The sequence below is a fragment of the Moschus berezovskii genome, chromosome 17 (assembly GCF_049115385.1).
Source record: "Moschus berezovskii isolate FMDL1 chromosome 17, NW_MosBer_1.0, whole genome shotgun sequence".
Lineage (NCBI taxonomy): Eukaryota > Metazoa > Chordata > Mammalia > Artiodactyla > Moschidae > Moschus > Moschus berezovskii.
In genome coordinates this window covers 1,083,251-1,371,608 of record NC_142476.1, presented here as the reverse complement: position 1 = coordinate 1,371,608, position 288,358 = coordinate 1,083,251, and the positions used below count along the sequence as shown (strand labels likewise).

At 45.9% G+C, this 288,358-nt stretch overlaps 1 protein-coding gene, 1 long non-coding RNA gene and 3 pseudogenes across 20 annotated transcripts; 2 read left to right on the top strand and 3 right to left on the bottom strand.

Moving 5' to 3' along the window:
• Positions 1-52,361: 52,361 nt before the first annotated feature.
• Positions 52,362-199,272, bottom strand: LOC148775030 (uncharacterized). 15 transcript variants are annotated; one of them, XR_016039497.1, is made up of 9 exons: positions 194,162-194,288; positions 184,291-184,802; positions 182,513-182,716; positions 177,032-177,179; positions 160,647-160,842; positions 159,605-159,726; positions 144,068-144,132; positions 139,234-139,310; positions 127,605-138,800 (listed from the first exon to the last, which is right to left on the bottom strand). It is a non-coding gene; the product is annotated as an uncharacterized LOC148775030 (long non-coding RNA). The 15 variants fall into 15 exon arrangements; XR_016039496.1 differs by lacking the exon at positions 144,068-144,132 and adding an exon at positions 141,612-141,701; XR_016039495.1 differs by lacking the exon at positions 144,068-144,132 and adding an exon at positions 141,618-141,701.
• LOC148775032 (large ribosomal subunit protein eL21 pseudogene) lies at positions 66,794-70,152 on the bottom strand (annotated as a pseudogene).
• LOC148775031 (acidic leucine-rich nuclear phosphoprotein 32 family member D-like) lies at positions 147,174-186,413 on the top strand (annotated as a pseudogene). Its single transcript, XR_016039492.1, has 3 exons — positions 147,174-147,319; positions 182,184-182,419; positions 185,465-186,413. The product of XR_016039492.1 is annotated as an acidic leucine-rich nuclear phosphoprotein 32 family member D-like (transcript).
• On the top strand, positions 164,725-168,083 carry LOC129557876 (large ribosomal subunit protein eL21 pseudogene; annotated as a pseudogene).
• Positions 199,273-205,745: 6,473 nt separating the features above from the next.
• On the bottom strand, positions 205,746-247,554 carry LOC129560651 (liprin-alpha-1-like). 4 transcript variants are annotated; one of them, XM_088845083.1, is made up of 11 exons: positions 247,469-247,554; positions 226,344-226,445; positions 225,710-225,874; positions 224,377-224,598; positions 222,324-222,470; positions 218,200-218,331; positions 216,489-216,712; positions 214,500-214,710; positions 210,140-210,279; positions 209,124-209,293; positions 205,746-208,349 (listed from the first exon to the last, which is right to left on the bottom strand). In XM_088845083.1, exons 1-10 carry the CDS (start codon positions 247,544-247,546, stop codon positions 209,167-209,169), a joined length of 1,548 nt encoding a protein of 515 aa, XP_088701209.1. In that variant the 5' UTR covers positions 247,547-247,554; the 3' UTR covers positions 205,746-208,349; positions 209,124-209,166. The 4 variants fall into 4 exon arrangements, with proteins under 4 accessions (XP_088701209.1, XP_088701208.1, XP_088701211.1 ...); XM_088845082.1 differs by having other exon boundaries at positions 205,746-207,814; XM_088845085.1 differs by lacking the exon at positions 210,140-210,279.
• Between the last annotated feature and the right edge of the window lie 40,804 nt (positions 247,555-288,358).

Here is a 288,358-nt window from a genome sequence, read left to right as displayed (position 1 = left end):
AGAAACCTTTGCCTTTCAAGAGGGAAGGTGGTATTTCTCTTGAGATTCGGCAGCGCAAAATTTCCTCATCTCGCTGAGGGGATAATATTTTGGTGTTTCCCGAGTTGCGGCAGGAAGATGGGGTTACATCTCAATATGCTACGGGGACCTCAGGAATTCGCTCGGGTCGCTTCAGGGAAGTCAGGTCCCCTTTGGTTTTGGAAGGGAAACTTCCGGTTTCCTCTCGAGCCCTTAAATGTGAACAGGGGCTCATCTGGAATTGAGTCCATAAAGTGTCTTCTCCTCTCCAAAGGGTCGGCTGTGTGAGGGAACTTTCTGAGTCGAATAAAGGGTGTCAAGTACCTTTTTCCCTTCCAAGAGGGAATGTGGTATTTCTCTTGAGATGCTGCATCGCAAAATTTCCTCCACTCGCATTGAGGGGATAATTTTGGGGTGTTTCTCGAGTTGCGGCGGGAAGCTGGGGGTGCTTCTAGAGTTGCGACGGGAAACTCAGGAACTCGCTGGGGTTGCTTGAGGGAAGTCAGGTCCCCTTTGGTGTTGGAAGGGGAACTTCCGGTTTCCTCTCGAGCCCTTAAATATGAACAGGGGCTCATCTCGAATTCAGTCCATAAAGTGTGTTCTCCTCTAAAAGGGGACGGCTGTGTTAGGGAACTTTCTGAGTCGTATAAAGGGTGTCAAGTAACTTTTTGCCTTTCAAGAGGAAATGTGGTATTTCTCTTGAGATGCTGCATCGCAAAGTTTCCTCATCTCGCATTGAGGGGATAATCTGGGGGTGTTTCTCGAGTTGTGGCGGGAAGATGGGATGCTTCTCGAGTTGCGACGGGGACCTCAGGAACTCGCTGGGGCTGCTTCAGGGAAGTCAGGTCCCCTTTGGTGTTGGAAGAGGAACTTCCAGGTTCTTCTCGAGCCCTTATGTGCACAGGAGCTCATCTAGAATTGAGTCCATAAAGTTTGTTCTCCTCTAAAAGGGGACGGCTGTGTGAGGGAACTTTACGAGTCGAATGAACGGTGTCAAGTACTTTTTGCCTTTCAAGAGGGAATGTGGTATTTCTCTTGAGATGCTGCATCGCAAAATTTCCTCATCTCGCATTGAGGGGATAATTTTCAGGTGTTTCTCGAGTTGCGGAGGGAAGCTGGGGGTGCTTCAAGACTTGCGATGGGGACCTCAGGAACTCGCTGTGTTACTTCAGGGAAGTCAGGTCCCCTTTGTTGTTGGAAGGGGAACTTCCGGGTTCCTCTCGAGCCCTTAAATGTGTACAGGTTCTCATCTCGAATTGAGTCCGTAAAGTGTGTTCTCCTCGCCCAAGGAGACGGCTGTGTGAGGGAACTTTCTGAGTCGAATAAAGGGTGTCAAGTACCTTTTTGCCTTTCCAGAGGGAATGTGGTATTTCTCTTGAGATGCTGCATCGCCAAATTTCCTCATCTCGCATGGAGGGGATAATTTTGTGGTGTTTCTCGAGTTGCGGCGGGAAGCTGGGGGGACTTCTCGAGTTGCGACGGGGACCTCAGGAACTCGCTGGGGTTGCTTCAGGGACCTCACGTCCCCTTTGGTGTTGGAAGCGGAACTTTCGGTTTCTTCTCGAGCCCTTAAATGTGCTCAGGGTCTCATCTCGAATTGAGTCCTAAAGGGTGTTCTCCTCTCAAAAGGGAACGGCTGTGTGAGGGAACATTCTGAGTCGAATAAAGGGTGTCAAGTAACTTTTTGCTTTTTAAGAGGGAATGTGGTATTTCTCTTGAGATGCTTCATCGCAATATTTTCTCATCTCGCATTGAGGGGATAATTTTCGGGTGTTTCTCGAGTTGCAAAGGGAAGCTGGCGTGCTTCTCGAGTTGCGACGGGGACCTCAGGAACTCGCTGGGGTTGCTTCAGGGAAGTCAATTCCCCTTTGGTGTTGGAAGGGGAACTTCCGGTTTCCCCTCGAGCCCTCAAATATGAACAGGGACTTATCTCGAATTGAGTCCATAAAGTGTGTTCTCCTCTCCAAAGGGGACGGCTGTGTGAGGGAACTTTCTGAGTCGAATTATGGGTGTCAAGTACTTTTTGCCTTTCAAGAGGGAATGTGGTATTTCTCTTGAGATTCTGCCTCGCAAAATTTCCTCATCTCACATTGTGGGGATAATTATGTGGTGTTTCTCGAGTTGCGTTCGGGACCTCAGAAACTTACTCGAGTTACTTCAGGGAATCGGGTCCCATTTGTGCTGGAAGGGGAACTTCCGGATTACTCTCGAGCCCTTTAATAGGAATAGGGCCTCTTTTGTAGTTTAGTCCATAAAGTGTGTTTTTCTCTGCAATGGGGACGGATATTTTTGAACTTTCTGAGTGGCATAAATTGTTTCAAGTACCCTTTTGCCTTTCAAGCGGGAATGTGGGATGTCTCTTGAGATTCCGCAGCGCAAAATAACCCCATCTCACATTGAGGGGATAATTTTGTGGTGTTTCTCCAGTTGTGGTGGGAAGCAGGGGGCACTTCTCTAGCTATGGCGGGGACCTCAGGAACTCGCTCGGGTTGCTTCAGGGAAGTCAATTCGCCTTTTGTTTTGGAAGGGGAACTTCCGGATTACTGTCGAGATGTTAAAAGGGAATATTGCCTCCTCTCCATTTGAGTCCATAAAATATGTTCTCCTCTCCACTGAGGATGGATGTTAGGGAACATTCTGAGTCGCCTAAAGGGAGTCAAGTACTCTTGACTTTCAAGCGGGAATGTGGGATTTCTCTTGAGATTCTGCAGCGCAAAATTTCCTCATCTCGCATTGAGGGGATAATTTCGGGTGTTTCTCGAGTTGCGACGGGAAGCTGGGGGTACTTCTCGAGTTGCAGCGGGGACCTCAGGAGCTTGCTCGGGTTGCTTCAGGGAAGTCAAGTCCTTTTTTGTGTTGGAAGGGGAACTTCCGGATTACTCTCGAGCTGTTAAATAGGAAAAATGCCTCTTCTCGATTTGAGTCCATAAAGTGTGTTTTCCTCTCCACTGAGGAAGGATGTATTCGGGAACATTCTGAGTCGCATAAACGGAGTCAGTACCCTTTTGCCTTTCAAGCCGGAATGTGGGATTTCTCTTGAGATTCTCAGCGCAAAATTTCCTCATCTCGCAGTGAGGGGAATATTTTGTGGTGTTTCTCGAATTGCGGCGGGACGCTGGGGGTACTTCTTGAGTTTAGATGGGGACCTCAGGAACTCACTCGTGTTTTTTCAGGGAAGTCAGGTCCCCTTTTGTGCTGGAAGGGGAACTTCCGGATTAGTCTCGAGCCCTTTAATGGGAATAGGGCCTCTTCTGGAGTTGAGTCCATAAAGTGTGTTCTCCTCTACAATGGGGAAGGATGTTAGGGATCTTTCTGAGTGACATAAAGGGAGTCAAGTACGCTTTTGCCTTTCAATTGGGAATGTTGGATTTCTCTTCAGATTCTGCAGCGCAAAGTTTCCTCATCTCGTATTGAGGGGATAATTTTGTGGTGTTTCCCGAATTTCGGTGGGAAGCTGGGGGTACTTCTCGAGTTTCAACGGGGACCTCAGGAACTCACTGGAGTTACTTTAGGGAAGTCAGTTCCCCTTTAGTGCTGGACGGGGAACTTCCGGATTACTCTCGAGGCCTTTAAGGGAATAGGGGCTCTTCTGGAGTTGAGTCCATAAATTGTGTATGCCTCTGCAATGGGGATGGATTTTAGGGAACTTTCTGAGGAGGATAAAGTATGCCAAGTTCCCTTTTGCCTTTCAAGCGGGAATGTGGGATTTCTCTTGAGATTCTGCAGTGCAAAATTACCTCATGTCGCATTGCGTGGATAATACTGTGTTGTTTCTCGAGTTGTGGTTTGAAGTAGGGGATAATTCTGTAGTTGAAACGGAAACCTCAGGAACTCTCTCAGGTTGCTCCAGGGAAGTCAAGTCCCCTTTTGTGTTGGAAGGGGAACTTCTTGATTACTCTTGAGCTTTTAAATGGGAATATTGCCTCTTCTCGATTTGACTGCATGAAGATTGTTCTCCTCTCCACTGAGGATGGATGTTAGGGAACATTCTGATTCTCATAAAGGGAGTCAAGAACCCTTTTGCCTTTCAAGAGGGAATGTGATATTTCTCTTGAGATTCTGCAGAGCAATATTTCTTCATCTCGCATTGAGGTGATAATTTTGTGGTGTATATCCAGTTGCGGCGGGAAGCTGGGGGTACTTCTCGAGTTGCGATGGGGACATCAGGACATAGCTCGGGTTTCTTCAGGTAAGGCAGGTCCCGTTTTGTGTTTGAAGGGGAACATCCGTTTCACTATCAAGCTGTTACTTGGGAATCGGTCCTCATCTCGAATTGAGTCCATAAAGTGTGTTCTCCTCTCCAAAGGGAACTGCGGTTGAGGGAATTTTCTGAGTCGAATAAAGGGTGTCAAGTACCTTTTTGCCTTTCAAGAGGGAATGTGGTATTTCTCGTGAGATTCTGCATGGCAAAATTTCCTCATCTCGCATAGAGGGGATAATTTGGGGGTGTTTCTCGAGTTGCGGCGGGAAGCTGAGGGTGCTTCTTGAGTTGCGACGGGGACCTCAGGAACTCACTGGGGTTGCTTCAGCGAAGTCAGGTTTCCTTTGTTGTTGGAAGGGGAACTTCCGGGTTCCTCTCGAGCCCTTAAATGTGCACAGGGGCTCATCTCCAATTGAGTCCATAAAGTGTGTTCTCCTCTAAAAGGGGACTGCTGTGTGAGGGAACTTTCTGAGTCGAATAAAGGGTGTCAAGTACCTTTTTGCCTTTCAAGAGGGAATGTGGTATTTCTCTTGAGATGCTGCATCGCAAAATTTCCTCATCTCGCATTGAGGGGATAATTTTGGGGTGTTTTTCGAGTTGCGGCGGGAAGCAGGGGGTGCTTCTCAAGTAGCGACGGGGACCTCAGGAACTCGCTGGGGTTGCTTCAGGGAAGTCAGGTCCCCTTTGGTGTTGGAAGGGGAACTTCCGGTTTCCTATATAGCCCTTAATGTGAACAGGGGCTCATCTCGAATTGAGTCCATAAAGTGTGTTCTCCTCTAAAAGTGGACGGCTGTGTGAGGGAACTTTCTGAGTCGAAAAAAGGGTGTCAAGTACCTTTTTGCCTTTCAAGAGGGAATGTGGTATTTCTCTTGAGATGCTGCATCGCAAAATTTCCTCATCTCGCATTGAGGGGATAATTTTGGGGTGTTTCTCGAGTTGTAGCGGGAAGCTGGGGGTGCTTCTCGAGTTGCGACGGGGACCTCAGGAACTCGCTGGGGTTGCTTCAGGGGAGTCAGGTCCCCTTTGTTGTTGGAAGGGGAACTTCTGGGTTCCTCTCGAGCCCTTAAATGTGCACAGGGACTCATCTCGAATTGAGTCCATAAAGTGTGTTCTCTCCAAATGGGACGGCTGTGTGAGGGAACTTTCTGAGTTGAATAAATGGTGTCAAGTACCTTTTTGCCTTTCAAGAGGGAATGTGGTATTTCTCTTGAGATGCTGCATCAAAAAATTTCCTCATCTCGCATTGAGAGCATACTTTTGGGGTGTTTCTCGAGTTGTAGCGGGAAGCTGGGGGTGCTTCTCGAGTTGGCACGGGGGCCTCAGGAAGTCACTGGGGTTGATTCAGGAAGTCAGGTCCCCTTTGGTGTTGTAAGTGGAACATCCGGGTTCCTCTCGAGCTCTTAAATGTGCACAGGGGCTCATCTTGAATTGAGTCCATAAAATGTGTTCTCCTCTCCAAAGGGGACGGCTGTGTGAGGGAACTTTCTGAGTCGAATAAAGGGTGTCAAGTACATTTTTGCCTTTCAAGAGGGAATGTGGTATTTCTCTTGAGATGCTGCATCGCAAAATTTCCTCATCTCGCATTGAGGGGATATTTTTGGGGTGTTTATCGAGTTGCGGCGGGAAGCTGGGGGTACTTCTCGAGTTGCGACGGGGACCTCAGGAACTCGCTGGGGTTGCTTCAGGGAAGTCAGGTCCCCTTTGGTGTTGGAAGGGGAACTTCCGGTTTCCTCTCGAGCCCTTAAATGTGCACAGGGGCTCATCTCGATTTGAGTCCATAAAGTGTCCTCTCCTTTGAAAGGGGACGGCTGTGTGAGGGAACTTTCTGAGTGGCATAAAGGGTTTCAAGAACCCTTTTGCCTTTTAAGAGGGAATGTGGTATTTCTCTTGAGATTCTGTAACGCAAAATTTCCTATTCTTGCATTGAGGGGATAATTTTGTGGTGTTTCTCGTGTTGCGGCGGGAAGCTGGGGGTACTTCTCAAGTTGCTATGCGTACCTCAGGAACTCACTCGGGTTTCTTCAGGTAAGGCAGTTCCCCTTTTTGTTGGAAGGGGAACTTCTGATTTACTCTCGAGCAGTTAATTGGCAATAATGCCTCATTTTGAATTGAGTACATAAAGTTCATTCACCTCTCCAATGGGGACTGATGTTAGTGAATTTTCTGAGTCGCATAAGGATGTCAAGTACCCTTTTGCATTTCAAGAGGGAATGTGGTATTTCTCTTGAGATTCTGCAGCGCAAAATATACTCATCTCGCATTGAGGAGATAATTTTGTGGTGTATGTCAAGTTGTGGCAGGAATTTTGGATTACTTCTCGTGTTGCGACGGGACCTCAGGAATTTGCTCGAGTTGCTTCTGGAAAGTCAGGTCCCCTTTTGTGTTGGAAGGGGAACTTCCGGTTTAGTCTGGAGCCGTTAATTGGGAATAGGGCCTCATCTCGAATTGAGTCCATAAAGTGTGTTCTCCTCTCCTATGGGGAATGATATTTGTGAAATTTCTGAGTCGCATAAACGGTATCAAGTACTTTTTGCCTTTCAAAGGGAATAGTGGTTTTTCTCTTGAGATTCTGCAGCCCTAAATTTCCTCTTCTCGCATTGAGGGGATAATTTTGTGGTGTTTCTCTAGTTGCGGCAGGAAGCTTGGGGTACTTCTCGAGTTGCCATATGGACCTCAAGAACTTGCTTGGGTTTCTTCAGGTAAGGCAGGTCTCCTTTTGTGTTGGAAAGGGCACTTCCTGTTTACTCTCCAGCCATTAAATGGGAATAGGGCTTCATCTCGAATTGAGTCCATAAAGTGTGTTCTCCTCTCCAATGGGGACGGCTGTGTGAGGGTACTTTCTGAGTCGCATAAAGGGTGTCAAGTACCCTTTTGCCTTTCAAGCGGGAATGTGGTATTTCTCTTGAGATTCTGCAGCGCACAATTTCCTCATCTCGCATTGAGGGGATAATTCTGTGGTGTTTGTCGAGTTGCGGCGGGATGCTGGGGGTGCTTCTCGAGTTGCAATGGGGGCCTCAGGAAGTGGCTCGGGTTGCTTCAGGGAAGTCAGGTCCCCTTTTGTGTTGGAACGGGAACTTCCGGTTTAATTTCGAGCCGTTCATTGGGAATAGGGATTCACCTGGAGTTGAATCCAAAAGGTGTTTTTTCCTCTCCAATGGGTACGGCTCTGTGAGCGAACTTTCTGGGTCACATAAAGTGTGTCAAGTGACCATTTGCCTTTCAAGCGGGTATGTGGGACTTCTCTTGAGATTTCAGAGCGCAAAATTTCCTCATCTCGCATTGTGGGGATAATTTTGTTGTGTCTCGGGTTTCGGCTTGGATCTGGGGGTACTTCTCGAGTTGCAGCGTGGACCTCAGGAACTCGTTCGTGTTGCTTCAGCGAAGTCAGGTCCCCTTTTTTTGGAAGTGGACTTCCAGATTACTCTCGAGCCCTTAAATGGGAATAGGTCCTCTTCTAGATTTGAGTCCATGAAGTGTGTTCTCCGCTCCAATAAGTACGGGTGTTAGGAAACTATCTGAATCGCATAAAGTGTGTCAAGTGCCCTTTTGCCTTTCAAGCGGGAATGTGGGATTTCTATTTAATTGTGCAGTGCAAAATTTCCTCATCTCACATTGAGCGGATAATTTTTTGGTGTTTCCCCTTTTGAGGCGGGAAGCTGGGGGTACTTCTGGAGTTGCGACGGGGACCTCAGGAACTCGCTTGTGTTGCTTCAGGGAAGTTAGTCACCCTTTTCTACTGGAACAGGAATTTCGGGATTACTCTCGAGCCGTTAAATGGGAATAGGGCCTCTTCCCAAGTTGAGTCCATAAACTGTGTTCTCCTCTGCAATGGGGATGGCTGTGTGAGGGAATTTTCTGAGTCGCATAAAGGGTGTCAAATACAGTTTTGCCTTTCCAGTGGAACGTGGGATTTCTCTTGAATTGTGCAGCGGAATATTTTCCTGATCTCGCATTGAGGGGATAATTTTGTGGTGTTTCTAGAGTTGCGGCAGGAACCTGGTTGAACTTCTCAGGTAGCGAACAGGACCTCAAGAATTCTCTCTGGCTGCTTCAGGGAAGTCAGGAACCCTTTTGTGTTGGAAGGGGAATTTCGGGATTACTGTTGAGCCTGTAAATGGGAATAGGGCCTCTTCTCGAGTTAAGTCCGTAAAGTGTGTTCTACTCTCCAATGGGGACGACTGTTTGAGGGAATTTTGTGAGTCTCACCCGGCTGTGCAAACGGAAGAAATACCAGGCCCACCCGCGCAGACACGAGAAATGCCGGCCCAGGCGGCTGAGACGCCAGAGACACGGGCCTTGCCGGCGCAGACGCTAGAGAGGCCTTCCCCACCCGCGCAGACGGGAGAGAACCCGGCCCCGCCCGCGCAGACTCGAGAGACCCCGGCCCCGCCCGCTCAGACGCGAGAGACCTCGGCCCCAGCCGCTCAGACGCTATTGTTGCTGGCGCCGCCCGCGCAGATGCAAGAGAAGCCGGCCCCGCCTGCGCAGATGCGAGAGACCCTGCCTCGCCCGCGCAGACGCGAGAGACCCCGGCCCCGCCCGCCCATATTGGAGAGACCCCGGCCCCGCCCACCAGACGCGGGATACGCAGGCCCCGCCCGCGCAGACTCTAGAGAAGCCGGCCCTGGCCCAACTGACCATGCAGAGATGTGCAGCAGTGAGGAGCTACCCCATGCCTGAGGCCAGGGCAGGCGGCCGAGAGGAGGTACCACACCTCCAATAGGCGGTGGCTGTGTGGGAGAGCCGAGAGGAGGTACTCACGTTCAAGGTCAGGAGGGGCGGCCTTGAGGACATACCCCTCATCCAAGGTAAGGTGCAGCAGCTGTGCTTTCTTGGAGCAGCTGTGAAGAGATATCCCACACCCAAGTTAAGAGAAACTCAAATCAGATGGTAGGTATTGCGAGGAGGCTTCAGATGGCAGACACTGAAATCATAATCACAGGAATCTACTCGATCTGATCACATGGACCACAGCCGAATGTGGTCGACTGGAGAAGGGAATGGCAAACCACTTCAGTATATTTTCATTGAGAACCCCATGAACAGTATCAAAGGGGAAAATGACAGCATACTGAATGAGGAATTCCCCAGGTCTGTAGGTGCCCAGTATGCTACTGGAGATCAGTGGAGAAATAACTCTAGAAGGAATGAAGGGATGGAGCAAAAGCAAAACCAGTACCCAGTTGTGGATGTGACCGGTGATAGAAGCAAGGTCTGGTGCTGTAAAGAGCAATATTGCATAGGAACCTGGAATGTAAGGTCCAGGAATCAAGGCAAATTGGAAGTGGTCAAACAGGAGATGGCAAAAGTGAACATAGACATTCTAGGAATCAGTGAATTAAAATGGACTGGAATGTGTGAATTTAACTCAGATGACCATTATATATATACTACTGTGGGCAGAAATCCCTTAGAAGAAATGGAGTAGCCATCATGGTCAACAAGAGACTCAGAAATGCAGTACTTGGATGCAATCTTAAAAACGACAGAATGATTTCTGTTCGTTTCCAAGGCAAACCATTCAACATTACAGTAATCCAGGCCTATGCCCCAACCACTAACGCTGAAGCAGCCGAAGTTGAACGGTTCTATGAAGACCTACAAGACCTTTTAGAACTAACACCCAAAAAGATGTCCTTTTCATTATAGGGGACTGGAATGCAAAAGTAGGAAGTCAAGAAACACCTGGAGTAATAGGCAAATTTGGCCTTGGAGCACGGAATGAAGCAGGGCCAAGTTAATAGAGTTTTGTCAAGAGAACACACTGGTCATAGCAAACTCCCTCTTCCAACAACACAAGAGAAGACTCTACACGTGGACATCACCAGATGGTCAACACCGAAATCAGATTGATTATATTCTTTGCAGCCAAAGATGGAGAAGCTGTATACAGTTAGCAAAAACAAGACCAGGAGCTGACTGTGGCTCAGATCATGAACTCCTTATTGCCAAATTCAGACTTAAATTGAAGAAAGTAGGGAAAACCCCTAGACCATTCAGATATGACCTCAATCAAATCCCTTAGGATTATACAGTGGAAGTGAGAAATAGATTTAAGGCACTAGATCTGATCGATAGAGTGCCTGATGAGCTCTGGATGGAGGTTCGTGACATTGCACAGGAGACAGGGACCAAGAGCATCCCCATGGAAAAGAAATGCAAAAAAAAAGCAAAATGGCTGTCTGAGGTGGCCTTACAAATAGCTGTGAAAAGAAGAGAAGCGAAAAGCAAAGGAGAAAGGGAAAGATATAAGCATTAGAATGCAGAGTTCCAAAGAATAGCAAGGAGAGATAAGAAAGCCTTCCTCAGTGATCAATGCAAAGAAACAGAGGAAAACAACAGAATAGGAAAAACAAGAGATCTCTTCAAGAACATTAGAGATTCCAAGGGAATATTTCATGCAAAGATGGGCTCGATAAAGGACAGAAATGGTATGGACCTCACGGAAGCAGAAGATATTAAGAAGAGGTGGCAAGAATACACAGAAGAACTGTACAAAAAAGATCTTCACGACCAGGATAGTCACGAAAATGTGATCACTGGCCTAGATCCAGACATCTTGGAATGTGAATTCAAGTGTGCCTTAGAAAGCAACACTACGAACAAAGCTAGTGGAAGTGATGGAATTCTAGTTGAGCTATTTCAAATCTTGAAAGATGATGCTGTGAAAGTGCTGCACTCAATATGCCAACAAATTTGGAAAACTCAGCAATGGCCACAGGACTGGAAAATGTCAGTCTTCATTCTAATCCCAAAGAAAGGCAATGCCAAAGAATGCTCAAGCTACCGCACAATTGCACTCATCTCACACGCTAGTACAGTCATGCTCAAAATTCTCCAAGCCAGGCTTCAGCAATATGTGATCCGTGAACTCCTAGATGTTCAAGCAGGCTTTAGAAAAGGCAGAGGCACCAGAGATCAAATTGCCAACATCCGCTGGATCATGGAGAAAGCGAGAGAGTTCCAGAAAAACATCTATTTCTGCTTCATTGACTATGTCAAAGCCTTTGACTGTGTGGATCACAATAAACTGTGGAAGATTCTGAAAGAGATGGGAATACGAGACCGCCTGACCTGCCTCTTTAAAAACCTGTATGCAGGTCAGGAAGCAACAGTCAGAACTGTGCATGGAACAACAGACTGGTTCCAAATAGGAAAAGGAGTACGTCACGGCTGTATATTGTAATCTTGCTTATTTAACTTATATGCAGAGTGCATCATGAGAAATGCTGGGCTGGAAGAAGAACAACTGGAATCAAGATTGCTGGGAGAAATATCAATAACCTCAGATATGCAGATGACACCACCTTTAGGGCAGAAAATGAGGAGGAACTCAAAAGCATCTTGATGAAAATGAAAGAGGAGAGTGAAAAGGTTGGCTTGAAGCTCAACATTCAGAAAACAAAGGTGATGGAATCTGGTCCCAACACTTCACGGGAAATAGATGGAAAAACAGTGGAAACAGTGTCACACTTTATTTTGGGGGGGGCTCCAAAATCACTGCAGATGCTGATTGAAGCCATGAAATTAAAAGGCGCTTATTCCTTGGAAGGAAAGTTATGATCAACCTTGATAGTATATTAAAAAGCAGAGACATCACTTTGCCAAAAAAGCTCCATCTAGTCAAAGCTATGGTTTTTCCCGTGGTCATGTATGGATGTGAGAGTTGGACTGTGAAGAAAGCTGATCGCCGAAGAACTGATGCTTTCGAACTGTGGTATTGGAGAACACTCTTGAGAGTCCCTTGGACTGAAAGAAGATCCAACCAGTCTATTCTAAGGGAGATCAATCGTCGGTGTTCATTGGAAGGACTGATGCTAAAGCTGAAATTGCAATACTTCGGCCACCTCATGCGATGAGTTGACTCACTGGAAAAGATTCTGATGCTACGAGAGGTTGGGGGCTGGAGGAGAAGGGGACGACAGAGAATGAGATGGCTGGATAGCATCACCGACTCTGTGGCCATGAGTTTGAGTGAACTCCAGGAGTTGGTGTAGGACAGGGAGGCCTCGCGTACAGTGATTCATGGGGACGCGGAGAGTCGGACACGACTGAGCGACTGAACTGAACTGAACTGAATAAAGTGTGTCAAATACCCTTTTCCCTTTCAGGCGGGAATGTGGGATTTCTCTTGAAATTCTGCAGCGCAAAATTTCTTCATCTCGCATGGAGGGGATAATATTGTGGTGTTTCTCAAATTTCGGTGGGAAGCTGTGGGTATTCCTCGAGGTGCGAAGGGGACCTCAGGAACTCACTCGAGTTACTTCAGGGAAGTCAGGTCCCCTTTGGTGTTGGATTGGGAAATTTCGAGTTCCTCTCGAGCCCTTAAATGTGCACAGGGGCTCATCTCAAATTGAGTCCATAAAGTGTGTTCTCCTTTAAAATGGGACGGCTTTGTGAGGGAACTTTCTGAGTTGAATAAAGGGTGTCAAGAACCTTTTTGCCTTTCAAGAGGGAATGTGGTATTTCTCTTGAGATGCTGCATCGCAAAATTTCCTCATCTCGCATGGCGGGGATAATTTTGGGGTGCTTCACGAGTTACGACGCTGACCTCAGTAACTCGCTCTGGTTGCTTCAGCAAGTCAGGTCCCCTTTGGTGTTGGAAGGGGAACTTCCGTTTTCCTCTCGAGCCCTTAAATGTGCAGGGGCTCATCTCGAATTGAGTCCATAAAGTGTGTTCTCCTCTACAAAGTGGACGGCTGTGTGAGGGAACTTTCTGAGTCGAATAAAGGGTGTCAAGTACCTTTTTGCCTTTCAAGAGGGAATGTGGTATTTGTCTTGAGATGCTGCATCGCAAAATTTCCTCATCTCCCATGGAGGGGATAATTTTGGGATGTTATTCGAGTTGCGGAGGGAGGCTGGGGGTGCTTCTCGAGTTGGACGGCGACCTCAGGAACTCGCTGGGGTTGCTTCAGCGAAGTCAGGTCTCCTTTGGTGTTGGAAGGGGAACTTCCGGTTTCCTCTCGAGCCCTTCAATGTGCACAGGGGCTCATCTCGAATTGAGTCCGTAAAGTGTCTTCTCCTCTCCAAAGGGGACGGCTGTGTGAGGGAAATTTCTGAGTCGAATAAAGGGTGTCAAGTACCTTTTTGCCTTTCCAGAGGGAATGGAGTATTTCCCTTGAGATGGTGCGTCGCCAAATTTCCTCATCTCGCATGGAGGGGATAATTTTGGGGTGTTTCTCGAGTTGCGGCGGGAAGCTGGGGGTGCTTCTCGAGTTGCTCGGGGACCTCATGAACTCGCTGGGGATGCTTCAGGGAAGTCAGGTCCCCTTTGGTGTTGGAAGGGGAAGTTCCGGTTTTCTCTCGAGCCCTTAAATGTGCACAGGGGCTCATCTCAAATTGAGTCCATAAAGTGTGTTCTCCTCTAAAAGGGGACGGCTGTGTTAGGGAACTTTCTGAGTTGAATAAAGGGTGTCTAGTACATTTTTGCCTTTCAAGAGGGAATGTGGTATTTCTCTTGAGATGCTGCATCGCAAAATTTCCTCATCTCGCATGGAGGGGATAATTTTGGGGTGCCTCACGAGTTACGACGGGGACCTCAGGAACTTGCTGGGGTTGCTTCAGGGAAGTCAGGTCCCCTTTGGTGTTGGAAGGGGAACTTTCGTTTTCCTCTCGAGCCCTTAAATGTGCAAAGGGGCTCATCTCGAATTGAGTCCATAAAATTTGTTCTCCTCTCCAAAGGGGACGGCTGTGTGAGGGAACTTTCTGAGTCGAATAAAGGGTGTCAAGTACATTTTTGCCTTTCCAGAGGGAATTTGGTATTTCTCTTGAGATGCTGCATTGCCAAATTTCCTCTTCTCATATGGTGGGGATAATTTTGGGGTGTTTCACGAGTTGCGGCGGGAAGCTGGGGTGCTTCTCGAGTTGCGACGGGGACCTCAGGAACTCGCTGGGATTGCTTCAGGGATAGTCAGGTCCACTTTGGTGCTGGAAGGGGAACTTCCGGTTTCCTCTCGAGCCCTTCAGTGTGCTCAGGGGTTCCTCTCGAATTGAGTCCGTAAAGTGTGTTCTCCTTTCCAAAGGGGACGGCTGTGTGAGGGAACTTTCTGAGTCGAATAAAGGGTGTCAAGTACCTTTTTGCCTTTACAGAGGGAATGTGGTATTTCTCTTGAGATGCTGCATCGCCAAATTTCCTCATCTCGCATGGAGGGGATAATTTTGTGGTGTTTCTCGAGTTGCGGTGGGAAGCTGGGGGTGCTTCTCGAGTTGCGACGGGGACCTCAGGAACTCGCTGGCGTTGCTTCAGGGAAGTCAGGTCCCCTTTGGTGTTGGAAGGGGAATTTCCGGTTTTCTCTCGAGCCCTTCAATGTGCACAGGTGCTCCTCTCGAATTGAGTCCGTAAAGTGTGTTCTCATCTCCAAAGGGGACGGCTGTGTGAGCGAACTTTCTGAGTCGAATAAAGGGTGGCAAGTACCTTTTTCCCTTTCCAGAGGGAATGTGGTATTTCCCTTCAGATGCTGCATCGCCAAATTTCCTCATCTCGCATCGAGGGGATAATTTTGGGGTGTTTCTCGAGTTGCGGCGGGAAGCTGGGAGTGCTTCTCGAGTTGCGACATGGACCTCAGGAACTCGCTGGGGTTGCTTCAGGGAAGGCAGGTCCCCTTTGGTGTTGGAAGGGGATCTTCCGGTTTCCTCTCGAGGCCTTCAATGTGCACAGGGGCTCCTCTAGAATTGAGTCCGTAAAGTGTGTTCTCCTCTCCAAAGGGGACGGCTGTGTGAGGGAACTTTCTGAGTCGAATAAAGGGTGTCAAGTTCCTTTTTGCCTTTACAGAGGGAATGTGGTATTTCTCTTGAGATGCTGCATCGCCAAATTTCCTCATCTCGCATGGAGGGGATAATTTTGGGGTGTTTCTCGAGTTGCGGTGGGAAGCTGGGGGTGTTCCTCGAGTTGCGACGGGGACCTCAGGAACTCGCTGGGGTTGCTTGAGGGAAGTCAGGTCCCCTTTGGTGTTGGAAGGGGAACTTCCGGTTCCTCTCGAGCCCTTCAATGTGCACAGGGGCTCCTCTCGAATTGAGTCCGTAAAGTGTGTTCTCGTCTCCAAAGGGGACGGCTGTGTGAGGGAACTTTCTGAGTCGAATAAAGGGTGTCAAGTACCTTTTTGCCTTTTCAGAGGGAATGTGGTATTTCTCTTGAGATGCTGCATCGCCAACTTTCCTCATCTCGCATGGAGGGGATAATTTTGGGGTGTTTCTCGAGTTGTGCCAGGAAGCTGGGGGTGGTTCTCGAGAAGCGGCGAGGACCTCAGGAACTCGATGGGATTGCTTTTAGGAAGTCAGGTCCCCTTTGGTTTTGGAAGCGAGATGCAGGCCCCAACCCAGTAATTCCGGTGCTTGGAGCAGATCTCACAGCCTCCCAGTGCCAAAGCGAGCTCCTCTCTGCCAAATGCAGCTTTGCAACCGCAGGTCGCTCTGCTGCCTCTGCATCCACGAAGGAAGCTCTCTAGGCCCCCTTCCTGCGAAATCTGCTTCAGCCTGAGGGAAAAGCCCTTCGAGAGGTCTTTGCTCAGGGGCAGTTTCTCCTGTGCCTGGGTAAGATGGAAGGGCACCACACTCCCAAGGAAAGGCCAGACACACTCCACACGTCTTTGCTCTTCTGGAGGGCGGCAAGGAGCCTCCAACTGGGAGGCAGCTTCTCAGCTGAGACGCAGGGGCATTCTGGCTGTGATCCCACAACACCTGCCTGCAGGCCCACCTTGCCTGTTTCTCTCTGGGCGTTGCTTCAACAGTGCGGCCAAGCAACGTCTTCACCATGGGCACAACAGCGCTTCCCTTCCATCTGACAGACTTCTCAGTGCTCTGCTCTAGACCTCTGAAGTGGGTAGACAACTGAGCAGAGCCTCCTTTCCAAGGAGTCCTGCGCCTTCGGTTGCACTGAAAGGCAATAGCACAGGGAAGGCTAGAAAGGGGCTGAGTCATGTCGGACACACTTCCTCAGCCTGCTCCTTTCAGGGAAGCAACGCTGGGAGCTAGGAAAGCCTTCCCAATCTCGGAAAGTGCAAGAGAGATACAGGCCTCGCACTCGGAAATCTCGGTGCTTGGAGCCCATCTCAGCGTCTCCCAGTGGCAAAGCGAACGCCTCTCTGCCAAATCCAGCTTTGTAGACGCAGGCCGCTAGGCTGCCTCTGCATTGGCGAAGGAAGCTCTCTCATCCCGCTTCCTGCGAAATCTGCTTCTCAGCCTGAGTGAATCTCAGTGGGAACGGTCTTTCCTCTGGGGCCGTTGCTCCTGGGCCTGGGGCTGCCGCAAGGGCACCACCCTCACAGGGAAATGCCAAACACACCCCACATGACTTTGCTCCTCTGCATAGCTGCAGGCAACCTCAAACGCTCAGGAAGCTTCTCGGCTGAGACGCAGAAGCACTCTGGCTGGGATCTCGCATCCCCTGCCTGGAGGCCCATGGTGCCTGTTTCTCCCTGTGCGTTGCTTCACCAGAGAGGCCAGGCAACATCTGCCCCATCTACCCTTCTGCTCTTCCCTTCCATCTGACAGAGTTCTCCCTGCTCTACTCTAGCCCTAGGAATTTTGGAGACAACTGGGCTCCTCCTCCTGTGCAAGGAGTCCTGGGGCCTAGTTGGAGTGGAAAGGCAAAACCACAGGCAAGCCCAGGAAAGTGCTGAGTCATGTCTGACACACTCCCTCAGCCTGCTCCTTCATGGCTAGCGAGGCTGTGAGCTAGCAAAGTCTTTGGCAGCTCAGGAAGTGGAAGCGAGATGCAGGCCCCAACCCAGCAATCCCGGTGCCTGGAGCAGATCTCACAGCCTCCCAGTGCCAAAGCAAGCTCCTCTCTGCCAAATGCAGCTTTGCAAAGGCAGGCCGCTCTGCTGCCTCTGCATCCACGAAGGAAGCTCTCTAGGCCCGCTTCCTGCGAAATCTGCTTCAGCCTGAGGGAGAAGCCCTTGGAGAGGTCTTGGCTCAGGGGCAGTTTCTCCTGTGCCTGGGGAAGAGGGAACGTACCACACTCCCAAGGAAAGGCCAGACACAGTCCACACGTCTTTGCTCTTCTGCAGGGCGGCATGGAGCTTTTAAACTGGGAGGTAGCTTCTCAGCTGAGACGCAGGGGAATTCTGGCTGTGATCCCGCAGCCCCTGCCTGGAGGCCCACGGTGCCTGTTTCTCTCTTGGCGTTGCTTCAACAGTGCGGCCAAGCAACGTCTTCACCATGGGCACAACAGCGCTTCCCTTCCATCTGACAGACTTCTCAGTGCTCTGCTCTAGACCTCTGAAGTGGGGAGACATCGAGCCCAGCCTCCTTTCCGAGGAGTCCTGCGCCTTCGATTGCACTGAAAATCAATAGCACAGGGAAGCCTCGGAAGGGGCTGAGTCATGTCATACACCCTTCCTCAGCCTGCTCCTTTCAGGGAAGCGACGCTGGGAGCTAGGAAAGCCTTCCCAAGCTCGGAAAGTGCAAGAGAGTTGTAGGCCGCGCACCCGGAAATCTCGGTGCTTGGAGCCCATCTCAGCGTCTCCCAGTGGCAAAGCAAACGCCTCTCTGCCAAATCCAGCTTTGCAGACGCAGGCCGCTAGACTGCCTCTGCATTGGCGAAGGAAGCTCTCTCATCCCGCTTCCTGCGAAATCTGCTTCTCAGCCTGAGTGAATCTCAGTGGGAACGGTCTTTCCTCTGGGGCCGTTGCTCCTGGGCCTGGGGCTGCCGCAAGGGCACCAGCCTCACAGGGAAAGGCCAAACACACCCCACATGTCTTTGCTCCTCTGGAGAGCTGCAGGCAACCTCAAACTCTCAGGAAGCTTCTCGGCTGAGACGCAGAAGCACTCTGGCCTGGATCTCGCATCCCCTGCCTGGAGGCCCATGGTGCCTGTTTCTCCCTGCGCGTTGCTTCACCAGAGCGGCCAGGCATCATCTGCCCCATCTAAACTTCTGCTCTTCCCTTCCATCTGACAGAGTTCTCCCTGCTCTACTCTAGCCCTAGGAAGTTTAGAGGCACCCGGGCTCCTCCTCCTGTTCAAGGAGTCTTGGGGCCTAGTTGGAGTGGAAAGGCAAAACCACAGGCAAGCCCAGGAAAGTGCTGAGTCATGTCTGACACACTCCCTCAGCCTGCTCCATCATGGCTAGCGAAACTATGAGCTAGGAAAGTCTTTGGAAGCTCAGGAAGTGGAAGCGAGATGCAAGCCCAAATCCAGCAATCCCGGTGCTTGGAGCAGATCTCACAGCCTCCCAGTGCCAAAGCGAGCTCCTCTCTGCCAAATGCAGCTTTGCAAACGCAGGCCGCTCTGCTGCCTCTGCATCCACGAAAGAAGATCTCTAGGCACGCTTCCTGCGAAATCTGCTTCAGCCTGAGGTAAAAGCGCTTGGAGAGGTCTTGGCTCAGGGGCAGTTTCTCCTGTGCCTGGGGAAGGGGGAAGGGCACCACACTCCCAAGGAAAGGCCAGACACACTACACACGTCTTTGCTCTTCTGGAGGGCGGCATGGAGCCTCCAACTGGGAGGTAGCTTCTCAGCGGAGACACAGCGGCATTCTGGCTGTGATCCCGCAGCCCCTGCCTGGAGGCCCACGGTGCCTGTTTCTCTCTGGGCGTTGCTTCCACAGTGCGGCAAAGCAACGTCTTCACCAAGGGCACAACAGCGCTTCCCTTCCATCTGACAGACTTCTCAGTGCTCTGCTCTAGATCTCTGAAGTGGGGAGACAACCGAGCCCAGCCTCCTTTCCAAGGAGTCCTGCGCCTTCCATTGCACTGAAAGGAAGGGGCTGAGTCACGTCGGACACACTTCCTCAGCCTGCTCCTTTCAGGAAAGCAACGCTGTGAGCTAGGAAAGCCTTCCCAAGCTCGGAAAGTGCAAGAGAGATGCAGGCTGCGCACCTGGAAATCTCGGTGCTTGGAGCCCATCTCAGCGTCTCCCAGTGGCAAAGCGAACGCCTCTCTGCCAAATCCAGCTGTGCAGACGCAGGCCGCTAGGCTGCCTCTGCATTGGCGAAGGAAGCTCTCTCATCCCGCTTCCTGCGAAATCTGCTTCTCATGCTGAGTGAATCTCAGTGGGAACGGTCTTTCTTCTGGGGCCGTTGATCCTGGGCCTGGGGCTGCCGCCAGGGCACCACCCTCACAGGGAAAGGCCAAACACACCCCACATGTCTTTGCTCCTCTGGAGAGCTGCAGGCAACCTCAAACGCTCAGGAAGCTTCTCGGCTGAGACGCAGAAGCACTCTGGCTGGGATCTCGCATCCCCTGCCTGGAGGCCCATGGTGCCTGTTTCTCCCTGTGCGTGGCTTCACCAGAACGGCCAGGAAACATCTGCCCCATCTACCCTTCTGCTCTTCCCTTCCATCTGACAGAGTTCTCCCTGCTCTGCTCTAGCCCTAGGAAGTTTGGAGACAACCGGGATCCTCCTCCTGTGCAAGGAGTCCTGGGGCCTAGTTGGAGTGGCAAGGCAAAACCACAGGCAAGCTCAGGAAAGTGCTGAGTCATGTCTGACACACTCCCTCAGCCTGCTTCTTCATGGCTAGCGAGGCTGTGAGCTAGGAAAGTCTTTGGCAGCTCAGGAAGTGTAAGCGAGATGCAGGCCCTAACCCAGCAATCCCGGTGCCTGGAGCAGATCTCACAGCCTCCCATGCCAAAGCGAGCTCCTCTCTGCCAAATGCAGCTTTGCAAATGCAGGCCGCTCTGCTGCCTCTGCATCCACGAAGGAAGCTCTCTATGCCCGCTTCCTGCGAAATCTGCTTCAGCCTGAGGGAAAAGCCCTTGGAGAGGTCTTGGCTCAGGGGCAGTTTCTCCTGTGCCTGGAGAAGAGGGAAGGGCATCACACTCCCAAGGAAAGTCCAGACACACTCCACACGTCTTTGCTCTTCTGGAGGGCGGCATGGAGCCTCCAACTGGGAGGTAGCTTCTCAGCTGAGACGGAGGGGCATTCTGGCTGTGATCCCGCAGCCCCTGCCTGGAGGCCCACGGTGCCTGTTTCTCTCTGGGTGCTGCTTCCACAGTGCGGCCAAGCAACGTCTTCACCATGGGCACAACAGCGCTTCCCTTCCATCTGACAGACTTCTCAGTGCTCTGCTCTAGACCTCTGAAGTGGGGAGACAACTGAGCCCAGCCTCCTTTCCAAGGAGTCCTGCGCCTTCCATTGCACTGAAAGGAAGGGGCTGAGTCACGTCGGACACACTTCCTCAGCCTGCTCCTTTCAGGGAAGCGACGCTGTGAGCTAGGAAAGCCTTCCCAAGCCCGGAAAGTGCAAGAGAGATGCAGGCCGCGTACCCGGAAATCTCGGTGCTAGGAGCAAATCTCAGCGTCTCCCAGTGGCAAAGCGAACGCCTCTCTGCCAAATCCAGCTGTGCAGAAGCAGACCGCTAGGCTGCCTCTGCATTGGCGAAGGAAGCTCTCTCCTCCCGCTTCCTGCGAAATCTGCTTCTCAGCCTGAGGGAATCTCAGTGGGAACGTTCTTTCCTCTGGGGCCGTTGCTCCTGGGCCTGGGGCTGCCGCAAGGGCACCACCCTCACAGGGAAAGGCCAAACACACCCCACATGTCTTTGCTCCTCTGGAGAGCTGCAGGCAACCTCAAACGCTCAGGAAGCTTCTCGGCTGAGACGCAGAAGCACTCTGGCTGGGATCTCGCATCCCCTGCCTGGAGGCCCATGGTGCCTGTTTCTCCCTGTGCGTTGCTTCACCAGAGCGGCCAGGCAACATCTGCCCCATCTACCATTCTGCTCTTCCCTTCCATCTGACAGAGTTCTCCCTGCTCTACTCTAGCCCTAGGAAGTTTGGAGACAACCGGGCTCCTCCTCCTGTGCAAGGTGTCCTGGGGCCTAGTTGGAGTGGAAAGGCAAAACCACAGGCAAGCCCAGGAAAGTGCTGAGTCATGTCTGACACACTCCCTCAGCCTGCTCCTTCATGGCATGCGAGGCTGTGAGCTAGCAAAGTCTTTGGAAGCTCAGGAAGTGGAAGCGAGATGCAGGCCCCAACCCAGCAATCCCGGTGCCTGGAGCAGATCTCACAGCCTCCCAGTGCCACAGCGAGCTCCTCTCTGCCAAATGCAGCTTTGCAAATGCAGGCCGCTCTGCTGCCTCTGCATCCACGAGGAAGCTCTCTAGGCCCGCTTCCTGCGAAATCTGCTTCAGCCTGAGTGAAAAGCCCTTGGAGAGGTCTTGGCTCAGGGGCAGTTTCTCCTGTGCCTGGGGAAGATGGAAGGGCACCACACTCCCAAGGAAAGGCCAGACACAGTCCACACGTCTTTGCTCTTCTGGAGGGCGGCATGGAGCCTCCAACTGGGAGGTAGCGTCTCAGCTGAGACGCAGGGGCATTCTGGCTGTGATTCTGCAGCCCCTGCCTGGAGGCCCAAGGTGCCTGTTTTTCTCTGGGCGTTGCTTCAACAATGCGGCCAAGCAACGACTTCACCATGGGCACAACAGCGCTTCCCTTCCATCTGACAGACTTCTCAGTGCTCTGCTCTAGACCTCTGAAGTGGGGAGACAACCGAGCCCAGCCTCCATTCCAAGGAGTCCTGCGCCTTCGATTGCACTGAAAGGCAATAGCACAGGGACGCATAGGAAGGGGCTGAGTCACGTCGGACACACTTCCTCAGCCTGCTCATTTCATGGAAGCAACGCTGTGAGCTAGGAGAGCCTTCCCAACCTCGGAAAGTGCAGGAGAGATGCAGGCCGGGCACCCGGAAATCTCGGTGCTTGGAGCCCATCTCAGCGTCTCCCAGTGCCAAAGCGAACGCCTCTCTGCCAAATCCAGCTTTGCAGACGCAGGCCGCTAGGCTGCCTCTGCATTGGCGAAGGAAGCTCTCTCATCCCGCTTCCTGAGAAATCTGCTTCTCAGCCTGAGTGAATCTCAGTGGGAACGGTCTTTCCTCTGGGGCCGTTGCTCCTGGGCCTGGGGCTGCCGCAAGGGCACCACCCTCACAGGGAAAGGCCAAACACACCCCACATGTCTTTGCTTCTCTGGAGAGCTGCAGGCAACCTCAAACGCTCAGGAAGCTTCTCGGCTGAGACGCAGAAGCACTCTGGCTGGGATCTGGCATCCCCTGCCTGGAGGCCCATGGTGCCTGTTTCTCCCTGTGCGTGGCTTCATCAGATCGGTCAGGCAACATCTGCCCCATCTACCCTTCTGCTCTTCCCTTCCATCTGACAGAGTTCTCCCTGCTCTACTCTAGCCCTAGGAAGTTTGGAGACAACCGGGCTCCTCCTCCTGTGCAAGGAGTCCTGGGGCCTAGTTGGAGTGGAAAGGCAAAACCACAGGCAAGCCCAGGAAAGTGCTGAGTCATGTCTGACACACTCCCTCAGCCTGCTCCTTCATGGCTAGCGAGGCTCTGAGCTAGGTAAGTCTTTGGCAGCTCAGGAAGTGGAAGCGAGATGCAGGCCCCAACCCAGCAATCCCGGTGCCTGGAGCAGATCTCACAGCCTCCCAGTGCCAAAGCGAGCTCCTCTCTGCGAAATGTAGCTTTGCAAAGGCAGGCCGCTCTGCTGCCTCTGCATCCACGAAGGAAGCTCTCTAGGCCCGCTTCCTGCGAAATCTGCTTCAGCCTGAGGAAAAAGTCCTTGGAGAGGTCTTGGCTCAGGGGCAGTTTCTCCTGTGCCTGGGGGAGAGGGAAGGGTACCACACTACCAAGGAAAGGCAAAACACACTCCACACGTCTTTGCTCTTCTGGAGGGCGGCATGGAGCCTCCAACTGGGAGGTAGCTTCTCAGCTGAGACGCAGGGGCATTCTGGCTGTGATCCCGTAGCCCCTGCTGGAGGCCCACGGTGCCTGTTTCTCTCTGGGCGTTGCTTCCACAGTGTGGCCAAGCAACGTCTTCACCATGGGAACAACAGCGCTTCCCTTCCATCTGACAGACTTCTCAGTGCTCTGCTCTAGACCTCTGAAGTGGGGAGACAACCGAGCCCAGCCTCCTTTCCAAGGAGTCCTGCGCCTTCGATTGTACTGAAAGGCAATAGCACAGGGAAGACTAGGAAGGGACTGAGTCACGTCGGACACACTTCCTCAGCCTGCTCCTTTCAGGGAAGCAACGCTGTCGCTAGGAAAGCCTTCCCAAGCTCGCAAAGTGCAAGAGAGATGCAGGCCGCGCACCCGGAAATCTCGGTGCTTGGAGCCAATCTCAGCGTCTCCCAGTGGCAAAGCAAACGCCTCTCTGCCACATCCAGGTTTGCAGACGCAGGCCGCTAGGCTGCCTCTGCATTGGCGAAGGAAGCTCTCTCCTCCCGCTTCCTGCGAAAACTGCTTCTCAGCCTGAGTGAATCTCAGTGGGAACGGGCTTTCCTCTGGGGCCGTTGCTCCTGGGCCTGGGGCTGCCGCCAGGGCACCACCCTCACAGGGATAGGCCAAACACACCCCACCTGTCTTTGCTCCTCTGGAGAGCTGCAGGCAACCTCAAACTCTCAGGAAGCTTCTCGGCTGAGACGCAGAATCACTCTGGCTGGGATCTCGCATCCCCTGCCTGGAGGCCCATGGTGCCTGTTTCTCCCTGTGCGTGGCTTCACCAGAGCGGCCAGGCAACATCTGCCCCATCTACCCTTCTGCTCTTCCCTTCCAGCTGAGAGAGTTCTCCCTGCTCTTCTCTAGCCCTAGGAAGTTTGGAGACCACCGGGTTCCTCCTCCTGTGCAAGGAGTCCTGGGGCCTAGTTGGAGTGGAAAGGCAGAACCACAGGCAAGCCCAGGAAAGTGCTGAGTCATGTCTGACACACTCCCTCAGCCTGCTCCTTCATGGCTAGCGAGGCTTTGAGCTAGGAAAGTCTTTGGAAGCTCAGGAAGTGGAAGCGAGATGCAGGCCCCAACCCAGCAATCCCGGTGCTTGGAGCAGATCTCACAGCCTCCCAGTGCCAAAGCGAGCTCCCCTCTGCCAAATGCAGCTTGGCAAACGCAGGCCGCTCTGCTGCCTCTGTATCCACAAAGGAAGCTCTCTAGGCCCGCTTTCTGCGAAATCTGCTTCAGCCTGAGGGAAAAGCCCTCGGAGAGGTCTCTGCTCAGGGGCAGTTTCTCCTGTGCCTGGGGAAGAGGGAAGGGCACCACACTCCCAAGGAAAGGCCAGACACACTCCACACGTCTTTGCTCTTCTGGAGGGCGGCATGGAGCCTCCAACTGGGAGGTAGCTTCTCAGCTGAGACGCAGGGGCATTTTGGCTGTGATCCCGCAACCCCTGCCTGGAGGCCCACGGTGCCTGTTTCTCTCTGGGCGTTTCTTCCACAGTGCGGCCAAGCAACGTCTTCACCATGGGCACAACAGCGCTTCCCTTCCATCTGACAGACTTCTCAGTGCTCTGCTCTAGACCTCTGAAGTGGGGAGACAACCGAGCCCAGCCTCCTTTCCAAGGAGTCCTGCGCCTTCCATTGCACTGAAAGGCAATAGCACAGGGACGCCTAGGAAGGGGCTGAGTCACGTCGGACACACTTTCTCAGCCTGCTTCTTTCAGGGAAGCAACGCTGTGAGCTAGGAAAGCCTTCCGAAGCTCGGAAAGTGCAAGAGAGATGCAGGCCGCGCACCCGGAAATCTCGGTGCTTGGAGCCCATCTCAGCGTCTCCCAGTGGCAAAGCGAACGCCTCTCTGCCAAATCAAGCTGTGCAGACGCAGTCCGCTAGGCTGCCTCTGCATTGGCGAAGGAAGCTCTCTCATCCCGCTTCCTGCGAAATCTGCTTCTCAGCCTGAGTGAATCTCAGTGGGAACGGTCTTTCCTCTGGGGCCGTTGCTCCTGGGCCTGGGGATGTCGCAAGGGCACCACCCTCACAGGGAAAGGCCAAACACACCCCACATGTCTTTGCTCCTCTGGAGAGCTGCAGGCAACCTCAAACGCTCAGGAAGCTTGTCGGCTGAGACGCAGAAGCACTCTGGCTGGGATCTCGCATCCCCTGCCTGGAGGCCCATGGTGCCTGTTTCTCCCTGTGCGTGGCTTCACCAGAGCGGCCAGGCAACATCTGCCCCATCTACCCTTCTGCTCTTCCCTTCCATCAGACAGAGTTCCCCCTGCTCAACTCTAGCCCTAGGAAGTTTGGAGACAACCGGGCTCCTCCTCCTGTGCAAGGAGTCCTGGGGCCTAGTTGGAGTGGAAAGGCAAAACCACAGGCAAGCCCAGGAAAGTGCTGAGTCATGTCTGACACACTCCCTCAGCCTGCTCCTTCATGGCTAGCGAGGCGGTGAGCTAGCAAAGTCTTTGGCAGCTCAGGAAGTGGAAGCGAGATGCAGGCCCCAACCCAGCAATCCCGGTGCCTGGAGCAGATCTCACAGCCTCCCAGTGCCAAAGCGAGCTCCTCTCTGCCAAATGCAGCTTTGCAAAGGCAGGCCTCTCTGCTGCCTCTGCATCCACGAAGGAAGCTCTCGAGGCCCGCTTCCTGCAAAATCTGCTTCAGCCTGAGGGAAAAGCCCTTGGAGAGGTCTTGGCTCAGGGGCAGTTTCTCCTGTGCCTGGGGAAGAGGGAAGGGCACCAACTCCCAAGGAAAGTCCAGACACACTCCACACGTCTTTGCTCTTCTGGAGGGCGGCATGGAGCCTCCAACTGGGAGGTAGCTTCTCAGCTGAGACGCAGGGGCATTCTGGCTGTGATCCCGCAGCCCCTGCCTGGAGGCCCTCGGTGCCTGTTTCTCTCTGGGCGTTGCTTCAACAGTGCGGCCAAGCAACGTCTTCACCATGGGCACAACAGCGCTTCCCTTCCATCTGACAGACTTCTCAGTGCTCTGCTCTAGACCTCTGAAGTGGGGAGACAACCGAGCCCAGCCTCCTTTCCAAGGAGTCCTGCGCCTTCCATTGCACTGAAAGGCAATAGCACAGGGACGCCTAGGAAGGGGCTGAGTCACGTCGGACACACTTCCTCAGCCTGTTCTTTTCAGGGAAGCAACGCTGTGAGCTAGGAAAGCCTTCCCAAGCTCGGAAAGTGCAAGAGAGATGCAGGCCACCCACCCGGAAATCTCGGTGCTTGGAGCCCATCTCAGCGTCTTCCAGTGGCAAAGCGAACGCCTCTCTGCCAAATCCAGCTGTGCAGACGCAGGCCGCTAGGCTGCCTCTGCATTGGCGAAGGAAGCTCTCTCATCCCGCTTCCTGCGAAATCTGCTTCTCAGCCTGAGTGAATCTCAGTGGGAACGGTCTTTCCTCTGGGGCCGTTGCTCCTGGGCCTGGGGCTGCCGCAAGGGCACCACCCTCACAGGGAAAGGCCAAACACACCCCCATGTCTTTGCTCCTCTGGAGAGCTGCAGGCAACCTCAAACGCTCAGGAAGCTTCCCGGCTGAGACGCAGAAGCACTCTGGCTGGGATCTCGCATCCCCTGCCTGGAGGCCCATGGTGCCTGTTTCTCCCTGTGCGTGCCTTCACCAGAGCGGCCAGGCAACATCTGCCCCATCTACCCTTCTGCTCTTCCCTTCCATCTGACAGAGTTCCCCCTGCTCAACTCTAGCCCTAGGAAGTTTGGAGACAACCGGGCTCCTCCTCCTGTGCAAGGAGTCCTGGGGCCTAGTTGGAGTGGAAAGGCAAAACCAGAGGCAAGCCCAGGAAAGTGCTGAGTCATGTCTGACACACTCCCTCAGCCTGCTCCTTCATGGCTAGCGAGGCTGTTAGCTAGCAAAGTCTTTGGCAGCTCAGGAACTGGAAGCGAGATGCAGGCCCCAACCCAGCAATCCCGGTGCCTGGAGCAGATCTCACAGCCTCCCAGTGCCAAAGCGAGCTCCTCTCTGCCAAATGCAGCTTTGCAAAGGCAGGCCTCTCTGCTGCCTCTGCGTCCACCAAAGAAGCTCTCTAGCCCCGCTTCCTGCGAAATCTGCTTCAGCCTGAGGGAAAAGCCCTTGGAGAGGTCTTGGCTCAGGGGCAGTTTCTCCTGTGCCTGCGTAAGAGGGAAGGGCACCACACTCCCAAGGAAAGGCCAGACACACTCCACACGACTTTGCTCTTCTGGAGGGCGGCATGGAGCCTCCAACTGGGAGGTAGCTTCTCAGCTGAGACGCAGGGGCATTCTGGCTGTGATCCCGCAGCCCCTGCCTCGAGGCCCACGGTGCCTGTTTCTCTCTGGGCGTTGCTTCAACAGTGCGGCCAAGCAACGTCTTCACCATGGGCACAACAGCGCTTCCCTTCCATCTAACAGACTTCTCAGTGCTCTGCTCTAGACCTCTGAAGTGGGGAGACAACCGAGCCCAGCCTCCTTTCCAAGGAGTCCTGCGCCTTCCATTGCACTGAAAGGCAATAGCACAGGGACGCCTAGGAAGGGGCTGAGTCACGTCGGACACACTTCCTCAGCCTGCTTCTTTCAGGGAAGCAACGCTGTGAGCTAGGAAAGCCTTCCCAAGCTCGGAAAGTGCAAGAGAGATGCAGGCCGCGCACCCGGAAATCTCGGTGCTTGGAGCCCATCTCAGCGTCTCCCAGTGGCAAAGCGAACGCCTCTCTGCCAAATCCAGCTGTGCAGACGCAGTCCGCTAGGCTGCCTCTGCATTGGCGAAGGAAGCTCTCTCATCCCGCTTCTTGCGAAATCTGCTTCTCAGCCTGAGTGAATCTCAGTGGGAACGGTCTTTCCTCTGGGGCCGTTGCTCCTGGGCCTGGGGCTGTAGCAAGGGCACCACCCTCACAGGGAAAGGCCAAACACACCCCACATGTCTTTGCTCCTCTGGAGAGCTGCAGGCAACCTCAAACGCTCAGGAAGCTTCCCGGCTGAGACGCAGAAGCACTCTGGCTGGGATCTCGCATCCCCTGCCTGGAGGCCCATGGTGCCTGTTTCTCCCTGTGCGTGGCTTCACCAGAGCGGCCAGGCAACATCTGCCCCATCTACCCTTCTGCTCTTCCCTTCCATCTGACAGAGTTCCCCCTGCTCAACTCTAGCCCTAGGAAGTTTGGAGACAACCGGGCTCCTCCTCCTGTGCAAGGAGTCCTGGGGCCTAGTTGGAGTGGAAAGGCAAAACCACAGGCAAGCCCAGGAAAGTGCTGAGTCATGTCTGACACACTCCCTCAGCCTGTCTTTCATGGCTAGCGAGGCTGTGAGCTAGCAAAGTCTTTGGCAGCTCAGGAAGTGGAAGCGAGATGCAGGCCCCAACCCAGCAATCCCGGTGCCTGGAGCAGATCTCACAGCCTCCCAGTGCCAAAGCGAGCTCCTCTCTGCCAAATGCAGCTTTGCAAAGGCAGGCCTCTCTGCTGCCTCTGCATCCACGAAGGAAGCTCTCTAGGCCCGCTTCCTGCGAAATCTGCTTCAGCCTGAGGGAAAAGCCCTTTTAGAGGTCTTGGCTCAGGGGCAGTTTCTCCTGTGCCTGGGGAAGAGGGAAGGGCACCACACTCCCAAGGAAATGCCAGACACACTCCACACGTCTTTGCTCTTCTGGAGGGTGGCATGGAGCCTCCAACTGGGAGGTAGCTTCTCAGCTGAGACGCAGGGGCATTCTGGCTGTGATCCCGCAGCCCCTGCCTGGAGGCCCACGGTGCCTGTTTCTCTCTGGGCGTTGCTTCAACTGTGCGGCCAAGCAACGTCTTCACCATGGGAACAACGGCGCTTCCCTTCCATCTGACACACTTCTCAGTGCTCTGCTCTAGACCTCTGAAGTGGGGAGACAACCGAGCCCAGCCTCCTTTCCAAGGAGTCCTGCGCCTTCCATTGCACTGAAAGGCAATAGCACAGGGACGCCTAGGAAGGGGCTGAGTCACGTCGGACACACTTCCTCAGCCTGCTCCTTTGAGGGAAGTAATGCTGTGAGCTAGTAAAGCCTTTCCAAGCTCGGAAAGTGCCAGAGAGATGCAGGCCGCGCACCCGGAAATCTCGGTGCTTGGAGCCCATCTCAGCGTCTCCCAGTGGCAAAGCGAACGCCTCTCTGCCAAATCCAGCTGTGCAGACGCAGGCCGCTAGGCAGCCTCTGCATTGGCGAAGGAAGCTCTCTCATCCCGCTTCCTGCGAAATCTGCTTCTCAGCCTGAGTGAATCTCAGTGGGAACGGTCTTTCCTCTGGGGCCGTTGCTCCTGGGCCTGGGGCTGCCGCAAGGGCACCACCCTCACAGGGAAAGGCCAAACACACCCCACATGTCTTTGCTCCTCTGGAGAGCTGCAGGCAACCTCAAACGCTCAGGAAGCTTCTCGGCTGAGACGCAGAAGCACTGTAGCTTGCATCTCGCATCCCCTGCCTGGAGGCCCATGGTGCCTGTTTCTCCCTGTGCGTGGCTTCACCAGAGCGGCCAGGCAACATCTGCCCCATCTACCCTTCTGCTCTTCCCTTCCATCTGACAGAGTTCTCCCTGCTCTACTCTAGCCCTAGGAAGTTTGGAGACAACCGGGCTCCTCCTCCTGTGCAAGGAGTCCTGGGGCCTAGTTGGAGTGGAAAGGCAAAACCACAGGCAAGCCCAGGAAAGTGCTGAGTCATGTCTGACACACTCCCTCAGCCTGCTCATTCATGGCTAGCGAGGCTGTGAGCTAGCAAAGTCTTTGGCAGCTCAGGAAGTGGAAGCGAGATGCAGGCCCCAACCCAGCAATCCCGGTGCCTGGAGCAGATCTCACAGCCTCCCAGTGCCAAAGCGAGCTCCTCTCTGCCAAATGCAGCTTTTCAAAGGCAGGCCGCTCTGCTGCCTCTGCATCCACGAAGGAAGCTCTCTAGGCCCGCTTACTGCGAAATCTGCTTCAGCCTGAGGGAAAATCCCATGGAGATGTCTTGGCTCAGGGGCAGTTTCTCCTGTGCCTGGGGAAGAGGGAAGGGCACCACACTCCCAAGGAAAGGCCAGACACACTCCACACGTCTTTGCTCTTCTGGAGGGCGGCATGGAGCCTCCAACTGGGAGGTAGCTTCTCAGCTGAGACGCAGGGGCATTCTGGCTGTGATCCCACAGCCCCTGCCTGGAGGCCCACGGTGCCTGTTTCTCTCTGGGCGTTGCTTAAACAGTGCGGCCAAGCAACGTCTTCACCATGGGCACAACAGCGCTTCCCTTCCATCTGACAGACTTCTCAGTGCTCTGCTCTAGACCTCTGAAGTGGGGAGACAACCGAGCCCAGCCTCCTTTCCAAGGAGTCCTGCGCCTTCCATTGCACTGAAAGGCAATAGCACAGGGACGCCTAGGAAGGGGCTGAGTCACGTCGGACACACTTCCTCAGCCTGCTCCTTTCAGGGAAGCAACGCTGTGAGCTAGGAAAGCCTTCCCAAGCTCGGAAAGGGCAAGAGAGATGCAGGCCGCGCACCCGGAAATCTCGGTGCTTGGAGCCCATCTCAGCGTCTCCCAGTGGCAAAGCGAACGGCTCTCTGCCAAATCCAGCTGTGCAGACGCAGGCCGCTAGGCTGCCTCTGCATTGGCGAAGGAAGCTCTCTCATCCCGCTTCCTGCGAAATCTGCTTCTCAGCCTGAGTGAATCTCAGTGGGAACGGTCTTTCCTCTGGGGCCGTTGCTCCTGGGCCTGGGGCTGCCGCAAGGGCACCACCCTCACAGGGAAAGGCCAAACACACCCCACATGTCTTTGCTCCTCTGGAGAGCTGCAGGCAACCTCAAACGCTCAGGAAGCTTCTCGGCTGAGACGCAGAAGCACTCTGGCTGGGATCTCGCATCCCCTGCCTGGATGCCCATGGTGCCTGTTTCTCCCTGTGCGTGGCTTCACCAGAGCGGCCAATCAACATCTCCCCCATCTACCTTTCTGCTCTTCCCTTCCATCTGACAGAGTTCTCCCTGCTCTACTCTAGCCCTAGGAAGTTTGGAGACAACCGGGCTCCTCCTCCTGTGCAAGGAGTCCTGGGGCCTACTTGGAGTGGAAAGGCAAAACCACAGGCAAGACCAGGAAAGTGCTGAGTCATGTCTGACACACTCCCTCAGCCTGCTCCTTCATGGCTAGCGAGGCTGTGAGCTAGCAAAGTCTTTGGCATCTCAGGAAGTGGAAGCCAGATGCAGGCCCCAACCCAGCAATCCCGGTTCCTGGAGCAGATCTCACAGCCTCCCAGTGCCAAAGCGAGCTCCTCTCTGCCAAATGCAGCTTTGCAAAGGCAGGCCGCTCTGCTGCCTCTGCATCCACCAAGGAAGCTCTCGAGGCCCGCTTCCTGCGAAATCTGCTTTAGCCAGAGGGAAAAGCCTTTTAGAGGTCTTGGCTCAGTGGCAGTTTCTCCTGTGCCTGGGGAAGAGGGAAGGGCACCACACTCCCAAGGAAAGGCCAGACACACTCCACACGTCTTTGCTCTTCTGGAGGGCGGCATGGAGCCTCCAACTGGGAGGTAGCTTCTCAGCTGAGACGCAGGGGCATTCTGGCTGTGATCCCGCAGCCCCTGCCTGGAGGCCCACGGTGCCTGTTTCTCTCTGGGCGTTGCTTCCACAGTGCGGCCAAGCAACGTCTTCACCATGGGCACAACAGCGCTTCCCTTCCATCTGACAGACTTCTCAGTGCTCTGCTCTAGACCTCTGAAGTGGGGAGACAACCGAGCCCAGCCTCCTTTCCAAGGAGTCCTGCGCCTTCCATTGCACTGAAAGGCAATAGCACAGGGACGCCTAGGAAGGGGCTGAGTCACGTCGGACACACTTCCTCAGCCTGCTCCTTTCAGGGAAGCAACGCTGGGAGCTAGGAAAGCCTTCCCAAGCTCGGAAAGTGCAAGAGAGATGCAGGCCTCGCACCCGGAAATCTCGGTGCTTGGAGCCCATCTCAGCGTCTCCCAGTGGCAAAGCGAACGCCTCTCTGCCAAATCTAGCTGTGCAGACGCAGGCCGCTAGGCTGCCTCTGCATTGGCGAAGGAAGCTCTCTCATCCCGCTTCCTGCGAAATCTGCTTCTCAGCCTGAGTGAATCTCAGTGGGAACGGTCTTTCCTCTGGGGCCGTTGCTCCTGGGCCTGGGGCTGCCGCAAGGGCACCACCCTCACAGGGAAAGGCCAAACACACCCCACATGTCTTTGCTCCTCTGGAGAGCTGCAGGCAACCTCAAACGCTCAGGAAGCTTCTCGGCTGAGACGCAGAAGCACTGTGGCTTGCATCTCGCATCCCCTGCCTGGAGGCCCATGGTGCCTGTTTCTCCCTGTGCGTGGCTTCACCAGAGCGGCCAGGCAACATCTGCCCCATCTACCCTTCTGCTCTTCCCTTCCATCTGACAGAGTTCTCCCTGCTCTACTCTAGCCCTAGGAAGTTTGGAGACAACCGGGCTCCTCCTCCTGTGCAAGGAGTCCTGGGGCCTATTTGGAGTGGAAAGGCAAAACCACAGGCAAGCCCAGGAAAGTGCTGAGTCATGTCTGACACACTGCCTCAGCCTGCTCCTTCATGGCTAGCGAGGCTGTGAGCTGGCAAAGTCTTTGGCAGCTCAGGAAGTGGAAGCGAGATGCAGGCCCCAACCCAGCAATCCCGGTGCCTGGAGCAGAGCTCAGTGCCTAAGCGAGCTCCTCTCTGCCAAATGCAGCTTTGCAAAGGCAGGCCGTTCTGCTGCCTCTGCATCCACGAAGGAAGCTCTCGAGGCCCGCTTCCTCCGAAATCTGCTTCAGCCTGAGGGAAAAGCCCTTGGAGAGGTCTTGGCTCAGGGGCAGTTTCTACTGTGACTGGGGAAGAGGGAAGGGCACCACAGTCCCAAGGAAAGGCCAGACACACTCCACACGTCTTTGCTCTTCTTGAGGGCGGCATGGAGCCTCCAACTGGGAGGTAGCTTCTCAGCTGAGACGCAGGGGCATTCTGGCTGTGATCCCGAAGCCCCTGCCTGGAGGCCCACGGTGCCTGTTTCTCTCTGGGCGTTGCTTCAACAGTGCGGCCAAGCAACGTCTTCACCATGGGCACAACAGCGCTTCCCTTCCATCTGACAGACTTCTCATTGCTCTGCTCTAGACCTCTGAAGTGGGGAGACAACCGAGCCCAGCCTCCTTTCCAAGGAGTCCTGCGCCTTCCATTGCACTGAAAGGCAATAGCACAGGGACGCCTAGGAAGGGGCTGAGTCACGTCGGACACACTTCCTCAGCCTGCTCCTTTCAGGGAAGCAACGCTCTGAGCTAGGAAAGCCTTCTCAAGCTCGGAAAGTGCAAGAGAGATGCAGGCCGCGCACCCGGAAATCTCGGTGCTTGGAGCCCATCTCAGAGTCTCCCAGTGGCAAAGCGAACGCCTCTCTGCCAAATCCAGCTGTGCAGACGCAGGCCGCTAGGCTGCCTCTGCATTGGCGAAGGAAGCTCTCTCATCCCGCTTCCTGCGAAATCTGCTTCTCAGCCTGAGTGAATCTCAGTGGGAACGGTCTTTCCTCTGGGGCCGTTGCTCCTGGGCCTGGGGCTGCCGCAAGGGCACCACCCTCACAGGGAAAGGCCAAACACACCCCACATGTCTTTGCTCCTCTGGAGAGCTGCAGGCAACCTCAAACGCTCAGGAAGCTTCTCGGCTGAGACGCAGAAGCACTCTGGCTGGGATCTCGCATCCCCTGCCTGGAGGCCAATGGTGCCTGTTTCTCCCTGTGCGTGGCTTCACCAGAGCGGCCAGGCAACATCTGCCCCATCTACCCTTCTGCTCTTCCCTTCCATCTGACAGAGTTCTCCCTGCTCTACTCTAGCCCTAGGAAGTTTGGAGACAACCGGGCTCCTCCTCCTGTGCAAGGAGTCCTGGGGCCTAGTTGGAGTGGAAAGGCAAAACCACAGGCAAGCCCAGGAAAGTGCTGAGTCATGTCTGACACACTCCCTCAGCCTGCTCCTTCATGGCTAGCGAGGCTGTGAGCTAGCAAAGTCTTTGGCAGCTCAGGAAGTGGAAGCGAGATGCAGGCCCCAACCCAGCAATCCCGGTGCCTGGAGCAGATCTCACAGCCTCCCAGTGCCAAAGCGAGCTCCTCTCTGCCAAATTCAGCTTTGCAAAAGCAGGCCGCTCTGCTGCCTCTGCATCCACGAAGGAAGCTCTCTAGGCCCGCTTACTGCGAAATCTGCTTCAGCCTGAGGGAAAAGCCCTTGGAGAGGTCTTGGCTCAGGGGCAGTTTCTCCTGTGCCTGGGGAAGAGGGAAGGGCACCACACTCCCAAGGAAAGGCCAGACACACTCCACACGTCTTTGCTCTTCTGGAGGGCGGCATGGAGCCTCCAACTGGGAGGTAGCTTCTCAGCTGAGACGCAGGGGCATTCTGGCTGTGATCCCACAGCCCCTGCCTGGAGGCCCACGGTGCCTGTTTCTCTCTGGGCGTTGCTTCAACAGTGCGGCCAAGCAACGTCTTCACCATGGGCACAACAGCGCTTCCCTTCCATCTGACAGACTTCTCAGTGCTCTGCTCTAGACCTCTGAAGTGGGGAGACAACCGAGCCCAGCCTCCTTTCCAAGGAGTCCTGCGCCTTCCATTGCACTGAAAGGCAATAGCACAGGGACGCCTAGGAAGGGGCTGAGTCACGTCGGACACACTTCCTCAGCCTGCTCCTTTCAGGGAAGCAATGCTCTGAGCTAGGAAAGCCTTCCCAAGCTCGGAAAGGGCAAGAGAGATGCAGGCCGCGCACCCGGAAATCTCGGTGCTTGGAGCCCATCTCAGCGTCTCCCAGTGGCAAAGCGAACGCCTCTCTGCCAAATCCAGCTGTGCAGACGCAGGCCGCTAGGCTGCCTCTGCATTGGCGAAGGAAGCTCTCTCATCCCGCTTCCTGCGAAATCTGCTTCTCAGCCTGAGTGAATCTCAGTGGGAACGGTCTTTCCTCTGGGGCCGTTGCTCCTGGGCCTGGGGCTGCCGCAAGGGCACCACCCTCACAGGGAAAGGCCAAACACACCCCACATGTCTTTGCTCCTCTGGAGAGCTGCAGGCAACCTCAAACGCTCAGGAAGCTTCTCGGCTGAGACGCAGAAGCACTGTGGCTTGCATCTCGCATCCCCTGCCTGGAGGCCCATGGTGCCTGTTTCTCCCTGTGCGTGGCTTCACCAGAGCGGCCAGGCAACATCTGCCCCATCTACCCTTCTGCTCTTCCCTTCCATCTGACAGAGTTCTCCCTGCTCTACTCTAGCCCTAGGAAGTTTGGAGACAACCGGGCTCCTCCTCCTGTGCAAGGAGTCCTGGGGCCTATTTGGAGTGGAAAGGCAAAACCACAGGCAAGCCCAGGAAAGTGCTGAGTCATGTCTGACACACTCCCTCAGCCTGCTCCTTCATGGCTAGCGAGGCTGTGAGCTGGCAAAGTCTTTGGCAGCTCAGGAAGTGGAAGCGAGATGCAGGCCCCAACCCAGCAATCCCGGTGCCTGGAGCAGATCTCATAGCCTCCCAGTGCCTAAGCGAGCTCCTCTCTGCCAAATGCAGCTTTGCAAAGGCAGGCCGTTCTGCTGCCTCTGCATCCACGAAGGAAGCTCTCGAGGCCCGCTTCCTCCAAAATCTGCTTCAGCCTGAGGGAAAAGCCCTTGGAGAGGTCTTGGCTCAGGGGCAGTTTCTACTGTGACTGGGGAAGAGGGAAGGGCACCACAGTCCCAAGGAAAGGCCAGACACACTCCACACGTCTTTGCTCTTCTGCAGGGCGGCATGGAGCCTCCAACTGGGAGGTAGCTTCTCAGCTGAGACGCAGGGGCAATCTGGCTGTGATCCCGCAGCCCCTGCCTGGAGACCCACAGTGCCTGTTTCTCTCTGGGCGTTGCTTCAACAGTGCGGCCAAGCAACGTCTTCACCATGGGCACAACAGCGCTTCCCTTCCATCTGACACACTTCTCATTGCTCTGCTCTAGACCTCTGAAGTGGGGAGACAACCGAGCCCAGCCTCCTTTCCAAGGAGTCCTGCGCCTTCCATTGCACTGAAAGGCAATAGCACAGGGACGCCTAGGAAGGGGCTGAGTCACGTCGGACACACTTCCTCAGCCTGCTCCTTTCAGGGAAGCAACGCTCTGAGCTAGGAAAGCCTTCCCAAGCTCGGAAAGTGCAAGAGAGATGCAGGCCGCGCACCCGGAAATCTCGGTGCTTGGAGCCCATCTCAGAGTCTCCCAGTGGCAAAGCGAACGCCTCTCTGCCAAATCCAGCTGTGCAGACGCAGGCCGCTAGGCTGCCTCTGCATTGGCGAAGGAAGCTCTCTCATCCCGCTTCCTGCGAAATCTGCTTCTCAGCCTGAGTGAATCTCAGTGGGAACGGTCTTTCCTCTGGGGCCGTTGCTCCTGGGCCTGGGGCTGCCGCAAGGGCACCACCCTCACAGGGAAAGGCCAAACACACCCCACATGTCTTTGCTCCTCTGGAGAGCTGCAGGCAACCTCAAACGCTCAGGAAGCTTCTCGGCTGAGACGCAGAAGCACTCTGGCTGGGATCTCGCATCCCCTGCCTGGAGGCCCATGGTGCCTGTTTCTCCCTGTGCGTGGCTTCACCAGAGCGGCCAGGCAACATCTGCCCCATCTACCCTTCTGCTCTTCCCTTCCATCTGACAGAGTTCTCCCTGCTCTAGTCTAGCCCTAGGAAGTTTGGAGACAACCGGGCTCCTCCTCCTGTGCAAGGAGTCCTGGGTCCTATTTGAGGTGGAAAGGCAAAACCACAGGCAAGCCCAGGAAAGTGCTGAGTCATGTCTGACACACTCCCTCAGCCTGCTCCTTCATGGCTAGCGAGGCTGTGAGCTAGCAAAGTCTTTGGCAGCTCAGGAAGTGGAAGCGAGATGCAGGCCCCAACCCAGCAATCCCGGTGCCTGGAGCAGATCTCACAGCCTCCCAGTGCCAAAGCGAGCTCCTCTCTGCCAAATGCAGCTTTGCAAAGGCAGGGCGCTCCGCTGCCTCTGCATCCACGAAGGAAGCTCTCGAGGCCCGCTTCCTGCGAAATCTGCTTCAGCCTGAGGGAAAAGCCCTTGGAGAGGTCTTGGCTCAGGGGCAGTTTCTCCTGTGCCTGGGGAAGAGGGAAGGGCACCACACTCCCAAGGAAAGGCCAGACACACTCCACACGTCTTTGCTCTTCTGGAGGGCGGCATGGAGCCTCCACTGGGAGGTAGCTTCTCAGCTGAGACGCAGGGGCATTCTGGCTGTGATCCCACAGCCCCTGCCTGGAGGCCCACGGTGCCTGTTTCTCTCTGGGCATTGCTTCAACAGTGCGGCCAAGCAAAGTCTTCACCATGGGCACAACAGCGCTTCCCTTCCATCTGACAGACTTCTCAGTGCTCTGCTCTAGACCTCTGAAGTGGGGAGACAACCGAGCCCAGCCTCCTTTCCAAGGAGTCCTGCGCCTTCCATTGCACTGAAAGGCAATAGCACAGGGACGCCTAGGAAGGGGCTGAGTCACGTCGGACACACTTCCTCAGCCTGCTCCTTTCAGGGAAGCAACGCTGGGAGCTAGGAAAGCCTTCCCAAGCTCGGAAAGTGCAAGAGAGATGCAGGCCTCGCACCCGGAAATCTCGGTGCTTGGAGCCCATCTCAGCGTCTCCCAGTGGCAAAGCGAACGCCTCTCTGCCAAATCCAGCTGTGCAGACGCAGGCCGCTAGGCTGCCTCTGCATTGGCGAAGGAAGCTCTCTCATCCCGCTTCCTGCGAAATCTGCTTCTCAGCCTGAGTGAATCTCAGTGGGAACGGTCTTTCCTCTGGGGCCGTTGCTCCTGGGCCTGGGGCTGCCGCAAGGGCACCACCCTCACAGGGAAAGGCCAAACACACCCCACATGTCTTTGCTCCTCTGGAGAGCTGCAGGCAACCTCAAACGCTCAGGAAGCTTCTCGGCTGAGACGCAGAAGCACTGTGGCTTGCATCTCGCATCCCCTGCCTGGAGGCCCATGGTGCCTGTTTCTCCCTGTGCGTGGCTTCACCAGAGCGGCCAGGCAACATCTGCCCCATCTACCCTTCTGCTCTTCCCTTCCATCTGACAGAGTTCTCCCTGCTCTACTCTAGCCCTAGGAAGTTTGGAGACAACCGGGCTCCTCCTCCTGTGCAAGGAGTCCTGGGGCCTATTTGGAGTGGAAAGGCAAAACCACAGGCAAGCCCAGGAAAGTGCTGAGTCATGTCTGACACACTCCCTCAGCCTGCTCCTTCATGGCTAGCGAGGCTGTGAGCTGGCAAAGTCTTTGGCAGCTCAGGAACTGGAAGCGAGATGCAGGCCCCAACCCAGCAATCCCGGTGCCTGGAGCAGATCTCATAGCCTCCCAATGCCTAAGCGAGCTCCTCTCTGCCAAATGCAGCTTTGCAAAGGCAGGCCGTTCTGCTGCCTCTGCATCCACGAAGGAAGCTCTCGAGGCCCGCTTCCTCCGAAATCTGCTTCAGCCTGAGGGAAAAGCCCTTGGAGAGGTCTTGGCTCAGGGGCAGTTTCTACTGTGACTGGGGAAGAGGGAAGGGCACCACACTCCCAAGGAAAGGCCAGACACACTCCACACGTCTTTGCTCTTCTGGAGGGCGGCATGGAGCCTCCACTGGGAGGTAGCTTCTCAGCTGAGACGCAGGGGCATTCTGGCTGTGATCCCACAGCCCCTGCCTGGAGGCCCACGGTGCCTGTTTCTCTCTGGGCTTTGCTTCAACAGTGCGGCCAAGCAAAGTCTTCACCATGGGCACAACAGCGCTTCCCTTCCATCTGACAGACTTCTCAGTGCTCTGCTCTAGACCTCTGAAGTGGGGAGACAACCGAGCCCAGCCTCCTTTCCAAGGAGTCCTGCGCCTTCCATTGCACTGAAAGGCAATAGCACAGGGACGCCTAGGAAGGGGCTGAGTCACGTCGGACACACTTCCTCAGCCTGCTCCTTTCAGGGAAGCAACGCTGGGAGCTAGGAAAGCCTTCCCAAGCTCGGAAAGTGCAAGAGAGATGCAGGCCTCGCACCCGGAAATCTCGGTGCTTGGAGCCCATCTCAGCGTCTCCCAGTGGCAAAGCGAACGCCTCTCTGCCAAATCCAGCTGTGCAGACGCAGGCCGCTAGGCTGCCTCTGCATTGGCGAAGGAAGCTCTCTCATCCCGCTTCCTGCGAAATCTGCTTCTCAGCCTGAGTGAATCTCAGTGGGAACGGTCTTTCCTCTGGGGCCGTTGCTCCTGGGCCTGGGGCTGCCGCAAGGGCACCACCCTCAGAGGGAAAGGCCAAACACACCCCACATGTCTTTGCTCCTCTGGAGAGCTGCAGGCAACCTCAAACGCTCAGGAAGCTTCTCGGCTGAGACGCAGAAGCACTGTGGCTTGCATCTCGCATCCCCTGCCTGGAGGCCCATGGTGCCTGTTTCTCCCTGTGCGTGGCTTCACCAGAGCGGCCAGGCAACATCTGCCCCATCTACCCTTCTGCTCTTCCCTTCCATCTGACAGAGTTCTCCCTGCTCTACTCTAGCCCTAGGAAGTTTGGAGACAACCGGGCTCCTCCTCCTGTGCAAGGAGTCCTGGGGCCTATTTGGAGTGGAAAGGCAAAACCACAGGCAAGCCCAGGAAAGTGCTGAGTCATGTCTGACACACTGCCTCAGCCTGCTCCTTCATGGCTAGCGAGGCTGTGAGCTGGCAAAGTCTTTGGCAGCTCAGGAAGTGGAAGCGAGATGCAGGCCCCAACCCAGCAATCCCGGTGCCTGGAGCAGATCTCATAGCCTCCCAGTGCCAAAGCGAGCTCCTCTCTGCCAAATGCAGCTTTGCAAAGGCAGGCCGTTCTGCTGCCTCTGCATCCACGAGGGAAGCTCTCGAGGCCCGCTTCCTCCGAAATCTGCTTCAGCCTGAGGGAAAAGCCCTTGGAGAGGTCTTGGCTCAGGGGCAGTTTCTACTGTGACTGGGGAAGAGGGAAGGGCACCACAGTCCCAAGGAAAGGCCAGACACACTCCACACGTCTTTGCTCTTCTTGAGGGCGGCATGGAGCCTCCAACTGGGAGGTAGCTTCTCAGCTGAGACGCAGGGGCATTCTGGCTGTGATCCCGAAGCCCCTGCCTGGAGGCCCACAGAGCCTGTTTCTCTCTGGGCGTTGCTTCAACAGTGCGGCCAAGCAACGTCTTCACCATGGGCACAACAGCGCTTCCCTTCCATCTGACAGACTTCTCATTGCTCTGCTCTAGACCTCTGAAGTGGGGAGACAACCGAGCCCAGCCTCCTTTCCAAGGAGTCCTGCGCCTTCCATTGCACTGAAAGGCAATAGCACTGGGACGCCTAGGAAGGGGCTGAGTCACGTCGGACACACTTCCTCAGCCTGCTCCTTTCAGGGAAGCAACGCTCTGAGCTAGGAAAGCCTTCTCAAGCTCGGAAAGTGCAAGAGAGATGCAGGCCGCGCACCCGGAAATCTCGGTGCTTGGAGCCCATCTCAGCGTCTCCCAGTGGCAAAGCGAACGCCTCTCTGCCAAATCCAGCTGTGCAGACGCAGGCCGCTAGGCTGCCTCTGCATTGGCGAAGGAAGCTCTCTCATCCCGCTTCCTGCGAAATCTGCTTCTCAGCCTGAGTGAATCTCAGTGGGAACGGTCTTTCCTCTGGGGCCGTTGCTCCTGGGCCTGGGGCTGCCGCAAGGGCACCACCCTCAGAGGGAAAGGCCAAACACACCCCACATGTCTTTGCTCCTCTGGAGAACTGCAGGCAACCTCAAACGCTCAGGAAGCTTCTCGGCTGAGACGCAGAAGCACTCTGGCTGGGATCTCGCATCCCCTGCCTGGAGGCCCATGGTGCCTGTTTCTCCCTGTGCGTGGCTTCACCAGAGCGGCCAGGCAACATCTGCCCCATCTACCCTTCTGCTCTTCCCTTCCATCTGACAGAGTTCTCCCTGCTCTAGTCTAGCCCTAGGAAGTTTGGAGACAACCGGGCTCCTCCTCCTGTGCAAGGAGTCCTGGGTCCTATTTGAGGTGGAAAGGCAAAACCACAGGCAAGCCCAGGAAAGTGCTGAGTCATGTCTGACACACTCCCTCAGCCTGCTCCTTCATGGCTAGCGAGGCTGTGAGCTAGCAAAGTCTTTGGCAGCTCAGGAAGTGGAAGCGAGATGCAGGCCCCAACCCAGCAATCCCGGTGCCTGGAGCAGATTTCACAGCCTCCCAGTGCCAAAGCGAGCTCCTCTCTGCCAAATGCAGCTTTGCAAAGGCAGGGCGCTCCGCTGCCTCTGCATCCACGAAGGAAGCTCTCGAGGCCCGCTTCCTGCGAAATCTGCTTCAGCCTGAGGGAAAAGCCCTTGGAGAGGTCTTGGCTCAGGGGCAGTTTCTCCTATGCCTGGGGAAGAGGGAAGGGCACCACACTCCCAAGGAAAGGCCAGACACACTCCACACGTCTTTGCTCTTCTGCAGGGCGGCATGGAGCCTCCAACTGGGAGGTAGCTTCTCAGCTGAGACGCAGGGGCATTCTGGCTGTGATCCCGCAGCCCCTGCCTGGAGGCCCACAGTGCCTGTTTCTCTCTGGGCGTTGCTTCAACAGTGCGGCCAAGCAACGTCTTCACCATGGGCACAACAGCGCTTCCCTTCCATCTGACACACTTCTCATTGCTCTGCTCTAGACCTCTGAAGTGGGGAGACAACCGAGCCCAGCCTCCTTTCCAAGGAGTCCTGCGCCTTCCATTGCACTGAAAGGCAATAGCACAGGGACGCCTAGGAAGGGGCTGAGTCACGTCGGACACACTTCCTCAGCCTGCTCCTTTCAGGGAAGCAACGCTGTGAGCTAGGAAAGCCTTCCCAAGCTCGGAAAGTGCAAGAGAGATTTAGGCCGCGCACCCGGAAATCTCGGTGCTTGGAGCCCATCTCAGCGTCTCCCAGTGGCAAAGCGAACGCCTCTCTGCCAAATCCAGCTGTGCAGACGCAGGCCGCTAGGCTGCCTCTGCATTGGCGAAGGAAGCTCTCTCATCCCGCTTCCTGCGAAATCTGCTTCTCAGCCTGAGTGAATCTCAGTGGGAACGGGCTTTCCTCTGAGGCCGTTGCTCCTGTGCCTGGGGCTGCCGCAAGGGCACCACCCTCACAGAGAAAGGCCAAACACACCCCACTTGTCTTTGCTCCTCAGGAGAGGTCCAGGCAACCTCAAACTCTCAGGAAGCTTCTCGGCTTAGACGCAGAAGCACTCTGGCTGGGATTTCGCATCCCCTGCCTGGAGGCCCATGGTGCCTGTTTCTCCCTGTGCGTGGCTTCACCAGAGCGGCCAGGCAACATCTGCCCCATCTACCCTTCTGCTCTTCCCTTCCATCTGACAGAGTTCTCCCTGCTCTACTCTAGCCCTAGGAAGTTTGGAGACAACCGGGCTCCTCCTCCTGTGCAAGGAGTCCTGGGGCCTAGTTGGAGTGGAAAGGCAAAACCACAGGCAAGCCCAGGAAAGTGCTGAGTCATGTCTGACACACTCCCTCAGCCTGCTCCTTCATGGCTAGCGAGGCTGTGAGCTAGTAAAATCTTTGGCAGCTGTGCAGACGCAGGCCACTAGGCTGCCTCTGCATTGGCGAAGGAAGCTCTCTCATCCCGCTTCCTGCGAAATCTGCTTCTCAGCCTGAGTGAATCTCAGTGGGAACGGTCTTTCCTCGGGGGACGTTGCTCCTGGGCCTGGGGCTGCCGCAAGGGCACCACCCTCACAGGGAAAGGCCAAACACACCCCACATGTCTTTGCTCCTCTGGAGAGCTGCAGGCAACCTCAAACGCTCAGGAAGTTTCTTGGCTGTGACGCAGAAGCACTCTGGCTGGGATCTCGCGTCCCCTGCCTGGAGGTCCATGGTGCCTTTTTCTCCCTGTGCGTGGCTTCACCAGAGCGGCCAGGCAACATCTGCCCCATCTACCCTTCTGCTCTTCCCTTCCATCTGACAGAGTTCTCCCTGCTCTACTCTAGCCCTAGGAAGTTTGGAGACAACCGGGCTCCTCCTCCTGTGCAAGGAGTCCTGGGTCCTATTTGAGGTGGAAAGGCAAAACCACAGGCAAGCCCAGGAAAGTGCTGAGTCATGTCTGACACACTCCCTCAGCCTGCTCCTTCATGGCTAGCGAGGCTGTGAGCTAGCAAAGTCTTTGGCAGCTCAGGAAGTGGAAGCGAGATGCAGGCCCCAACCCAGCAATCCCGGTGCCTGGAGCAGATCTCACAGCCTCCCAGTGCCAAAGCGAGCTCCTCTCTGCCAAATGCAGCTTTGCAAAGGCAGGCCGCTCTGCTGCCCCTGCATCCAGGAAGGAAGCTCTCGAGGCCCGCTTCCTGCGAAATCTGCTTCAGCCTGAGGGAAAAGCCCTTGGAGAGGTCTTGGCTCAGGGGCAGTTTCTCCTGTGCCTGGGGAAGAGGGAAGGGCACCACACTCCCAAGGATAGGCCAGACACACTCCACACGACTTTGCTCTTCTGGAGGGCGGCATGGAGCCTCCAACTGGGAGGTAGCTTCTCAGCTGAGACGCAGGGGCATTCTGGCTGTGATCCCGCAGCCCCTGCCTGGAGGCCCACCGTGCCTGTTTCTCTCTGGGCGTTGCTTCAACAGTGCGGCCAAGCAACGTCTTCACCATGGGCACAACAGCGCTTCCCTTCCATCTGACAGACTTCTCAGTGCTCTGCTCTAGACCTCTGAAGTGGGGAGACAACCGAGCCCAGCCTCCTTTCCAAGGAGTCCTGCGCCTTCCATTGCACTGAAAGGCAATAGCACAGGGACGCCTTGGAAGGGGCTGAGTCACGTCGGACAAACTTCCTCAGCCGGCTCCTTTCAGGGAAGCAATGCTCTGAGCTAGGAAAGCCTTCCCAAGCTCGGAAAGGGCAAGAGAGATGCAGGCCGCGCACCCGGAAATCTCGGTGCTTGGAGCCCATCTCAGCGTCTCCCAGTGGCAAAGCGAACGCCTCTCTGCCAAATCCAGCTGTGCAGACGCAGGCCGCTAGGCTGCCTCTGCATTGGCGAAGGAAGCTCTCTCATCCCGCTTCCTGCGAAATCTGCTTCTCAGCCTGAGTGAATCTCAGTGGGAACGGTCTTTCCTCTGGGGCCGTTGCTCCTGGGACTGGGGCTGCCGCAAGGGCACCACCCTCAGAGGGAAAGGCCAAACACACCCCACATGTCTTTGCTCCTCTGGAGAGCTGCAGGCAACCTCAAACGCTCAGGAAGCTTCTCGGCTGAGACGCAGAAGCACTGTGGCTTGCATCTCGCATCCCCTGCCTGGAGGCCCATGGTGCCTGTTTCTCCCTGTGCGTGGCTTCACCAGAGCGGCCAGGCAACATCTGCCCCATCTACCCTTCTGCTCTTCCCTTCCATCTGACAGAGTTCTCCCTGCTCTACTCTAGCCCTAGGAAGTTTGGAGACAACCGGGCTCCTCCTCCTGTGCAAGGAGTCCTGGGGCCTAGTTGGGGTGGAAAGGCAAAACCACAGGCAAGCCCAGGAAAGTGCTGAGTCATGTCTGACACACTGCCTCAGCCTGCTCCTTCATGGCTAGCGAGGCTGTGAGCTGGCAAAGTCTTTGGCAGCTCAGGAAGTGGAAGCGAGATGCAGGCCCCAACCCAGCAATCCCGGTGCCTGGAGCAGATCTCATAGCCTCCCAGTGCCTAAGCGAGCTCCTCTCTGCCAAATGCAGCTTTGCAAAGGCAGGCCGTTCTGCTGCCTCTGCATCCACGAAGGAAGCTCTCGAGGCCCGCTTCCTCCGAAATCTGCTTCAGCCTGAGGGAAAAGCCCTTGGAGAGGTCTTGGCTCAGGGGCAGTTTCTACTGTGACTGGGGAAGAGGGAAGGGCACCACAGTCCCAAGGAAAGGCCAGACACACTCCACACGTCTTTGCTCTTCTGGAGGGCGGCATGGAGCCTCCAACTGGGAGGTAGCTTCTCAGCTGAGACGCAGGGGCATTCTGGCTGTGATCCCGCAGCCCCTGCCTGGAGACCCACAGTGCCTGTTTCTCTCTGGGCGTTGCTTCAACAGTGCGGCCAAGCAACGTCTTCACCATGGGCACAACAGCGCTTCCCTTCCATCTGACACACTTCTCATTGCTCTGCTCTAGACCTCTGAAGTGGGGAGACAACCGAGCCCAGCCTCCTTTCCAAGGAGTCCTGCGCCTTCCATTGCACTGAAAGGCAATAGCACAGGGACGCCTAGGAAGGGGCTGAGTCACGTCGGACACACTTCCTCAGCCTGCTCCTTTAAGGGAAGCAACGCTCTGAGCTAGGAAAGCCTTCCCAAGCTCGGAAAGTGCAAGAGAGATGCAGGCCGCGCACCCGGAAATCTCGGTGCTTGTAGCCCATCTCAGAGTCTCCCAGTGGCACAGCGAATGCCTCTCTGCCAAATCCAGCTGTGCAGACGCAGGCCGCTAGGCTGCCTCTGCATTGGCGAAGGAAGCTCTCTCATCCCGCTTCCTGCGAAATCTGCTTCTCAGCCTGAGTGAATCTCAGTGGGAACGGTCTTTCCTCTGGGGCCGTTGCTCCTGGGCCTGGGGCTGCCGCAAGGGCACCACCCTCACAGGGAAAGGCCAAACACACCCCACATGTCTTTGCTCCTCTGGAGAGCTGCAGGCAACCTCAAACGCTCAGGAAGCTTCTCGGCTGAGACGCAGAAGCACTCTGGCTGGGATCTCGCATCCCCTGCCTGGAGGCCCATGGTGCCTGTTTCTCCCTGTGCGTGGCTTCACCAGAGCGGCCAGGCAACATCTGCCCCATCTACCCTTCTGCTCTTCCCTTCCATCTGACAGAGTTCTCCCTGCTCTAGTCTAGCCCTAGGAAGTTTGGAGACAACCGGGCTCCTCCTCCTGTGCAAGGAGTCCTGGGTCCTATTTGAGGTGGAAAGGCAAAACCACAGGCAAGCTCAGGAAAGTGCTGAGTCATGTCTGACACACTCCCTCAGCCTGCTCCTTCATGGCTAGCGAGGCTGTGAGCTAGCAAAGTCTTTGGCAGCTCAGGAAGTGGAAGCGAGATGCAGGCCCCAACCCAGCAATCCCGGTGCCTGGAGCAGATCTCACAGCCTCCCAGTGCCAAAGCGAGCTCCTCTCTGCCAAATGCAGCTTTGCAAAGGCAGGGCGCTCCGCTGCCTCTGCATCCACGAAGGAAGCTCTCGAGGCCCGCTTCCTGCGAAATCTGCTTCAGCCTGAGGGAAAAGCCCTTGGAGAGGTCTTGGCTCAGGGGCAGTTTCTCCTATGCCTGGGGAAGAGGGAAGGGCACCACACTCCCAAGGAAAGGCCAGACACACTCCACACGTCTTTGCTCTTCTGCAGGGCGGCATGGAGCCTCCAACTGGGAGGTAGCTTCTCAGCTGAGACGCAGGGGCATTCTGGCTGTGATCCCGCAGCCCCTGCCTGGAGGCCCACAGTGCCTGTTTCTCTCTGGGCGTTGCTTCAACAGTGCGGCCAAGCAACGTCTTCACCATGGGCACAACAGCGCTTCCCTTCCATCTGACACACTTCTCATTGCTCTGCTCTAGACCTCTGAAGTGGGGAGACAACCGAGCCCAGCCTCCTTTCCAAGGAGTCCTGCGCCTTCCATTGCACTGAAAGGCAATAGCACAGGGACGCCTAGGAAGGGGCTGAGTCACGTCGGACACACTTCCTCAGCCTGCTCCTTTCAGGGAAGCAACGCTGTGAGCTAGGAAAGCCTTCCCAAGCTCGGAAAGTGCAAGAGAGATGCAGGCCGCGCACCCGGAAATCTCGGTGCTTGGAGCCCATCTCTGCGTCTCCCAGTGGCAAAGCGAACGCCTCTCTGCCAAATCCAGCTGTGCAGACGCAGGCCGCTAGGCTGCCTCTGCATTGGTGAAGGAAGCTCTCTCATCCCGCTTCCTGCGAAATCTGCTTCTCAGCCTGAGTGAATCTCAGTGGGAACGGGCTTTCCTCTGAGGCCGTTGCTCCTGTGCCTGGGGCTGCCGCAAGGGCACCACCCTCACAGAGAAAGGCCAAACACACCCCACTTGTCTTTGCTCCTCAGGAGAGGTCCAGGCAACCTCAAACTCTCAGGAAGCTTCTCGGCTTAGACGCAGAAGCACTCTGGCTGGGATTTCGCATCCCCTGCCTGGAGGCCCATGGTGCCTGTTTCTCCCTGTGCGTGGCTTCACCAGAGCGGCCAGGCAACATCTGCCCCATCTACCCTTCTGCTCTTCCCTTCCATCTGACAGAGTTCTCCCTGCTCTACTCTAGCCCTAGGAAGTTTGGAGACAACCGGGCTCCTCCTCCTGTGCAAGGAGTCCTGGGGCCTAGTTGGAGTGGAAAGGCAAAACCACAGGCAAGCCCAGGAAAGTGCTGAGTCATGTCTGACACACTCCCTCAGCCTGCTCCTTCATGGCTAGCGAGGCTGTGAGCTAGTAAAATCTTTGGCAGCTGTGCAGACGCAGGCCACTAGGCTGCCTCTGCATTGGCGAAGGAAGCTCTCTCATCCCGCTTCCTGCGAAATCTGCTTCTCAGCCTGAGTGAATCTCAGTGGGAACGGTCTTTCCTCGGGGAACGTTGCTCCTGGGCCTGGGGCTGCCGCAAGGGCACCACCCTCACAGGGAAAGGCCAAACACACCCCACATGTCTTTGCTCCTCTGGAGAGCTGCAAGCAACCTCAAACGCTCAGGAAGTTTCTTGGCTGTGACGCAGAAGCACTCTGGCTGGGATCTCGCGTCCCCTGCCTGGAGGTCCATGGTGCCTTTTTCTCCCTGTGAATGGCTTCACCAGAGCGGCCAGGCAACATCTGCCCCATCTACCCTTCTGCTCTTCCCTTCCATCTGACAGAGTTCTCCCTGCTCTACTCTAGCCCTAGGAAGTTTGGAGACAACCGGGCTCCTCCTCCTGTGCAAGGAGTCCTGGGTCCTATTTGAGGTGGAAAGGCAAAACCACAGGCAAGCCCAGGAAAGTGCTGAGTCATGTCTGACACACTCCCTCAGCCTGCTCCTTCATGGCTAGCGAGGCTGTGAGCTAGCAAAGTCTTTGGCAGCTCAGGAAGTGGAAGCGAGATGCAGGCCCCAACCCAGCAATCCCGGTGCCTGGAGCAGATCTCACAGCCTCCCAGTGCCAAAGCGAGCTCCTCTCTGCCAAATGCAGCTTTGCAAAGGCAGGCCGCTCTGCTGCCTCTGCATCCACGAAGGAAGCTCTCGAGGCCCGCTTCCTGCGAAATCTGCTTCAGCCTGAGGGAAAAGCCCTTGGAGAGGTCTTGGCTCAGGGGCAGTTTCTCCTGTGCCTGGGGAAGAGGGAAGGGCACCACACTCCCAAGGAAAGGCCAGACACACTCCACACGACTTTGCTCTTCTGGAGGGCGGCATGGAGCCTCCAACTGGGAGGTAGCTTCTCAGCTGAGACGCAGGGGCATTCTGGCTGTGATCCCGCAGCCCCTGCCTGGAGGCCCACCGTGCCTGTTTCTCTCTGGGCGTTGCTTCAACAGTGCGGCCAAGCAACGTCTTCACCATGGGCACAACAGCGCTTCCCTTCCATCTGACAGACTTCTCAGTGCTCTGCTCTAGACCTCTGAAGTGGGGAGACAACCGAGCCCAGCCTCCTTTCCAAGGAGTCCTGCGCCTTCCATTGCACTGAAAGGCAATAGCACAGGGACGCCTAGGAAGGGGCTGAGTCACGTCGGACACACTTCCTCAGCCTGCTCCTTTCAGGGAAGCAACGCTGGGAGCTAGGAAAGCCTTCCCAAGCTCGGAAAGTGCAAGAGAGATGCAGGCCGCGCACCCGGAAAACTCGGTGCTTGGAGCCCATCTCAGCGTCTCCCAGTGGCAAAGCGAACGCCTCTCTGCCAAATCCAGCTGTGCAGACGCAAGCTGCTAGGCTGCCTCTGCATTGGCGAAGGAAGCTCTCTCATCCCGCTTCCTGCGAAATCTGCTTCTCAGCCTGAGTGAATCTCAGTGGGAACGGTCTTTCCTCTGGGGCCGTTGCTCCTGGGCCTGGGGCTGCCGCAAGGGCACCACCCTCAGAGGGAAAGGCCAAACACACCCCACATGTCTTTGCTCCTCTGGAGAGCTGTAGGCAACCTCAAACGCTCAGGAAGTTTCTCGGCTGTGACGCAGAAGCACTCTGGCTGGGATCTCGCATCCCCTGCCTGGAGGCCCATGGTGCCTGTTTCTCCCTGTGCGTGGTTTCACCACAGCGGCCAGGCAACATCTGCCCCATCTACCCTTCTGCTCTTCCCTTCCATCTGACAGAGTTCTCCCTGCTCTACTCTAGCCCTAGGAAGTTTGGAGACAACCGGGCTCCTCCTCCTGTGCCAGGAGTCCTGGGGCCTAGTTGGGGTGGAAAGGCAAAACCACAGGCAAGCCCAGGAAAGTGCTGAGTCATGTCTGACACACTCCCTCAGCCTGCTCCTTCATGGCTAGTGAGGCTGTGAGCTAGCAAAATCTTTGGCAGCTAAGGAAATGGAAGCGAGATGCAGGCCCCAACCCAGCAATCCCGGTGCCTGGAGCAGATCCTACAGCCTCCCAGTGCCAAAGCGAGCTCCTCTCTGCCAAATGCAGCTTTGCAAAGGCAGGGCGCTCCGCTGCCTCTGCATCCACGAAGGAAGCTCTCGAGGCCCGCTTCCTGCGAAATCTGCTTCAGCCTGAGGGAAAAGCCCTTGGAGAGGTCTTGGCTCAAGGGCAGTTTCTCCTATGCCTGGGGAAGGGGGAAGGGCACCACACTCCCAAGGAAAGGCCAGACACACTCCACATGTCTTTGCTCTTCTGCAGGGCGGCATGGAGCCTCCAACTGGGAGGTAGCTTCTCAGCTGAGACGCAGGGGCATTCTGGCTGTGATCCCGCAGCCCCTGCCTGGAGGCCCACGGTGCCTGTTTCTCTCTGGGCATTGCTTCAACAGTGCGGCCAAGCAACGTCTTCACCATGGGCACAACAGCGCTTCCCTTCCATCTGACAGACTTCTCAGTGCTCTGCTCTAGACCTCTGAAGTGGGGAGACAACCGAGCCCAGCCTCGTTTCCAAGGAGTCCTGCGCCTTCCATTGCACTGAAAGGCAATAGCACCGGGACGCCTAGGAAGGGGCTGAGTCACGTCGGACACACTTCCTCAGCCTGCTCCTTTCAGGGAAGCAACGCTGTGAGCTAGGAAAGCCTTCACAAGCTCGGAAAATGCAAGAGATGCAGGCCGCGCACCCGGAAATCTCGGTTCCTTGAGCCCATCTCAGCGTCTCCCAGTGGCAAAGCTAACGCCTCTCTGCCAAATCCAGCTGTGCAGACGCAGGCGCCTAGGCTGCTTCTGCATTGGCGAAGGAAGCTCTCTCATCCCGATCCTGCGAAATCTGCTTCTCAGCCTGAGTGAATCTCAGTGGGAACGGTCTTTCCTCTGGGGCCGTTGCTCCTGTGCCTGGGGCTGCCGCAAGGGCACCACCCTCACAGGGAAAGGCCAAACACACCCCACATGTCTTTGCTCCTCTGGAGAGGTGCAGGCAAACTCATACGCTCAGGAAGCTTGTCGGCTGAGACGCAGAAGCACTCTGGCTGGGATCTCGCATCCCCTGCCTGGAGGCCCATGGTGCCTGTTTCTCCCTGTGCGTGGCTTCACCAGAGCGGCCAGGCAACATCTGCCCCATCTACCCTTCTGCTCTTCCCTTCCATCTGACAGAGTTCTCCCTGCTCTACTCTAGCCCTAGGAAGTTTGGAGACAACCGGGCTCCTCCTCCTGTGCCAGGAGTCCTGGGGCCTAGTTGGGGTGGAAAGGCAAAACCACAGGCAAGCCCAGGAAAGTGCTGAGTCATGTCTGACACACTCCCTCAGCCTGCTCCTTCATGGCTAGCGAGGCTGTGAGCTAGCAAAGTCTTTGGCAGCTCAGGAAGTGGAAGCGAGATGCAGGCCCCAACCCAGCAATCCCGGTGCCTGGAGCAGATCTCACAGCCTCCCAGTGCCAAAGCGAGCTCCTCTCTGCCAAATGCAGCTTTGCAAAGGCAGGCCGCTCTGCTGCCTCTGCATCCACGAAGGAAGCTCTCGAGGCCCGCTTCCTGCGAAATCTGCTTTAGCCTGAGGCAAAAGCCCTTGGAGAGGTCTTGGCTCATGGGCAGTTTCTCCTGTGCCTGGGGAAGAGGGAAGGGCACCACACTCCCAAGGAAAGGCCAGACACACTCCACACGTCTTTGCTCTTCTGGAGGGCGGCATGGAGCCTCCAACTGGGAGGTAGCTTCTCAGCTGAGACGCAGGGGCATTCTGGCTGTGATCCCGCAGCCCCTGCCTGGAGGCCCACGGTGCCTGTTTCTCTCTGGGCGTTGCTTCAACAGTGCGGCCAAGCAACGTCTTCGCATGGGCACAACAGCGCTTCCCTTCCATCTGACAGACTTCTCAGTGCTCTGCTCTAAACCTCTGAAGTGGGGAGACAACCGAGCCCAGCCTCCTTTCCAAGGAGTCCTGCGCCTTCCATTGCACTGAAAGGCAATAGCACAGGGACGCCTAGGAAGGGGCTGAGTCACGTCGGACACACTTCCTCAGCCTGCTCCTTTCAGGGAAGCAACGCTGTGAGCTAGGAAAGCCTTCCCAAGCTCGGAAAGTGAAAGCGAGATGCAGGCCGTGCACCCGGAAATCTCGGTGCTTGGAGCCCATCTCAGCGTCTCCCAGTGGCAAAGCGAACGCCTCTCTGCCAAATCCAGCTGTGCAGACGCAGGCCGCTAGGCTGCCTCTGCATTGGCGAAGGAAGCTCTCTCATCCCGCTTCCTGCGAAATCTGCTTCTCCGCCTGAGTGAATCTCAGTAAACTGTGACAGTAAGAGGTAAAAGCTTTGGAGTTGTATAAACTGCAGCAGCAGCTACCACTTTCTATCTGTATTACTTTGGGCAAGTTACTTGAGTTTTCTTACCATTGTCACTTTGCTTGTAAACTAGAGTTAACACTTTGGAAGATACAAAATGAAGTATTTCTAAAGTACTTGGCACAGTACTTTTGGAGTAAGTTCTCTGAAAGTGATAGCTTTTACCATTTTCCCATATTCTAATATTAATGTAGCTACATAGTACATAGAATTTAAAGTTTTTTTTTTTTTAATTTTAGTCTTTAATCCTTTGTTACAGTGCTTTCAGCAAATTGAATACTACGTGGTTTAGAATCTTCATTTTATAGTAAAATTCAAAGGTTTAGTACTTCCAAGTAAACGAACATAAATCTGGGAAAGATTATTATTCATAGATTTTGAAATGCAGAGGGCAACTTGTATAGTCCAAATACTTGAAAATATTTTAGAGGTTGAATGAAATATTTCTGCTCTTCCACTGACTACACACAGTCTAACTGGTAAGGAGAGATTTGGTATAGACTGTGAGATTGAGTATATGAAAATGTGTATTGGTTTCATATAGGAATTTGGTTCGGGCATGGTAGTCCCTGCCGGGTATTAAAACTACCCAGTTCTCTCACCAAGAAAATGAAGGAGGAATATCTTTGGTTCTCGTGTCATGTTAAGTCAGTGTAACTCCTTTGGACAGCAAATAGGGTTGTAAGAAATAAGTCATAAAGATTTATGTACTGATTTGGGTTTAACTTTTGCCTCTTTCACGTAGTAGCTTTCAGACTTTGAAATTAAGTCACCTAACATCTCTGTGATCTGGAGAAGGAAATGGAAACCCACTTCCAGTACTCTTGCCTGGAAAATCCCATGGACGGAGGAGCCCGGTAGGCTACAGTCTATGAGGTCGCAAAGAGTGGGACACGACTGAGTCACTTGACTTCACTTCAGCATCTTTGTGAAAATCATTTGTGAAAAGGTACTGACAACAAAAATACTTTGAACGGCTATTAGGATTAAATGAGAGATTTAAGTAGCTAGCACAGTGCATGACGCAGACTAGATGACCCACCAGTGTTACTTCTATTCCAAATGTCATTTCTAAGTGACACTAGAGCGAAAGTGCGAGAAGGACGATGTATTCGTTTCAGATGAGTTTGCATCTCTCATTGTGGGCTCCGGGGGCTTTCATGGTGGTGGCATGGGGAGCTGTCTCTGTCCTCTCTTCAAACATGCCCATATAGGCTAGACATTTTGTTGGCAGTGAGACCGCATCTTTTTGAATTTCACTCCTTCTAGGGAGAGCACCTAGATGAGAAAGAGAAAGCTTTGGTGATGTGAAGTGATGTTGGGGATTGTTGGCTTGGTTGTCATATCAGGATAGTGACGCCACTGACAGTCTCCTGACAGTCTGAGAGTGTAAAGTTTCTATAATAGCGAAGGATATGGAATCTCAGCAATCAACACAGCACACTTGCAAATAGTAGTAAGGATTCTTAGATCCTTACAAGGACTTGTCTGCTGATGACACGCTCCTTTCTCTGACCCAGGACCTTTGGATCAACTTGTCAGCTTTTAGTGGGAGCAAATAATTGGAGCAGGTAACCCCAGCACATTCTTGAGTGTTCTTTGTGGGACTGGATGAGTTGAAAGACATTTCCTAGGTAATAGCATCATTCAGCAGACTCAGGCTTCAAGCCTACCTCAGGTTCATTCCTGTACTGATATTTGGTGAAATCAAAATGAGTGCTTCGAATGAAGTAATATATGGTATTGAGCTAAGGGTGCCAGGAGAGAAATTGCAGAATGTGGGTTATTTCAACTTTGCTTATTATTGTTCACAGTCAACAAGTTGGGTGTTCTTTCATTGTATATTGAGAATTCCTCCTCAATACTTCGATTGAAATTGGAACATGTTCAAATAAATGGGGTGAATGTCCACTTATTAAATTGGAGAAAAGATCCTTGTTAGTTTGTTAGTATGTATATTTTTCTTACTTTACAAAAAGTGCGTTTCTACATAAACACATACATTAAATGTTTCTTAAGTTCTTAACTTGATGTCTGTCTTTTCCCCGAGTATTGTGGCTTTTGATAGAAACAAGATTGCTCATTCCTCCGTTTCCCACACCATTTTGAACTGTCTAAATTGCCAAGTACAGGATGCAGTGCAGTTGTCTCCAATGTACAGCTGACATTGTACAGGAGACAGGAATCAAGACCATCCCCAAGAAAAGAAATGCAAAAAAGCAAAATGGCTGTCTGAGAAGGCCTTACGAATAGCTGTGAAAAGACGGGAAGCGAAAAGCAAAGGAGAAAAGGAAAGATATACCCATTTGAGTGCAGAGTTCCAAACAATAGCAAGGAGAGATAAGAAAGCCTTCCTCAGCGATCAGTGCAAAGAAGTAGAGGAAAACAATAGAATGGAAAGACTAGAGATCTCTTTGGAGACGGGAATGGCGGCCCACTGCAGTACGCTTGCCTGGAGAATCCCATGGGAGGAGCCTGGTAGGCTGCAGTCCATGGGGTCGCTTGGAGTCGGACACGACTGAACAGCTTCACTTCCACTTTTCACTTTCTTGCATCGGAGAAGGAAATGGCAACCCACTCCAGTGTTCTTGCCTGGAGAATCCCAGGGACGGGGGAGCCTGGTGGGCTGCCGTCTATGGGGTCGCACAGAGTCGGACACGACTGAAGTGACTTAGCAGCAGCAGCAGAGATCTCTTCAAGAAAATTAGAGATACCAAGGGAACATTTCTTGCAAAGATGGGCTCAATAAAGGACAGAAATGGTAGGGACCTAACAGAAGCAGAGGATGTTATGAAGAGGTGGCAAGAATACACAGAAGAACTGTACAAAAAAGATCTTCACGACCCAGATAATCATGATGGTATGATCACTCACCTAGAGCCAGACATCCTGGAATGTGAAGTCAAGTGGGCCTTAGGAAGCATCACTACGAACAAAGCTAGTGGAGGTGATGGAATTCCAGTTGAGCTATTTCAAATCCTGAAAGAAGACACTGTGAAAGTGCTGCACTCAGTAGGCCAGCAAATATGGAAAACTCAGCAGTGGCCACAGGACCAGAAAAGGTCAGTCTTCATTCCAATCCCAAAGAGAGGCAATGCCAAAGAATGCTCAGACTACCGCACAATTGCACTCATCTCACACGCTAGTAAAGTAATGCTTAAAATTCTCCAAGCCAGGCTTCAGCAATGCTTGAACTGTGAGCTTCCAGATGTTCAAGCTGGTTTTAGACAAGGCAGAGCAACCAGAGATCAAATTGCCAACATCCGCTGGATCATGGAAAAAGCAAGAGAGTTCCAGAAAAACTTCTATTTCTGCTTTATTGCTATGCCAAAGCCTTTGACTGTGGGGACCACAGTAAACTGTGGAAAATTCTGAAAGAGACAGGAATACCAGACCCCCGACCTGCCTCTTGAGAAACCTGTATGCAGGTCAGGAAGCAACAGTTAGAACTGGACATGGAACAACAGACTGCTTCCAAATAGGAAAAGGAGTACATCAAGGCTGTATATTGTCACCCTGCTTATTTAACTTCTATGCAGAGGACATCATGAGAAACGCTGGGCTGGAGGAAGCACAAGCTGGAATCAAGATTGCCGGGAGAAATGTCAATAACCTCAGATATGCAGATGACACCACCCTTATGGCAGAAAGTGAAGAGGAACTCTAGAGCCTCTTGATGAAAGTGAAAGAGGAGAGTGAAAAAGTTGGCTTGAAGCTGAGCATTCAGAAACCTAAGATCATGGCATCTGGTCCCATCACGTCATGGCAAAAAGATGGAGAAACAGTGGAAACCAGTGGCTGACTTTATTTTTCTGGGATCCAAAATCACTGCAGATGGTGACGGCAGCCTTGAAAGTAAACGACGTTTAGTCCTTGGAAGGAAAGTTATGACCAACCTCGACAGCATATTAAAAAGCAAGAGACATTACTTTGCCAACAAAGGTCCATCTAGTCAGGGTTGTGGCTTTTCCAGTGGTCATGTATGGATGTGAGAGTTGGACTGTGAAGAAAGCTGAGCGCAGAAGAATTGATGCTTTTGACCTGTGGTGTTGGAGAAGGCTCTTGAGAGTCCCTTGGACTGCAAGGAGATCGAACCAGTCCGTCCTAAAGGAGATCTGTCGTGGGTGTTCACTGGACGGACTGATGTTGTAGCTGGAACTCCAGTACTTTGGCCAGCTGATGCGAAGAGATGACTCATTGGAAAAGACCCTGATGCTGGGAAAGATTGAGGGCAGGAGGAGAAGGGGACGACAGAGGATGAGACGGTTGGATGACATCCTCGACTTGATGGACATGGATTTGGGTGGACTCCGGGAGTTGGTGATGGACAGGGAGGCCTGACCTGCTGCGGTTCCTGATGTCGCACAGAGTCGCACACGACTGACGCGACTTAGCAGCAGCAGCAAAATGGTGATATTCTGTCATTCTTCATTTCTCAGCTAGAATACTTTAAACAGAAACTTGCTCATTTTGATTATTGGACTGTTGAATTACTCTTATGTTCAGTTTATGTAAAAAAAAGACAGCAAATATGCAGCTGTTCTCCTTTGTTAGTTTTTAGGATAATAAATTGATTCACAAGAATCTTGGAAAAGTGACTAATGAGATCTTTCTCCTTTCAAATATCATTGTTCTCTTTTCAAGTATCATTGTGGACTCATGGATTTTTACCATATTTTATGCGTTTGAGTCCACTGCAGTTGTTATTTTGTTGTGGCTGAGTCTGTTCTGTTTTTGGTAGTGAGCACCTCTTCAAGATAGCTCCTAAGTGTTTTTGATACTACCCTAGTGGTTTCTGATAGCTTCCTTGCTTTCTGGTATGATCCAACCTTATTTCATAAAATTCTGCCTCAGAACTTGAATTATCACTTTCTTTAGGGAGTGCTGGTTCCTTTTAGTTGGAGAGAATTTTCACGGATTTTTGCAGACTGCTATCTGGGTGCTATGCTTATTGATACTAGGTTAGTAATTTATAGGTCTCGTCAAAGATGGAGCTAGGAAATAACTTTTTTTAAAAAAAAAGACAGTGCAGCATGAGTTTTTACTGATAACTTGTAATTAAATAGTATTGGAGAGTTTTTATTTAATATTTTAGAATTTTTGTTTCTTCTCGTGCCGAAAGCTTATGATATACAGACAGTACTTAATTTCAGAATCATATCAGTATCGTTACTGAGAGCCCTGTAAGGTTTCTTTGTATTTCTTATGTCCTTAGGATGTATTTCACCAAGGATGTGCAGTCAGATTACTGTGTTTTAGAGTTAAGTACTCCTCTGTTTGGTTTAACTCAATACACAGTTTAGGTGTGTGTTTCATTTTGATTTTGAGAAACGACTTAAAATTTTTTTTGTTTAAATTTATTTTATAATCGTGTTTAAAAACTTGATATATACGACAAGGTACATTCAGAGGAGTCTAGTTTCTGGACTGTGTTTGTGCTCAGTCACTCATCGTGTCTGGCTCTTTGGGACCCAATGGACTGTAGCCTGTTAGGCTCCTCTGTCCATGGGGATTCTCCAGGCAAGAATACTGGAGTGGGTAGTCATGCCCTCCTTCAAGGGATCTTCCCAACCTAGGGATCGAACTCAGGTCTCCCGAATTTCAGGCAAATTATTTACCATCTGAGCCACCAGGGAAGCCCACGAATACCGGAGTGGATAGCCTATCCTTTCTCCAAGGGATCTTCCCGACCCAGGAACTGAACCGGAGTCTGCAGGTGGATTCTTTACCAGCTGAATCCTAACCTTATTCTTTCCTTCCCTTGGGGGTAGTTGTTTTTTTTTAAAGCTTTTTGTTTATCCTTCCATTAAAAATTATAGTAATTATAGAAAATGTCTGTATAATATCTCTATATAGCTATATATTGTTTCACGCTCTTTTGATATAGTGTCATACTGTTTGTTTTCTCTACCTTGTTTTTTTACTTAACAGTATATCCTGGTTATTTCATAGTAGCACTTAGAGATAATGTTCCTCAGCATTTTTTTTTAATTGTGGCAAAATATACATGTTGCACTAGTGGTAAAGAAACCGCCTGCCAATGCAAGAGGTGTGGGTTCAATCCTAGGGTGGGGGAGATCCCCTGGAGGAGGACATGGCTTCCCAATCAAGTATTCTTGCCTGGAGAATCCAATGGACAGAGGAGTGTGACAGGCTACAATCCATAGTGTTGCAAAGAGTTGGAGATGACCGAAGTGACTTAGCATGCATGTACGCAAAATATATATAACATAAAATTTACCACTGGAATCTTTTCTTGTTTGTTTTTTGGCATACCGTGCAGCTTGTGGTATCTTAATTCCTCGACCAGGGATTGAACCCAGTTCCCGGCACTGAAAGTTCGGAGTCCTAACCATGAGACCACCAAGGAATTCCCCCATTCCAATCATTTTTAAGTGTGCAGTTCAGTGGAGTTAAATACAGTCACCTTGGTATGTCATTACCACTATGCTTCTTGAGCACTTTTTCAGCCTCTGCAACTGAAACACTATACGTGCTAAACAATAATTCCCTGTTCTCCCCTCCCCTCAACCTTTGGCGGCCACCGTTCTACTTTTTTTTCTTTCTCTCTGAATTTGATGACTCCAGTACCTCATTTAAGTGAAATCATAAAATATTTGTCCATTTGTGATTGGCTTATTTCACTTAGCACACTGTCTTCACGATTCATCCATGTTGTAACAAGTGTCGGAATTCCCTTCCTTTTTAAGGCTGAATAATATTTCATTGTATATTTATGCCCAACGTTTAGTTTAATCATTCATTCATCAGACTCTTGAGTTCCTTCCACCTTTTGGCTATTATGAATATAGCTTCTCTGAGTACAGATATATAAATATTTGTTCCAGTCTTTGATTTAAGTTTTTTTTGGGTCTTCCCAGAAGTGAAATTTTAGGATAGCATGATAATCCTGTTTAATTTTTTGAGGAGCCACTGAACTGTTTTGTATAGCAGCTGCTCCATTTTACATTTTTGCTAGCGATGCACAAGGGTTCCAGTATCTCTACATCCTCACCAACACTAGTTATTTTCTGGGTTTTTGTTTTGGAATGATAGCCGCTGTATTGGGTACCAACTTGTCCTCATTTTTTAGTTCAGGTCCTGCTGAAGGACATTTGCTTTTGAAAGCAGAACTTGCTGTTGAGGTCCTTATTCATCTTTGTAGGGCCAGCAGCTACCATGGCACCTCACACATAATAGCTGCTGAATAAATGTCTGAGTGAGTTAATGAACTTCATAAACTGAATTCCGGAAGGGGCGGTGGTCAGTCGTGGTTGTGTTACAGAGGTGTACTCAGCACATGATCTCCTGGAATTGTCAGTAGTTGTGGGTTTGTTGGGGTTAGTAATGGTAGTCCTGACAGGAGTACCAAAGATACCACTTTCCTGTGAACACCAGTGTTTGCCTTTGCCCTTTTTTTTTTGGAGCGGGAAAAGGTCAAAGCGACCTGAAGCTTTCAACATTATGTATTTACACTTGTAAGTAGTATAGTAAAGTAAAGGAACAAAACTGACCAGCTTTCTTATTTCTAGACCTCTCATTCTCTTTCTGCCTAAATAATCTCATCTCCATCTTTGTCTGTCAAATTCTAATGGTTGTACTTGATGTATCCCTCCAGGCTTCTCTGTCCATGGGATTTCCCAGGCAAGAATACTGGAGTGGGTTTGCCATTTCCTCCTCGAGGGAACCTCCCCGACCCAGGGATTGAACCAGCGTCTCCTGCTTGGCAGGTGGATTCTTTACTACTGAGCCACCAGGGAAGCCAAATTTGATACATTAATTAATAGGAAAAAATAGAAATAGATAATAAAATAATGTATGTGGGATCATCCTGTTTTTGTTGAAGAAAAGAAGTGTATTCATGTTCATGTAGAGTAAGTGATCTGGAAAGATTTTTGTCAAGACCAGCAGTGATTGTTCTTGAATTAACACGATTTATTTGTGTTTTCTGTGTTTTCTGTGTTTTTCATTTAATGTTTGTGTTTTCTGATTTTTTTTGTAAGAAACAAAATAGTAAAATTAGTACGGAAACTTTATTTTTAAAAATCCCAGCTGTCCTTTTTTGTTTAGCTCCCAGTTTCAGTGTCTCAGTATTTATTAAATATGTTTTTATCCGAATGACTGAAACTTAAGGAAGAACTTGGTAAATGCCATAAATAGGCATATAGTGCTCAGAGGATTCAAAAGAGAAAGGATCATGTGTGGAAAGGATCAGTTGCAGATTATGTTTAAATTGACCTTGAAAGGCAGGGTTTTGTTTTGTTTTTTGTTTTTGTTTTTCAAGAGGATACTATAATTTAATACCCCTTTGTACCAGTGATTAACATTTTGTGGATGGGCATTTGAGGAAATGAAATTTCTTTGATTGTATTTATTCTTTAAATTCATGGCTTATATTTTTAGGATACATGCATTATCAGTCAGACTGACTTATTATCTTCTATTTAGGTTAGTATTAATAAGGTGGTTTTCCCTAAGCAAACAACAGCCTGGTGAAGTGGATTGAAGAGCCTATCGTGTGACAGGGAAATGAGCCAGGAACTAGGAAACTTCTAAATTGAAAAAGGTGAAAAATACACACGTAGTGGAGAATTAATTGCATTTAGTTATTTCTGACTTTAGGAAAAAAATAAACTTTTTGACAGTTTGATTTTCTTGCATTTTAGATCACTACACCCGGGGCAGATTCATGTCAATGTATGGCAAAACCAATACAATAATGTAAAGTAATTAGCCTCCAATTGAAATAAATAAAAGAAAAAAAAAAGAATGCCTTAAAATGCTTATTTTAAATTAAAGTATTAATTCTGATGAGTTTGGTTTGTAAAGTTTTATCTTTTGAGACAGACTATAATTCATAACCATTCATGATACTTGAAATGCTAAAAGTTTACTTCCTGAAGAAAAGTCAAATTTTATGGGCTGCTTTAGGAGCTCCCCTTTGACTTAAGATAAATATACTCCTGTGATAAAGTCATATTTCTGCAAACTAGCTCACTGAACTAATATTGGGAAATATTTAATATGCTGTCATAAGACATTAACAAAATAAATTTGTAAAAAAAAGCAAATCTATGGGACTAAAGGTATTTTACAAACGTAGAATTTTATATATATATATATATATATAAAGTAATTCTTAAAGTTTTAGACCTTTTCTCTTTAGAATTTTATTCTTAGAAAAAAGTTATTAAAGATCTTCTTTTACATCACTTAAAATTATTCTATTTAAAAATAATTTCTTACTCTAATTTGGATCTAAAATGGAATGAATACCATTTTTGAATTTTCAAGGCCGTTCCACATTTGGTTTCACATTTAGTGAATTTAGTCATAATATTCCCAAACCCAGTAGGATACAGTTTCTACGGTTATCAGACCCTTTGTAGAGTGACAGAGATTGGCATTCTGATTCTCATGAATCAAATTTTGGCCTTTAACTCTGTTCCCCTTTCACACTCCTTGCTAAGCTTGGGCTGTTGCTGTGCTTGAAGGCTTGGAAATTTCAAAGAAGAAAGAGAATTGGAGCACAAAGGCTTGGTTGATTTGAATTTGAACAAAGAATAGAAGGTTCCCTGTCTTGCACCTTTGTTGAAGAAGCCAGAAATTTAATTTTAGAAAGTTATTTTTCAGTTTGTAAACTTCGTATACCCTGGTCTTAATTTAGTGAATAAAAGTACTGCAGCTTAAGGGAGTACTCAGTAAGAATCTTTTAAAAATTTTATCAGCTGAAGATTCTTTTTTCCTCCTTTATAGAGCTTTGAGAGTCTGTGTTCCTTATATATATTCTCAACTTGGCAGTATGCTGGCTAACTCATTTAATTTTTACTTTGCTGAAGTTAAAAATTGTTAGAGTTATAATCAGGGCAGTTTGCTTATTTGAAAAAGATGAATGCTTTTTGTTTTTGCATAACTCTGTTGAGGTATGAATTGTATACAGTTAACTGTACCCATTTAACAGTGTTCAGCTTGAGTTCTGACAGAAGTATATATCTGTGAAACCATCATCACTATCAAGATATCATACATGTCCATCACCTCAAAAGCTTCCTGGGGATCGTCCCTGTGGCTCAGACAGAATCGAACCCAGGTTCGATCCCTGGATCGGGAAGATCCTCTGGAGAAGGGAGTGGCAATCCACTCCAGTATTGTTGCGTGGAGAATCCCGTGGACGGAGCCTGGTGGGCCACAGTCCGTGGGGTCTCACAGAGTTTGACACGACTGAGCGAGTAACAGTATTACACTACAACAGCTTCCCTGTGCCCATTGTAGTCCACCCCTTTGAGTTGACTCCCTGCTGTAAGCAACCTCTGATCTGCTTTCTGTCACTGTGGGTTAGTGTTCATTTTCTATAGTTTTATATGAATGTACCTGTAGTATCTACTTTTTTATGTCTGGTTTCTTTCACCCAGAGTCGTGATGTAGAGATTAATGCATGTTTTCTTTTGCTTTTTTAAAAACACCATTCCAGTTGACAGTTGACTTTTTCACTTGGTAGTTGAGCACAGGGAATTGAGCAGGGTTCCTCGTGCCCATCAAATAGGCCTTCTGCAGCTTTATTAATTTGTACCTCTTTCCTAATCTCTCTTTAAGCTGTCATTTACTAGGTGCTGTATCCTATTTTATATATTCTTATTTGTCTATATTGTTGTTGTTTGGTCGCTAAGTTGTGTCCGACTCTTTGCAACCCCACGGACTGCAGCATGCTAGGCTTCCCTGTCCTTCGCCATCTCCTGGAATTTGCTTAAACTCATCTCCATTGAGTCTGTGATGCCATCCAATCGTCTCATCCTCTGTCATCTCCTTCTCCTCCTCCCCTCAGTCTTTCCCAGCATCAGGGTCTTTTCCAGTGAGTCGGCTCTTCACATCAGGTGGCCAGAGTGTTGGAGCTTCAGCTTCAGCATCAGTCCTTGTGGTGAATATTCAGGGTTGATTCCCTTTAGGATGGACTGGACTGGTTTGATCTCCTTAATGCATCTATATATATTAACACCATTTTATAGAGGAAAAGCTGAAATTTAGAGAGGTTACAGAGAACAAACTCGTTAATGAGCTCAAGGGCTCTGGATAAGAATGCCACGGTTTAACTCTTGGGACTGTCTTTGTAACTATGTGATCTTTGGCAAGGTACTTAACTTTCTATGTCTTCTTTTCTTCACATTTATTATAAAATGGTGTGACTGATTATAGTACCTCCCTTATGGGATTGTTGAGAAGATTAAGTTAGGTATGTGAAGCACTTACAACACTGCCCAGCCTGTAGTAAGTGTCCATAAATGCTAGCTGAGATACAGCACAAGATACTTCTAGCTAGTGAGTGACAGAAGCATAAACTTAAAGCCTTATACTCAGTGCTGGCAGCACAAAATAGTGATTCAAGTCAATTTTAAAATTCATGATGGTGCTCACAAATGGAGGTTTTACTACCATGGTGACATGTCAGTATCAGCTTAGTTGGTGTTGTATGGTTGGGGACTGAGCGGGTCTGAGGCTGCCTTAGGGCATGCACATGCTTGCATGCATGATGTCTACACACATATCAGCTGTGAATATAATGCAGTTTTCAGCTTTGAAGTTCTTTTTTTTTTTTGGTGGCACTGGGTCTTCGTTGCTGTGCACAGTCTTTCTCAAGTTGTGGTTTAAGAGCTTCTCCGATGCAGTGGCTTCTCTTGTTTCAGGGCACAGGCTCTAAAATGCAGAGGCTTCAGTAGTCGTGGAGCGTGGGCTTAATCGTTGCAACTTGCAGTCTCCAGGGCTCGGGCTCATTAGTTGTGGCCCACTGGCTCAGTAGCCCTGTGGCATGTGGGATCTTCCCAGACCAGGGATTGAACTGGTGTCCCTTGCATTTCAAGGTGGATTCTTAACCACTGGACCACCAGGGAATCCCTAAACTTTAAAATAGTTATAGACTCACAGGGAGAAGGCAATGGCAACCCACTCCAGTACTCTTGCCTGGAAAATCCCATGGATGGAGGAGCCTGGTAGGCTGCAGGCCATGGGGTGGCTAAGAGTCAGACACGACTGAGTGACTTCACTTTCCCTTTTCACTTTCATGCATTGGAGAAGGAAATGGCAACCCACTCCAGTGTTCTTGCCTGGAGAATCCCAGGGACGGGGGAGTCTGGTGGGCTGCCATCTATGGGGTTGCACAGGGTCGGACACGACTGAAGCAACTTAGCAGCAGCAGCAGCTCAGGAAGTTAAAGTAGTGTAGGAATTCTATATACTGTAGCTAGTTTCACCAGGGGCTTGGAGGGGGCAGTGTCTTGCTATCTTATGTAGCTATTAGTATCAAAACTGGGTCATTGGACTTCCCTAGTGGTCAAGTGGTTAAGAATTCTCTTGCCAGTACAGGGGACACCAGTTTGATCCCTGATCCAGGACGATCCCACGTGCCTCGGGACAGCTAAGCCCATGTACCACAACTACTGAAGCTTCTATGCCCTAGAGCCTGTGTTCTGCAACAAGAGAAGCCACTGCGATGAGAAGCCTGCACAATGCAACTAGAGAGTAGCCCCCACTCCCTGCAGCTAGAGAAAGCCTGCACTCAGCAATGAAGACCCAGCACAGCCAAATAAATAAATAAAAAAAATTTAAAGGCACAGGTGATCTAAAAAAAAAAAAAAGGAAAGTTATCATTGGTATACTCTTTAGCCCTTTATCACATTTCACCAGTTTTTACACGTACTCGTTTTTGTGTCTGTATATGCACATGTACATGTATTTTTATTGTCTGTGCATTTTTATCACATGTATATGTTCATGTAGCCATCACTTTGGTTAAGATACTGTGGAAATTCCCTGGCAGTCCAGTGGTTAGGATACTGTGCTTCCACTGCAGGGGGCAGGAGTTCAGATCCCTCGTCGGGGAACTGAGATCCCACAAGACCCGCAGTGTGGCAAAAAGAAAACAAAACACCAAAAACGATACAGAACTGTTTTTATCACCACATCTTTCTTGTGCTTCCTTTCTCCCTACCACCCTTTCCTATTCCCAGGCAACGACTAATTTGTTCTCTGTCCCTATAATTTTGTCATTTCAAGAATGTTATATAAATAGAATCATACAGTGTATAATCTTTTGAGATTGACTGTTTTCATTTAGCATAATACCCTTGAGATCCATCCAGGTTGTTTCATGTACCAGTCGTGACTGTTTTTAATTGCTGAGTACTATTCCGGTATAGAGATGTTCCGCCGTTTGTTTAATCATCCACTGAAGGATACTGAGTTGTTTCCAGCTTTTTGCTATTACAAGTACAGCTGCTATGAACAATCATATACAGGCTTTTGTGCAGACACAAATTTTCCTTTTGGGTAAATAAATGCCCAGGAGTGTGATTGCTGCCTTATATGATAAGCATGTGTTTGAATTTTTAAGAAACTACTCAGTTATTTTTCATAGAAGTTCTACCGTTTTACATTCTACCAGCAGTGTATGAGAGACGTACGTTCTCAGCATTCTTACCACCATTTGGTATTTGCACTTTTTTATTCAGCTTTTCTCAGATGATGTGGTATCTTACGTGATTTCAATTTGCATTTCCCTTATGGCTAATAATATTGGACATCTTTTCATGTGCCATTCATATATCTTCTTTGATCAAATGTCTGTTCATGTCTGTTGTTCATTTTCAGTTGAATTGTTTTTGACTTTTGAGCTTTGAGAGTTCTTTATATATTCTAGATACAAATCCTTTGTTGGAAATGTAGTTTGTAAATAGCTTATTCTCGTCTATAGCTTGCTTTTTCATTCTTTTAACAAAGTCTAGGAGAATAGAAGTCTTAAATTTTAACAAAGTCCAGTTTACCAAGTTTTTTTCCTTTTAGAGACTGCGTGTTTGGTGTCATTTATAAGAACTCTTCAGTTGGTCTGCAAATTCTCTGAAGTTTTATACCTTTATGTCTCACATCTAAATCTATGATCAATTTTGAGTTAATCTGTATAAAGTAAGTTTCATTTTTTTTGCCACTAGCTTCAGCGCTATTTGTTGGAAAGGCTATCTGTCCTTACACTATTGAACTGCTTTTCCTTCTTCCTCAAAAATCCGTTATCTGCCCTTGTATAGATTTATATTTCGGTTCTCTATTCTGTCCTGTTGATCTTTGCGTCTATTTCACCACCAGTACCACAGTGTCTTGATTTTTGTTAGCTATATAGTAAATCTTAAAACCGGATAGTAAGATTTTTCCCCCTTTTTTTTCCCAAAATTGTTTCATTTATTTTACTTTTTTTTTCATATAAAATCTCGAATAAGCTTGTCTTTAACTACTAAAAGTGTTACTGGATTGTGACAGAAATGTTACTAAATCTAGAGGTCAGATGTTGAGTTTCCAATCCATAAACAGTGTTGTTGTGGATTGACTTGAGTCCCCCTGAAAAGTGAAAGTGTTAGTCGTGTCTGACTCTCTGTGACCCCATGGACTGTATAGCCCGTCAGGCTTCTCTCTCCATGGAATTCTCTCCAGGGAAGAATACTGGAGTGGGTAACCATTCCCTTGTCCAAGGGATCTTCCCGATCCAGGGATTGCACCTGGGTCTCCCGCATTGCAGGCAGATCCTTTACTGTCTGAGCCATCAGCGGAGTCCCTTGAGTGCCTCTAATAAACCCTAACCTCCAGTACCTCAGAATGTGACCTTATCTGAAAATAGGGTCATTCTCAATGTTATTAGTTAAGACAGATGTATACTGAAGTAGTGAGGGACTCCTGTTCCAATATGACAGGTGTCCTTAGAAAAGGCCATTTTAGACACAGGTGCGCATAGAGGGTCGATGCGTGTAGAAGCATGGAGAGGATGCTGTGTGAAGCTAGGCGTGTGCTGCCACGAGCCAAGGAGCAGCTAGAAGCTGAGAAAGATATCTGGAACATATCTTTCCCTATCACCCTTAGAGGGAGTGTGGCTCTGCTAGCACCTTGGTCTCGGACTTTTAGCTTCCAGAAATGTGACACAATCAATTTCTGTTGTTTAAGCCACTCAGTTTGAGGGACTTTGTTACAGCAGCCCTAGCAGACTAATCAAACATATATCTGTTCATTTATTTATATCTTCCTTTCAGCACACAAGCCGTATGTGTTTTGTTAAGTATATACCCAGGTGTTTCTTTTTTAAAAAATAAATGGGATTATAAATGTGTTGTTTTAATTTTGTTTCTGCATGTTCAATATATATAAAAGCACAATTGTATTCAGAAATTCATTTTTTAGGTATGTTTTTCTTGTATTCTGCAACCTTGTTGAACTTATTCTAGGACTAATAAATTTTATTAGTTTTTTGTTGTTGTTACTAATTTAAAAATGTTTTTTTGAGATTCCTTGGGATGTTCTACGTAGACAGTAACGTCACATGCAAATACGGAGAGTTTTCTTTTTCCAGTCTCTACACTTTCTGTTTCCTTTTCTTGTTTTGTGCTGATGGGACTTCTAGGACTCTGCTGAATATGAGTGGTGGGACTAGGCATTCTTCCCTTGTTTCCAGTGTTGAATATAGAAATCCAGTGTTTCACCACAAAGTATGATGTTTACCATAGGGTTTTTGTATATATACTTTGTCAAGGTGAAGAAGTTACTTTCTATATCTAGTCTGCTGAAAACTTTTAAAATCATGAATGCTTTTTTGGCATCATTTGGTATGATCGTGTGATTTTTCTCTTTGTTATGTTAGCCTGTTGATTTGGTGGATTACATTGATGTTGGAATATTGAACCAGTTTTGGATTTCTGGAACAAATCCTACTAAGTTATGGTGTTGTATAATGGTTTTAATGTATTTTTGGACTTGATTTCCTACTATTTTATGAAGGATTTTTGCATTTTTTAAGGGGGTGGTATTAGTCTACAGTTTTCATCTTTTGTATTATCTTTGTTGGGCTTCCTTGGTGACTCAGAAAGTAAAGACTCTGCCTGCAATGCAGGAGACACAGGTTCAACCCCTGGGTCAGGAAGATTCCCTGGAGAAGGGAATGGCATCCCACTCCAGTATTCTTGCCTGGAGCTTTCCATGGACAGAGGAGACTGTTGGGCTGCAGTCCATGAGATCTCAAAGAGTCAGATATGACTGAGCGACTGACACACTTGTTTTGCTTTAATATTAAAGAATTCTTCTGTGTATTCTTGCCACCTCTTCTTAATATCTTCTGCTTCTGTTAGGTCCGTACCATTTCCGTGCTTTATTGAGCCCATCTTTGGATGAAATGTTCCCTTGGTATCTCCAGTTTTCTTGAAGAGATCTCTAGTCTTTCCCATTCTAATGTTTTCCTCTATTTCTTTGCACTGATCACTGAGGGAGTGATCTCTTATCTCTCCTTGCTGTTCTTTGGTATAGCAAGATTGTTTGGCTCCATAGCAAGATTGTTTGGCCACCTGATGGGAAGAAGTGACTCATTGGGAAAGACCCTAATACTGGGAAAGATCGAAGGTGGGAGGAGAAGGGGACGACAGAGGATGAGATGGTTGGATGGCATCACCAACTCAGTGGACATGAGTTTAAGTAAACTCTGGGAGTTGGTGATGGACAGGGATACCTGGCTTGCTGCAATCTACGGGGTCTCAAAGAGTTGGACACAACTGAGCAACTGAACTGAACTGAATATTAAATAATCCGAAGTTCACAGAATTTGTTCGCATTAGTTCTCTGCTGTTTTCTGGAAGAGATTGTGTAGAATTGGTATTCTTTTAAAATTGTTAGATTTTTACCAGTGAAAGCATCAGGCCTGAATATCTTTTTTCAGGAGATTTTAAACTACAAATTCAATTTGTCGAATAGTTATAGGACTGTTCAGATTATCAGTTTCATCTTGGGTGAGTTTTGGTAGTTTGACTTATGAAGAATTGGTCTACTTCATCTGAATTGTCTGGTTTATATTCATAGAGTTGTTTGTAATATTACTTATATATTTTTAGCATTTTTATTGGAAAGTGAAAGTTAGTTTTGGCTGTGCCGGGTTGTCATTGCTGCGTGCAGTCTTTCCCTAGTTGCAGAGTGTCGGGGCTACTCTTTCTTTGAGGCTTTTCATTGTGCTGGCTTCTCCTGTTGGAGAGCCTGGGCTTTAGAGTGTGGGCTTCAGTAGTTGTGGCACACGGGCATGCCACTCTGAAGCATGAGGGATCTTCCTGGACCAGGGATCGAACCTGTGTCCCCTGCATTGGCAGGCGGATTCTTAACCACTGGGCCACTAGGAAAGTCCTTCCTTATTATATTTTTAATGTCGGTACAGTCTCTAGTGATACCCTCTTTTTCATTCTTGAAATTGGTTAAGTTGTGTTTCTCTGTCTTTTTAAGTCATTCGTACTAGAACCCTATCAATTGTACTAAAGTTTTCAAAGAACCATCTCTTGGGTTGAGTGATATTTTTTAAAAAATTGATTTTCTGATTTTAGTGTCATTGACTTCTCTTCTTTATTATTTCCTTTCCTTTGCTTGCTTTTGCTTTATTTTGCTCTTTTTGGTAATTATGAATAACACTACTCTGTTATGAACATTCATACGCACATTTTTGCTTCAGTTCAGGTCAGGCGCTCAGTCGTGTCCAACTCTTTGCAACCCCATGGACTGTAGCGTGCCAGGCCTCCCTGTCCATCACCAAGTCCCAGAGCTTGCTCAAACTCCTGTGCATTTAGTAGGTGATGCCATCCAACCATCTCATCCTTTGTCGTCCCCTTCTCCTCCCGCCTTCAGTCTTTCCCAGCATCAGGATCTTTCCCAATGAGTCAGTTCTTCCCATTAGGTGGCCAAAGTATTGGAGTTTCAGCTTCAGTATCAGTCCTTCCAATGAGTATTCAGGACGGATTTCCTTTATGATAGAGTGGTTTGATCTCCTTTCTGTCCAAGGGACTCTCAAGAGTCTTCTCCAACACCACAGTTCAAAAGCGTCAATTCTTCGGCACTCAGCTTTCTTTATAGTTCAACTCTCGCATCCATACATGACTACCAGAAAACCGATAGCTTTGACTAGACGGACCTTTGTTGGCAAGTGATGTCTCTGCTTTTTAATATGCCATCTAGGATGGTCATAACTTTTCTTCCAAGGAGCAAGTGATCTTAATTTCATGGCTGCAGTAACCATCTGCAGTGATTTGGGAGCCCCCCAAAAATAGTCTCTCCCGGTTTCCAATGTTTCCCTGTCTACTTGCCATGAAGTGATGGGACTGGATGTCGTGGTCTTAGTTTTCTGAATGTTATGCTTTAAGCCAAGATTTTTTGTTGTTGTTGTTTTGTTTTTTTACAGTCCAGGTCTTTATTTTTACACCCATCAGGCCATGAATTCATAGGGAATGGGCTCCAACATTTCGGGTTCCTTTCCATTGGTCCTCACAAAGTGTGCTTCTCTGGGTGGAGCAGGCTGGTGCTTCAGCTGAACCCAAGTCCCTTTCTCTTTGGCTTCCTTCTTTTTCTGATCGTTTTCCTTCACACGTTTCAGAAAGCTGTCTCGGCTCTTAGAGTGCTTAGTATGCTCGATACGCTCATTAATTCTCTTGGCAAGAATCTTGCCCTTAACTTGTTTGTTTACAGTGATGCCAACAGCATGCTGGGTGATTGTAAACACTCCCAGTTTTGCCATGGTAACATTTGTGGGGCATTCCTTGTTGAACAGTACCCATTCCCTTGATATCTACAATATGCCCCTTCTTGTAGATTCGCACGTATGTGGCCAAAGGAACAACTCCGTGTTTTCTAAAAGGCCTAGAGAACATGTAGCGGGTGCCCCTCCTCTTTCCCTTTGTGTTGGTCGTTTTGGCGGATTAGCCTGAGGGGCCGGGGGAGAGATAGAAGGCGGCGGGATAAGCTGACTTTTTCACTCTCCTCTTTCACTGTCATCCAGAGGCTCTTTGGTTCTTTGCTTTCTGCCATAAGGGTCTTGTCATCTGCGCATCCGAGGTTATTGATATTTCTCCTGGCAGTCTTGAGTCCGGCTTGTGCTTTGTTGAGTCTGGCATTTTGCATGATGTACTCTGCATAGAAGTTAAATAAGCAGGATTATTTTTGCTTAGACATGATTTAAAGTTATTTGGGGTAATTCCTAGGAGTGGAATTGCAGGGTCATGTGAAAGTTTTATGTTTAACTGCTTGAATAGTCGCGAAATTGTTTTCCATAGTGGTTGCCTCATTTTGCATTCCTGTCAGCAGACTTTTTTTTGTACCTAGCCCAGCAATCTTCCTCTCTTATGGAGTTGGTAGTTCATTTATATATAATGCAGTTGGTGAGGTACTTGGGTTAAATCCGCCATCTTGTCATTCGATTTCAGTGTTTCCAAACTCTTTTTCTTTTTCTCTCTCCTGTCTTGACTTCTTTTGTATTACTGTGTTTCTCTCTCTGATTACCTAGTTAGTTGTGCATTCTTGTATTGCTTACCCCAGAAATTAGGATATGTAGTCTTGACTTACAATATTCTAATAAAAATAATAACTTTGGTCACTCTCCCATTAGTGTTCCTCTGACCCCTGTCTTTATCATTTTATTATTACACATAATTATTTTGTATTTTATATGTCTTTAAGGCATTGTGTTTTGTCTTTAAGAGAATCCGTTCCGTCGCTCAGTTGTGTCCGACTCTTTGCGACCCCGTGGACTGTAGCCTACCAGGCTTCTCCGTCCATGGGATTCTCCAGGCAAGAATACTGGAGTGGGTTACCGTTTCCTTCTCCAGGGGATCTTCCCGACCCAGGGATCGAACCCGGGTCTCCCGCATTAGAGGCAGACGCTTTAACCTCTGAGCCACGAGGGAAGCCCTTACAGAGAATATTCATTTCTATTTTTCCCACACATTCACCTATTTGTGGCTTTTAATTCCTTTAGAATTTTCATCTTGGATTACTTTTATCTTTTAGTGTAGGTTTGGGCCAGTAATTTTTCTGTTTTTGCCTATCCAAAAATGTCTTTACTTTGCCTTCACTTATTAAAGGGTATTTCTGCTGACCATAGTATTATGGTGAGCAGTTGTTTTCTCTTAGTTCTTTGAATAAGCCATTCTGTTGTTTTCTAGCATTCCAAAGTCCAGCAGTAGTTGTCCTGTTGAAGGTAAGGTATGTTTCGACCCCCCCCCCCCCGCACCGGTTGTTTTTCCGATATTTTTCGTTGGTTTTCCACAGTTTAAATGTGATATGTTTAGGTATGTTTTTTGTATATATTCTTCTGGGGATTTGCATAACTTTTTGAATCTATAAAAAAGTGAAAGTGAAGTCGTTCAGTCATGTCCGACTCATTGTGACCCCATGGACTGTAGCCTACCAGGCTCCTCTGTCCATAGGATTTTCCAGGCAAGAGTACTGGAGCCGGTTGCCAGATCTATGGGTTGTCTTTAATCAGTTTTGACAAATTCTTGACCATCATCTTGTTGTATATTGCCTCTGTTCCTTCTTTCTTCCCTCTTTTGAGGTTCCAGTTATGTATATCCTAAACATTTTCGTGTGTTTTACACATCTACTATGTTTTTTTCTGTATTTTTTCAGTAGGTTTTGGTCTGTGTGCCTTTGGTTTGGATATTTTCTATTGCCTTGTTTTCCATTTTGTCTGTTCTTTCTTCTGGTATATCTAATGAGCTCTTTACAGCATCATTTATGTATTTCACTTACAGAATTTCCATTTGGTCCTTCTTATGATCGATTCCAATTTTCTGGAATCCTTCATCTTTTATTTTCTCAAACATATTTCTCATGTACCGTCTTGGGACTGAGCTGAGTTGAGGCTGGGTTTCAGTTTTGACCGGCCTCTGCCTCCCTGTCATTTGCCCCCACTGCTGACATGTGGTCACTCAGGGGAGGGGCTTCCAGCTGCGAGTGAGTTATGCCCATTTCCCCTAGCTGGACTTGAGCCTCTAATTTATGTTTCCTCATACTGATAACACTGCCAAAATCTCCACTCTGCTTTTCAGAGGCATTGTACTTAGCTTCCTAACCTCCTGCCCTATGCATTTCCAGACTTTTTAAATATCTTGAAGGGAAAATTAGCTCTGTGTCAGGCCCAAACCTCGGAACTTCCCTGTTCACCCATTTGTCCCTTTTGTTTTGAATTTTGTCTGTAGTCTTTTTTTTTCCTTCTACTTTTTATTTTATATTGGAGCATCATCGATACAGTGTTGTGTTAGTTTCAGGGGGTACAACAAGGTGATTCAGTTATATACATACATGTACTGTCTACGGTCTTGCACGACTACCAGAGCCCTGCTGGTTTCTTGGTTCTCTAGCATCAGCCTGGGCAAAAGTTGCATCTCAGTCTCTTGCCTTACACCCAGGTTCAGCAGATACCTCCTTGGAGAAGTGGCCTCGCTTATCGGGCCACCTCTGCATGCTTCCCTGCTCTCTGATTCCTGGTCTGTCTAGTTCTTTTCCTTCAGTAGTTCTCTGGTAGCCTTCAAGAGTTACTTTAAAACTTTTCCTATATTTTGAAGTTGTTCTTGATGGGAACATTGATTTAATTTAAAGTTATTCATTTAAAATGATTTCTTCATGCTTGGAAGTTCTGGTCGCATATAGTTTGTTATATGTTATTATATATAAATATATGTTATATTATTATATATAGTGTATATATATACTATTATATGTAGTGTTATTTTATATATTACTATATACTATGTAGTAATAGTGATAATAAGTGGTAAAGTGATTGTCCCATATAGTTATGTATCATTTATCACATCTCTTACACAGTTAACTTCTCTGAACACCAGTTTCTCTAAGTGATGCTCGGTTTTGTGACGGCGTTGTGTATAGAAGGCTTCTGGAAAATGTTTTATATCAATGTAGAAATAAATTGATTGAGCCTTAGTGGAAAGGCCTTGTGGTGAGAATATGTTACGAGGTAAAAGTCAGCAATGACTCTGAAACTGATTATATAAACATGTGAAAAAAATATTTGGTAGTCAAAAGCCCAGATGTACATTTCTTGGGATAATTGATGATTTTAGTATGGTTTTATGTTTGGGGCCACTATTTTTTCTTTTTGTTTCCTTAATATCAGCTTACAGTGTTAGCTCTGTTTACATCATGTGATTTCAGAGTTCAAAGAACTCTAATGTGTGTTTTTAAATTTTGCTTTTAATGTAAAAAGAACAGGAAAATATGAGACCAAAGTGATCTCTCTTCCTTTACCTGCCACCTCAAAATGTGTCCCACTGTGTATAACGACTGCTCTTCCTCTCCTACCCTCTCCTTTCATTTTTTGTCCTCCTTTCCTATTGATACATGTTAGCTGGCAAAAATACAGAAATTGAAGTACTTAAGAAAAACAAATTTGAAATCTCTTGTAATCCCATTACCAAGCAGTAATCAGGTTTCTGAGCATTTGACACGTATCTTTTGTGGGGTTTTCTATGTAAAATGAACTGTATGTATTGTTATTTGTCGTTCTCAGCCAGGCCTTTTCATTAATATCACCTGTAATAATTAAAATATCCGTATAGATTCTGCAATACACCTCATACTTAACCAAATCAGAATCTCTAGGGGTAGGGTGAAGAGGGTTTTGTTGAGAAAAACAAAAAACTTCCCTTCAGAAAATTTTAATTGCCTTCAGAAATCTTCTAAAACAGAAAAAACCAAGAATATTGCCATATTATATGTGAAGAAAACTTTGACTTGTATACAACTGTCCATCTAATGATTTGGTTTGGACTTTTTCCCAGCCATTCCGCCCTGGGGTGAACTTGGACTGCTGTCGGGATTTCCGCCATCTCTCTGTGCGCTCTGTTATTCTATCTGTGTGGAGTACGGACGTGTCACACTTCCCTGCCGCAAGCTCTGTCAGTGGGCTCACAGTGAGTGCTCGAGGCTCATGGAGCTGTTTGGTGTTCCTTGGCCTGAAGATATGGAATGCAGTAGGTGCGAAAATCATAGATTTTTCATGGACCATTGCTTCTTTTGCAGCATATTTAAAATTATTTGTCTTCTAGTTCATCAGTTTTTAAGAACTTTTCGAAGTGTGTATATTACTTATAATTTTGAACAGAAGTTTCATGCCTCAGAGCTGTTCATTTCCTTAGGAATTTGGAATAAAATGAAAAAGGTGGAAAAAGAAAAACATTTCAGTGAAGAAAATTTTAAAGTAATTAAGAAAAACATAAGATATTGATTGTTTGATATCTTTCCCTTAGTTTTTTTTTTTTTTTTCTGGTTATAAAAGTAATGCCATTTATAAAGCATTAGAAGATATAGAGAACATAATCATTTGTTGCCTCATTATTAAATATCTCTAATGACTTAATGGGACTCAAATATCTTTATGATTTCGGTGTTATTGACTACAGTAGTTCTGTCATTTCTGTTTTTCTTCCTTTTTTTCAATTTTGGTTTTTTGATCATGCAACATGTGGGATCTTAGTTCCCTGATCAGAGATAGAACCCGTGGCCTCTGCACTGGAAGCACGGAGTCAACCACTGGACTGCCAGGAAAGTCCCTTTGTTCTGTTTTACTATCATGTATTACCATACCCAGACCCAGAAAATGTCAGATACTTTTCAAATCACTTCCAATATATAGATTGTAAGCATTTCCTAAAGGTTTGAGGACATTTACCTGACAGTCTTATAGATTTGTTTAAGAGAACATAATTGTTAGTAATAACGTGTATGGTAGTAATACTGCATTTTTTTATACTGTAATGTTGTGCCTTTTCGTGTTCTTAAATGTTTCAAGGATAAAGCATAGATGAATACCTATAAAGCTCTTACTGTCTAGCTTTGTCCAATAATATTTTGCAGTGTTTGCTTCAGACTTTTTTTTTTTTTTTTTTGGCTTGCAGGATCTTAGTTCCCCCAACTAAGGATGGAACCTGGGGCCCAGACAATGAGAATACCAAGTCCTAACCATTGGACCACCAGGGAATGCCCCAGATTTCTTTTTTAAAGAAATAAAGCAGTACAGGTAGAGTTGAAGATTCCTTCGTTAGTATTCATCTTGATTTCATTTCCTTCTTTTCTCCCCAGAGATGAGATCATCAGTGTTGAATCTGTCGTTAATTCTTCTTGTGTTTGTTTTTATACTCTTAGTGTACATCACAAGCATATCCATAAGCAACATTCTATGCTTTTTTACGTTCCATATATATATATATAAACATATAATGTTGTACATGTATCTGTGTTTATATCTGTATCTGTTGTTTATATTTGTTAGCCTGGTTCTTTCCTCTTAATTGCTGTGTAATGGCCAATTGTGTTAATACTACTATCTGTAGTTACTTAGCCATCTTCTACTGATGGTCATTTAAGTTATTTCCAAGGGTTTGCTATTATGGGCAGTGCTGCACAGAACACTTAATTCTCCTTCATGTTTAAAATCAATTTTATTTATCATCTGTCAATAGCCCTTGGAGATAGGTAAAAAGCCCACGTTGTCACTGTCATTTGATAGATGGAGAAACTTAAAACATGTGTTAGTTACTTGTAGTCAGTTCACTGACAGCTGGCTTTCTTTGTCTACTCTGTTTTTCACCTGTTTGACATACTCTCTTGTCTAGACCCATCAAACCATTCATCCACTGTCTCCCCAAAACCTTATAGTATTTATCGTTCCTCTTTTAGAAATCTAAATTTATTGGTATTTATAACAACAGTTATGAATTACCTCGGCAGGAATCCTATTTTAAGTTTTGTGTCTAACTACAATTGTTTAGTGGTCTTTTTATTTTAATAGATTATGTACAGTTATAGAGATGTCATTATGATCTCTGTTTTGTTAGTATTAAATCTGTTTTATGTCCTCAGTATTTTGCCTGGAGTTGCCTAACTCTGAATTCTTCCTTAACTTCTGACAAACTGATCTCTCATAATAACCTTTCATTCTTCCACATCTCTCATATCCTTGTTCATACTGTACCTCTTCTTCAGTTTTATGGATACCCCAAAGTTATGGGGTTTGATCTCAGCTTTCCTAATAGCTCCCTTCCTGATCTCATTTCTTTTCTTACTTAGGTTAAACTTTGTTGTCTGTCACATAAAATAGTACTTTTGCTAACAATTTCAACTTATTCCATCTACTGTGCTTGTTCAGATCTCTAGCTGGACCAATTCAACTAATTTATTACAAATTAATTATGCTGCATATTTAATTATTTAAATCATAGCAACACCTTTTTTTTTTATTACAGTCCAAATTCTATCATTGTTTTATTATATTTGCTTTATCACATCTGTCCATCCCTCTACTGATCTACTAATCTACATTACTCTTTGAGTGTATTTAAAAATAAAAGAGAGACAACAGTTACTGTCCTCACAAATATTTTATTAGGTCCTTCACCAAACATTTGTCTGTAGTGTTTTTTTTTTTTTTCCTTCCGTTTAAAACTTTACAAGGAAATGCACAGATCTAAAGACAGCACCTGAGTTTTGATAAAAAACCTGCAGCTTAGAAAGCCAAATCCTTAGAAGGGTGTAGAACCTGATCATTACCATTGCCTCACGCTCTCATGCTCCTTGCTAGTCAGCCCATGTCTGTGCCATCCTCTGGAGGCAACTGCTGTTTAGCATCCTTCCTAGATGATCACTGTGTGTATTCTAGAGCTTCATACAAATGAAGCCATACGTGTATAACTCTCATTGTGCTTGAGTGAAGAGTGCTCTTCTTTGCTCTGTTTTCAAGACTCATTAATGGTTTTGTGTTCATTAATAGTTCTTTCCTTTTTCTTGTCTTCCATTGTATAGATTACTATATTTGGCTTATCCATTCTCCTGTTGCTAGACAGTTTAAACCATAGCCGCTCTGTTTGCTCTTTGTCTTTAGTCAGTTTTCAGTGTGGTCAACGGGAAAGTTTCTATTCATTCTCCCCAGCACTTATGCCAAATCTACGTCACTCACTTCAAACCTATATTTCATTTCACAGTCATTCCGTATGTGACCCTTAGTCCCCTCAACCTCAGTCTGTCCTCCTTCCCTGAAAATCACTTCAGCATTTTGTGCACACTATTGTGGTCTGCTAGTCTGCTACATGTCACTCAGTCCAGTCCTTCTCAATTTCCTTTCTTGCATCTTCTTCTTCCTGGTGCTTCTTAGCAATCTGTTTCTGTTCTTTTTGATTCTACATGTTTCCTCTGGATAATTTCATCTCACTGATTTTAACCGTTCCCCACACGCTGATGCCTCCTAAATCCAAATCTATACCCTTGTCATCTTTCTGGTAAGTTCCAAATCTGCCTAACAAGCAGCCGTTGGATATCCTAACCTGAATTTGTCTCAAGTACCTCAACTTCAACATGTCTAAAATTGATTTTACTCCTTGCTCATTTTATTTTTTTTAATTCCTAGAAGGCATATTCCTCCTTCATTGACCCAAGCTCCCACAATCCAGTCAGTTGTAGATTCTGTTGCTTTTATTTAACTAATTTCACAGCTGTCTCATTCTCATTGCCTGATCTGGTTTTAGTTATGGCTCATCGGATATCTCTGCTCTCAATTTTGTACAGCTCAAATGTCTTCCATACTCCTTCTAGTCATCTTTCTAATTAACCTGTATGTGGGGTGAGCGCTCAGTCATGTAGAACTTTTTGAGACCCCGTGGACTATATATATAGCCCACCAGACTCCTCTGTCCATGCATGAAATTTTCCAGGCAAGAATATTGGAGTGGGTTGCCATTTCCTTCTCCAGGGAATCTTTCCGACCCCAGGATCGAACCCACGTCTCTTGTGTCTCCTGCAGTAGCAGGCAGGTTCTTTACCAGTTGAGCCACCGGGAAGCTGTTAAGTTGGGTAAGGGCCATATGAATATATTTAGTCAACAGTTATCCATTCAGCAAATATCAATTGGATGTCTTCCATGTGCTTGACCGGAGAAGGCAGTGGCAACCCACTCCAGTACTCTTGCCTGGAAAATCCCATGGGCGGAGGAGCCTGGTGGGCTGCAGTCCATGGGGTCACTAAGAGTCGGACACAGCTGAGCGACTTCATTTTCACTTTTCACTTTCATGCATTGGAGAAGGAAATGGCAACCCACTCTAGAGTTCTTGCCTGGAGAATCCCAGGGACGGGGTGACCCTAGTGGGCTGCCGTCTGTGGGGTCACACAGAGTGTGACGTGACTGAAGTGACTGAGCAGCAGCAGCAGCAGCATGTGCTAGACACTACTCCAGATAGTGGAGATGAGTAGTGAACAAAACCTGGTCTGTTCTAATGGAGCTACAGTTCAAGTGATGGCTGTAATGGTAGAATATAGATAAGCAGATAATGTCAGATAGCAGTGACTGCCAATAAGAAAGAATAGAGTTAGGTGACAGTGATACAGTATGGAGACATTAGGGAAGTCCTTTTTTAATAAGGAGACAGTGTGACAGGGACGTGAATGAAATGAGAGAACAAATGATACAGATATCTAGGGAAGATCGGTCCAGGCAGAGGAAGCAGAGCAACAAGTGCAGAGGCTCTGAAGTGGAAGCGTGCTGGTTATATTCACAGAACAACGGGGACACCACAGAGGCTCGAGCCGTGTGAGTAAGGGAGAAGGGAAGGAAATTCGATCAGAAAGCACTGGGGTTGGGAGGTGTCTTTAGAGCTCCTTTATGGAATTTGGATTTGATTCTGAGTGAGTCAGAAGATGTTGAGCGGAAGAGACATGATCATGAGCACAGGGGTGGCATGTCTTTAAAGAATCACCCTGGTTCTTGTGTACAAATGGAGATGAAGTGGAAGCCACTCCAGAAATCCAAGGATGAGGTACTAATCGCTCAAACTGGGTGGATGCTGTGGAGGACGTGGAAAGTGGTCAGATTCTAGATACATTGCGAAATCGAATGACAGGAAGCGCTGGTAGGTTGTGAGGTGGATACTCAGAAGCAGTTTCAAGGAGGACCCCAGGGGTTTCGGCCTGAGCAACTAGAAGAGTGGGATTATCATTTGTGAAAATGGAGAAACTAAGGAGTGGAAATCAAGAGTTTGGTTTTGGAAGGATTGGAAAGTAAGGAGTGTGTCTGTGATGAGTTGGTGGTTGGATGTAGAGATGTGTCCATTGATATGTTTATGTCAGTGTTTACACACACACGCATACACATGTTTCTGAAAGTGCTTACCTCTTGTGCTTACAGTTCATGCGCTCTTCGTGCCCCAGCAACACTACACACACCCTGTTTGAACTTCTGTGCCTTTGCTCGCATTTTTTGTTAGAATACTGATTGCCATACTGCCAGTACAGGCAAATACTGATTCAAAAATCCTGTGTTGAGGGGCTGACATGAAGTCTTTCATAATTTTGATTGCTTCATATATCATGCTGCTGCATCTTGTATTGTGTTTACAAGTTTGTGCCTTCTTTTGAACTCAAGGATAGAGTGTTTTTTAGGTGTTTTTCTCTTAAAGCCCTGGCTTACTGCAGAGTTCTAATAAATGCCTCTGTGAATGAGTTTCTGTCATTTCTCTTTATAATCCAAGCCTTGTGAAGAAAACGGTTTGTATTAATCAGCTTCAGTATAAGCTTATACATGTATTTGGCAAACTTAATATCAGTGACAGTTTCTTGGAAACGATTTGATCCATGTAACTACTGAAATTCTAGTTGATGGGAGTCTGAGGGCTTAGAAACTGGTGCTGCCAAGAAAACTGAAAATGCAGGAAGTTCATGAGAACAGTACTTGCGATCATGTGAGAATGTCTGCAGCACGTCCCTGATTTTTTCTGTACTGTGCGTGTGATGCTTTCTCAAGTCTGGAAAACTGTCATAATGCAGATTTCTTGGGCCCTAACATAGGCATAATAAAATAGAATTCGAGGTGCTGAAGAATGTCTCATCCTCTCCTACCCTCTCCCCATGTCCATAAGTGTCTTCTCCACGTCTGTTTCTCCATTGTTGCCCTATAAACAGATTCTTCAGTAGTGCTTTTCTAGATTCCATATATATGCATTCGAATAGAATATTTATCTTTGTCTTTCTTACTCACTTCACTCTGTGTGATAGCTTCTAGGTTCATCCACCTCATCAGAACTGACTCAGATGCCTTCCTTTTGATGGCTGAGTCATATTCCATTGTGCATATGTACCACAATTTCTTTATCCATTCATCTGTCAATGGACAACTAGGTTGCTGCAGTGAACAATGGGATACATGGGTCTCTCTCAACTTTGGTTTCCTCAGGGTATATGCCTAGGAGTGGGATTGCTGGGTCATATGGCGGTTTTATTCCTAATTTTTTAAGGAATCTCCATACCGTCTTCCATAGTGGCTGTATCAATTTACATTCCCATCAACAGTGCAAGAGTCTTCCCTTTCCTCCACACACTCTCGGCATTTATTGTTTGTAGATGTTTTTGATGATGGCCGTTCTGGCCGCTGTGAGGTGATATCTCATTGTAATTTTGATTTGCATTTCTCTAATAATGAGCAGTGTTGAGCATCTTTTCATGTGTTTGTTATCCATCTGTATGTCTTCTTTGGAGAAATGTCTGTTTAGGTCTTTTTCCCACGTTTTGGTTGGGTTGTTTGTTTTTCTGGCATTGAGTTGTAGGAGCTGCTTGTATATTTTGGAAATTAATTCTTTGTCAGTTATTTCATTTGCTATTATTTCCTCCCATTCTGAGGTCTGTCTTTTCACCTTGCTTATCGTTTCCTTTGCTGTGCAAAAGATTTCAGGTTTAATCAGTTCCCACTTGTTCACTTTTGTTTTTATTTCCATTACTCTAGGAGGTGGGTCATAGAGTATCTTGCTTTGATTTACGTCATTGAGTGTTCTGCCTATGTTTTCTTCTAAGAGTTTTATAGTTTCTGATCTTACATTTAGGTCTTTAATCCATTTTGAGTTTATCTTTTTGTAGGTGTTAGAAGTGTTCTAATTTCATTATTTTACATGTAGCTGTCCAGTTTTCCCAGCCCCGTTTATTGAAGAGCCCGTCTTTGCCCCATCGTAAATTCTTGCCTCCTTTGTCAAAAATAAGGTACCCATAGGTGCATGGGTTTATTTTGGGCTTTCTCTCTTGTTCCATCAGTCTATATTTCTATTTTTGTGCCAGTACCATACTATCTTGATGACTGTAGCTTTGTAGTATAATCTGAAGTCAGGAAGGTTGATTCCTCCAACTCCATTCTTTGTCAGGACTGCTTTGGCTGTTTGGGATCTTTTGTGTTTCCATATGAATTGTGCAATTTTTTGTGCTAGTTCTGTGAAAAATGCCATTGGTAATTTGATAGGGATCGCGTTGAGTCTGTAGATTGTGTTTGGTAGTATAGTCATTTTCACAGTATTGACTCTTCCTACCCAGAAACATGGAATATCTCTCCATCTGTTTGTGTCATCTTTGATTTCTTTCACCAGTGTCTTATATTTTTCTGTGTACAGTTCTTTTGTCTGCTTAGGTAAGTTTATTCCTAGATATTTAATTGTTTTTGTTGCGGTGGTGAATGGGATTGATTCCTTAGTTTCTCTTTCTGATTTTTCATTGTTAGTATATAGAAATGCAAGTGATTTCTGTGTATTGATTTTGTGTCCTGCAACTTTGCTAAATTCACTGATTAGCTCTAGTCATTTTCTGATACTGTCTTTAGGGTTTTCTATGTACAGTGTCATGTCATCTGTAAACAGTGAGAGCTGTACTTCTTCTTTTCTGATCTGAATTCCTTTTATTTCTTTTTCTTCTCTGATTGCTGTAGCTAGGACTTCCAGAACTATTTTGAATAATAGTGGTGAAAGTGGACACCCTTATGTTGTCCCTGATCTTAGGGGGAATGCTTTCAGTTTTTCACCATTGAGAATAATGTTTGCTGTAGACTTATCATATATGCCCTTTACTAGGTTGAGGAAAGTTCCTTCTGTGCCCATTTTTTGAAGTTTTAATCATAAATGGGTGCTAAATTTTGTCAAAGGCTTTTTCTGCATCCATTGGATTTCATAGTGCCAGTAAAATCGACAGCTCCAACAGAGGGGGGGGCGGGGAAGGAGAAAAAGAAGAAAAAAGCCAAAAGAATCTACAGAACAAGTCAAAAAATAAGAATAATAAATGTTTTTCTTGAGTCTTTGCTGTCAGCGTCCTTTCCCTCGCTGGGAGTCACAGTCCACTTTACCTCCCTAGGATGCCCTCCAGCACTGTGCTGATCTCTGGACCTGCTGTGGGGGCAGCTTAGATTCTAATCTGGTCCAACTCCTGTGTGTTCTTGCCTCCAGTGTCCAAACCTATCAGAACTAGTGAGTTTTCTTTTGTGGGAGTTCTCAATGACCTTTTATATATTCCATAGACACAGAGTCTGCCTAATTGATCGTGTGGATTTAATCTGCAGCTTGTACAGCTGGTGGGAAGGTTTTAGGTCTTCTTCCTTAGCCACACTGCCCCTGGGTTCCAGTTGTGGTTTTATTTCCACCTATACATGTGGTCCTCCACTGGGGTTTGCTCGTGCGGCTGCCCTGGAGGACTTGGGTTTGCCCCTGTGAAGGCCAGGTGTGGAGGTGGTTCCGCCGCTTGGGTTGCAGGGGTTCTGGCAGCACCAGGTACTCAGGGGAGTTGGCGACGAGGGCAGCAGGACATACAGTGCTCTAGAAGGGTATGGCAACCAGTATTGGCCAATACGCTCCAGTATTCTTGTCTGGAGAACGCCCCTCCTCCCTGACAGAGATGCCTGGCAGGTCACAGTTTACAGGACAGCAAAGAGTTGGACAGGACTGAAGCGACCCTGTGGGCGTAGACGCAAGATAGCGGACAGCTGCCTGTGGCAGCTCTGCCCCAGTGAGAGTTGAGCTTGAAGGTGGTGCAGCTGCTTGGGTTGCAGGGACCCTGGCAGTGCCTAGTGTGCAAGGATACGGACTGCCTCCGCTGCCAGAGTTACATCCCTATCAGAGCCTCTTGTAGCCGGCGATCGAAAGGCCTCTTTGGCCATTCTACCTGTAGCTCCACCTGCTCGAACACTTAGAGGGCTACCTTGCCTGGGGTCCTTCTCTGTTGTTCGGTGTGTCAGGCACATAGAGGGGCCCCCCTGGCTAGAATCCTAGTCTGTAGGTTGGCGCCTCTGGCACTTAACGTGGCACCCTGGGTGGGGTCCTACTCTGTAGTTCAGTGTGTCAGGTGTTTGATGGGCCAGCCTCTCTATTGTCCAGCTGCCGATGCTGGCGTGTGGGGAGAGAGAGGCTATGGTGATGGCTCCATCCCCTACCCGTGACTCCACTTGAATGGATTCCACTTGATCAGGAGAGAAGCCAAAGACTCTGCCTACCTGATTCAGAGCCAAAGTCTCGGAAACAATAATTGGACTTAGGCCACCACAATAACGATATATATATCCTTGGTGTTTTTCTTCTTCTGTGAGGCTTTTTTCCCACTTTAGCGTGAATAATTTTTTCTATTTAATTAAAAAGAATTTAAGCCCCAGCGTCTTTGGTAGATGATGGATCTAAATTGGGAAAATATTTTCCATATTGTGTTGAAATAAAGTCACGTTGCAAAATTCTGTTGATTGACATTAGAGTGTTGTTAGTGGAGACTGGTTGTTGAAAAGATAGGAAAAGTAGGCTCTTCACAGCGAGGCAGGCAGTTGTAGAAAAAGGACGATGACCAAGATATAGGGATAGTGGTGGAGGCGGATTGTCTGCCTTTTCTGCTGGGGATTCTCCATCAGTTCCCAGTAAAGAGACCGAAGAAATACAGCAGATGAGGCTTTTCCACTGTTAAGGTGGTATTTTAAAATTTAACTTTATTTTATATTGGAGTAATGTTGATTTATGATACTGTGCTAGTTTCAGGTGTACCGCAAGGCGATTCAGTTATGCATGAACAGATATCCATTCTTCTTCTATTCTTTCCCCATATAGGTTATTACAGAATATTGAGTACAGTTGTTGATTCTCTGTTTTATATACAGTAATGTGTATCTGTTAATCCCAAACCCAATTTATCCCTCCTTTCCACTTTTCCCCTTTTGTAACTGTAAGTTTATTTTCAAAGTCTATGAGTCTCTTTCTGTTTAGCTTGAGTTGCTTTCTCACTGTATCGTTATCATGGCAGGTACTGACTTGTCTTCCCTGGGGATTTGGCTTTAACCAGAACTGTGTAATACACAATGTCCCACGTTACAACCTTCTGACCTACAATTCTCCTCTTTACTGTCTTGCTCAGTTGAAGGTTTTGGTTGTTGCTGTTATTACTGATTTTGTTTTTAGCACTCCTTTAATATAAGCATTTGTGATATATGGACAGTATTTCTAATTTATGAAAGGTAATACAATGCAGTTAAAAAGTACTGAAGGAGTCATCGGATGCGGTTTCTCCCCCAAGTTCCCTTTTTCTCCTCTCCTCTTTTTCTGGGTAAACGTATTCAGTCCCATACTTCGGATTATATAGGTCAACTTTTCTTCTGAACTGCGACGTGTATCTGTTTATATGACATCTCCAATTCAACGTGTCTGAAATACAATTCTTAATTTTTCTTCTTAAACCCTGTCCCTGTTCCTGCATTCCATCCCCAATTATTTCCATTCAGTAAATGGTATTGTCATCTGTGAGTAGTTGTTCATTTGCTAAGTCGTGTCTGACTCTTTGCAACCCCGTGGACTGCAGCCCACCAGGCTCCCCGTCTCATCGAGTTTGCTCACCTTCATATGCATGAAGTCAGTGATGCTGTCTAACGGTCTCATCCTCTGCTACCTGCTTCTCCTTTTCTCTTCAGTCTTTGTCAGCATCAGGGTCTTTGCCAGTGAGTCGGTTCTTCACATCAAGTGTCCAAAGTATTGGAGCTTCAGCATCAGTCCTTCCATTGAATACTCAGGGTTGATTTCCCTTAGGATTGACTGGTTTGATGTCCTTGAAGTCAAGGGGACTCTCAAGAAGCTTCTTCAACACCACAGTGAACTAAAGCATCAGTTCTTTGGCACTCAAACTTCTATATGGTCCAACTCTAACAGCTGTACATGAGTACTGGAAAGATCATATCTTTGACTGTATGGACCAGTCCAGCTATAATCATGCGCCGGTTAGAGATAAAGTGTAATAAGGGAATTTTTAAACAGAGTCAGCCTAAAAGACAAAATAAGCTAATTTGTAGAATAGAAATGCAAAATGATGACTGGACATAAAAGCGTGGGCTACTAGAATCCAGGTCTGAAGTGGCTGGGGTGGCTAGGCATTCAGTTTCTATGGGTATACAGAAGTAAAAGTGTTACATGGGAGTCAGAGAGTCCTCTGACTAGGCTTATCAGTTAAAAGTAGGAGTCAGAAATGGAACTCTCCTGCTCCTAGAAGAAAGTTTACATGAAAGGTGGAACCAGCTCTTTTCTGAAACTGCATTTAGCATAAAAACACTTAAAATATTTATCTAGAGATGGGAGAGGGCCAAACTTGAATGACTCAGTAGCTGAGTCTATGGTAGCTGATAATGCCTGGAGTGTGCAGTCATCAGTATTAGACCTGGTTTTTAACTAGGGCCCCATAAAGTAAAGTGAAGTCGCTCAGTCATGTCTGACTCTGCGACCCCATGGACTGTAGCCCACCAGACTCCTCCGTCCATGGGATTTTCCCAGCAGGAGTACTGGAGTGGATTGCCATTTCCTTCTCCAGAGGATCTTCCCAACCCAGGGATCAAACCTGGGTCGACCGCCTGAGCCCCCAGGGAAGTCCAGGGCCCCATGGGTACTGGTAAAGACAAAAATGAATGAAACATGGTGGATAAATAGAGGGAGTGAGTAAACAGAAATTCCAAAGCACAATTAAAGAAAAAAAGCTAAACCTAAAAAGTCATTCAATAAAATCAAATCAGGAGATGGATTCACTCCCAAATGTAATGAAAGTAGTAAATAGAAATTAATAATTTTCTAAAGACTTATTTTAAAACTATGTATGTTTAGGATTCTTCAATAGATAAATAATAAAAAGCACTTTAAAAGAATAAGAACTTATGATAAATTAGCAGAAATGAAATAAGAATAGACAAACATAAAAGTCAATTTGCCTAGAAATGTAGTTATAGGAATTAGGTCAATAGATGGAATGAATTCTAAAGTAGACATGATTAAAGAGAGAACTAGTAAAGTGGAAAATTGTTCTAACTCTAGATCACCCAGAATGCATAATAAAGACATAAAATACTCAAAATTACCTAATTATGCCATTAAGAGATATTAAAAATAGGTTGAGAAGCTTCAGTATACATCGAATGGGAGTTCTAGAACAAGGGGCTGTAAGAATGACTAAGAAATGATAACTAAAGAACTACATCCTGAATTTATCAGAACTGAAAACTTGAAACCTCACATTAAAAGTACGCTCTGCATACTAAGCAGGACAAGTAAAAACCAATCACAATGAGAAACATTCTTTGCAAGTATAAGGATAGAGCAACTAGAAGGCTAGAGACATTTAAAAGTTACCAGAGAGAAGAAATCTCCAAAAGATTATCAACTGTGCAGGCTTCTCCACAGCAACAATTGCGGCTAGAAGATAATGAACTAATATCTTTAAAATGCTGAGTGATGATAACTTTATCCATCTAAAGCACCACTGAAGATTGAGGACAAGAGAAAGACATTTTGGGTCAAGGATAAAATAATTTATCTTCAGCATACCCTATCTATAAGAATTTCTAAAAAGCATCCTTTAGTAGAAAGAAAAGAGAACCCCAAGATAGGATGAGGGTGTACTTTTTGGCAAAGCCACTAAACAATGATAATAACAAAACCAATTATTTTTGTAAAGGTTATTCTGATTCTCTGGAAAATAATAACAAGGAGTATTAGGTAGCTCAAGTGTGCTAGGAGCATAGTCTTGTTCAAGAAGATGGAAGTGCTGAATACTTTCAACTATAACTTTTTCTCATAAAGCCAAGTATAAGTACATATTGTAAATGTATGTATGTATTTAATGAGCACCTGCTATGTCCCAGACACTGATCTAGGCTCTGGGAATAAGACCACTAGGGGAAAAAGCTCCTCGTTGAGTTTATACTTTAGTAGGAGGAAACTATATATTGTTTAAAAACAGTAGTATAGCACAGACAGGCTTGAAAGAAATACATTGGTAAATAGGAAAAGATACGCTTGACAAATGTGATGGTCTGATGAGGAAACACACTGGTGTGGCAACAGTGACGTGAGATAGAATACTGTTGACAGTGAGCACTGAAGTGCATTGGGCAGCTGGAGCATTGATATAACACCTAACACAGCCTTAAAAGTGAAAAGTGACAGGATCAGAAGGAAAACGGAGGAGCCCACAGATTAGCATATCTCTATTAAAACAGATAGGTAGGGACTTACCTGGTGGTCCAGTGGTTAGGAATTGCTTCGCAGTGCAGGGGACATGGGTTTGATCCTTGGTCAGGGAAATAAGATCCCACGTGCTGCAGGGCAACCAAGCCCACACACCGCAGCTAAGACTCGATGGAGCCAAAGAAATACATATCCTTAAAAACAAAAATGAATAGGTAAACAGAAAATTAGTCAAGAAAGCACATATACCTTGTTTTGTTGCACTTCCCTTTATTGTGCTTTGCAGACACTTCACTTCAGTCACTTCAGTCGCTCAGTCATGTCCAGTTCTCTCTGACCCCATGGACTACAGCCCGCCAGGCCTCCCTGTCCGTCACCAATTCCCAGAGTTTACTTCAACTCATGTCCATTGAGTTAGTGATGCCGTCCAACCATCTTATCCTCTGTCGTCCCCTTCTCCTCCCACCTTCAATATTTCCCAGCATAAGGGTCTTTTCCGATGAGTCAGTTCTTTGCATCAGGAAGCCAGAATATCAGAGTTTCAGCTTCAGCATCAGTCCTTCCAAAGAATATTCAGGACTGATTTCCTTTAGGGTGGATCGGTTGGATCTCCTTGCTGTCTAAGGGACTCTCAAGGGTCTTCTCCAACACCACAGTTCAAAAGCATCAGTTCTTCAACGTTTAGCTATCTTTATCGTCCAGCTCTCACATCCATGCATGACTACTGGAAAAACCATAGGACTAGATGGACTTTTGTTTACAAAGTAATGTCTCTGCTTTTTAATATGCTGTCTAGATTGGTCATAATTTTTCTTCCACAGAGTAAGTGTTTTTAATTTCATGGCTGCAGTCACCATCCGCAGTAATTTTGGAGCCCCCCAAAAATAAAGTGTGTCACTGTTTTCCCATCTATTTGCAATGAAGTGGTAGGACCAGATACCGTGATCTTAATTTTCTGCATGTTGAGGGTTTGTTTTTTTTCTTGTTTATTTTTTAAAAATTTATTTATTTTAATTGGAGGCTATTCCTTTACATTATTATATTGGTTTTTCCATACATTGACATGAATCTACCTCTGGTGTACACGTGTTTCCCATCTTGAACCCCCCCCCCCCACCTCCCTCCCCGTCCCATCCCTCTGGTTTATCCCAGTACACCAGACCCGAGCATCCTGTGTCATGCATCGAACTTGGACTGGCGATAACCCTGTATACGAGACAGTAAAAGAGACACAGATGTATAGAACAGTCTTTTGGACTCTGTGGGAGAGGGTGATGGTGGGATGATTTGGGAGAATGGCATTGAAACATGTATATTATCATATGTGAAACGAATCGCCAGTCCATGTTCGATGCATGTTGAGTTTTGAGCACACTTTTTCATTCTCCTCTTTCACTTTCATCAAGAGGCTCTTTAGTTCTTTGCTTTCTGCCATAAAGTTGGTGTCATCTACATATCTGAGGTTATTGATATTTCTCCCGGAAATCTTGATTCCGGCTTGTGCTTCCTCCAGCCCAGCATTTCTCATGATGTCCACTGGATAGTAGTTAAATAAGCAGGGTGACAATATACATCCTTGACGTACTCCTTTTCCTACTTGGACCCAGTCTGTTGTTCCATGTCCAGTTCTAACTGTTGCTTCTTGACCTGCATACAGATTTCTCAAGAGGCAGGTCAGGTGATCTGGTATTCCCATCTCTTTAAGAATTTTCCAGTTTATTATGATCCACACTAAGGCTTTGGCATAGTCAATAAAGCATGAATAGATGTTTTTCTGGAACTCTCTTGCTTTTCCGATGATCCAGCGGTTGTTGGCAATTTGATCTTTGGTTCCTCTGCCTTTTCTAAAACCCGCTTGAACGTCTGGAAGTTTACGATTCACGTATTGCTGAAGCCTGGCTTGGAGAATTTTGAGCATGACTTTACTAGCGTGTGAGATGAGTGCAATTATGGGGTAGTTTGAGCATTTTTTGGCATTACCTTTCTTTGTGATTGGAATGAAAACTGACCTTTTCCAGTCCTATGGCCACTTCTTGAGTTTTCCAAATTTGCTGACATACTGAGTGCAGCATTTTCACAGCATCATCTTTTAGGATTTGAAATAGCTCAACTTGAATTCCATCACCTCCACTAGCTTTGTTCGTAGTGATGCTTCCCAAGGCCCACTTGACTTTACATTCAATGATGTCTGGCTCTAGGTTGGTGATCACACCTTCGTGAATATCTTGGTCATGAAGATCTTTTTTGGATAGTTTTTCTGTGTATTCTTGCCACCTCTTAATATCTTCTGCTTCTGTTAGGTCCATACTATTTCTCTTCTTTATTGAGCCCATCTTTGCATGAAATGTTCCCTTATTATCTCTAATTTTCTTGAAGAGATCTTTTGTCTTTTCTATTCTGTTGTTTTCCTCTATTTCTTTGCACTGATCACTGAGGAAGGTTTTCTTATCTCTCCTTGCTATTCTTTGGAACTCTGCATTCAAATGAGTGTATCTTTCCTTTTCTTCACAGCTATTTGCAAGACCTCCTCAGACAACCATTTTGCTTTTTTGCATTTCTTTTTCTTGGGAATGATCTCGATTCGTGTCTCCTGTATAGTGTCACGAACATCCATTGATAGGTCATCAGGCACTCTGTCTATCAGATCTAATCCCTTGAATCTATTTCTCACTTCCACTGTATAATCGTTATGGATTTGATTTAGGTCATACCTGAATGGTCTAGTGGTTTTCCGTACTTTCTTCAATTTAAGTCTGAATTTGACAATAAGGAGTGCATGGTCTGAGTCACAGTCAGCTTCCAGTCTTGTTTTTGCTGACTCTATAGAGCTTCTCCATCTTTGCCTGCAAAGAACATAATCAATCTGATTTCAGTATTGTACATCTGGTGATGTTCATGCGTAGAGTCTTCTGTTGTGTCATTGGACGAGGGTGTTTGCTATGACCATTGCATTCTCTTGCAAAACTCTATTAGCCTTTGCTCTGCTTCATTCTGTACTCCAAGGCCAAATTTTCCTGTTACTCCAGGTGTTTCTTGACTTCCTACTTTTGCATTCCAGTCCCTTATAATAAAAAGGACATCATTTTGGGGTGTGAGTTCTAGAAGGTCTTGTAGATCTTATGAGAACCATTCAACTTCAGCTTCTTCAGCATTACTGGTCAAAGCATAGTCTTGGATTACTGTGATATTGAATGGTTTGCCTTGGAAATGAATAGATCATTCCATTGTTTTTCAGATTGCATCCTGGTACAGCATTTCAGACTCTTGCTTTGCAGACACCACAGTTTTTACAAATGGAAGGTTCGTGGCAACCCTGTGTTGAGCAAATCTGTTGGTGCCTTTTTTCCCAAAAGCATTTGCTCACTGCATATCCCTGTGTCACATTTCGGTAACACTTGCATAACAGGCATATCTCTGAGATATTGCAGGTTTGGTTCCAGACTACTTCAATACAGCAAATATCACAATAAAGCAAGTCATGCAAGTTTTGGGGGTGGATTTATATATAAAAGGCTCTCCATGGGCCTCCCTATTCACTTAGTCACAATGATGCTGAAATCAGGTCAACTAATCTTACAATGGCCGCTAAGGGTTCAAGTGAAAGGAGTTGCATACCTCTCACTTTAAATCAAAAGCTAGACATGATTAAGGTTAGTGAGAAAGTTATGTTGAACGTTGAAACAGGCCAAAAGTTAGGCCTTTTGAGCCCAGCAGCCAAGTTGTGAATCCAAAGGGAAGGTTTTTAAAGAAAATCGAAAATGATAACTCTAGTGAATTCATGAATGATAAGAAAACAAAACAGCCTTATTGCTGATACAGAGAAAGTTTTGGGATCTGCATAGATCAGCCAGCCATGGCATTCCCTTAAACCCAAGCCTAATCTAAGACAAGGCCCTAACTCTAATTCTGTGATGGTTGAGAGGAATGAGACAGCTTCAGAAGAAAGGTTTGAAGCTAGCAGGGGTCAATTTCGTGAAGACTAAGGAAGGATATCATCTCTGTAGCATCAGAGTTCACGGCAGAGCAGCAAGTGCTGATGTAGAAGCTGCAGCAAGTTATCCAGAAGATCTAGCTAAGATCATTCATGAAGGTGGCTGTTCTAAACAACAGATTTTCAGTGTAGACAGAACAGTCTTCTATTGGAAGAAGATGTCACCAGGACTTTCATAGCTAGAGAGGAGAGGTCAGTGCCTGGCTTGAGAGCTTCACAAGGCAGGATGACTCTCTTGTTAGGGGCTAATGCAGCTGGTCTGGTGGCTCAGTGGTAAAGAATCTACCTGTCAATGCAGGAGATGTGGGTTTGATCCCTGAGTCGGGGAAAATCCCCTGGAGCAGGAAATGGCAACCCACTCCAGTATTCTTGCCTGGGAAATTCCATGGACAGACGAGCCTAGTGGGCTACAGTCCATGGGGTTTCAAAAAGAGTAGGGTATGACATGGCAACTGAACAGTAACAAAATGCTCATTTGCCGTTCTGAATTATGCTAAATCTTTTCTTCCTGTACTCTGTAAATGGAACAACAAAGCATGGGTGACAGCACATCTGTTTACAACACGGTTTACTAAATATTTGAAGCCCACTGTGGAGATCTGCTGCTCAGAAAAAAGAGATTCCTTTGGAAATATTACTGCTTATTGACAATGCGTCTGGTCACCCAAGCACTCTGATGGAGATGTACAAGATTAATGTTGTTTAATGCCTACCTTCTCAACATCCATTCGGCAGCCCACAGATCAAGGAGTAATTGGAACTTTTAAGGCTTTATTATTTAAGAAACATATTTTGGGAGTGGCACACCTCACAGCTTGCATGATCTTCGTTTCCTGACCAGGGATTGAACCACAGTGAAAAACCACAGTGCCAAATTCTAACCACTGGACTGCCAGAGAAGTCCCATAAGAAATACATTTTTAGGCTGTAACTACCGTAGTGACTCCTCTGATGGATTTGGGTGGTTAAATGAAAACATGGAAAGGATTCACCACTCTAGATGCCATTGAGAACATTCGTGATTCAAGGGAAGAGGTCAAAATATGAATATTAGCAGAGTTTGAAAGAAGTTGATTCCAACCCTCATGGTGCCTTGTGGGGCTGTAAGACTTTGGTGGAGGAAATAATACCTAGTGTGGTAGAAAAATCGCAAGAGAACTAGAATTAGAAGGGGAACCTGAAGATGTGACTAAGTTGCTTCAATCCCATGATAGGACTTTAATGGATGAGGAGTTGTTTCTCATGGGTGAGCATTAAGAAAATGATTTCTAGACATGGAATCTACTCCTGGTGAAGATGCTGTGAGGACTGATGAAATGACAACAGAGGACTTAGAATATTACGTAAACTTAGTTGATAAACAAAAGCAGGGTTTGAGAATATTGACTTCAGTTTTGAAAGACATTCTACTTTGGGTAAAATGTTGCCGCTGCTGCTGCTAAGTCGCTTCAGTCGTGACCGACTCTGTGCGACCCCATAGACGGCAGCCCACCAGGCTCCGCCGTCCCTGGGATTCTCCAGGCACGAACACTGGAGTGGGTTGCCATTGGGTAAAGTGTTACCAAACAGTCATTCATGCTACAGAGAAATTTTTCATGAAAGGAAGAGTCAATGGATGTGGCAAACTTCAATATTATCTTATTTTAAGAAATTACCATAGTTATCTCTCCTACAGAAACCACCGCGATCAGTCAGCAGCCTTCAACATCGAGGCAAGACCCTCCACAACAAAAAGAGTATGACTCACTTGAAGGCTCAGGTGATGGTTAGCATTTTTTAGCAATAAAATATTTTTTAATTTAGACATGAACATTGTTATTTAGACTCTTATGAGTTGATACTACATTCTACATTATAATATAAATATGGGTTTTATATGTACTGGGAAACAAAATAATCCCCATGCCTCACATTATTGTGGTATTTGTTTATTGTGGTGGTATGGAACCAGACTACAATATCTTTGAGAATGCCTATATAGAAGATTTGAACAACACAACTAATAAAGTTGGTCTAATACATATAGAAAATTTTGTACCTAACAAATAGAGAATAAGCGTTCTTTTTTTTTTTTTGATTATTTATTTATTTGCATTACAATAGTTTAATATGAACAATCAGAGCTAATGAACAGTATAACAATATTTTACAACTGAAATAATTAAAATAAACTATAAAATTACTACATAAAACAGGTCTGATCTAGCTAATTTACTTTCTATAATCTCTTCAGTGCTGCAAAACCATTTCTTTCTTTTTTTTTTTTTCTCATGTTTTAATAAACACTTCGTCTTTTTGTATTGCTTTCTTTTTCATCACAATAATAGAAATATAACACCATATATCACTGTAAAACACATTTCCACATAAATGCTGATAAGCACAAAATATTTTTCATCATTTACATTTTACCTGTAATAATATATGGCAGGATTAAAGCTGCATCCATCATGTGTCTAACTAACCTTGCTGTAATGAATTTTTAAATGTAATGGTTTCTGTCGCAAAGTAAAATCGTACATAATGTCTAGTGACACAGTACGATGGTGGATGGGTGGTTTTGGAAAATGGAAATGCAACTTCATTTTTAATTAGATTAATAAACTTCACCACCTCCACCTCCAGCCAGCTTCCCAACCCTCCCTCCCACCACCATTATTTATTTATTTATTTATTTTAAATGAGGCTTTTAATTAATGTTTGACAGAACTGATTCAGGTTGAATAGACTAAATTTCTTTAAACAAACTTACTTATACTCCAGAGTCCTTTAAAAACTTAATAGCATTTATACATTGAAGGTATTTGATTTTCTTGTAACTAGCACTTCAAATGCAACAAGCATTTGAAGCAACAAGCATTTGACCCAACAAGTAAAACTTTCTACAGTTCATAACTTTTATAAATAAAATAAATTAAATGTACAGTGAATAAGTTCTCTGAAATATTTCAATATTCCTGCAGGTTCAGTAACATTATAAAATACATATCAACTAAAATTCACAAATCTAAAAACCTGTTAGGCATTTTTAGGCGTTTTAAGTTGGAAATGAAGACCAATGTTACATCGTAATATGCCAATTACAAATAGTACTTCAAATAGCAAATACTACAGTTTGTCCCAAACTTTAAAAACTATTCATGAACTCAACACTGAACTATTGATGGCTATGAGAATTGTTTCCTAGCCTTTTTGAAAATTTCAACCCATTTACGTTTAAGGTAATTATTGATAAGTACGATCCCGTAGCCATTTTCTTTATTGCTTTGGGTTCAAGTTTATACACTCTTTCTGTGTTTCCTGTCTAGAGAAGATCCTTTAGCATTTGTTGGAGAGCTGGTTTGGTGATGCTGAATTCCCTCAGCTTTTGCTTGTCTGTAAAGCTTTTGATTTCTCCTTCATATTTGAATGAGATCCTTGCTGGGTATAGTAATCTGGGCTGTAGGGTATTTTCTTTCATCACTTTAAGTATGTCTTGCCACTCCCTTCTGGCCTGAAGAGTTTCTGTTGAAAGATCAGCTGTTATCCTTATGGGAATCCCCTTATGTGTTATTTGCTGCTTTTTCCTTGCTGCTTTTAATATTTGTTCTTTGTGTTTGATCTTTGTTAATTTGATTAATATGTGTCTTGGAGTATTTCGCCTTGGGTTTATCCTGTTGGGGACTCTCTGGGTTTCTTGGACTTGGGTGATTATTTCTTTCCCTATTTTAGGGAAGTTTTCAACTATTATCTCTTCAAGTATTCTCTCATGGTCTTTCTTTTTGTCTTCTTCTTCTGGGACTCCTATGATTCGAATGTTGGAGCGTTTAACATTGTCCCAGAGGTCTCTAATATTGTCCTCATTTCTTTTAATTCGTTTTTCTTTTTTCCTCTCTGTTTCATTTATTTCTACAATTCTATCTTCTAGTTCGCTAATCCTGTCTTCTGCCTCTGTTATTCTATTGTTTGTTCCCTCCAGAGTGTTTCTGATCTCATCTATTGCATTATTCATTGTATATTGACTCTTTTTTATTTATTCTAAGTCCTTATTAAATCTTTCTTCCATCTTCTCAATCCTTTTCTCCAGGTTATTTATCTGTAACTCCATTTTGCTTTCAAGATTTTGAATCATTTTCACCATCAAAATTTGAAACTCTTTATCAGGTAAATTCCCTATCTCTTCCTCTTTTGTTTGTGTTGGTGGGCAATTATCTTGTTCCTTTACTTGCTGGGTATTTCTCTGCCTCTTCATCTTGCTTATATTGCTTTGCTTGGGGTGGCCTTTCCCTCTTCTTGCAGTTTGTGGAGTTCTCTTTATTATGTAGTTTCTTCGCTGTGTGTGGGGTTGGACGGGTGACTTGTCTGGGTTCCCTGGTTAGGGAAGCATGTGTCGGTGTTCTGCTGGGTGGAGCTGGATTTCTTCTCTCTCCTTTAGAAGACAATGGGCTGCTTTTCTGGGAGCCTGATGACCTCTGCCAGTATTCAGAAGTTGTTTTGTGGCCTTTACTCCACGTTCAAATGTTCTTTTGATGAATTTGTGGGGGAGAAAGTGGTCTCGCCGTCTTATCCCTCCGCCATCTTGTTCCTTCCTCCCCAGAACACTGGATTCTTATATTCCACTTGGTCGTGGAGTATCTCTTCCCAGCTGCTCCAGCAAGGCGCAGCCGCTGTACCTTACCTTGGACGAGGGGTATCTCCTCAAGGCCGCCCCTCCTGCTTTGAATGTGGATCAGCTCCTCTCGGCCCTCCGGTGCCCAAGCAGCCACCGCCTCCTGGACGTGGTACAGCTCCTCTCGGCCACCGCCCTAACCCTGGGCGCGGGGTAGCTCCTCTCAGCCACGATTCTGCACGTGGTCGGTTGCGCCGGAGCCGGGCGTCTCTCGCGTCTGCGCTGCCGGAGCCGGGCGTCTCTCGCGTCTGCGCCGCCGGAGCCGGGCGTCTCTCGCGTCTGCGCTGCTGGAGCCGGGCGTCTCTCGAATAAGCGTTATTTCTGAGCACAGAAGGAGTACTTTAAAAAATGGACTATGTCAAATCATAGGCTCCAGTTTCATCCACCTCATTAGAATTGATTCAAATGTATTCCTTTTAATTGCTGAGTAGTTCTCCATTGTGTAAATGTACCACAGCTTTCTTATCCATTCGTCTGCAGCCAGTCCAAGTACAATGCATGATACAGGATGCTCGGGGTTGGTGTACTGGGATGAACCAAAGGGATGGGAGGGGAAGGGAGGTGGGAGGGGGGTCAGGATGGGGAGCATGCGTAGAAAAAAAAATGGAAACAACTGTTCTACTTCAAAAAAATAAATATATAAAATTAAACATCAAAAAGTAAAAGTTGAATTGAATCAAACGTATTTTTGTTACTAAGATTTCTATAAATCCTCTTTCTGCTATGGGTTATTATTCTTGGTTTCAAATGTTAATGGAGATGTTACTTGCATATTAAACTCTGAACTGAGGGGAAAAAAAATGGACTATGAAAAACAAAAAAAAAAGGACTATGTCCTAAATCACAAAAGAAGTTTCCAAAATATAAGGTTCAGTTCAGTTCAGTCACTCAGTCGTGTCTGACTCTTTGCCACCCCATGAATCACGGCACGCCAGGCCTCCCTGTCCATCGCCAACTCCCGGAGTTCACTCAAACTCATGTCCATCGAGTCGGTGATGCCATCCAGCCATCTCATTCTCTGTCGTCCCCTTCACCTCCTGCCCCCAATCCTTCCCAGCATCAGAGTTTTTTCCAGTGAGTCAACTCGTCGCATGAGGTGGCCAAAGTATTGGAGTTTCAGCTTTAGCATCAGTCCTTCCAATGAACACCCAGGATTGATCTCCTTTAGAATGGACTGGGTGGGTCTCCTTGCAGTCCAAGGGACTCTCAAGAGTGTTCTCCAGCACCGCAGTTCAAAAGCATCCATTCTTCAGCGATCAGCTTTCTTCACAGTCCAAGTCTCACATCCATACATGACCACTGGAAAAACTATAGCCTTGACTAGACGGACTGTGGCTGTACTAGTTTGCATTCCCACCAACAGTGTAAGAGGGTTCCCTTTTCTCCACACCCTCTCCAGCATTTATTGCTTGTAGACTTTTGGATAGCAGCCATTCTGGCTGGCGTGAAATGGCACCTCATTGTGGTTTTGATTTGCATTTCTCTGATTATGAGTGATGTTGAGCATCTTTTCATGTGTTTGTTAGCCATCTGTATGTCTTCTTTGGAGAAACGTCTGTTTATTTCTTTGGCCCATTTTTTTATTGGGTCGTTTATTTTTCTGGAATTGAGCTTCAGGAGTTGCTTGTATATTGTGGAGATTAATTCTTTGTCAGTTGCTTCATTTGCTATTATTTTGTCCCATTCTGAAGGCTGTCTTTTCACCTTGCTTATAGTTTCCTTTGCTGTGCAGAAGCTTTTAATTTTAATTAGGTCCCATTTGTTTATTTTTGCTTTTATTTCCAATATAAGGTGTGTCATGGAGAATCCTGCTGTGATTTATGTCGGAGAGTGTTTTGCCTATAGGAGTTTTATAGTTTCTGGTCTTACATTTAGATCTTTAATCCATTTTGAATTTATTTTTGTGTATGGTGTTAGAAAGTGTTCTAGTTTCATTCTTTTACAAGTGGCTGACCCGTTTTCCCAGCACCGCTTGTTAAAGAGACTGTCTTTTCTCCATTGAATATTCTTGCCTCCTTTGTCATAGATAAGATGTCCATAGGTGCGTGGATTTATCTCTGGTCTATCTGTTTTGTTCCATTGATCTATATTTCTGTCTTTATTGCCAGTACCATACTGTCTTGATGACTGTGGCTTTGTAGTAGAGCCTGAAGTCCAGCAGGTTGATTCCCCCCCTTCCATTCTTCTTCCTCAAGATTGCTTTGGCTATTCAAGTTTTTTTGTATTTCCATACAAATTGTGAGATTATTTGTTCTAGCTCTGTGAAAAATACCATTGGTAGCTTGATAGGGATTGCATTGAATCTATAAATTACTTTGGGTAATATATTCATTTTCACAATATTTATTCTTCCAATCTACAAACACGGTATATTTCTCCATCTATTAGTGTCCTCTCTGATTTCTTTCACTAGTGTTTTATAGTTTTCTATATATAGGTCTTTTGTTCCTTTAGGTAGATATATTCCTAAGTATGTAATTCTTTTCATTGCAATGGTGAATGGAATTGTTTCCTTAATTTCTCTTTCTATGTTCTCATTATTAGTGTATAGGAATGCAAGGGATTTCTGTGTGTTGATTTTGTATTCTGAAACTTTACTATATTCATTGATTAGCTCTAGTAATTTTCTGGTAGAGTCTTTAGGGTTTTCTGTGTAGAGGATCATGTCATTTGCAAACAGTGAGAGTTTTGCTTCTTTTCCAATTTGGATTCCTTTTATGTCTTTTTCTGCTCTGATTGCTGTGGCCAAAGCTTCCACTACTATGTTGAATAGTAGTAGTTAGAGTGGGCACCCTTGTCTTGTTCCTGACTTTAGGGGAAATGCTTTCAATTTTTCACCATTGAGGATGTTTGCTGTGGGTTTGTCATATGTAGCTTTTATTATGTTGAGGTATGTTCCTTCTATTCCCGCCTTCTGGAGCGTTTTTATCATAAATGGGTGTTGAATTTTGTCAAAGGCTTTCTCTGTATCTATTGAGATAATCATATGGTTTTTATTTTTCATTTTGTTGATGTGGCGTATTTACATTGATTGATTTGTGGATATTGAAGAATCCTTGCATTCCTGGGATAAAGCCCACTTGGTCATGATGTATGATCTTCTTAATGTGTTGTTGGATTCTGATTGCTAGAATTTTGTTAAGGATTTTTGCATCTATGTTCATCAGTGATATTGGCCTGTAGTTTTCTTTTTTTGTGGTATCTTTGTCAGGTTTAGGGATTAGGGTGATGGTAGCCTCATAGAATGAGTTAGGAAGTTTACCTTCCTCTGCAATTTTCTGGAAGAGTTTGGGTAGGGTAGATGATAGCTCTTCTCTAAATTTTTGATAGAATTCAGCTGTGAAGCCGTCTGGACCTGGGCTTTTGTTTGCTGGAAGATTTCTTATTACAGTTTCAATTTGGAAAGTTGTACTTTTCTAAGAATTTGTCCATTTCTGCCAAGTTGTCCGTTTTATTGGCATATAATTGGTGATGATCCTTTGTATTTCTGTGTTGTCTGTTGTGATCTCTCCATTCTCATTTCTAATTTTATTGATTTGGTTTTTCTCCCTTTGTTTCTTGATGAGTTTGTCAATTTTATTTACCCTCTCAAAGAACCAGCTTTTGGCTTTGTTGATTTTTGCTATGGTCTCTTTTGTTTCTTTTGCACTTATTTTTGCCCTAATTTTAAGATTTCTTTCTTTCTACTCACCCTGGGGTTCTTCATTTCTTCCTTTTCTAGTTGCTTTATGTGTAGAGTTAGATTATTTAGTTGACTTTTTTCTTGTTTCTTGAGGTGTGCCTGTATTGCTATGAACCTTCCCCTTAGCACTGCTTTTACAGTGTCCCACAGGTTTTGGGTTGTTGTGTTTTCATTTTCATTCGTTTTCTGTGCATATTTTGATTTATTTTTTGATTTCTTCTATGATTTGTTGGTTATTCAGCAGTGTGTTGTTCAGCTTCCGTATGTTGGAATTTTTAATAGTTTTTCTCCTGTAATTGAGATCTAATCTCACTGCATTGTGGTCAGAAAATATGCTTAGAATTATTTCAATTTTTTTGAATTTACCAAGGGTAGATTTATGGCCCAGGATGTGATCTGTGCTTGAGAAGGTTCCGTGTGCGCTTGAGAAAAAGGTGAAATTCATGGTTTTGGGGTGAAATGTCCTATAGATATCTATTAGGTCTAACTGGTCTATTGTACCATTTAACGTTTGTGTTTCCTTATTAATTTTCTGTTTAGTTGATCTATCCATAGGTGTGAGTGGGGTATTAATGTCTCCCACTATTATTGTGTTATTGTTCATTTCCCCTTTCACATTTGTTAACATTTGTCTTACATATTGTGGTGCTCCTATGTTGGGTGCATATATATTTATAATTGTTATATCTTCTTGGATTGATCCTTTGATCATTATGTAGTGTCCTTCTTTGTCTCTTTTCACAGACTTTGTTTTAAAGTCTATTTTATCTGATATGTGTATTGCTACTCCTGCTTTCTTTTGGTCTCTGTTTGCGTGGGATATCTTTTTCCAGCCCTTCACTTTCAGTCTGTATGTGTCCCTTGTTTCGAGGTGGGTCTCTTGTAGACAACATGTATGGGGGTCTTGTTTTTGTATCCATTCAGTCAGCCTTTGTCTTTTGGTTGGGGCATTCAACGCATTTACATTTAAGGTAATTATTGATAAGTATGATCCCATTGCCATTTACTTTATTGTTTTGGGTTCGAGTTTATACACCCGTTCTGTGTTTCCTGTCTAGAGAAGGTCCTTTAGCATTTGTTGGAGAGCTGGTTTGGTGATGCTGAATTCTCTCAGCTTTTGCTTGTCTGTAAAGCTTTTGCTTTCTCCTTCATATTTGAATGAGATCCTTGCTGGGTACAATAATCTGGGCAGTAGCTTATTTTCTTTTAGCACTTTAAGTATGCCCTGCCATTCCCTCCTGGCCTGAAGTGTTTCTATTGAAAGATCAACTTTTATCCTTATGGGAATTCCCTTGTGTGTTACTTGTTGTTTTTCCCTTGCTGCTTTTAATATTTGTTCTTTGTGTTTGATCTTTGTTAATTTGATTAATATGTGTCTTGGGGTATTTCGCCTTGGGTTTATCCTGTTGGGGACTCTCTGGGTTTCTTGGACTCGGGTGATTATTTCCTTCCCCATTTTAGGGAAACTTTCAGGTATTATCTCCTCCAGTATTTTCTCATGGTCTTTCTTTTTGTCTTCTTCTTTTGGGACTCCTATGATTCGAATGTTGGGGCGTTTAACATTGTCCCAGTGGTCTCTGAGATTGTCCTCATTTCTTTTAATTCGTTTTTCTTTTTTCCTCTCTGTTTCATTTATTTCTACCATTTTGTCTTCTAACTCGCTTATCCTATCTTCTGCCTCCGTTATTCTACTGTTGGTTTCCTGCAGAGTGTTTTTAATCTCATCTATTGCATTATTCATTGTATACTTACTCTTTTTTTTTCTTCTAGATCCTTGTTAAACCTTTCTTGCATCTTCTCAATCCTTGTCTCCAGGTTATTTATCTGTAACTCCATTTTGTTTTCAAGATTTTGGATCATTTTCACTATCATTACTTGGAATTCTTTATCAGGTAGGTTCCCTATCTCTTCCTCTTTTGTTTGGGTTGGTGGGCATTTATCCTGTTCATTTTCTTGCTGGGTATTTCTCTGCCTCTTCATCTTGCTTATATTGCTGTGTTTGGGCCTGCTGTGATTCATGGGGTCGCAGAGAGTCGGACACGACTGAGCGACTGAACTGAACTGAACTTCCGTCTTCTGGCAGTTTGTGGAGTTCTCTTTATTGTGGGGTTCCCTCGCTGTGGGTGGGGTTGGACGGGTGACTTGCAAACGTTCCCTGGTTAAGGAAGCTTGTGTTGGTGTTCTGGTGGGTGGAACTGGATTTTTTCTCTCTGGAGTGCAATGAAGTGTCCCGTAATGAGTTATGAGATATCAGTGGTTTTGGAGTGACTTTGGGTAGCCTTTATATTGAAGCTCAGGGCTATTTTCCTGTGTTGCTGGAGAATTTGTGTGGTATATCTTGCTCTGGAACTTGTTGGCCCTTGGGTGGTACTTGGCTTCAGTGTAGGTGTGGAGGCGTTTGATGATCTCCTATTGATTAGTGTTCCCTGGAGTCAGGAGTTCTCTAGTGTTCTCAGGATTTGGACTAAGCCTCTTCCTCTGGTTTTCAGTCTTATTCTTGCAGTAACCTCAAGACTTCTCCATCTGTCACTTCCAAGGTGGTTCCCTCTGTTTCAGCTTCTTCTGTTTGCTGGTCTCTTCAGTGTCTAATTTCCTCCCTGACACAAGGGGACGGTGGTGGACACTTTTTTAGGCTCCTTTGTTCAGTTGTGCTGTGGGGAGGGAGGAACGCTGCAAATAAATATCACTCGCATCTGTGGGGAGTGCTCGCAGTGTCTCGGCCACACTGGGTTTGCCCCCACTCACGGGCACACAGTGTGTGTGCTTTCCCAGTCTATACTGCTTAGGCTCTAGGTTGCTCTGCCAGGAACTGTCTGAGGCAAGCCCTGGGTTGCATGCACTTCCCGGGTGAAAGTTGCTCGAGTTCTGGTACTCGGGTACTCCACAAAGGTGCAGACTCGGTTGGGCCAGCGTTTTGTGCCCTTCCGCGGTCCGAGCAGCTCAGGTGACCAGGTGTTTGGCGAGCGCTGTTGCTGTGACTTATTGCCTCCCCGTCCCTGCCTCTCGGTTTTCTGGGTGTACAACCAGCGCACCTTCTCAGGTGGATGTCGACTGGCCAGAATCCCAATAAATCTTGGCTAGCAACGAAGCCTGCTTGAAGTTTGGTAGATGACGCCTCTCTGGGCCCGCGATTGCCCCCTTCCGGCTCTGGCTGCCCTCCCCTGCCTGTCTCGGCGGGGGATGGGGGACGGGCCGCCCGGAGCCAGCTAGCCCTGTTGAGTCCCCCACTCTGGGAGCAGGTCTGGCAGTGTCCTAGGTCAGGGCTTTTCACCTTTTCACAGGGTAGCTATACCACAGTCTGCTTTGCTATCTCAAGTTAGTTTCCTCAGATTGCCCTCCCATGCATTCTTTAGTTGGAAGGGACCTTAGAAATCCTAAAGTTCAACTTCGAACCCAGCACCAACATCCTCCAAAACCATCTTTTATAAGCCTCTGCTTGAGTGATTTCAGTAACAGGAAGCTTACTACTCTAAGGCCTTCCATTCCATTTTGAAGTCAGCTGACAACCAAAATGAGCAAAGTGAGCAAGGAAATTAACACTTCCCTAAAGTCTTCATAAAAGGCTACCCACTCCAGTATTCTGGCCTAGAGAATCCCATGGGTTATATAGTCCTTGGAGTCGCAAAGAGTTGGCCACAACTGACTGCCTTTCACTTTCAATGTCTTCATAAAGGAGCTGCTGACATCTTCATTTTAGCCCCGTGAGACCCATGTCAGACTTCTAACTTACAGAAGGTGATAAGTTGCTTAAGTGTTGCTTAAGCCCATAAATTTAGGGTAATTTATTAGAGCAGCAGTAGAAAACTAAAATATTCAGCCTCACACTTGCACATCTGCAAAGTGTGGGCAGTGAACAAAAGAGGAATGGAAAATGGCCCAAGGAATCCATTAAAGACCAGAAACATTACACTGGACAGAACTGGCCTGTTGCCATGAAACAGACTGTTGAGGTGGCTTGGAGAAGTTGGAGGTACTGAGATTAATAAGAGCAATCAGTCTCTGGTGCCCTTCTTCCAATATTATCCTTCAGTTTTTTTCACCATTATTGTCCAGTTTTCTTTTTATTCCCACTTCTCCTTTATCTTCTCCTCCACCATACTTTCCTCCATTTTTAAACAATGCTCTTTATTTTTATCTGCTAATCAAGTGTATGTTTTTTATCAACCTCACACTCCCACTAGCATACCCACCCAATTTGTTGGAAGGAGATAAGGAGCAGAATATGAGAGGAGTATTGGGAGAAGTTTGAGATTTTGCAGCGTGCCAAGAATTAAAATGGTAAGGAACGTAGCTTTAGCACCTGGTCTCTGAGTGCTCCAGTGCAGCACACGAATTCACAAATCAGGGTTACACACAAATCCATTTATTAGGAAAAAAAAAAATCAAAACTAAGCAGGCACTCAAAAGTATTTTGAAAATAATAAAAGGTTTTTACTAAGGTACCAATTAGTGACTGTCTCCTAGTTTTGCTGCTGAAAAATTATGTTGACCCCTTTTCACTATCTCTAAGCTCAAAACTAAGGCCTTAAGGAGCTAACGGAAGGTTTTCATCAGCGTCAAGTAACATTAGATGAGCTACTGAACAACAGTAAATACAAGAGAAGCATCTAAACACTTAAGTGAATCAGTGGCACATGTACATTTTTATTTTAAGAATTGTTTGGCACCAGATTTTTAGGAACATGTTTGCTGAGTGTGATGACTAAGATCAGTGCACTAATGTCTATGTACAAGTTTCTGATTTCCCACATGTCCTGCTGGCTACAAGGACAGAAGGGACATTGTTCTCTGGCGACAGATTGGGCTTTGGTGGAGCCAGCTTAGGGGCACTATTGGTAATAATCCAAAGGGCACAGGTATTACCTCAGTCATCAATTTAATAGATCCCAAATGAACCCTTAGCACAAAGACAAGGAGAGAAGTCTCTTTCCTTTTCAATGTGATGATAAGCATTTCTGAAAATTCCAATAATTATGTGGGCCACGTGACTGTCAGAAATTGGCTTGTTTCTAGAGCCATTGCTGCAGCACTAAAATTGATGAGCAAATACAGAGGAGATCAAAGTCATTTAACCTGAAAGTCCTTTTCTTCCTCTCTCCTGTCCTAATCGTTGTTAGGAGTTCTTTTGCAGAAGCTTGATTTTGCTGTCACAGTTTTAGTTGTTTTTCCAGAACCAGAGGTTATGTTCATGTTGTTTTTCTTGTCTGTTGATGAAAGCAATTTTAGAAAATGAGTTTTCAAGTCTCTGTGACTGTTCATTAGCATTCATTTATTCATTTATTCAGTAAACATGCATTTGTTTACCTATTCCTTATCAGGTAGTGAATAAGACCCTAGAATTCTAATTTGAAGAAGAAAATGTCGTGATTTACACTCCTGCAAAGTTCACACTCTAGTAAGGAGATACGCTTGTAGACACCTGAGTACTATAATGGTGGTGTGTTCAAAGCGTTATTTGAGCACAAATGTGGAAGTAGTTACTTCTGCCATGAAGACTGGGTGTTCAGAGAACTATTAGAATATGAATGATCCAAACAATAAGAATTTATTAATCACCTAATAATTGCTGAAGCTATGTTAGGGAACAAATAGACAGTTGTCCTGTTGTAGTTCTATAATGGAAATTTTGAATCTAAAGAGAGGAAGCAGAAAATAAGTAAAGACATTAACAGATTAGTTTTATTTACTTTTTTTTTTTTTTTGGTAATTAATTTATTTTTTATTGGAGGCAAATTATTTTACAATATTATATTGGTTGGTTTTGCCATACATTGACAAGAATTTGCCCCGGGTTTACATAAGATCCCCCTCCTGAACCCTTTTAATTTCATGGCTGCAATCAGCATCTGCAGTGATTTTGGAGCCCAAAAATAAAATAAAGTCTAACACTGATACCACTGTTTCCCCATCTATTTCCCATGAAGTGATGGGACCAGATGCCATGATCTTTGTTTTCTGAATGTTGAGCTTCAAGCCAGCCTTTTCACTCTCCTCTTACACTTTCATCAAGAGGCTTTTGAGCTCCTCTTCACTTTCTGCCATAAGGGTGGTGTCATCTGCATATCTGAGGTTATTGATATTTCTCCCGGCAATCTTTATTTCAGCTTGTGCTTCTTCCAGCCCAGCCTTCCTCATGATGTACTCTGCATATAAGTTAAATAAGCAGGGTGACAATATACAACCTTGACGTACTCCTTTTCCTATTTGGAACCAGTCTGTTGTTCCATATACAGTTCTAAATGTTGCTTCCTGACCTGCATACAGGTTTCTCAGGAGGCAGGTCAGGTGGTCTGGTATTCCCATCTCTTTCAGAATGTTCCACAGTTTATTGGGATCCACACAGTCAAAGGCTTTGGCATAGTCAATGAAGCAGAAATAGATGTTTTCTTGGAACTCTCTTGCTTTCTCCATGATCCAGTGGATGTTGGCAATTTGATCTCTGGTTCGTCTGCCTTTTCTAAAACCCTCTTGAACATCTGGAAGTGCACGGTTCACATACTGCTGAAGCCTGGCTTGGAGAATTTTGAGCATGATTTTCCTAGCGTGTGAGAAGAGTGCAATTGTGCGGTAGTTTGAGCTTTCTTTGGCATTGCCTTTCTTTGGGATTGGGATGAAGACTGACCTTTTCCATTCCTGTGGCCACTGCTGAGTTTTCCAAATTTGCTGGCATATTGAGTGTAGCACTTTCACAGCATCATCTTTGAGGATTTGAAATAGCTCAGTTGGAATTCCATCACCTCCACTAGCTTTGTTCATAGTGATGCTCTCTAAGGCCCACTTGACTTCACATTCCAAGATGTCTGGCTCCAGGTGAGTGATCACGCCATCGTGATTATCTTGGACGTGAAAATCTTTTTTTGTACAGTTCTTCTGTGTATTCTTGCCACCTCTTCTTAATATCTTCTGCTTCTCTTAGGTCCATACCATTTCTGTCCTTTATCGAGCCCATTTTTGCATGAATTGTTCCCTTGATATCTCTAATTTTCTTGAAAAGATCTCGTTTTTCCTATTCTGTTGCTTTCCTCTATTTCTTTGCATTGATCACTGAGGAAGGCTTTCTTATCTCTCCTTGCTATTCTTTGGAACTCTGAATTCAGATGCTTATATCTTTCCTTTTCCTTTGCTTTTTGCTTCTCTTCTTTTCACAGCTATTTGTAAGGCCTCCTCAAACAGCCATTTTGCTTTTTTGCATTTCTTTTCCATGTGGATGGTCTTGGTCCCTGTCTCCTGTACAATGTCACGACCCTCCGTCCAGAGTTCATCAGGCACTCTATCTATATCTAGTTCAAAACTCTAGCCTTGCATACCCTCCAAAATCAATGAATGGAAAGAACCCAGCATATCAACTGAGAGAAGAAAAATCATATGAACATACTAATAGATACAGCAAAGGTACTTTACAAAATCCAACCCCCATTCATTATATATTTTATAGAAAATTAGTAATTACTTTTTCAGCAAAGGTCCATCTAGTCAAGGCTATGGGTTTTCCAGTGTTCATGTACGGATGTGAGAGTTGGACTGTGAAGAAAGCTGATCACCGAAAAATTGATGCTTTGAACTGTGGTGTTGGGGAAGACTCTTGATAGCCCATTGGACTGCAAGGAGATCCAACCAGTCCATTCTAAAGGAGATCAGTCCTGGGTGTTCATTGGAGGGACTGATACTAAAGCTGAAATTCCAATACTTTGGCCACCTCATGCGAAGAGCTGACTCATTGGAAAAGACTCTGATATTGGGAGGGATTGGGGGCAGGAGGAGAAGGGGACAACAGAGGATGAGATGGCTTGATGGCATCACCAACTCGATGGACATGAGTCTGAGTGAACTTTGGGAGTTGGTGATGGACAGGGAGGCCTGCCCACCTCATGCAAAGAGTTGACTCACTGGAAAAGACTCTGATGCTGGGAGGGATTGGGGGCAGGAGGAGAAGGGGACGACAGAGAATGAGATGGCTGGATGGCATCAACGACTCGATGGCAATGAGTTTGAGTGAACTCCGGGAGTTCGTGATGGACAGGGAGGCCTGGCGTGCTGTGATTCATGGGGTCGCAAAGATTCGGACACAACTGAGCGACTGAACTGAACTGAACTGAATAATAACAATTCTTCATGAATAGATAGTTGTCAAGAACAGTAAGAATATTCCCCTTGCAAAATTTTTAAAACATGTTATAAATGGACAACCACCCAAAGGGATGGGATTAAAACACCATGAGAATTTCTTCAGTGAAGATAGATTTTGACCAAAACATCATGCTGCCAGCCGGGTGCTGCATTTCCTTTCTACCATCAGAATGATCTTCAAGATCCAGACTGGCAAACATCAATTAAGAAAGAACCCTTTGCTGTTGGCAAAGGAAGTGGTGATCCCAGAACTCTCATCAGGATGATGAGGTCTGGGGTGACAGTCAGGCTACTGCAGCTCAAAGTGAACAGAATCAATTCCGTATTTAACCCCGTGTTTGACATTTCTCTGGCAAAACTGGTTTCAAAGCACAAGGATTTAGAAAATGAGAAGCATTTTCCAGAGAGAAAGAAAAAGAAGAAGAAACCAAGAGCTATAAACAAGGGGAACAAAGAAGCTATTTCTGTATCCTTTCTGTGTCTAAGTGACCTTTCACTCCTGGGTGTCAGGGTAACAAATCCACTCCACAAGCGATAACCCTTTTGCAGTGAAAGCGTGAAAGTGACACTCTGGCTAAAGCATGTCACTCACAATATGATTCAAAACTCTTTCTTAGAAAAGTGGAAAATTAAGCATTCAAATGCATTTAAAATCCAGAATATCAGAGCTAGATAAACCCATAAAAATAAAAAATGTTATGTTCCATTTAATAAACGAAGACAGATTTTTAACCTGGTTAAAGATCTAGCCCTTGGGTACATGACAAGGTGAAGCAATACAGGACAATACTTTCCAATAGACCAGGGCTTGATTCCCAAACACCAAGAAGTCATTGCACCCGTCTGAGCCCTTGTTTCTTCATCTGTAAAATAGGCATAATAGGAATCACTTCACAGGACTGCTGTTTAAATTAAGACTGAAACCTGGAGAGCACTGGCACAGTTTTGCCACATAAGAATCCTCAATAATCATTTTCCTTCTTTCTTTTGGATCTCAGGGTCAGAGCTAGAGCTCAATGCTGGGCTCTGGAGTCACAGTTCATTCCTGTTTGCTCTGGTCCCAATGACAGCAACAGGCAGAGTATTTGCAGGTATCAGGTTCAGGCTGGGGATGAAGGGACCCCTAGATGATTTACCATGTCTCTGTAGTTCTGCTCTTCAGCAAATGAGATACAGAATGGGGCTTAGTTTCTGCCTCTACCCCGATAAGCTGTACATGAAAACCTAGATCCACCTGCAGTTCAGTTTTTCCATCAGAGAAATAGGGTGTGGGTCTGTTAGTTGATCAGTCGTGTCTGCCTCTTTGTTACCTCATGGACTGTGTAGCCTATTAGGCTTCTCTGTCCATGGAGTTCTTCAGGCAAGAATACTAGAGTGGGTTGCCATTCCCTTCTCCAGGGGATCGTCCCTACCCAGGGGTCGAACCTGAGTCTCCCACATTGGAGGCAGATTCTTTACCACTGAGCCACCAGTAAAGGTGATTAAAAATTGATATTATCGTTTGATATTGATATTTTGGAAGCCTCCCCAACTGCTCAATTCAATGAGTTTTCTTTAACCTGTATTTACACATATATGCTGTAAGATCCAGAAGTGTGTGTGTGTATGTTTGTATAACTGGGGATACCTATTCCTATATTTCCAACATGGAAAAATGATCAGGGTCAATAAGAACTTTGATCAGCCTAGGTCATCACACATACAAAAAAAAGCCAGTAGATCAAGAAAAGAAGGCTGCATGGTCTTAGGAGAAGAGAATGTGGGCAGAGGAAGACAAAAAGGAAGGAAAGAATTAGTTGCTCAATCGTATCCAGCCCTTTGTGACCCTATGGACTGTAGCCTGCCAGGCTCCTCTGTCCATGGAATTCTCCAGGCAAGAATACTGGAGTGGGGAGCCATTTCCTCCTTCAGGAAATCTTCCAGACTGAGGGATCGAACCCAGGTCTCCTGCCTTGCAGGCAGATTCTTTACCATCTGAGCCACATGGAATCAGAGGAAGACAAAAGCAATAGGGGATTCTGCCTACAGCCCAATGGCTCCCCAAACTGGTATTTTCAGCCCTGACCTCTGCCCAGAACTCCAGATGAAGACTTGAATGGTTTCACAGGCATCTCAAATGAACTTGCTCAGAAGAGAGTTCTTGATTCTACCTTCCCACATCCAGACCAGCTCCTCTTTCAAGCACTCCATCTCAGAAAAGGACAACACAATCCACTTGGTTACTTAAGCCAAAAATCTAGGAATGTTCCCGGGTCTTCTTCTTTCATCTTCCTCAGGGCCGTCAATGCACAATGCACCCTAATCCATCCTCTTCTCCACATCTCTACTTCGACCACTCCCCCACCATCAAGTCTGGGCCACTGTGAATTTCTGTTTTACCACTGTGGTATCCACCCTGATCCCAGACTCGTTCCCTCTTCACAAACCCACCTAACCTTTTACAAACATGTGTGCACATGTGTTAGTCACTCAGTCACAGCCAACTCTTCTGCAACCCTATAGACTGTAGCCCGCCAGGCTCCTCTGTCCATGGGATTTCCCATGCAAGAATTCTGGAGTGGGTTGCATGCCCTTCTCCAGGGTATCTTCCCGACCCAGGGATTGAATTTTCATTGCAGGCAAATTCTTTACCATCTGAGCCAATATCAGCTCAGTTCAATTCAGTTCTGTCGCTCAGTCGTGTCCGACTCTTTGCGACCCCATGAATCACAGCACGCCAGGCCTCCCTGTCCATCACCAACTCCCGGAGTTCACTCAAACTCATGTCCATCGAGTCGGTGATGCCATCCAGCCATCTCATTCTCTGTCGTCTCCGTCACCTCCTGCCCCCAATCCCTCCCAGCATCAGAGTCTTTTCCAGTGAGTCAACTCGTCGCATGAGGTGGCCAAAGTATTGCAGTTTCAGCTTTAGCATCAGTCCTTCCAGTGAACACCCAGGATTGATCTCCTTTAGAATGGACTGGTTGGATCTCCTTGCAGTCCAAGGGACTCTCAAGAGTCTTCTCCAGCACCACAGTTCAAAAGCATCAGTTCTTCGGCGATCAGCTTTCTTCACAGTCCAACTCTCACATCCACACATGACCACGGGAAAAACCATAGCCTTGATTAGATGGACCTTGGTTGGCAAAGTAATGTCTCTGCTTTTCAATATGCTATCTAGGTTGGTCATAACTTTCCTTCCAAGGAGCAAGCGGCTTTTAATTTCCTGGCTGCAATTAGCATCTGCAGTGATTTTGGAGCCCCAAAAAATAAAGTCTGACACTGTTTCCACTGTTTCCCCATCTATTTCCCATGAAGTGATGGGACCAGATGCCATGATCTTTGTTTTCTGAATGTTGAGCTTCAAGCCAACCTTTTCACTCTCCTCTTTCACTTTCCTCAAGAGGCTTTTGAGTTCCTCTTCACTTTCTGCCGTAAGGGTGGTGTCATCTGCATATCTGAGGTTATTGATATTTCTCCTGGCAATCTTGATTCCAGCTTGTGCTTCTTCCAGCCCAGCGTTCCTCATGATCTACTCGGCATATAAGTTAAATAAGCAGGGTGACAATATAGACCAGATCAAATTATCCCTAAGCTTAAGCTTTCCAATGATTTCCCACCGAACTTGGAAAAAAAATTCCAAATTCCTTCTTTTGTGTCAGAAAAGCCTCAGTGATCCCCCCTACCCTCCACTGCCTTTCCCAACTCACCCCACACCTCTCTGCTCATTCACTGGGCTCAGGACAAGTGAGCCTTGTCTCTGTTCCTCATATGTTCCAAGGTTAGTCCTGGGCTGGGGCCTTTGCATCAGCCTGCAATGTGTCCCCTCATATCTTGGCAGGGCAGGGGCCTCTGGTACTCCGAGTGATGTCACCAGCTCAGACGACCCATGCCAGAAGACCACCCAGTCACTCACTATTACAGCCACTTCTTGTAATTATCTGTGTAGCTCATGTTACTTGCTGATAGATTTCTTGTTTATTTCTTTGGTTACTGCCGGTCCTGCTCTGTGAGAAGAGAATCTCTGTGAGACTGCAGGGATCTTTCAATCTACCCTGTTTCCTGCTCTGGCATGTGGAAGTCATGCAACAAATACTTGTTGTTTGAATCGAAAAAGAAATGAACTCCAGACCACCAAAAGTGAACTAAAGAGTCTTATCTTGGAGGAGCATTCATTTCAACTGAATCCCAAAACTGTCCCACAAAAATCTGCTGATGTTCAGAAGTGCACCAACCAGGTCAAAGGGAATGAGGAGAGACTGGGCAAGCCCAGCACAAAACCCTGAATCCTTTTCTATAGGATCTCAGTTTTCCTGACCTCCAAAGGCCTCAAGATCCCCTGGAGAAGGAAAGGGCAACCCACTCCAGTATTCTTATCTGAAGAATCCCATGAACAGAGGAGCCTGGTGGGCTACAATCCATGGGGTCTCAAAGAGTCGGACATGACTGAGCGACTAAACAGCAGCAGTGACTCATGAATTACCACAAATTCCAGAGCAGAAAACTAGCCGTGCTCTCCTCCTCTCCCCCACATTCTAATTTAGCTGCATCTTCTTGGGCTCGTGCCAGGATGGCAGATGATGAGTGCTGTTAGCAGATGATTTGGGGAGACGTGAAAAGCAAGCAGACAGCCTGGCAGATGGAAGCACACTCACCTTGTGAGGGGAACAGATTTGGACCTTCCTTCTGCAGTTTCGTCTGCTGTGGGTCTAGAAGATGAGCACATGCTCTGAGAAAGACGGCGGAGTTAGCAGTTTCTCTAGTACTCTTTTCCTGGATTTCCCCCTCACCTCATAGGCAAGGAAAACTTAAGGTGCTAACACCCAGTCTTTACTTTCTACCCACTTAAGTCATTCTGGGCACGTAATACAGGAACCATTATGCCACTTTTCTTTCCCTTTTCTGTTCATCACTTTTTTACCCTCTTTTCCTCAGGTCAAACTCCGTGCCCTCCTCCCACTGTATCTTCCTTATCTTCCTACTTCTTTTCCTACCCCAACCCTCTGTGTGACCCTCTCTCTCTTCCCAATCTTCCCACTTCTATCTTTCCTCTTGTCATGTGGGGAAAAGACCCACCTGTTTTCTACAACATTCTGGACTGTTTCGTTTTTAAAAGGAATTTGGAAAAAGGCTAGATTTTGTTAACACCTTTCCCATTAATTTAGACGCACATTTACGTGATCACCCAGAAATTGACTTTTTAACTAGCTGTCACTCTAAAAGTTAAAAAGCAAGGCCTGTTGTAATTATAGTATGGTGGGCTTGCTATTTTCCCCCTGGTGAAACAATTTCCAGCAACGTTGTTATTAAGGACTGAAGAGATTTACCCAAAGTGAAGGTCACATAAAATTGTCAAACGACCTCCATGGATAGACACAACAACAAAGTGCCTAGCGGTGGAAAAGCAGCTCCAGGAGGTTTCCTTCATTGCCACCTTATGATCCTCAGAGAGAGGAGCGGGAGCAGGGAGAAAGAGAAAAACTGGAGAAAGGAAAGAGATGCGGGTGGAGACCAGGCTGGGGCTAGAGCTGCGCGGTGGGTGTGGACGGGTCTGGGGTGCAGGAAGGAGCGAAGGGCGCCTTCTGGTGGCAGCAGCTCCGCCCTTCCTGTGCGGTCCCAAACCTTCGGCTGTCTCTAACCTTGCCTATCACCTCAGCAAACCAGAGACATGAGTTAGTCACTGCCTTCTCCACATTCCAGAAGGACAGCTAGGAGCCAGGGGTTATAACTCCCTTTCACCGCCAGAAGCCCATCGACTATTCCTTACAGCTTTTTATTCTATTCTTTCTAAGAGAAAGTGCTGGGCGGGGCAGGGGTGGGAGTGGAATTAACTTCTCCATATTACTACATCCTTGCTGGAATCAGCAAGGATGGAGAGTCCTTAGAGAGTGATGTCTGGACAACTACAGTTGACCACACCTTTGATTCAGCTTTGCAGGGAGTTATTGTGGGATACTTCAGAAAATTCATCATAGGAACATGAAAAAATCATGCCGTTTAACCTGATTCTCAGTTCTCGATTCTTGAAAACTAGGGCTAATACTACCTACCACCCAGAGCTGTTTTGAAGGTTAAATGAGAGGCAGCGAGTGGCATACGGTAGGTGCTCAGTAATTGTTGGTTCCCACTCCCATCTCACACCACCTCATCCCATATCCCTTAAAAAGGATGAGATGCTAAGTTCATTTCTTCCCACTGCTTGGCCTGCAATCAATATAAACTGCCCCTATATGGTTCCCTCCCAGTGCCTTGGTAACTGAGTATTTTACTAGTCTGAGAGTTCGGTGCAACTGCTTTGATGTAGGAGCATTTTGACAACAGCCTCTAACACCATCGTTGTTTTTCACCTTCATAACCATCTCCTCCCTTGGCCCCCGAGGCTCCCATGGATGCTATCTTTCTCCCATCCCCAGATGGATCTCAGTTTTGCACATTACAAAGGAACAAGATGAACGCCTGGGGAACAACAACGATTTTACATTTGGACACTGTAGAATTCTGGGGAGGGAGGAACCTCCCTTTGCACTTCTGTGTAGCGCAGTCTCATGGTTAAAGAAGGTGGATATCTATGTTGAAACCTTCCACCTGAAGTGTCTAATGCTGACCTTTGCCCCAGGCTTCTTTCCTTTCCTTGGGGTGTCATCTGGGGCTGGTCCAAGGAAGGTACTCTGGAATTAAGCTCCACAAATTCCACCTTATCTTCCAACTTATTTTTTTATTTTTTTTTATTTCTAAAAAAGAATTTTATTAAAAAAGCACAAATGCAAAGAAATGAACAGAGGAAAATTTATGCGTCGAACCTGGACTGGTCACTTATGATAATATACATGCTACAATTCCATTCTCCCCAATCATTCCACCTTCACCCTCTCCCACAGAGTCCCAAAGACTGTTCTAAATGCCTATGTCTCTTTTGCAGTCTCTTATACAGGGTTCAGGTTACCATTTTTCTAAATTCCATATATATGCGTTAATATACAGTATTGATGTTCTTCTTTCTGGCTTACTTCACTCTGTATAATTGGCTCCAATTTCATCCACCTCATTAAAACTGATTCAAATGCATTCTTTTTGATGGCTGAGAAATACTCCATTGTGTATATGTACCAAAGCTTTCTTATCCATTCATCTGCAGATGGACATCTAGGTTGCTTCCATGTCCTGGCTATTATAAACAGTGCTGCAATGAACATTGGAGTACATGTGTCTCTTTCAATTCTGGTTTCCTCGGTGTGTATGCCCAGGAGTGCGATTGCTGGATCATATGGCAGTTCTATTTCCAGTTTTCTGAGGAATCTCCACACTGTTCTCCATAGTGGCTGTACTAGTTTGCATTCCCACCAACAGTGTAAGAGGGTTCCCTTCTCTCCACACCCTCTCCAGCACTTATTGCATGTAGACTTTTGGATAGCAGCCATTCTGACTGGTGTGAAATGGTATCTCATTGTGGTTTTGATTTGCATTTCTCTGATGATGAGGGATGTTGAGCATTTTTTCATGTGTTTATTAGCCATCTTTATATCTTCTTTGGAGAAATGTCTGTTTAGTTCTTTGGCCCATTTTTTGATTGGGTCACTTAGTTTTCTGGAATTAAGCTGCAGGAGCTGCTTGTATAATTTGGAGATTAATCCTTTATCAGTTGCTTCATTTGCTATTATTTTCTCCCATTCTGAAGGCTGTCTTCTCACCTTGCTTAGAGTTTCCTTTGCTGTGCATCAACTTATTTTTTAACTCCAAACAGATAAGCATGGCTCTTGTGTTTTTATTCTAGAGTTCTTTATCTAAGAGTTCCAAGAAAAAGGTACTTTAGGGGGTTTGAAGCAGGAATAGTCACTAAGTCGTATCCGACTCTTTGTCATCCCGTGGACTGTAGCCCACCAGGTTTCTCTGTCTATGGGGTTTTCCAGGCAAGAATACTGGAGTAGGTTGCCATTTCCTTCTCTTGGGATAATATGAGAAATGAAGTTTCTGAAGTCTGAAAATGGAGACTCATTCTTGCAAGAGATTTTCTGTCAGTTGATTTTCTTTCTCTTATTGAATGTTATACAGGCATAAAAGAACACTTTCCAGATGAGTAAACTTTATCATTTGAAAATTAATGCAGTGTCTAACTCTCTAAATATATCTCAAGATGCATTTAAGATTCTTTACATTACCATAATGGTAGCATTATGCCAGAAAAATACTGGAATGTTAATATCTCAAAACATCAAAACACCAGAAGATGGGATTGCAGTCTGTACTCTTTAAGGACAAAGATCCACTCTATCTAATGGTTGAGGTGTCTTGTGTTGCTCTGATGACAAAGAGTCAGACCCTTCCCTGTTCCCTCTGCCTCTTTCTCTGTGAAGCCCCCCAGTTGGGATAGACCAGCAAGCTGCTGAAAGCAATCCTGCTCATAGATTCAAATTCTATTAAATAATTAGATTTCTTGCCTTTGGAGGTGACTTCCTCATCTAACCCAACATGAAATCTAAAACTGTGACACTAGGGGGTGCAATTGCCCTCCCGATGTTTGATTAGACCGCGGGCAGGAAGCTATGCTCTCATTCACAGTTGAGGGCTCACAGTGGGTAGAATGAACCATCACAGATGACTTTTAAAAAAAGTAGCCAGCAATTACCCCTCGTGAATTTTTTTTTTTTTTTAGAGAAAAATATCCAGTTCAGTGGCTTTTAAAATTAAGAACATAACTAGGGAAATTAAACCTTCATTTACTGAACACTGTCCAATATGTGACAATTATTAGTATTCACTTTTTATTATACCCTATTTTCAGGAATAAAAAGAAAGGATGGCATGGGGCAATAAGCTAAAGACAGAAAGAGAAAGAGAGAAGGTAGAAGAGAAGAAGGGCTTTCCAGATGGCGCTAGTGGTAAAGAACTTGCCTGCCCAAGCAGGGGACAAAAGAGACAGGGATTTGATCCCTGGGTCAGGAACATCCCCTGTAGGAGGGCGTGGCAACCCACTCCAGTATTCTTGCCTGGAGAATCCCACGGACAGAGGAGCCTGGCGGGCTACAGTCCATGGGGCCACAAAGAGTCAGACATGACTGAGCGACTCAGCATATGAGCACATGAGAGAAGAAACGGGAGCCATGGCTCAGGGAGGAAGAGTCACAGCAGCACAAGAGCCAGAACCCAAGGGGGCAGCGAGAAGGAGAAGTTGAAGGCAGAGAAAGGAGAAGTTGAGAATGACTGTTCTTTTTTCTCAGTCCGCTTTGACAATGTGAAAACTGTGGGCTTTTCCCCATAAAATAGGCGTATTCTTGTATATTCAAGGGATCCGTGAACCATAGGTTCAGAACTCCTGGTTTAATGGAGTTTCCTGGTGGCCTAGTGGTTAGGATTCTGGGTTTTCACCGCCATATCCCAGGTTCAACTCTCCTTAGGGAATTAAGATCCCACAAGCTGAGTGGTGCAGCCAAAATAAGAGCTCCTGGTTTAAACAAGACTGTTGTTGCTTAGTCACTCAGTTGTGTCCGATTCTTTTGTGACCCCCTGGGCTGTAGCCCACTGGGTTTCTCTATCCATGGGATTTTCCAGACAAAAATACGGGTGTGGGTTGCCATTTCCTTCTGGGAATCTTCCCAACCCAGGGATCAAACATGAGGCTCCTGCTTGGCAGGTGGATTCTTTAAATAACACTGAGCCACCAGGGAAGCCTTAAATAGAGAGCTTCAGAGGAGCAAAAGCAAAGAGAAAGATGCCACGAGGCAGAAACATGGAGAAATGGGCAAAAAGAGCTGCAAGGAAAGAAAGAAAGATGGGCATTCCTCTCGCCATCCCAGCTTCTCTCTCATCTAAACTTATGCCCCACGTTCAAAGGGAGCACTGTGGTCTTCAAACGTGATGATGGGATCCATTCTAGAATGACATCAGATGGGAGCCAACCCCCTGAGCAGTGTTACCTTAGCAAATACTCATGTCTCAAGACCTAGTGAAGGGACTCCCACTGATGAAAACAGACATTTTTGAATCGATACAAGGTGAGCCCAGAAGTTGTCCAGGGGCCAGTAGGAGTCCTGGGTGCAAAGGATGGGGAACTGAAGCCAAGGCTGCAGGAAGAGGAGCTAAGGCTTCTCTCCTTTCCAGTCCCTGTGGGCTATAGAACCAGGAGCCAGGATGAAGTGAACCTTCCTCTTCTGGGGAGGGAAGAACCTCCCCTATGCCTCTGTACAGAGCCGTCTCATGATTAAAGAAGGTTGTTTACGTTGAAACCATCAACTTGAAGTGCTGGCTGTGGCTGGTCCAGGAAGGCACTTCGGAGTTGAGCTCCACAAATTCCACCCTGTTTCCCAACTTAATTTTTAACTCCAAATATGTTTGGCTCTAGGGGCTTTATTTGAGAGTTCTACCAAGAGACAAAAATGTACTGTAGGATTTTGAAACAAGGACAACATGAGAAATGAAGTTTCTGGATTTAGGCCAGCCCTTTTACAGGAATAGGGATACTGACATGATATTCTTTAACCTCATGCTGTTTTCTTAGGGGTTATGTTTCTGAAGCATCTGGGGGCTGGAGTGGAGGGGCAGGAATTGCTCAAAAGAACAGAGGCTTTGTTTTGGATGACTTGGAGCAGACAATGTCCCTATTCAAAGGATCAAGGTGGGCTGGGTAAGGGGTAATGGATGGAGGAAGAAAGGAATAGATCAAGTGTGAAAATTCTCTCCCAAACAGCCTCATAAGCTTCCTTCCAGCTAATCTCTTTTCAATGAGAAGGGTGAACTAAAGTGTTGCTTGGATGATCTTTCCACTTTTTTCCCCACAGATGTGAACATGGAGGAAGCCGCGGGGCCTCTGTTCCTTTGCAATCAAGAGAGAAGGCCCTGGGCCAAACATGAATAATGAACTCCTTCCCTCCAGTCAGTCAACAAGCGATGCTCATTAGGAAAGGTGACTCAGAACTGCCCTGTCCCTCCCCGGAGCTGAGCTGCACCCACCAGGCTGGCTGGTAAGTGTCCACACTTCCCACGTGCCCACCCCACAGCACAGGCAAGCTGCTGCAGAGCCAAAGATTAGGGGACAAAGGGGAAAGGGAAAAAAAATCTCAAGAATTATTGAAAACAACTCATCATCACCTGCTTATTTGTGCTTCTGTGATACAGAAGATGTGCTTGCTGCCTAATGGGTTCGAGAATCTATGATGTGTAGGAATGTTTTTCTAAGTGTGATCCTCAGGCCACAGGCATCAGAATCATGTGTGCTTTCAGATTCAGATTCCTGGGCCCCACATCGGACCTACTGAGTATACATCTCTGAGGGGCTACAAAATTGATGCTTTCGATTTGTGGTGTCAGAGAAGACTCTTGAGACCCTTGGGCTGCAAGGAGATCAAACCAGTCAATCCCAAAGGAAATCAACCCTGAATATTCATTGGAAGGACTGATGCTGAAGCTCCAATATTTTGGTCACCTGATGCAAAGAACTGACTCATTATAAAAGACCCTGATGCTGGGAAAGATTGAAGGCAGGAGGAGAAGGGGGCAGTAGAGGATAAGATGGTTGGATGGCATCACCAATTTAGAGGACATGAATTTGAGCCAACTCTGGGAGATAGTGAAGGACAAGGGAGCCTGGTGTGCTGCATCCATGAGGTTGTAAACAGTCAGACACAACTTAGTGACTAAACAACAACAACAAGGCTGCTGGGTGGGGCAGGTCTTGGTGAGAAAATGGTGGCCTCCAGGACGGCTCACACCAGTGAGGACTTCCCACAGCTACTGCCGCCAGTGGCCTTTTCCCTCTAGTGAGCCACAGGACCCGCCCCATCACCTGAGAGGAGACCCTCCAATGCTAGCAGATCCTGCCATCACCAGCCGAACTTTTTGTGCCATTAAGAGCTTGCCCCAGTGCCCCAGCTGGACCTGCAGCAGCATCTTCCCCAAGGTAAGTTCATAAAGATGGAGCAATGCCTCAAGCCACGTCAGCCCTCAAGAGGATCAATTAGTATCTTTCCACAGAGAAACTCGTAGGCCGTAGGGGTGAGGCTGAAGCACCCATCTGGACCACAGAGACTGCGGAAGACCACATTTGAAGGCAGAAGGAGCAAGTACAGTCTGACCACGCTGTTCCTCCCCCAGGCTGTCATAGCCCCTCCATCCTCGCCCCCTCCCCCCACCTAGTTTCTCTGGCAGGCAAAAAGAGAACCCCAAATGGACACCCTGCTTTCTCAGCATTGTGGAACATGCTTCCAGGGAGGTCTGTTTGGGTCTTGCCTCAAAGAAATTACTTGAGGGAGTGGCAGGGCTCCACCATCAGGGATCAAATAGACACAGGGTGCCAGGCTTGCAGGGACCTGCTTGCGGCCCTCTGTGAACCATGTTCCCACTTAACATGTGCGGGAGCAGACATCCCAGCCAGTGGCTTTGCTGGGGGTCCCATCTGGCCAGGGAATACGGTTGTTTGGCCGTTCTGTCTGACCTGAGCCTCCAGTCAAGGGGCCCCACCAGCTCATTCTTCTGCCTCACTTCAGCAGGAAAGCAAATAACTCGGCCTCGGTTCCTGCCCATCCAGGGAATCTGACTGGAGAACACTGAGCAGCAGCAGAGCGCACCCGTGGTGCTGGGTGTTCTAGGACCCAAACTGACATATTTTCAAAGAAGATAGTCAGATGACCAACACGTACCTGAACAGATGGTCAACATCACTGATTGTTGGGGAAGTGCACATCAAGGGTCCCCTTCCATTATCTGATGTCACTGTCTTCATATGGAGCCTCCAGATCCCTGGTTTAGTATAAAACGAGGTAACGCAGGAGGAGCCAGATGGGTGAGATGTCCAGTGCGAGGTGTGGAGAGACAGCATGGAGCTTCCACACCCCTCCACGTATGCCACTCTGAGGTAGTGGGCCCCAGGCTGAGAGCTGGAGTCTGTCCCCCTGTGGACAGAGACTCTAAGATGAAGGTAATAGCAGGAGTGAGAAGGAGCTGAGCCTGCCCAGATAAGAGGTGAAGAAACCACATGGTTCTCACTCTGGAAGTCAAGGCAACCTTCCCAACTGCACATGTACAGAAAGTCTCCTCCAGGGTCAAAAAGGGAGAGGGCGCCACCCCTTAGTAGGTGATATCAGCCTACTCCGAAGCCTCTTTGCTAGAATCCATCTTGATCTCCTTGCAGTCCAAGGGACTCGCAAGAGTCTTCAACACCACAGTTCAAAAGCATCAATTCTTCAGTGCTCAGCTTTCTTTACAGTCCAACTCTTACATCCGTACATGACTGGAAAAACCATAGCTTTGACTAGATGGACCTTTGTTGGCAAAGTAATGTCTCTGCTTTTTAATACGCTGTCTTAGGTTTATCATAGCTTTTCTTCCAAGTAGCAAGCATCTTTTAATTTCATGGCTGCAGTCACCATCTGCAGTGATTCTGGAGCCCAAGAAAATAAAGTCTGTCACTGTTTCCATTGTTTCCACATCTATTTGCCATGAAGTGATGAGACCAGATGCCATGATATTAATTAGCCTTTTGAATGCTGAGTTTCAAGCCAGCTTTTTCACTCTCCTCTTTCACTTTCATCAAGGGGTTTAGTTCCTCTTCACTTTCTGCCATAGGGGTGGTGTCATCTGCATATCTGAGGTTACTGATATTTCTCTCAGCAATGTTGGTTTCAGCTGTGCTCCTTCCAGCCCAGAGTTTCTCATGATGTACTCTGCATATAAGTTAAATAAGCAGGGTGACAATATACAGCCTTAACTTATTCCTTTCCCAATTTGGATCCAGTCTGTTGCTCCATGTCCAGTTCTAACTCTTGCTTCTTGACCTGCGCACAGGTTTTTCAGAAGGCAGGTAAGGTGCTCTGGTATTCCCATCACTTTAAGAATTTTCCACACTTTGTTGTGATTCACGTAGCCAAAGGCTATAGTGTAGTCAATGAAGCAGAAGTAGATGATTTTATGGCATTCTCTTGCTTTTTATATGATCCAACACGGGTTGGCAATTTGATCTCTCGTTCCCCTATCTTTTCTAAATCCAGTTTGAACATCTAGAAGTTCTCAGTTCATGTACTGTTGAAGCCTAACTAGAAGAATTTTGACTATTGCTTTGCTAGTAGGTGAAATGAGTGTAATTGTGCGGTATACCGTTTGAGCATTATTTGGCATTGTCTTTCTTTAGAATTGGAATGAAAACTGACCTTTTCCAGTCCCGTGGCCACTGCTGTTTTCCAAATTTCCTGGCATATTGATAGAATGATCTCTGTTCATTTCCAAGGCAAACCATTCAATATCACAGTAATCCAAGTCTATGTCCCAACCACTAATGCCAAAGAAGCTGTACGGTTCTGTGAAGACCTACAAGACCTTCTAGAATCAACACCCAAAAAAGATGTCCTTTTCATCATAGGTGACTGACATACAAAAGTAGGAAGTCAAGAGATACCTGAAGTAACAGGCAAGTTTGGTCTTGGAGTACAGAATGAAGCAAGGCAAAGGCTAATAGAGTTTTGCCAAGAGAACACACTGGTCATAGCAAACACCTTCTTCCAACAACACAAGAGATGGCTCTATACGTGGACATGACCAGATGGTTAATACCAAAATCAGATTGATAATATTCTTTGCAGCCAAAGATGGAGAAACTCTATACAGTCAGCAAAAACAAGGCCAGGAGCTGACTGTGGCTCAGATCATGAACTCCTTATTGCCAAATTCAGACTTAAATTGAAGAAAGTGGGGAAAACCACTAGGCCATTCAGGTATGACCTAAATTAATCCCTTAGAAAAACACAGTGGGAGTGACAAATAGATTAAAGGGATTAGATCTGATAGAGAGAGTGCCTGAAGAACTATGCACAGAGGTTCATAATATATAGGCAGTGATTCAAGACCATCCCCAAGAAAAAGAAATGCAGAAAGGCAAAATAGTCATCTGATGAGGCCTTACAAATAGCTAAGAAAAGAAGAGAAACTAAAGCAAAGGAGAAAAGGAAAGATATAACCCATCTGAATGCAGAGTTCCAAAGAATAGCAGGGAGAGATAGGAAAGTCTTCCTAAGTGAACAATGCAAAGAAATAGAGGAAAATAATAGAATGGGAAAGACTAGAGATCTCTTCAAGAAAATCAGAGATACCAAGGGAACATTTCATGCAAAGATGGGCTCAATAAAGGGCAGAAATGGTATGGACCTAACAGAAGCAGAAGATATTAAGGTGGCAAGAATACACAGAAGTAGTATGCAAAAAAGATGTTAATGACCCAGATAACCATGATGGTGTGATCACTCACCTAGACCCAGACATCCTGGAGTCCAAAGTCAAGTAGGCCTTAGGAAGCATCAAGACTAACAAAGCTAGTGGAGGTGATGGAATTCCAGCTGAGCTATTTCAAATCCTAAAAGATGATGCTGTGAACGTGCTGCACTCACTATGCCAGCAACTTTGGAAAACTCAGCAGTGGCCACAGGACTGGAAAAGGTCAGTTTTCCTTCCAATCCCAAAGAAAGGCAACGCCAAAGAATGCTCAAACTACAGTTGTCTTGCAGTCAGTAAATCAAGATATATCCCTGGCTCCTGACTTCTATTATTGCTATAGAGAAATCAGCTTTCACTGTAATTGCCATCCCTTTGAGACTGAGCTTTCTCCTCTCTGGCTGTGTTGTTAAAGAATCTTTTCCCCATCTGGTATTCATCAGTTTTCCTATAAGATGTCTTAAGTGCTGTTAAAAAAAAAAGTATTCATCTTAGTATTCACTGGGCTCCATGGACCTAATAGTGATTATTGTGTTTCAACAATTCTAGAGATTTCCAAGCAATTAATACTTCAAATATTTCTTTGTTTCCATTATTTTTTCTGGAATGTTGATTAATCTCATTTCTATTGCTTTCTATCCCTGTGCAGCCTTTAGGGTAATTTCTTCAAATTAATCTTGTATTACTTATTTACTGCTGTATAATAAATTACCCACAAACCTAGCTGCTGAAAGAAACAAACATGTATCATTTCACAGTTTCTGGGGGACAGGAATCCAGGAATGACTTAGTTGGGTGGTTTTGACTCAGTGACTTTCACAAGGTGAAGGTCAAGTGTCCCTGGGGCTGTCATCAATGGAGGTGGGACCAGGGCTGGAGAAAAAGCTGCTTCCAGGTTGGTTCACTTCCATTCCTCCCCACAGGGGCCTCTCCCAGGGCTGCCTGAGTAGTCTCTGAACAGACCAGCTGGCTTCCCCAAGCTGAGGTATGAGACAGGGAAAGCAGCAGCAGGAAGCCATGGTATCCTTTATGACCCAGTCCCCGAATCACACACCTTCAGTTCCACTTTATTCAGTTTCTCACAAGCAAATCAAGAAGGCTGATCTATGCTTAAGGGAAGGAGAATGAAGCTCCACCTCCTGAAGAGGAGAATATCAGATAATTCTAAACACTTAAGATCACCATACAGGGTTTCCCTGGTAGTCCAGTGGTTAAGAATCCACACTTACACTGCAGGAAGCAGAGGTTTCACCCTTGGTTAGGGAAGTAAGATCCCACATGCTATGCAGCATAGCCAAAAAATAAATTTTTAAAAATCACCACATAAATTTCTCCAAGGACAGAGGAGCCTGGTGGGATACGGTCCATAGGGTTGCAGAGTCAGACTTGACTAAACAACTGAGCATGCGTATTTCAGTTCAGTAGTCTCTCTTCAGTTCTGTTTAATCTGTTGTTTCTAATTTCAGTTACTAAAACATTCATATCGAGACATTCAGGTAGGCCTCTTTTTTTCAAACCTGCCTAGTGATTTTTCTCTGTATCGTGTTATACATCTAACACCTTCTTTGATTTCTTTAAACATGTTAATTGTTATTTTATATTGTGTGCTAACTCTAAAAATCTTCAGTCCTTGGAGAATAGACTCTCACTCCTGATGTCCTGTTCTTTAGTGTGTGTGTTGCTAGCTTTCACTATGAACTGCTCCTTTCTGTTGGAAATTTCTCTGTGGAAATTCCTTGGCACCTAAATTAACGTTGTTGTTGTTGCTCAGTCATTAAGTCAGGTCCGACTCTTTGCAACCCCACAGACCGCAGCACGCCAGGCTGCCCTCTCCTTCACCATCTCTCAAAGTTTGCTCAGATTCATGTCCATCAAGTCAGTGATGCCCTCCAACCATCTCATCCTCTGTCGCTCCCTTCTCCTCCTGCCCCCAGTCTTTCCCAACATTAGACTGCTTTCCTCCAAAGATGTACATTTGCTTCTGACAACTGCCTGGAGTAACAAGCAATTCAGGACATTTGGAGTTATATTCTTGGCTTAAGGTTCAGATCACATGCAGCATATATTTGGACCAAAAAATGTATTGTGAGGCCATTACACGTTCTCAGGGGGAAATTCCACCATACTCCTGCCAACCAGTGCTAAATTCGGATTCAGATTTCTTTGATGTCTTGTTCCGCGTGAGTTTCTTTTCTTCCATCTCCTTTACATTGCCATTGAAGTCCCAGCTTTCTGCAGAGATTTATCACAGTCTCCAATTGATACTGTGACCTTAAGTTTAATTTCTTGCCCCCCAAATCTAGGATTCAGCAAAAAACTCAAGAGAAGCTGATGTTGGTGCTACCTTATCACCAGTGTTTCTTGCTTTCACTTTGTTTTTGACCTTTGTTAAGATCATGCCAGGTTAGCAATACAATCACAAAGATGATTTTTGACTGTTTACACTGGGAGGGTCATTGAAAGTATCTAATCTTCCAGCTGCTAAAAATTCAAGTTTACAATTCACTCTCCAGTCCATTCCAGGTTGCCTCCCCTCCCACTCCATTTGTTGTTGTTGGTGGTGGTTTTTTGTTTTTGCCGCACCACACTAGTCCCTTGACCAGGAATTGAAACTGGGCCCCTGGCAGTGAAAACATGGAGTCCCAACCACTGGATGGCCAGGGAATTCCCTTTAAGTTGTTCTTCTCAGTATCCTCCACGTGGTCCAATCAAATGGACTTCCTTAGTCATCATCTGATTTGACCTTCAAGCATCATTTAACTGGTTTAAGGACTCCTTCCTTTATACAGTATTTCCTTCCTGGCTTCTTCAACACATTCCCTGGATATTCCTGTTTGATCACTGGCCTCTCATTCTTAGTCTCCTTTCCTGACCTTTTGTCTTCTACATAACTTCTCTCTCTCCAGTCTTCCCAAGGTGATCTCCTATAACCTGATGGCTTCTATCTACATCTCGATGATTCTCACATTTTGGTCTCAGGCCAAAGTCTTGAACTGAGTTTTAGACTTATATCCAGCTGCTTACTTGGCATCTTCACTTGGGTAACGTACACTTTAAACCTGTCCAAAACAGAACTCTTGGTTTTCCCCTCCAGCATCTATTCTTCCTCCAGTTTTCTCCACCACAGTACATGGCCCTGACTCCACCTTGCAGCTCTAACCAAAGAACTAGGAGTCATCTTTCATTCACCCCCTTCCTGTCACTATCCCATCCAGTATGTCAGTCTTACTGATTCTATTTTTATCTTGAAGTATTTACTTATAAAATTTTATTTATTTTTAACACCAAAAGCATTTTTTATTGGGATACAGACAATTAACAATGTTGTGACAGTTTCAACCAAACAGTGAAGGGACTGAGTCATACACACACATGTATCCATTCTCCCCCAAGCTCCCCTCCCATCCAGGCCGATACTTAACACTGAGTAGATTTCCATGTGCAGTACAGTAGGTCCTTGTTGGTTATCCATTTTAAATATAGCAGTGTGTGCATGACATTCCCAAAGTCCTCAAATATCCCTTCCCTCTGGCAACCATGAGTTCATTTTCGAAGTCTGTGGTACTGAGTCTACTTTTAAGACATCCTGAATTTTCCCTTTCCTGTCCATCTCTACAACTGCCACCTGAGTCCTGGTCATTATTATCTCTAACCTGTATTAATGCAGTTGCTTTTTTATAGGCTTCTCTGTGTGCATTCTTGATTTTCATAATCCATTTTCATAGTCAGCAGAATACTTTTTTAAAAAGGAAAATTACTCATGTTAATCCCTTAATTAAAATGCTTCAATGGCACACCTTTTCACTTTGAATAAAATCCGTATTGTTTACCAAGACCCTTAAGCCTTTCCCTACAGGATGCTTAGTTGTATCTCATAACATTTATTACTATCCAAAACTAATCTGTTATAGAAGGGACATACCTCAACATAATAAAAGCTATATATGACAAAACCACAGCAAACATTATCCTCAATGGTGAAAACTGAAAGCATTTCCCCTAAAGTCAGGAACAAGACAAGGGTGCCCACTCTCACCACTACTATTCAACATAGTTCTGGAAGTTTTGGCCACAGCAATCAGAGCAGAAAAAGAAATAAAAGGAATACAAATTGGAAAAGAAGAAGTAAAACTTTCACTGTTCGCTGATGACATGATCCTCTAAACAGAAAACCCTAGAGACTCTACCAGAAAATTACTAGAGCTAATCAATGATTACAGTAACATTGCAGGATATAAAATCAACACACAGAAATCCCTTGCATTCCTGTACACTAATAATGAGAAAATAGAAAGAGAAATTAAGGAAACTATTCCATTCACTGTTGCAATGAAAAGAATTAAATACTTAGGAATATAACTAAGGAAACAAAAGACTTGTACATAGAAAACTATAAAATGCTACTGAAAGCAATCAAAGAGGACACTAATAGATGGAGAAATATACCATGTTCATGGATTGGAAGAATAAATATTATAAAAATGAGTATACTACCCAAAGTAATTTATACATTCAATGCAATCCCTATCAAACTACCAATGATATTTTTCACAGAACTAGAACAAATAATCTCACAATTTGTATGGAAATACAAAAAACCTCGAATAGCCAAAGCAATCTTGAGGAAGAAAAATGGAACTGGGGGAATTAACCTGCCGGACTTCAGGCTCTACTACAAAGCCACAGTCATCAAGACAGTATGGTACTGGCATAAAGACAGAAATATAGATCAATGAAACAAAATAGAAAGCCCAGAGATAAATCCACGCACCTATGGACACCTCATCTTTGACAAAGGAGGCAAGAATATAAAATGGAGAAAAGACAGTCTCTTTAACAAGTGGTGCTGGGAAAACTGGTCAGCCACTTGTAAAAGAATGAAACTAGAACACTTCCTAACACCATACACAAAAATAAACTCAAAATGGATTAGAGAGCTAAATGTAAGACCAGAAACTATAAAACTCCTAGAGGAGAACGTAGGCAGAACACTCTCCGACATAAATTACAGCAGGATCCTCCATGACCCACCTCCCAGAATATTGGAAATAAAAGCAAAAATAAACAAATGGGGCCTAATTAAAATTAAAAGCTTCTGCACAGCAAAGGAAACTATAAGTAAGGTGAAAAGACAGCCTTCAGAATGGGAGAAAATAGCAAGTGAAGCAACTGATAAAGGATTAATCTCCAAAATATACAAGCAGCTCCTGCAGCTCAATTCCAGAAAAATAAATGACCCAATCAAAAAATGGGCCAAAGAACTAAACAGACATTTGTCCAATGAAAACATAAAGATGGCTAACAAACACATGAAAAAATGCTCAACATCCCTCATAATCAGAGAGATGCAAATCAAAACCACAATGAGATACCATTTCACACCAGTCAGAATGGCTGCTATCCAAAAGTCTACATGCAATAAATGCTGGAGAGGATGTGGAGAGAAAGGAACCCTCTTACACTGTTGGTGGGAATGCAAACTAGTACAGCCACTATGGAGAACAGTGTGGAGATTCCTCAAAAAACTGGAAATAGAACTGCCATATGATACAGCAATCGCACTCCTGGGCATACACACCGAGGAAACCAGAATTGAAAGAGACACATGTACTCCAATGTTCATTGCAGCACTGTTTATAATAGCCCGGACATGGAAGCAACCTAGATGTCCATCTGCAGACGAATGGATAAGAAAGCTTTGGTACATAAACACAATGGAGTATTATTCAGCCATTAAAAAGAATACATTTGAATCAGTTCTAATGAGGTGGATGAAACTGGAGCCTATTATACAGAGTGAAGTAAGCCAGAAAGAAAAACACCAATACAGTATACTAACGCATATATATGGAATTTAGAAAGATGCAAATAATAACCCTGTATACGAGACAGCAAAAGAGACACAGATGTATAGAACAGTCTTTGGGACTCTATGGGAGAGGGTGAGGGTGGGATGATTTGGGAGAATGGCATTGAAACACGTATGTTGTCATATGTGACACGAATCACTAGTTCAGGGTCAATGCATGTTATAGGATGCTCGGAGCTGGCATGCGGGGATGACCCAGAGGGAGGATAAAGTGAGGAGGGAGGTGGGAGGGGGGTTCAGGAGGGAGAACTTATGTAAACCCGGGGCAAATTCATGTCAATGTATGGCAAAACCAACCAATATAATATTGTAAAATAATTTGCCTCCAATAAAAAATAAATTAATTACCAAAAAAAAAAAAAAAGTAAATAAAACTAATCTGTTAATGTCTTTACTTATTTTCTGCTTCCTCTCTTTAGATTCAAAATTTCCATTATAGAACTACAACAGGACAACTGTCTATTTGTTCCCTAACATAGCTTCAGCAATTATTAGGTGATTAATAAATTCTTATTGTTTGGATCATTCATATTCTAATAGTTCTCTGAACACCCAGTCTTCATGGCAGAAGTAACTACTTCCACATTTGTGCTCAAATAACGCTTTGAACACACCACCATTATAGTACTCAGGTGTCTACAAGCGTATCTCCTTACTAGAGTGTGAACTTTGCAGGAGTGTAAATCACGACATTTTCTTCTTCAAATTAGAATTCTAGGGTCTTATTCACTACCTGATAAGGAATAGGTAAACAAATGCATGTTTACTGAATAAATGAATAAATGAATGCTAATGAACAGTCACAGAGACTTGAAAACTCATTTTCTAAAATTGCTTTCATCAACAGACAAGAAAAACAACATGAACATAACCTCTGGTTCTGGAAAAACAACTAAAACTGTGACAGCAAAATCAAGCTTCTGCAAAAGAACTCCTAACAACGATTAGGACAGGAGAGAGGAAGAAAAGGACTTTCAGGTTAAATGACTTTGATCTCCTCTGTATTTGCTCATCAATTTTAGTGCTGCAGCAATGGCTCTAGAAACAAGCCAATTTCTGACAGTCACGTGGCCCACATAATTATTGGAATTTTCAGAAATGCTTATCATCACATTGAAAAGGAAAGAGACTTCTCTCCTTGTCTTTGTGCTAAGGGTTCATTTGGGATCTATTAAATTGATGACTGAGGTAATACCTGTGCCCTTTGGATTATTACCAATAGTGCCCCTAAGCTGGCTCCACCAAAGCCCAATCTGTCGCCAGAGAACAATGTCCCTTCTGTCCTTGTAGCCAGCAGGACATGTGGGAAATCAGAAACTTGTACATAGACATTAGTGCACTGATCTTAGTCATCACACTCAGCAAACATGTTCCTAAAAATCTGGTGCCAAACAATTCTTAAAATAAAAATGTACATGTGCCACTGATTCACTTAAGTGTTTAGATGCTTCTCTTGTATTTACTGTTGTTCAGTAGCTCATCTAATGTTACTTGACGCTGATGAAAACCTTCCGTTAGCTCCTTAAGGCCTTAGTTTTGAGCTTAGAGATAGTGAAAAGGGGTCAACATAATTTTTCAGCAGCAAAACTAGGAGACAGTCACTAATTGGTACCTTAGTAAAAACCTTTTATTATTTTCAAAATACTTTTGAGTGCCTGCTTAGTTTTGATTTTTTTTTTTCCTAATAAATGGATTTGTGTGTAACCCTGATTTGTGAATTCGTGTGCTGCACTGGAGCACTCAGAGACCAGGTGCTAAAGCTACGTTCCTTACCATTTTAATTCTTGGCACGCTGCAAAATCTCAAACTTCTCCCAATACTCCTCTCATATTCTGCTCCTTATCTCCTTCCAACAAATTGGGTGGGTATGCTAGTGGGAGTGTGAGGTTGATAAAAAACATACACTTGATTAGCAGATAAAAATAAAGAGCATTGTTTAAAAATGGAGGAAAGTATGGTGGAGGAGAAGATAAAGGAGAAGTGGGAATAAAAAGAAAACTGGACAATAATGGTGAAAAAAACTGAAGGATAATATTGGAAGAAGGGCACCAGAGACTGATTGCTCTTATTAATCTCAGTACCTCCAACTTCTCCAAGCCACCTCAACAGTCTGTTTCATGGCAACAGGCCAGTTCTGTCCAGTGTAATGTTTCTGGTCTTTAATGGATTCCTTGGGCCATTTTCCATTCCTCTTTTGTTCACTGCCCACACTTTGCAGATGTGCAAGTGTGAGGCTGAATATTTTAGTTTTCTACTGCTGCTCTAATAAATTACCCTAAATTTATGGGCTTAAGCAACACTTAAGCAACTTATCACCTTCTGTAAGTTAGAAGTCTGACATGGGTCTCACGGGGCTAAAATGAAGATGTCAGCAGCTCCTTTATGAAGACATTGAAAGTGAAAGGCAGTCAGTTGTGGCCAACTCTTTGCGACTCCAAGGACTATATAACCCATGGGATTCTCTAGGCCAGAATACTGGAGTGGGTAGCCTTTTATGAAGACTTTAGGGAAGTGTTAATTTCCTTGCTCACTTTGCTCATTTTGGTTGTCAGCTGACTTCAAAATGGAATGGAAGGCCTTAGAGTAGTAAGCTTCCTGTTACTGAAATCACTCAAGCAGAGGCTTATAAAAGATGGTTTTGGAGGATGTTGGTGCTGGGTTCGAAGTTGAACTTTAGGATTTCTAAGGTCCCTTCCAACTAAAGAATGCATGGGAGGGCAATCTGAGGAAACTAACTTGAGATAGCAAAGCAGACTGTGGTATAGCTACCCTGTGAAAAGGTGAAAAGCCCTGACCTAGGACACTGCCAGACCTGCTCCCAGAGTGGGGGACTCAACAGGGCTAGCTGGCTCCGGGCGGCCCGTCCCCCATCCCCCGCCGAGACAGGCAGGGGAGGGCAGCCAGAGCCGGAAGGGGGCAATCGCGGGCCCAGAGAGGCGTCATCTACCAAACTTCAAGCAGGCTTCGTTGCTAGCCAAGATTTATTGGGATTCTGGCCAGTCGACATCCACCTGAGAAGGTGCGCTGGTTGTACACCCAGAAAACCGAGAGGCAGGGACGGGGAGGCAATAAGTCACAGCAACAGCGCTCGCCAAACACCTGGTCACCTGAGCTGCTCGGACCGCGGAAGGGCACAAAACGCTGGCCCAACCGAGTCTGCACCTTTGTGGAGTACCCGAGTACCAGAACTCGAGCAACTTTCACCCGGGAAGTGCATGCAACCCAGGGCTTGCCTCAGACAGTTCCTGGCAGAGCAACCTAGAGCCTAAGCAGTATAGACTGGGAAAGCACACACACTGTGTGCCCGTGAGTGGGGGCAAACCCAGTGTGGCCGAGACACTGCGAGCACTCCCCACAGATGCGAGTGATATTTATTTGCAGCGTTCCTCCCTCCCCACAGCACAACTGAACAAAGGAGCCTAAAAAAGTGTCCACCACCGTCCCCTTGTGTCAGGGAGGAAATTAGACACTGAAGAGACCAGCAAACAGAAGAAGCTGAAACAGAGGGAACCACCTTGGAAGTGACAGATGGAGAAGTCTTGAGGTTACTGCAAGAATAAGACTGAAAACCAGAGGAAGAGGCTTAGTCCAAATCCTGAGAACACTAGAGAACTCCTGACTCCAGGGAACACTAATCAATAGGAGATCATCAAACGCCTCCACACCTACACTGAAGCCAAGTACCACCCAAGGGCCAACAAGTTCCAGAGCAAGATATACCACACAAATTCTCCAGCAACACAGGAAAATAGCCCTGAGCTTCAATATAAAGGCTACCCAAAGTCACTCCAAAACCACTGATATCTCATAACTCATTACGGGACACTTCATTGCACTCCAGAGAGAAAAAATCCAGTTCCACCCACCAGAACACCAACACAAGCTTCCTTAACCAGGGAACGTTTGCAAGTCACCCGTCCAACCCCACCCACAGCGAGGGAACCCCACAATAAAGAGAACTCCACAAACTGCCAGAAGACGGAAGTTCAGTTCAGTTCAGTCGCTCAGTCGTGTCCGACTCTCTGCGACCCCATGAATCACAGCAGGCCCAAACACAGCAATATAAGCAAGATGAAGAGGCAGAGAAATACCCAGCAAGAAAATGAACAGGATAAATGCCCACCAACCCAAACAAAAGAGGAAGAGATAGGGAACCTACCTGATAAAGAATTCCAAGTAATGATAGTGAAAATGATCCAAAATCTTGAAAACAAAATGGAGTTACAGATAAATAACCTGGAGACAAGGATTGAGAAGATGCAAGAAAGGTTTAACAAGGATCTAGAAGAAAAAAAAAGAGTAAGTATACAATGAATAATGCAATAGATGAGATTAAAAACACTCTGCAGGAAACCAACAGTAGAATAACGGAGGCAGAAGATAGGATAAGCGAGTTAGAAGACAAAATGGTAGAAATAAATGAAACAGAGAGGAAAAAAGAAAAACGAATTAAAAGAAATGAGGACAATCTCAGAGACCACTGGGACAATGTTAAACGCCCCAACATTCGAATCATAGGAGTCCCAAAAGAAGAAGACAAAAAGAAAGACCATGAGAAAATACTGGAGGAGATAATACCTGAAAGTTTCCCTAAAATGGGGAAGGAAATAATCACCCGAGTCCAAGAAACCCAGAGAGTCCCCAACAGGATAAACCCAAGGCGAAATACCCCAAGACACATATTAATCAAATTAACAAAGATCAAACACAAAGAACAAATATTAAAAGCAGCAAGGGAAAAACAACAAGTAACACACAAGGGAATTCCCATAAGGATAAAAGTTGATCTTTCAATAGAAACACTTCAGGCCAGGAGGGAATGGCAGGGCATACTTAAAGTGCTAAAAGAAAATAAGCTACTGCCCAGATTATTGTACCCAGCAAGGATCTCATTCAAATATGAAGGAGAAAGCAAAAGCTTTACAGACAAGCAAAAGCTGAGAGAATTCAGCATCACCAAACCAGCTCTCCAACAAATGCTAAAGGACCTTCTCTAGACAGGAAACACAGAACGGGTGTATAAACTCGAACCCAAAACAATAAAGTAAATGGCAATGGGATCATACTTATCAATAATTACCTTAAATGTAAATGCGTTGAATGCCCCAACCAAAAGACAAAGGCTGACTGAATGGATACAAAAACAAGACCCCCATACATGTTGTCTACAAGAGACCCACCTCGAAACAAGGGACACATACAGACTGAAAGTGAAGGGCTGGAAAAAGATATCCCACGCAAACAGAGACCAAAAGAAAGCAGGAGTAGCAATACACATATCAGATAAAATAGACTTTAAAACAAAGTCTGTGAAAAGAGACAAAGAAGGACACTACATAATGATCAAAGGATCAATCCAAGAAGATATAACAATTATAAATATATATGCACCCAACATAGGAGCACCACAATATGTAAGACAAATGTTAACAAATGTGAAAGGGGAAATGAACAATAACACAATAATAGTGGGAGACATTAATACCCCACTCACACCTATGGATAGATCAACTAAACAGAAAATTAATAAGGAAACACAAACGTTAAATGGTACAATAGACCAGTTAGACCTAATAGATATCTATAGGACATTTCACCCCAAAACCATGAATTTCACCTTTTTCTCAAGCGCACACGGAACCTTCTCAAGCACAGATCACATCCTGGGCCATAAATCTACCCTTGGTAAATTCAAAAAAATTGAAATAATTCTAAGCATATTTTCTGACCACAATGCAGTGAGATTAGATCTCAATTACAGGAGAAAAACTATTAAAAATTCCAACATACGGAAGCTGAACAACACACTGCTGAATAACCAACAAATCATAGAAGAAATCAAAAAATAAATCAAAATATGCACAGAAAACGAATGAAAATGAAAACACAACAACCCAAAACCTGTGGGACACTGTAAAAGCAGTGCTAAGGGGAAGGTTCATAGCAATACAGGCACACCTCAAGAAACAAGAAAAAAGTCAACTAAATAATCTAACTCTACACATAAAGCAACTAGAAAAGGAAGAAATGAAGAACCCCAGGGTGAGTAGAAAGAAAGAAATCTTAAAATTAGGGCAAAAATAAGTGCAAAAGAAACAAAAGAGACCATAGCAAAAATCAACAAAGCCAAAAGCTGGTTCTTTGAGAGGGTAAATAAAATTGACAAACTCATCAAGAAACAAAGGGAGAAAAACCAAATCAATAAAATTAGAAATGAGAATGGAGAGATCACAACAGACAACACAGAAATACAAAGGATCATCACCAATTATATGCCAATAAAACGGACAACTTGGCAGAAATGGACAAATTCTTAGAAAAGTACAACTTTCCAAATTGAAACTGTAATAAGAAATCTTCCAGCAAACAAAAGCCCAGGTCCAGACGGCTTCACAGCTGAATTCTATCAAAAATTTAGAGAAGAGCTATCATCTACCCTACCCAAACTCTTCCAGAAAATTGCAGAGGAAGGTAAACTTCCTAACTCATTCTATGAGGCTACCATCACCCTAATCCCTAAACCTGACAAAGATACCACAAAAAAAGAAAACTACAGGCCAATATCACTGATGAACATAGATGCAAAAATCCTTAACAAAATTCTAGCAATCAGAATCCAACAACACATTAAGAAGATCATACATCATGACCAAGTGGGCTTTATCCCAGGAATGCAAGGATTCTTCAATATCCACAAATCAATCAATGTAAATACGCCACATCAACAAAATGAAAAATAAAAACCATATGATTATCTCAATAGATACAGAGAAAGCCTTTGACAAAATTCAACACCCATTTATGATAAAAACGCTCCAGAAGGCGGGAATAGAAGGAACATACCTCAACATAATAAAAGCTACATATGACAAACCCACAGCAAACATCCTCAATGGTGAAAAATTGAAAGCATTTCCCCTAAAGTCAGGAACAAGACAAGGGTGCCCACTCTAACTACTACTATTCAACATAGTAGTGGAAGCTTTGGCCACAGCAATCAGAGCAGAAAAAGACATAAAAGGAATCCAAATTGGAAAAGAAGCAAAACTCTCACTGTTTGCAAATGACATGATCCTCTACACAGAAAACCCTAAAGACTCTACCAGAAAATTACTAGAGCTAATCAATGAATATAGTAAAGTTTCAGAATACAAAATCAACACACAGAAATCCCTTGCATTCCTATACACTAATAATGAGAACATAGAAAGAGAAATTAAGGAAACAATTCCATTCACCATTGCAATGAAAAGAATTACATACTTAGGAATATATCTACCTAAAGGAACAAAAGACCTATATATAGAAAACTATAAAACACTAGTGAAAGAAATCAGAGAGGACACTAATAGATGGAGAAATATACCGTGTTTGTAGATTGGAAGAATAAATATTGTGAAAATGAATATATTACCCAAAGTAATTTATAGATTCAATGCAATCCCTATCAAGCTACCAATGGTATTTTTCACAGAGCTAGAACAAATAATCTCACAATTTGTATGGAAATACAAAAAAACTTGAATAGCCAAAGCAATCTTGAGGAAGAAGAATGGAAGGGGGGGAATCAACCTGCTGGACTTCAGGCTCTACTACAAAGCCACAGTCATCAAGACAGTATGGTACTGGCAATAAAGACAGAAATATAGATCAATGGAACAAAACAGATAGACCAGAGATAAATCCACGCACCTATGGACATCTTATCTATGACAAAGGAGGCAAGAATATTCAATGGAGAAAAGACAGTCTCTTTAACAAGCGGTGCTGGGAAAACGGGTCAGCCACTTGTAAAAGAATGAAACTAGAACACTTTCTAACACCATACACAAAAATAAATTCAAAATGGATTAAAGATCTAAATGTAAGACCAGAAACTATAAAACTCCTATAGGCAAAACACTCTCCGACATAAATCACAGCAGGATTCTCCATGACACACCTTATATTGGAAATAAAAGCAAAAATAAACAAATGGGACCTAATTAAAATTAAAAGCTTCTGCACAGCAAAGGAAACTATAAGCAAGGTGAAAAGACAGCCTTCAGAATGGGACAAAATAATAGCAAATGAAGCAACTGACAAAGAATTAATCTCCACAATATACAAGCAACTCCTGAAGCTCAATTCCAGAAAAATAAACGACCCAATAAAAAAATGGGCCAAAGAAATAAACAGACGTTTCTCCAAAGAAGACATACAGATGGCTAACAAACACATGAAAAGATGCTCAACATCACTCATAATCAGAGAAATGCAAATCAAAACCACAATGAGGTGCCATTTCACGCCAGCCAGAATGGCTGCTATCCAAAAGTCTACAAGCAATAAATGCTGGAGAGGGTGTGGAGAAAAGGGAACCCTCTTACACTGTTGGTGGGAATGCAAACTAGTACAGCCACAGTCCGTCTAGTCAAGGCTATAGTTTTTCCAGTGGTCATGTATGGATGTGAGACTTGGACTGTGAAGAAAGCTGATCGCTGAAGAATGGATGCTTTTGAACTGCGGTGCTGGAGAACACTCTTGAGAGTCCCTTGGACTGCAAGGAGACCCACCCAGTCCATTCTAAAGGAGATCAATCCTGGGTGTTCATTGGAAGGACTGATGCTAAAGCTGAAACTCCAATACTTTGGCCACCTCATGCGACGAGTTGACTCACTGGAAAAAACTCTGATGCTGGGAAGGATTGGGGGCAGGAGGTGAAGGGGACGACAGAGAATGAGATGGCTGGATGGCATCACCGACTCGATGGACATGAGTTTGAGTGAACTCCGGGAGTTGGCGATGGACAGGGAGGCCTGGCGTGCCGTGATTCATGGGGTGGCAAAGAGTCAGACACGACTGAGTGACTGAACTGAACTGAACCTTATATTTTGGAAACTTCTTTTGTGATTTAGGACATAGTCCTTTTTTTTTTGTTTTTCATAGTCCATTTTTTTTCCCCTCAGTTCAGAGTTTAATATGCAAGTAACATCTCCATTAACATTTGAAACCAAGAATAATAACCCATAGCAGAAAGAGGATTTATAGAAATCTTAGTAACAAAAATACGTTTGATTCAATTCAACTTTTACTTTTTGATGTTTAATTTTATATATTTATTTTTTTGAAGTAGAACAGTTGTTTCCATTTTTTTTTCTACGCATGCTCCCCATCCTGACCCCCCTCCCACCTCCCTTCCCCTCCCATCCCTTTGGTTCATCCCAGTACACCAACCCCGAGCATCCTGTATCATGCATTGTACTTGGACTGGCTGCAGACGAATGGATAAGAAAGCTGTGGTACATTTACACAATGGAGAACTACTCAGCAATTAAAAGGAATACATTTGAATCAATTCTAATGAGGTGGATGAAACTGGAGCCTATGATTTGACATAGTCCATTTTTTAAAGTACTCCTTCTGTGCTCAGAAATAACGCTTATTCGAGAGACGCCCGGCTCCAGCAGCGCAGACGCGAGAGACGCCCGGCTCCGGCGGCGCAGACGCGAGAGACGCCCGGCTCCGGCAGCGCAGACGCGAGAGACGCCCGGCTCCGGCGCAACCGACCACGTGCAGAATCGTGGCTGAGAGGAGCTACCCCGCGCCCAGGGTTAGGGCGGTGGCCGAGAGGAGCTGTACCACGTCCAGGAGGCGGTGGCTGCTTGGGCACCGGAGGGCCGAGAGGAGCTGATCCACATTCAAAGCAGGAGGGGCGGCCTTGAGGAGATACCCCTCGTCCAAGGTAAGGTACAGCGGCTGCGCCTTGCTGGAGCAGCTGGGAAGAGATACTCCACGACCAAGTGGAATATAAGAATCCAGTGTTCTGGGGAGGAAGGAACAAGATGGCGGAGGGATAAGACGGCGAGACCACTTTCTCCCCCACAAATTCATCAAAAGAACATTTGAACGTGGAGTAAAGGCCACAAAACAACTTCTGAATACTGGCAGAGGTCATCAGGCTCCCAGAAAAGCAGCCCATTGTCTTCTAAAGGAGAGAGAAGAAATCCAGCTCCACCCAGCAGAACACCGACACATGCTTCCCTAACCAGGGAACCCAGACAAGTCACCCGTCCAACCCCACACACAGCGAAGAAACTACATAATAAAGAGAACTCCACAAACTGCAAGAAGAGGGAAAGGCCACCCCAAGCAAAGCAATATAAGCAAGATGAAGAGGCAGAGAAATACCCAGCAAGTAAAGGAACAAGATAATTGCCCACCAACACAAACAAAAGAGGAAGAGATAGGGAATTTACCTGATAAAGAGTTTCAAATTTTGATGGTGAAAATGATTCAAAATCTTGAAAGCAAAATGGAGTTACAGATAAATAACCTGGAGAAAAGGATTGAGAAGATGGAAGAAAGATTTAATAAGGACTTAGAATAAATAAAAAAGAGTCAATATACAATGAATAATGCAATAGATGAGATCAGAAACACTCTGGAGGGAACAAACAATAGAATAACAGAGGCAGAAGACAGGATTAGCGAACTAGAAGATAGAATTGTAGAAATAAATGAAACAGAGAGGAAAAAAGAAAAACGAATTAAAAGAAATGAGGACAATATTAGAGACCTCTGGGACAATGTTAAACGCTCCAACATTCGAATCATAGGAGTCCCAGAAGAAGAAGACAAAAAGAAAGACCATGAGAGAATACTTGAAGAGATAATAGTTGAAAACTTCCCTAAAATAGGGAAAGAAATAATCACCCAAGTCCAAGAAACCCAGAGAGTCCCCAACAGGATAAACCCAAGGCGAAATACTCCAAGACACATATTAATCAAATTAACAAAGATCAAACACAAAGAACAAATATTAAAAGCAGCAAGGAAAAAGCAGCAAATAACACATAAGGGGATTCCCATAAGGATAACAGCTGATCTTTCAACAGAAACTCTTCAGGCCAGAAGGGAGTGGCAAGACATACTTAAAGTGATGAAAGAAAATACCCTACAGCCCAGATTACTATACCCAGCAAGGATCTCATTCAAATATGAAGGAGAAATCAAAAGCTTTACAGACAAGCAAAAGCTGAGGGAATTCAGCATCACCAAACCAGCTCTCCAACAAATGCTAAAGGATCTTCTCTAGACAGGAAACACAGAAAGAGTGTATAAACTTGAACCCAAAGCAATAAAGAAAATGGCTACGGGATCGTACTTATCAATAATTACCTTAAACGTAAATGGGTTGAAATTTTCAAAAAGGCTAGGAAACAATTCTCATAGCCATCAATAGTTCAGTGTTGAGTTCATGAATAGTTTTTAAAGTTTGGGACAAACTGTAGTATTTGCTATTTGAAGTACTATTTGTAATTGGCATATTACGATGTAACATTGGTCTTCATTTCCAACTTAAAACGCCTAAAAATGCCTAACAGGTTTTTAGATTTGTGAATTTTAGTTGATATGTATTTTATAATGTTACTGAACCTGCAGGAATATTGAAATATTTCAGAGAACTTATTCACTGTACATTTAATTTATTTTATTTATAAAAGTTATGAACTGTAGAAAGTTTTACTTGTTGGGTCAAATGCTTGTTGCTTCAAATGCTTGTTGCATTTGAAGTGCTAGTTACAAGAAAATCAAATACCTTCAATGTATAAATGCTATTAAGTTTTTAAAGGACTCTGGAGTATAAGTAAGTTTGTTTAAAGAAATTTAGTCTATTCAACCTGAATCAGTTCTGTCAAACATTAATTAAAAGCCTCATTTAAAATAAATAAATAAATAAATAATGGTGGTGGGAGGGAGGGTTGGGAAGCTGGCTGGAGGTGGAGGTGGTGAAGTTTATTAATCTAATTAAAAATGAAGTTGCATTTCCATTTTCCAAAACCACCCATCCACCATCGTACTGTGTCACTAGACATTATGTACGATTTTACTTTGCGACAGAAACCATTACATTTAAAAATTCATTACAGCAAGGTTAGTTAGACACATGATGGATGCAGCTTTAATCCTGCCATATATTATTACAGGTAAAATGTAAATGATGAAAAATATTTTGTGCTTATCAGCATTTATGTGGAAATGTGTTTTACAGTGATATATGGTGTTATATTTCTATTATTGTGATGAAAAAGAAAGCAATACAAAAAGACGAAGTGTTTATTAAAACATGAGAAAAAAAAAAAAAGAAAGAAATGGTTTTGCAGCACTGAAGAGATTATAGAAAGTAAATTAGCTAGATCAGACCTGTTTTATGTAGTAATTTTATAGTTTATTTTAATTATTTCAGTTGTAAAATATTGTTATACTGTTCATTAGCTCTGATTGTTCATATTAAACTATTGTAATGCAAATAAATAAATAATCAAAAAAAAAAAAAGAACGCTTATTCTCTATTTGTTAGGTACAAAATTTTCTATATGTATTAGACCAACTTTATTAGTTGTGTTGTTCAAATCTTCTATATAGGCATTCTCAAAGATATTGTAGTCTGGTTCCATACCACCACAATAAACAAATACCACAATAATGTGAGGCATGGGGATTATTTTGTTTCCCAGTACATATAAAACCCATATTTATATTATAATGTAGAATGTAGTATCAACTCATAAGAGTCTAAATAACAATGTTCATGTCTAAATTAAAAAATATTTTATTGCTAAAAAATGCTAACCATCACCTGAGCCTTCAAGTGAGTCATACTCTTTTTGTTGTGGAGGGTCTTGCCTCGATGTTGAAGGCTGCTGACTGATCGCGGTGGTTTCTGTAGGAGAGATAACTATGGTAATTTCTTAAAATAAGATAATATTGAAGTTTGCCACATCCATTGACTCTTCCTTTCATGAAAAATTTCTCTGTAGCATGAATGACTGTTTGGTAACACTTTACCCAATGGCAACCCACTCCAGTGTTCGTGCCTGGAGAATCCCAGGGACGGCGGAGCCTGGTGGGCTGCCGTCTATGGGGTCGCACAGAGTCGGTCACGACTGAAGCGACTTAGCAGCAGCAGCGGCAACATTTTACCCAAAGTAGAATGTCTTTCAAAACTGAAGTCAATATTCTCAAACCCTGCTTTTGTTTATCAACTAAGTTTACGTAATATTCTAAGTCCTCTGTTGTCATTTCATCAGTCCTCACAGCATCTTCACCAGGAGTAGATTCCATGTCTAGAAATCATTTTCTTAATGCTCACCCATGAGAAACAACTCCTCATCCATTAAAGTCCTATCATGGGATTGAAGCAACTTAGTCACATCTTCAGGTTCCCCTTCTAATTCTAGTTCTCTTGCGATTTTTCTACCACACTAGGTATTATTTCCTCCACCAAAGTCTTACAGCCCCACAAGGCACCATGAGGGTTGGAATCAACTTCTTTCAAACTCTGCTAATATTCATATTTTGACCTCTTCCCTTGAATCACGAATGTTCTCAATGGCATCTAGAGTGGTGAATCCTTTCCATGTTTTCATTTAACCACCCAAATCCATCAGAGGAGTCACTACGGTAGTTACAGCCTAAAAATGTATTTCTTATGGGACTTCTCTGGCAGTCCAGTGGTTAGAATTTGGCACTGTGGTTTTTCACTGTGGTTCAATCCCTGGTCAGGAAACGAAGATCATGCAAGCTGTGAGGTGTGCCACTCCCAAAATATGTTTCTTAAATAATAAAGCCTTAAAAGTTCCAATTACTCCTTGATCTGTGGGCTGCCGAATGGATGTTGAGAAGGTAGGCATTAAACAACATTAATCTTGTACATCTCCATCAGAGTGCTTGGGTGACCAGACGCATTGTCAATAAGCAGTAATATTTCCAAAGGAATCTCTTTTTTCTGAGCAGCAGATCTCCACAGTGGGCTTCAAATATTTAGTAAACCGTGTTGTAAACAGATGTGCTGTCACCCATGCTTTGTTGTTCCATTTACAAAGTACAGGAAGAAAAGATTTAGCATAATTCAGAACGGCAAATGAGCATTTTGTTACTGTTCAGTTGCCATGTCATACCCTACTCTTTTTGAAACCCCATGGACTGTAGCCCACTAGGCTCGTCTGTCCATGGAATTTCCCAGGCAAGAATACTGGAGTGGGTTGCCATTTCCTGCTCCAGGGGATTTTCCCCGACTCAGGGATCAAACCCACATCTCCTGCATTGACAGGTAGATTCTTTACCACTGAGCCACCAGACCAGCTGCATTAGCCCCTAACAAGAGAGTCATCCTGCCTTGTGAAGCTCTCAAGCCAGGCACTGACCTCTCCTCTCTAGCTATGAAAGTCCTGGTGACATCTTCTTCCAATAGAAGACTGTTCTGTCTACACTGAAAATCTGTTGTTTAGAACAGCCACCTTCATGAATGATCTTAGCTAGATCTTCTGGATAACTTGCTGCAGCTTCTACATCAGCACTTGCTGCTCTGCCGTGAACTCTGATGCTACAGAGATGATATCCTTCCTTAGTCTTCACGAAATTGACCCCTGCTAGCTTCAAACCTTTCTTCTGAAGCTGTCTCATTCCTCTCAACCATCACAGAATTAGAGTTAGGGCCTTGTCTTAGATTAGGCTTGGGTTTAAGGGAATGCCATGGCTGGCTGATCTATGCAGATCCCAAAACTTTCTCTGTATCAGCAATAAGGCTGTTTTGTTTTCTTATCATTCATGAATTCACTAGAGTTATCATTTTCGATTTTCTTTAAAAACCTTCCCTTTGGATTCACAACTTGGCTGCTGGGCTCAAAAGGCCTAACTTTTGGCCTGTTTCAACGTTCAACATAACTTTCTCACTAACCTTAATCATGTCTAGCTTTTGATTTAAAGTGAGAGGTATGCAACTCCTTTCACTTGAACCCTTAGCGGCCATTGTAAGATTAGTTGACCTGATTTCAGCATCATTGTGACTAAGTGAATAGGGAGGCCCATGGAGAGCCTTTTATATATAAATCCACCCCCAAAACTTGCATGACTTGCTTTATTGTGATATTTGCTGTATTGAAGTAGTCTGGAACCAAACCTGCAATATCTCAGAGATATGCCTGTTATGCAAGTGTTACCGAAATGTGACACAGGGATATGCAGTGAGCAAATGCTTTTGGGAAAAAAGGCACCAACAGATTTGCTCAACACAGGGTTGCCACGAACCTTCCATTTGTAAAAACTGTGGTGTCTGCAAAGCAAGAGTCTGAAATGCTGTACCAGGATGCAATCTGAAAAACAATGGAATGATCTATTCATTTCCAAGGCAAACCATTCAATATCACAGTAATCCAAGACTATGCTTTGACCAGTAATGCTGAAGAAGCTGAAGTTGAATGGTTCTCATAAGATCTACAAGACCTTCTAGAACTCACACCCCAAAATGATGTCCTTTTTATTATAAGGGACTGGAATGCAAAAGTAGGAAGTCAAGAAACACCTGGAGTAACAGGAAAATTTGGCCTTGGAGTACAGAATGAAGCAGAGCAAAGGCTAATAGAGTTTTGCAAGAGAATGCAATGGTCATAGCAAACACCCTCGTCCAATGACACAACAGAAGACTCTACGCATGAACATCACCAGATGTACAATACTGAAATCAGATTGATTATGTTCTTTGCAGGCAAAGATGGAGAAGCTCTATAGAGTCAGCAAAAACAAGACTGGAAGCTGACTGTGACTCAGACCATGCACTCCTTATTGTCAAATTCAGACTTAAATTGAAGAAAGTACGGAAAACCACTAGACCATTCAGGTATGACCTAAATCAAATCCATAACGATTATACAGTGGAAGTGAGAAATAGATTCAAGGGATTAGATCTGATAGACAGAGTGCCTGATGACCTATCAATGGATGTTCGTGACACTATACAGGAGACACGAATCGAGATCATTCCCAAGAAAAAGAAATGCAAAAAAGCAAAATGGTTGTCTGAGGAGGTCTTGCAAATAGCTGTGAAGAAAAGGAAAGATACACTCATTTGAATGCAGAGTTCCAAAGAATAGCAAGGAGAGATAAGAAAACCTTCCTCAGTGATCAGTGCAAAGAAATAGAGGAAAACAACAGAATAGAAAAGACAAAAGATCTCTTCAAGAAAATTAGAGATAATAAGGGAACATTTCATGCAAAGATGGGCTCAATAAAGAAGAGAAATAGTATGGACCTAACAGAAGCAGAAGATATTAAGAGGTGGCAAGAATACACAGAAAAACTATCCAAAAAAGATCTTCATGACCAAGATATTCACGAAGGTGTGATCACCAACCTAGAGCCAGACATCATTGAATGTAAAGTCAAGTGGGCCTTGGGAAGCATCACTACGAACAAAGCTAGTGGAGGTGATGGAATTCAAGTTGAGCTATTTCAAATCCTAAAAGATGATGCTGTGAAAATGCTGCACTCAGTATGTCAGCAAATTTGGAAAACTCAAGAAGTGGCCATAGGACTGGAAAAGGTCAGTTTTCATTCCAATCACAAAGAAAGGTAATGCCAAAAAATGCTCAAACTACCCCATAATTGCACTCATCTCACACGCTAGTAAAGTCATGCTCAAAATTCTCCAAGCCAGGCTTCAGCAATACGTGAATCGTAAACTTCCAGACGTTCAAGCGGGTTTTAGAAAAGGCAGAGGAACCAAAGATCAAATTGCCAACAACCGCTGGATCATCGGAAAAGCAAGAGAGTTCCAGAAAAACATCTATTCATGCTTTATTGACTATGCCAAAGCCTTAGTGTGGATCATAATAAACTGGAAAATTCTTAAAGAGATGGGAATACCAGATCACCTGACCTGCCTCTTGAGAAATCTGTATGCAGGTCAAGAAGCAACAGTTAGAACTGGACATGGAACAACAGACTGGGTCCAAGTAGGAAAAGGAGTACGTCAAGGATGTATATTGTCACCCTGCTTATTTAACTACTATCCAGTGGACATCATGAGAAATGCTGGGCTGGAGGAAGCACAAGCCGGAATCAAGATTTCCGGGAGAAATATCAATAACCTCAGATATGTAGATGACACCAACTTTATGGCAGAAAGCAAAGAACTAAAGAGCCTCTTGATGAAAGTGAAAGAGGAGAATGAAAAAGTGTGCTCAAAACTCAACATGCATCGAACATGGACTGGCGATTCGTTTCACATATGATAATATACATGTTTCAATGCCATTCTCCCAAATCATCCCACCATCACCCTCTCCCACAGAGTCCAAAAGACTGTTCTATACATCTGTGTCTCTTTTACTGTCTCGTATACAGGGTTATCGCCAGTCCAAGTTCGATGCATGACACAGGATGCTCGGGTCTGGTGTACTGGGATAAACCAGAGGGATGGGACGGGGAGGGAGGTGGGGGGGGGGGGTTCAAGATGGGAAACACGTGTACACCAGAGGTAGATTCATGTCAATGTATGGAAAAACCAATATAATAATGTAAAGGAATAGCCTCCAATTAAAATAAATAAATTTTTAAAAAATAAACAAGAAAAAAAACAAACCCTCAACATGCAGAAAATTAAGATCACGGTATCTGGTCCTACCACTTCATTGCAAATAGATGGGAAAACAGTGACACACTTTATTTTTGGGGGGCTCCAAAATTACTGCGGATGGTGACTGCAGCCATGAAATTAAAAACACTTACTCTGTGGAAGAAAAATTATGACCAATCTAGACAGCATATTAAAAAGCAGAGACATTACTTTGTAAACAAAAGTCCATCTAGTCCTATGGTTTTTCCAGTAGTCATGCATGGATGTGAGAGCTGGACGATAAAGATAGCTAAACGTTGAAGAACTGATGCTTTTGAACTGTGGTGTTGGAGAAGACCCTTGAGAGTCCCTTAGACAGCAAGGAGATCCAACCGATCCACCCTAAAGGAAATCAGTCCTGAATATTCTTTGGAAGGACTGATGCTGAAGCTGAAACTCTGATATTCTGGCTTCCTGATGCAAAGAACTGACTCATCGGAAAAGACCCTTATGCTGGGAAATATTGAAGGTGGGAGGAGAAGGGGACGACAGAGGATAAGATGGTTGGACGGCATCACTAACTCAATGGACATGAGTTGAAGTAAACTCTGGGAATTGGTGACGGACAGGGAGGCCTGGCGGGCTGTAGTCCATGGGGTCAGAGAGAACTGGACATGACTGAGCGACTGAAGTGACTGAAGTGAAGTGTCTGCAAAGCACAATAAAGGGAAGTGCAACAAAACAAGGTATATGTGCTTTCTTGACTAATTTTCTGTTTACCTATTCATTTTTGTTTTTAAGGATATGTATTTCTTTGGCTCCATCGAGTCTTAGCTGCGGTGTGTGGGCTTGGTTGCCCTGCAGCACGTGGGATCTTATTTCCCTGACCAAGGATCAAACCCATGTCCCCTGCACTGCGAAGCAATTCCTAACCACTGGACCACCAGGTAAGTCCCTACCTATCTGTTTTAATAGAGATATGCTAATCTGTGGGCTCCTCCGTTTTCCTTCTGATCCTGTCACTTTTCACTTTTAAGGCTGTGTTAGGTGTTATATCAATGCTCCAGCTGCCCAATGCACTTCAGTGCTCACTGTCAACAGTATTCTATCTCACGTCACTGTTGCCACACCAGTGTGTTTCCTCATCAGACCATCACATTTGTCAAGCGTATCTTTTCCTATTTACCAATGTATTTCTTTCAAGCCTGTCTGTGCTATACTACTGTTTTTAAACAATATATAGTTTCCTCCTACTAAAGTATAAACTCAACGAGGAGCTTTTTCCCCCAGTGGTCTTATTCCCAGAGCCTAGATCAGTGTCTGGGACATAGCAGGTGCTCATTAAATACATACATACATTTACAATATGTACTTATACTTGGCTTTATGAGAAAAAGTTATAGTTGAAAGTATTCAGCACTTCCATCTTCTTGAACAAGACTATGCTCCTAGCACACTTGAGCTACCTAATACTCCTTGTTATTATTTTCCAGAGAATCAGAATAACCTTTACAAAAATAATTGGTTTTGTTATTATCATTGTTTAGTGGCTTTGCCAAAAAGTACACCCTCATCCTATCTTGGGGTTCTCTTTTCTTTCTACTAAAGGATGCTTTTTAGAAATTCTTATAGATAGGGTATGCTGAAGATAAATTATTTTATCCTTGACCCAAAATGTCTTTCTCTTGTCCTCAATCTTCAGTGGTGCTTTAGATGGATAAAGTTATCATCACTCAGCATTTTAAAGATATTAGTTCATTATCTTCTAGCCGCAATTGTTGCTGTGGAGAAGCCTGCACAGTTGATAATCTTTTGGAGATTTCTTCTCTCTGGTAACTTTTAAATGTCTCTAGCCTTCTAGTTGCTCTATCCTTATACTTGCAAAGAATGTTTCTCATTGTGATTGGTTTTTACTTGTCCTGCTTAGTATGCAGAGCGTACTTTTAATGTGAGGTTTCAAGTTTTCAGTTCTGATAAATTCAGGATGTAGTTCTTTAGTTATCATTTCTTAGTCATTCTTACAGCCCCTTGTTCTAGAACTCCCATTCGATGTATACTGAAGCTTCTCAACCTATTTTTAATATCTCTTAATGGCATAATTAGGTAATTTTGAGTATTTTATGTCTTTATTATGCATTCTGGGTGATCTAGAGTTAGAACAATTTTCCACTTTACTAGTTCTCTCTTTAATCATGTCTACTTTAGAATTCATTCCATCTATTGACCTAATTCCTATAACTACATTTCTAGGCAAATTGACTTTTATGTTTGTCTATTCTTATTTCATTTCTGCTAATTTATCATAAGTTCTTATTCTTTTAAAGTGCTTTTTATTATTTATCTATTGAAGAATCCTAAACATACATAGTTTTAAAATAAGTCTTTAGAAAATTATTAATTTCTATTTACTACTTTCATTACATTTGGGAGTGAATCCATCTCCTGATTTGATTTTATTGAATGACTTTTTAGGTTTAGCTTTTTTTCTTTAATTGTGCTTTGGAATTTCTGTTTACTCACTCCCTCTATTTATCCACCATGTTTCATTCATTTTTGTCTTTACCAGTACCCATGGGGCCCTGGACTTCCCTGGGGGCTCAGGCGGTCGACCCAGGTTTGATCCCTGGGTTGGGAAGATCCTCTGGAGAAGGAAATGGCAATCCACTCCAGTACTCCTGCTGGGAAAATCCCATGGACGGAGGAGTCTGGTGGGCTACAGTCCATGGGGTCGCAGAGTCAGACATGACTGAGCGACTTCACTTTACTTTATGGGGCCCTAGTTAAAAACCAGGTCTAATACTGATGACTGCACACTCCAGGCATTATCAGCTACCATAGACTCAGCTACTGAGTCATTCAAGTTTGGCCCTCTCCCATCTCTAGATAAATATTTTAAGTGTTTTTATGCTAAATGCAGTTTCAGAAAAGAGCTGGTTCCACCTTTCATGTAAACTTTCTTCTAGGAGCAGGAGAGTTCCATTTCTGACTCCTACTTTTAACTGATAAGCCTAGTCAGAGGACTCTCTGACTCCCATGTAACACTTTTACTTCTGTATACCCATAGAAACTGAATGCCTAGCCACCCCAGCCACTTCAGACCTGGATTCTAGTAGCCCACGCTTTTATGTCCAGTCATCATTTTGCATTTCTATTCTACAAATTAGCTTATTTTGTCTTTTAGGCTGACTCTGTTTAAAAATTCCCTTATTACACTTTATCTCTAACCGGCGCATGATTATAGCTGGACTGGTCCATACAGTCAAAGATATGATCTTTCCAGTACTCATGTACAGCTGTTAGAGTTGGACCATATAGAAGTTTGAGTGCCAAAGAACTGATGCTTTAGTTCACTGTGGTGTTGAAGAAGCTTCTTGAGAGTCCCCTTGACTTCAAGGACATCAAACCAGTCAATCCTAAGGGAAATCAACCCTGAGTATTCAATGGAAGGACTGATGCTGAAGCTCCAATACTTTGGACACTTGATGTGAAGAACCGACTCACTGGCAAAGACCCTGATGCTGACAAAGACTGAAGAGAAAAGGAGAAGCAGGTAGCAGAGGATGAGACCGTTAGACAGCATCACTGACTTCATGCATATGAAGGTGAGCAAACTCGATGAGACGGGGAGCCTGGTGGGCTGCAGTCCACGGGGTTGCAAAGAGTCAGACACGACTTAGCAAATGAACAACTACTCACAGATGACAATACCATTTACTGAATGGAAATAATTGGGGATGGAATGCAGGAACAGGGACAGGGTTTAAGAAGAAAAATTAAGAATTGTATTTCAGACACGTTGAATTGGAGATGTCATATAAACAGATACACGTCGCAGTTCAGAAGAAAAGTTGACCTATATAATCCGAAGTATGGGACTGAATACGTTTACCCAGAAAAAGAGGAGAGGAGAAAAAGGGAACTTGGGGGAGAAACCGCATCCGATGACTCCTTCAGTACTTTTTAACTGCATTGTATTACCTTTCATAAATTAGAAATACTGTCCATATATCACAAATGCTTATATTAAAGGAGTGCTAAAAACAAAATCAGTAATAACAGCAACAACCAAAACCTTCAACTGAGCAAGACAGTAAAGAGGAGAATTGTAGGTCAGAAGGTTGTAACGTGGGACATTGTGTATTACACAGTTCTGGTTAAAGCCAAATCCCCAGGGAAGACAAGTCAGTACCTGCCATGATAACGATACAGTGAGAAAGCAACTCAAGCTAAACAGAAAGAGACTCATAGACTTTGAAAATAAACTTACAGTTACAAAAGGGGAAAAGTGGAAAGGAGGGATAAATTGGGTTTGGGATTAACAGATACACATTACTGTATATAAAACAGAGAATCAACAACTGTACTCAATATTCTGTAATAACCTATATGGGGAAAGAATAGAAGAAGAATGGATATCTGTTCATGCATAACTGAATCGCCTTGCGGTACACCTGAAACTAGCACAGTATCATAAATCAACATTACTCCAATATAAAATAAAGTTAAATTTTAAAATACCACCTTAACAGTGGAAAAGCCTCATCTGCTGTATTTCTTCGGTCTCTTTACTGGGAACTGATGGAGAATCCCCAGCAGAAAAGGCAGACAATCCGCCTCCACCACTATCCCTATATCTTGGTCATCGTCCTTTTTCTACAACTGCCTGCCTCGCTGTGAAGAGCCTACTTTTCCTATCTTTTCAACAACCAGTCTCCACTAACAACACTCTAATGTCAATCAACAGAATTTTGCAACGTGACTTTATTTCAACACAATATGGAAAATATTTTCCCAATTTAGATCCATCATCTACCAAAGACGCTGGGGCTTAAATTCTTTTTAATTAAATAGAAAAAATTATTCACGCTAAAGTGGGAAAAAAGCCTCACAGAAGAAGAAAAACACCAAGGATATATATATCGTTATTGTGGTGGCCTAAGTCCAATTATTGTTTCCGAGACTTTGGCTCTGAATCAGGTAGGCAGAGTCTTTGGCTTCTCTCCTGATCAAGTGGAATCCATTCAAGTGGAGTCACGGGTAGGGGATGGAGCCATCACCATAGCCTCTCTCTCCCCACACGCCAGCATCGGCAGCTGGACAATAGAGAGGCTGGCCCATCAAACACCTGACACACTGAACTACAGAGTAGGACCCCACCCAGGGTGCCACGTTAAGTGCCAGAGGCGCCAACCTACAGACTAGGATTCTAGCCAGGGGGGCCCCTCTATGTGCCTGACACACCGAACAACAGAGAAGGACCCCAGGCAAGGTAGCCCTCTAAGTGTTCGAGCAGGTGGAGCTACAGGTAGAATGGCCAAAGAGGCCTTTCGATCGCCGGCTACAAGAGGCTCTGATAGGGATGTAACTCTGGCAGCGGAGGCAGTCCGTATCCTTGCACACTAGGCACTGCCAGGGTCCCTGCAACCCAAGCAGCTGCACCACCTTCAAGCTCAACTCTCACTGGGGCAGAGCTGCCACAGGCAGCTGTCCGCTATCTTGCGTCTACGCCCACAGGGTCGCTTCAGTCCTGTCCAACTCTTTGCTGTCCTGTAAACTGTGACCTGCCAGGCATCTCTGTCAGGGAGGAGGGGCGTTCTCCAGACAAGAATACTGGAGCGTATTGGCCAATACTGGTTGCCATACCCTTCTAGAGCACTGTATGTCCTGCTGCCCTCGTCGCCAACTCCCCTGAGTACCTGGTGCTGCCAGAACCCCTGCAACCCAAGCGGCGGAACCACCTCCACACCTGGCCTTCACAGGGGCAAACCCAAGTCCTCCAGGGCAGCCGCACGAGCAAACCCCAGTGGAGGACCACATGTATAGGTGGAAATAAAACCACAACTGGAACCCAGGGGCAGTGTGGCTAAGGAAGAAGACCTAAAACCTTCCCACCAGCTGTACAAGCTGCAGATTAAATCCACACGATCAATTAGGCAGACTCTGTGTCTATGGAATATATAAAAGGTCATTGAGAACTCCCACAAAAGAAAACTCACTAGTTCTGATAGGTTTGGACACTGGAGGCAAGAACACACAGGAGTTGGACCAGATTAGAATCTAAGCTGCCCCCACAGCAGGTCCAGAGATCAGCACAGTGCTGGAGGGCATCCTAGGGAGGTAAAGTGGACTGTGACTCCCAGCGAGGGAAAGGACGCTGACAGCAAAGACTCAAGAAAAACATTTATTATTCTTATTTTTTGACTTGTTCTGTAGATTCTTTTGGCTTTTTTCTTCTTTTTCTCCTTCCCCGCCCCCCCTCTGTTGGAGCTGTCGATTTTACTGGCACTATGAAATCCAATGGATGCAGAAAAAGCCTTTGACAAAATTTAGCACCCATTTATGATTAAAACTTCAAAAAATGGGCACAGAAGGAACTTTCCTCAACCTAGTAAAGGGCATATATGATAAGTCTACAGCAAACATTATTCTCAATGGTGAAAAACTGAAAGCATTCCCCCTAAGATCAGGGACAACATAAGGGTGTCCACTTTCACCACTATTATTCAAAATAGTTCTGGAAGTCCTAGCTACAGCAATCAGAGAAGAAAAAGAAATAAAAGGAATTCAGATCAGAAAAGAAGAAGTACAGCTCTCACTGTTTACAGATGACATGACACTGTACATAGAAAACCCTAAAGACAGTATCAGAAAATGACTAGAGCTAATCAGTGAATTTAGCAAAGTTGCAGGACACAAAATCAATACACAGAAATCACTTGCATTTCTATATACTAACAATGAAAAATCAGAAAGAGAAACTAAGGAATCAATCCCATTCACCACCGCAACAAAAACAATTAAATATCTAGGAATAAACTTACCTAAGCAGACAAAAGAACTGTACACAGAAAAGTATAAGACACTGGTGAAAGAAATCAAAGATGACACAAACAGATGGAGAGATATTCCATGTTTCTGGGTAGGAAGAGTCAATACTGTGAAAATGACTATACTACCAAACACAATCTACAGACTCAACGCGATCCCTATCAAATTACCAATGGCATTTTTCACAGAACTAGCACAAAAAATTGCACAATTCATATGGAAACACAAAAGATCCCAAACAGCCAAAGCAGTCCTGACAAAGAATGGAGTTGGAGGAATCAACCTTCCTGACTTCAGATTATACTACAAAGCTACAGTCATCAAGATAGTATGGTACTGGCACAAAAATAGAAATATAGACTGATGGAACAAGAGAGAAAGCCCGAAATAAACCCATGCACCTATGGGTACCTTATTTTTGACAAAGGAGGCAAGAATTTACGATGGGGCAAAGACGGGCTCTTCAATAAACGGGGCTGGGAAAACTGGACAGCTACATGTAAAATAATGAAATTAGAACACTTCTAACACCTACAAAAAGATAAACTCAAAATGGATTAAAGACCTAAATGTAAGATCAGAAACTATAAAACTCTTAGAAGAAAACATAGGCAGAACACTCAATGACGTAAATCAAAGCAAGATACTCTATGACCCACCTCCTAGAGTAATGGAAATAAAAACAAAAGTGAACAAGTGGGAACTGATTAAACCTGAAATCTTTTGCACAGCAAAGGAAACGATAAGCAAGGTGAAAAGACAGACCTCAGAATGGGAGGAAATAATAGCAAATGAAATAACTGACAAAGAATTAATTTCCAAAATATACAAGCAGCTCCTACAACTCAATGCCAGAAAAACAAACAACCCAACCAAAACGTGGGAAAAAGACCTAAACAGACATTTCTCCAAAGAAGACATACAGATGGATAACAAACACATGAAAAGATGCTCAACACTGCTCATTATTAGAGAAATGCAAATCAAAATTACAATGAGATATCACCTCACAGCGGCCAGAACGGCCATCATCAAAAACATCTACAAACAATAAATGCCGAGAGTGTGTGGAGGAAAGGGAAGACTCTTGCACTGTTGATGGGAATGTAAATTGATACAGCCACTATGGAAGACGGTATGGAGATTCCTTAAAAAATTAGGAATAAAACCGCCATATGACCCAGCAATCCCACTCCTAGGCATATACCCTGAGGAAACCAAAGTTGAGAGAGACCCATGTATCCCATTGTTCACTGCAGCAACCTAGTTGTCCATTGACAGATGAATGGATAAAGAAATTGTGGTACATATGCACAATGGAATATGACTCAGCCATCAAAAGGAAGGCATCTGAGTCAGTTCTGATGAGGTGGATGAACCTAGAAGCTATCACACAGAGTGAAGTGAGTAAGAAAGACAAAGATAAATATTCTATTCGAATGCATATATATGGAATCTAGAAAAGCACTACTGAAGAATCTGTTTATAGGGCAACAATGGAGAAACAGACGTGGAGAAGACACTTATGGACATGGGGAGAGGGTAGGAGAGGATGAGACATTCTTCAGCACCTCGAATTCTATTTTATTATGCCTATGTTAGGGCCCAAGAAATCTGCATTATGACAGTTTTCCAGACTTGAGAAAGCATCACACGCACAGTACAGAAAAAATCAGGGACGTGCTGCAGACATTCTCACATGATCGCAAGTACTGTTCTCATGAACTTCCTGCATTTTCAGTTTTCTTGGCAGCACCAGTTTCTAAGCCCTCAGACTCCCATCAACTAGAATTTCAGTAGTTACATGGATCAAATCGTTTCCAAGAAACTGTCACTGATATTAAGTTTGCCAAATACATGTATAAGCTTATACTGAAGCTGATTAATACAAACCGTTTTCTTCACAAGGCTTGGATTATAAAGAGAAATGACAGAAACTCATTCACAGAGGCATTTATTAGAACTCTGCAGTAAGCCAGGGCTTTAAGAGAAAAACACCTAAAAAACACTCTATCCTTGAGTTCAAAAGAAGGCACAAACTTGTAAACACAATACAAGATGCAGCAGCATGATATATGAAGCAATCAAAATTATGAAAGACTTCATGTCAGCCCCTCAACACAGGATTTTTGAATCAGTATTTGCCTGTACTGGCAGTATGGCAATCAGTATTCTAACAAAAAATGCGAGCAAAGGCACAGAAGTTCAAACAGGGTGTGTGTAGTGTTGCTGGGGCACGAAGAGCGCATGAACTGTAAGCACAAGAGGTAAGCACTTTCAGAAACATGTGTATGCGTGTGTGTGTAAACACTGACATAAACATATCAATGGACACATCTCTACATCCAACCACCAACTCATCACAGACACACTCCTTACTTTCCAATCCTTCCAAAACCAAACTCTTGATTTCCACTCCTTAGTTTCTCCATTTTCACAAATGATAATCCCACTCTTCTAGTTGCTCAGGCCGAAACCCCTGGGGTCCTCCTTGAAACTGCTTCTGAGTATCCACCTCACAACCTACCAGCGCTTCCTGTCATTCGATTTCGCAATGTATCTAGAATCTGACCACTTTCCACGTCCTCCACAGCATCCACCCAGTTTGAGCGATTAGTACCTCATCCTTGGATTTCTGGAGTGGCTTCCACTTCATCTCCATTTGTACACAAGAACCAGGGTGATTCTTTAAAGACATGCCACCCCTGTGCTCATGATCATGTCTCTTCCGCTCAACATCTTCTGACTCACTCAGAATCAAATCCAAATTCCATAAAGGAGCTCTAAAGACACCTCCCAACCCCAGTGCTTTCTGATCGAATTTCCTTCCCTTCTCCCTTACTCACACGGCTCGAGCCTCTGTGGTGTCCCCGTTGTTCTGTGAATATAACCAGCACGCTTCCACTTCAGAGCCTCTGCACTTGTTGCTCTGCTTCCTCTGCCTGGACCGATCTTCCCTAGATATCTGTATCATTTGTTCTCTCATTTCATTCACGTCCCTGTCACACTGTCTCCTTATTAAAAAAGGACTTCCCTAATGTCTCCATACTGTATCACTGTCACCTAACTCTATTCTTTCTTATTGGCAGTCACTGCTATCTGACATTATCTGCTTATCTATATTCTACCATTACAGCCATCACTTGAACTGTAGCTCCATTAGAACAGACCAGGTTTTGTTCACTACTCATCTCCACTATCTGGAGTAGTGTCTAGCACATGCTGCTGCTGCTGCTGCTCAATCACTTCAGTCACGTCACACTCTGTGTGACCCCACAGACGGCAGCCCACTAGGGTCACCCCGTCCCTGGGATTCTCCAGGCAAGAACTCTGGAGTGGGTTGCCATTTCCTTCTCCAATGCATGAAAGTGAAAAGTGAAAATGAAGTCGCTCAGCTGTGTCCGACTCTTAGTGACCCCATGGACTGCAGCCCACCAGGCTCCTCCGCCCATGGGATTTTCCAGGCAAGAGTACTGGAGTGGGTTGCCACTGCCTTCTCCGGTCAAGCACATGGAAGACATCCAATTGATATTTGCTGAATGGATAACTGTTGACTAAATATATTCATATGGCCCTTACCCAACTTAACAGCTTCCCGGTGGCTCAACTGGTAAAGAACCTGCCTGCTACTGCAGGAGACACAAGAGACGTGGGTTCGATCCTGGGGTCGGAAAGATTCCCTGGAGAAGGAAATGGCAACCCACTCCAATATTCTTGCCTGGAAAATTTCATGCATGGACAGAGGAGTCTGGTGGGCTATATATATAGTCCACGGGGTCTCAAAAAGTTCTACATGACTGAGCGCTCACCCCACATACAGGTTAATTAGAAAGATGACTAGAAGGAGTATGGAAGACATTTGAGCTGTACAAAATTGAGAGCAGAGATATCCGATGAGCCATAACTAAAACCAGATCAGGCAATGAGAATGAGACAGCTGTGAAATTAGTTAAATAAAAGCAACAGAATCTACAACTGACTGGATTGTGGGAGCTTGGGTCAATGAAGGAGGAATATGCCTTCTAGGAATTAAAAAAAATAAAATGAGCAAGGAGTAAAATCAATTTTAGACATGTTGAAGTTGAGGTACTTGAGACAAATTCAGGTTAGGATATCCAACGGCTGCTTGTTAGGCAGATTTGGAACTTACCAGAAAGATGACAAGGGTATAGATTTGGATTTAGGAGGCATCAGCGTGTGGGGAACGGTTAAAATCAGTGAGATGAAATTATCCAGAGGAAACATGTAGAATCAAAAAGAACAGAAACAGATTGCTAAGAAGCACCAGGAAGAAGAAGATGCAAGAAAGGAAATTGAGAAGGACTGGACTGAGTGACATGTAGCAGACTAGCAGACCACAATAGTGTGCACAAAATGCTGAAGTGATTTTCAGGGAAGGAGGACAGACTGAGGTTGAGGGGACTAAGGGTCACATACGGAATGACTGTGAAATGAAATATAGGTTTGAAGTGAGTGACGTAGATTTGGCATAAGTGCTGGGGAGAATGAATAGAAACTTTCCCGTTGACCACACTGAAAACTGACTAAAGACAAAGAGCAAACAGAGCGGCTATGGTTTAAACTGTCTAGCAACAGGAGAATGGATAAGCCAAATATAGTAATCTATACAATGGAAGACAAGAAAAAGGAAAGAACTATTAATGAACACAAAACCATTAATGAGTCTTGAAAACAGAGCAAAGAAGAGCACTCTTCACTCAAGCACAATGAGAGTTATACACGTATGGCTTCATTTGTATGAAGCTCTAGAATACACACAGTGATCATCTAGGAAGGATGCTAAACAGCAGTTGCCTCCAGAGGATGGCACAGACATGGGCTGACTAGCAAGGAGCATGAGAGCGTGAGGCAATGGTAATGATCAGGTTCTACACCCTTCTAAGGATTTGGCTTTCTAAGCTGCAGGTTTTTTATCAAAACTCAGGTGCTGTCTTTAGATCTGTGCATTTCCTTGTAAAGTTTTAAACGGAAGGAAAAAAAAAAAAAACACTACAGACAAATGTTTGGTGAAGGACCTAATAAAATATTTGTGAGGACAGTAACTGTTGTCTCTCTTTTATTTTTAAATACACTCAAAGAGTAATGTAGATTAGTAGATCAGTAGAGGGATGGACAGATGTGATAAAGCAAATATAATAAAACAATGATAGAATTTGGACTGTAATAAAAAAAAAAGGTGTTGCTATGATTTAAATAATTAAATATGCAGCATAATTAATTTGTAATAAATTAGTTGAATTGGTCCAGCTAGAGATCTGAACAAGCACAGTAGATGGAATAAGTTGAAATTGTTAGCAAAAGTACTATTTTATGTGACAGACAACAAAGTTTAACCTAAGTAAGAAAAGAAATGAGATCAGGAAGGGAGCTATTAGGAAAGCTGAGATCAAACCCCATAACTTTGGGGTATCCATAAAACTGAAGAAGAGGTACAGTATGAACAAGGATATGAGAGATGTGGAAGAATGAAAGGTTATTATGAGAGATCAGTTTGTCAGAAGTTAAGGAAGAATTCAGAGTTAGGCAACTCCAGGCAAAATACTGAGGACATAAAACAGATTTAATACTAACAAAACAGAGATCATAATGACATCTCTATAACTGTACATAATCTATTAAAATAAAAAGACCACTAAACAATTGTAGTTAGACACAAAACTTAAAATAGGATTCCTGCCGAGGTAATTCATAACTGTTGTTATAAATACCAATAAATTTAGATTTCTAAAAGAGGAACGATAAATACTATAAGGTTTTGGGGAGACAGTGGATGAATGGTTTGATGGGTCTAGACAAGAGAGTATGTCAAACAGGTGAAAAACAGAGTAGACAAAGAAAGCCAGCTGTCAGTGAACTGACTACAAGTAACTAACACATGTTTTAAGTTTCTCCATCTATCAAATGACAGTGACAACGTGGGCTTTTTACCTATCTCCAAGGGCTATTGACAGATGATAAATAAAATTGATTTTAAACATGAAGGAGAATTAAGTGTTCTGTGCAGCACTGCCCATAATAGCAAACCCTTGGAAATAACTTAAATGACCATCAGTAGAAGATGGCTAAGTAACTACAGATAGTAGTATTAACACAATTGGCCATTACACAGCAATTAAGAGGAAAGAACCAGGCTAACAAATATAAACAACAGATACAGATATAAACACAGATACATGTACAACATTATATGTTTATATATATATATATGGAACGTAAAAAAGCATAGAATGTTGCTTATGGATATGCTTGTGATGTACACTAAGAGTATAAAAACAAACACAAGAAGAATTAACGACAGATTCAACACTGATGATCTCATCTCTGGGGAGAAAAGAAGGAAATGAAATCAAGATGAATACTAACGAAGGAATCTTCAACTCTACCTGTACTGCTTTATTTCTTTAAAAAAGAAATCTGGGGCATTCCCTGGTGGTCCAATGGTTAGGACTTGGTATTCTCATTGTCTGGGCCCCAGGTTCCATCCTTAGTTGGGGGAACTAAGATCCTGCAAGCCAAAAAAAAAAAAAAAAAAGTCTGAAGCAAACACTGCAAAATATTATTGGACAAAGCTAGACAGTAAGAGCTTTATAGGTATTCATCTATGCTTTATCCTTGAAACATTTAAGAACACGAAAAGGCACAACATTACAGTATAAAAAAATGCAGTATTACTACCATACACGTTATTACTAACAATTATGTTCTCTTAAACAAATCTATAAGACTGTCAGGTAAATGTCCTCAAACCTTTAGGAAATGCTTACAATCTATATATTGGAAGTGATTTGAAAAGTATCTGACATTTTCTGGGTCTGGGTATGGTAATACATGATAGTAAAACAGAACAAAGGGACTTTCCTGGCAGTCCAGTGGTTGACTCCGTGCTTCCAGTGCAGAGGCCACGGGTTCTATCTCTGATCAGGGAACTAAGATCCCACATGTTGCATGATCAAAAAACCAAAATTGAAAAAAAGGAAGAAAAACAGAAATGACAGAACTACTGTAGTCAATAACACCGAAATCATAAAGATATTTGAGTCCCATTAAGTCATTAGAGATATTTAATAATGAGGCAACAAATGATTATGTTCTCTATATCTTCTAATGCTTTATAAATGGCATTACTTTTATAACCAGAAAAAAAAAAAAAAAACTAAGGGAAAGATATCAAACAATCAATATCTTATGTTTTTCTTAATTACTTTAAAATTTTCTTCACTGAAATGTTTTTCTTTTTCCACCTTTTTCATTTTATTCCAAATTCCTAAGGAAATGAACAGCTCTGAGGCATGAAACTTCTGTTCAAAATTATAAGTAATATACACACTTCGAAAAGTTCTTAAAAACTGATGAACTAGAAGACAAATAATTTTAAATATGCTGCAAAAGAAGCAATGGTCCATGAAAAATCTATGATTTTCGCACCTACTGCATTCCATATCTTCAGGCCAAGGAACACCAAACAGCTCCATGAGCCTCGAGCACTCACTGTGAGCCCACTGACAGAGCTTGCGGCAGGGAAGTGTGACACGTCCGTACTCCACACAGATAGAATAACAGAGCGCACAGAGAGATGGCGGAAATCCCGACAGCAGTCCAAGTTCACCCCAGGGCGGAATGGCTGGGAAAAAGTCCAAACCAAATCATTAGATGGACAGTTGTATACAAGTCAAAGTTTTCTTCACATATAATATGGCAATATTCTTGGTTTTTTCTGTTTTAGAAGATTTCTGAAGGCAATTAAAATTTTCTGAAGGGAAGTTTTTTGTTTTTCTCAACAAAACCCTCTTCACCCTACCCCTAGAGATTCTGATTTGGTTAAGTATGAGGTGTATTGCAGAATCTATACGGATATTTTAATTATTACAGGTGATATTAATGAAAAGGCCTGGCTGAGAACGACAAATAACAATACATACAGTTCATTTTACATAGAAAACCCCACAAAAGATACGTGTCAAATGCTCAGAAACCTGATTACTGCTTGGTAATGGGATTACAAGAGATTTCAAATTTGTTTTTCTTAAGTACTTCAATTTCTGTATTTTTGCCAGCTAACATGTATCAATAGGAAAGGAGGACAAAAAATGAAAGGAGAGGGTAGGAGAGGAAGAGCAGTCGTTATACACAGTGGGACACATTTTGAGGTGGCAGGTAAAGGAAGAGAGATCACTTTGGTCTCATATTTTCCTGTTCTTTTTACATTAAAAGCAAAATTTAAAAACACACATTAGAGTTCTTTGAACTCTGAAATCACATGATGTAAACAGAGCTAACACTGTAAGCTGATATTAAGGAAACAAAAAGAAAAAATAGTGGCCCCAAACATAAAACCATACTAAAATCATCAATTATCCCAAGAAATGTACATCTGGGCTTTTGACTACCAAATATTTTTTTCACATGTTTATATAATCAGTTTCAGAGTCATTGCTGACTTTTACCTCGTAACATATTCTCACCACAAGGCCTTTCCACTAAGGCTCAATCAATTTATTTCTACATTGATATAAAACATTTTCCAGAAGCCTTCTATACACAACGCCGTCACAAAACCGAGCATCACTTAGAGAAACTGGTGTTCAAAGAAGTTAACTGTGTAAGAGATGTGATAAATGATACATAACTATATGGGACAATCACTTTACCACTTATTATCACTATTACTACATAGTATATAGTAATATATAAAATAACACTACATATAATAGTATATATATACACTATATATAATAATATAACATATATTTATATATAATAACATATAACAAACTATATGCGACCAGAACTTCCAAGCATGAAGAAATCATTTTAAATGAATAACTTTAAATTAAATCAATGTTCCCATCAAGAACAACTTCAAAATATAGGAAAAGTTTTAAAGTAACTCTTGAAGGCTACCAGAGAACTACTGAAGGAAAAGAACTAGACAGACCAGGAATCAGAGAGCAGGGAAGCATGCAGAGGTGGCCCGATAAGCGAGGCCACTTCTCCAAGGAGGTATCTGCTGAACCTGGGTGTAAGGCAAGAGACTGAGATGCAACTTTTGCCCAGGCTGATGCTAGAGAACCAAGAAACCAGCAGGGCTCTGGTAGTCGTGCAAGACCGTAGACAGTACATGTATGTATATAACTGAATCACCTTGTTGTACCCCCTGAAACTAACACAACACTGTATCGATGATGCTCCAATATAAAATAAAAAGTAGAAGGAAAAAAAAAGACTACAGACAAAATTCAAAACAAAAGGGACAAATGGGTGAACAGGGAAGTTCCGAGGTTTGGGCCTGACACAGAGCTAATTTTCCCTTCAAGATATTTAAAAAGTCTGGAAATGCATAGGGCAGGAGGTTAGGAAGCTAAGTACAATGCCTCTGAAAAGCAGAGTGGAGATTTTGGCAGTGTTATCAGTATGAGGAAACATAAATTAGAGGCTCAAGTCCAGCTAGGGGAAATGGGCATAACTCACTCGCAGCTGGAAGCCCCTCCCCTGAGTGACCACATGTCAGCAGTGGGGGCAAATGACAGGGAGGCAGAGGCCGGTCAAAACTGAAACCCAGCCTCAACTCAGCTCAGTCCCAAGACGGTACATGAGAAATATGTTTGAGAAAATAAAAGATGAAGGATTCCAGAAAATTGGAATCGATCATAAGAAGGACCAAATGGAAATTCTGTAAGTGAAATACATAAATGATGCTGTAAAGAGCTCATTAGATATACCAGAAGAAAGAACAGACAAAATGGAAAACAAGGCAATAGAAAATATCCAAACCAAAGGCACACAGACCAAAACCTACTGAAAAAATACAGAAAAAAACATAGTAGATGTGTAAAACACACGAAAATGTTTAGGATATACATAACTGGAACCTCAAAAGAGGGAAGAAAGAAGGAACAGAGGCAATATACAACAAGATGATGGTCAAGAATTTGTCAAAACTGATTAAAGACAACCCATAGATCTGGCAACCGGCTCCAGTACTCTTGCCTGGAAAATCCTATGGACAGAGGAGCCTGGTAGGCTACAGTCCATGGGGTCACAATGAGTCGGACATGACTGAACGACTTCACTTTCACTTTTTTATAGATTCAAAAAGTTATGCAAATCCCCAGAAGAATATATACAAAAAACATACCTAAACATATCACATTTAAACTGTGGAAAACCAACGAAAAATATCGGAAAAACAACCGGTGCGGGGGGGGGGGGGTCGAAACATACCTTACCTTCAACAGGACAACTACTGCTGGACTTTGGAATGCTAGAAAACAACAGAATGGCTTATTCAAAGAACTAAGAGAAAACAACTGCTCACCATAATACTATGGTCAGCAGAAATACCCTTTAATAAGTGAAGGCAAAGTAAAGACATTTTTGGATAGGCAAAAACAGAAAAATTACTGGCCCAAACCTACACTAAAAGATAAAAGTAATCCAAGATGAAAATTCTAAAGGAATTAAAAGCCACAAATAGGTGAATGTGTGGGAAAAATAGAAATGAATATTCTCTGTAAGGGCTTCCCTCGTGGCTCAGAGGTTAAAGCGTCTGCCTCTAATGCGGGAGACCCGGGTTCGATCCCTGGGTCGGGAAGATCCCCTGGAGAAGGAAACGGTAACCCACTCCAGTATTCTTGCCTGGAGAATCCCATGGACGGAGAAGCCTGGTAGGCTACAGTCCACGGGGTCGCAAAGAGTCGGACACAACTGAGCGACGGAACGGATTCTCTTAAAGACAAAACACAATGCCTTAAAGACATATAAAATACAAAATAATTATGTGTAATAATAAAATGATAAAGACAGGGGTCAGAGGAACACTAATGGGAGAGTGACCAAAGTTATTATTTTTATTAGAATATTGTAAGTCAAGACTACATATCCTAATTTCTGGGGTAAGCAATACAAGAATGCACAACTAACTAGGTAATCAGAGAGAGAAACACAGTAATACAAAAGAAGTCAAGACAGGAGAGAGAAAAAGAAAAAGAGTTTGGAAACACTGAAATCGAATGACAAGATGGCGGATTTAACCCAAGTACCTCACCAACTGCATTATATATAAATGAACTACCAACTCCATAAGAGAGGAAGATTGCTGGGCTAGGTACAAAAAAAAGTCTGCTGACAGGAATGCAAAATGAGGCAACCACTATGGAAAACAATTTCGCGACTATTCAAGCAGTTAAACATAAAACTTTCACATGACCCTGCAATTCCACTCCTAGGAATTACCCCAAATAACTTTAAATCATGTCTAAGCAAAAATAATCCTGCTTATTTAACTTCTATGCAGAGTACATCATGCAAAATGCCAGACTCAACAAAGCACAAGCCGGACTCAAGACTGCCAGGAGAAATATCAATAACCTCGGATGCGCAGATGACAAGACCCTTATGGCAGAAAGCAAAGAACCAAAGAGCCTCTGGATGACAGTGAAAGAGGAGAGTGAAAAAGTCAGCTTATCCCGCCGCCTTCTATCTCTCCCCCGGCCCCTCAGGCTAATCCGCCAAAACGACCAACACAAAGGGAAAGAGGAGGGGCACCCGCTACATGTTCTCTAGGCCTTTTAGAAAACACGGAGTTGTTCCTTTGGCCACATACGTGCGAATCTACAAGAAGGGGCATATTGTAGATATCAAGGGAATGGGTACTGTTCAACAAGGAATGCCCCACAAATGTTACCATGGCAAAACTGGGAGTGTTTACAATCACCCAGCATGCTGTTGGCATCACTGTAAACAAACAAGTTAAGGGCAAGATTCTTGCCAAGAGAATTAATGAGCGTATCGAGCATACTAAGCACTCTAAGAGCCGAGACAGCTTTCTGAAACGTGTGAAGGAAAACGATCAGAAAAAGAAGGAAGCCAAAGAGAAAGGGACTTGGGTTCAGCTGAAGCACCAGCCTGCTCCACCCAGAGAAGCACACTTTGTGAGGACCAATGGAAAGGAACCCGAAATGTTGGAGCCCATTCCCTATGAATTCATGGCCTGATGGGTGTAAAAATAAAGACCTGGACTGTAAAAAAACAAAACAACAACAACAAAAAATCTTGGCTTAAAGCATAACATTCAGAAAACTAAGACCACGACATCCAGTCCCATCACTTCATGGCAAGTAGACAGGGAAACATTGGAAACCGGGAGAGACTATTTTTGGGGGGCTCCCAAATCACTGCAGATGGTTACTGCAGCCATGAAATTAAGATCACTTGCTCCTTGGAAGAAAAGTTATGACCATCCTAGATGGCATATTAAAAAGCAGAGACATCACTTGCCAACAAAGGTCCGTCTAGTCAAAGCTATCGGTTTTCTGGTAGTCATGTATGGATGCGAGAGTTGAACTATAAAGAAAGCTGAGTGCCGAAGAATTGACGCTTTTGAACTGTGGTGTTGGAGAAGACTCTTGAGAGTCCCTTGGACAGAAAGGAGATCAAACCACTCTATCATAAAGGAAATCCGTCCTGAATACTCATTGGAAGGACTGATACTGAAGCTGAAACTCCAATACTTTGGCCACCTAATGGGAAGAACTGACTCATTGGGAAAGATCCTGATGCTGGGAAAGACTGAAGGCGGGAGGAGAAGGGGACGACAAAGGATGAGATGGTTGGATGGCATCACCTACTAAATGCACAGGAGTTTGAGCAAGCTCTGGGACTTGGTGATGGACAGGGAGGCCTGGCACGCTACAGTCCATGGGGTTGCAAAGAGTTGGACACGACTGAGCGCCTGACCTGAACTGAAGCAAAAATGTGCGTATGAATGTTCATAACAGAGTAGTGTTATTCATAATTACCAAAAAGAGCAAAATAAAGCAAAAGCAAGCAAAGGAAAGGAAATAATAAAGAAGAGAAGTCAATGACACTAAAATCAGAAAATCAATTTTTTAAAAAATATCACTCAACCCAAGAGATGGTTCTTTGAAAACTTTAGTACAATTGATAGGGTTCTAGTACGAATGACTTAAAAAGACAGAGAAACACAACTTAACCAATTTCAAGAATGAAAAAGAGGGTATCACTAGAGACTGTACCGACATTAAAAATATAATAAGGAAGGACTTTCCTAGTGGCCCAGTGGTTAAGAATCCGCCTGCCAATGCAGGGGACACAGGTTCGATCCCTGGTCCAGGAAGATCCCTCATGCTTCAGAGTGGCATGCCCGTGTGCCACAACTACTGAAGCCCACACTCTAAAGCCCAGGCTCTCCAACAGGAGAAGCCAGCACAATGAAAAGCCTCAAAGAAAGAGTAGCCCCGACACTCTGCAACTAGGGAAAGACTGCACGCAGCAATGACAACCCGGCACAGCCAAAACTAACTTTCACTTTCCAATAAAAATGCTAAAAATATATAAGTAATATTACAAACAACTCTATGAATATAAACCAGACAATTCAGATGAAGTAGACCAATTCTTCATAAGTCAAACTACCAAAACTCACCCAAGATGAAACTGATAATCTGAACAGTCCTATAACTATTCGACAAATTGAATTTGTAGTTTAAAATCTCCTGAAAAAAGATATTCAGGCCTGATGCTTTCACTGGTAAAAATCTAACAATTTTAAAAGAATACCAATTCTACACAATCTCTTCCAGAAAACAGCAGAGAACTAATGCGAACAAATTCTGTGAACTTCGGATTATTTAATATTCAGTTCAGTTCAGTTGCTCAGTTGTGTCCAACTCTTTGAGACCCCGTAGATTGCAGCAAGCCAGGTATCCCTGTCCATCACCAACTCCCAGAGTTTACTTAAACTCATGTCCACTGAGTTGGTGATGCCATCCAACCATCTCATCCTCTGTCGTCCCCTTCTCCTCCCACCTTCGATCTTTCCCAGTATTAGGGTCTTTCCCAATGAGTCACTTCTTCCCATCAGGTGGCCAAACAATCTTGCTATGGAGCCAAACAATCTTGCTATACCAAAGAACAGCAAGGAGAGATAAGAGATCACTCCCTCAGTGATCAGTGCAAAGAAATAGAGGAAAACATTAGAATGGGAAAGACTAGAGATCTCTTCAAGAAAACTGGAGATACCAAGGGAACATTTCATCCAAAGATGGGCTCAATAAAGCACGGAAATGGTACGGACCTAACAGAAGCAGAAGATATTAAGAAGAGGTGGCAAGAATACACAGAAGAATTCTTTAATATTAAAGCAAAACAAGTGTGTCAGTCGCTCAGTCATATCTGACTCTTTGAGATCTCATGGACTGCAGCCCAACAGTCTCCTCTGTCCATGGAAAGCTCCAGGCAAGAATACTGGAGTGGGATGCCATTCCCTTCTCCAGGGAATCTTCCTGACCCAGGGGTTGAACCTGTGTCTCCTGCATTGCAGGCAGAGTCTTTACTTTCTGAGTCACCAAGGAAGCCCAACAAAGATAATACAAAAGATGAAAACTGTAGACTAATACCACCCCCTTAAAAAATGCAAAAATCCTTCATAAAATAGTAGGAAATCAAGTCCAAAAATACATTAAAACCATTATACAACACCATAACTTAGTAGGATTTGTTCCAGAAATCCAAAACTGGTTCAATATTCCAACATCAATGTAATCCACCAAATCAACAGGCTAACATAACAAAGAGAAAAATCACACGATCATACCAAATGATGCCAAAAAAGCATTCATGATTTTAAAAGTTTTCAGCAGACTAGATATAGAAAGTAACTTCTTCACCTTGACAAAGTATATATACAAAAACCCTATGGTAAACATCATACTTTGTGGTGAAACACTGGATTTCTATATTCAACACTGGAAACAAGGGAAGAATGCCTAGTCCCACCACTCATATTCAGCAGAGTCCTAGAAGTCCCATCAGCACAAAACAAGAAAAGGAAACAGAAAGTGTAGAGACTGGAAAAAGAAAACTGTCCGTATTTGCATGTGACGTTACTGTCTACGTAGAACATCCCAAGGAATCTCAAAAAAACATTTTTAAATTAGTAACAACAACAAAAAACTAATAAAATTTATTAGTCCTAGAATAAGTTCAACAAGGTTGCAGAATACAAGAAAAACATACCTAAAAAATGAATTTCTGAATACAATTGTGCTTTTATATATATTGAACATGCAGAAACAAAATTAAAACAACACATTTATAATCCCATTTATTTTTTAAAAAAGAAACACCTGGGTATATACTTAACAAAACACATACGGCTTGTGTGCTGAAAGGAAGATATAAATAAATGAACAGATATATGTTTGATTAGTCTGCTAGGGCTGCTGTAACAAAGTCCCTCAAACTGAGTGGCTTAAACAACAGAAATTGATTGTGTCACATTTCTGGAAGCTAAAAGTCCGAGACCAAGGTGCTAGCAGAGCCACACTCCCTCTAAGGGTGATAGGGAAAGATATGTTCCAGATATCTTTCTCAGCTTCTAGCTGCTCCTTGGCTCGTGGCAGCACACGCCTAGCTTCACACAGCATCCTCTCCATGCTTCTACACGCATCGACCCTCTATGCGCACCTGTGTCTAAAATGGCCTTTTCTAAGGACACCTGTCATATTGGAACAGGAGTCCCTCACTACTTCAGTATACATCTGTCTTAACTAATAACATTGAGAATGACCCTATTTTCAGATAAGGTCACATTCTGAGGTACTGGAGGTTAGGGTTTATTAGAGGCACTCAAGGGACTCCGCTGATGGCTCAGACAGTAAAGGATCTGCCTGCAATGCGGGAGACCCAGGTGCAATCCCTGGATCGGGAAGATCCCTTGGACAAGGGAATGGTTACCCACTCCAGTATTCTTCCCTGGAGAGAATTCCATGGAGAGAGAAGCCTGACGGGCTATACAGTCCATGGGGTCACAGAGAGTCAGACACGACTAACACTTTCACTTTTCAGGGGGACTCAAGTCAATCCACAACAACACTGTTTATGGATTGGAAACTCAACATCTGACCTCTAGATTTAGTAACATTTCTGTCACAATCCAGTAACACTTTTAGTAGTTAAAGACAAGCTTATTCGAGATTTTATATGAAAAAAAAAGTAAAATAAATGAAACAATTTTGGGAAAAAAAAGGGGGAAAAATCTTACTATCCGGTTTTAAGATTTACTATATAGCTAACAAAAATCAAGACACTGTGGTACTGGTGGTGAAATAGACGCAAAGATCAACAGGACAGAATAGAGAACCGAAATATAAATCTATACAAGGGCAGATAACGGATTTTTGAGGAAGAAGGAAAAGCAGTTCAATAGTGTAAGGACAGATAGCCTTTCCAACAAATAGCGCTGAAGCTAGTGGCAAAAAAAATGAAACTTACTTTATACAGATTAACTCAAAATTGATCATAGATTTAGATGTGAGACATAAAGGTATAAAACTTCAGAGAATTTGCAGACCAACTGAAGAGTTCTTATAAATGACACCAAACACGCAGTCTCTAAAAGGAAAAAAACTTGGTAAACTGGACTTTGTTAAAATTTAAGACTTCTATTCTCCTAGACTTTGTTAAAAGAATGAAAAAGCAAGCTATAGACGAGAATAAGCTATTTACAAACTACATTTCCAACAAAGGATTTGTATCTAGAATATATAAAGAACTCTCAAAGCTCAAAAGTCAAAAACAATTCAACTGAAAATGAACAACAGACATGAACAGACATTTGATCAAAGAAGATATATGAATGGCACATGAAAAGATGTCCAATATTATTAGCCATAAGGGAAATGCAAATTGAAATCACGTAAGATACCACATCATCTGAGAAAAGCTGAATAAAAAAGTGCAAATACCAAATGGTGGTAAGAATGCTGAGAACGTACGTCTCTCATACACTGCTGGTAGAATGTAAAACGGTAGAACTTCTATGAAAAATAACTGAGTAGTTTCTTAAAAATTCAAACACATGCTTATCATATAAGGCAGCAATCACACTCCTGGGCATTTATTTACCCAAAAGGAAAATTTGTGTCTGCACAAAAGCCTGTATATGATTGTTCATAGCAGCTGTACTTGTAATAGCAAAAAGCTGGAAACAACTCAGTATCCTTCAGTGGATGATTAAACAAACGGCGGAACATCTCTATACCGGAATAGTACTCAGCAATTAAAAACAGTCACGACTGGTACATGAAACAACCTGGATGGATCTCAAGGGTATTATGCTAAATGAAAACAGTCAATCTCAAAAGATTATACACTGTATGATTCTATTTATATAACATTCTTGAAATGACAAAATTATAGGGACAGAGAACAAATTAGTCGTTGCCTGGGAATAGGAAAGGGTGGTAGGGAGAAAGGAAGCACAAGAAAGATGTGGTGATAAAAACAGTTCTGTATCGTTTTTGGTGTTTTGTTTTCTTTTTGCCACACTGCGGGTCTTGTGGGATCTCAGTTCCCCGACGAGGGATCTGAACTCCTGCCCCCTGCAGTGGAAGCACAGTATCCTAACCACTGGACTGCCAGGGAATTTCCACAGTATCTTAACCAAAGTGATGGCTACATGAACATATACATGTGATAAAAATGCACAGACAATAAAAATACATGTACATGTGCATATACAGACACAAAAACGAGTACGTGTAAAAACTGGTGAAATGTGATAAAGGGCTAAAGAGTATACCAATGATAACTTTCCTTTTTTTTTTTTTTAGATCACCTGTGCCTTTAAATTTTTTTTATTTATTTATTTGGCTGTGCTGGGTCTTCATTGCTGAGTGCAGGCTTTCTCTAGCTGCAGGGAGTGGGGGCTACTCTCTAGTTGCATTGTGCAGGCTTCTCATCGCAGTGGCTTCTCTTGTTGCAGAACACAGGCTCTAGGGCATAGAAGCTTCAGTAGTTGTGGTACATGGGCTTAGCTGTCCCGAGGCACGTGGGATCGTCCTGGATCAGGGATCAAACTGGTGTCCCCTGTACTGGCAAGAGAATTCTTAACCACTTGACCACTAGGGAAGTCCAATGACCCAGTTTTGATACTAATAGCTACATAAGATAGCAAGACACTGCCCCCTCCAAGCCCCTGGTGAAACTAGCTACAGTATATAGAATTCCTACACTACTTTAACTTCCTGAGCTGCTGCTGCTGCTAAGTTGCTTCAGTCGTGTCCGACCCTGTGCAACCCCATAGATGGCAGCCCACCAGACTCCCCCGTCCCTGGGATTCTCCAGGCAAGAACACTGGAGTGGGTTGCCATTTCCTTCTCCAATGCATGAAAGTGAAAAGGGAAAGTGAAGTCACTCAGTCGTGTCTGACTCTTAGCCACCCCATGGCCTGCAGCCTACCAGGCTCCTCCATCCATGGGATTTTCCAGGCAAGAGTACTGGAGTGGGTTGCCATTGCCTTCTCCCTGTGAGTCTATAACTATTTTAAAGTTTAGGGATTCCCTGGTGGTCCAGTGGTTAAGAATCCACCTTGAAATGCAAGGGACACCAGTTCAATCCCTGGTCTGGGAAGATCCCACATGCCACAGGGCTACTGAGCCAGTGGGCCACAACTAATGAGCCCGAGCCCTGGAGACTGCAAGTTGCAACGATTAAGCCCACGCTCCACGACTACTGAAGCCTCTGCATTTTAGAGCCTGTGCCCTGAAACAAGAGAAGCCACTGCATCGGAGAAGCTCTTAAACCACAACTTGAGAAAGACTGTGCACAGCAACGAAGACCCAGTGCCACCAAAAAAAAAAAAGAACTTCAAAGCTGAAAACTGCATTATATTCACAGCTGATATGTGTGTAGACATCATGCATGCAAGCATGTGCATGCCCTAAGGCAGCCTCAGACCCGCTCAGTCCCCAACCATACAACACCAACTAAGCTGATACTGACATGTCACCATGGTAGTAAAACCTCCATTTGTGAGCACCATCATGAATTTTAAAATTGACTTGAATCACTATTTTGTGCTGCCAGCACTGAGTATAAGGCTTTAAGTTTATGCTTCTGTCACTCACTAGCTAGAAGTATCTTGTGCTGTATCTCAGCTAGCATTTATGGACACTTACTACAGGCTGGGCAGTGTTGTAAGTGCTTCACATACCTAACTTAATCTTCTCAACAATCCCATAAGGGAGGTACTATAATCAGTCACACCATTTTATAATAAATGTGAAGAAAAGAAGACATAGAAAGTTAAGTACCTTGCCAAAGATCACATAGTTACAAAGACAGTCCCAAGAGTTAAACCGTGGCATTCTTATCCAGAGCCCTTGAGCTCATTAACGAGTTTGTTCTCTGTAACCTCTCTAAATTTCAGCTTTTCCTCTATAAAATGGTGTTAATATATATAGATGCATTAAGGAGATCAAACCAGTCCAGTCCATCCTAAAGGGAATCAACCCTGAATATTCACCACAAGGACTGATGCTGAAGCTGAAGCTCCAACACTCTGGCCACCTGATGTGAAGAGCCGACTCACTGGAAAAGACCCTGATGCTGGGAAAGACTGAGGGGAGGAGGAGAAGGAGATGACAGAGGATGAGACGATTGGATGGCATCACAGACTCAATGGAGATGAGTTTAAGCAAATTCCAGGAGATGGCGAAGGACAGGGAAGCCTAGCATGCTGCAGTCCGTGGGGTTGCAAAGAGTCGGACACAACTTAGCGACCAAACAACAACAATATAGACAAATAAGAATATATAAAATAGGATACAGCACCTAGTAAATGACAGCTTAAAGAGAGATTAGGAAAGAGGTACAAATTAATAAAGCTGCAGAAGGCCTATTTGATGGGCACGAGGAACCCTGCTCAATTCCCTGTGCTCAACTACCAAGTGAAAAAGTCAACTGTCAACTGGAATGGTGTTTTTAAAAAAGCAAAAGAAAACATGCATTAATCTCTACATCACGACTCTGGGTGAAAGAAACCAGACATAAAAAAGTAGATACTACAGGTACATTCATATAAAACTATAGAAAATGAACACTAACCCACAGTGACAGAAAGCAGATCAGAGGTTGCTTACAGCAGGGAGTCAACTCAAAGGGGTGGACTACAATGGGCACAGGGAAGCTGTTGTAGTGTAATACTGTTACTCGCTCAGTCGTGTCAAACTCTGTGAGACCCCACGGACTGTGGCCCACCAGGCTCCGTCCACGGGATTCTCCACGCAACAATACTGGAGTGGATTGCCACTCCCTTCTCCAGAGGATCTTCCCGATCCAGGGATCGAACCTGGGTTCGATTCTGTCTGAGCCACAGGGACGATCCCCAGGAAGCTTTTGAGGTGATGGACATGTATGATATCTTGATAGTGATGATGGTTTCACAGATATATACTTCTGTCAGAACTCAAGCTGAACACTGTTAAATGGGTACAGTTAACTGTATACAATTCATACCTCAACAGAGTTATGCAAAAACAAAAAGCATTCATCTTTTTCAAATAAGCAAACTGCCCTGATTATAACTCTAACAATTTTTAACTTCAGCAAAGTAAAAATTAAATGAGTTAGCCAGCATACTGCCAAGTTGAGAATATATATAAGGAACACAGACTCTCAAAGCTCTATAAAGGAGGAAAAAAGAATCTTCAGCTGATAAAATTTTTAAAAGATTCTTACTGAGTACTCCCTTAAGCTGCAGTACTTTTATTCACTAAATTAAGACCAGGGTATACGAAGTTTACAAACTGAAAAATAACTTTCTAAAATTAAATTTCTGGCTTCTTCAACAAAGGTGCAAGACAGGGAACCTTCTATTCTTTGTTCAAATTCAAATCAACCAAGCCTTTGTGCTCCAATTCTCTTTCTTCTTTGAAATTTCCAAGCCTTCAAGCACAGCAACAGCCCAAGCTTAGCAAGGAGTGTGAAAGGGGAACAGAGTTAAAGGCCAAAATTTGATTCATGAGAATCAGAATGCCAATCTCTGTCACTCTACAAAGGGTCTGATAACCGTAGAAACTGTATCCTACTGGGTTTGGGAATATTATGACTAAATTCACTAAATGTGAAACCAAATGTGGAACGGCCTTGAAAATTCAAAAATGGTATTCATTCCATTTTAGATCCAAATTAGAGTAAGAAATTATTTTTAAATAGAATAATTTTAAGTGATGTAAAAGAAGATCTTTAATAACTTTTTTCTAAGAATAAAATTCTAAAGAGAAAAGGTCTAAAACTTTAAGAATTACTTTATATATATATATATATATAAAATTCTACGTTTGTAAAATACCTTTAGTCCCATAGATTTGCTTTTTTTTACAAATTTATTTTGTTAATGTCTTATGACAGCATATTAAATATTTCCCAATATTAGTTCAGTGAGCTAGTTTGCAGAAATATGACTTTATCACAGGAGTATATTTATCTTAAGTCAAAGGGGAGCTCCTAAAGCAGCCCATAAAATTTGACTTTTCTTCAGGAAGTAAACTTTTAGCATTTCAAGTATCATGAATGGTTATGAATTATAGTCTGTCTCAAAAGATAAAACTTTACAAACCAAACTCATCAGAATTAATACTTTAATTTAAAATAAGCATTTTAAGGCATTCTTTTTTTTTTTCTTTTATTTATTTCAATTGGAGGCTAATTACTTTACATTATTGTATTGGTTTTGCCATACATTGACATGAATCTGCCCCGGGTGTAGTGATCTAAAATGCAAGAAAATCAAACTGTCAAAAAGTTTATTTTTTTCCTAAAGTCAGAAATAACTAAATGCAATTAATTCTCCACTACGTGTGTATTTTTCACCTTTTTCAATTTAGAAGTTTCCTAGTTCCTGGCTCATTTCCCTGTCACACGATAGGCTCTTCAATCCACTTCACCAGGCTGTTGTTTGCTTAGGGAAAACCACCTTATTAATACTAACCTAAATAGAAGATAATAAGTCAGTCTGACTGATAATGCATGTATCCTAAAAATATAAGCCATGAATTTAAAGAATAAATACAATCAAAGAAATTTCATTTCCTCAAATGCCCATCCACAAAATGTTAATCACTGGTACAAAGGGGTATTAAATTATAGTATCCTCTTGAAAAACAAAAACAAAAAACAAAACAAAACCCTGCCTTTCAAGGTCAATTCAAACATAATCTGCAACTGATCCTTTCCACACATGATCCTTTCTCTTTTGAATCCTCTGAGCACTATATGCCTATTTATGGCATTTACCAAGTTCTTCCTTAAGTTTCAGTCATTCGGATAAAAACATATTTAATAAATACTGAGACACTGAAACTGGGAGCTAAACAAAAAAGGACAGCTGGGATTTTTAAAAATAAAGTTTCCGTACTAATTTTACTATTTTGTTTCTTACAAAAAAAATCAGAAAACACAAACATTAAATGAAAAACACAGAAAACACAGAAAACACAAATAAATCGTGTTAATTCAAGAACAATCACTGCTGGTCTTGACAAAAATCTTTCCAGATCACTTACTCTACATGAACATGAATACACTTCTTTTCTTCAACAAAAACAGGATGATCCCACATACATTATTTTATTATCTATTTCTATTTTTTCCTATTAATTAATGTATCAAATTTGGCTTCCCTGGTGGCTCAGTAGTAAAGAATCCACCTGCCAAGCAGGAGACGCTGGTTCAATCCCTGGGTCGGGGAGGTTCCCTCGAGGAGGAAATGGCAAACCCACTCCAGTATTCTTGCCTGGGAAATCCCATGGACAGAGAAGCCTGGAGGGATACATCAAGTACAACCATTAGAATTTGACAGACAAAGATGGAGATGAGATTATTTAGGCAGAAAGAGAATGAGAGGTCTAGAAATAAGAAAGCTGGTCAGTTTTGTTCCTTTACTTTACTATACTACTTACAAGTGTAAATACATAATGTTGAAAGCTTCAGGTCGCTTTGACCTTTTCCCGCTCCAAAAAAAAAAGGGCAAAGGCAAACACTGGTGTTCACAGGAAAGTGGTATCTTTGGTACTCCTGTCAGGACTACCATTACTAACCCCAACAAACCCACAACTACTGACAATTCCAGGAGATCATGTGCTGAGTACACCTCTGTAACACAACCACGACTGACCACCGCCCCTTCCGGAATTCAGTTTATGAAGTTCATTAACTCACTCAGACATTTATTCAGCAGCTATTATGTGTGAGGTGCCATGGTAGCTGCTGGCCCTACAAAGATGAATAAGGACCTCAACAGCAAGTTCTGCTTTCAAAAGCAAATGTCCTTCAGCAGGACCTGAACTAAAAAATGAGGACAAGTTGGTACCCAATACAGCGGCTATCATTCCAAAACAAAAACCCAGAAAATAACTAGTGTTGGTGAGGATGTAGAGATACTGGAACCCTTGTGCATCGCTAGCAAAAATGTAAAATGGAGCAGCTGCTATACAAAACAGTTCAGTGGCTCCTCAAAAAATTAAACAGGATTATCATGCTATCCTAAAATTTCACTTCTGGGAAGACCCAAAAAAAACTTAAATCAAAGACTGGAACAAATATTTATATATCTGTACTCAGAGCAGCTATATTCATAATAGCCAAAAGGTGGAAGGAACTCAAGAGTCTGATGAATGAATGATTAAACTAAACGTTGGGCATAAATATACAATGAAATATTATTCAGCCTTAAAAAGGAAGGGAATTCCGACACTTGTTACAACATGGATGAATCGTGAAGACAGTGTGCTAAGTGAAATAAGCCAATCACAAATGGACAAATATTTTATGATTTCACTTAAATGAGGTACTGGAGTCATCAAATTCAGAGAGAAAGAAAAAAAAGTAGAACGGTGGCCGCCAAAGGTTGAGGGGAGGGGAGAACAGGGAATTATTGTTTAGCACGTATAGTGTTTCAGTTGCAGAGGCTGAAAAAGTGCTCAAGAAGCATAGTGGTAATGACATACCAAGGTGACTGTATTTAACTCCACTGAACTGCACACTTAAAAATGATTGGAATGGGGGAATTCCTTGGTGGTCTCATGGTTAGGACTCCGAACTTTCAGTGCCGGGAACTGGGTTCAATCCCTGGTCGAGGAATTAAGATACCACAAGCTGCACGGTATGCCAAAAAACAAACAAGAAAAGATTCCAGTGGTAAATTTTATGTTATATATATTTTGCGTACATGCATGCTAAGTCACTTCGGTCATCTCCAACTCTTTGCAACACTATGGATTGTAGCCTGTCACACTCCTCTGTCCATTGGATTCTCCAGGCAAGAATACTTGATTGGGAAGCCATGTCCTCCTCCAGGGGATCTCCCCCACCCTAGGATTGAACCCACACCTCTTGCATTGGCAGGCGGTTTCTTTACCACTAGTGCAACATGTATATTTTGCCACAATTAAAAAAAAATGCTGAGGAACATTATCTCTAAGTGCTACTATGAAATAACCAGGATATACTGTTAAGTAAAAAAACAAGGTAGAGAAAACAAACAGTATGACACTATATCAAAAGAGCGTGAAACAATATATAGCTATATAGAGATATTATACAGACATTTTCTATAATTACTATAATTTTTAATGGAAGGATAAACAAAAAGCTTTAAAAAAAACAACTACCCCCAAGGGAAGGAAAGAATAAGGTTAGGATTCAGCTGGTAAAGAATCCACCTGCAGACTCCGGTTCAGTTCCTGGGTCGGGAAGATCCCTTGGAGAAAGGATAGGCTATCCACTCCGGTATTCGTGGGCTTCCCTGGTGGCTCAGATGGTAAATAATTTGCCTGAAATTCGGGAGACCTGAGTTCGATCCCTAGGTTGGGAAGATCCCTTGAAGGAGGGCATGACTACCCACTCCAGTATTCTTGCCTGGAGAATCCCCATGGACAGAGGAGCCTAACAGGCTACAGTCCATTGGGTCCCAAAGAGCCAGACACGATGAGTGACTGAGCACAAACACAGTCCAGAAACTAGACTCCTCTGAATGTACCTTGTCGTATATATCAAGTTTTTAAACACGATTATAAAATAAATTTAAACAAAAAAAATTTTAAGTCGTTTCTCAAAATCAAAATGAAACACACACCTAAACTGTGTATTGAGTTAAACCAAACAGAGGAGTACTTAACTCTAAAACACAGTAATCTGACTGCACATCCTTGGTGAAATACATCCTAAGGACATAAGAAATACAAAGAAACCTTACAGGGCTCTCAGTAACGATACTGATATGATTCTGAAATTAAGTACTGTCTGTATATCATAAGCTTTCGGCACGAGAAGAAACAAAAATTCTAAAATATTAAATAAAAACTCTCCAATACTATTTAATTACAAGTTATCAGTAAAAACTCATGCTGCACTGTCTTTTTTTTTAAAAAAAGTTATTTCCTAGCTCCATCTTTGACGAGACCTATAAATTACTAACCTAGTATCAATAAGCATAGCACCCAGATAGCAGTCTGCAAAAATCCGTGAAAATTCTCTCCAACTAAAAGGAACCAGCACTCCCTAAAGAAAGTGATAATTCAAGTTCTGAGGCAGAATTTTATGAAATAAGGTTGGATCATACCAGAAAGCAAGGAAGCTATCAGAAACCACTAGGGTAGTATCAAAAACACTTAGGAGCTATCTTGAAGAGGTGCTCACTACCAAAAACAGAACAGACTCAGCCACAACAAAATAACAACTGCAGTGGACTCAAACGCATAAAATATGGTAAAAATCCATGAGTCCACAATGATACTTGAAAAGAGAACAATGATATTTGAAAGGAGAAAGATCTCATTAGTCACTTTTCCAAGATTCTTGTGAATCAATTTATTATCCTAAAAACTAACAAAGGAGAACAGCTGCATATTTGCTGTCTTTTTTTTACATAAACTGAACATAAGAGTAATTCAACAGTCCAATAATCAAAATGAGCAAGTTTCTGTTTAAAGTATTCTAGCTGAGAAATGAAGAATGACAGAATATCACCATTTTGCTGCTGCTGCTAAGTCGCGTCAGTCGTGTGCGACTCTGTGCGACATCAGGAACCGCAGCAGGTCAGGCCTCCCTGTCCATCACCAACTCCCGGAGTCCACCCAAATCCATGTCCATCAAGTCGAGGATGTCATCCAACCGTCTCATCCTCTGTCGTCCCCTTCTCCTCCTGCCCTCAATCTTTCCCAGCATCAGGGTCTTTTCCAATGAGTCATCTCTTCGCATCAGCTGGCCAAAGTACTGGAGTTCCAGCTACAACATCAGTCCGTCCAGTGAACACCCACGACAGATCTCCTTTAGGACGGACTGGTTCGATCTCCTTGCAGTCCAAGGGACTCTCAAGAGCCTTCTCCAACACCACAGGTCAAAAGCATCAATTCTTCTGCGCTCAGCTTTCTTCACAGTCCAACTCTCACATCCATACATGACCACTGGAAAAGCCACAACCCTGACTAGATGGACCTTTGTTGGCAAAGTAATGTCTCTTGCTTTTTAATATGCTGTCGAGGTTGGTCATAACTTTCCTTCCAAGGACTAAACGTCGTTTACTTTCAAGGCTGCCGTCACCATCTGCAGTGATTTTGGATCCCAGAAAAATAAAGTCAGCCACTGGTTTCCACTGTTTCTCCATCTTTTTGCCATGACGTGATGGGACCAGATGCCATGATCTTAGGTTTCTGAATGCTCAGCTTCAAGCCAACTTTTTCACTCTCCTCTTTCACTTTCATCAAGAGGCTCTAGAGTTCCTCTTCACTTTCTGCCATAAGGGTGGTGTCATCTGCATATCTGAGGTTATTGACATTTCTCCCGGCAATCTTGATTCCAGCTTGTGCTTCCTCCAGCCCAGCGTTTCTCATGATGTCCTCTGCATAGAAGTTAAATAAGCAGGGTGACAATATACAGCCTTGATGTACTCCTTTTCCTATTTGGAAGCAGTCTGTTGTTCCATGTCCAGTTCTAACTGTTGCTTCCTGACCTGCATACAGGTTTCTCAAGAGGCAGGTCGGGGGTCTGGTATTCCTGTCTCTTTCAGAATTTTCCACAGTTTACTGTGGTCCCCACAGTCAAAGGCTTTGGCATAGCAATAAAGCAGAAATAGAAGTTTTTCTGGAACTCTCTTGCTTTTTCCATGATCCAGCGGATGTTGGCAATTTGATCTCTGGTTGCTCTGCCTTGTCTAAAACCAGCTTGAACATCTGGAAGCTCACAGTTCAAGCATTGCTGAAGCCTGGCTTGGAGAATTTTAAGCATTACTTTACTAGCGTGTGAGATGAGTGCAATTGTGCGGTAGTCTGAGCATTCTTTGGCATTGCCTCTCTTTGGGATTGGAATGAAGACTGACCTTTTCTGGTCCTGTGGCCACTGCTGAGTTTTCCATATTTGCTGGCCTACTGAGTGCAGCACTTTCACAGTGTCTTCTTTCAGGATTTGAAATAGCTCAACTGGAATTCCATCACCTCCACTAGCTTTGTTCGTAGTGATGCTTCCTAAGGCCCACTTGACTTCACATTCCAGGATGTCTGGCTCTAGGTGAGTGATCATACCATCATGATTATCTGGGTCGTGAAGATCTTTTTTGTACAGTTCTTCTGTGTATTCTTGCCACCTCTTCATAACATCCTCTGCTTCTGTTAGGTCCCTACCATTTCTGTCCTTTATTGAGCCCATCTTTGCAAGAAATGTTCCCTTGGTATCTCTAATTTTCTTGAAGAGATCTCTGCTGCTGCTGCTAAGTCACTTCAGTCGTGTCCGACTCTGTGCGACCCCATAGACGGCAGCCCACCAGGCTCCCCCGTCCCTGGGATTCTCCAGGCAAGAACACTGGAGTGGGTTGCCATTTCCTTCTCCGATGCAAGAAAGTGAAAAGTGGAAGTGAAGCTGTTCAGTCGTGTCCGACTCCAAGCGACCCCATGGACTGCAGCCTACCAGGCTCCTCCCATGGGATTCTCCAGGCAAGCGTACTGCAGTGGGCCGCCATTCCCGTCTCCAAAGAGATCTCTAGTCTTTCCATTCTATTGTTTTCCTCTACTTCTTTGCACTGATCGCTGAGGAAGGCTTTCTTATCTCTCCTTGCTATTGTTTGGAACTCTGCACTCAAATGGGTATATCTTTCCTTTTCTCCTTTGCTTTTCGCTTCCCGTCTTTTCACAGCTATTCGTAAGGCCTTCTCAGACAGCCATTTTGCTTTTTTGCATTTCTTTTCTTGGGGATGGTCTTGATTCCTGTCTCCTGTACAATGTCAGCTGTACATTGGAGACAACTGCACTGCATCCTGTACTTGGCAATTTAGACAGTTCAAAATGGTGTGGGAAACGGAGGAATGAGCAATCTTGTTTCTATCAAAAGCCACAATACTCGGGGAAAAGACAGACATCAAGTTAAGAACTTAAGAAACATTTAATGTATGTGTTTATGTAGAAACGCACTTTTTGTAAAGTAAGAAAAATATACATACTAACAAACTAACAAGGATCTTTTCTCCAATTTAATAAGTGGACATTCACCCCATTTATTTGAACATGTTCCAATTTCAATCGAAGTATTGAGGAGGAATTCTCAATATACAATGAAAGAACACCCAACTTGTTGACTGTGAACAATAATAAGCAAAGTTGAAATAACCCACATTCTGCAATTTCTCTCCTGGCACCCTTAGCTCAATACCATATATTACTTCATTCGAAGCACTCATTTTGATTTCACCAAATATCAGTACAGGAATGAACCTGAGGTAGGCTTGAAGCCTGAGTCTGCTGAATGATGCTATTACCTAGGAAATGTCTTTCAACTCATCCAGTCCCACAAAGAACACTCAAGAATGTGCTGGGGTTACCTGCTCCAATTATTTGCTCCCACTAAAAGCTGACAAGTTGATCCAAAGGTCCTGGGTCAGAGAAAGGAGCGTGTCATCAGCAGACAAGTCCTTGTAAGGATCTAAGAATCCTTACTACTATTTGCAAGTGTGCTGTGTTGATTGCTGAGATTCCATATCCTTCGCTATTATAGAAACTTTACACTCTCAGACTGTCAGGAGACTGTCAGTGGCATCACTATCCTGATATGACAACCAAGCCAACAATCCCCAACATCACTTCACATCACCAAAGCTTTCTCTTTCTCATCTAGGTGCTCTCCCTAGAAGGAGTGAAATTCAAAAAGATGCGGTCTCACTGCCAACAAAATGTCTAGCCTATATGGGCATGTTTGAAGAGAGGACAGAGACAGCTCCCCATGCCACCACCATGAAAGCCCCCGGAGCCCACAATGAGAGATGCAAACTCATCTGAAACGAATACATCGTCCTTCTCGCACTTTCGCTCTAGTGTCACTTAGAAATGACATTTGGAATAGAAGTAACACTGGTGGGTCATCTAGTCTGCGTCATGCACTGTGCTAGCTACTTAAATCTCTCATTTAATCCTAATAGCCGTTCAAAGTATTTTTGTTGTCAGTACCTTTTCACAAATGATTTTCACAAAGATGCTGAAGTGAAGTCAAGTGACTCAGTCGTGTCCCACTCTTTGCGACCTCATAGACTGTAGCCTACCGGGCTCCTCCGTCCATGGGATTTTCCAGGCAAGAGTACTGGAAGTGGGTTTCCATTTCCTTCTCCAGATCACAGAGATGTTAGGTGACTTAATTTCAAAGTCTGAAAGCTACTACGTGAAAGAGGCAAAAGTTAAACCCAAATCAGTACATAAATCTTTATGACTTATTTCTTACAACCCTATTTGCTGTCCAAAGGAGTTACACTGACTTAACATGACACGAGAACCAAAGATATTCCTCCTTCATTTTCTTGGTGAGAGAACTGGGTAGTTTTAATACCCGGCAGGGACTACCATGCCCGAACCAAATTCCTATATGAAACCAATACACATTTTCATATACTCAATCTCACAGTCTATACCAAATCTCTCCTTACCAGTTAGACTGTGTGTAGTCAGTGGAAGAGCAGAAATATTTCATTCAACCTCTAAAATATTTTCAAGTATTTGGACTATACAAGTTGCCCTCTGCATTTCAAAATCTATGAATAATAATCTTTCCCAGATTTATGTTCGTTTACTTGGAAGTACTAAACCTTTGAATTTTACTATAAAATGAAGATTCTAAACCACGTAGTATTCAATTTGCTGAAAGCACTGTAACAAAGGATTAAAGACTAAAATTAAAAAAAAAAAAAAAACTTTAAATTCTATGTACTATGTAGCTACATTAATATTAGAATATGGGAAAATGGTAAAAGCTATCACTTTCAGAGAACTTACTCCAAAAGTACTGTGCCAAGTACTTTAGAAACACTTCATTTTGTATCTTCCAAAGTGTTAACTCTAGTCTACAAGCAAAGTGACAATGGTAAGAAAACTCAAGTAACTTGCCCAAAGTAATACAGATAGAAAGTGGTAGCTGCTGCTGCAGTTTATACAACTCCAAAGCTTTTACCTCTTACTGTCACAGTTTACTGCCCCCTAATTCCTATCTGGTCAACATATCTTTGTCCACAATTCTAAAACCATTATTGAAACACATACGAAATTATTTAAACCTATTATTAACTACATCCATTAATTGGTCATAGCTTCTAAAGTAAAAGAATTAAAAAGTGCCTAAAGAACTACCATTAGAAAAATTCAAGTAAGGCAACAGATTTTCATGAAGCCCTGAGGTCAAGAACAGATAATTCACACAACAAAACCTTTATCACTGCTTGGGAGTTGCTGTTCTTAAATCGATGTGAAGATAGTAAGACCAGGATACCATCTTAATTATTTAAGACAATGTAAATACTGTAAACCCACCAGCCTGAAGGCTGAACCAAAGAACCCATTTTCAAAATCATGTTACCTTCAATATTTACTAAGTGAATCATGAATATTATTATTATTATAGTCTGCTCTTTAAAGTCTTATTATCAAATAGCAGAAAAGATGTAACCATAACTTGGACAATTTAAACTTCTGAAAGGCTATTACTTCCCCAGTTCCAAACTTCCAAATTTCTTCATAAAACAATAATATCTGAAAACTAAGATGAGTAACATTCCCCAAACCTGAAATCTTCAATCGATCAGAGTCTGAACCTAAATACATAACTTTTTAATGTACAAGATGCAGTTCAAAATAACATATTAGTTTTTCCTGTTGTTTATCAAATACATTCATTAGACTGATTAAAAGGGCAATACAAGAACAATTTTCTACGACATGCCAAATAATAGATGAAGTCTTACCTCCATTGCTAAAGCTGCCGTCTGTTGGTCATAATGATTCAGAAGATTGGGCATGAGGGCAGTGTTACAAGGCAAATCTTGGCACATCCTCAAGGTAATAGGCTCAAAGAAAACAAACTGTGCCCATCTATACAGCCCACAAACATAGTCAAGGGCCACAGATAGAAGACGATCCAACTCACAGCCATGCTTTCTCGACTGAATGAGATTCAGATGATCAGGCCTACTCAATATGTATTTTAGATCTTTGTACACCTCAGCTTGAAAATACTTCTTCTATCTTGCTGTTAAGTTCTTCAAACAGAGTTATTCTTTGCACCGTCAGAGGTTTGTTAGCTTGGTCTCACGAAAGGCATTTGTTTTTGGTTTCACAATATGGGAAAATGACATCATCTTGCCTCATTTTATTACATTGGGCACCATCTGGCCAACGTGTCAAGTGGATCAACCACATTCCCAAACAACAGACTCCATCTTAGGAGAAGAGCTCTTTCTGCCTTTGGCTGAAATATCTGAAAAATAATTGTTTTTTAAAAATGGGAGAAATTAGCAATTTCCTCTTGAAATATTACAGGCTTGATATTAAAACTTTGATTAGCTCAGTACAGTTGCAGGATACACAATCAGTATACAAAAATCAGTTGCGTTTCTACACACTAACAATCAGTTCTAGGAAGAGAAATTTTAAAATACTGCCTTTGGGACCTTCCGGTGGTCCAGTGATTAAAGCTGCACACATCCACTCCTGGGGCACCAGTGCACTCCCTGGTGGAGAACTAAAATTCCAAATGCCGGGCGTGTGGCAAACAACAACAACAATCACAGACTTTGACCGAGAGACACAATACTGCCTTACAGATAAAACACATGGGTATTTCATAAACAAATCCTATAGCTTTTCTACCTTAGCATTCTTGCTCTAGATATACCAGAGAATCCATAAATAGCATTTAAAGGCACTGTTTCCTCCCTCAGTTGTTTATATACCATACAGTTTAATTTCCCATCTATAATGGTAGTTTTTCATTTGTCACAAGACATAATTGATCCATTGGGAAAAACTTGCATGCTGTTGTCCTAAATTTTATTTAAATATCTGCCACACTTAATAACAAGTTATTTACATTTTATTATAAATGTTTTAATCATTAAATGATTCAGCTTTTCCCTCCAGGGTTTCTCTCTGCTCCCGCGAGTAACTTGGCTCCAGGGCCTCCGCTCGCCTGCCTGCACGCCGCCCGCCACCCAGGACCGTGCCGTTGGCCTCTGCCTCGAGCAGACCCCTTCCGACGGCCCTCGCTGCGCAGGCTGGGACGCCTCTCCCCTCTCCACGGAAAGTTAAGTTTGAAGAAGGGGGAAGAGAGAGAAACATGGGCATGAAGAGGAGGATCCACCTGGAGCTGAGGAACCGGACCCCGGCAGCTGTTCGAGAACTTGTCCTGGACAATTGCAGATCAAATGATGGGAAAATTGAGGGCTTAACAGCTGAATTTGTGAACTTAAGAGTTCCCCAGTTTAATAAATGTAGGCTTGATTTCAGTTTCAAATCTTCCCAAACTACCTAAATTGAAAAAGCTTGAGCTCGGTGACAACAGAATCTGTGGAGGTCTGGATATGTTAGCAGAAAAACTTCCAAATCTTACACATCTCAACTTAAGTGGAAATAAACTGAAAGATATCAGCACCCTGGAACCTTTGAAAAAGTTGGAATGTCTGAAGAGCCTGGATCTGTTTAACTGTGAGGTTACTAACCTGAACGACTACCGAGAGAGTGTCTTCAAGCTCCTGCCCCAGCTGACCTATCTGGATGGCTATGACCGAGAGGATCGTGAAGCCCCAGATTCAGATGCCGCGGTGGATGGTGTGGATGAAGAAGAGGATGATGAAGAAGGAGAAGATGAGGATAAGGAGGAAGATGAAGATGGTGAGGAAGAAGAGTTTGATGATGAAGAGGATGACGATGAAGATGTAGAAGGGAGGAGGATGAAGATGAAGTCAGTGGGGAGGAAGAAGAATTTGGACATGATGGAGCAGTTGATGAAGATGAGGATGAAGAAGAGGAAGAAAGCGGGAAAGGTGAAAAGAGGAAGAGAGAAACAGATGACAAAGGAGAAGATGATTAATAAGACCCCAATAACCTGCAAAAAAAGAACTGTTCAGTATTGGCTGGACTGCTGACATGGATCTGGTAGCTGCTGTTTTTTGTTTGTTTTTTTTTTTTTTGTAGCTGTGATACAAACCCCAGGACACCCACCCACCCAAAGAGCCAAAGAATAGTTCCTGTGACATTGCACCTTCCTCCATTTAGTCCCTCTTGGAAATCCACCACCAAGCTTGGGGACTTCACCCCAACAAAATTGTAAGCGTTGTTAGGTTTTTGTGTAAGACTTGCTGTAGTGTGGATAGCTGTGATTGGTGAGTCAACTGTCCGTGGCTACCAGTCACACCAAGATCGTAACAGCATTTTTACTTTCTGTACAACAAAGAAGTTTTGTAAATAAAATCTTAACATTTAAAAATAAATAAATAAATTCAGCAGATGGTATCTGTGAAAGGTGTAAAATATAAAGAAATCAATAGATATGGATTCAAGCCTCTTCCCAACTATGTAAATCACTTAACTTCTCTGAGCTCAGAATTTTCCTTTCTAAACATTGCACCTCCCTATCAAAGATGGTACATAAGCAAATTATAAAATAATGTACTCTATAAAAGGTAAAGCAACATCAAACTTTAGGTAGTTTCATTACTGAATTACAGCGGATACAAAGACTTACTTCTATCAACCAATACTGAACTGGCAAACAGAAGATTCTAAGAGTATTATCAGGACATTTTCCCAACAATGCTTCATCCTTTTAGATAGTACAAAAATTCAGTACATAGATAGAAAACGTTTGACCAACAAATGCTTCATTACACACAGTCAGGCTGCAGAGAAGAGTCAACCCTAGAAAGTTACAGCGTGGGATACGAATGATTTCCAGTTAAGAGTTTCTACCAAGTTTCAGAGTCCGATTTGACACTGCCTTTGCTGGGGGGTTCCCTGGTGGCTCAGACGGTAAAGAATCCGCCTGCAATGCTGGAGACATGCGTTTGATCCCTGGGTTGGGAAGATTCCCTGGAGGAGGAAATGGCAACCCACAGCAGTATTCTTGCCTGGAGAACTCCATGGACAGAGGAGCCCGGCAGGCTACAGTCCAAGGGGTCGCAGAGAGTTGGATGCAACTTTCACTATTTTTCTAGGGACAAAAATATGCATCTCTCTGGGGGCTGGAAGGGTAGGTAGAGTGGAAGACAGGACTGGTAGGAAAAAAGCATATTCTAAAACTATCATACTTCCATTTGGTTTTGTAATGATGTTAAGCCTGCTTTTACTTTATTTTCGTTTCACAGACGGCAAATATTTCTGTTTGAAGTACACAACCTCAGTTGGGAAAACATGAGAAAGTCAGGTTCAGAAATTCTCAGAGACCCAGGTTAACAGGACAATTCAAATAGATATTAGGGCCCGTGACAGCTTAGACCTTGAAAACTTGAACTGGCTTGGCTAAAGCAGAGAAAGAAACTGTCCTTTGTGCACTACCAATGACAGGGACCTCTGCATCCCAAGCTTTAATTACTGGGCAGAAAAAACTATTTGGAGAAAGTAAAGCCATGGCTGAATCTTCCCAATTTTTCCCTCAAGCATATGGTCTTGAGTAGAAGAAGGGAAAAGCAAAGTCTACAACCTTAGGAATTAGGAACACCAAAGTTACAAGCGACCTCTGCCCCAAACGTCTAATCTAATACTGAAATCTCTAAGTAAGAAATATTTGTTAAAGCTTCTTGGCCTGCCATTGTATTGTTTCCTCCTTCAAGCTGGGCCCAGAAATGTGATGTCTGGCTATGGAAAAGTGATATTAAACACAGTCATGTATATGGAAGCTTATCATGCAGCACGGTAACAATTATGCATATCATTAAATATGTCAAGCCCTGAAAGCTTTATTTCGCTACAGTATCAAAACATCCATATAAGTTCCATGTTTGTAGTTTGCTGCTTATGCAGCATGTTCATCTGCTTGCAACTTAAAAAATAAAAGCTAAAGGGAACACTGCTGCTGCTGCTGTCACTTCAGTCGTGTCCGACTCTGTGTGACTCCATAGACGGAAGCCCACCAGGCTCCCCCATCCCTGGGATTCTCCAGGCAAGAACCCTGGAGTGGGTTGCCATTTCTTTCTCCAATGTGTGAAAGTGAAAAGTGAAAGTGAAGTCGCACAGTCGTGTCCGACCCTTAGCGACCCCACGGACTGCAGCCTACCAGGCTCCTCCATCCATGGGATTTTCTAGGCAAGAGTACTGGAGTGGCTTGCCATTGCCTCCTCCGAATTATGTGCTGAGCAAAAGTAATATATAAAATGAATTTTTTTAAAAAGCAGATAAAGAATACTACTTTAACAGAAAAATGGAAAAAGGACATACATTTACAAAAGAAATACAAATGGCCAACAAACACATGAAAAGATATTCAACTTTACTAATAAAAACATACAAACATGATATATAACATTTTTGCCAATCAGATGAGCAAAAAGAATAACAGAACACAGCATAGGAGAGGGTGCAGAAAAAAGAATATCTTCAACATTCCCACACTTGGAGATACATTTTTCTTTTTTTTTTTCTTTTTTTGGCTGTCCTTCACTCCTTCACGGCTTGCAGAGTCTTAGTTCCCCAAACAAGGACTGAACCCAGACCAAGGCAGTGAAGTGTCTAACCACTAGACCGCCAGGAAATTCTCCATTTTCAAGTACTACTGGAGGAAAAGTAAACTAGTTGGCATTTCAAAAAAATAGCTATGGACATCAAAAGCTCTTAAAATGTATATACTTTGATTCAGCAGACCTATTCTACAATTTATTCTAAGCAAGTAAACACAAGTACACATGACGTATAACTGAAATGTTAGTACAACACTGTTTATAAAATAAAAACCCAGAGACAATCTGAAAGTCTACCAATAAGGAATTGGTTAAACTACAGCACAACCAACACATGACACACTCACTAAAAATGATGAGCAGGATCTGTATATGCTGACTTGAAAAGACAGTAACAATACAGTAAGTGAAAAATAAAATTTTAAATGGTTTACAAAACAGCATAGAGTCTCCCACTTTTGTCAAAAATATACATACGAGAAACAGAATAAAACTACCTGAATTGTTTAAAAATACAATATTATAGGGACTTCCCAGGACTCCACACTTCTACTTCAGGGGGCTCGAGTTTGATCCCTGGTCAGAGAATTAAGGTGCCACAAGCTGCACAGCGTGGTCAAAAAACAGAAACAAAACAAAAAAGGAGTAAAGTATTATAAATGCTGAAATGTTATTTTTAAATCTGTCACATGTTATTTCTGTACGGGAAAATTAAGTCTGCTAAATCTGTAAATGCTACTACTTGAATCAATGTTTACTGACTGTTGATTAAGTAACAAGCCAAGGGACACAAAAATGCCCTACCACAGGCAGCAAGAAAAGCAAAAAAAAAAAAAAGATGATAAACTCAGAATGGGTCAAAAATTGATTTTCACTACTGAAAAAAAATCAGATCACCTCTCAGCTGAACCAAATATTATGCACAGTTTAAAAAAAAAAAAGTTGATATATATTCTAAATTGTTTTTCAATAATATAATGAAATAAATGCTTCTGATCAGGATCACGTGAGTATGGATAGCAACAATCCTTTTTCCTAAGAGAATCAGCTTTGAAGAAGCTGTAAGTTTCAGACAGCAGGACACAGAAGATTGAGCAAACCAAGAAATGCTAACAAAATACAGCAACTGATTACATAAAGGTTAAAAGATTTTTTGTATTCTTTTTGATATTATACCTTTGACTACAGAAATCTGCAGAATCTCAGCTGAATAAGGGAATTGCTGGATTAACTGGAGGGAACAGTCTCAGGCGCCAAGGACCAGTAGAAAATGAGGGGTCTGTAAAGAGTTTTCCATGCCCTAACCCTGAGAAAAGAGACATTCACTTCTTTACAGAGCAATACAAGATATCTGGGAAAACTAATTTCAGATTAAGTGACCTGATGATTATTTCATCAGAAAACAAAAAGGACTAGATACACTGAACCCTACACTTTAATTTTTATCAATGTGTAACATCAGGAATCTGATACTCCCCAATTTACCAGTTCTCTTTTGAAGATAAAAAGTAAAAGCCCCTAAAATAAGGTGAGTATTTGTCCTGAAGAACAGCAATAAAGGGGATGCAGTCTTGGAACTGTCTTCAGAGGCTGGCTACAAAGCCAGACCCAAAGAACTCAGGTGGGAAAAGCAGGAGATGGCAACTGTGAAGAGGAAAGAAAGCAGGCTGAATCCCAGAAGAGACAATGACAAAAGTGGGCCCTGGGGGCTTGTCAGCAAGGCCCTGCAACAAAAGATGTTAGCAATTCTATTCCAATTCACACTTCCTGTACAGAAAGTGATTCCTTTCATCTTTCTCAGCTTAGATTTACTTATCTTGACACACTACAAATGTACGTAACATTTTGCGTTTCCAATTCAGAAATTAAAGGTTGCCTCAAACACACTGGCTACAATGGGAACAGGAGGATATTCTTTTGTCTTCTTTCAGAGTTTTCCAAGACTGCATTATAAGGATTAGCAATCACTACCTCTGAAGCTTCTTCTCTCAAGGAACATAAACAGCAAAGTACACACTGAGAGCATATGACTGCTCAAAGTGCTAGATTCCTTTTCCTAAAACTCATGTGGGTTTTGGCCTTTTGTTTTCCATATCTTTTTTTTTTTTTTAAATAAATTCACTCTCAGGATACTGTTTTCTGGTTGCTAAAGTTTATATAGCTCCATATTTAATTCTGAGGGCCTAGATTCTTACTAATCTCAAGGTATCACTTTGCTACTTTCTCTAATTTTTAAAGTCCATCTAGTCATCTACTGATTACAAAAGATAATCTAATCTTCCAGTGTGCTGAGTGATGGGGCTTAAAAAAATACAGGGAAAACATTCAAGTTCAAGATTAAAATGAACAGTAGGCATCAAAATCCAGTCCATCTTACAAATTATACATTACTTTTAAGACTGGAGAAAGCAGAAGCTCTTTTAAAACTAAAAGCAAAACTGGAAAGTTGAAAGATGGCCAGAATCTGGACTTTTAAAAAAAAATCAGGTTGAAATTTCAGCCTGGTTTCCCTTTTTCATTAAAATGTGTTCAGAAAATGCTCTAATATCAAGCTCCTGATTTTTCCCCCCCTTTAGCATGGTTGCATGTTTTGACTATAAAATTAGTTTAATGAGATAAACTTTGGGGACCAAGATTTTTTTAGGCCTACTAGCCTAGTTGTTTTTTCTTAAACTTCATTCACAGTGCATTCCTTGGATCCACCAAAACTGTTGCTAGTTCTCAGCATAACTCAAAGACTGTAACTCAAAGATAGATTCACCATTTACGATGCAACAGTCAGTTAAAACTGTTTTCTAGTCAAGGAGGAGTTGTTACTCTTCAAACATTCATTCCTAACCTTCCGGAAATGCCACTATTAAAAACCTTCACTTGTTTCCTCAAGACGCTGTGACCCTTCTCACAAATCTATACTGAACAATTCCTCTCATACATATTTCAAAGTCTTGCTTTTCATTTGCACTACTGCTCTTTTTGTGGCCAACTGCAGCTTTAAACGTCTCTAACTCTAGAGATTTAGGGGTTAAAAAACACTTGAGGCCAACACTGCTCTTCCCTGTGAAAGAAGGTAAAGATGCAGTAAGAACTGTTTCCTATCACAAGTCTCCTGAAGAAAATAAAGTCAACAGCAGTCTAACATCAACAAACTAACAAGCTCAGAGTAAGTTTTCAGTATGAAATCTCATAGTTTTACCAACACATACGAAACTTAAGTTGGAGAGAGAGATTCTCTGCCTGTGAAGTGGGCAACAGAGGACTTACAGGGAATTTAAAAGCCCCTCTCTCTGCCCAATGATGACGCTCTCACAGCACTGTGCTATACAAAGAAAGAACGTGCACTTTACTGTTTATCTTCCCCGCAAGGCTCCCTACTTCAAATATCTCAATCATGGCTGGGGATCTCTCTACAAAAATCCACCTCAATGTTCAAAGCACAAAACAAAGTTCAGAGGAATACAGTACCTAAGATGAAAACGGGATGAAAGAACCTACAGTCCTTTCTTCTTCTATTAATAGGGCACTGGTAGATTCGGGAGAGACGGAGAGGCAGGGAATATCAGTGGATGAGAAAAAAATAAATAACGGAGGAGGAGGAAAGAGAAGGTAGGACAGTAGGCTTTACTAATTACCTTACTTTCCTGACAGTTTCAAAGCATTTGGGGGGAGGGGGGTAGAGGAAGAACCCCCTAAAGAAAAAGCAACACTGTAAGAAGAATTGCATCTCGCTTATCTTTTATTTTCAGCTCTATCTTTGGAAGCCAGGCCACTTCTATCTTATTACCTCTATGTTGTGGTTTGGCACTTCAAACAAACACTTTTTTGTTATTTTCCTTCTTCTTCTGGAGGAAAAAGATGGCATTGATTTGCCTAAAAGTACGGATGGGGGAAAAAAAAAAGTACGGATGGAAAGCATTATCTTGAGGAGTAAATGGTTCTTAATAACAGAACTATGGATTCCTCTATCCCTTTGACTGTCAGCACATCACTAAAGGCTAAAAGAAGGCTCAAGAGGAAGGTAACATCCCCCTTGTCAAGTCTCTGTTTCCTTGCTCCTGCGATATTGGCTTTGCCAAGTAACCCAATTCCCGTAAATAAACATTACAGGTCTCTCCAGACTACTTCTATAAAATAATATCTTGCTTGACCAACCTTATAGAGCAGTCATTTATTTCTATAGCTGCTGAGCTGCTCTGCTGTTCTGTCTGCCTACATTCAGAAGGGAACCAAAATTCAAAATTTCATTTATTCTGGGCCAAAACCCAGACCTTTTGTCCTCCTTCCTAGATATGCTGCAACTTCAAGTTGGCTCCTCTGCCTAAATTAGTGGCATATGCTTTTGTTCTTTTAAGAACGAAAGAAAAAACACCCCTTTTTCTCTTATTGAGGAAGGCACCTAACTCTGACAAAGGCCTCTAGGAAGATGCTACAATGCCTTGACATGTTTGCTGCTGCTGCTGCTAAGTCTCAGAGGCTACGGATGAATCTCACCGCCCTACCCCAGGGCAAACACACGGAGCGTCCAAGGGGGCAGAGGGGGAAGGCTCGAGGAGGAATATGCAGACTTTGCAAAACTGACGGGAGGGAGGAGAGGGGACAACATTCAGGACTAGAAACAGGAGGCAGTCCAGATGCTGCGACGCCGCCCGGCCCCGGGAAGCCCCGACGCCCCCCGCGCCCAGCCCTCGGCGCACTGCCCTCCCGCCAGTGGCCGCGTCCTCCCCCCACAGCCCCCAGCGGCCCGGCAGCGCCACACGCCCCCGCGGCGCCGACCGAGCCCCAGGGCTGGCGCAGGGAGCGCGGCGCGGAGGGAGCGCGGACCACCCTCCAACAGGTTGCTCGGCGCGGGCTCGGGACCCAGAGGGTCAACCCCGTCCGCGGGCATCGGCCCGCCCCGGCGCCCAGGCCCAAACTCGGGCTCCTCCGCGCCCCGCCGCCCACCCCGAGAAAGCCCCGAGACACCCCTCCACAGCGCGGCGCCCACGGCTGTTGTTTCGGCGGCGACGCGAATAACGCTCCCTGAGGAGGAGGGGCCGCGGCCGCTGGTGCCTCCTCGGCACCGGGTCAGACCGAGGAGCGGGCAGCCGCGGCGGCACCTCCTCAGTCCCCACTCCCGACTCCTTTTCCCGCTGCGCCGGACGGGAAGGGGCCTGCACGACCCGGGGCTCACCTCACACCTCGGGGCCGGGCTCCCGGGAGGCTGCGACGCCGGCCGGGGCCGGCCGCGGGTCCCTCAGGTAAGCGGTATCAGCGACCAGCGCCGGCGAGCTTTTGCAACTGCCAGGGCGCGGGGGCGGGCGGGGGCGGGGAGCATGCGCGCGCACGTACGGCGCAGGCGCGCTGCGCTCGCTCGGCTGCGCGCTCGCATTTTGAGCCCAGCTTCTGGGTGGCAGTTAAATCAGAGAAGGCAGTGGCAACCCACTCCAGTACTCTCGCCTGGAAAATCCCATGGCCGGAGGAGCCCTGTAGGCTGCAGTACATGGGGTCATGAAGAGTCAGACAGGACTGAGCGACTTCACTTTCCCTTTCCACTTTCATGCATTGGAGAAGGAAATGGCAACCCACTCCAGTGTTCTTGCCTGGAGAATGCCAGGGATGGGGGAGCCCTGGGACCCTTGGGCATCTCCCTTCTTCTCCCTCACGACTCCACACCAGCTCTCACACTGACCATGAAAACTCTCAAACCTGTTTCTTTCTTTTGCAGAAAAATTAGCCCTCTCTAGACAACAGAGGTAGGGTGGGGTAAGGCAGGGAGTCTCCCCTTTTTAATCAGACATGCCCATTATGCACCTTTTCCCCAAACCCAACAGTAATTCCCTCCCTAAGAAGATTTTTGCCCTCATTTTAGACCAATCAGCTCAGCTTTAACCAGCTCTCTTGAGACAACATTTTTGTACTGCCTCACACATCTCTGTGAATCCTCACAGTGAAAAGTAGGCAGCATTATTATCCCCATTTCACAGACAAGGAAACTGGGGCTCTGAAAAGTTAAAGAACACAGCCAATGAGTGAATCAACGTCCAGGCAGGAACTCCAAGCCAGGCGGGCCTTACTCGAAACTCTGTGCCCTCCACCACTGCCCCCGCCTTGAAGGCGTGGGTGTTTCTGTAGCTGGCAGGAAAAGCCCATTTTTAAAACAATTTCCAAGTGGCAGGAAAGGCCAGTGTGCTGCAGAGTCACGTGTGGAGCCAGGAAATAAGAACCCCTGATGCCGGGGTCATGCCAGCCTCCCAGAGCAGCTTCCAGCACTCCTGCTTCTTCCTGAGTCAGGCTCTTCCTTGACCAGAGTCACCACCATGAACACCAGGGCAAGTCCCGTCCTGCAAACAGTCACCTTGGGGCCGACCACACCATCTCCAGACGTCAGAGCCACAGAGAGGCGGCTGCAGACTTGAGGCTCTCTCAGACTACTTAATCACCGAGCATTCCTGACAGGCAGGCACCATGCCCTTTCACCTCTACCCAGCAAGGGGCCAAGCTCAGGGGGCCCTCAATTCCACCCACCACCGTTTCTTCCCTCCCTCGTGAGAAGAGGCCACCCCGACTTCAGTGACCATGGGCGCAGCTGCAGCTATTCGCGGAGCAGCTGCTGTGTGCCAGGCAGTGTACACAATGACCTCCTGTCGTCTTTCCAGTCCCAGGACTCAGTAGCAGTCAGCCCGTTTTACAGATGAGCAGACCATCTGGCAAGATCACGGCAGTTTCTTGAACTTTCACAGCTTCGGCAGCAGAAGCTGGAATTGCAAACTAAGCTTGTGCAGCTGCAAAGCCGGTGCAGTTTCCACTACACAACACCCTCTATTGGAGGGGATAGTAATCCGTCCCTCCTTTCCCAGGGTTCAGACATCATTCTTCTTCTAGGGGAAGGCACAGAAGGCTGTGTTTTTGGGGCCAAAGCACGATTCCAAAAGCCAACGCAACTGGTGGGACGAGGGATTGGGTGAAAGACTGCAGCAAGGATGAGCCTCTGGGTGAGTTTTCCCACCCCTGTGAGACCTGGGTCCCTCATTGGACTTAGAGATCAAAGAGACTCTAAGACCGAGCCTGAAATACCAAGGGACTCCTGGGCACTTCCTGCCAGATGACTGTTTATAAACTGACAGAAATTGCACATGATACTAAATTCTGAAGATACCAAAACAGCATCCCTCTGGTGGGGAGGAATAAGTTGGGAGTTTAGGATTGACATACACACACTATTACGTTTAAAATAGATAATCAACAAGGACAGGGAACTCCGCTCTATATTCTGTAATAACCTAAATGGGAAAAGATTTTGAAAAGAACACATACATGTATATGTTTAACTGAATCATTTTCTTGAACAAATGAAACACAACATCGTTAATCAACTGTTGTCGTTCAGTCGCTAAGTCATGTCCTTCTCTTTGCGACTGCAGCACAGTAGGCTTCCCTGTCCTTCACTCTCTCCTGGAGCTTGCTCAAACTCATGTCCATTGATGCCATCCAACCGTCTCATCCTCTGTCGTCCCCTTCTCCTCCTGCCTTCAATCTTTCCCAGCATCAGGGTCTTTTCCAATGAGTCAGTTCTTCGCATCAGGTGGCCAAAGGATTGGAGCTTCAGCGTCAGCGTCAGCCCTTCCAGTGAATATTCAGGGCTGCTTTTCGTTTGGATTGACTAGTTTGATTTCCCTGCAATCCAAGGGACTCTCAAGAGTCTTCTCCAACACCACAGTTCAAAAGTATCAATTCTTAGGCATTCAGCCTTCTTTATGGTACAACTCTCAAATCCATAAATAACTACTGGAGAAACCATCGCTTTGACTATACAGACGGTTGTCAGCAAAGCGGCACCCCAATATAAAATTAAAATTTTAGAAAAAAGATCAAGCAATTTGGGTGAAGGAGTCATGTAAAAAAGGTTTTTTCTTTTTTACCAGAAACTGAAAATATATACTATAATAATTTTGAATGGTTATACTGTACTATGGCCACCTCATGCGACGAGTTGACTCACTGGAAAAGAGTCTGATGCTAGGAGGGATTGGGGGTGCGAGGAGACGGGGACGACAGAAAATGAGATGGCTGGATGGCATCACCGACTCGATGGACATGAGTTTGAGTGAACTCCGGGAGTTGGTGATGGACAGGGAGGCCTGGCGTGCTGTGGTTCATGGGGTCGCAAAGAGTCGGACACGACTAAGCGACTGAACTGAACTGAACTGAACTGTTTAAAATGATACATGTTGGGGCCTCCCTGGTGCTCCAGTGGTTAATACTCTGTGTTTCCAATGCCAGGAACCTGGGTTCAACCCCTGGTCAGGGAGTTAAGAGCCCACATGCTGTGCAGAGTGGCCAAAAAGTAAAATAATAATAATAATAACAAATTAAAAAAGAAGGACTCATGTCAATGTTTCAAAGTGTACTTTTGTCCTAAATAAACTCACCTTTTTCTTTTGGGCTCTGCCACGCAGTATGTAGGGTCTTAGTTCCCCTACCATGGATTGAACCCCGTACCCCTGTTAGGAGCCCTAACATCTGAGTAGCCAGGATAGGCCTGAGACCTTGCTTAGGCCTAAGTTTTGATTTCCTGGAGAGAGGGTGGAGGCTAAGTCCACAGAAACTCCTCCCTAAGAAGATCCCGCCGGCGCCAAAATTAAGAAACTCCTCCCTAGAAAAGTCCCGCCAGCGCCAAAAGTCGGGCCAATCAGAGTAAAAAGGGAAATCCCCAGAAAAACCCCGCGCGCGCTTATAAACTGGCCAATGAGCTTCCGCGCGTGCATGAACTGGCCAATGAGCTTCTGCCAGCCTGATCTTTTGAACAGAAATAGGTGCTTATGTAACCTGAGACTATAAGAACCGCTGTAACCTGGGCTCGGGGCTCTTGTCCCACTCCACTGCGCTGGAGGAGGCATGAGCCCTAGCTCGAGCTAGAAATAAACCCCATTCTTGCTTTTGCATTGCTGCGAGTGTCTTATTCTACCAGTATGGGGGAACCGGACTCAGGGCATAACACCCCCTGCATTAAGAGCTTGGAGTCTTAACCACTGGACTGCCAGGGAAGTCCCTAAACTCATGGTTTAAGTGTCTGAAAGCTTAAAAGAAAAAAAGCACTGCCCCTCTTACCCATGCCACAGGCCTCCTTTGCATTGCCCTTTCTGATAGGAAGGGAAGGTAATTATTACTAGTTTCCCACGAGCCTCCAGAAGAGAATCTGTACATATACAAGCATGGATGAGTTTTCTTTTGTCACACACATGAAGCACACTTCAAAAGCTACTCTGTTTCTTACCTCTTGTATCTTAGAGATCATTTCATAACTGCACATAAAGAACTACATCATTCTTTTTAGTAGCGGCCTAAAATTCCATTATAAGGAAGCACCAGATTAATCAGCCCCTTGCATGCTCAGGCCCTTCAGTTGTTTTCAACTCTTTGCAACCCTGTGGACTGTAGCCCACCAGGCTCTTCTGTCCATGGAATTCTCCAGGCAAGAATACCGGAGTGGATTGCCATGCCCTCTTCCAGGGGTTCTTGTTGACCCAGGAATCGCACAAACATCGGCTGCAGCTCCTGCATGTCAATAGGCAGATTCTTTACCACTGAGTCATGGGGGAAGCCCCAGTCAGCCCCTTCCTGATGGACAATGAGGCTGTCTGCAGCGTTCATTGTTACAGACCATGTCTATCTTGTAGATATTAGTTTGTGCACGTGTGCATATGAATGTAAGATCAATTCCTAGAAGTAGAATTGCTAGTGCTTATTAAATACAATATGCGCTTTAAAAACTCGACTGAATTTTGCCAAGCAACCCTCCAGAGAGGTGGCAGTGTGTGTAGACCACCAGCAATGAAAGGCAGCGCAGAGAGTGCTTTCCATGTGAGGAATGACCGTTAGCTGCAAGAGCTGAGCTGGGGGCCTGTGCGTGGACATATATTCATCCTAGGACAAGTGACAAAGATTAGGCAACACCACCAACAGGCAAGCCACCCGTTTTACAGATGACAAAACAGGCACTGGGAATTGACAAGCTTCACCCAGGGTCATGGCCTGGGTCCCTGTAAGCTTGGGGCAATTTCCAGACAATATCTGTTTCACCCTCTGATCTCAGCTCTGATCTCTTGCGCTGACTTAGCAAAAACTTGGAGAACCAGCTCCTTTCTGCTGTGAACTGAAAGCTGAGCCACCCACGTATTTCAGGGCTTTCTGAGTCACTGTATTCACTTCTACAAGAAACCGGGATCTATCACACACACACACACACACACACACACACACACACACACACACACTCACCCAGGGACTGTTTCCAACCAGCATGGGGCCCACAGAGCCCTGACCATTCACAGATCCAAGGTTCCAAGGTGAATAGCAGTGATTATCCTGGACATTCATCCACCAGCCTAAAGAACCAAAAATCTCACCAGACTCTCTCCGTGGTGACCGCTAGGTGGAGGGCAGTGAGGACTGGAAAGAAGTGAGAGGGACACGTGAGCCAGGAGTGTTCTCATTAGCCATTCTGGAGACAGAAATAAGCACGGCAAAAATAGTTCTCTGTCTTTGTACTTGGAAAATACCTCACACCCACTAACTCAGCCCACTTCACAGAACTTCTCTGAGTTATACCGGGCTGCTGCTGCTGCTGCTAAGTCACTTCAGTCATGTCCGACTCTGTGTGACCCCATAGACGGAAGCCCACTAGGCTCCCCCGTCCCTGGGATTCTCCAGGCAAGAACACTGCCGGGCAGGGATTCTTATATTCACAGTCCCCGTTTGAGAGCTGTTAAAAAGGAACTAGGACATCCTTACTGCTAGAGAGGTAAAGAGACTAGAGGCAGAGCCTAGGATTCAGAGGTTAAATCCTGGCCACACCCTGTTGTGCACTTGTGGTGAGCAATCTCCTGCAATACACGTCCACAAAAACCATCCCTTGTCTGCCCGCATGCAAAGCGAATCACTCTGTCCCTAGAAATGTTGTTAGAGGCCCTCCAGTGCGTGGATAGACATGAATTCCTTTCTCTGGGTCCTCATCTTTGTTTCAGTTCCAGTAATACATCCTTTGTATGTACATCCAAGAAGACTCTTGGGATATTTCTGAGGGATACGTTTGCACTCTATCAAGTGCCTGGTATGGCCTCTGTAACACGAAAGGGAAAGTGAAGTCTCTCAGTCGTGTCCGACTCTTTGCGACCCCATGGACTATAGCCTACCAGGCTCCTCAGTCCGTGGAATTTTCCAGGCAAGAGTACTGGAGCGGGTTGCCATTTCCTTCTCCAGGGGATCTTCCCAACCCAGGGATCGAACCTGGGTCTCCCTCATTGCAGGCAGACGCTTTACCGACTGAGCCAGCGGTGCTGAATAAAAAATGTTTCTTCAGGGACTTCCCTGGTGATCCAGTGGTTAAGACTCCACTCTTCCAATGCAGAGGGCACAGGTTCCATCCCTGGTCAGGGAACTAGGATCCTACATGCCACACAGACCAAAAAAAAAAAAAAAAAAAGGCTTTTTCAGTGTGTTTCTTCTGCTATATTTAAAATAGATAACCAACAAGGACCTACAGATCTAGCACAGGGAACTCTGCTCACTGGTTTGCGGCAGCCTGGATGGGAGGGGAGTTTGAGAGAGAAGGGATACATGTATATGTATGCCTAGTCCCTTCACCGTTCACCAGAAACTGTTACAACATTGTTAATCAGCTATACCCCAATACAAAATAAAAGGTTTTGGCTCTTTTTTAAAAGTGTGTTTCTTGGTTGGCCGAAAGTATAGATAGATAAATGGACAGATGGAGAGATAAATGGGTAGATGGTTGGGTGGAATATGGGTTTAATATGTTTCTGTGTTTGTTTTTTAACTTCCTTACACAGTATCCATTCTCCCTTCCAAATATCATCTTGATATCCTTTTGTGGACTTATTTCTCCTCCAGGGTATACAGTCTCAGGGGTACTGCGAAGCCCAGAGTTCTATCCTCTCCCAGCGAAGAAGCAAGCAAGTGACACCAGCTTGGCTGTTTACCCTCCCTCTTCTAGGACTATGAATCTTTAATAGATTGAGACGTGGATAGGAAACATGGCTGGGGTATATTTGGTTCAACAGTGGTACCCTGATGAGACCGTCCAGTAGCACTGCTGCCCAGATGCCCTGGTTTCTCACTTGCCCTTTTTCCAAGTCAGGTTCTCCAATGCTCTGTCCACTCTGTGAACTACTCAGCATCGCCCCCAGTACAATACCCTCCTGCTTAAGTTGTTTTCTACATTAATAAACAAAGAATTCTATTTTTTATTATTTTATTTCTATTTGGCTGTGCTGGATTTTCATTGCCGTGAGGGCTTTTTTTCTCTAGTTGCACAGGCGGGAGCTGCCCTCAAGGTGCAGTGCACAGGCTTCTCATTGCGGTGGCTTCCCTTGTTGTGGAGCACAGGCCCTAGGGCGTGCGGGCTTCAATAGTTGTGGCACGTGGGCTCAGTAGTTGTGGCTCCTGGGCTGTAGGGCACAGGCTCAGTAGTTGTGGCGCAAAGGCTTAGTAGTCACACAGCATGTGGGATCTTCCTGGACCAGGGATCGAACCCGTGTTTCCTGCATTGGCAGGTGGATTCTTAACCACTGAGCCACCAGGGAAGCCCCGAAGAATTTTACATGTCACAGAGGTAGAAATGAATGGAAAGGTGGCGGGGGTGGGGTGGGGGGGCGGCAGGGGGTGGAGAAAGGGAAGGAGTGACGGAGGGAGTGAGGTGAAAGGACCGACCAGTACTGCCCACACAAGGACTTCATGAGCTAGGGAGTAAGGTGAGTCCCGGGCCTTGGTGAGTCCCTTCCCTTGGACGGGAAGGAAGGAGAGATGATAAGATAACCCCTCAGCCTTAGCTGCATGAGAAGTGATTTTAGGGGCAATAGCACACGTACCCCCAACTCTCCTCCGGAATACCACAAATCCTCTAGTTTTGTATCTTTCAACCAAGAACAGTCTCAGGAACAATACTGTCAAACCTCCACTTCCTAGATGAGGAAATGGAGGGCCTCAAAGGGCAGAGGTCTGCCACCATCTCACAAAGAGGACTGGAGCTGAACTGGGGCCAGAGCCCAGATCTAAATTCCTGTCCCCCCATCTTGTCACTGCCCAGAGCTGCCTCTGTCCAGAGTGACTAAGGTGCAGAATTTCCAAATCCCATTTTGAGAAAATTCCCCAAGGGGATTTCCTCGCGAATGCCTCAGGAGGTCCTAAGGTCCCTCTCTCTGTGGCCTGAACACTCTGTGGCCTGAACACTCTGCGGCCAGGGGTGAGTTGGGGGCAGGTTGGAAAAGAAACAGGAGACTGCAGACCCCCAGCCCCAGGCATGGCTGCAAAAGGCAAGAGGTCAAGGGGGTCTCAGAACCAGCTCTTAAAAGGGGGCAGAATCCAGACTGCAGTCACAGAGCCCTGTGAGATTCTGAAACTTGTGTTACTTCCTTTGTCAGTCTGTCTGTGAAACTTTGAAAAAGGGGTCTGTGTGCTGGCCTGCAGGGCCAGCCAGGAAAGGGGAAGTGGGGACCAGGTCTCACCCAGTGGCCAGGCTCACAGAACGAGAAATCCAGGGCCTGAGTCTCTGAAATCTGCCACACAGAAGGCAGGAAAGTTCAAGGCAGGCCTGAGTCATTACCGTTTTTTGTGTGCTTTCTGCCTAATAACGAAATAACACCTGAAATATCTAGCAATGCCTAAAATATCCAGCACAGTGCTGAACAGCTAGTGGAAAATCACCGTCAATTTCTCTCGCCTGCCCCCATGTCTCCTGATGCTGAGCAGAGCTGAATACCTCTCCTGGGCGGGGGTAGGGGCGGGGGCCGAGTATCATAAGGGAGGAAACTCTGGGGCCTGACATTTGGGAGAACAGAGAGAAGGCATTGCTTTCTTTATGTGCCGGTGCCAGGGCTGGGGATGGGCGGTCAACTGGTTGCCTCCTTTCATCCTCTGGGATGTCCCAGGAGCTAGGAGTTTCTGGCCTGTTCCTAGTAAGGAAACTGAAGTGTAGACGAGTTAATAACTCGACCAAAGATATACAGAGTAAATGATCTGTTTGTCCCCGCCTTCGCCAGGCTTTCTCCTAGGGTCTAGGGACAGCGGAAGGGGGCTCAGAAAGTGCTCACAGAGAAAGGGGAAGCCTGCAACAAACACGCAAAGTAAAACCAAGAACAGACTCCCAAGTGTCAGGAGGAGGAGGCCCTGAAATTGCCCCATCCCCCATCCCCAGCAATTTTGGAAGAACCTATCCTTCTGTCCGGGCCTTGATGCCCCACCTCCAGGGCGCCTTGTGGTGGGCTCCTCCAGTACTCCCCCAAACCTGCCCCGAAGCGAAAGGGGTGAGCACACGAGCAAACACACCACCTGTGGTCTCCAGCCGTAGTAAACAAGCAGGGTGCACACAGCCCCTGTCCTGTGTGGTGAAGGAGCCAGCAGAGGGGAGGCTGAGAAGCTGCAGCCCTTCGACCCTGCTGTGGTTGAACCCGGAGAACGGGTGTCATGGTCGGTGCCCTGACAGTGAGATGTACCAGGGGATGGAAAAGGGAAGAGCGGCCCAGAATAGGATGACAGGATGAGCAAACCGCAGCTGGGCCCCCTGGGGCTCCTGAGCACAGGGCTTTCTGTGTCCCCGTTTCTTTGATTAACGGCCTTCATTCAGCCTCCATGACATTCCCTGAGTTCCATTGGGCAGATTCAGGCAGTTGTTAATTAGGGAAAGGAGGGGATGAGAGACCAGGGAGAAACAGTGGCAGCTGCTCACGTGGAGTAGCTGTCCCCATGTCGGCGTTTCTGTCATCGAATGTGCCGTTGCTGCTCTAGTGTGACCGCCCGCCCCCGGGTGGCAGGGGTTTGTAGATGGCAGCCGCCAGGCTCGCTCTCCCCGGCTCATCCTCCCTCTAGAAGGTTCCCCAGACCCTCAGTAGGAGTGGGTGCTGCTGCGGGTGTGAGTGTGTCCTCGTGCCCCGTGTGACGTTGCACGGCTAGCCGCACTCTGTGTTTGCACGCTTCCTCCCGCGCTCCTGGGATGGGGCAGCGTGGCGGGAACGCAGAGACTGGATTCCGATGCAGTCAGGACTTGCTCCTGCTGAGCTTCGGGGTGAGTACTGGCCGGCCTGGTCCCGCGGGGGCACGGAGGCCACGCCCTGAGAGTGGAGGGTCAGCGGGTCTCCGGAGGTCGGCCGGCGAGAGCCCTCAGCAGCAGAGAACGTGACCTTGGCGCCTGGCTGGCGCCGGACTGGTCAGAGCACGGCCCGAGGCTCCCGCGCGTCTGTGCGCACGGGTGTCCCTCCCACAGCGGCAGTGCTGCTGGCCATGCCCTGCGTGCACGGTCTCGGAGGGAGCAGGGCCCAGGGCGTCAGGGTTCTCGAGGCTGCCCTGCCAGCGTTTCTCACGGAGGTGCACCGGCAGCTGGGGCTTGGCCGCCGCTGAGGGGCCACCCTCCCTTGCAGGTGCTGCTCTGGGCGGTCCTCTGGTGGGGCCGGCCAGGGGGCCCAGCTCTGCTGGAGCCGCTCTGAGGGCAGGAGGCTGTCTGCTCTGTCCTGTTCTCTCAGCTAGAAAGCTGGATTGGGTTTTGGGGATTGTTACCAGCAGCTTTTAGCTATACGTCAGAATAAAGTCTGCCACAGAGTTCTCTCCTTCATCTGCTTGGTCCTCCGTGTTTCTCTGAATTCTCAAAGCCCCTGAAGCCATGAATGGGGTTGGGGGGGTGTGTCTGGAGGGGCAGGGGCTCGGGCACCAGCCGCCGTCCCAGGACTGACTCGTCTGTGTGTTTCCAGTTTACCCACACTACTTCTACAGGTGATTAGACAGCGTCCAGGATACGACAGAGACTACATTTTCAACTCGATGCAATCTTTAATCTGTTGATACTTGTTATATGGACCCGAAGATATTTTATGACAGGGTTTTTAATTAGTGAAAAGCTCATGGATACCATAGAGAAAATAATTTTAGAATTTCATGTTTCTTATGTTTATGTAAACTTATGACTTCATTTATATAATTACTTACTTGTATATTCAGGCTATAAATATCCTTTCAGATCAATTCGTGTTCTGATACCTGAGTTTAGTCTTTCAAATGAATGTACTGTAGTGCTTGTCTGTATCAATCCTATGAACAAATATAGGGAGTTTGTAAATGATGCATTTATTGTAATTATTCTTGTTTAATTTTTACATGTTAAACCATGAGAGAAGGGCTTTTCCTGCGATTGTAAAATCATCATGACACGGTGTGCATTCTCCTTCCAGAATGTAACCGAGCTCTCCAACAATCACTTTGAAATCAGCAAACTTAATTCCAACCAATGGTTGTTGGATTTTAACGACTGACCTAAACCGTACTTTTTCTGGCAAGAAATGCTTTTTGTCTGCAGCGTGAAGCGATTTAAAAGTACTGGGTGTTAAATGTGAGCTTCTGATGAAATTTGGGCTGAAAGGATGACTAGAAGACGGCTATGAAAATCTCTCCGGTAACCTAGTCTCTGGACTCGGGTCCCTCCTCTCCGGTGAGACTCTTCGGGGACCAATCGTGATGCCCTGCACCTGCTGCGGAGCCATCCAGCTGGACAGCGAAGGTGCCACTTCCCAGACAGACAGTGTAGTGCAGCTCTGACAAAGGCCTTATTTGTATGTAAATCATCTTTTTACATCTGTTTCTAAACATGTTTAAAGAATGGACCTAGGCGTACATTTTTAGATTGCAATGACATAGCCATTCTGGATTGTATAAGTAGCAAATGTAACTTTTACTTTTTCAGCGGCACATTAAAAAAGCCAGCAAGAGATGCGTTCAGATCACGGTGTGATATTTATTATGCAGCTGGATCTCGGTAGACAGAGACAGCATGTCTCTTTACATGTGGGTTCTGCCTTTAATTTACTCGTACAATTCATTCTTACTGTTCTGTTTTCCTATTAATCTTTTGTGAACTTCCTGAATATGTGACAAAGTACGAACAGTCTACTTTTGAACTTTTTTTATTGCAGTATTATTTATTGCTTTCTTTCAATAAAGTACTGAAGCAAAATTTCCCACTGCCAATCAAGAGTGCCGAGGGTAAGCTGTCCTCTCCCTGAGAACAGACCAGAGCTGGTAATGGGAGCCCGTGTCATCACACGGGCGTTCTGTTAGGAGTCGATGGATACAATGGAAAGGCCAGAAGGCGAAGACATAGGTGTCCCCAAAGGACGACCGACGGGGTGTTCATGCCCTTGGCTCCGGAGCCAAGAGGCTCCATCACTTCAGCATCTGCCGGGGACAGGTCTTCTCCCAGCATCAGACCCTAGTCCAGCATCAGGCCATCCCCCAGCATCAGGCCCTAGTCCAGCATCTGACATTCCCCCTGCATCAGACCCTCCCCCAGCATCAGATCCTAGTCCAGCATCAGCCCTTAGTCCAACATCATGCCCTCCCCGAGCATCAGATCCTAGTCCAGCATCATGCCCTCCCCCAGCATCAGACCCTAGTCCAGCATCAGAAGCTCCCCCCCAGCATCAGACTCCCTCCCCCCCTAGCATCAGACCTTCCCTCCCAGCGTCAGGACCTAGTCCAGAATCAGACCTTCTGGGGCATAAGACCCTGCCCCAGCGTCAGGCACTCTCCCAGCATCAGACCTTAGTCCAGCATCAGAGGTTACCCAAAATATCAGGCCCTAGTCCAACATAAACCCTCCCCCAGCATCAGGCCCTATTCCAGTAGCAGGCACTCGCCCAGCAACAGGCCCTCCCCAGCTTCCGACCCTAGTCTTGCATAAGACATTCCCCCCAGCATCAGAAGTTCCCCAAATCAGGCCCTAGTCCAGCATCAGACCTTCCCCCAGAATCAGACCATCCCACAGTGCCAGGCACCCCCCGTCACAGACCCTCCCCCAGCATGAGACCCTAGTCCAGCATCAGGCCCACCCCCACCCTCAGACCCCCCCCCAGGCATCAGACCCTTCCCAGTATCAGGCCCTCCACCTCCAGTATGAGGGGTGGCATCCCCACTTTTCTGACACTCCTTAGCACACTCAGGCAGTCCCAGTGCAGCAGGACAATAGCTCTTGCAGGAGGTGCATTTTTACGAATCACCTGCGGAGCAGCAGCAGCTGGGGTTTCTTTCAGGTCAAGGACAGGCGAAGAGGAGGAACTTGTGCAGGAGGCAGTGGTGGCTGAGGGCACGTTCCCCAGCTCTGCATCCTCCCCGAGGGTGGGGGAGAGCCTGATGCTGGACTAGGGGTTTTGCTTTCCTGCTCTCTCACGGGCCCCAGGGCGGTGTCCGTCCAGATTCGCGGTCTCCTTGATGTCTCAAGCCCAAGTCCTGAGTTGCGTCCCAGTCCTGCATGGCAGAGGGCTGGGAACACCCAAGATCAAGCGCTGAAAAGATCCCAGGGGACAGCCGGGCCCCAGAGGGTGGCAGGGCAGGGGATGAGCATGGCCGCCCACAGAGGGACCCCAGCAGCACTGGAAGGAGAGCAGTGATGTCTTAGCTCACTCGGGGACGCTGCCCGGCCTAGCGCTCAAGAGATGTTACCGCCGGCAGCTCTGGGGATGCAGGAAGCCTGGTGAGTGACACCACTCCACTTGGGCCGTGTGGGTGGGCACTGCTGACCACGGCCTCGGTCTCCATTCTGGTTCTACTGTCCCTCCGAGGACTGACGGGTTCCTCTTCCCAACGGCACAGGTATTCTCTTTATGTGGGTGAGCGCATCCCTGCTTGTTTCCGTCAGCACTGCTGTCGCTCATCCTGCGTTTCCCTCTTTACAACCTGTGCTTGCTGCTCTTCTGGTTTAACTTAGGAGCAGCCCTTATTTTCTGCATTTCCTAGTTGTCAGCGTTCACTGGGGCTTTCCAGGTGGCACTCGTGGTAAAGATCCTGCCTGCCAATGCAAGAGATAACAAGAGACGTGGGTTCGATCCCTGGGTCAAGAAGATGCCCTGGAGGAGGGCATGACAACCCACTCCAGTATTCTTGCCTGGAGAATCCCCTGGACAGAGGAGCTACTGGGCTACAGTCCCTGGGCTTGCAGAGTGTCGGACACGACTGAAGCAGTTCAGCACACACTCAGGTTTTAGTTCAGCCGCTCAGTTGTGCCCGACTCTTTGCCGCTCCATGGACGGCAGCACTCCAGGCTTTCCTGTCCTTTTCACTATTTCCTGGAGTTTGCTTAAACGCTCGTCCATTGAATCAGTGATGCCATAGAACCATCTCATTCCTGCTGCATCCATCGGAGAGGTGGCTGGGGTTCGGCAAAGTGTCCGGTCCCGCTGCGTGGGTGTGAACCTGCCTCACCACTCCCTAACCGCGGGGCCTTGTCTCCTCTGTAAATCGGGAGGTGGCAGCCCCTGCTTGGTGAGGGGAACGCGCAGCATCTGGTACACAGTCAATGCAGCATCCCTCGCAGTGCTGTATTTCTGAATAACAGGGAGAGATGTAATAACCTGCTCCTTTTCCCCTCTTGTCCCTAAACTGTGCTCCAGACCACATCTGCGTTACTTACCCCTGTACATCCCACACCCAGCACAAACAAGACACTCAGCAAATATCTGGCTGGAGAGGCAGGAACACACCCTGTCCTCCAGGAGATGGCGCCGAGCGAGGTGGGGGCCTGGTGATGACACTCTGTGCTGAGGAGCCCCCAGGAGGACCTACGCGGCTGTGGGGTGGGGCGGGGGCCGTGGGCAGAGCCCCTGACGGGCTCCTGGGGGTGGGGACGGTGGCAGGAAGGAGGGGGCTGTTCCTTGTGGGCTGTCCACAGATTGTACCTCACCCCTCACTGATGAGCACTTAGCCGTTTCCAAACACCTGTCACTGTTCTGGAGGAAACAACCATTGCCCAGCTCCTACTCAAGCAATTTCGGGGAATGTGTTTCTAGCACTGGAGTAGAAACATCCGCTTTATTCATTCCATGCTCCCTTCATCCACCCATCCAGCCAGCCATCTGTTCATCCACCTATCCACTCACTAATCTATCCACCCATCCACTGATGAATTCATCCATCCATCCACCCAACCACTCATTAACTCATCAGATCATCTCAGACCCACCGAGAAGACAGACGCCTCCTCCGCTCCTGCTCCCAGGAGGACCCCCAGCGTGAGTGACAGGTGCCTCGTGGGGATGACGGGGGAGACGCAGAAGGGACATGCCTGCAGGCCCCCTAACTCCGAACGGTGAAGCACCCACCTGGGCCGAATGCCTCCTTGCCGGGGTGTCCAGGCCGGCCCTTTTACTTCTTTTGAAATATGCGGCTGATGGAGTACCTGATGCTTTTGTTTTTTGCTGCTTTGTGTGGCGAGTTCTGGCTGCTGCTGCTGCTGGGGTTGCTCCCGGGGCTGTCCTGGGAGCCTGTCGAGCTTCAGGGAGAGAAAACGACCGTTATCCAGCACCCTCGTGCAAACATACACCCGTCCACAGGACCTACTGATAGAACGGGGCACCCAGCAACCTCCGCGCCTCAACCTCACAGCAGACCGTGGAGTCTCCTTCACCAAGCACACTCCACACGAGCAATGCAGGCTCCCGGCCACAGACAACCACCCCGGGAAAGCTGCGATTCCCTGCCTCTAGCTCTCGCCCAAGGAGGGCTTGACTCCAGGCCAGCTGGTGCAGAGGGCGCTCCAACCTTCCCTCAGGGTCGCTGCTCGGCAGGTGACGACACTCCCAGGGAAGGCGAGCTCCCCCGCTCTGGGCAGTCCCCCTGCCTCCCGCATGGTGACTGCCCCTGGCAGTGGCAGGAGAGCGACGGTCACCGTGCAGGGCTGCTGGTCAGGTGACCACACGTGCCCTCCATCGAGCGCTGCCTGGCTCAGGACGGGAGTTCAGCAGGTGGTCGTCTGAATGAGGACAGTGTCAGTCACGGGAGTGGACAGAGTCTCCTGAGAGGAGACCCTTGAGGAAAAGGGAGGGACCCTCAAGAGTGAACCCGAGAGGCAAGGGGCCGCCACCGGCAGGAACGCGCCCCGGGCTGGTCAGACCTCTAGCAAGAGCAGGAGGAAAGCTCCCACAGGAGTCAATCCATCAAGACGGACGTTTCCTAAAATCACTGAGGTCACTGAGCTCTCCTCCCCCAGCACCTGAAGTCCACCACTAAACCCAGGCACCGAACCCAGTGGGATTCATGTAAAATCATCCTTGCAACTCTTTCAAGACAAGAGGCGCAGGGCTCCTGAAACTGATACCGAGGCGCGCAGGCCCCTTACTTGCAGGCGTCCCTGATGGCCTCGTGGCTGGCTGTGCGCAGCGACCCCGTGTGCAGCCGGTCCAGCCGAAGGGACCGCGGCGAGGCAGGGGTCGAGGTTTTGCCTTCGATGCCTCCTACCTCTTCCCGGATAGCTGGCGGCTGAGGGATTGAGGTAAGTGTAAAATTGGGTAACAAAAGACTGTCGTAAAAGGCAATCTCACAGGCTTTACATTATAACCAGAAACTTATTTGAAAATCTATTAGCTATGCTTTCCCCCAAGTACAAAATAAACCCTTGTTATAGCTTAATGCCATCTTAAAGGACTGTCTTGTTCAAGAGAGGCAGGGCTGTGGGGCAGCGAGAGCACCCGACTGAGTGCAGAGACCCCGGACCAGAGCCTCCCTGCAGCCGGGCTCTGCCCTCCCTGGAATCCAACAACCAGATGGCCCTGCTGGGCAGGAGGGCAGAGCGATGCCAGCACCGTGAACCCTGCATGGCATGAACTGCCCTGATGAAAGGACTGTGCTCATTGCCAGACGCTGCTCAGAAGCACCAGTTTCGAGAGTAAGAAACCTCTCAGCAAAGCCGTCCAGACCTTTCTGTTTGAAGGAGGAAAGGACACCGCTTGTGCCACCACCCAAGAGCATTTGTAGTGATGATGCAGGTTACTGGAACCCATCACGACCAGAGAAACAGAAAAGGTACCTAACCCCTCCATGCGAACACCATGGGTCTGGCTTTTATTTCTCGGGAACACACAGACTGGGGGCTACACCCTGAAGTGCTTACACACAGTTCGAGTGTAATTTGCTCACTGTGGGTTCCATAAAGCACCCCTAGGTCTCACTAAGAGATGATCTTGTATCAACCTAGAGCAGTGGAATGGGGAGGGAGATTTGAGTTAGGTTCAAAAGGGAGAGGACATATGGGTGCCTACGGCTGATCCATGTTAAGGTTTGACAGAGCGGCACACCCAGGCCACCAACCCCAGGGTGACGGCGCTGCCCTGCTGTGCCTAGCAGGAGGGCTCCCGGGCACTGAGCTGCCTGAACCAGAGTGCGGCTGCCCGAGTCCTGCAGGAAGGCCCCAGGAGTGCTCGGTCAGAGGGCTGGGAGCGGGAGAGGGACAAGGAAGGCCAGCCCTCGGGGCACTGGACTCCAACAACATGGGCTCATCCAAGTGACCCGAGGGGAGCGGCACCGAGCTCCCTCCTGATGCTCCTTCCATCAGGGATGCCGTGATGGACACGAGAGCCTCAGGAGGAAAGCGGGCTGGACGGCACCACGGGTACGCGTCCAGGCTCTGATCAGACCAGTCCGCACCACACTGCTGTGTGTGTGAGCCTGGGCATGGTGCCCAGCCTCTCTCAGCCTCAGTGTCCATGTCTGCTGAATAGGGATAACAGCAGCCTGGACCTCACCTGGGTGTCTGCGGGATGAGATGACAGACTCACAAAGCACTCGACACGGTGCCCGGCACACAGTCTCCTGCACACTGCTACCCACCGTCAGTAAATTGGCTTCCCGCAAATCTAACATCTATGCCTTTTAAGAAAATCTAACAGTCTTGTCTTTTAAGAAAACACTGAGCATAAATTCCACGGTGGTCCAGAGGTTAGGACTTGGCACTTTCACTGCCGGGACACTGGTCTGATCCCTGGTTGCGGAACTAAGATCCCATAAGCTGTGCAGCATGGCCAAAAGAATAAGTAAAGAAAATTTAAAAAGTAACCAATGATACTATGTCTATTATAAATAAACATGAGATGATTAGAAGGCAAACAAGTGGGAGAAAGGCAAACTGTTACAATTGTCCCAACGAATGACCTATTTCCAACAGAACCATCAGCATGTTTTACGTGGTGGGTGAGTTTCATTACTTCCATTAAAACATCAATTATTCACCAGTACATAACCACATAGTGTTCATTCATGTTAAACGATAAGGACTATTTAACACTTCACAGAGAAACAAAGGCATGCTAAAGTTCTAAGGAGTTTACCTTTCAACGATGCTTCCTTAAATCACTAGGCTGATAGATGCATGCAAAGAAATGAAGAGAAACCAGATTTATTGCGACTCTGAAGCTAAAAATTCAAGAATCAGTATAGGCAAAGACAGTAAAGCAAAAAAGACTGCAAACATATAAGTGAGATGAAGATTTAGAGAACATGTAACTGGAAACAGAACATTTTTTTTGACCACAGAAATTAAATAAGCTATTGAAGATTTACTAGAGAAACACTATCAATTATTACTCAGAAGACACAATTCCATTACAATATCGTGATTTAATAAAGCACAGCATTCTGTACAATAAAGGGCCTTAACAGTTGTCTATTCTCAGTCAAACTTCTCTATAAGTTAGTTTCTCTCAACAAAAAACATGTTCAACGTTAAATCAGTAATTTAACTGATGAGAAAGTTACCATAATACCTATTTCAACATTGAACAAATCTAACCACCTACTGGACATTAATGTAAAATCCTTACAAAGAATTTGATTTAAAACTTCGCAAAATAAATTCATTAAAGCAGGTTCCCTGTGAAAATATGTAAGAATGAAAGCTAGCATAATAGCAGGTGCAGTCTTTACATTTTATTAGCCATAGAAGATACTTTTTTAAAGTCTAAGAGAGACATTAACTGTGCAAAAGCTGATGACATTGAGAGTCTTAAATACAAGCACCTACACAGAAAGGATATTGTGTCAAAAGTCCATTAAATCTACACTTAAGAGGGTCATTTCTTTATGTAAGGATCATCTCATTTATGAATTACACACGTTATGTAGTTTAGGATCCATCTACATTATGCTTATAACTGCATGCTGCTGCTGCTGCTGCTGCTAAGTCGCTTCAGTCGTGTCCCCTCTGTGCGACCCCATAGATGGCAGCCCACCAGGCTCCCCCGTCCCTGGGATTCTCCAGGCAAGAACACTGGAGTGGGTTGCCATTTCCTTCTCCAGTGCATGGAAATGAAAACGGAAAGTGAAGTCTCTCAGTCGTGTCCGACTCTTTGCGACCCCATGGACTGAAGCCTACCAGGCTCCTCCGTCCATGGGATTTTCCAGGCGAGAGTACTGGATTGGGGGTGCCATTGCCTTCTCCTGTAACTGCTTAGTGATACGCTAATTCAAACTTACTGCTATGGGGGAAACACACCATTTAATGAGATATGAAGACAAAGCACAAACCCGACTAAGGGGACACACGCTGTGGACCACAGCACCGCTATGACCAGAGCAAGTGGGAGGACGGGGGAGGGGGGACGGATGGGCAAACGACAGCTGATTGACAACGACTGATTGACCGTTGCCTGACTGACAACGACTAAGCAGACAGCAGGATGAGACAGGAAATCAAAACCAATGACGAAAGCAGACACACCGTCAGAGAAGTCCAACAGCAAGGAAAACATACACAGAACTGTTCTTTTACAAATACTCGGAAAGAAATCAAGCATGAAACCACAGAGAAATCGTCAAAGAATTTTAAATTTCAACTACTTAGTCAATGATGCAAATTATAAAAACAGCGTGTCAGAAGACCACAACACGGACTAGTTACCACTTCACATGCCGCTAAAATGATTCACAGTGATTTTAATTATATGCTGACTAACAACATAGCTAACATGAAATGGGTGGTAACGGAAACAGTGATAATGCAAGTGCAGTTACAAAGCAGAGTGTTGTACACGTGATTTCATGGGGTAAAGAGCAATGCACTCACAAAACCTAAGCTAAACATGGAAGCAAGCTGGGACATGTGCTTTAGAGCCACACACTCTGTCAACAAAAGCCCTAGGACATCATCCTGTTTTTAGACTCGGAAGAGTGAGGAAGCCCGACTTCTTCCCTGGGGCCCCCGGCTTTTAACCTGGTTTCACACGTAGAGCTGGCCTGAGCGCACGGCCAGGCCCATCAGCAAGCAGACCAGTTAAGATTCTTGGGTTTTCTTCCCACCGCATGCCCTGCACCCTGAAGCCAGGCATCCCCAGTGGAAAATGTGCGGCATGGTTTTCACCCGCCATGAGAGCTGCCTATGGTAACTTTCACGAAGCTGTCTGCTCCCTGAGAACAGAAACTTCCCTGCAGCTGCTGTGCCCAGCACAGGCCAGGCCCAATGTTACAGAGGCAGGCTCTGGCTGAGTTCACGATGACGTGCTAAGCCAGTGGTCCAGAACTGAACTGAACTGAATTTGTCACGGTGCCATTATGGAATGATTAAAGACTAGGAAGTTTTAAAAATCTTAGACCTCTGAGCATAGCAAATGTACCTGATTTTCTTCTGGGTAAAAAGAGAAAAAACAAACAAACAAAAGAAAACCAGTGTGCTGGGGGAGGGACGCAGCAGGGAGGAAGCAGACACATACCCCAGTCGTGATGCCCAGCTTGTCTACTTCCTGCGGCGGGCTGTGCCGCCTCCTTTGGGGCTTGGAGCGCCCACTGCTGGGCGAGCTGGAGCCGGGATACAGGCTGAGGGAGCTCATCGTTTTACAACGACGGAGGTTGCTTAAGCTCCCCCTGTCCACCCTGCTCTCAGTCTCCTCGGCCGGCTGCTCCGTGTTCTTCTCTTCAATCAACCTAAAATAGAATAAAACCCGTCACCCGCCTTTGTCAGCAGAGGAGTGTGTCTGGACAACACATTTGGGCTGGCATTCTGTGTCACGATTAGCAAATTCCACGAACAGTTGCTCAATTAACATCTCAGCAAAAAGGTTCAACTTTCCCTCTTTTGAATATTCTCAAACTTAGAATAACTTAGCACTGAGTCTCACAAAGTGGCCCCTGATCATTCACGTTTGATTGCACTTATTTACTCTAACATTCTGACGGGGCCTGGGTGGCGACTCTCTCCCTGTGAGGAGATACCTGAAGTTGACAACCTAGACCTTTTCCCTGCTCTCAGGGCAGAGATGCACGTCAGTGCCTCAAGTCTTTTCCACTGGGAGTCGGGAACTCTGTACAATCAAAACAGCGATTCACGAACAAGCTGGAGTTTCTAAACACAAGTCTGCAGACCAGATGAAGTGCTGAGTTGATCTTTCTTTTTTTTTGAGGTTGTATATGTACAAACGCATCACTTGATGAGGTTCTCCCCCAGCTTTGTGTGAGTTTCTGGATTCATGTCAATGGGCCGCATTAACCTAGAATTCACGGTTACTGCTCTTCTCCCCTAATGTGTCATGGAAGATGTTATACAGCAGTTTAAATACTCGATTATGCAAATAAAATGATTTTCAAATTAAAATACAAGATTCTTACAGGAACTAAACTCTCCAGTTTCACTTCTACTGATACATCTTGAAAGTTTTTCACTGTTGATAAATTGGTGGACAGAATTTACCATTTACATCAAGTCAAGGAAAAATCACTTTTACCTGACAACTTGCTATAAAAATAAGAATATATAACTGTTCCATATTTCCTGCGGGGAAGGGGAAAGACAATCTTTCTGAGCTCGTCTGTGCTCAAACACGGCCTACAAATCAGTCTGTCTATGGCGTCAAAAGTGCAGGCGGCACCACCTGCGTTTGCTGGTTGTGCCGTCCATCCCCTGCCTTTCCCCCAGACCCCCCACGCTCGGCTGACAGGGACGGGCACCTCGGCCTCAGCTGACGTGACGAGAACAACCTGAGCAGCAGCTCTGCCGGGTCCTGTGCAGGACGTGGACTTGGGACAGGGGAACCGCTGTGCGGGTGTGGCACCAGGCAGGCCTCGGGGCCCCCAGCCACCCAGCTGTACCCAGACCCAAGGCCCCCTGCTCACCACGAGGCGGGCCTTTGGATTCTGTCCCCTTTTGTAAATTTTTATAACTGCCAAGACCGTGTCTAAAGAAAACATCTTAAATCTACTGATGAGATGAGAAAAACTCAAACACACGTCCTTGGACCACTGTCTTCCCACAAGCCAATCTTCACACTGTATTAAGTTAAAAAGGAAAATGCAGATCTGAGTGGGAATTTGCCAACCCCAAAACCCCAGCTTTTCTGATCCAGGCGGCTTTTCACCAGAACGTGGGAGTCTCTGAGTGACACATGAGGGCGCGGCCTCAGTGCTGCAGGGTGCACGGGCCGCAGGGGACACCGCCTCGGCACCTCACCCAACTTGGGGCTCAGAACTGAGGGGGGGACACCCCACAACGCTTCCCCCCCCCCCCCCCCGCAGAGTGCTGACACCACACTGTGGACAGAACGCCCTGGCTGACTGAGCTCTAGAATCAAGGGCAATCTTGGAACTGAAAATTCTTGAGGCAGACCTGAAGTCAGTTTTCTTACTATGGAACACTCAGACTTCTCTAAGGAGAAGACAGTTCCCCAGAGAAACCGAGTTTCCGGGGAGCTGGCATCAGGCGCACCCACCAGATCTCTTCGTTGATGGCGTCCAGCTGCCCCTGAAGCATCACAGTCGGAGTCTCGGCATCGTCCTGCCCTCTCGGTGACAGCTGAGTGGCCGAGCTGAAGAGGGTGACCCCATCGCCCTCGCCGTCAGACACGCCCTCGTCACTCTCGAACGCCTGGGCCATGTTGGCCAGCACGCTGGCTTGCTGCGCGCGATCCCAGCCCTCTTCCTTCAGGGTCTGCACCTGGGCACGAGAGGACCACGTCTCGTCAGCGACATTCAGGGAAGCTCAAGTCTATCAGGAACTGAACACAATTTTACATGGAAGCCCTGACTGAGGATAAATGGGCCATGCTTAGGAGACACTGGCATCTCTTAAGCGAGCAGTACTGAAGAAACGGGCAGGAGGAGAATTCAGTTCCCATATGGCCTGGTGACACTCAGCTCTTAGCGTGGACAGAAGGCAATCCTATGAGGTTATTCACAAGCGAGGGCTGATGGAGTCAGGGACAGAAAGCAAACATTAAAAAAAATACATCCATGCCCCCATCAGCCAGGCTGAAGGAAAATAAGGAAAAGCAATCCTTCAGCTCCAGAGCCGCTGGGTCCACCTCAGCTGTCATCACTTGTACTGGTTCACCGAGGAGGGCCATCCTCGCAGGTTCCCAGCCCTCCGTTTTCCAGGCTGGTCTGAACTCCCACAGACAGGAGAGAGCAGGGGCAGCCAGCGGACAGGAGGGCCAGCCCCGCCGCAGCTCTCCTCTCGGGGCACAGGCCCTCGGCTGTTCTGGGCGGCGGCCCCTCGCACTGCAAGGGTGGCTCTGTCATCAGAGACGCACGGGAGCGTGCCTGCGGGGCCCCGTGCCGCCCTCCCGCTCTCACACCTCACACTCTTCTCTCCGCAAATGTCCCCCCTGCCCCACTGTCACCCAGGTCCTGCCTTCTTTTCCCAGACATGACCTCAAAGCAACTGAGGGGCAGCCTCGAGATGCTGGCTTGCCGGCACCCTGTCCCCCGGGGCCAGTGCCCTCGCCCCCTGTCTTCGTCACGACCCCTCCCCAGGGCAGGGCCACCCCCTTCGCTGGCTCCAGGACCACCTGCCATCATTCCTGCTCCGCTCCAGCGAACCAACTGCCTATTGGTTCACCCCCATTCACCCCCGCGCCTTCAAATCGCACAACAGGAACCAGCAGATTCCTCCTCCAGGGCTCCCTGCAGCGCCTGCTGCGAGTCTCTGAAAGTTCCCTGGGAGCGGCCTCTACTGTCCCCCTCCCTGCCTGGTCTCCAGCTCTCTGCAAGCAGGCAGTGTGCCCCGCCCCGCAGGGCAGCTCCGCGGGGGCTCTCAACCCCTGGACTGCCAGCAAAGCCCCAGAAATAAACTTCTAAGAAAGAAACGAAGGGGTGAGGGTGGACCGAGAACAAAGTTCGAGCACGGCGGCTGCTAACACTAGGGCCATCGGGGGATCCGGCTTACTGATGCTTTCTGTAAGGGTTGTGGGCACACGTCTACGTCTGTTCCTTTACACACTGCCTGTGGATGCTGTCACGCTTATTGACTAGCATGAAATGTTGCTACTCAATTATTCGTAACCAGTAAAGACATTCACTCTGAGGCCCTCTTGGGAACAGTTTTCCAACTCCTGTCCTGGAGCTTTTCCCCACACACAGACCAGGCCGGGATAGGCCCCGCCAGATGTGCCTCTTTGTAAAGGGGCCATGGGGCTGGCTCACCTTATCCTCCAGAGCAGCCATTCTCTCCTTCAGATGAAGCTGAAGCCTCTCATCTGATTCGGACACAGGCTTATCCACGGTATCTGATAAGGGTTTATTGTGTTCTTCTTTCACGTCTTCTCCCTGCCTTGCCTAAAACAGGAAAAACATAAACTCATAAACTTCAAGAGCAAAGTACGGTCCTTCTTTTAAAAGCACCGGGGAGCCGTGATGTGAGCAGCCTGTGCCCTGGTTCCCAAGGCGGTCCCCTCCCACGGCCACCTCTGGTGGGCTCTTGAGCATCACCAGAGCAGACGGACAGGTGCAGAGGGAGGCAGAGACTTCACCTGTCAAAAGTCACTCCCAACGCTTCACTTTGGCTGAGCACCTGGGGGACCTTAATGTCACCAGCCATTACCTGTCAGAGGAGCTCGGAGAGCAAGCAGATTGACACTCAGAAACAAGCAGACTTTAAAGGGGATCGGCTTACACACACGTTGGTAGAGGAAATTTCCAGTATATAAACAGAAGCTTGAGTCTGGTTTAGGGGGTAAAATGAATTCAATTTATAAAGTAAAAGGTGAGAAAATTCATTTGGGGGAAAAAAGCCAGTGGAGATAGACATTCACATATTTTTCTTTACATGGAACATCACTTAAATTCTTTGTAATGATTGCTGTTGTTCAGTCGTGTCTGACTCTTTGTGACCCCATGGACTGCAGCATGCCAGGCTTCCCTGTCCTTCACTATTTCCCAGAAGTTGCTCAAACTCACGTCCATCGGGTCAGTGATGCCATCCAACCGTCTCGTCCTCTGTCGCACCTTCTCTTCCTGCCTTCGATCTTACCTAGCATCAGGGTCTTTTCCAATCTGTCAGTTCTTCGCATCAGGTGGCCAAAGTATTGAACCTTCAGCCTCAGCATCAGTCCTTCCAATGCATATTCAGGACTGATTTCCTTTAGGATTGATCGGTTTGATCTCCATGCAGTCCAGGGGGACTCTCAAGAGTCTTCTCCAACACCTCAGTTCAAAAGCATTGATTCTTTGGTGCTCAGCCTTCTTTACGGTCCAACTCTCACATCCATACATGACTACTGGAAAAACCATAGCTGCAAAGTAATGTCTCTGCTTTTTAATATGCTGTCTAGGTTGGTCATAGCTTTTCTCCCAATGATAATTCATATTCAGTTCAGTTCACTTGCTCAGTCGTGTCTGACTGTGCAGCCCCATGGACTGCAGCATGCCAGGCTTCCCTGTCCATCACCAACTCCCAGAACTTGCTCAAACTCATGTCCATTGAGTTGGTGATGCCATCCAATCATCTCATCCTCTGTCACCCACTCTCTTCCTGCCTTCAATCTTTCCCGGCAACAGGGTCTTTTCCAATATGAAAATTCATATTAAAAAACTGGAAATAATTACCTCAAGCAATTTTTAAATGTAATAACAAAGTTGGCAAGTCTGTGTTTTATAAAATGAGCATCAACCTCATGGTTTAAAAAGCTGTTTTAGGACCTACTGTATATAAAAAAAAAAAAAAAATGGAGAGAAGATAAAAGAATGATCTATTTGAGACTGGCCCTGTGTTAGAAATTGCTGAGGCTAATTGCTGGGTCATGGGTATTTATTACACTATATTATAGAAGTGGTATATGATTATACCACTTTTGTGCATGTTTGAAATTTTCCACCTTAAAAAATTAAAAAACAGGTTATTTTCTGTTAAAACAAAGTCGTCTCCAGCAACACAGTTCGAAAGCATCAATTCTTCAGTGCTCAGCCTTCTTTATGGTCCAATTCTCACACCCATACGTAACTACTGGAAAAACGACAGCTTTGACTATATGGACCTTTGTCGCAAAGTGATATCTCTACTTCTCAATATGCTGTCTAGGTTTGTCATAGCTTTCCAAGGAGCAAGCATTTTTAAATCTCATGGCTGTAGTCACCGTCTGCAGTGATTTTTGTGCCCAAGGAAACAAAATCTCTCACAGCTTCCACAGTAAGGCATCGGCATTCAAATATTTTTAAAGCAAAACAAAAGTTTACTTTGAACTGGCTTAGTCATAAACAGCATCCCGAGCTCAACAGCCTCTGAGCAGCTGTTCTGCAAGTAAGGAAGTGCACCTCTGATCGGAAGACATTGAGCTCTCTGCCTAAGCGGGGAGGGCGCCTCACCGTGGGTCTCACCATGGGAGTCAGAACCACTGCCCCCTGGGAGCCCACGTCTGAGGCTCTGCAGTCCAGGCCCAAGAACACAGGCATGCTGGGGACAGTACTGACACGTGAGGCTTTAAAACCCTCAGAAAACAATAGCATATGGTACGTAGTATTTTCTGATCTGCCTTTGGCAGCCACTATTTTGTATATCGTAATGCGCTCCACCTCATACATTTCAATGACTTTCTAGTGCTTTATTTTTGTGGTGGGGCCAATGCCAAAGCCTTTGACTGTGTGGATCACAATAAACTGTAGAAAATTCTGAAAGAGATGGGAATACCAGACCACCTGACCTGCCTCCTGAGAAACCTGTATGCAGGTCAGGAAGCAACAGTTAGAACTGGATATGGAACAACAGACTGGTTCCAAATAGGAAAAGGAGTACGTCAAGGCTGTATATTGTCACCCTGCTTATTTAACTTATATGCAGAGTACATCATGAGGAACGCTGGGCTGGGAGAAGCACAAGCTGGAATCAAGATTGCCGGGAGAAATATCAATAACCTCAGATATGCAGATGACACCACCCTTATGGCAGAAAGTGAAGAGGAACTCAAAGGCCTCTTGATGAAAGTGAAAGAGGAGAGTGAAAAGGTTGGCTTGAAGCTCAACATTCAGAAAACGAAGATCATGGCATCTGGTCCCATCACTTCATGGGAAATAGATGGGTAAACAGTGGAAACAGTGTCAGACTTTATTTTTGGGGGCTCCAAAATCACTGCAGATGCTGATTGAAGCCAGGAAATTAAAAGCCGCTTACTCCTTGGAAGGAAAGTTATGACCAACCTAGATAGCACATTAAAAAGCAGAGACATTACTTTGCCAACCAAGGTCCGTCTAGTCAAGGCTATGGTTTTTCCCGTGGTCATGTATGGATGTGAGAGTTGGACTGGGAAGAAAGCTGAGCACCGAAGAATTGATGCTTTTGAACTGTGGTGCTGGAGAAGACTCTTGAGAGTCCCTTGGACTGCAAGGAGATCCAACCAGTCCATTCTCAAGGAGATCAGTCCTGGGTGTTCATTGGAAGGACTGATGCTAAAGCTGAAACTCCAATACTCTGGCCACCTCATGCGACGAGCTGACTCACTGGAAAAGAGTCTGATGCTGGGAGGGATTGGGGGTGGGAGGAGACGGGGATGACAGAGAATGAGATGCCTGGATGGCATCACCGACTCGATGGACATGAGTTTGAGTGAACTTCGGGAGTTGGTGATGGACAGGGAGGCCTGGCGTGCTGTGATTCATGGGGTCGCAAAGAGTCGGACACGACTGAGCAACTGAACTGAACTGAATGCATTCCACCTCATACATTTCAATGACTTCCTAGTGCTTTATTTTTGTGGTGGGGCCAATGATACACTTTGCCACACACCGGCCCGACTCACTTTTTTTGAGAGAAGCCAGATTTGGTTTTCCTGGTTAAGTCCTGATTATCTGAGACCACACGGGAACAGGAGCGAGTAAGGCTCACCAAACCATAGGAAGGACAATCCCTAACCAGACCGGAGCTCTAACCCTGCCTCTTGTCACAGTGACCCAGTTCTCAACAGGCAGCCCGCTGCCCTGAAGTTCCCTGCTGCTCTCTTCTCTTTCCGTAAAAACGCTAACAAGCCAACAGAGTCACGCTCAAGTAAAACAAGGGAGTCAGGAGAGGAATTCCACAAAATGGTTAAACCAAGTCCCACATAATTCAAACCTGGAAGTTGCAGTCACCCCCAATTTTTAAAAAATGTATTTCCTTCCAGTACAGCTGATTTACCATGACGTACATCCACACTTTTGAACGCAATGTTTTAGGGTCATAAGAACTTTACACGGGGACTTGATTTTCAACATGGGAGTCACATGAAAAGGTCTTTCTTTACCTTCCCTCCTCAGTAATGCAATGCTATAAAAGTCAGACACAGTACAGTAAAGGCCATTACCTGTCGATGCATAGAATCCTCATTTGCGATTTCATTTTCAGGTTTATCATTGAAGTCATGCACATAGGCAGCTTCGCGCTGTGCGGCGAGGGAGCGTTTCGCTAGGGTAGTGATTCTCTTTTCCATGTCCTCCGTCTGGGCCATGGCCTACACCGGGCATTGCAGAGGAGAAAAGGTAAGCCGTTATCATGGAACACTCCGATACGCTTAAGAGTAACAAAACTGGACTAAATCTTAAGTTTCAAATCAAACATAAAGTTAGCGTCCTCAAAATTAAACTCCTAGAAGTGGCAGTTTTCTCGGACGTGAGCAAAAACGCACCTACCTCAAAGGTCACATTTGCCACGATGGGCAGCCATCTGTCTGAATGTTCTGTCTGGCCACTCGGTTTACCAAGCTTCTTTGCTATATAATAAATCCAAACAGCAAACAAAAAGTATACTAAACTACCCTGTTATTGCAAGAATTCCAGGAGGGAAAGTATCTGGCATGAAGTCAGGACCTCTGTCTGCTACACCATACAGGCGAACGTGACCCAGAACAGGGAGGGATCTACAACAGACCCAAGAGGGAGCTCTGAGGCTCGTTTCCTCGGGTAAAAGTTGGAAAAATCTCATGCAATTTCCTCAAAATTAAAGTAAGACTATTAACGAGAGGAAACAGAAGTCAAAGTGTAACACAACTGGAAGCAGCCTTCTCAAGCAGAGTTAAACCACATGTATGAAATGCTCAAACCAGGACCAGAACTTGCTGCTGGTGCGACTCCTGTCTGCCAGCTCAAAATCCATTTCGGGTCCCTCTGCGGTCACTAAGTAACCAATGTGGGCCAAGTCCTAATATTAAAAGTGAAAGGTCTTAAAAACGCTTTTTCCAGAATTCTTAGCGTATTAAACTCTGCCACCTAATCTCCTCCTGTTGCCAAAGAGTAGTGTGAGAAGGTTATACAAACATGTGCAAATATTTCTGTTTTGAGTTCTCACACAGAATTCCTCACACCAAGCTACTAAACAAGTACACCTGCTGGAACACATGCTGGAGGGGCTCTGTCTGAGACGGTGTCACGGGGGAGGGGTGGGGCAGGGTGGGCGCTGTCTGTCTGCGTACAGAGGAGAGGTGAGGCTCACAGGAGGAGGCCTGAACCCCCAGCACTCTTCTGTTTTCACAGTGACCGTTAGGTAGTTTCTTATAAATCATGACACCCGCAGACACGACCGCCAGAAACATCAGGATTCTACACGGTTACACAGCTTGGGCCTGAGGACCTGAGGGTGAGCAAACGCCACTCGACTGGTCTGACCGCCGGGATCACCGTCACACATCCCTGTCAAGGAGCGGAACCTCAGCAAACCAGAGAAGACGGCCAGGCAAGCTGCCTCGGCAGAGCCCACACAGCATGCTCCCATCTCTCCGAGAGAACGGCCTCCTCCACCAGACTCGCCTGAGCGAATCAGAAGGAAATCTCAGCATCGTCAGAAATACATTCGACAGGCAGGTGTGGGGGATGAACTGGGAGACTGGGACTGGCATATATACACTGCTGATACTACGCATCAAGTCAACAGCGAGTAAGGACCTAGTGTACAGCACAGGGAAGGCTCCTCAGTGCTCTGTGGTGAAGGAAATGGGTAGGAAATCTAAACAACAGGGATATATGTAGATATATATATACACATATACATGACCGATTCAGTTTGCTGCACAGCAGAAATTGACCCAGCAGTGTAAAGCAACTACATGCCAAGAAATGAATGAACGGATAAATGAATGTTTTAAAAGGAACACACTGGGCCCCCTAGAACTTGTAGGAATGAGGAGTCCACACCCAGGGTGCAGCACAGCGCAAGGGCTACCCTCATGTTGGTCCACTGCCAACGGACCGCCTGGATCAGGCCTCTTCTACCCCAGAGACCTTGACACAGAGGCAGGGAGACAGCCTGTCGTGTCTCGCCAGAGCTCTGCTCTTACTCGTGCAGCCATCCCGAGGCTGAGATCACCGGGAGAACAAGGGACCCACAACCACCTCAGGGCAACAGACACGGCCGCCGTCACTCACTTCGCGGACATCCCGCTCCAGTTTCCTGTTCACTTCCTTGGACTTGAGGAGTTTCTTCCTGGCCGTGTCCAGGTCCTCCTCCAGCTCTCTCATGTGGGCAGAGAGAGCTGCCAGGTGCTCTTCCATCTGGCTCTGCTCCCGCAACTGCTTGTCTATGACTTCCTGGAGCTCGCTCATCTTAGCCAGGTTTTGCTCGTGGCTTAGAGAGCCGTCGGACGATCTCTAAGGGGGAAAGGAAGCCTTAGAGAGCCTTGTTTTGGGAGGGAGGAAACACAGCACTTCCGGGAAATCGCTGAGGTCAAAACTGCCTTCTGCACTCTGGGAGTTCACAGGACCCTCACGGCTGCTCAGACCTACATGGTGCATTGGTGATGCTGTCCATCCCGATTAGAACCGGGTGATTAGAGTCAGACTTTGTCTTCTCCTGGACAAAGGGGTGCTTAAGAGATCCTGCAGCTCTGAGCCACAAGTCTAGTTTGCTAGTCATTAAAATACCCCAGGTGGGCGGGTCCTCAATCAGAACGATAAATAGCATGTGATGCCCACCACTACAGCCTTCATACTTTTTTAAAATGAAAGGATACAAATGACAAACCCTTAACTGAAATTACACGATGACTGATCAAACTTACCTCTTTATGTGTAGCACCTAATTCTTCTTCTAACAAACGACACCTTTCGTGTGCTATACGTAATCGCTCTCTCAACTCAAATAAAAGGGGTCGAGTCACTGTGTGTTGATGTGTGTATACACGTTAGTGCACTCCTCATTCTATGCTCACCCTAATACATGGCTACTGTAACAGAGTATCTTTAATGGCTCTCATTGATCTTAACATCAAGAAAATCTGCTTGTTAACAGCTTTAAATTCTAAGTTTGAGAGAACAAATGTTATCCTAAATTAATTCTAGTACCCAGTTTTTAACTGCAAATTGATATACAGAATATAATAAATCTTGAGACATTTATGCCAACTAATACTTTTTTAACTGGGGGCTTCCCAGGTGGCTCAGTGGTAAAGAATCTGCCTGCCAATGCAAGAGGGCAGGTTCAATCCCTGGGTCGCGAAGATCCCCTAGAGTAGAAGACGGCCACCCACTCCAGTATTCTTGCCTGGGAAGCCCCATGAAGAGAGGAGCGTGGTGGGCTACAGTCCACAGGGTCGCAAAGATACGGACATGCCTGAGCCATATAAAACTCTGACTTCTTACAGAAAAAATGTATTTACAAGAATTCAAGAAGCTCAAAAGTCAACTAGTTACATAAATACATGCATCATCCACCTAACAAGGCAGCAAGTGTACAAATCCAGGAGGTTTGGGTGGCTGGTACCTTCTCATCCAGGGCCTTGTGGTGGTCAAAAAGAAATTTCAGCGCCCTGAGCACCTCCACCTCGCTGGTCATGCTGGCTGGGGGCTGCTCCTGCTGCTTGCCCGCCGTCATCTGGAGGGACGGCATGTTCTGGGAAATCAGGAACTCCAGGTGCTCCAGCAGCAGCTGCAGGGCGGGGCCAAAGGAGCACCTTCAACCTCACACTTGCATTCAGGGTCGGTAACTCCTCTCAGCCTCACGCTAAAGCCGAAACCATGCTAAGGCACATCGGAATCCTGCCAGTTCTGTCTAAAGCTAGGGTGGACTTCCCAGGTGGCCCAGTAGTTAAGACTCCACACTTCTGCAGGGTCATGGGTTTTAATCCCTGGTCGGGGAACTAAGATCCCACAAAAAGTGTAGCGTGGACAAAAATGTAAGTGAAGAGAACTCCCCCTCGAATGTACTAAAATTACATTAGCTCTCATCATAAATTTGAAGCAAGGTATGAGAACCCCGAACTGATCCACCCCAGTCTGCTCAGTGGGAAGATGTGAAAAATGACTTTAAAATCAGACAGAATTTAAAGTCACTAACACGGAGCCCAGTGCTGACCCCCGCGGGGCAAATGTCAACACGTGAGAATCCCCCTACTGACCCTGGTGTTGTTTCTTTCGGCTCTGAGCTCGGCGAGTTCTTCTTCCCTTTCCAGGAGCTGCTTCTTGTATACATTTACCTCCTCGTTAGAAGCTGGAGACTTCTAGAAAACAATTAAATGAGTCACTAAATGCAAACACAAGTTAAAAAGAGAGCGAGACAATGAAGACTGACCCTGTCAAGTCTCTCCAGGCTCCACACAAAGGATCTCCCTGCCCCCTCACAGAAGAGGGGGTCCGCCGACCCCAAGACCACACACGCCACCACAACTCAGACCGGCCATCAGCCTCCACCACGACCTGGCTGGCACGCGGCAAGAGAGAACCCAGAATCCAAGCCTGCCTTCTCAACACCCAGGGATGTCTGAGAAACATTCCTAAACATAAACCTAACAACAAAGTGGATGAAGAGATTCTTAAACGACACACAGACAAGTGACCTAGAACCACTGGGGAGAGTGAAGAAGAAAGGTAAGGTCTACAAGGCCACCAGGCTTTGGAGTGTTCCTCCGGGAAAAAGGCTGATGGCACCCCAAGGCCATCTGTTAGCTTGACCCCACTGAAGTCACACAGTCATTCAATAAACTGGTTAAAATGTTAAACTCATGTTATATGTATTTTACCACAATTTGCGTGCACGCGGGGCCGTCCACGTGGTGAACTTGCTCAAATTGAACCACACGGCGTCATCCATTCTTCTGTTTTTCTTGGCACAGATACAAAAATCCTGGGCTACGTATCCCCTATTCCATACTGAGTATGCAGCACCCAGAGTAGTGCCCTACACTTGTAAGAGGCATGTAGTAGACATGTGAAGCCATGAGGGTGTATGTTATACACATAAGCAGTAGGTACCCGTCATTAAAATCCTGGACACACTGGTCTGTGCTTTGTAAGACAGGGGACGTTAAGGGGCTTAGCCTTTCTGCTTCAAGGACTGACTCTCTAGCTCGATCCACACGCTCCAGAGACTCCTCCAGCCAGTGTTTCCCTTCTTTGTAAGAAGGGAGACGTTAAGGGGCTTAGCCTTTTTGCTTCAAGGACTGGCTCTCTAGCTCAGTCCACGTGCCCCAGAGACTCCTCCAGCCAGTGTTTCCCTTCTTGTGGGGCTCCCGCCCATCCTCCGCGCAGCACCAGCACAACCTCTTACAAGGTCAACTTGCTGGGGTCGATCCTGCCCACTAAGGTCAAAACGCCCTGCCCGGCAGGGCCCACAACCAAGCTAACAAAAGGAAACACAACCCCAACGCTTCGCCGGGTGAGGGCCAATCTGACGGGCCCAGCCCCCGGCTGCTCTCACCTCAGGGCACTCTGCTTCCAGAACTCGGTCCGAGGCCAAGCTCCTCCTTGTCTTGGCCTTTGCTTTGGGGTTGCAGCACTGGAATAACGCCCACAGGCGGGCCCTTCTGCGACCCATCCTCGCGGATAGGGGCAGACCCCCACTCGGGGCAACTGCTGTTTCACAGTAGGATACCTCAGCTCCTGAGCTATCACCACTGATCTCACACTATGACCACCGCTCTCACACACACACTGCTCTCACACACACCGCTCTCACACTATGACCACCAGGACCACTGTCTCAAGGAGAAATGGCACGAAGTCTCTGCCCCCAGCACGTCTCCCAGGAGCACGGAACCAGAACCCACTCAGTCACAAGGGGTTCCATGGTAACAGGGGGGCTGGGCTCGGGCATCAACGGTGCAGAGCGGGGGAGGGGCTGCCAAAAAGATGGCAGGTGAGTGTGGGGTACGGGAGAGGGAAGGGCGTGCCAACAGCTCAGGCCCACCGCCAAACATGACCCTGCAAGGAACTGGTCACAGTCGGACCGAACAGTTTAAACTGCTTCAGAAACCACCACCACTAGGAATGAGCATGTCTTCTAAGTGGCCTTCTGCCCCCTCCACCCCCCAAACAAGCCTTCAGTGAGGCTACAGAAAGGGTACCCCTGAACTCAAGGGCATCCCCAGAACCCACCCAGCTGAGGAGGACTCACCGCGCCAGCCGCCCCTCACTCTCACCCTGAGCTCAGTCCTCCCTGACTGACTCCCTCACTCGAGCTCAGCAAGGGATTGACCAACCTCGCTCCAGGCACTTAAAATGAACCCACAGTGGGTACAGGGGTTCATTCAACCTGCTGCGAACTCGCCCTCTTAACTTCGACCCTGGGCTACCAGATGATTCTGCCCCGTGGGGGCTGCACAGTGGAGGTCTGGGGTGTCCCTGACTCGAGCCGCGGCAGCCAGCGCCTCCCAGACCCCGCCAGGTGCTGCCTCTCCCTCCGCCCCCGAGTCTCCCACCCCCTCTCCTGGCCCCACTCCCACCCAGAGTGGTGGCTCTCCACTCGCCAGGGCACAGGCCACACTGCTCCTGGCTCAGCCCGGACCTCTGCTGTCACTTGAGGACCTCAGGCCCCGGGGTGCTTGGGGTCCTATATCCACCCATCTCAGAAATTACAGACTCTGGGAGAGACAGAGGACAGTTTGGGGTCCCTCCCGCAGGTCACCCTGAACACGTTCTCTTTTTTTGGCTTTATCTACTGGAGTTCTCTGAGATGTCTTTTTGATACCTCAACTACTGTTTTCAAAAAGACTGTAAAATCACTGTGCTCAACTTTAAGAATAAAATCTTCATTTTCAACCTTAAAATGAAACTGGAGGCAAGACTAAACGCAGTCAATTTTTCAAACTGAAAAAGAAAACCCACATGTGACCACGTCACAGAATACAGGTCACGTAACCCCTCCCTCAGCCTTCTCCACCCCCAGCAGCCCGTCATGACAAGGCCCGCTCTGGGCCGGCAGGGACAGGGGAAGTGACCTGACCGGCTCCTCTGTCCCCAGGCTGCATGGGCCGCTTGTTCCACCTTCTTCACAAGGTCACGTGGCACTGAAACAGCCCAGGCAAGCTGGGGATTCTGATCAGAAACACAACCGTGGGTACTAGGCAAGGACCCCTGGTTCTTGTTTACCCCGGTAGCAAATAGAGATGATCAATACAATTACTGTGACTGTTACATGTGGCTTCAGATAAGAGAAGACACCCAGGGCGTCCCCACTTCCAGTTGCAGACGAAAGCAGCTTGTAGGGCAGCCCACCGAGAGCTAGAAAAGCTAAACACAGTTTAAAGGAGGTCCTTGAAAGTGAGAGTGAAGTCGCTCAGTCGTGTCCGACTCTTTGCGACCCTTTAGACTGTAGCCTACCAGGCTCCACCGTCCATGGGATTTTCCAGGCAACAGTACTGGAATGGATTGCCATTTCCTTCTCCAGGGGATCTTCCCAACCCAGGGCTCAAACCCGGGTGTCCTGCATTGCAGACAGATGCTTTACAGTCTGAGCCAGAGGACCTTAGGCAGCCACAATCCAAGATTTCGAACAGAAAGGAAGCCCAGTGAGGGAGCTGGAGACTGAGAGGGCCGCTCCTTTCCTTGGGGCATCTGAACAAAGCTGACTCTGCGAAGAAAAGGCAGGGAAAAAGTCAAGCAGAGGGGGACTGGCTAACACAGCTCTGGACAGTTCCTTGGGCTGGGAAGACAAAAATTTGAGCGGAGGCCTCACAAGTCAGGCCGGATGACAGAGACCAAGCTCCCCAAGAAAAGGGAGGCACAGAAAACGCACCCAACACTCAGCCCAAACCGGCTAAGTGCTGAGTATCAGTCGCCTCGTGGTGCTCAGGAGACAGAAGGTGGGCTTCAGGACCTGCCAAGAAGGGCAGGCCCTGGGAGGCACCCCCGGCTTCCAGATGGAGACGCTGGAGGGCTCCTCCCTGGGGTCGGGGGGACGGTGGGGGAAGGCTGCTGAGACTGAGCTTACAAGGACCCCCCAGCCTCAAGTCACTCAAACCCTGAGTGAACAAGAGAGCTCTGTGTCCACTAGAGGTATGTGTCAGAGGAAACTCTGGAGAAAACAGCATCACCAGAACCTCTAGGGTTTTCCATACAGAATGTCCAACATGCAACCAAAAAAGCAAAAAAGGGTGTAACAACAAATACGAGCAAGGGAAAAAGAACCGAAACAGATCCAGAGGTATCAGTGTATATCAGCATATCAGAGGTGTGCTAGCGGGATCAGATGCAAACGTCACCAGTTCAAAAATACACTTGAAAAAAGGAACAACTTCTGAGAATCAAAAGCGATTCTAGAGCTTTAAAATAACAGTGAACTGAATTTAAGAACTCAGTCTCTGGGCTTAACATCAAATTAGACGTAGTTGAAGAGAGGATCAGTGAACTGAAGGATGGATTAGTTAAAAAACATATATATGTGGGGAAAAAAGTATAGCATATATCTGAGGAGCCCGTTGTTAAACTACGTTGTTAAAAACTACTATAAATGGAGACCCTCATGGTGGAGAAAAGACAGAGAGGGGAATAAGAAATGCCTCCGGCGGCGCAGGTGCAGACGCGGGAGACGCCCGGCTCTGGCGGCGCAGGCGCGGGAGACGCCCGGCTCTGGCGGCGCAGGCGCGGGAGACGCCCGGCTCCAGGGCAACCGACCACGTGCAGAATCGTGGCTGAGATGAGCTACCCCGCGCCCAGGGTTAGGACAGTGGCCGAGAGGAGCTGTACCACGTCCAGGAGGCGGTGGCTGCTTGGGCACCGGCGGGCTGAGAGGAGCTGATCCACATTCAAAGCAGGAGGGGCGGCCTTGAGGAGATACCCCTCATCCAAGGTAAGGTACAGCGGCTGCGCCTCGCTGGAGCAGCTGGGAAGAGATACTCCACGACCAAGTGGAATATAAGAATCCACTGTTCTGGGGAGGAAGGAACAAGATGGCGGAGGGATAAGACGGCGAGACCACTTTCTCCCCTACAAATTCATCAAAAGAACTTTTGAACGCGGAGTAAAGTCCACAAAACAACTTCTGAATACTGGCAGAGGACATCAGGCTCCCAGAAAAGCAGCCCATTGTCTTCTAAAGGAGAGAGAAGAAATCCAACTCCACCCACCAGAACACCGACACATGCTTCCCTAACCAGGGAACCGGGACAAGTCACCCGTCCAACCCCACACACACAGCTAAAAAACTACATAATAAAGAGAACTCCACGAACTGCAAGAAGAGGGAAAGGCCACCCCAAGCAAAGCAATATAAGCAAGATGAAGAGGCAGAGAAATACCCAGCAAGTAAAGGAACAAGATAATTGCCCACCAACACAAACAAAAGAAGGAGATATAGGGGATTTACCTGATAAAGAATTTCAAATTTTGATGTTGAAAATGATTCAAAATCTTGAAAGCAAAATGGAGTTACAGATAAATAAGCTGGAGAAAAGGATTGAGAAGATGGAAGAAAGATTTAATAAGGACTTAGAAGAAATAAAAAAGAGTCAATATACAATGAATAATGCAATAGATGAGATCAGAAACACTCTGGAGGGAACAAACAGTAGAATAACAGAGGCAGAAGACAGGATAAGCGAACTAGAAGATAGAATTGTAGAAATAAATGAAACAGAGAGGAAAAAAGAAAAACGAATTAAAAGAAATGAGGACAAAATTAGAGACCTCTGGGACAATGTTAAACGCTCCAACATTCGAATCATAGGAGTCCCAGAAGAAGAAGACAAAAAGAAAGACCATGAGAGAATACTTGAGGAGATAATAGTTGAAAACTTCCCTAAAATGGGGAAAGAAATAATCACCCAAGTCCAAGAAACCCAGAGAGTCCCCAACAGGATAAACACAAGGCGAAATACTCCAAGACACATATTAATCAAATTAACAAAGATCAAACACAAAGAACAAATATTAAAAGCAGCAAGGGAAAAGCAGCAAATAACACATAAGGGGATTCCCATAAGGATAACAGCTGATCTTTCAACAGAAACTCTTCAGGCCAGAAGGGAGTGGCAAGACATACTTAAGGTGATGAAAGAAAATACCCTACAGCCCAGATTACTATACCCAGCAAGGATCTCATTCAAATATGAAGGAGAAATCAAAAGCTTTACAGACAAGCAAAAGCTGAGGAAATTCAGCATCACCAAACCAGCTCTCCAACAAATGCTAAAGGATCTTCTCTAGACAGGAAACACAGAAAGAGTGTATAAACTTGAACCCAAAGCAATAAAGAAAATGGCTACGGGATCGTACTTATCAATAATTACCTTAAACGTAAATGGGTTGAAATTTTCAAAAAGGCTAGGAAACAATTCTCATAGCCATCAATAGTACAGTGTTGAGTTCATGAATAGTTTTTAAAGTTTGGGACAAACTGTAGTATTTGCTATTTGAAGTACTATTTGTAATTGGCATATTACGATGTAACATTGGTCTTCATTTCCAACTTAAAACGCCTAAAAATGCCTAACAGGTTTTTAGATTTGTGAACTTTAGTTGAAATGTATTTTACGATGTTACTAAACCTGCAGAAATATTGAAATATTTCAGAGAACTTAAAAAAAAACTACTATAAATGGAGACCCTCATGGTGGAGAAAAGACAGAGAGGGGAATAAGAAATGCCTACAGGGGTTGAAACTTAAGAGTCTCTTAATGAAAGTGAAAGAGGAGAGTGAAAAAGCTGGCATAAAACTCAACATTCAAAAAATGAAGATCATGGCATACGGCCCCATCACTTCATGGCAAATAAATGGGGAAACAATGGAAACAGTGACAGATTTTATTTTCTTGGGCTCCAAAATTACTGCAGATGGTGAAATTAAAAGATGCTTGCTCCTTGGAAGGAAAGCTATGACAAACCTAGACAGCATATTAAAAAGCAGAGACATTACTTTGCCGACAAAGGTTCATTTAGCCAAAGCTATGTAGGAGTTCATTTAGTACTAGTTCATTTGGTCAAAGCCAGCAGTCATGTATGGATGTGAGAGTTGACCCATGAAGAAGGCTGAATGCCAAAGAACCAATGCTTCTGAACTATGGTGTTGGAGTAGACTCTTGAGAGCCCCGTGGACTGCAAGGAGATCCAACCTGTCAATCCGAAAGCAAATCAGTCCTGAATATTCATTGGAAAGACTGGTGCTGAAGCTCCAATACTTTGGCCTCCTGATGCGAAGAACTGACTCATTGGAAAAGAACCTGATGCTGGGGAAGACTGAAGGCAGGAGGAGAAGGCGATGACAGAGGATGAGATGGTTGGATGGTATCACCGACTCAATGGACATGAGCTTGAGCAGGCTCCGGGAGTCGGTGATGGACAAAGAAGCCTGGCATGCTGCAGTCCATGGTGTCGCCACGTGTCCGACACTGAGCGACTGAACTGAATGACAGGGACAGTGGCAAGAGTTGGCTCAAGAATCAGACCATTGACTCAGAAATGAAAACCACACATTGGTTTTGGCAACTCCGCGGGTGCCTAAGGCAAGAAGAAAATGTTCAAGCGCTCAGAGGAAAAAAGGTGTGGCTTTGAATGGCACAGCAACACTGAGAGCTGACTTTTCAAGAACAAGGAAGTCAGAAGATAATGGACTGGCATCCGTAAAATGCTGGAAAACAACCACCCACACACCTGGAATTCTATACCCCACAGAAACACTCTTCCAAAGTGAAAGCAAAATAAAGACTTTTAGGGCAAGTGGAAATGAGACAACTCATCACCCACAGACATGAACTAAAAAAATATTAAGGCAGTGCTTTGGGAAAAAGAAGAGTCTCTGACAGAAATATAAAAAACAAGACCAACAATGAGGTAACTGTGAGGGTAAATATTAACTCTACAAAACAATGATGTTAACGCCAAAAATATATCTAACAATTTAAAGTATAACAGTGACATGGAGGAAACAGTCGTGTCAGGGAGGCAGTAAAAGTACTAAGTTAGACTTGAATGTAAAACACACGCTCTATCTGTGAATGGACACCCAACAACCTGACAGAGGAGTACAGAACTAGAAAAAGACTTCACACTTCTACAAGAAGCAAGAGAAAAGAACACAGAACAGGTGAGACAGACAGAAAACAAACAGTAACACGGTATCTACGCACTGAAATATCAGCATTATAAACAGAGCAAATACTCTCATTAAAAGATAAAAAGTGTCGAACTGATGACAATGAAAACCGTACACTAGTCACAGAGGTTCCTGTTAAGATGGAAGATCTTTTAGACAGGTGAAGGTAAAAGATACCCAGGCAAACAAGGACAGAAAACTGATGTGGCAATATCACTGTCAAATAGTGTCTAAAGTAAGAAGCATCACTAGCCTTAAAAAGGAGCTTCTCATACTGAAACAAGTTCAGTCCAGCAAGAACATGAGGATTCCACATTTGAATGTACCGAATAACATAACCTCAAAATATCAATACATAAAACTGACAGAAATAGAAAAGGAGTAACAGCCAAGTTCATACTCACAGTGGAAGACGTTAAAGACACATCTCTCAGGGAACTGGGCTCCCTGGGACGTAGTCACCCGCAGCCATGAAGTACCTGAATTGCGACTGGCTCTACGATGAGATGTGCTGCAAGCATGAAACACACACTGGATTTTAAAGACTTAGCGTGAACAAAAGAACGTGAAATATTTCATTAGGTTTTATCATGTTGATTACACACTGAAATGATAATATTTTTGGGTGTGTTAAAATAAAATACATTGCAAGTAATTTCACCTACTTCTGCTTTACAAAACGTGGCTACCGGAATCCGAATTACATGAGTCACAAACCTGATCTAACTGATACACACGGAATATTGCTTTCTCACTGATACATATTATTTTCAAGGGCCCAAGGAACATATCACAAAATGAATATATATTGGGCCATTAGGAAAGCTCAAACTCTTTCAAAGGACTGAACTAATGCGGGGTACACTTAGGGGCTGCAGTGGGCTGACGGTCTATGTGCCTCAAACTGCACCCCGCATGCGGTGATGAGCCCAGGAGGCAGGCACTCTGGGAGGGCTCAGGGCAGGAGGGAACGGGCGCCCATGCTGTGAGGACAGGGAGAAGCAGCAGGCAGTCTAGGAACCCGGAGACAGGCCTCACCAGACGTGGCACCCGCTGGTGCTCTTGGGACTTGCCAGCCTCCAGTACTATAAGAAACAACTTTCTGTTGTTTTTCAGCTAGTCTATGGTATTTATAACAGTAGCCCCAAAAGACTAAGACGGGGCTCTTCATGGAACTAAGCTAGAAATCAAAAAAGGGTCACTAGAAAAACATCCCCAAACATTAAGTTAAATGACATACTGCCTGAAGAATTTCATGAATATCATTTTAAAAAACACAATGAAAATTAGAAAACACTTTTCCATAAAAAATCTGGCCTACTCAAACTGTGGGACGCAGCAAACTGTGTTTAGAGGGTAACTTAAAGCCTTACGCACATATACTGGGAAAGAAGGAAGGCTAAAAATCAATTAAGCCTCTATCCCTGCTGCTGCTGCTAAGTCACTTCAGTCATGTCCGACTCTGTGCGACCCCATAGACGGCAGCCCACCAGGCTCCCCCATCCCTGGGATTCTCCAGGCAAGAATACTGGAGTGGGTTGCCATTTCCTTCTCCAATGCATGAAGTCAAAAGTCAAAAGACAAGTTGCTCAGTCGTGTCCGACCCTTAGCGACCCCATGGGCTGCAGAAACCAGAAAAAAAGCAAAGCAAACGAAACACAAGGCAGATGGGGAAAAAAGGAGCAGAAAATAAGGAAACTGAAAGCAAATACAGAATTTTTTCTAAACAAAGCCAAAAGTGGGCTCTTTGAAAGGACTGCCAAAACTGATAAACCCCTAGAGAGACTGATTAAGAAAAACAGACAAAGCACAAATCACCAGTATCAAGGGTTTTTCAAAGGAGACAACACATCTTGCAGATAAGAAAGATATGATGAACCACAGTTCACTTACTAATTGGAGAGTCTGCTGGCCTCAATAAATTCCTAGCAGGGGGGAAAGGCTTTACATAACTAGACCCAAGAAGACATACAAAATCAGAAAATCTTATTTGCATGAAAAACATTACATCTGAAATTAAAAGCCTCCCCACAATGAAACCAACTGGTTTTGCCAATCAATTCTTCCAAAAATCGAGGGAAGGAAACAGTAATCTCACAGGAACTCTGGGGATAAACAAGGAACACTCTCCAACCTTGTTTTATAAGACTAGCATAACCTTGATACTAAAACCAACCAGGAAGAAGTACAAGAAAGTAACACTACAGACTCTGAATATAGATGAAATAATCCTAAATAAAACATTAACAAATAAAATCCAACAGAAGGAGAATACATCGAGATCAGGTTGGGGTTGTTCTAGAATCAGAAAATTTTTTAAAAGTTAAATCACCACATAAAAGAAAAGTCACCTGTTTCAAAATCTACAGAAAATAAACTTAAGAAAACTTAATGTAATAATTTCAGTGCATGACTACGAAAAAACTCTTAGTAAGCCAACAGAGAAGAATTTACATATTTTGATAAAAATATCTATTAAAAAACTAATATCAGTAGAGAGACAGGAAGATGGTGGAGAAACAGGACGGGGTGACCACTTTCTCCCCCACAAATTCAGCAAAAGAACATTTGACCGCTGAGTAAATCCCACAAAACAACCTCTGAATGCCGGCAGAGGACATTAGGCACCCAGAAAAGCAGCCCATTGTCTTCGAAAGGAGATAGGAAATAGTATAAAAGATAAAAAGAGAGACTAAAGAGGGAGAGACGGAGCTCTGTCCTGGGAAGGGAGGCTTGAAAAAGGAGAGAAGTTTCCAAACACCAGGAAACACTCACTGGCGAGTCTGTGGCGAGCCTTGGAACTTCAGAGGGCAACATAACCAGCAGAAAAAAAGAAATAAATAATTAAAACCCACAGACTAAGTGCCCAGAGGAAACTCAGCGGAGAAGCAGCACAACCGCCCGCACCCGCCACCAGCAAGCAGGGGCTTGGCAGGGAGGCGCGGCGGCATCGCTTAGAGCGAGGACCGGGCCTGTGCCCCGAGGGCAATCTGAGGGCGCTAACTTAAGACAGCCAAGCAGACCGTGGGATAGCGACCCCGCGAAAAGGCGAAAAACCCCAACCTAAGACACCACCAGACCCGCTCACAGAACAAAGGACTGAGCAGAGCTAGCTGGCTGCAGTCGGCCCACCCCACATCCCCCACCGAGACAGGCAGGGGAGCGCAGCCAGAGCCAGAAGGGGGCAACCGCGGCCCCAGAGAGGCTTCCCCTACCAACCTGCAGGCAGGCTTCATTGCTAACCAAGACTTCTTGGGTTCGGGCCAGTCAATATCCACCTGAGAAGGTGCGCCGGTTGTACACCCAGAAAACTGAGTGGCAGGGACCAGGGAGGCGATAAGTCGCAGCAACCGCGTTCGCCAAATGCCTGGTCACCTGAGCTGCTCAGACCGGGGAAGGCACAAAACGCAGGCCCAACCAAGTCTGCGCTTTTGTGGAGTACCCGAGTACCTGAACCTGAGCTGCTCAGACCTGGGAAGTGCATGCAACCCAGCGACGGCCGCGGACAGTTCCCGGCAGAGCAACCGAGAGCCTGAGCAGCATAAACAGGGAAAGCACACACGCCGTGAGAGGGGGCAATCCCAGTGTGGCCGAGACACTGCGAGCACTCCCCACAGACGCCAGTGATATTTGTTAGCAGCGTTCCTCCCTCCCAACAGCAGGACTGAACAGGTGACCCTATAAAAGTGTCCACCACCGCCCCCTTGTGTCAGGACGGGAATTAGACACTGAAGAAACCGGCAAACAAGAGCTTAAACAGGAGGAACTGCCTTGGAAGTGACAGATGGAGAAGTCTTGAGCTTACTGCAAGAATAAGACTGAAAACCAGAGGCAGAGGCTTAAGTCCAAATCCTGAAAACACCAGAGACCTCCTATTCCAGGAAACATTAATTGATAGGAGCTCATCAAATGCCTCCATACATATACTGAAACTAGGCACCACCCAAGGGTCAACAAGTTTCAGAGAAAGACATACCACGCAAATTCACCAGCAACACAGGAGAATAGCCCTGAACTTCAATATGCAGGCTGCCCAAAGCCACTCCATACCCACTGACATCTCAAAATCATTACTGGACACTTCATTTCATTCCAGAGAGAAGAAATCCAGCTCCACCCACCAGAACACCAACACAAGCTTCCCTAACCAGGGAACCTTGACAAGCCGCCCATCCAACCCCACACACAGCGAAGAAACTACATAATAAAGAGAACTCCACAAACTGCCAGAAGACGGAAAGGCCACCCCAAGCACAGCAATATAAGCAAGATGAAGAGGCAGAGAAATAGGCAAGTTCACAGAGAAAGAAAGTAAAATAGAGGTTACGGAGAAATAGGGACGTTATTTAATGGATAGAGTTTCAGCTTGAGTTTTAAAAACAGTTCTGCAGACGGATGGTGGGGATGTTGCAGAACAATGTGAGTGTGCTTCATGTCACTGAACTGTACACTTAAAAATGGTTAAATTTTAAAAAGCAAGGGCAAGAAAAAAGAATGAAGTACTGATATATGCTCCAACATAGATAAACTTTGAACAAAGGGTGCTGAGTGAAAGAAACCAGACACCGAAGCCACCTAGTATATGATTCCATTTATATGAAATATTCAAAATAGACAAACCCATACAGACAGAAAAGAGATGAGTGGTTTCTAGGGGCCAGAGAGCAGGGGAGGAGTCACTGACTGTAATGGGTATGGAATTTATTTGGGGGGTAATGAAAGCATTCTGAAATTAGACAGTAGTGATGGCTTTACAGCCTTGGAATATACTAAAATGCTGGGTGCTGTGGTTTATGAATTGTACCTTAATTAAAAAAAAAAACCAGGATCCTTCTTAAAAATTATTATTGGATTTCTTTAACTCTAGAGGTATATAATGAACTTGAAATAGTCCATCTTTACAGTCAAAGCCTTGTTTCCTTTGAAGGGAGCATCTTTGCTCCAGAATATAGCAGTAGACAGAATATCCTACCCTGTGAGTTACTGAGATTCATTTTCCCGTATGTCTTAGTCCATTCCAGGTGCTATAACAAAACACTGGTGGCAGCGGGGGCTTATAAACAGCAGAAATTTTATTTGTCGTACTTCTAGAGGCTGGAAAGTCCAAGGTCAAGGTGAGAGCAGACTCGGTGTCTTCTGGGAACCTCTATCTGCTCAGAGACTCTCCACGTGTCTTCACACGACGAAAGGGATAACAGGTCACTCTGTAGTCTCTTTAACAAAGGACACTAAACCCATTCATGAGGGCTTCCCTGGTGGCTCAGTGGTAAAGAATCTGCCTGCCAATCAGGAAACTCTGGTTCGCCCTCTGGGTCAGGAAGATCCCCTGGAGTAGGAAGTGGCAACCCACTCCAGTATTCTTGCCTGGAAAATCCCATGGACGGAGGAGCCTGGTAGGCTGCAGTCCATGGGGTCGCCAAGAGTCGGACACGACTGAGCGACTTCACTTTCACTTTTCACTCTCATGCATTGGAGAAGGAAATGGCAACCCACTCCAATGTTCTTGCCTGGAGAATCCCAGGGACGGGGGAGCCTGGTGGGCTGCCGTCTATGGGGTCGTACAGAGTCGGACACGACTGAAGCGACTTAGCAGCAGCAGCAGCAGCAGCAGCAGCAGCAGCAGACATTCAATCCATCCCACTAAGACTAAGATAAAGCGCTGTATCTTCCTGTTCTTGTTTGTCTGATTTAGTCACCACTTCTTTTCTGTGCTGGTCTACAAGCTCCAGTCTCAGGATATTTACTAACCTAAAGAAGAAGAAAAAAAGTCAAGTACACAGTATTTCTGGAAGACTTTACATATCCCCTGGAGAAAGAAATGGCAACCCATTCCAGTATTCTTGCCTGGAAAACCCCATGGACAGAGGAGCCTGGCAGATTACAGTCCGTGGGGTTGCAAAGAGTTGGACACGAGTGATCGACTTCACTTTACTTTTACAAGAAAGGGGGCAATATTGATTTCCTTCAGACAGGAAAACTGTCTAAAGGGTGGAAGAGACTCTTACCTGGAGAGCCATTTATGTCTTTTGAATTTTTAATCATGTAAATGTTTTTGGCTCAGAGGGTAAAGCATCTGCCTGCAAAGCAGGAGACCTGGGTTCAATCCCTGGGTCAGGAAGATTCCCTGGAGAAGGAAATGCCAATACACTCCAGTACTCTTGTCTGGAAAATCCCATCCATGGACAGAGAAGCCTGGTAGATTACAGTCCATGGGATCACAAAGAGTCGGACACGACTGAGTGACTTCACTTCAAATGTTTTTAATCATGTGAAGGTAATAGCTATTCAAAATAATAATAAAATTTTATAAAATAAATTCACTAAAAATGGCAAAATGAAAAATACCAAAATTTAAAATCTAGCTAAGTTTTTCTTGTATTTGTGTTTTTAAACTAACTTTGTTACCAACAACTTAAAAAAGAGACTTATAAAAAAAGCAAACAAAAAAGATAGAAAGACATATGTAAATAAATGACTATATTTGCATTTTCATTCTACTTACTATGAATGGAAATCCCTAAATTAGTATAACCGGGGCTAATGTTCAGGCAGAATTCATTGGTTTGGGTGACCAGCCTCTGTCTATTTTGATTGGCTGGGTGCATTGCCAATTGTTAAACATATTTAATATCACCCTGGATGAAATTCAAGGTCTTCAAACTTTTAAAAAGATCTTAATTCTTTTCTTTTACCATAACTAATAGAAGCATATATTTCAAAGGTCACTGATATTTGCAAAGATCACTAATTATCTCTGTACTCCAATCAGCCAAACTACAGGGTCAGGCATGGTTTTACCATGCTCCTTGTTGTACACTGCTTGATACTATCAGGCATTTAATAAATATTTTCTAAATGAATAAATGGTACTCACTGCTTTTCCTCTTTTGCTCAACAACAAACTTATTCCATAAATTCACTAGATCATATGATAATCTTTATACCTCCATGAAAGCCACATGAATTAACTTTGAAGGGGATATTTCCAGTTTATTTTTATTCAGTTTTCTCTCTCCATTTTATGTTTTAGGCTTTATTTGTCTGTGTGTTTTATGAACAACATAACAGACTGATAGCATAAGGAATACATTTTCAATAAAAAAAGGAAGGAGAGAAGTAAGGATGCAGGTTGTTTTAAATTTTCCTTTATTTATGGCCGTGCTGGGTCTTCCTTGCTGCGCAGGCTTTTATCTAGTCGTGCTGTGCAAGCTCCTCATTGCCACGGCTTCTCTTGTTGCAGAGCATGGACTCTGGAGCCTTCTCGTTTCACCTGTGGTGTGTGGGGTCAACACAGGTGCAGTAGTTGTGGCACATGGGCTTCGTTGCTCCGCCGAATGTAGAATCTCCCAGATCAGGAATCAAACCCGTGTCACCTGCATTGGCAGGTAGATTCTTTACCACTGAGCCACCAGGGAAGCCCAAGGATACTGATTTTTAAGCTTAGCATTACTTGGGATTTTCATTGTAGGAGTCAAGTATTGGCTTTAAAGCTCAATCTCATATTAGAAGTAAAGTCATTTTTAAAAACAATCTGGATAATAAGGGGCAAGATGTAATATGAAGCATATTCAATGACAGACAATCCAAAAAGTATTTTATATTTACCAAGTGTGCACGCTCAGTCGTGTCTGACTCTTTTGCGACCCCATGAACTGTACCCCGCCAAGTTCCTCTGTCCATGGCATTTTCCAAGCAAGAATATTGGAGTGGGTTGCCATTTCCTTCTCCGGGGGAGCTTTCCAACCCAGAGATCAAATCCAGGTCTCCTGCACTGCAGACACGTTCTTTACCAGCTGAGCCACCAGGGAAGCCCAAGATAATATAACCAAAAAGCAAAAAAATAACAAGCCTCTTCCTTCACCTTGACCTCACTGCCTGAGAACTTTCCTTGCCTTGCCACTTGGTGTGAGATGAGTGGCACTGATGCCCTAGCAATTGTCTTCACACCTTGAAAGTGCAGCAAGAATCCTTGTAATGACTACTCTGAAAATGGGATCTTCACAATCCTATTGTCAAGAAATCCCTAAAGGCATTAAAAGTAACTATAAAATATAATTATGATATGATATGATAGTACTGTTGCTGTTTAGTCACTAAGTCGTGTCTGAGTCTTTCGTGACCCTGTGGACTGTAAACCCACCAGGCTCCTCTGTCCATGTGATTTCCCAAGCAAGAATACTGGAGCCAGTTACCATTTCCTTCTTCAAGGGATCTTCCTGACCCAGGGATTGATCCCCTGTCTCCTGCTTGGCAGGTGTATTCTTTTCCACTGAGTAACCAGTGATGGCCAGATAAGATAGTATAGCATAAAATAACATAGCACAATGTCGTACATTAATTATATATAATATTAATATTAAAAAGGAACTAACTGTAAAATGCGGTATCATACATGGCACCAGGATAAGAAAATGGCCCTAACTGCTCCCCTGTCTCACACGTTAGATCCCTGGCTATGATGGTATGGCTCTGTTTTTCTTGAAGAGCTGAAGCAAGAGATGTAGGACAGATATATATACTACTATATATAAAATAGATTTGAAAAAAAAACAGGAACCTACTATATGACACAAGGAGCTATATCCAATATCTTACAATAACCTACAGTGGAAAAGAACCTAAAACAGAATATGTGTGTGTGTGTGTGTGTGTGTGTTTGAATCACTATGCTATATACCTAAAACACTGTAAAATAACAGTGCTTCAATTTAGAATTTTTTTAAAAAAAGAGAAAGATACTGGGCGATTACCAAATTCATGTACAGTTAATTCTTCCATGGATTATCTACCTTTTGGATTATTCCCAGCACCTTTTAAATTCCAAGGGGATTTCCCCAGCTTTTAAGCATTCTTCTCAGTCATCTACCCACCTTCACCTGGTAGAAGTTCAAGGAATGCAAATTCATTTTCTATTAGACTAAATAAACACAATTAGAAAGGAGAAACCCCCGAGGCAAAGAACACCTGCTGCTGCTGCTAAGTCACTTCAGTCGTGTCTGACCCTTAGGGACCCCACGGACTGCAGCGTACCAGGCTCCTCCATCCATGGGATTTTCTAGGCAAGAGTACTGGAGTGGCTTGCCATTGCCTCCTCCGAATTATGTGCTGAGCAAAAGTAATATAAAATGATTTTTTTTTAAAAAAGCAGATAAAGAATACTACTTTAACAGAAAAATGGAAAAAGGACATACATTTACAAAAGAAATACAAATGGCCAACAAACACATGAAAAGATATTCAACTTTACTAATAAAAACATACAAACATGATATATAACATTTTTGCCAATCAGATGAGCAAAAAGAATAACAGAACACAGCATAGGAGAGGGTGCAGAAAAAAAGAATATCTTCAACATTCCCACAGTTGGAGATACATTTTTCTTTTTTTTTTCTTTTTTTGGCTGTCCTTCACTCCTTCACGGCTTGCAGAGTCTTAGTTCCCCAAACAAGGACTGAACCCAGACCAAGGCAGTGAAGTGTCTAACCACTAGACCGCCAGGAAATTCTCCATTTTCAAGTACTACTGGAGGAAAAGTAAACTAGTTGGCATTTCAAAAAAATAGCTATGGACATCAAAAGCTCTTAAAATGTATATACTTTGATTCAGCAGACCTATTCTACAATTTATTCTAAGCAAGTAAACACAAGTACACATGACGTATAACTGAAATGTTAGTACAACACTGTTTATAAAATAAAAACCCAGAGACAATCTGAAAGTCTACCAATAAGGAATTGGTTAAACTACAGCACAACCAACACATAACACACTCACTAAAAATGATGAGCAGGATCTGTATATGCTGACTTGAAAAGACAGTAACAATACAGTAAGTGAAAAATAAAATTTTAAATGGTTTACAAAACAGCATAGAGTCTCCCACTTTTGTCAAAAATATACATACGAGAAACAGAATAAAACTACCTGAATTGTTTAAAAATACAATATTATAGGGACTTCCCAGGACTCCACACTTCTACTTCAGGGGGCTCGAGTTTGATCCCTGGTCAGAGAATTAAGGTGCCACAAGCTGCACAGCGTGGTCAAAAAACAGAAACAAAACAAAAAAGGAGTAAAGTATTATAAATGCTGAAATGTTATTTTTAAATCTGTCACATGTTATTTCTGTACGGGAAAATTAAGTCTGCTAAATCTGTAAATGCTACTACTTGAATCAATGTTTACTGACTGTTGATTAAGTAACAAGCCAAGGGACACAAAAATGCCCTACCACAGGCAGCAAGAAAAGCAAAAAAAAAAAAAAGATGATAAACTCAGAATGGGTCAAAAATTGATTTTCACTACTGAAAAAAAATCAGATCACCTCTCAGCTGAACCAAATATTATGCACAGTTTAAAAAAAAAAAGTTGATATATATTCTAAATTGTTTTTCAATAATATAATGAAATAAATGCTTCTGATCAGGATCACGTGAGTATGGATAGCAACAATCCTTTTTCCTAAGAGAATCAGCTTTGAAGAAGCTGTAAGTTTCAGACAGCAGGACACAGAAGATTGAGCAAACCAAGAAATGCTAACAAAATACAGCAACTGATTACATAAAGGTTAAAAGATTTTTTGTATTCTTTTTGATATTATACCTTTGACTACAGAAATCTGCAGAATCTCAGCTGAATAAGGGAATTGCTGGATTAACTGGAGGGAACAGTCTCAGGCGCCAAGGACCAGTAGAAAATGAGGGGTCTGTAAAGAGTTTTCCATGCCCTAACCCTGAGAAAAGAGACATTCACTTCTTTACAGAGCAATACAAGATATCTGGGAAAACTAATTTCAGATTAAGTGACCTGATGATTATTTCATCAGAAAACAAAAAGGACTAGATACACTGAACCCTACACTTTAATTTTTATCAATGTGTAACATCAGGAATCTGATACTCCCCAATTTACCAGTTCTCTTTTGAAGATAAAAAGTAAAAGCCCCTAAAATAAGGTGAGTATTTGTCCTGAAGAACAGCAATAAAGGGGATGCAGTCTTGGAACTGTCTTCAGAGGCTGGCTACAAAGCCAGACCCAAAGAACTCAGGTGGGAAAAGCAGGAGATGGCAACTGTGAAGAGGAAAGAAAGCAGGCTGAATCCCAGAAGAGACAATGACAAAAGTGGGCCCTGGGGGCTTGTCAGCAAGGCCCTGCAACAAAAGATGTTAGCAATTCTATTCCAATTCACACTTCCTGTACAGAAAGTGATTCCTTTCATCTTTCTCAGCTTAGATTTACTTATCTTGACACACTACAAATGTACGTAACATTTTGCGTTTCCAATTCAGAAATTAAAGGTTGCCTCAAACACACTGGCTACAATGGGAACAGGAGGATATTCTTTTGTCTTCTTTCAGAGTTTTCCAAGACTGCATTATAAGGATTAGCAATCACTACCTCTGAAGCTTCTTCTCTCAAGGAACATAAACAGCAAAGTACACACTGAGAGCATATGACTGCTCAAAGTGCTAGATTCCTTTTCCTAAAACTCATGTGGGTTTTGGCCTTTTGTTTTCCATATCTTTTTTTTTTTTTTTAAATAAATTCACTCTCAGGATACTGTTTTCTGGTTGCTAAAGTTTATATAGCTCCATATTTAATTCTGAGGGCCTAGATTCTTACTAATCTCAAGGTATCACTTTGCTACTTTCTCTAATTTTTAAAGTCCATCTAGTCATCTACTGATTACAAAAGATAATCTAATCTTCCAGTGTGCTGAGTGATGGGGCTTAAAAAAATACAGGGAAAACATTCAAGTTCAAGATTAAAATGAACAGTAGGCATCAAAATCCAGTCCATCTTACAAATTATATATTACTTTTAAGACTGGAGAAAGCAGAAGCTCTTTTAAAACTAAAAGCAAAACTGGAAAGTTGAAAGATGGCCAGAATCTGGACTTTAAAAAAAAAAAAAAAAATCAGGTTGAAATTCCAGCCTGGTTTCCCTTTTTCATTAAAATGTGTTCAGAAAATGCTCTAATATCAAGCTCCTGATTTTCCCCCCCCTTTAGCATGGTTGCATGTTTTGACTATAAAATTAGTTTAATGAGATAAACTTTGGGGACCAAGATTTTTTTAGGCCTACTAGCCTAGTTGTTTTTTCTTAAACTTCATTCACAGTGCATTCCTTGGATCCACCAAAACTGTTGCTAGTTCTCAGCATAACTCAAAGACTGTAACTCAAAGATAGATTCACCATTTACGATGCAACAGTCAGTTAAAACTGTTTTCTAGTCAAGGAGGAGTTGTTACTCTTCAAACATTCATTCCTAACCTTCCGGAAATGCCACTATTAAAAACCTTCACTTGTTTCCTCAAGACGCTGTGACCCTTCTCACAAATCTATACTGAACAATTCCTCTCATACATATTTCAAAGTCTTGCTTTTCATTTGCACTACTGCTCTTTTTGTGGCCAACTGCAGCTTTAAACGTCTCTAACTCTAGAGATTTAGGGGTTAAAAAACACTTGAGGCCAACACTGCTCTTCCCTGTGAAAGAAGGTAAAGATGCAGTAAGAACTGTTTCCTATCACAAGTCTCCTGAAGAAAATAAAGTCAACAGCAGTCTAACATCAACAAACTAACAAGCTCAGAGTAAGTTTTCAGTATGAAATCTCATAGTTTTACCAACACATACGAAACTTAAGTTGGAGAGAGAGATTCTCTGCCTGTGAAGTGGGCAACAGAGGACTTACAGGGAATTTAAAAGCCCCTCTCTCTGCCCAATGATGACGCTCTCACAGCACTGTGCTATACAAAGAAAGAACGTGCACTTTACTGTTTATCTTCCCCGCAAGGCTCCCTACTTCAAATATCTCAATCATGGCTGGGGATCTCTCTACAAAAATCCACCTCAATGTTCAAAGCACAAAACAAAGTTCAGAGGAATACAGTACCTAAGATGAAAACGGGATGAAAGAACCTACAGTCCTTTCTTCTTCTATTAATAGGGCACTGGTAGATTCGGGAGAGACGGAGAGGCAGGGAATATCAGTGGATGAGAAAAAAATAAATAACGGAGGAGGAGGAAAGAGAAGGTAGGACAGTAGGCTTTACTAATTACCTTACTTTCCTGACAGTTTCAAAGCATTTGGGGGGAGGGGGGTAGAGGAAGAACCCCCTAAAGAAAAAGCAACACTGTAAGAAGAATTGCATCTCGCTTATCTTTTATTTTCAGCTCTATCTTTGGAAGCCAGGCCACTTCTATCTTATTACCTCTATGTTGTGGTTTGGCACTTCAAACAAACACTTTTTTGTTATTTTCCTTCTTCTTCTGGAGGAAAAAGATGGCATTGATTTGCCTAAAAGTACGGATGGGGGAAAAAAAAAAGTACGGATGGAAAGCATTATCTTGAGGAGTAAATGGTTCTTAATAACAGAACTATGGATTCCTCTATCCCTTTGACTGTCAGCACATCACTAAAGGCTAAAAGAAGGCTCAAGAGGAAGGTAACATCCCCCTTGTCAAGTCTCTGTTTCCTTGCTCCTGCGATATTGGCTTTGCCAAGTAACCCAATTCCCGTAAATAAACATTACAGGTCTCTCCAGACTACTTCTATAAAATAATATCTTGCTTGACCAACCTTATAGAGCAGTCATTTATTTCTATAGCTGCTGAGCTGCTCTGCTGTTCTGTCTGCCTACATTCAGAAGGGAACCAAAATTCAAAATTTCATTTATTCTGGGCCAAAACCCAGACCTTTTGTCCTCCTTCCTAGATATGCTGCAACTTCAAGTTGGCTCCTCTGCCTAAATTAGTGGCATATGCTTTTGTTCTTTTAAGAACGAAAGAAAAAACACCCCTTTTTCTCTTATTGAGGAAGGCACCTAACTCTGACAAAGGCCTCTAGGAAGATGCTACAATGCCTTGACATGTTTGCTGCTGCTGCTGCTAAGTCTCAGAGGCTACGGATGAATCTCACCGCCCTACCCCAGGGCAAACACACGGAGCGTCCAAGGGGGCAGAGGGGGAAGGCTCGAGGAGGAATATGCAGACTTTGCAAAACTGACGGGAGGGAGGAGAGGGGACAACATTCAGGACTAGAAACAGGAGGCAGTCCAGATGCTGCGACGCCGCCCGGCCCCGGGAAGCCCCGACGCCCCCCGCGCCCAGCCCTCGGCGCACTGCCCTCCCGCCAGTGGCCGCGTCCTCCCCCCACAGCCCCCAGCGGCCCGGCAGCGCCACACGCCCCCGCGGCGCCGACCGAGCCCCAGGGCTGGCGCAGGGAGCGCGGCGCGGAGGGAGCGCGGACCACCCTCCAACAGGTTGCTCGGCGCGGGCTCGGGACCCAGAGGGTCAACCCCGTCCGCGGGCATCGGCCCGCCCCGGCGCCCAGGCCCAAACTCGGGCTCCTCCGCGCCCCGCCGCCCACCCCGAGAAAGCCCCGAGACACCCCTCCACAGCGCGGCGCCCACGGCTGTTGTTTCGGCGGCGACGCGAATAACGCTCCCTGAGGAGGAGGGGCCGCGGCCGCTGGTGCCTCCTCGGCACCGGGTCAGACCGAGGAGCGGGCAGCCGCGGCGGCACCTCCTCAGTCCCCACTCCCGACTCCTTTTCCCGCTGCGCCGGACGGGAAGGGGCCTGCACGACCCGGGGCTCACCTCACACCTCGGGGCCGGGCTCCCGGGAGGCTGCGACGCCGGCCGGGGCCGGCCGCGGGTCCCTCAGGTAAGCGGTATCAGCGACCAGCGCCGGCGAGCTTTTGCAACTGCCAGGGCGCGGGGGCGGGCGGGGGCGGGGAGCATGCGCGCGCACGTACGGCGCAGGCGCGCTGCGCTCGCTCGGCTGCGCGCTCGCATTTTGAGCCCAGCTTCTGGGTGGCAGTTAAATCAGAGAAGGCAGTGGCAACCCACTCCAGTACTCTCGCCTGGAAAATCCCATGGCCGGAGGAGCCCTGTAGGCTGCAGTACATGGGGTCATGAAGAGTCAGACAGGACTGAGCGACTTCATTTTCCCTTTCCACTTTCATGCATTGGAGAAGGAAATGGCAACCCACTCCAGTGTTCTTGCCTGGAGAATGCCAGGGATGGGGGAGCCCTGGGACCCTTGGGCATCTCCCTTCTTCTCCCTCACGACTCCACACCAGCTCTCACACTGACCATGAAAACTCTCAAACCTGTTTCTTTCTTTTGCAGAAAAATTAGCCCTCTCTAGACAACAGAGGTAGGGTGGGGTAAGGCAGGGAGTCTCCCCTTTTTAATCAGACATGCCCATTATGCACCTTTTCCCCAAACCCAACAGTAATTCCCTCCCTAAGAAGATTTTTGCCCTCATTTTAGACCAATCAGCTCAGCTTTAACCAGCTCTCTTGAGACAACATTTTTGTACTGCCTCACACATCTCTGTGAATCCTCACAGTGAAAAGTAGGCAGCATTATTATCCCCATTTCACAGACAAGGAAACTGGGGCTCTGAAAAGTTAAAGAACACAGCCAATGAGTGAATCAACGTCCAGGCAGGAACTCCAAGCCAGGCGGGCCTTACTCGAAACTCTGTGCCCTCCACCACTGCCCCCGCCTTGAAGGCGTGGGTGTTTCTGTAGCTGGCAGGAAAAGCCCATTTTTAAAACAATTTCCAAGTGGCAGGAAAGGCCAGTGTGCTGCAGAGTCACGTGTGGAGCCAGGAAATAAGAACCCCTGATGCCGGGGTCATGCCAGCCTCCCAGAGCAGCTTCCAGCACTCCTGCTTCTTCCTGAGTCAGGCTCTTCCTTGACCAGAGTCACCACCATGAACACCAGGGCAAGTCCCGTCCTGCAAACAGTCACCTTGGGGCCGACCACACCATCTCCAGACGTCAGAGCCACAGAGAGGCGGCTGCAGACTTGAGGCTCTCTCAGACTACTTAATCACCGAGCATTCCTGACAGGCAGGCACCATGCCCTTTCACCTCTACCCAGCAAGGGGCCAAGCTCAGGGGGCCCTCAATTCCACCCACCACCGTTTCTTCCCTCCCTCGTGAGAAGAGGCCACCCCGACTTCAGTGACCATGGGCGCAGCTGCAGCTATTCGCGGAGCAGCTGCTGTGTGCCAGGCAGTGTACACAATGACCTCCTCTCGTCTTTCCAGTCCCAGGACTCAGTAGCAGTCAGCCCGTTTTACAGATGAGCAGACCATCTGGCAAGATCACGGCAGTTTCTTGAACTTTCACAGCTTCGGCAGCAGAAGCTGGAATTGCAAACTAAGCTTGTGCAGCTGCAAAGCCGGTGCAGTTTCCACTACACAACACCCTCTATTGGAGGGGATAGTAATCCGTCCCTCCTTTCCCAGGGTTCAGACATCATTCTTCTTCTAGGGGAAGGCACAGAAGGCTGTGTTTTTGGGGCCAAAGCACGATTCCAAAAGCCAACGCAACTGGTGGGACGAGGGATTGGGTGAAAGACTGCAGCAAGGATGAGCCTCTGGGTGAGTTTTCCCACCCCTGTGAGACCTGGGTCCCTCATTGGACTTAGAGATCAAAGAGACTCTAAGACCGAGCCTGAAATACCAAGGGACTCCTGGGCACTTCCTGCCAGATGACTGTTTATAAACTGACAGAAATTGCACATGATACTAAATTCTGAAGATACAAAAATAGCATCCCTCTGGTGGGGAGGAATAAGTTGGGAGTTTAGGATTGACATATACACACTATTACGTTTAAAATAGATAATCAACAAGGACAGGGAACTCTGCTCTATATTCTGTAATAACCTAAATGGGAAAAGATTTTGAAAAAGAACAGATACATGTATATGTTTAACTGAATCACTTTCTTGAACACATGAAACACAACATCGTTAATCAACTGTTGTCGTTCAGTCGCTAAGTCATGTCCTTCTCTTTGCGACTGCAGCACAGTAGGCTTCCCTGTCCTTCACTCTCTCCTGGAGCTTGCTCAAACTCATGTCCATTGATGCCATCCAACCATCTCATCCTCTGTCGTCCCCTTCTCCTCCTGCCTTCAATCTTTCCCAGCATCAGGGTCTTTTCCAATGAGTCAGTTCTTCGCATCAGGTGGCCAAAGGATTGGAGCTTCAGCTTCAGCGTCAGTCCTTCCAGTGAATATTCAGGGCTGCTTTTCGTTAGGATTGACTAGTTTGATTTCCTTGCAATCCAAGGGACTCTCAAGAGTCTTCTCCAACACCACAGTTCAAAAGCATCAATTCTTAGACATTCAGCCTTCTTTATGGTACAACTCTCAAATCCATAAATAACTACTGGAGAAACCATCGCTTTGACTATACAGACGTTTGTCAGCAAAGTGGCACCCCAATATAAAATTAAAATTTTAGAAAAAAAATCAAACAAGTTTGGTGAAGGAGTCATGTAAAAAAGGTAATTTTTTTTTTTTTACCAGAAACTGAAAATAAATACTATAATAATTTTGAATGGTTATACTGTTTAAAATGATACACGTTGGGGCTTCCCTGGTGCTCCAGTGGTTAATACTCCGTGTTTCCAATGCCAGGAGCCTGGGTTCAACCCCTGGTCAGGGAGTTAAGAGCCCACATGCTGTGCAGTGTGGCCAAAAAGTAAAACAATAATAATAATAATAACAAATTAAAAAAGAAGGACTCATGTCAATGTTTCAAAGTATACTGTTGTCCTAAATAAACTCACCTTTTTCTTTTGGGCTCTGCCATGCAGTGTGTAGGGTCTTAGTTCCCCTACCATGGATTGAACCCGGTACCCCTTGCATTAAGAGCTTGGAGTCTTTGCCACTGGACTGCCAGGGAAGTCCCTAAACTCATGTTTTAAGTGTCTGAAAGCTTAAAAGAAAAAAGGCACTGCCCCTCTTACCCATGCCCCCAGGCCTCCTTTGCATTGCCCTTTCTGATAGGAAGGGAAGGTAATTATTACTAGTTTCCCACGAGCCTCCAGAAGAGAATCTGTACATATACAAGCATGGATGAGTTTTCTTTTGTCACACACATGAAGCACACTTCAAAAGCTACTCTGTTTCTTGCCTCTTGTATCTTGGAGATCATTTCATAACTGCACATAAAGAACTACATCATTCTTTTTAGTAGCGGCCTAAAATTCCATTATATGGAAGCACCAGATTAATCAGCCCCTTGCGTGCTCAGGCCCTTCAGTTGTTTTCAACTCTTTGCAACCCTGTGGACTGTAGCCCACCAGGCTCTTCTGTCCATGGAATTCTCCAGGCAAGAATACCGGAGTGGATTGCCATGCCCTCTTCCAGGGGTTCTTGTTGACCCAGGAATCGCACAAACATCGGCTGCAGCTCCTGCATGTCAATAGGCAGATTCTTTACCACTGAGTCATGGGGGAAGCCCCAGTCAGCCCCTTCCTGATGGACAATGAGGCTGTCTGCAGCGTTCATTGCTACAGACCATGACTATTTTGTAAATATTAGTTTGTGCACGTGTGCATATGAATGTAAGATCAATTCCTAGAAGTAGAATTGCTAGTGCTTATTAAATACAGTATGCGCTTTGAAAATTTGAATGAATTTTGCCAAGCAACCCTCCAGAGAGGTGGCAGTGTGTGTAGACCACCAGCAATGAAAGGCAGCGCAGAGAGTGCTTTCCATATGAGGAATGACTGTTAGCTGCAAGAGCTGAGCTGGGGGCCTGTGCCTGGACAGACATTCATCCTAGGACAAGTGACAAAGATTAAGCAACACCACCAACAGGCAAGCCACCCATTTTACAGATGACAAAACAGGCACTGGGAATTGACAAGCTTCACACAGGGTCATGGCCTGGGTCCTGTAAGCATGGGGCAATTTCCAGACAATATCTGTTTCACCCTCTGATCTCAGCTCTGATCTCTTGTGCTGACTTAGCAAAAACTTGGAGAACCAGCTCCTTTCTACTGTGAACTGAAAGCTGAGCCACCCACGTATTTCAGGGCTTTCTGAGTCACTGTATTCACTTCTACAAGAAACCGGGATCTGCTCACACACACACACACACACACACACACTCACCCAGGGACTGTTTCCAACCAGCATGGGGCCCACAGAGCCCTGACCATCCACAGATCCAAGGTGAGTAGCAGTGATTATCCTGGACATTCATCCACCAGCCTAAAGAACCAAAAATCTCACCAGACCCTCTCCGTGGTGACCGCTAGGTGGAGGGCAGTGAGGACTGGAAAGAAGTGAGAGGGACACGTGAGCCAGGAGTGTTCTCATTAGCCATTCTGGAGACAGAAATAAGCACGGCAAAAATAGTTCTCTGTCTTTGTACTTGGAAAGTACCTCACACCCACTAACTCACCCCACTTCACAGAACTTCTCTGAGTTATACCGGGCTGCTGCTGCTGCTGCTAAGTCACTTCAGTCGTGTCCGACTCTGTGTGACCCCATAGACGGAAGCCCACTAGGCTCCCCCGTCCCTGGGATTCTCCAGGCAAGAACACTGCCGGGCAGGGATTCTTATATTCACAGTCCCCGTTTGAGAGCTGTTAAAAAGGAACTAGGACTTCCTTACTGCTAGAGAGGTAAAGAGACTAGAGGCAGAGCCTAGGATTCAGAGGTTAAATCCTGGCCACATCCTGTTGTGCACTTGTGGTGAGCAATCTCCTGCAATACACGTCCACAAAAACCATCCCTTGTCTGCCCGCATGCAAAGCGAGTCACTCTGTCCCTAGAAATGTTGTTAGAGGCCCTCCAGTGCGTGGCTAGACATGAATTCCTTTCTCTGGGTCCTCATCTTTGTTTCAGTTCCAGTAATACATCCTTTGTATGTAAATCCAAGAAGACTCTTGGGATATTTCTGAGGGATACGTTTGCACTCTATCAAGTGCCTGGTATGGCCTCTGGAACACGTAGGGAAAGTGAAGTCTCTCAGTCGTGTCTTACTCTTTGCGACCCCATGGACTGTAGCCTACCAGGCTCCTCAGTCCGTGGAATTTTCCAGGCAAGAGTACTGGAGCGGGTTGCCATTTCCTTTTCCAGGGGATCTTCCCAACCCAGGGATCGAACATTGGTCTCTCGCATTGCAGGCAGACGCTTTACCGTCTGAGCCAGCGGTGCTAAATAAAAATGTGTTTCTTCAGGGACTTCCCTGATGATCCGGTGTTTAAGACTCCACTCTTCCAATGAAGAGGGCACAGGTTCCATCCCTGGTCGGGGAACTAGGATCCTACATGCCACACAGACCAAAAAAAAAAAAAAAAAGGCTTTTTTAGTGTGTTTCTTCTGCTATATTTAAAATAGATAACCAACAAGGACCTACTGCTCTAGCACAGGGAACTCTGCTCACTGTTTTGCGGCAGCCTGAATGGGAGGGGAGTTTGAGGGAGAAGGGATACATGTATATGTATGCCTAGTCCCTTCACCGTTCACCAGAAACTATTACAACATTGATAATCAGCTATCCAGTTCAGTTCAGTTCAGTCGCTCAGTCGTGTCCGACTCTTTGTGACCCCATGAATCACAGCATGCCAGGCCTCCCTGTCCACCAACTCCCAGAGTTCACTCAAACTCATGTCCATCGAGTGGGTGATGCCATCCAGCCATCTTATCCTCTGTCGTCCCCTTCTCCTCACGCCCCCAAACCCTCCCACCATCAGAGTCTTTTCCAATGAGTCTACTCTTCGCAAGAGGTGGCCAAAGTATTGGAGTTTCAGCTTTAGCATCAGTCCTTCCAATGAACACCCAGAACTGATCTCCTTTCAGATGGAATAGTTGGATCTCCTTGCAGTCCAAGGGACTCTCAAGAGTCTTCTCCAGCACCATACCCCAATACAAAATAAAAGGTTTTGGCTTTTTTTTTTTTTTAAGCGTGTTTCTGGGTTGGCTGAAAGTATAGCTAGATAAACGGACAGATGGAGAGATTAATGGGTGGATGGTTGGGCGGAGTATTGGTTTAATATGTTTCTGTGTTTGTTTTTTAACTTCCTTACACAGTGTCCATTCTCCCTTCCAAATATCATCTTGATATCCTTTTGTGGACTTATTTCTCCTCCAGGCTCTACAGTCTCAGTGGTACTGCAAATCCCAGAGTTCTATCCTCTCCCACAGAAGAAGCAAGCAAATGACACCAGCTTGGCTGTTTACCCTCCCTCCCCTAGGACTATGAATCTTTAATAGATTGAGACGTGGATAGGAAACATGGTTGGGGTATGTTTGTTTCAACAGTGGTACCCTGATGAGACCGTCCAGTAGCACTGCCGCCCAGATGCCCTGGTTTCTCACTTGCCCTTTTTCCAAGTCAGGTTCTCCAATGCTCTGTCCACTCTGTGAACTACTCAGCATCGCCCCCAGTACAATACCCTCCTGCTTAAGTTGTTTTCTACATTAATAAACAAAGAATTCTATTTTTTATTATTTTATTTCTATTTGGCTGTGCTGGATTTTCATTGCCGTGAGGGCTTTTTTTCTCTAGTTGCACAGGCGGGAGCTGCCCTCAAGGTGCAGTGCACAGGCTTCTCATTGCGGTGGCTTCCCTTGTTGTGGAGCACAGGCCCTAGGGCGTGCGGGCTTCAATAGTTGTGGCACGTGGGCTCAGTAGTTGTGGCTCCTGGGCTGTAGGGCACAGGCTCAGTAGTTGTGGCACAAAGGCTTAGTAGTCACACAGCATGTGGGATCTTCCTGGACCAGGGATCGAACCCGTGTTTCCTGCATTGGCAGGTGGATTCTTAACCACTGAGCCACCAGGGAAGCCCCAAAGAATTTTACATGTCACAGAGGTAGAAATGAATGGAAAGGTGGCGGGGGTGGGGTGGGGGGGGCGGCAGGGGGTGGAGAAAGGGAAGGAGTGACGGAGGGAGTGAGGTGAAAGGACCGACCAGTACTGCCCACACAAGGACTTCATGAGCTAGGGAGTAAGGTGAGTCCCGGGCCTTGGTGAGTCCCTTCCCTTGGACGGGAAGGAAGGAGAGATGATAAGATAACCCCTCAGCCTTAGCTGCATGAGAAGTGATTTTAGGGGCAATAGCACACGTACCCCCAACTCTCCTCCGGAATACCACAAATCCTCTAGTTTTGTATCTTTCAACCGAGAACAGCCTCAGGAACAATACTGTCAAACCTCCACTTCCTAGATGAGGAAATGGAGGGCCTCAAAGGGCAGAGGTCTGCCACCATCTCACAAAGAGGACTGGAGCTGAACTGGGGCCAGAGCCCAGATCTAAATCCCTGTCTCCCCTCTCTTGTCACTGCCCAGAGCTGCCTCTGTCCAGAGTGACTAAGGTACAGAATTTCCAAATCCCATTTTGAGAAAATTCCCCATGGGGGTTTCCTCACAAATGCCTCAGGAGGTCCTAAGGTCCCTCTCTCTGTGGCCTGAACACTCTGCGGCCAGGGGTGTGTTGGGGGCAGGTTGGAAAAGAAACAGGTGACTGCAGACCCCCAGCCCCAGGCATGGCTGCAACAGGCAATAGGTCAAGGGGTGTCTCAGAACCAGCTCTTAAAAGGGGGCAGAATCCAGACTGCAGTCACAGAGCCCTGTGAGATTCTGAAACTTGTGTTACTTCCTTTGTCAGTCTGTCTGTGAAACTTTGAAGAAGGGGTCTGTGTCCTGGCCTGCAGGGCCAACCAGCAAAGGGAAAGTGGGGACCAGGTCTCACCCAGTGGCCAGGCTCAGAGGACGAGAAATCCAGGGCCTGAGTCTCTGAAATCTGCCACACAGAAGGCAGGAAAGTTCAAGGCAGGCCTGAGTCATTACTGATTTTTGTGTGCTTTCTGCCTAATAACGAAATAATGCCTGAAAGATCTAGCAATGCCTAAAATATCCAGCACAGTGCTGAACAGCTAGTGGAAAATCACCGTCAATTTCCCTCACCTGCCCCCATGTCTCCTGACACTGAGTTGAGCTGAATACCTCTCCTGGGCGGGGGTAGGGTGGGGGGCCGGGTATCATAAGGGAGGAAACTCTGGGGCCTGACATTTGGGAGGACAGAGAAAAGGCATTGCTTTCTTTGTGTGCTGGTGCCAGGACTGGGGATGGGCGGTCAACTGGTCACCTTCTTTCATCCTCTGGGGTGTCCCAGGAGCTAGGAGTTTCTGGCCTGTTCCTGGAAAGGAAACCGAAGTGTGGACGAGTTAATAATTCGACCAAAGATATACAGAGAGTAAATGATCTGTTTGATTTCAGCCCCAAGTTTGTCCCCGCCTTCGCCAGGCTTTCTCCTAGGGTCTAGGGACAGCGGAAGGGGGCTCAGAAAGTGCTCACAGAGAAAGGGGAAGCCTGCAACAAACACGCAAAGTAAAACAAAGAACAGACTCCCAAGTGTCAGGAGGAGGAGGCCCTGAAATTGCCCCATCCCCCATCCCCAGCAATTTTGGAAGAACCGATCCTTCTGTCCGGGCCTTGATGCCCCACCTCCAGGGCGCCTTGTGGTGGGCTCCTCCAGTACCCCCCAAACCTGCCCCGAAGCGAAAGGGGTGAGCACACGAGCAAACACACCACCTGTGGTCTCCAGCTGCAGTAAACAAGCAGGGTGCACACAGCCCCTGTCCTGTGTGGTGAAGGTGCCAGCAGAGGGGAAGCTGAAAGGCTGCAGCCCTTCGACCCTGCTGTGGTTGAACCCGGAGAACAGGTGTCATGGTCGGTGCCCTGACAGTGAAATGTAGCAGGAGATGGAAAAGGGAAGGGTGGCCCAGAATAGGAAGACAGGATGAGCAAACCGCAGCTGGGCCAACAGGCGATACCATGCAGGGACCCCTGGGGCTCTTGAGCACAAGGCATTCTGTGTCCCCCGTTTCTTTGATTAACGGCCTTCATTCAGCCTCCATGACCTTCCCTGAGTTCCACTGGGCAGATTCAGGCAGTTGTTAATTAAGGAAAGGAGGGGATGAGAGACCAGGGAGAAACAGTGGCAGCTGCTCACGTGGAGTAGCTGTCCCCATGTCGGTGTTTTTGTCATCGACTGTGCCGTTCCTGCTCTAGTGTGACTGCCCGCCCCCGGGTGGGTAGGATTCACAAATGGCAGCCGCGAGGCTCGCTCTCCCCGGCTCATCCTCCCTCTAGGAGGTTCCCCAGACCCTCAGTAGGAGTGGGCTCTGCTGCGGGTGTGAGTGTGTTTGTGTCCTCGTGCCTCGTGTGACATGCACAGTTAGCCGCACTGTGTTTGCACGCTTCCTCCCGCGCTCGTGGGATCAGGCAGCGTGGCAGGAATCCAGAGGCTGGATTCCGCTGCAGTCAGGACTTGCTCCTGCTGAGCTTCGGGGTGAGTACTGGCAAGCCTGGTCCCGCGGGGGCATGGAGGCCACACCCTGGGAGTGGAGGGTCAGCGGGTCTCTGGAGGTCGGCCTGGGAGAGCCCTCAGCAGCAGAGAATGTGACCTTGGCGCCCGGTTGGCACCGGACTGGTCAGAGCACGGCCCAAGGCTCCCACGCGTCCGTGTGGAAGGGTGTCCCTCCCACAGAGGCAGTGCTGCCGGCCATGCCCTGCGTGCACAGTCTTGGAGGGAGCAGGGCCCAGGGCGTCAGGGTTCTCGAGGCTGCCCTGCCCTGGGCCTCTCTGCGCGGAGGCCAGCATTTCTCACGGAGGTGCACCAGCATCTGGGGCTCGGCTGCCGCTGAGGGGCCACCCTCCCTTGCAGGTGCTGCTCTGGGCGGTCTTCTGGTGGGGCCGGCCCGGGGGCCCAGCCCTGCTCCAGCTGCTCTGAGGGCAGGAGGCTGTATGCTCTGTCCTGTTCCCCTCTCAGCTAGAAAGCTGGATTGGGTTTTGGGGATTGTTACCAGCAGCTTTTAGCTATACGTCAGAATAAAGTCCGCCACAGAGTTCTCTCCTTCATCTGCTTGGTCCTCCGTGTTTCTCTGAATTCTCAAAACCCCTGAAGCTCTGAATGGGGTTGGGGGGTGTGTGTCTGGAGGGGCAGGGGCTCGGGCACCAGCCACCGTCCCAGGACTGACTCGTCTGCGTGTTTCCAGTTTACCCACACTACTTCTACAGGTGATTAGACAGCGTCCAGGATACGACATAGACTACATTTTCAACTCGATGCAATCTTTAATCTGTTGATACTTGTTATATGGACCCGAAGATATTTTATGACAGGGTTTTTAATTAGTGAATAGCTCATGAATACCATAGAGAAAATATTTTAGAATTCCATGTTTCTTATGTTTATGTAAACTTATGACTTCATTTATATAATTACTTACTTTTTATTGTATATTCAGGCTATAAATATCCTTTCAGAGCAATTCGTGTTATGATACCTGATTTTAGTCTTTCAAATGAATGTACTGTAGTGCTTGTCTGTGTCAATCCTATGAACAAATATAGGGCTTTTGTAAATGATGCATTTATTGTAATTATTCTTGTTTAACTTTTACATGTTAAACCATGAGAGAAGGGCTTTTCCTGCGATTGTAAAATCACGACACAGTGTGCATTACCCTTCCAGACTGTAACCGAGCTCTCGAACAATCACTCTGAAATCAGCAAACTTAATTCCAACCAATGGTTGTTGGATTTTAACGACTGACCTAAACCGTACTTTTTCTGGCAAGAAATGCTTTTTGTCTGCAGCGTGAAGCGATTTAAAAGTACTGGGTGTTAAATGTGAGCTTCTGATGAAATTTGGGCTGAAAGGATGACTAGAAGACGGCTATGAAAATCTCTCCGGTAACCTAGTCTCTGGACTCGGATCCCTCCTCTCCGGTGAGACTCATCGGGGACCAATTGCGATGCCCTGTGCCCGCTGCGGAGCCATCCAGCTGGACAGCGAAGGTGCCACTTCCCAGACAGACAGCGTAGTGCAGCTCTGACAAAGGCCTTATTTGTATGTAAATCACCTTTTTACATCTGTTTCTAAACATGTTTAAAGAATGGACCTAGGCGTACATTTTTAGATTGCAATGACATAGCCATTCTGGATTGTATAAGTACAAATGTAACTTTTACTTTTTCAGTGGCACATTAAAAAAGCCAGCAAGAGATGCGTTCAGATCATGGTGCGATATTTATTATGCAGCTGGATCTCGGTAGACAGAGACAGCATGTCTCTTTACATGTAGGTTCCACCTTTAATTTACTTGTACAATTCATTCTTACCGTTGTTTTCCTATTACTCTTTTGTGAACTTCCTGAATATGTGACAAAGTACGCACAGTCTACTTCTGAACTTTTTTATTGCAGTATTATTTATTGTTTTCTTTCAATAAAGTATTGAAGCAAAATTTCCCACTGCCAATCAAGAGTGCCGAGGGTAAGCTGTCCTCTCCCTGAGAACAGACAAGAGCTGGTAATGGGAGCCCGTGTCATCACACGGACATTCTGGTAGGAGAAGCCGATGGATACAGTGGAAAGGCCAGAAGGCGAAGACATAGGTGTCCGCAAAGGACGACCGATGGGGTGTTCGTGCCCTTAGCTCCGGAGCCAAGGGGTTCCATCACTTCGGCATCTGCGGGGACAGGGCCCCGCTGCTGCTGAGGCGTGGGCAGCGGGCCAAGGGTGGGAACAAAGTGCAGGTGTCAAGGCGCACTGTGGGTTCCAGGGGGTCGGTCGAGGGCAACCCTGACGCGGACCCGAATGATGCACTAGGGAGTGTGTGTGTGCACGCTTGTGTGTGGGAGCTTTTTATGTTATCTCAGTCAACAGTCTTTACTATTCATGTATCCATAGAAACAAGAATGCAGCAAGGGGAGGTGGGGGGTGATTCAAGAGGGAGGGGACACACGTACACCCATGGCTAACTCATGCTGATGTACGGCAGAAATCAAACCGATAGTGCACAGCAACTATGCTTCAGGAAAAGAGAACATAGAAGGGCGGCTAGGAATGTATGAGAAAAAGATTTCTCACAGAGGTTTATACTCAACTCTGTGAACATCTGGGAGCAGGCTGCACCCCATCATCAGACCTGCCCCCTAGCATCAGGCCCACCCCCAGTGTCAGGCCCTAGTCCAGCATCAGATCTTCCCCCAGCATCAGGCCCTAGTCCAGCATCAGGCCTTCCCCCAGCATCAGGCCCTCCCCACGCATCAGACCCTAATCCAGCAACAGAGGGTCCCCCCAGCATCAGACGTTTGCCCCTAGCGTCAGGCCCACTCCAGCATCAGACCCTCCCTCAACATCAGGGCCTAGCCTCGCTTCAGACACGACCCAGCATCAGGCCCTACTTCAGCATCAGACCCTAGGCCAGCATCAGAGGTTCCCTCCGCATCAGGCCCTAGTCCACTATCAGGCTCTCCCCCCCACCATTAAGCCCTCCCCCGGGATCAGACCTTTCCCAAGCATCAGACCCTCCCCCAGGGTCAGACCCTAATCCAGTATCAGGTCCTCTCCCAGCATCAGACCCTAGTCCAGCATCAGGCCGTTCCCCAGCATGAGACCCTAGTCCAGCATCTGGCCCCCCTCACCCTCAGACCCTCCCCAGGCATTAGACCCTTCCCAGTATCAGGCCCTCCACCTCCAGTATGAGGTGTGGCATCCACAGTTTTCTGACACTCCTTAGCACACTCAGGCAGCCCCAGTGCAGTAGGACAACAGCTCTTGCAGGAGGTGCATTTTTAGGAATCACCTGTGGAGCAGCAGCAGCTGGGGTTCCTTTCAGGTCAAGGAGAAGCAAAGAAGAGGCACTTGCGCAGAAGGCAGTGGTGGCTGAGGGCACGTTCCCCAGCTCTGCTTCCTCCCCGTGGGGGCTTTGCTTTCCTGCTCTCTCACAGGCCCCAGGGCGGTGTCCGTCCAGATTCACGGTCTCCTTGATGTCTCAAGCCCAAATCCTGAGTTGCGTCCCAGTCCTGCGTGGCAGAGGGCTGGGAACACCCAAGATCAAGGGCTGAAAAGATCCCGGGGGACAGCCGGGCCCCAGAGGGTGGCAGGGCAGGGGATGAGCGTGGCCGCCCACAGAGGGCCCCGCAGCAGCACTGGAAGGAGAGCAGTGATGTCTTAGCTCAGTCGGGGACGCTGCCCAGTCTAGCACTCAGAGATGTTACCGCCAGCAGCTCTGGGGATGCAGGAAGCCCGGTGAGTGACACTACTCCACTCGGGCCGTGTAGGTGGGCACTGCTGACCATGGCCTCGGTTTCCGTTCCGGTTCTACTGTCCCTCGAGGGCTGACGGGCTCCTCTTCCGAATGGCACGGGTATTTTCTTTATGTGGGTGAGCGCATCCTAGCTTGTTTCCATCAGCACTGCTGTCGCTCATCCTGCGTTTCCCACTTTACAACCTGTGCTTGCTGCTCTTTTGGTTTAACTTAGGAGCAGCCCTTATTTTCTGCATTTCCTAGTTGTCAGCACTCACTGGGGCTTTCCAGGTGGCGCTCGTGGTAAAGATCCTACCTGCCAATGCAAGAGATAACGAGAGACGTGGGTTCGATCCCTGGGTCAAGAAGATGCCCTGGAGGAGGGCATGACAACCCACTCCAGTATTCTTGCCTGGAGAATCCCCTGGACAGAGGAGCTACTGGGTTACAGTTCCTGGGCTTGCAGAGGGTCGGACACGACTGAAGCAGTTCAGCACACACTCAGGTTTTAGTTCAGTCGCTCAGTTGTGCCCGACTCTTTGCCGCTCCGTGGACGGCAGCACTCCAGGCTTTCCTGTCCTTTTCACTATTTCCTGGAGTTTGCTAAAACTCTCGTCCATTGAATCAGTGATGCCATAGAACTATCTCATTCCTGCTGCATCCACCGGAGAGGTGGCTGTGGTTCGGCAAAGTGCCCGGTCCCGCTGCGTGGGTGTGAACCTGCCTCACCACTCCCTAACCGCGGGGCCATGTCTCCTCTGTAAATCGGGAGGTGGCAGCCCCTGCTTGGTGAGGGGCATGTGCAGCATTTGGTACACAGTCAATGCAGCATCCCTCGCAGTGCTGTATTTCTGAATAACAGGGAGAGATGTAATAGCCTGCTCCTTTTCCCCTCTTGTCCCTAAACTGTGCTCCAGACCACATCTGCATTACTTACCCCTGTACATCCCACACCCAGCACAAACAAGACACTCAGCAAATATCTGGCTGGAGAGGCAGGAACACACCCTGTCCTCCAGGAGATGGCGCCGAGCGAGGTGGGGGCCTGGTGATGACACTCTGTGCTGAGGAGCCCCCAGGAGGACCTGCGCGGCTGTGGGGTGGGGCGGGGGCCGTGGGCAGAGCCCCTGACGGGCTCCTGGGGGTGGGGACGGTGGCAGGAAGGAGGGGGCTGTTCCTTGTGGGCTGTCCACAGATTGTACCTCACCCCTCACTGATGAGCACTTAGCCGTTTCCAAACACCTGTCACTGTTCTGGAGGAAACAACCATTGCCCAGCTCCTACTCAAGCAATTTCTGAGACCATGTTTCTAGCACTGGAGTATAAACATCTGCTTTATTCATTCCATGCTCCCTTCATCCACCCATCCAGCCAGCCATCTGTTCATCCACTCATTAATCCATCCACCCATCCACTGACGAATTCATCCATCCATCCACCCAACCACTCATTAACTCATCAGATCATCTCAGACCCACCGAGAAGACAGACGCCTCCTCCGTTCCTGCTCCCAGGAGGACCCCCAGCGTCAGTGACAGGTGCCTCGTGGGGATGACGGGGGAGACACAGAAGGGACATGCCTGCAGGCCCCCTAACTCTGAACGGTGAAGCACCCACCTGGTCCTAATGCCTCCTTGCCGGGGTGTCCAGGCCGGCCCTTTTACTTCTTTTGAAATATGCGGCTGATGGAGTATCTGATGCTTTTGTCTTTTGCTGCTTTGTGCGGCGAGTCCTGGCTGCTGCTCCTGGGAGCCTGTCGAGCTTCGGGGAGAGAAAACGACCGTTATCTGGCACCCTTGTGCAAACACACACCCGTCCACAGGACCTACTGATAGAACGGGGCACCCAGCAACACCCGCACCTCAACCTCGCAGCAGACCGTGGAGTCTCCTTCACCAAGCACACTCCACACGAGCAAAGCAGGCTCCTGGCCACAGACAACCACCCCGGGAAGCTGCGATTCCCTGCCTCTAGCTCTCCCCCAAGGAGGACTTGACCCCAGGCCAGCTGGTGCAGAGGGCGCTCCAACCTTCCCTCAGGGTCGCTGCTCAGCAGGTGACGACACTCCCAGAGAAGGCGAGCTCCCCGGCTCTGGGCAGTAGCCCTGCCTCCCGCACGGTGACTGCCCCTGGCAGTGGCAGGAGAGCGACGGTCACCATGCAGGGCTGCTGGTCAGGTGACCACACGTGCCCTCCATCGAGTGCTGCCTGGCTCAGGACAGGAGATCAGCAGGTGGTGGTCTGAATGAGGACAGTGTCAGTCACGGCAGTGGACAGAGTCTTCTGAGAGGAGACGCTTGAGGAAAAGGGAGGGACCCTCAAGAGTGAACCCGAGAGACAAGGGGCCGCCACCAGCAGGAACGCACCCCGGGCCGGGCAGACCTCTAGCAAGAGCAGGAGGAAAGCTCCCACAGGAGTCAATCCATCGAGACAGATGTTTCCTAAAATCACTGAGGTCACTGAGCTCTCCTCCCCCAGCACCTGAATTCCACCACTAAACCCAGGCACCGAACCCAGTGGGATTCATGTAAAATCATCCTTGCAACTCTTTCAAGACAAGAGGCGCAGGGCTCCTGAAACTGATGCCGAGGCGCGCAGGCCCCTTACTTGCAGGCGTCCCTGATGGCCTCGTGGCTGGCTGTGCGCAGCGACCCCGTGTGCAGCCGGTCCAGCCGAAGGGACCGCGGCGAGGTAGGGGTCGAGGTTTTGCCTTCGATGCCTCCTACCTCTTCCCGGATAGCTGGCGGCTGAGGGATTGAGGTAAGTGTAAAATTGGGTAACAAAAGACTGTCGTAAAAGGCAATCTCACAGGCTTTACATTGTCACCAGAAACTTATTTGAAAATCTATTAGCTATGCTTTCCCCCAAGTACAAAATAAACCCTTGTTATAGCTTAATGCCATCTTAAAGGACTGTCTTGTTCAAGAGAGTCAGGGCTGTGGGGCAGCGAGAGCACCCGACTGAGTGCAGAGACCCCGGACCAGAGACTCCCTGCAGCCGGGCTCTGCCCTCCCTGGAATCCAACAACCAGATGGCCCTGACGGGTAGGAGGGCAGAGCGATGCCAGCACCGTGAACCCTGCATGGCATGAACTGCCCTGATGAAAGGACTGTGCTCATCGCCAGACGCTGCTCAGAAGCACCAGTTTCAAGAGTAAGAAACCTCTCAGCAAAGCCGTCCAGACCTTTCTGTTTGAAGGAGGAAAGCACACCGCTTGTGCCACCACCCAAGATCATTTGTAGTGATGATGCAGGTTACTGGAACCCATCACGACCAGAGAAACACAGAAAAGGTACCTAACCCCTCCATGCGAACACCACGGGTCTGCCTTGGATTTCTCGGGAGCACACAGACTGGGGGCTACACCTTGAAGTGCTTACACACAGTTCGAGTGTAATTCGCTCACTGTGGTTGCCATAAAGCACCCCTAGGTCTCACTAACAGATGATCTTGTATCAACCTAGAGCAGTGGAATAGGGAGGGAGATTTGAGTTAGGTTCAAAGGGGAGGGGACATATGGGTGTCTACGGCTGATCCATGTTGAGGTTTGACAGAGCGGCACACCCCGGCCACCAACCCCAGGGTGACGGCGCTGCCCTGCTGTGCCCAGCAGGAGGGCTCCCGGGCACTGAGCTGCCTGAACCAGAGTGCGGCTGCCCGAGTCCTGCGGGAAGGCCCCAGGAGTCCTCGGTCAGCGGGCTGTGAGCGGGAGAGGGACAAGGAAGGCCAACCCTCGGGGCACTGGACTCCAACAACAGGGGCTCATCCAAGTGACCCGAGGGGAGCGGCACCGAGCTCCCTCCTGATGCTCCCTCCATCGGGGATGCTGTGATGGACACGAGAGCCTCAGGAGGAAAGAGAGCTGGACGGCACCACGGGTACACGTCCAGGCTCTGATCAGACCAGTCCGCACCGCTCTGCTGTGTGTGTGAGCCTGGGCTCTCTCAGCCTCAGTGTCCATGTCTGCTGAATGGGGATAAGAGCACCCTAGACCTCACCTGGGTGTCTGTGGGATGAGATGACAGACTTGGAAAGCACTTGACACGGTGCCCGGTACACAGAGTCTCCTGCACACTGCTACCCACCGTCAGTAAGTTGGCTTCCCCCAAATCTAACATCTATGTCTTTTAAGAAAATCTAACAGTCGTGACTTTTAAGAAAACACTGAGTGTAAATTCCATGGTGGTCAGAGGTTAGGACTTGGCACTTTCACTGCCGGGACACTGGTCTGATCCCTGGTTGCGGAACTAAGATCCCATAAGCTGTGCAGCATGGCAAAAAAAATAAGTAAAGAAAACTTTAAAAATAACCAATGATACTATGTCTATTATAAATAAGCATGAGATGATTAGAAGGCAAACAAGTGGGAGAAAGCAAACTGTTACAATTGTCCCAACAAATGACCTATTTCCAACAGAACCATCAGCATATTTTAAGTGGTAGGTGAGCTTCGTTACTTCCATTAAAACGTCAATTATTCACCAGTACATAACCACATAGTGTTCATTCATGTTAAACGATAAGGACTGTTTAATACTTCACAGAGAAATAAAGGCATGCTAAAGTACTAAGTAGTTTACCTTTCAACGATGCTTCCTGAAATCACTAGGTTGATAGATGCATGCAAAGAAATGAAAAGAAACCAGATTTATTGTGACTCTGAAGCTAAAAATTCAAGAATCAGTATAGGCAAAGACAGTAAAGCAAAAAAGACTGCAAACATATAAGTGAGATGAAGATTTAGAGAACATGTAACTGGAAACAGAAGATATTTGACCACAGAAATTAAATAAGCTATTGAAGATTTACTAGAGAAACACTATCAATTATTACTCAGACGATACAATTCCATTACAATATCGTGATTTAATAAAGCACAGCATTCTGTACAATAAAGGGCCTTAACAGTTGTCTATTCTCAGCCAAATTTCTCTATAAATTAGTTTCTCTCAAAAAAAAATGTTAAACATTAAATTAGTAATTTAACTGATGAGGAAGGTACCATAATACCTATTTCAACATTGAAGTAATCTGACCACTTATTGGATATTTATGTAAAATCCTTACAAAGAATTTGATTTAAAACTTCTCAAAATAAATTCATTAAAGCAGGTTCCCTGTGAAAATATGTGAGAATGAAAACTAGCATAATAGCAGGTGCAGTCATTAACCATAGAAGATACTTTTTTAAAGTCTAAGAGAGACATTAACTGTGCAAAAGCTGATGACATTGAGAGTCTTAAATACAAGCACCTACACAGAAAGGATATAATGTCAAAAGTCCATTAAATCTACACTTAAGAGGGTCATTTCTTTATGTAAGGATCATCTCATTTATGAATTACACATGTTATGTAGTTTAGGATCCATCTACATTATGCTTATAACTGCATGCTGCTGCTGCTAAGTCGCTTCAGTCGTGTCCCCTCTGTGCGACCCCATAGATGGCAGCCCACCAGGCTCCCCCGTCCCTGGGATTCTCCAGGCAAGAACACTGGAGTGGGTTGCCATTTCCTTCTCCAATGCATGGAAGTGAAAACGGAAAGTGAAGTCGCTCAGTCGTGTCTGACTCTTTGCGACCCCATGGACTGAAGCCTACCGGGCTCCTCCATCCATGGGATTTTCCAGGCGAGAGTACTGGAGTGGGGGTGCCATTGCCTTCTCCTGTAACTGCTTAGTGATACGCTAATTCAAACTTACTGCTATGGGGGAAACACACCATTTAATGAGACATGAAGACAAAGCACAAACCCGACTAAGGGGACACACACTGTGGACCACAGCACTGGTATGACCAGAGCAAGTGGGAGGACGGGGGAGGGGAGACGGATGGGCAAACGACAGCTGATTGACAACGACTGATTGACCGTTGCCTGACTGACAACGACTAAGCAGACAGCAGGATGAGACAGGAAATCAAAACCAATGACGAAAGCAGACACACCATCAGAGAAGTCCAACAGCAAGGAAAACATATACAGAACTGTTCTTTTACAAATACTCGGAAAGAAATCAAGCATGAAACCACAGAGAAATCGTCAAAGAATTTTAAATTTCAACTACTTAGTCAATGATGCAAATTATAAAAACAGCGTGTCAGAAAACCACAACATGGACTAGTTACCACTTCACATGCCACTAAAATGATTCACAGTGAATTTAATTATATGCTGACTAACAATATAGCTAACATGAAATGGGTGGTAACGGAAACAGTGATAATGCAAGTGCAGTTACAAAGCAGAGTGTTGTACACGTGATTTCATGGGGTAAAGAGCAATGCACTCACAAAACCTAAGCTAAACATGGAAGCAAGCTGGGACATGTGCTTTAGAGCCACACACTCTGTCACCAAAAGCCCTAGGACATCATCCTGTTTTTAGACTCGGAAGAGTGAGGAAGCCCGACTTCTTCCCTGGGGCCCCTGGCTTTTAACCTGGTTTCACACGTAGAGCTGGCCTGAGCGCACGGCCAGGCCCATCAGCAAGCAGACCAGTTGAGATTCTTGGGTTTTGTCCCCACCGCATGCCCTGCACCCTGCAGCCAGGCATCCCCAGTGGAAAATGTGCGGCACGGTTTTCACATGCCATGAGAGCTGCCTATGGTTACTTTCATGAAGCTGTCTGCTCCCTGAGAAGAGAAACTTCCCTGCAGCTGCTGTGCCCAGCACAGGCCAGGCCCAATGTTACAGAGGCAGGCTCTGGCTGAGTTCACGATGATGTGCTAAGCCAGTGGTCCAGAACTGAACTGAACTGAATTTGTCACGGTGCCATTATGGAATGATTAAAGACTAGGCAGTTTTAAAAAAATCTTAGACCTCTGAGCGTAGCAAATGTACCTGATTTTCTTCTGGGTAAAAAGAGAAAAAACAAAAAAACAAAAGAAAACCAGTGTGCTGGGGGAGGGACGCGGCAGGGAGGAGGCAGACACATATCCCAGTCGTGATGCCCAGCTTGTCTACTTCCTGCGGCGGGCTGTGCCGCCTCCTTTGGGGCTTGGAGCGCCCACTGCTGGGCGAGCAGGAGCTGGCAAGCGAGGAGGCGGGATACAGGTTGAGGGAGCATGTATGGCAAAACCAACCAATATAGTATTGTAAAGTAATTAGCCTCCAAAAAGAATAATAATAATTAATAAATAAATACACTGAAAGAAGACATAAACCCATTGACAGGACACATAGACATCCCTTTAATAAAATATAAATTTGACAAGCTGAATAAATAAATAAATAAAATGACGGAGGTTGCCTAAGCTCCCGCTACCCACACTGCTCTCAGTCTCCTCAGCCGACTGCTCCGTGTTCTTCTCTTCGATCAACCTAAAATAGAATAAAACCCGTCACGTGCCTTTGTCAGCAGGGGAGTGTGTTTCCACAACACATTTGGGCTGGCATTCTGTGTCACGATTAGCAAATTCCAGAGACAGTTGCTCAATTAACATCTCAGCAAAAAGGTTCAACTTTCCCTCTTTTGAAGATTCTCAAACTTAGAGTAACTAGCACTGAGTCTTACAAAGTGGCCCCGATCATTCACGTTTGATTGCACTTACTTACTCTAACATTCTGACGGGGCCTGGGTGGCGACTGTCTCCCTTTGAGGAGATACCCGAAGTTGACAGCCTTTACCTTTTCCCTGCTCTCAGGGCAGAGATGCACGTCAGTGCCTCAAGTCTTTTCCACTGGGAATCGGGAGCTCTGTACAGTCAAAACAGAGATTCACGAACAAGCTGGAGTTTCTAAATACAAGTCCCCAGACCAGATGAAGTGCTGAGTTGATCTTTTTTTTTTTTTTTTTTAGGTTGTATATGTACAAACGCATCACTTGATGAAGTTCTCCCCCAGCTTTGTGTGAGTTTCTGGATTCATGTCAATGTGCCGTATTAACCTAGAATTCATGGTTACTGCTCTTCTCCCCTAGTGTGTCATGGAGGATGTTATACAGCAGTTTAAATACTCGATTATGCAAATAAAATGATTTTCAAATTAAAATATAAGATTCTTACAGGAACTAACTCTCCAGTTTCACTTCTACTTATACATCTTGAAAGTTTTTCACTGTTGATAAGTTGATGGACAGAATTTACCATTTACATCAAGTCAACTTGTTGCATAAGGGAAAATCACTTTTACCTGACAACTTGCTGTAAAAATAAGAATATTAATATATAACCATTCCATATTTCCTGCGGGGATGGGGAAAGACAATCTTTCTGAGCTCGTCTGTGCTCAAACACGGCCTACAAAGCAGTCTGTCTATGGCGTCAAAAGTGAGGCGGCACCACTTGCATTTGCTGGTTGTGCCGTTCACTCCCTGCCTTTCCCCCAGACCCCCCACGCTCGGCCGACAGGGACGGGCACCTCGGCCTCAGCTGACGTGACGAGAACAATCTGAGCAGCAGCTCTGCCAGGTCCTGTGCAGGGTCGCCGGCCTGCAGCCACTCTGAACGTGGACTAGGGACAGGGAACCGCTGTGCGGGTGTGGCACCAGGCAGGCCTCGGGGCCCCCAGCCACCCGGCTGTACCCAGACCCAAGGCCCCCTGCTCACCACGAGGCGGGCCTTTGGATTCTGTCCCCTTTTGTAAATTGCTATAACTGCCAAGACCGTGTCTAAAGAAAACTTCTTAAATCTACTGATGAGATGAGTAAAACTCAAACACATGTCCTTGGACCACTGTCTTCCAACATGCCAATCTTCACACTGTATTAAGTGAAAAAGGAAAATGCAGATCTGATAGGGAATTTGCCAACCACAAAACCCCAGCTTTTCTGATGCAGGCGGCTTTTCACCAGAACGTGGGAGGCTCTGTGCGACACAGGAGGCACTCCCTCAGTGCTGGAGGGTGCACGGTCTGCAGGGGACACCGCCTCAGCACCTCACCCACCTTGGGGCTCAGAGCTGAGGGGAGGACACCCCACAACGCCCCCCCCGCCCCAGAGTGCTGACAACACACTGTGGACAGAACGCCCTGGCTGACTGAACTCTAGAATCAAGGGCAATCTTGAAACTGAAAACTCTTGAGGCAGACCTGAAGTCAGTTTTCCTCCTATGGAACACTCCCTAAGGAGAAGACAGTTCCATAGAGAAACCGAGTTTTCGGGGAGCTGGCATGACTCCCCTGTTGAAACTTCATAGGAACAGTGAGCTCCGTGTCAGAAATTAAGAGGCACCCTGAGGTTAGCGCTTCAACTCCACATGAGACCCTAGGCCTTTGCACTCCCTCGAGAGGCATCCCAAAATATACTCACACTTCAAAAGTATTCCGGACTTCCCGGAGACAACTTGAGAGGCTCCGTGAGGCACCTGTTGCAACTCGAGAAATCCGAAAGTTTCCTGCCCCAACTCGAGAAACACTTTGTGGTTACCCCTTTCAATGCCAATTGAAGCCCGACTCCTCTGCAGTGACTTGAGCAATCTCGAGCTTTCCCTCTTAACTTACTTCCCTGACACAACACAAGAGTCTCCCTGAGTTCCCCATCGTCACTCGAAAGGAAAGCCAAACTTCTCTCTCCAGCTCCCCAAAAGCCACGATATGCCCAAGGCAACGAAACATGAGGCCATTTTTTCCTGAAGCATCTGGAGTGCAATCCCGAATTCTCTCTTAAGAATCCATAGGAGGCTTGAATCCATATTTACAACTCAAAGGGCTCCCAAAATACCCGTATTCAATAGAGAGAAACCCCGAGTTTCTGTGCACACCTCTAGAAGAGAACCATTTTCCCCACCTCCTCACGATATGTGCGTCCAATCCCTGCTTCAACTCATGAGGAATCCTTCCTTATTTTCCCACCACAAGAGGAGGCTTCTGTCTCCTATTGAAACTCGTGTGCTCTCCCGTGGATCCTGCTGCAAGGATAAAAGTCTCTGAGTTCTTCCTCCATCCGAGGTAGGTCCTGATGTCCTTGCACAGCTCCAATGAAACACCGAGTATCCCTTCACAACATGATGGGTGACCTGACACCCATGCTGAGACTATAGAAAATGTCCTATTGAACCACCAGAGCAGGAACAGAGGACTGACTCATGTTTTACACCTCGAAGAGAAAACAGAATTCTATACGTCAAATCGAGATGAGGCTGACTCCCCAGTAGAACCTACATAGTAACCCCGCTATCCCTGTCGCCCCTGGAGAGGAACACACAGTTGACCGACTCAAGGCTAGATGTGGCAGCCTTCCTCTGCCGCCCCACGAGAGGAATCTCAAAGTTCCCCTTCCGACAGGAAAGGAGACCTGACATCCCTGGGGCAACACGAGCGAGTTCCTGAGATGCAAGTTGCAACTCAAGGGAAACCCAGGCTTCCCGCTGCAACGCGAGAAAAATCACAAGATTCTCCCCTCGATGCGAGATGAGGAACTTTTCCACTGCAGAGTCAAAGAGAAATCCCACATTCCCGCCTGAAACTCAAATGGGTACTTGACACCGCTTATGTGACTCAAAATTTTCCCCGATATAGCCATCCCCACAGGAGAGGAGCACCCAATATAAGGACTCAACTCTAGATGAGGCCCTATTCCTCTGTCGTGCCTCAAGAGGAATCCAGACCTTCCCCTTCCAACACGAGAGGAGACCTGATTTTCCTGGGACAACACGAGCGAGTTCCTGAGGTCCGAATCGCTACTCGAGAGGGACCCCAATCTTCCTGCTGCAATTCGAGAAGAACCACAAGATTCTCCACTGAAGGCGAGATGAGGAACATTTCCACTGCAGATTCTCAAGAGAAATCCCACATTCCCTCTGGAAACTCGAAAGGTTACTTACCATCCTTTATGCGACTCAAAACTACACCGTCATACCCGGCCCCACTCGAGAGGAACACCGTTTCCTGCCACAACTGACAAAGTGCCCTGTTTCCCAGTCCTCCTTTCCAAGTGACAGTCTACTCCCCTGCTTTGTCTCAGTGGAATCGAGAATTTCCCGTCACACATTATGAGGAGGCCAATATGACCTTGAAACTCGGGAGGATCCCCGCGGTTTCAAAACACAATTCAAAAAGATACCGATGTCCCCAACCACTCTTGATATTGTCTGATTCAATTGCATCGATTCCAATCTAACGTCAAGTATCAATTCACAAGGCGAATGGAGACTTGATTTTCCAAGCATTCTCGATACAATCTTCAGGTACAAATCCAACTCGACTGTGGCCTAACACCCCTTTTGCAACTAGAGAATAATGCGGAGTTCCATGTCTGAACACGGGACGAGGCCTGACTCCCCAGGTGAATTTTGAGAGCAACCACGAGAACCCTGTTTCCATTGGAGAGGAATCATGAGTTGACGGACTCAAATCTAGATGCAGACTTGTTCCTCTGCAGCGACTCCAAAGGAATCCCGAGGTCCCCTCAAATGGAAAAGCTTTCTGTCTTCCCAGAGACAACACGGAGGCTCCCTGATATTCCTGTCGTTACTCGAGAGGACACAGCAACTTGAGAAAAACATCGAGATTCCTCCTTCAAAGCAAGAACAGGCCCTTTTTTCCTGCAACGCCTAGAGAGAAGTCCCGAGTTCCTTATAAAAATTCGATATGTGGCTTGAATTCCTTGATGCAACTCAAGAGCATCACAGAGATACCCGTCCCGATGAGAGAAGAACTCCGAATTTCCAGCCACAATATAAGAGGAACCCCATGATCACAACTCAGCTGAAGACAAGGGCCATTCCACTTTCAAATGACGAGGAATCCCCACTTCCCCTAGCAACACTAGATGAGTCCTGTCACTTCTATTGACACTCAAGGGCAACCCCGTGGATTCTGCAGCAAGGTCCAAGGACTCCGAGTTCACACTCAACTAGAGATGGGTCATGCTTTGCTTAACCCAGCTCCAGTGAAATATGGAGTATCACCTCCCAACGTGATAGTAGACATGAATCTCCCACTTTGGCTCTCGAAAAACCGTAAATTCCCGCTTGAGCAGACAGCAGATCTGACATCCCTTTCAGAACTCGGGGGAAAAGCAGAGTTCCACCTTCAACAAAGACTAGGCCTGACTTCCCAGTGGAACCTCCATAGCAACCCCAAGATCCCTGTGGCCACTGGAGAGGAACAATGAGTTTACTGACTCAAGTCTAAATGTGGCCCTCATGCCCTGCAGTGCCTCGAAAGGAATGCCGAGGTTCTACTTTCAACAAGAAAGAAGACTTGACTTCCCTGAGGCAAAACTAGGGAGTCCCAGGGGTCCACGTCGTAACTGGAGAAGACCTCCAAGCTTCTAGCCGTAATTTGAGAAAAACCATGAAATTCTGCCTTCCACGCTACAGGACGCCCCTTTCCACTGAAGCGGCTTAAAAGAAATCCCACATTCCATCTACAAACTCGAAAGAATACTCGGCACCCTCTACGCAACTCAAGAAGTTCCCCAAGATACCCGGCCAAACTCGAGAGGAGCAGCGAGGTTCCTGCCACAGCTCAAGAAGAGCCCCGCTTTCCACTCATCATCTCAAGATGAGAATCGATTCCCTTGATTCATCTGGGATGGAATCCCGATGTTCCTGTCGAATCTGAAGAGGAGGACGTTCTCCCCTTTAAACTTGAGAGGACCCCGGTGGGTCGTGCCAAAATTCAAAATGACTCCGATTTCCCCTAACTCTCGACTTAAGACCTGATTCCACTGTCCCGATTCAAATAGAACCCCCAGGATCAACTAACACCACAAAGGGAGGCCTGACTTACCAGGTCCATCATTGAGAAAAAGCCCCAGGACAGAAATTCAACTCGACAGGAATCACGCACCCCTTTAACAACTCGAAAAGAGAGCAGAGTTCCATGCCCCAACAAGAGACCTGGCATGACTCGTCTGTTGAAACTTCATAGGAACACTGAGATCCATGTCAGAACTGGAGGGGCACCCTGAGGTTAGCGCTTCAACTCCAGATGAGGCCCTAGGCCTTTGCACTCACTCGAGAGGCATTCCAAAGGCTACTCACACCTCAAAAGGATTCCAGACTTCCCAGAGACCACGTGAGAGGCTCCGTGAAGCACCTGTTCCAACTCGAGGATTCCGAAAAATTCCTGCCCCAACTCGGGAAACGCTTTATGGTTACCCCTTTTAATGCAAATTGAAGCCCGACTCCTCTCTAGTGACTCAAGCAATATTGAGCTTGCCCTCGTAACTTACTTCCCTGATGCAACACGAGAGTCTCCCTGAATTCCCCGTCGTAACTCGAAAGGAAAGCCAAACTTCCCTCCACAACTAGCCAAAAGCAACGAGATGCCCAAAGCAACAATACATGAAGTCATTTTTTTCCTGCAGCGCTTAGAGAACAATCCCGAGTTGTCTCTCAAGATTCGATAGGAGGCTTGAATCCTTATTTACAACTCAAGGGGCTACCAGAACACCCGTCTTCAATCGAGAGAAGGCACAAATTTCTGTGCACACCTCTAGGAGAGCTCCGTATTCCCCACCTCCTCATGATATGTGCATTCAATCCCTGCTCCATCTCATGAGGAATACTTCCTGCTTGTTCCACCACAAGAGGAGGCCTCTGTCTCTTATTGAAACTCGAGTGCTCTCCTGTGGATCCTGCTGCAAGGATATAGGACTCTGAGTTCCTCCTCCAACCGAGGTAGGTCCTGATGTTCTTGCACAGCTCCAATGGAACACCGAGTATCCCTTCACACCATGATGGGAGACCTGACACCCATGCTGAGACTATAGAAAATGCCCTATTAAACCACCAGATCACTAAGCGAGGACTGACTCCTTTTTTACAACTTGATGAGAAAGCAGAATTCCATACCTCAAATCGCGAGGTTGACTCCCCAGTAGAACCTACATAATAACCCAGAGATCCCTGTTGCCACTGAAGAGGAACACAGTTGACCAACTCAAGGCTAGACGTGGCCTATTTCTTGCTGCGCCTCGAGAGGAATCCCGAAGTTCCCCTTCCAACAGAAAAGGAGACCTGACATTCCTGGGGCAACATGAGCGAGTCCTGATTTCCACGTCACATCTTGAGAGAAACCCTAACCTTCCCGCCGCAACTCGAGAAAAACCACAAGATTCCCCCATCAATGCAAGATGAGGAACATTTCTGCTGCAGCGTATCAAGTGAAATCCCACATTCCCGCTTGAAACTCGAACGGGTACTTGACACTCTTTATGCGACTCAAAAAGTTCCCCAATATAGCCATCCGCACTGGAGAGGAGCACACAATATAAGGACTCAACGCTAGATGAGGGCCTATTCCATTGCCGCGCCTCAAGAGGAATCCCGAAGTTCCCCTTTCAACACGAGAGGAGACCTGACTTCCCTGGGATAACACGAGCGAGTTCCTGAGGTCTGAATCACTACCTGAGAGGGAACCCAAGCTTCCTGCTGCAATTAGAGAAAAACCACAAAATTCTCCCCTAAAGGCGATATGAGAAATATTTCCGCTGTAGATTCTCAAGAGAAATCCCACATTCCCTCTGGAAACTTGAAAGGTTACTTACCATTCTTTATGCGACTCAAAACTACACCACCACACCTGGCCCCACTCGAGAGGAACACCCAGTTTCCTGCCACAACTGACAAAGTGACCCGTTTTCCAGTCCTCTTTTCCAGAGTCGATTCCCCTGCTTTGTCTGCAATGGAATCCGGACTTTCCCGTCGCAAATTAGGAGGAGGCTGTAATCACCTTGAAACTCAGGAGGATCCCCGAAGTTTCAAAACACAATTCAAAAAGGTACCAATGTCCCCAACCACTCGTGATATTGTCTAATTATACTGCACCGATTCAAATCTACACCTCGAGTATCAATTCACAAGGCTAGTGGAGACGTGATTGCCCGAGCATTCTCGATAAAATCTTCAGGTAGAAATTCAACTCGACTGTGGCCTAACACCCCTTTTACAACTAGAGAATAATGCAGAGTTCCTTGTCTGAACACGAGTTGAGGCCTGACTCCCAAGGAGAATTTTGAGAGCAACCACGAGAACCCTGTTTCCACTGGAGAGGAATCATGAGTTGACGGATTCGAATCTAGATGCAGACCTGTTTCTCTGCAGCGACTCCAAAGGAATCCCGAGGTTCCCCTTGCAAATGGAAAGGCTTTCTGTCTTCCCAGAGACAACACGGGAGGCTCCCTGATATTCCCGTTGTTACTTGAGAGGATGCAGGAACTCAAGAAAAGCATCGAAGATTCCTCCTTCAAAGTAAGAAGAGGTCCTTTTTCTCCTGCACCGCCTAGACCCAAGTTCCGAGTTCCTTCTCAAAATTCGATATGCGGCTTGAATTCCTTGGTGCAACTCAAGGGTCGCCCAGAGATACCTGTCCCGATGAAAGAAGAATTCCGAATTTCCCGCCACAATTTAATAGGAGCCCCGTGATCACATCTCACCTGATCATAATAGGCCATTCCACTTTCAACTGAAGAGGAACCCCAGCTTCACCTAGCAACACTAGACGAGTCCTGTCTCTTCTATTGACACTCAAGGGCAACCCCGTGGATTCTGCAGCAAGGTCCAAGGACTCCGAGTTCACACTCAACTAGAGATGAGTCGTGTTACGCTTAACCCAGCTCCATTGGAATGTGGAGTATCACCTCCCAACATGATCGTAGGCATGAATCCCCCACGGAGCATCTCGAAAAAGCCGAAAATTCCTGCTTGAGCAGACAGCAGATCTGACATCCCTTTCAGAACTCGGGGGAAAAGCAGAGTTCCACCTTCAACAAAGACTAGGCCTGACTTCCCAGTGGAACCTTCATAGCAACCCCAAGATCCCTGTGGCCACTGCAGAGGAACACTGAGTTTACCGACTCAAGTCTAAATGTGGCCCTCATGCCCTGCAGCGCCTCGAAAGGAATCCCGAGGTTCTACTTTCAACACGAAAGGAGACCTGACTTCCCTGAGGCAACACTAGTGAGTCCCAGATGTCCACATGGTAATTCGAGAAGACCTCCATGCTTCAAGCCGTAACTCGAGAAAAACCATGAAATTCTCCCCTCCACGCTACAGGGCGACCCTTTCCGATGCAGCGGTTCAAAAGAAACCCCAAATTCTGTTTTCAAACTCGAAAGTACACTCGGCACCATCTTCGCAACTCAAGAAGTTTCCAGAGATACCCGGCCAAACTCGAGAGGAGCAGCGAGGTTCCTGCCACAGGTCAAGAAGAGCCCCGTTTTCCACTCATCATCTCAAGATGAGGATCGATTCCTTGATTCGTCTGGGATGGAATCCCGATATTCCCTTCGAATCCCCTTTAAACTTGACAGGACCCTGGTGGGTCAAGCCACAATTCAAAATGACACCGCTTTCCCCTTCCACTCGACTTAAGACCTGATTCCACTGTACCGATTCAAATAGAACCCCCGGGTCAACTAACACCACGAAGGGAGGCCTGACTTCCCAGGTGCATCATTGAGAAAATGCCCAGGACAGAAATTCAACTCGACAGGAATCACGCACCCCTTTAACAACTCGAAAAGATAGCGGAGTTCCATGCCTCAACAAGAGGCATGACTCCCCTTTTGAAACTTCACAGGAACACTGAGATCCATGTCAGAACTGGAGAGGCACCCTGAGTTTGGCGCTTCAACTCCAGATGAAACCATAGACCTTTGTATTCACTCGAGAGGCATCCCAAAGGCTACAACACATCAAAAGCATTCCGGACTTCCCAGAGACCACTTGAGAGGCTTCGTGAGCCACCTGAGGCAACTCGAAGAACCCGAAAAATTCCTGCCCCAACTCGAAAAACACTTTATGGTTACCCCTTTCAATGCCAATGAAGCCCGACTCCTCTGCAGTCACTTGAGAAATCTTGAGCTTTCCCTGGTAACTTACTTCCCTGATGCAACATGAGAATCTCCCTGAGGTCCCCTTGTTACTCGAAAGGAAAGCCAAACTTCCCTCTATAACTCGCCAAAAGCCCCAAGAAGATGCCCAAGGCAACGAAACATGAGGACATTTTTTTCCCTGCAGCGTCTGGAGAGCAATCTGGAGGTCAATCTAAAGATACGATAATAGGCTTGAATCCATATTTACAACTCGAGGGGCTCTCAGAATACCCATATTCAATCGAGAGAAGCCCCGAGTTTAGGTGCAAACCTCTAGAAGAGCTCCGTATTCCCCACCTTCTCACAATATGTGCGTTCAATCCCTGCTTCAACTCATGAGGAATCCTTCCTGCTTCTCGCACAACAGGACGAGGCCTCTGTATCCTATTGAAATTTGAGTGCTCTCCCGTGGATCCTACTGCAAGGATAAAGGACTCTGAGTTCCTCCTCCAACCGAGGTAGGTCCTGATGTCCTTTCACAGCTCCAATGGAAGACTGAGTATCACTTCACAACATCATGGGAGACCTGACACCCATGCTGAGAGTATAGAAAATGCCCTATTGAGCTGCCAGAGCAGGAACTGAGGACACTCTACTCTTTTAATATTTGATGAGAAAGTAGAATTCCGTACCTCAAAACAAGACGAGGCTGAATCCCCAGTAGAACCTACATAGTAACTCTGAGATCCCTGTTGCCACTGGAGAGGAACACACAGTTGACCGACTCAAGGCTAGATGTGGCCCTATTCCTCTGCCGCCCCTCGAGAGGAATCCCAAAGTTCCCCTTCTGACAGGAAAGGAGACCTGACATCCTTGGGGCAACACGAGTGAGTTCCTGAGGTCCAAGTCGCAACTCAAGAAAAACCCCAGGCTTCCCACTGAAACAAGAGAAAAAACTAAAGATTCTCCCCTCGATGTAAGATAAGGAACTTTTTTGCTGCAGAGTCCAAGAGAAATCCCACATTCCCGCTTGAACTCAAATGGGTACTTGACTCCCTTTATGCAACTCAAAATGTTACGCAGTATAGTCGTCCCCCTGGAGAGGAGCACCAGGACTCAACTCTAGATGAGGCCCTATTATTCTACCACACCTTGAGTAGAATCCTGACGTTCCCCTTCCAACACGAGAGGAGACCCGATTTTCATGGGACAACACGAGCGAGTTCCTGAGGTCCCAATCGCTACATGAGCAAGACCCCAAGCTTCCTGCTGCAATTCGAGAAAAACCACAAGAATCCCCCCTCAAGGGGAGATGAATATTTCTGCTTCAGATTCTCAAGAGAAATCCCACATTCCCTCTGGAAACTCGAAAGATTACTTACCATCCTTTATGTTACTCAATACTACACCGTCATACCCGGCCCCACTCGAGAGGAACACCCAGTTGCCTGCCACAACTGACAAAGTGCCCCGTTTTCCAATCCTCTTTTCCAGATGAGAGTCGATTCCCTTGCTTTGTCTGCAATGGAATTCGGACTTTCCGTCGCACATTATGAGGAGGCCAGTATCACCTTGAAACTCGGGAGGATCCCCAGGGTTTCAAAACACAATTCAAAAAGGTACCAATGTCCCCAACCACTCGTGAAATTTTCTGATTCCACTTCACTGATTCCAATCTATCCTCGAGTATCAACTCACAAGATGAGTGGAGACCTGACTGCCTGAGCATTCTCGACACAATCTCCAGGTACAAATTCAACTAGACTGTGGCCTCAGACCTCTTTTACAACTAGAGAATAATGCGGAGTTCCATGTCTGAACACGAGACGAGGCCTAACTCCCCAGGTGAATTTTGAGAGCAACCACGAGAACCCTGTTTCCACTGCAGAGGAACTAAGAGTTGACGGACTCGAAACTAGAGGCAGACCTGTTTCTCTGCAGCGACTCCAAAGGAATCCCGAGGTTCCCTTTGCAAAAGGAAGGGCTTATGTCTTCCCAGAGACAACATGGGAGGTTCCCTGATATTCCCGTTGTTACTCAAGAGGACACAGCAAGTCGAGAAAAACAGCGAGATTCCTCCTTGAAAGCAAGAAGAGGCCCTTTTTTTTTCCTGCATCACCTAGACAGAAGTTCCGAGTTTCTTCTCAAATTTCAATATGGGGCTTGAATTCCTTGATGCAACTCAAGGGTCAACCAAAAATACCTGTACCGATGAGAGAAGAACTCTGAATTTCCTGCCACAATTTAAGAGGAGCCCCGTGATCACACCTCACCTGATCATAACGGGCCATTCCACTTTCAACTGAAGAGGAATTCCAACTTCCCCTAGCAACACGAGACGAGTCCTGAAACTTCTATTGACACTCGCGGGGAACCACGTGGATTCTGCAGCAAGGTCCAAGGACTCCGAGTTCACACTCAACTAGAGATGAGTCGTGTTGCACTTAACCCATCTCCAGTGGAATACGGAGTATCACCTCCCAACATGATCATAGGCAAAAATACCCCGCTGAGCTTCTCGAAAAAGCCGAAGTATCCCGTTTGAGGAGACAGCAAGCCTGACATCCCTTTTATAACTCGGGGGGAAAGCAGGGTTCCATCTTCAACAAAGATTAGGCCTGAATTCCCAGTGGAACCTCCATAGTAAACCTAGGATCCCTGAGGCCACAGGAGAAGAACACTGAATTTACCGACTCAAGTCTAAATGCGGCCCTCATGCCCTGCAATGCCTCAAAAGGAATCCCAAGAATCTACTTTCAACAGGAAAGGAGACCTTACTTCCCTGAGGCAACAGTAGTGAGTCCCAGAAGTCCACATCGTAACTCGAGAAGAAGTCTAAGCCTCAAGCCACAACCTAAAAAAAAAAAAAAAAAACATGAAATTCTCCCCTCCACGCTACAGGACACCTCTTTCCGCTGCAGCGGCTCAAAAGAAATCCCAGATTCCCTCTTCAAACTAGAAATAATACTCAGCACCCTGTACGCAACTCCAGAAGTTCCCTGAGATACCCGGCCAAACTCGAGAGGAGCAGTGAGTTTCCTGCCACAGCTCAGGAAGAGCCCCGTTTTCCACTCGTCATCTCAAGATGAGGATCGATTCCCTTGATTCGTCTGGGATGGAATCCCCATGTTGCCGTTGAATCTGAAGGGGAAGACCTTCTCCTCTTTAAACTCGAGAGGACCTCGGTGGGTCGTGCCACAATTCAAAATGACACCGATTTCCCCTTCCGCTCGACTTAAGACCTAATTCCACTCTAACGATTCAAATAGAAACCCCGGGATCAACTAACACCACGAAGGGAGGCCTGACTTCCCAGGTACATCATTGAGAAAAAGCCCCAGGACAGAAATTCAATGCGACAGGAATCTCGCACCCCTTTAACACCTCGAAAAGATAGCGGAGTTCCATGCCTCAACAAGAGACCTGGCATGACTCGTCTGTTGAAACTTCATAGGAACACTGAGATCCACGTCAGAACTGGAGAGGCACCCTGAGGTTAGTGCATCAAATCCAGATGAGGCTCTAGGTCTTTGCACTCACTCAAGAGGCATCCCAAAGGCCACTCACACCTCAAAAGGATTCCGGACTTCCCAGAGACAACTTGAGAGGCTCCGTGAGGCACCTGTAGCAAATCGACGAATCCGAAAGATTCCTGCCCGGAACTAAAGAAACACTTTGTGATTACCCCTTTCAATGCAAATTGAAGCGCGTCTCCTCTGCAGTGACTTGAGTAATCTCGAGCTTTCCCTCGTGACTTACGTCCCTGTTGCAACACGAGTGTCTCCCTGAATTCCCCATAGTAATTCGAAAGGAAAGCCAAACTTCCCTCTGCAACTCGCCAAAAGCCACGAAAGGCCCAAGGCAACGAAACATGAGGCCATTTTTTTCCTGCAGCGCCTGGACAGCAATCCCAAGTTCTCTGTCAAGATTCGATAGAAGGGTTGAATCCATATTTACAACTCAAGGGGCTACCAGAATATCCGTAATCAGTAGAGAGAAGCCCTAGTTTCTGTGCACACTTCTAGAAGAGCTCCGTATTCCCCACCTCCTCAAGATATGTGCGTTCAATCCCTGCTTCAACTCATGAGGAATCCTTCCTACTTCTCCCACCACAAGAGGAGGCCTCTGTCTCCTATTGAAACTCGAGTGCTCTCCCGAGGATCTTGCTGCAAGGATAAAGGACTCTGAGTTCCTCCTCCAACCGAGGTAGGTCCTGATGTCCTTGCACAGCTCCAGTGGAACACCGAATATCCCTTCACAACATGATGGGAGACCTGATACCCATGTTGAGATTATAGAAAATGCTCTATTGGACCGCCAGAGCAGGAACCGAGGACTGATTCGTCTTTTACAACTCGAAGAGAAAGCAGAATTCCATACCTCAAATCGAGACGTGGCTGACTCCCCAGTAGAACCTTCGTTGTAACCCCGAGATCCCTGTCGCCGCTTGAGAGGAACACAGAGTTGACCAACTAAAGGCTAGATGTTGCCCTATTCCTCTGCCATGCCTCGAGAGGAATCCCAAAGTACCCCTTCCGACACGAAAGGAGACATGATATCCCTGGAGCAACACAAGTGAGTTCCTGAGGTCCAAGTCCCAACTCTAGAAAAACCCCAAGCTTCCCGCCAAAACGCGAGAAAAACCAAAAGATTCTCCCCTCGATGCGAGATAAAGAACTTTTCTGCCGCAGAGTCTCAAGAGAAATCCCACATTCCCGCCTGAAACTCGAATGGGTACTTCACACCCTTTATGCGACTCAAAAAGTCCCCCAGTATAGCCGTCCCCACTGGAGAGGAGCACCCAATATAAGGACTCAATTCTAGATGTGGCCCTATTCCTCTGCCGCACCTCGAAAGGAATCCTGACAATACCTTTCCAACACGAGAGGACCCCTGACTTCCCTGGGACAACACAAGAGAGTTCCTAGGTCCCAGTGGCTAGTCGAGAGGGACCCTAAGCTTCCTGCTGCAATTAGAGAAAAACCACAAGATTCTCCCCTCAAGGCGAGACGAGAAACATTTCTGTTTCAGATTCTCAAGAGAAATCCCACATTCCCTCTGGAAACTCGAAAGGTTACTTACCATCCTTTATGGGACTCAAAACTACATCACCATACCCAGCCCCACCCAAGAGGAACACCCAGTTTCCTGCCACAACTGACAAAGTGACCCGTTTTCCAGTCTTCTTTTCCAGATGAGCGTCGATTCCCCTGCTTTGTCTGCAATGGAATCCGGACTTTCCCATCGCACATTATGAGGAGGCTGTTATCACCTTGAAACTCGGGAGGATCCCCGGGGTTTCAAAACAGAATACGAAAATGTACCGATGTCTCCAACCACTCGTGATGTTGTCTGATTCCACTGCACCAATTCCAATCTATCCTCGAATATCAACACACAAGGCGAGTGGAGACCTGACTGCCCGAGCATTCTCGATATAACCTCCAGGTAGAAATTCAACTCGACTGTGGCCTAACACCCCTTTTACAAAAAGATAATAATGCGGAGTTCCATGTCTGAACACGAGGCGAAGTCTGACTCCCCAGGTGAATTTTGAGAGCAACCACGAGAATCCTGTTTCCACTGGAGAGGAATCATGAGTTGACGGATTCGAATCTAGATGCAGACCTGTTTCTCTGCAGCGACTCCAAAGGAATCCCGAGGTTCCCCTTGCAAAAGGAAAGGATTCTGTCTTACCAGAGACAACACGGTAGGCTCCCTGATATTCCCTTGGTTACTCGAGAGGACGCAGCAACTCGAGAAAATCATTGAGATTCCTCCTTGAAAGCAAGAAGAGGCACTTTTTTTTCCTTATTCGCCTAGACAGAAGTCCCGACTTCGTTCTCAAAATTCGATATGCGGCTTGAATTCCTTGATGCAACTCAAGGGTCACCCAGAGATACGTGTCCTAATGAGAGAAGAACTCCGAAATTCCCGCCACAATTTAGGAGGAGCCCCGTGATCACACCTCACCTGATCATAATAGACCATTTCACTTTCTACTGAAGAGGAATCCCAACTTCTCCTAGCAACACTAGACTAGTCCTGTCACTTTTATTGACACTCGTGGGCAACCCCGTGGATTCCGCAGCAAGGTCCAAGGACTCTGAGTTCACAATCAACTATAAATGATTCGTGTTGTGCTTAACAAAGCTCCAGTGAAATACGGAGTATCACCTCCCAACATGATCCTAGGCATCAATCCCCCACTGAGTCTCTTGAAAAAGCCGAAAATTCCCGTTTGAGTAGACAGCAGGCCTGACATCCCTTTTACAACTCGGGGGGAAAGCAGAGTTCCATCTTCAACAAAGAATAGTCCTGACTTCCCAGTGGAATCGCCATAGCAACCCCAAGATTATTGTGGCCACTGGAGAGGAACAGAGTTTACCCAGTCAATTCTAAATGCGGGCCTCATGCCCTGCAGCACCTCGAAAGGAATCCCGAAGTTCTACTTTCTACAAGAAAGGAGACCTGACTTCCCTGAGGCAACACTAGCGAGTCCAAGAGGTCCACGTCTTAACTGGAGAAGACCTCCAAGCTTCAAGCTGCAACTCAAGAAAAACCATGAAATTCTCCCCTCCACGCTAAAGGACGCACATTTCCGTTACAGCAGCTCAACAGAAATCCCACATTCCCTCCTCAAACTCAAAAGAATTCTTGGCACCCTCTACGCAACTCAAGGAGTTCCCCAAGATACCCTGCCAAACTCGAGAGGAGCAGCGAGATTCCTGCCACAGCTCAAGAAGAGCCCCGTTTTCCACTCGTCATCTCAAGGTGAGGATCGATTCTCTTGATTCGTCTGGGATGTAATCCCGATGTTCCTGTCAAATCTGAAGGGGAGGACCTTCTCCCCTGAAAACTCGAGAGGACCCCAGTGGGTCGTGCCACAATTCAAAATGACACCGATTTCCCCTTCCACTCGACTTAAGACCTGATTCCACTGTACCGATTCAAATAGAACCCCCTTTATCAACAACGTCATGAAAGGAGGCATGAATTCCCAGGTGCATCAATGAGAAAAAGCCCCAGGACAGAAATTCAACTCGACAGGAATCTCGCACTCCTTTAACAACTCGAAAAGATAGCGGAGTTCCATGCCTCAACAAGAGACCTGGCATGACTCGTCTGTTGAAACATCATAGGAACACTAAGCTCCATGTCAGAACTGGAGAGGCATCCTGAGGTTAGCCCTTCATCTCCAAATGAGACCCTAGGCCTTTGCACTCACTCGAGAGGCATCCCAAAGGCTACTCAAACCTCAAAAGGATCCAGGTTTCCCAGAGAAAACTTGAGAGGCTCCGTGAGGCACTTGTTGCAACTCGAGGAATCAAAAATATTCCTGCCCCAACTTGAGAAACACTTTGTGGTTACCCCTTTCAATGTGAATTGAAGCCCAACTCCTCTGCAGTGACTCAAGCAGTCTCGAGGTTTCCCTCGTAACTTACTTCCCTGACGCAATACGAGAGTCTCCCTGAGTTCCCCATAGTAACTCAAATGGAAAGCCAAAATTCTCTCCTTAACTCGCCAAAAGACACGAGATGCCCAAGGCAACGAAACATGAGGCCGTTTTATTCCTGCAGCGCCTGGAGAGCAATCCCGAGTTCTCTCTCAAGATTCGATAGGAGGCTTGAATCCATATTTACAACTCAAGGGGTTCCCAAAATACCCGTCTTCAATCGAGAGAAGCCCCGAGTTTCTGTGCACACCTCTAGAATAGCTCTGTATTCCCCACCTCCTCACGATATGTGCATTCATCCCTGATTAAACTCACGAGGTGTCCTTACTTCTTCTCCCATCACAATAGGAGGCCCCTGTCTCCTATTGAAACTTGAGGTCTCTCCCGTGGATCCTTTTCCAGGAATAAAGGACTCTGAGTTCTTCCTCCAACCGAGGTAGGTCTTGATGTCCTTGCACAGCTCAAATGGAACACCGAGTATCCCTTCACAACATGATGGCAGACCTTACATCCATGCTGAGACTAGAGAAAATGCCCTATTGAACCGCCAGTGCAGGAACCGAGGACTGACTCCTCTTTTACAACTCCATGAGAGAGCAGATTCCATGCCTCAAATTGAGACTAGGCTGACTCCCTGGAAGAACCTACATAGTAACCCCTAGATTCCTGTTGCCACTGGAGAGGAACACAGAGTTGACCGACTCAAGGCTAGATGTGGCCTTATTCCTCTGCCGTGCCTTGGCAGGAATCCCAAAATTCCCAATCCAGCAGGAAAGGAGACCTGACATCCTTGGGGCAATATGAGCGTGTTCCTGAGGTCCAAATCGCAACTCAAGAGAAACCCCAAGCTTCCCGCGGCAACACGAGGAAAACCACAAGATTCTCCCTTCGATACGAGATGAGGAAATTTTCCCCTGCAGAATCTCAAGAGAATTCCCACAATGCCGCCTGAAACTCAAACAGGTACTTGACACCATTTATGCGACTAAAAATGTTCCAATATATAGCCGTCCCCAATGGAGAGGAGCACCCAATTTAAGGACTCAACTCTAGATGAGGCCCTATTCCTCTGCCGAGCTGGGAGAGGAATCCTGTCGTTCCCCTTCCAACACGAGAGGAGACCTGACTTCCCTGGGACAACAGGAGCGAGTTCCTGAGGTCCCAATCGCTACTCGAGACGGACCACAAGCTTCTTGCTGCAATTCGAGAAAAACCACAAGATTCTCCCCTCAAGGCAAGATGAGGAACATTTCTGCTGCAGATTCTCAAGAGAAATCCCTCATTCCCTCTGGAAAATTGAAAGGTTACGTACATCCTTTATGCGACTCAAAACTACACTGCCAAACCCATCCCCACACGAGAAGAACACACAGGTACCTGCCATAACTGACAAAGTGCCCCATTTTCAAGTTCTCTTTTCCAGATGAGAGTCGATTTCCCCTGCTTTCTCTGCAATGGATTCCAGGCTTTCCCGTCACACATTATGAGGAGGCTGGTATCACCTTGACACTCGGGAGGATCCCCGGGGTTTCAAAACACAATTCAAAAAGGTACCAATGTCCCCAACCACTCGTGAAATTTTCTGATTCCACTGAATCGTTTCCAATCTATCCTTGAGTATCAACTCACAAAGCGAGGGGAGACCTCACTGCCCGAGCATTCTCGATACAATCTCCAGGTAGAAATTAAACCCGACTGTGGCCTAACACCCCTTTTACAACTAGAGAGTCATGCCAAGTTCCATGTGTGAACATGAGACGAGGCCTGACTCCCCAGGTGAATTTTGAGAGCAACCATGAGAACCCTGTTTATACTGCGAGAATCATTAGTTGACGGACTCGAATCTAGATGCCGACATGTTTCTCTGCAGCAACTCCAAAGGAATCCCGAGGTTCCCATTGCAAAATGAAAGGCTTTCTCTCTTCCCAGAGACAAAACGGGAGGCTCCCCGATATTCCCGTCATTACTAGAGAGGACGCAGCAACTAGAGAAAAACATCGAGATTCCTCCTTCAAAGCCAGAAGAGACACTTTTTTTCCTGCATCGCCTAGACAGAAGTCCCGAGTTCCTTCTTAAATTCGA

Excerpts from the sequence above, each read along its gene's own strand:
- LOC129560651 (XM_088845083.1), bottom strand. The coding sequence starts at position 247,546 with ATGCCATCTTTTTCCTCCAGAAGAAGAAGGAAAATAACAAAAAAGTGT. Across the intron at positions 218,332-222,323 it reads AGGATTCTATGCATCGACAG|GCAAGGCAGGGAGAAGACGT; the intron begins GTAATGGCCTTT and ends TTCCTGTTTTAG. Across the intron at positions 216,713-218,199 it reads TGGCTGCTCTGGAGGATAAG|GTGCAGACCCTGAAGGAAGA; the intron begins GTGAGCCAGCCC and ends TCTCGTGCCCAG.